Source organism: Chrysemys picta, chromosome 11, assembly GCF_011386835.1.
Source record: "Chrysemys picta bellii isolate R12L10 chromosome 11, ASM1138683v2, whole genome shotgun sequence".
NCBI lineage: Eukaryota > Metazoa > Chordata > Testudines > Emydidae > Chrysemys > Chrysemys picta.
Window position 1 is genome coordinate 63,018,851 of NC_088801.1, and position 288,358 is coordinate 63,307,208.

The window sequence follows — 288,358 nt, forward strand, 5'->3', positions numbered from 1 at the left end:
GGGATGCTGTTCTGTGAAAGCAGGTCAGGAAAGGGGTTTAGTCCTTGGGGTGGGTATTTTTGGTTTTGAATTAATAAATATTTAGAATCCAGAAGACACCCCATCCTGTAGAATCCTTACCAACTAGAAGGATTTTAACTTCCAGTGTTACCCTATGGGCTAGGACCCTGACATGCATGTCTAGCGTTGCCTCACGTAGCTCATAGGGCCCCACTGACATTTGCTCTTGTGACCTTCTGCCACAGAGAAGACATAGTGGAACACAGCAGGAATCTGACTGAAGCAGATCTAACGTGGTGCCTAAAACACGTCATTGCATAAAGATCAGCAAAACTTGGGGCAAGAGCATTCTGCTACCAGGACTGATTCCATTGCTCCTTCATTAGATCTGTGGATCGCTGTGCATGTCACGGGATATACTGAAACTGGGCTTTGGTAGACCACTGTGTAGCTCTGACTTGATCATTGTGCTATAATTGTTCAGACTATTGTTTTATCATAATTTTCTTTGATATTCCTGATGTTAAAAGCTATTTGCGAGACAAGATATTCACCTCCCTATTCTCCATCAGATTGCTACATGCTAACGGTGCCTAATCTTTACTGTGTTTAACCAAAGGTTACAACTCCCATCCCTTGATGAAAATTAGACAGTTTTGTAATATTTAAAAACATATGTTCATTGCATTGCATGGACTCTCGCACAATACACGGCACGTCTAGTATTTTGTTCATCTGGGAAGCTTGCTGGAGAACAAAAGATCTTGCTACCATTATTTCTTCCTTACCATTAAGGTCCCAGCGTAAAATGATAAAATCATGGCTTCTCTCTCAGTTCGGTTGGGATAGATGTATCTGCTGTGAAGCGGCAAATTCCTATCCAGGATAATCGGAGGGAATACAAGTAAAGAGGGTTAGCCTGAAAGATATTGGACCTGATTCATGCCTGAGTTACTCCAGTTTTACACTGGTGTAAGTCCATTGCAGGACTGGGGCCTCCCCCTGTTCATACTCACCTTTTCCCTTCTGCCAAAGGACTTTGGGCTTCTGAATCATTCAGCCACAGTAAAGCAACACTGATGGCCAAGTCGTAATGAGCCTGAAAGCAGAACAGAAAGGCAGGATGGTGCAGGAATGAGGGCACTAGCCTCGGACTCCTACTCTGCTACAAACTTCCTATGTGACCGTGGGCAAGTCACTTAGGGCCAGATTGTTAACGCTATTTAGGAACCTAGTGGGCTTTTCAAAACCACGAGGTGCCTAAAACTCATTGATTTCAATGGGTGTTGGGCACGTCGGTGCTTTAGTAATCCCACTAGGCACCTAAATGTCGTTTAAAACTCTGGCCTGTAGTCTCTGTGCCGCAGTTCCCCATCTGTACAATAGCACTGCCCTACCTCACCTGGGGTGCGGTGCGGATAAATACCTTAAAGGCTGAGAAGTGATCGCCTACTACCGTGATGGGGACCACATCCACCTAGATAGATAGAATCATAAATGCTATTCTGTAAAATGCGAAACATTGTGATCAGCTGCTGCAGGGGTCGCCTGAATAGGCCACCCAGCTTAGCCTGTTCTAGCACCTTATCATTTGCAGATCATGAATACAGCAAAAATTGCCTCCAGGCAGGCTGAGTCCTGTGCCCTATAGCTGAAGGCTACATTCTGCGACTTACATTTTGATGGTCTCTGAACAGAGACATAACACTAAACGTTGGCACTCATTCTGGGGCTTTCTGCCAGACATAAGGACAGCCATAAATCTCCATCGCAGAATGGGGCACCCCCAGAGCTGATCCTGGGGGAATACAATATGCTATGATAATTTAAAGGGACGCCATCCGCTTGAAAATCTAAAAAGTGTGCACCTGCCATCAGTACACCACCCAGGGATTATAACTGAAAGGAAGGGGGGAAAAAACTTCTCTCTTTGTTACCTTTGTGCATTTGACAGCACTCTGGGCTAGATCGTGGATTTGCCATGAGCCCCAAGTAAGGTGCAGACCTGGGACTAGAGGAGCGCCACTTGAGTCCTGATTCTCCCTTGTGCCAAGGGAAAGAAAGCTGCACCAGCCCTTTGCCAGGCACAGCTTACTTCTGCCTCGATACTGGTTCATCTTTATTGGCTGGCGCCTTTGGGGAGGGTGGAGTCAAGGCTTCATCTACTAGCCTCTCAAAAGCCCTTCCTTATCAACAACTTCATATCTTTTTCCCTAGCTGTACAATAGATGCTGAACTTTGTCACAGTTGACTGGTCACAGTATCCTGAGACCATCTCATAGAACGTTTATAGGGCTATAAGGTGAATAATATTGGGCTTTGCCCACCTCTGACTTCTAGATTTTTTTCCTTTACGGATAATGTTAGCAAGTGATCGCATAAAGATTAACTTGATCTATAAGAGAAAAGGTGCTCCAGGCCTGCAACTGACTTCATGTGAGTGGATCCCTGCAACCATGTAAAGTCATCATATCGCTAAAAACAAGTTTTTAGCGAAGTTTGTAAAATAATGGATATCTTCCACCTACAAGTGTAATAACAAGAAGAAATCCTGGCTCCAATGAAGTCAATGGGAATCTTGTATTTCATAAACATTACCTACCTAGTCCTCACATGTGGTAGGTTTCATAACTTATTTTTTTATCCCAGAAGGGATAATTATGAGCATCTAGTTTGATCTCCCGAGCAGCACAGGGCCATGGAATGTTACCCAGGAATTTCTGCATCAAGACCAAGTAGCAGATAAATACTACTTCCATGTTAGAGATGGGGAAACTGAGGTTAAATGGCTTGGCCTTGGCCAAAGAAGGCCTCATTAAGCCTGTTTATGCTACTAAACTGACTGCTCTAAGCATGATTAATACAGTTGGTTCCCAAGGAATTACATCACATAGTTTGCTTCTGTCCGTTTGAATTAATCCAAATGAGTTAATACCAAGTAAAATCAGTTAATTTTAGCTCTCATACGGCAAAAGAGCTGGAGTAACATTTTCAAAAACGAAGTGACTTAGGAACATAAGAGTCTAGGGTCATTGAAAGTCAGTGAGATTTATGAACCTGTCTCTTTTGAAAAGGGGATTTAGGTACTTTTGAAAATGTTATATGCAACTGATCTCTAGATAGTTTCCCTCTCTTCTAAATAAAACACATTTGTTTACGGATACTAATAGCAAGTTATTTAACTGCATCAAACCAGGCACCCTTCAGTTCTTTCATTCAGGAATTAAGAATGCAAGATTAGAATAAGAAGTCGTCTGGTTACCATATCATCGAGAAAGGTGGGCTGCTGTCTTCCTTTCGGGTCGAATTCATTTTCCCGAAGTCTGATGCCAACATAATCTCCCCTAAAAGCAAGAGAGCAGCTTTGAGTTACAGCCTGTGCTAGGCAAGCCACTGCATTAGAAGATGGAGTAAGGCAACTCTCAAAAGCCAGCATACAATCAGGGCTGTGTTTACTGTAGTTCAAAGCTTCACAATCTGCTGCAAGGTTCAGCAGGTATCCCAGTCGCCGATGGCAGCCTCCTTCTGACATAGAAAACCGTTTATTTTTGCAATCTCAGTTTCCATCTCTATACTCTGAGCTATGGACCTGGCTGTCTGCATCCCCCAAAGGCTTGGAAATAAAGGGAGAGGGCAATGGTAAGCAAAGTATTCAGCCTGAAGTCCTGCTTGGGACAGGCTTCCCTGGCTCTTTGCTGGTAGTGCTGTTGCAATAAAAGCAATGAGCATACAGTAGGGATGTCACTGCACAACCACCAGCCTGAAAGGGCTGCTTCGTTGGGGTTTGGGTTTCTGAAGCTGCTACCTATACTTAGACTTGTCCGTACTCACTCAAACAAGGAGCCTCAGTGAAGTCAGGTGTGAGCCTCCTATTGAATATAATGGAAGTTGAATTACATCCCTGGAGAAGCTGTACGTGGAGAGGAACCCAGGCTCTCTGGATCGAAGAGCATGACCTTCTACTATGTGAGATAAAGGATGTAGCCTGTTAGCTTAAAGGCAGTAACTCTAGTGCCCAGACCCTACCTGTTGTGTGGTCCAGGCACTAGACAGGAACCATAACTCACACTGCCAGCATGAGTTCTCTATGTGCATAGCTCAGGGCAGTGGTAGGCTCTGAATCATGGCAGTTTACCTATCTAGTGCATATCAAAGGAGGACAGTGGGAGCTGGCCAGCATGCCCAGGGAAGGCTTCCCAGACTTTCCACAAGGGAAAGCCGGAGGACACATGTAAGGTATGTCAGACAGAACCTTTACAACACAGTCATTGCTAGCTACAGTGCAGTATGGGAACTACCTGGCAGTTGGTACTTACAAGAGTTTTTCAATCTCTTTTTTTAGGCGTTTCCTTTCCATGGATAGGGGTGGAGGTGGGTTTCTAGTTGGTGGGGAGGCTGCCACAACCCAGACTGTGTACTAAGATCCAGCCTAAAGAGTGAAAGGAACAGAAAGACAGATCACTATGTGTCAGTATTACAAGGACTGAACCAAAGCCATCGAGGAATTAGCACAAGCTATTTCAATACCCCGGCAAAAACATGGGCGCCGCAGAAGTGGCAGAGTAGTAGTACACCAGTGGGGATGTAACAGGAAAGGAAAGCAGACAAGACGTTCTGGTAATACAAGTAAACAGCAGCAGTAACAGTTCAGGGTTTCCTTGTGCCAAGCCTTGAACGTGAGGATGAGGAGTTTGACCGTGATGTGAAATGTGGCAGGAAGCCAGTGCAGGGATTCGAGCAGGGAGGGGCGACATCTCTTTTAGGTAGGACGCCTATACGCTTACGTGTTTCTAGAGCACCCATCACAGCAGCATCTGCATGGTTAAGTAACTTAGATGTGTCTAGTATTGTCCATACAGGGCATCAGAACAAATCCAGCTCATCAACTCTTCTAGTTCCTAAAGCTTTTCCTGTTTCTCCATCCACCTAATGTGGGAGTATTAGTAGTCCCTAAGGGACAGGACTGGAAAGGGGGCCAACGAGATGATTTTGGTTGAATGGGTTGGAAAGAGGACAGGCTGGACAGGAGAAGGCTACAGCAGGCCAGGGTGGAGATAACAAGGGTATGAGCGAAAGTTATGGCAATGTTTTGTACATGGTTCACAAGTCAAATTACATGCATTATTTCCCCTCGACCATGGGTTTACAGAGTTCATGAAACCACAAACATTTAGGTTCAAACTCGCAGTGAGAATGCTGTTTATATGTCTGTCTAATGTGCCCATCACCACTGTATTTAGGTGCCCTCTTTAATAGGCATCAAAAACGACAGCACTTATGTACAGCATTAACGTGCCAAAATGCCAACACAATTGCTTGCCACAAACCTATTAAAAGTAGCACAACGATTCCTCGATGCTTTTTGCAGATACAGACTAACACGGCTGCTACTCTGAAAAAACAATTCCTGTAAATATTCTGGACCAGATCCTCATCTGCTGTAAATCGGTGTCGTTTCATTTACTTCAATGAAGCCAAGAGGATTGAGATGATTTTTTCCAGCTGAAGCGTGACCCCAATGTTTATTAATGCAGCATTTAAGAACACTGTGGCTTGGCCAGATTACATACACCAAATAAATAAATGCACCTTTTCATTTAATTAAGGAGGGAGTTTCCAAGCAGTTCAGAGCATGTCAGATTAAGGAATCCAAGGCCTCCCCTTAATCTTATTTTGAACGCTGCTCAAAAAATCACACCATATCTTTCTGTCATTTGAGAGTCCCTCAGAAAAAGAAAGTCCACTGATAACTGTAAAGATGCTAAGAAAAATAATTATCTAGTTAATAATCCTACCGACAGGATTGTATACCGTCTTTTTATGCACACGCACACGCACTGTATATGAGAAATAGTCGATTACCTGCGTCAGACTCTCTGGCTGGTCCAATGGTTATTAAAAGGATCGGGGCTTTGGAATCTCTCTATTTCCTGGAAGCTTTAGGATGGAATTCACTCTTGATGCTGTTGTTCCTCTGCTGCAGCTGAAGGAAACTAGGCTACTGCTTCGCACAAGGCTGAAGCTTTCTTCTGTTGCTTAGAAACAATGCTCTGAATAGGGAGAAATAAAAAAATAAGTGTGTGCCCTAAGGTGGGGCTCTGGGCCTGGCGTCTAAGTGATCCTTTTACATGTCCAGGCATTGGGTTTCACAGGGGAATGGCTGGCCTGAAACATTGACGACTGGCTGACAAGGGAGATCGAGTCCCTCACTCTGAGCTGTGATGAATCTAATTGTTGGTAAAAGTAGCTACCTGTAAGAAGCAGATGTGGGGGATGGGGAGTGATAACTTACAAGAGGGAAATCCTGGCCCCTGGGAAGAAATGGCAACTGTCCCACTGACTTCAATGGAGCGGATTTCCCCTCCAGAGATTAAGGCTAATGTGACTAACCGAATTACCCACAATTTTAACCCACTTTATACTTATACTCATGGGATTAGGAAAGATTGAAAAAAGCAAACACACCCCAAACAACCAAGAAAATCCCATCATTGCCACCCGCTAAAATCTGGCCATGATATAGCTCATAAAAGACCATGATCAACAGCAAATCATCAAACCAATTAGCTGAAGGAAAGAAAGCTCAATCAGTTTATATTACAGTAGGTTTGCAGTTTTTAATGTAAGACTAGAATTAGCAATACCTGTCCTTGTACTATAGCCTTTAATAGCAATTTCCCTCCCTGTGGACCATACCTTGCCATGAGAGAAAGGCTTGTTGTGCTCCAAGGACCCTGAGAACTATGCCAGTGTGAGTTTTAACTCCTGATAGGGCCACGCAAATTGGACAGGTCAAAGGGTAGGGAGCAGATAAAAAGAAGGCCGCTGGTCCTTCAGGCTGGGGTTGGAGCAATAGGCCAACAACCTATCCTTATAAAAGAGTTAAATTATAGAAACACAAGGTAGCCATTCGGGCCAAAAGCATGCTAGAGAGGGATGGAGGAGCCTTGTTTGTGCCCTAGATTGGATTATAATGTTGCCTCCGATAGAAAGCTGGTTGGGATGGCCCAAAGAAATCCAATGTAAAAGTCTCCATAATATCATCTGATGTACTGTTGTTAGCAGCTGTCTAGTAAACACCCCATATATTATGTACAGAATTGGTACTGTATTTTCTCTTCTTCATTTTCTTTCACCTCTCCACTATCATGCAATCTCTTGTTCCAAGTCTATAGCTTCATGACCATTGTTTTCCGAAAAAGGACCTTTTCCAAAACAGGTTCCCATCAGGTCCTCCATTAACCTGATACTATAGGCTGTGTCTATGCTAGTAACGGAGCTGGGTTCAGCATCAGGGGCATCAACCTGTTTGACCCCAGTTTAACTCCATTGACTTCAGTGGAGTTGCTTTAAGGAAATCAAGCTCCCAAAGTCACAGCCTGCCCACTGCATCTCCTTCATTTAAATATGGTTGGCTGCTTGTGGAAATGGGACCAGCTGTGATGCAAAAAGCAGACTATCGTTCAAAGTGAGGCTGAGCTGCATTGGGTGTGGGCCATAGTTTTGCCGGGTTTACATCAGCATTCGAAGATTCTCCTGTGATGGGTTTCTGTATGAACTACTACTGATTGCATTAGGGCGTTGTGTTTGTCTAACTCTGCAGTTACTGCACCTCCTTGGTACAAGCCCATTGCCAATGAAGTCCCGGGAATCTGATTACATTTGCAATTCTTTGAGCACAGAAGGTGCAATAGAAAAGTACATTCAATTCTGCTTTCAACATCTGAGCCCTGGTCTACACTGGGGAGGAGAGGGGTGGGAAAAATCGATCTAAGTTACACAACTTCAACTACGTGAATAACGTAGTTGAAGTCAATGTACTTAGATCGACTTACCATGGTGTCTTCTCCGCAGTGAGTCAACTGCTGCTGCTCCCCCGTCGACTCTGCCTGCGCCTCTCGTGGTGCTGGAGTACAGGAGTCTGGAGTACAGGAGTCGACGGGAGAGGGCTCGGGGGTCGATTTATCCTGTCTATACTAGACGCAATAAATCGATCCCCGCTGGATCGATCGCAGCCCGCCCCCGGCGGGTAGTGTAGACATACCCTTAGTGACCTATATTGCCAGTGATTCAGCAGGGCGAGCAATGAGGCAATTGGGCACCTGTGGCCCATCATTTGTACACCATGTAGCTACAAAATTGTTAGCAAATCACAGAATTTCAGCCCTCACATGGAGCTTTATCAATCCATCCCTGAATGGAGTTGCAGAGGAGTTAACTCATTAAGCTTATTCACAATCCAACAATTCATGAGCCATAGTGATCACAAGTTAATACATTCCTCAAAACCACTTTGCAAAAGTAACATCGTGTATTATTTAGGGCTCAGGCAGAGAGCTGTCATTCAAATTGCCACAGTAGTGTGAGGAAGATTCAGTTTATCTGTGTCACTACCACCTACATTTCCCATTCTGATTCTGTCTGCATTGCAGTTTTAAATTGCTATTCCTTAAGGAAACGTGCATAACTTTAATTGATTTTCTTTACTTCATTTTATGTTGAGCATTGGTTTCATATATTTGCTTGACAGTTGTACTTAAAACACCAATTGTTAGATGAGAGAACTTTGACTTGTTTAGAAAGTATTGATGTATTTGCCACCTGGGTCAAAATTTTATATGAACTATTTCTAAAAAATGTTCTCTTAACATGTGGTTACATGTCATCCTTTCACCAGAAAGAGAGGAAACACACCATACTTGGATAGGTGCTGGATCCTGCAGTTTGGTCTATAGAAGTACAAAACCTAAATTTGGGGTCAAATTTGAGCTGAAAGAATTCCTTTAAAACAAGCCTCCGATTTTAGGAGGTTTTGTTATACTTCTATTGTTCATTTTAATACTTTTTTTAAAAATGCATTGCTTTTCTACACTTCATACAAAAATGTTCTATAGTATTGCCAACCTCAAGCAGGGTGGATTAAAAATTGATGATTTTAAAGTTAATCATTAACATTAATAAATTAATATTTTATTTAAATCAGATTTTTGATGTTATGTAAATTATGATTTATTTTTAAAAATAAACCTGTTTAAAATGAAATCTGAATTTAATACAAAATATGTTAAGGCCTACACTTATTATAATCTCTTTAAACATTGAAATAAAAAATTAATATGATGAACCCATGAGCCTCTATCAAAGCTTTGAGTTAAAGCCTGCTTTTCTATACACAGAAATAATCAGGGGGAAAACATCTAACTTTTGAGGTCAAGCGTTCTAAATACGGAAAAATGGGTTGTGTACTGTATTAAGGGCTTGTTTTGCTTATTAAAAATAAATGTGTTATGCTTTTTTGTGTGTTTAATTAAATTCCAGTTAACGTTCTAATGCAGCTTGACACAAGTTGTGAGCCAAAAGTAAATTATCTAGTAAATAAGCAATATATCATTCACCATTTTTAACATACTAAAATTGTACCATTAATTAATAAGGATCTGAAAATATTAAGCTACACAACTGTATAAATGAACATATATAATTATTGTGTACCCTTTTAGGCAGTAGAAAGATGTACCAAACCTAATGCAAAGGCTCTATTAGTTGTAAATCAACATGTTTTAATGGTTATACAAACCACTGAGAATGCACCTTTCTTTAGAAAATAACTGAGGTACAAATGGAAAAGGTGATTAAAATCAATGATTTAAATCAAAGCTTTTCACTTGGTGACTTAAATCATGATTTAAATTGTCTTGATTTAAATCTATCCACCCTGACCTCAAGCATTTAGAAATCACGAACGAGGCCTTGAAAATCATGAGACTTTTAGAATGATATAAATTTGGGGCATATGCCTTCTGGTGTTTGCGCCTTTAGATTCATATTTTGTAGCTTTTCTTCACACTCATGAGGACTAGAAACCTACTTAAAAATAAACAAATAAAGCTGAGAGATCTCATATGATCAAATGACTCCAGGAGCTGGAGCTTTAAGAAAAAACAACCACCACCACACGATACTAAAGAAAATCTCATGAATTGACACCACTGGTTCTGACTCTTCCTGACATACAGTTACAGTCTTCATTACCAGATATAGGCCCCAATTCTTCAACTGGCTCTATGCAGGTAGAATGCCCCACATGTGGTCTATACTATTTTGTTTTTAAATTCTCATCTGATGCTTATTATTTGGTTCCACTTTTTTATCTTTTGAAAGAACATCTACACGTGCACTATTGTATGATAAAACTTGATACAAAATAAACAGAAACCGCTCTTTTTAACCCAAACCACTCGCTGTTACTTTTGCAACACAGACACTGCAGCATTGTACTCCTGCATGAGAGCAAATCGGATCAGAGACAAAAAAGTGAAGCTGTCAGGCCTATAAGCCAGGAGAAATCCGGCAGGGAAGCTGACCGTGCAGAGAGTGAAACAGAAAATGTCTTTTACAAAAGCCCTCCCGCGTTAATGATGTAAAGGTGGGAGCTGAAACAAAGGCAGCAGTTCTCTTTCGCGTGGGATTTTTAAGCTGATGGCATGTGTCAAAAGACTTTGTTTCCCTGGGCTGGAGCTGCAGCCCCGGGGATCCGGGGATCAGCAGCGTTGGGGGCACCAGCCCCAGCCCTGAAGGGGGCTGGCCGGGGCTTGTGCAGCTGTGGAACGATTGAAACAGCGCGGTCACGTGAGTCATTTCAAATCGCAACACGCCGGGCAGCGCCTATCCGCGCCGAGCCTGGGCCCGCCGGCGGCCGCTCATGCCGCACCGCAAAGGGACAGGCGCCTTTTAAGGGGGGGAGAATCTGTTTTACATTTACAGATAGAAACCCATCCCGCTGCATTTCCCAGGTTCCCTTGGGCAGGGCGTCCCGAGCCTCCCGTGGGTGAAAGCCCCGCGCAGGCCCCCCGGGGCTGGGCTGAAGATGTAGGCGCGGCGCTGCACGCGAGCGGGTAAGTGAGGGGTGTTACTTGGGGAGCCCCCTGAGTGCCCGGGGCTGCAGCCGGCGGAGATCTGGCGACACAGGCAAGGAAACCCCTTCGCAGCCCCCCCCCACTCCCTACTCGCTCGGGCTCGGAGAGCGACTGAAACCCCGAGAGCAGTGCTTCTCAAACTTTTGTACTAGTGACCCCTTCCACATAGCAAGCCTCTGAGTGTGCCCCCCCGCATAAACTAAAAATATTTTTTTATATATTTAACACCATTATAAATGCTGGATGCAAAGCGGGGTTTGGGGTGGAGCCTGACAGCTCGCGACCCCCCCCCCCTCGTAATAACCTCATGACCCCCGTTTGAAAACCCCTGCCTTGAACAATCTCCGCTCAGGCTAGTTCCCCGTTGTCCGGGGATCTGCAGGGTTGCAATGTAAAGATGTTTCAGAGTAGCAGCCGTGTTAGTCTGAAGCCGCAAAAAGAAGGAGGAGTACACCTCTACCCCGATATAACGCTGTCCTCGGGAGCCAAAAAATCTTACCCTGTTATAGGTGAAACCGCGTTATAGCAAACTTGTTTTGATCTGCTGGAGTGCGCAACCCCCTCTCCCCCTCCGGAGCACTGCTTTACCGCGTTATATCCGAATTTGTGTTATATCGTGTTGCGTTATATCGGGGTAGACGTGTACTTGTGGCACCTTGGAGACTAACACATTTATTTGAGCATAAGCTTTCATGGGCATCCGATGAAGTGGGTTTTAGCCCATGAAAACTTATGCTCAAATAAATGTGTTAGTCTCCAAGGTGCCACAAGTACTCCTGTTCTTTTAACGTAAAGAGAAACACAGTGTGAAGCAAAGCATTTGAAAGTCAGCAGCGCCTGCTGTACTGGATTGCTGGGGGGAGAAGAGGGTGTCTGTGAAACTCTCTGGTGTTGTCGTCCCCCGCATGCCCCCTTTGTGAATTGCAAACATCCAAAGCTGGGGGAGGGGTTAATGCTGTGATTGGGGAGGGATCTAGAGTCCTCCTGAGGGCAGCTCCCGGCAGGTTAAAGGTTGGAGAGATCTTGATAGGACTGGAAGGGACCTCGAGAGGTCAGCTAGGCCAGTCCGCTGCACTCGTGGCAGGACTGAATATTATCTAAGTCAGGGGAGGGCAAACTATGGCCCACAGGCCGGATGTGGCCCGTCAGGACGGGATTGCCAGCCCCATGGCGCAGTGGGGCTAAGGCAGGCTCCCTGCCTGCCCTGGTCCCGCACTGCTCCCAGCAGCAGATGGCACCACGTCCCTGCAGCCTCTGGGGGATGGGGGGGGGCCAGAGGGCTCCGCATGCTGCCCTCGTCTGCAGGCACTGCCCCATGCAGCTCCCATTGGCCGGGAACGAGGAACCGCAACCAATGGGAGCTTTGGGTTTGGTACCCGCAGGTGAGGGCAGCACGTGTCAGAGCCCTGTGTCCCAACCCCAGGAGCTACTGCCAGACATGCTGGCCACTTCTGTGAGCGGCATGGGGCCAGGGCAGGCAGGGAGCCTGCCTTAGCCCCCCTGCGTGCTGCTGCTACCCCGGAGCCGCTTGAGCTAAGCGGTGCTGGGCCGGAGCCTGCACCCCAACCCCTCCTGCACCCCACACCCTTACCCCTTGCCCTGAGCCCCCTCCTGCACCCAACCTCCTGCCCTGAGCCCCCTCCCACACTCTGCACCCCTCCTACACCCCAATCCCTTGCCCTGAGCCCCTCCCACACCCCGCAATCCCTTCCACACCCCAACCCCCTGTCCAGTTTTTTCAATCTTCCCTCATAGGTCATGTTTTCTACACCTTTAATCATTGCTCTTCTCTGGACTTTCTCCAATTTCTCCACATCTTTCTTGAAATGTGGCGCCCAGAACTGGACACAATATTCCAGTTGAGGCCTAATCAGCGCGGAGTAGAGCGGAAGAATTACTTCTTGTGTCTTGCTTACAACGCTCCTGCTAATACATCCCAGAATGATGTTCGCTCTTTTTGCAACAGCGTTACACTGTTGACTCATAGTGGACCACAAGCTAAATATGACCCCCAGATCCTTTTCCTAGGAAAGCATACTGCGGTAGTCATTTCCTGTTTTGTATAGATTCAGAGGTCTTGATTATCTAACTATCTAGATAATCATCTAGCACTTACATAGATCAAGATCTCTCAAAAATATGTATATTTGGGGGCTTCTAACTCCATTTTTGTGCCTCTGTCTTGGGCTCCCGTTATGCTCCAGAATTAACTGCGGCAGGGTTAGCACAATTCAAGGACCCAGTTTAAACACAGCCGCCAACTCTGGAAACCTCTCCCTGTGACCAGCCCGGTCCCACTGACATCACAGCTGGTTGTAGGATCAGACCTGTAGTTTGCGCCCCTGCAGACTGTAAAGTGGAACTCAGTCTTAACCGAGTTTCCTGATGCAGCTGATTCTGACAGCAGAGATGGGTGGCTAGGCACTGATCCTGTGAGTAGATGTAAACGTGGGGACCCTGGTACCAGAACAGAGCCCCACTGGGCTTGTGTGACCTGGGGAAATGAGTGGTCACTTTACCTTGAATGGTTCCTTACAATATGTGCTATCTACTTATGCTAAACAATCTGTCCACCTTGCATTTAGCGGTGACACTCGGAGTATGGGCTTGTCTACACTTACATTTTATAGCGCTCTAACTTGCTGGCTCGGGGGTGTGAAAAATCACCCCCCTGAGCTCAGCAAGTTGGAGCACTTTAAAGCGCTAGTGTGGACAGGCTCAGAGTGCTGGAAGCTGCCTCCCAGCGCCCGGAGCTCATCCCCTCGTGGAGGTGGATTACCAGGAGCGCTGGGAGAGCTCGCACATGACCACACTCACACTTCAAAGCGCTGCCACGGGAGCGTTCCCACGGCAGCACTTTGAAGTTTCTAGTGTAGACATAGCCTACACCGTTCCCAGACCTGAAGAAGAGCTCCATAGCTGGAAAGCTTGTCTCTTTCACTAACACAAATTGATCCAATAAAAGATATTCCCTCACCCACCTTGTCTCTCTGGCATGAAATCTGTTAATTAACATGTTTGAAAGCATCTCCCATTTTTCTAGCCCATTGGTTTAAATGGGTCTCTGAGAAGGTCCTGAGGGGGGGTTGCCTCTGGGATGGTTTGTTTGTTTATATATAGTTTAGTGTTCACCAGTTTCTTTCATACAGTTCTGCCCTGGTGTTGGGGCTGCTACTGGCTGGGAGGCTGGAACGGCTCTGCTAGAAACCTCTGCAAGTTCCACTGGGAAAACTGAGTCCATGCAGGTTAGTACACTTTGTGGTGGTTTTTTGGGGAGAGGGATCTCCTGATCTCACATGGTGAATGGACATCAGCATGATCCCTTTCAGTGCAATGGGAGGTACCAGGTGGCTCATTTACTGTGGGGCAGGTTGGGGGCCCTGGCCCACCATCACCCCAACAAACTAGGTTTTGTAAACATTCCAGATCATCAAGATGAATGGGTGGAGGGAAACCTGGCCTTTGCTGTTTGATGCTGGAGAAAGTGATTTGCAAGGCTGGGTTGATGGAGCCGGAGTGCATATTGAGGCTCTCTGCAATTGACTCCCCTGGAAACCTGTCTTTATAGGACAGGAAAACTCCATCAAGATCCACACATGAAGATTGGATTTTGTATTACACTTGCAGCGATTTTGGTGTCCATTCTCACTGTCTGGGAAAGGCAACATTAGTTATAGGACACGGGGATGTGTAGGCTGTAGGGAAAAAGAGCTGATCTGGTGTTTTGGGCTCAGAACTGTTCGCTTGGGAGGGGATAAAGATGGAGAAGCATTTCCCCTTTGTGGCGAGTTTCCCTACAACTGCAGCCTTTATTTTCTGAAAATATACAAGCAGTAACTCACTTCGCTCTCTTGCTCGCTCGCGCTGTCTCTCTCTCTCTCAGGGCTCTTCAACCATGGCGTCTCAGGAGGCGGTGGATACATCTTTTTTCTCCCTAAGTGGTGTTAGAGAACGGATGAGGGAGAAGAAAAATGGTGCTTTAAAGACTGCAAAGCTGAACGCTTCCCTTGTATCAAAAATCAAAACAAAAATAATAAGTGAGTGTCTGTTGTTGTATTATGAAAGCACTTCAGGGCTCATATCAAGATCAGGGTCCCACTGTGCTAGGTGCTGTACATGCAAGTAGTAAGAGAGAGAGTCCTTGCCCCAAGAACTTAGTTTAAATCTGGAAGAAAGTATTACCCCCATTTTATCGTTGGGGAAACTGAGGCACACAGCGGCTAAGTTACTTGCTCAAGATCACTGAGGAAGTCTGTGGTGGAGCTGGGAATTGAACTCAGATGCCCTAGCTCCTAGTCCAGTGGCTTAACCACAAGACCACAATTGAAGAAGGCTAGGTTGGATTAAAAAAAACTGCCAGGTTTAGAGGGCAAGTGAAGGCAGCTGTAAAAAATAAAATTAACAAATGGAATTAAGGGGAAGTTGATAGTAATCAGTATAAATCAGAAGTTAGGAATTGTAGAAAAATGATAAGGGACTCCAAGGGACACAAAGAGAACTCGATAGCCCTCAGAGTTAAGGACAATAAGGAGGAGGGGATTTTTTTTTTTTTTTTTTAATATATGAGGAACAAAAAGAATCTTAACAATGGTATTGGTCCATTACTAGATGGAAATGGTAGAATTATCAGTAATAATGCAGACCCATGCTGTGATTCATGCAGGCAGCGGGGCCTTGGCTGGTGTAGATTTTTTCTGGTAGCAGGAATAGGAGAGATTTAATGTAATATCTTACTTTTATTTTGCCTGTAGACAACTCTTCCATAGTTAAGGTCTCCTTAAAACGCAATAATAAAGCTCTGGCACTGGCCCTCAGCGCAGAGAAGGCAACTAGCCAGAGGCTCATCTTCGAGAAGATGTTACTGCAGAAAGAAGTGGAGCAATGTCACTTCCAGAATGCGACGCTTCGGCAGAGACTGTATTTTCTGGTACCGTGCTAACGCTTGAACTTTGTGGTTGTGGGGCAGTCCCAATCCGTGCCACCACCTCCGTAGAGCCTAGCCAGGAAGAAAAAGAATGTAACTTAATTTTTGCTATCAAAACATTTCAGAATTTACTAAGCTATTTTTTTTAAAATCTTTTTAAAAAAACAATCCAAACATAGTATTGAACCTGGGTCCCATTCTCCCTAGCAACTGTGCAGGGAGACAGTTACAACTCCGCCCTCTTGTGACGTAGACTAAGCCTACCTGTGTGTCTGAACTGAGATACAACCCTGAACAGAGCCGAGTGATGACCCGGTACAGGCACAGTGAGATGGGGTTAGGTCATGTCTATACTGCAAGTGCGAACTGTGTGTTGATGGTGTTGTAACTGCATCCTGGATATGGTGGTTTAATAGTTCAGGTGGGCCCTTCATTGTCTTCAGTAGTCCCCAGTCGAGATGCTATCTCAAAGGAAGATACTAGGTTCCTGGGGGCTTGTCTATACAGGGAAATTGCCAGGGGATAATAATTCTGGTATAGCTGTGCTGGTCAATTTCCCCATGTAGTCACGACATGCAAACTGTCCAGGCTTTCCAGGCGGCTAAGCTCTACTCAGGTGCTTGCACCATGCCATCACCTTGGTATCCGCGCCCCTTCCAGCAGTGCAGCATTTCCCAAATCTTCAGGGCAACCAAACCCATTCCCTCCCCCCACCTCTTCTATCCCACCATATATTGTCAAAGGCCTACCCATAATATGAGCATTTTAATTAAACGATGATACTCCTCCCTCTCTTTTTCTCATATGCTCTGAGCAGCGAAATAGCGAAGTATTGCTATTTAAACTATAACCTGTTGGCACCCTCTGAAATTAATGGGGCTGTTTACCCCTCTCAGAGCTGTTGTTCCGGGCAGCCCAGGCTCCCTGCAACCTCAGGCATGCTTTGCTGCGTCGGTTTGCAATTGGATCGCATTTTATAGCTTTTCATTGTAACCAATGTAGCCTGAGACTTATTACTGGTGTGTAATTGCTGGGAGCTTTAGTGTCTCATAGCATGCCCTTGTTTCCCCCGTTGGGCTGAGCGGCACTGCTCTCTGCTCCCAATATTAGCTTCTCTTCAGCTGTGTCTAGAGAAATTTTAAATTCCAGTCTTGTAAAACATGACTTTTCTGATACAGAATAAAACCCTCAAACAACTGGAAGCATTTCTGAATGGTAACCTGCTGACGGCCATTAAGATGAGCAGACCTTCCGAGGTACGCGGTGGGGCTCCGAGTACTCGTGTGTGTTTGGGAAGGAGTGAAATATCTGTGGCTCCTGTCCAAGGACTGCTCCTCGTGTCGTCGTTTGGAAACGTTACCTGCTTACTCTACACAGTACCTTGGTTTTAGCTATATGTTAATATCCGTGACCAAATTAAAGGGTCAGGTTGTAGGCAGTAGCTCCTGTTGGCCTTGAGGTAGATTTTTTTTTCCTTCGGGTGAATTAGCTCAGCTGAACTCGTTTAACTCTATTTGAAATTGCCAATTAACACCAATGTGGGCACAGCCCAATACCTCTAGCTCAATTTTAGCAGATGAGTTACAGCCCGAAGCTCTCTGAGGCCTGGTCTACACCTAAAAATTAGATTGACCTAGCTACATTACTCAGGGCTGTGAAACATGTCATGCCCTGTGTGATGTAGTTAGGTCAACCTAACCCACCATTGTAGACCCAACTAGGTTGATGGATTAACTCCTTTCGCTGATGTAGGTGTCTAGGCTACAACTGCAGCACCATAGTTATGCTGCTGTTGTGTAGACGTACCCTGAGCTAAGACCTTGTCTAAACGTACAAATTGGATCTCTACCGGCATAGTTAAAGTGGTCCAAGCTCCTCTAGCGTGGATGCAGTTATACCTGCATAGCCTATTCCCATGCAGAAAGGGGAGTAAGCTACACTAGTATAAGGTGCCTTTATACTGGTATAACTGTGTCCACACTAGCTTGTTGTAGTTTCACTCTGTCGGTAAAATATCACACACACACCCTAAACGACGTAGTTACACTGGTGTAAAATCTGTATGTAGACCAAGCCCATGTATATATCTAACACCTTTCCAGGTTTGGCACCCTGGGGGAAGGCTGGCCATACTCTACCCAGGCTTCAAGCTCTGCCAAGAATCCCAGAGGGGCTGGTTGTTTGCTAAAGAAATCTACCTCTTTACAGAAGGGACCATCTTTTGGTCTGTGTTTGTAGAGTGCCTAGCACAGTGGGGTCCTGGTTCATGACTGGGGCTCCAAGGTGCTATGGTAATACAAATAGTTATGGCAATATTTCCCAGGTAGAAATTTGAAATGCCATCATTAGGTTTCAGAGTCAACACCCCACTGAGTTGAACAGGAATGATTCACAGACCCCTGGGAGCTGCTACAGACTCAGTGAGATCATATTGCGTCTCTTCATACTGGGAAGATAAACTTCCCAGTTATAAGGGCTAGAAACTTTCTCACCTGAGAGAGGCTAGTGCAGCCTCCCAGCACCGTCTCATTCCTGGCTTGTTCTGTTTTACTTTTGGAGGGGGCAATTTTGTATGAGGGTCTTTAAAACTATTTTTATATATAATATATATATGAAATATAATAAAAATCCCAGTATTACCATTTTCAATGGCCAAATGCTCAAAAGGATCTATGTACTATATAAAGTGGCAGTGTGTAATTTCCAACGGGTTGGCATCCAAAAAAATCCCTTCCATAAAACCAAGATCAGAACTTGTGCTGTTCCTACACAGTACAGTGTGTTGGTTTATTACTGAAACCTTAACAGACCATGCCATTTTCCCACACTCTAGTACCGTTCAGGTTCTCTGCTGTTATCTGAGGGACAGAACAACACCATCGTTGAGGGCAGCTGGACTGATGATCTCATAGATGCACATCTTGGGGTCTCTCCACTTGTTAGGTAAGCCTGAAAATGTTCAAACGAGGCTAAGATCATGTGTGTAACTTTAAACATGTCAGTTCAATAGGCTGTCCATGTGCTTCACGTTATATACGTTTCAGTGCTTTGCTTGATTGGGACCTAGGTTTGTAAAGCACCATGTATCTCTGCAGTGTTATATTATTAATCATAATAATGCCTATTTCTTGTGTGGTGCTTTTCATCAGTAGGTCTTAAAGCACTCTTACAACGATCAGTATCATTATCCCCATTTTACAGATGGGGAAACTGAGGCACAGAGTGAGTAAGTGACTTGCCCAAGGTCACCCTGCAGGCCAGTGGCAGAGCTGAGAATAGAGTCCAGGTCACCTGAGTCCCAGTTTAGTGCTGTCTCCACTAACCCCCTCTGCCTCTCTATGCTTAAGAGTAAATGCTTAGCCATAACCCACACATGGCTACAATTTAGCTGTGTGTTTTGGGAAATGCCGTTGCAAATGTGATCTGTTCTTGAAACAGTTTATCTGAAAATCTGTTTCTTCCTTGTCATGTCCCAAGTTCAGGTCCTGGTATAGCCCCAGCACACTATCGTTCAAACCTGTGTCCTGGATGGCCCTGCTTCCATCTCCCTTCAGATTTTGTTTCCTCCCACAGAGGCTGTGCCCCAAGAGACACATGCTTTCCCACCTATGTGAAATGACTGCTCAGCAGGGATCAAATCTGGCCACGCTGGCACACGTTCCTCTTTGCTTCGGCACTGTAACCATTCAGGAAAGCGCTTCGGCACATCCTTACCGTGACGGACATGCTGAAGTGCTGTCCCAGGTCGGGGTGGATTTTGGTGCTGTCCTGAAGCAAGGCCTGGAGATGTGTGATCTGCTCTGTTACCGTTTTTCCTTTGATCACCTCTCTTTGCGCTGCAGAATGACAGCGATGCCGATGAGGGTCCCGGTGTGTGAAGTAGATGATGGGGAGAGACACCGAGGCGGTAGCTCCGCGGGCATGCAGACGTTCCCGCTAGGGCTCCAGACATCCGTTCCAGAGCAGCCGGGTAAAAGCACAACCACTACCTCATCTCGGCTCGTTGAGGAGCCGTTAGCAAGCCGGGAGAAAAACGGGCAGAGGTCGAGCGAAGGAGCTGAACTGAAACCTGCCTTTCTTGACTCTCATCTGATTTTTGGAGGTAAATTCCATCTTTGTCTGTTCTCCTAGGACAACTGTTGGTGTGCTTCAGTGCAGTACAGACAGAACAGATGTGCATTTAACTTGTCCGCTTGGACACTGTGGCTGTATTGGTGTCGTGGGAATACTAATGATATTGCTGGAACACGGCTGGGGCTGCCTAGGGCACCGTGGTGGTTGCTGTGCTACAAACCAGGAACACCCCTGAACATCATGGCTACGGTAGAGATTGAGCTCTCCTAGGACTTTCAGTAGCAATTGCTACAGTGTGGAAGTGCTTAGAGAGAGAAGTATGGGCCCATACTTTGGGATCCAACCATTTTGTGCCAAAGACTCCCACGACACGCAGATAAGCCATTCTGATTCTAGTTCACGTACATTCCAGCCAGTTTATGCCCTTACAAACCACGAGAACTTTGCCTGGTGCTGAAGAGTTAAATCTCTCTCGTCGGTGTTGTTCATGGTTTTGTCTTACTGATGTGTTATTTTTAAATGCTTCTGATTGGGTGACATGCGCTTTGTTACCATTCAAGGGTCTTGTTCTACCATAGGCTGGACCAACTGTGTACGGTGGTGACACACAAAGGGTACGGCTGCCCTGCAGTCGAGAGGCGCAGCTATACCGTGTGAGATGGACACGCGGTAGCTTTGCTCAAACTAGCAGTGATGCCGCAGCGGTGTGGGTAGTGACCTGGGCTAGTTCCCCGAGTACATACCCAGGGCCCGGGCAGGATTGTACTTGGGTGGGTAGTGTGTCAGGTCTGAGTGCAGTGTAGACATACTCTTAGTTAACATGTGTAGCAATATTTTCCAGCAACTGACCTTTCGCCTGATGGCTGAATTGCCTTGGATAATGAATCCTGGTTCCCTGTCCCCCTCCTCCCCCCCAGTATGTGTGTACAGCGCCTAGCACAGTGGGGTTCTGGTCCATGCGCTACTACAATATAAATAATAAAATTTTCTGATTTGGATTTTGAACCTCCCGAAATACCTGGCGTGTTGGGGTCTGGGATTGTGCTTTGGACCATTCTCCTGGTTTGAGGAGAGCTAAATAAGCATCTCTGCAGCACAGACAATTTGTTGATTCTCCACTAGAAAAGCACAACCTTGTCTCATGAAAGAGATGCCACCGTCTGTCCTGTGGGGTCCGTGGTAATGTGAGAGTCACAGATAAGAGTTGATGAGATTTTCTGGTGCTGCAGAAGGTGATTTGTTGTCTGCCACGTTGACTTTAGGATGATATGTAGATATATATATAATTTTTTTTTTTTTTCATTGTAGAATCCTCGTCATATACCCCACAAAGTTCTGAAAGTTTCCCAGTATCTACTCTGGCTAATAATCTTCCTCTGCCTCAATGTGAGAAGATTACAAGACCATGTAGTGATAGTGTGGTACACCTGCATGGACACATAACTGAAAGGAAGAAACGTGTCACTGTCTTTATGACGAGCACTCCATCTTCTGCCGTGGACGTACCCCTAGATATCAGCTCAAATCAAGCGTCGAACTGGAGCGTTGGTGGGGACAGCTGTGCCAGGAAAACAAGCATGCCGGTCAAATTGAACTCTCTCGATCTCTTGGATTTGCCTTTGGAGCCCGATAGCAATCCTAAACCAGAATCCCCAGATAAAGGGCTTCCCCGTGACCTGCTGCAGCCTGAAGAGACTCTGTGCGATGCTGAAGTGGATCATAACTTCAGCCGAGTTGCTGAGTTTATTACATTAGAAGCCAAAAGTCAAAGTAATGGCCAAGCCAAAGCTGCTGAAACTACAGTTGTCAAAAAGGTCAGCAAAGGCAAAAAGAAAAGAGATGCACTTAAAATTCAGCCTAAAAGTAGTTCGGACGTACTTCGTGAAGAAGAGAGCCCCCCGAGTTCTAAAGAGGTATCCAAGGCTAAAGGTTTGAGCGGGAGCAAATCGGAAGCACACAAGCCCGCGTGGCAGACTCCCGGGGATGCTTTGGAAGAGGTGCCGTTACAGACGAGCAGCAGCTGTGCTGCGGGACAGAGTGATAAAGCCAAAGATTGCAGAAGAACGCAGGTGTTGAATGTAGGGCAGTCGAAGAAGGTGGAAAAAAAGGTCTTGTTACCGCAAGAAAGAAATCGAGAGTCTTTTGCTGAGAGACTGAGTAGTATGGAGAGCCAGTTCCAAAGTCCACACTCTGCCTCGTTAAGTCATAAAGCTCCATTAAGCCGTGGTGGTCCTCAAAGTCCCCCGCGCTTGGAAAAACAGGGCTCCAGCATACCAGCTTTGCAGCAGGATTTGCTGGGTGCGAACGTGAAATGTACAAAACCAAAAGCAACCAGGAAGACCATTAGAATCAGCAAAGCAGATGACTGTAGTGAGGAGAATGTGCAAAGCAGTTCCAAAATGCCAGAGGCCAAAACCGGCAAAGCTGAATGCCAGGCTAAAAAAGGGCAGAAGAGCAAGAGAAAAACGAGCAAAGAGGGCAACTGTAACCCTCAAAGAAGTGAAGCAGAGACTTCTGGTCCATGTGCAGATGTGCAAAGTGTAGATAAAAGCAACGATAAGGATTCATCAAGTAATACTAAACCTAGCAGGAAAACGTACACTGTGTCTCCTTCCGACCTTACAGGGAGCTCAATTCCTGTCCTGCCAGGTTTAAAGAGGGGTGAAATCACCCGCTCTGAGCGTGTTCCTGAGAGCAAAACTAACAAGATCCAAAAGGCTCAGAGAACCTCAGCTGTTCAGAGCAATAAAAAACAGTGTTACAGCCCCATAGAGGTGCTGGACAGAGTCGCCAACAATACGAACGCCGTAAAGGAAGGGGCCGATTCCAGATCTAAGACTAAGAGAAAAACTTATGTTGTTGACCCTCCAGAGGCTCACCCTGAGAGCAGAGAGAGTTTTGCTTCTCAGACTAGAGGCGTAGCCGATTCTGCCTTCAGTCAGGCTGATCCAGTGGAACAGAATTTTCTGCCTGTTACCGTTTTCAAAACGGAGCCAGATTCCTACCTGGAGGCACTGATCAGTGAGCCAGGCGGGACGAATTCCACGGTGGGAAATCCAGGCCTTACTGATTTCTCCTCTGCAGCCCGTTCTGAAGCTTTGGCCTTCAACCCCTGCAGCAAAAGTCTCCCACGCTTGGAGCCCCCGACTACTGCAGACCACAGAATTGCAGGAAAAGCCTCCGCTCTGCCAAAGAGCTCTGCGATCGTTAAAGAAAATTACATCGAGCAAACGTCGGGAGGCAGTTGTGGGCAGAAGAAAGCAAAGGCCAGTTCAAAAGACCCTTGCCAAAGTACAGCGTCGCCAGGAAGTGGTAAGTGGCGGGGGTAGAGGGAGAGGAAAGGGATTGTTGTGAATGATTAGCATATTGACTGTATAAGGGAAAGGTGGAAGTGATTATATTGTAGAACAATAAATGCTCTGATCATTACTATTTAAAACACAGATTATGTATGAATCTTGGGCATTTTTGTTGCCCTCCACCATCTGAATGTTAACTGGAGAAAAAGAAAAGTTCTACTAAGTGGGGCCTGATTCAAAGCCTCTTGAATTCCTTGTGAGACTTTCCATTCAGCCGGTTGTGAATCCGGCCACTAGCCCTTACCACACCTCGATTTGGCTTCAGTGACTTGGGATTTCATTTATATTTTTGCCAGAATCTCTGGATGCTGTTTTGGTTGCGGGCAGGGAAAGGCTGAGGACCACTGCTGCAGGGGTTTGTTCCTCTTGCCTCTGCTGTTGTGCCTCTTCATCTAGACTGTCTGGCAAGATGTTGATCACTGTCCGATAACATCTGAGCCCACACCTCACCGTGCTTGCAAACTGCAGTAAACTGAGCCGCTCAAGGAATTCTTGGAAAACTTGTCTGTGCTTTCTGGGCACAAGAGGGAGGAATGTGGGATGGGTGCCGAGAACCAGCAGCTTTTGAGTCGTGCTAGCCTGTGTCCACACTGCAGAAGTGGTTGGGTTAGCAGCTGACGGGTTGCACTCGCTGGAGCGTTGGCCGGCCCACTCGAGTTAAAAGCACCAGTGCACTTGAGTTCAGGGTTTTTTGTGTGTGGAGGGGCCTCAAATTAAGGGCGTCGTTTGAGTTATAATTTGAGTTGGTTTTGCAGTGAAGACAAGACCCGAGAGAGAGACTAGAGATGGGATGTTTGAAGAGAACTCGGCATTGGCTAACTCCCCGCCTGTGGAAGTCAATCACAGTGGAGTTAAACCAGTGCTGTGCACTTTTAGAACTCCCCCTCAATTGGGCTGAGATGTGAGCCCCTTCAACCCAATGGGCCCTCAGAAAAACCCACATTTTATCCAGGCTGCGGCTTCATCCTTTGCAGAGCAATCTGTGCTCGTGGGAACTCCACTTGTTCTCCGTGCTTTGTTGGGAAAGCAGCAGGACACCAGCTTTGCTGGAGAGACGTTTAAACGTTTCTCCAACCTGGGGGAAAAAGCTCCAACAACTTACTGCACTTGCTTCCTGTTCTGACCCTAGTAGGGTTCTCCATGCTCTGGGTCGGTGGAACTATCAGGAGTTAATGGAAGCAAAGAACAAAGTCGTGGTAATATGGGGTCTTTGTAGATTCTTCCAGAGTTAACCCAAGGGTTTAGCATTTCTGTGCCTCTCACAGAGTCGGTCTGAAGCTCATGTGCCCCTGTGAACACACACAGGATGGATCCAGCTGCTTAGACTCACGGGTATGCTGTGTGGCCTTAAGGCAAACCCTGCACTGAGAGTGATTCAATGTTGCTACAGAGTTTTTATTTCCATGTCTCATGCATTAAAATAAGAGAGGCATAATTTTGTATAGAAATACACACAAACTCCAAGCCAGAGGCTGCCGACATACTTACTTGTTAAGGGATCCTGCATCTCCATTCATCTGGTTCATTCTGAAATGCTCCCGTTCCCCTCATCCAGACAACGTGAACTCCATGGGGGTAGATGGATCCTAGGGTTCAATTTTAGCTCCCCATCAGCTTTCTCCCAGTCTCTTGCATTAGAGGGCGTAAGGCATCTGAAGAAAGGCAAAATTTAATAGGCTCAGTAGCTTAATTATGGCTAATGGGGCCATATGCAGGTTTTCAATAGATGCTGCAGTTACATCCGGGTTCCATAGTTAGCTCTGGAATTCTCCCAGCTACGCAGCTTCCTTAGCTCTTACCCACCTGCTGTGTCTTTTAGATCGTCCCTGCCCCAAAGAACGTACTGTCAATAACTTTTTGTACGTACAATACAGCCCTGCTGCTGACTGGGGCTTGCTGGCCCTACCGCAATGAAAAATTACCATCATACACGATAAAAAAACTGGCTTTTGGACCAAAGGAGGTGGAGAAACCTCCCAAACAGTCTCCTGTGTTTGGGGGTGAAGGGAAAGGTGCCAGCTGCAACTTTCAGAGGACTCTGGCTGGACATTACTCATTCTCTTCTCCACTCGCAGGTGATGTCTCAGGGTGGATTTAAATGGGCTTTGTCAGGGAATTGGCAATATTTTGAATAAATCCTTTCAAACGTCCCTGTCTTTACAGAGAACAAAGCCCTGCAAGATCTGACCAATGCCAGCTTTCGGTCATCCATCAGTTCAGAAGAGTCTTTGGCACGTCCGACCAGACGGAGGCTGGACCCGGCTTGCTATGCAGAACCGAAACTCAATAGGTCAGTATTTCTAACCCCCCCAGCGCTCCTCCCCTGCACACCTGTGTTCTTGTTGAAATGGGCTTTTCCTGTGTGCCGGCTGCCCCTACTGCTTGTCCTGCCCTCCCCAGTCAGGTGGCTAGACCTAGTCCCTTCCCTACCTTCATCCAAATCCTCCTAAAACAGCCTTTTGCCTACAAGAAGTGACGGGGGTACCAACAGAACAAAAACACTTGGCTCCATAAAATATGTATGTGCCTTAGGCCCTGGTCTGCCTAGACAGACCCTTACACCTGTTGTTGTCTCTCTGAAGTCAGTGGGAACTTGCTGAGTTGAGAGTCTACCTGCGTGATCCCTTTGCAGGATCAGGCCCTTCCTGAGCAATTGTATGTTCTGTATCTGTTTGTGGCATCCACTTGTATCATGTTGAATTTAGGCCACAATCCTGCCTTGGGATCAGTTAGCACAGATACCTGCGTGGAGTTCTGTAGACTTACTGTCCAAGAGCTGATGTCTAGCACAACCCTTTGCTAGGTTTATTACTCACCATTATTGTTGAATTGCTGAAATTTAAATCGCAACCCTAAACAAACCCATCCCTGTAAGTAAGAAATCTCTAAACTGTAATAGTAAGTAGGTGGAGGGATAGTAGAAAATAAAATTCCGTTTCCTAGCTATACAAGGAATAGGAACAGAAAGCAACATTTGTACTTCACTGTATTCTGAGACATCCAAAGCAGTTTTGTATATGTATATTAAAGATATTACAACAAGTACCATTGATTCAGTCAAGTCCTCATGACGGGTGCATTGTTTTTCCAGTAAGCAGAATATCTGAGTAGTTACAAAACAGTGGATGATTTCTCTAAAGATGCTCTAAAACCTCAGTGCATCAATCTCTCCAGCATAGGGGCATTTTCTCATTGCGAGGGTCTCTCTGTTTTGCATATCACCAACTATCTTCAGGCCTTGTCTACACTTGAATTCTGTACTGCTTTAACCATACCGGTATAGCCATAGACTTACCGCAGGAAGTGCAGGGCTTGAAACCCGGTGACCGAGCCATGCCCTAGCACTGGGGAAGCAGACAACCCTGCAAATGAAGCACCGAGGCATCTAATATTATCTAAGGGTACATCTACACTACAGCGGGGAGTCGATTTAAGATACGCAAATTCAGCTACGTGAATAGCGTAGCTGAATTCGACGTATTGCAGCCGACTTACCCCATTGTGAGGACGGCGGCAAAATCGACTTCTGCCGCTTTTTGTCGGCGGCGCTTACTACCACCTCCGCTGGTGGAGTTAGAGCGCCGATTCGGGGATCGATTGTCGCGTCCCAACGGGACGCGATAAATCGATCCCCGAGAGGTCGATTTCTACCCGCCGATTCAGACGGGTAGTATAGACCAGACCTAAGAACTAAAACAAGTCAAACTAACCTAACTACTAAAATTACAGCAACTAATTACACTAAAGACTGGATTAAAAACTACTAAGAGAAGGATTACGTGAGCAATGAGAGGGTCCAGGAAACGTCCCAGGTGGTAATAAGGAACTGAAGGGGAGCAGGGTCGGCAGGGCCCTTTATACCAGTGCTATAAGCATGCGGCACCAGAGGGCTGGAGCCAACCCAATGGATACCACTAAGGGGGAAAATTCCGGCAACTGTGCTCAGGGTGTGCTCACATCTATGTTGGAATGGACATTTGCAAGCACTGGAAGAAGACCCTTCCCTAGTGTGAACACATTTTATATCCGTATAAAGAACCTTTATACTAGTATGTCTGATTTCCTTTTGAAGGAGGAATAAGGTTACACCAGTAAAAATCCAAGGTGATTTATACTGGTATAACTATTATGGTAAAAAAATAAAAAAAATCATGCCTCTAATGGAAATAGTTATATGGGTAAAACTTGCAAGTTTAGAACAGGCCTAAGTTTGATTAGCACTTTAATTATTTGTATTATGATAGTTGGTTAATAATATTTAACCCTTTTATTCTGCAGCAAATTGAGGCGAGGTGACCCCTTTACAAACACACAGTTCCTGCATTCCCCTGTCTATAAAACCAAAAGGAAGAAAATGACAAAAGAAAAGGAAAAATCCAAGAGGATCAAACAGGAAGAAAAATGTCTTCATGAATGATCCACTGCAACAGACATAAATTGTCTGTTTTCAAAATGATTAGCAAATATTTTTATTTTTCTGTAGCTAAAAATCGTCAAATATAACCCAGCATCATGCCCTGAATCCGTTTGTCTCGTACTTTTGCTGGGACAATTTGAACTCGCTAGAGAACTTAGAAGGGTGTTTGCATAATGTATTTATTTTATTTTTATAGTGGAACGCTAAATAAAGACCGACCATTTTACCTTCTAAAATTCACATTCATGGTCTCATTTTTATAGCCGGGGCCAGATGAGACAGTGCCTTATGGCCCTTTGCACCAGCTAGGCATACACCTGGGTCTTCCAATTCTCTGCTACCTGCACTGGAGCCGTTCCAGGGTGGGGATGGGGCAATGGAGAAAGGTGATGGACCAGGGGAGATGTGGACAGGTTGTTCGGATGCCCCTGCAATTACACATCCCAGTAGGGGCTGTAGTTCGTGATGGGAGTAAGTTCTATTTAGATGGTCAACGAGCATTGGGCCAAATTTGGTCCAACTCCACAGCTTGTCAGTCTTGCTTTCTGGGAAGGTTTCCTGTACGTTTAGAATCCAGTGTTTGTCATAAAATCACAGAACTGTAGGGCTGTAAGGGACCTCGAGAGGTCATCAAATCCAGCCCAGTGGAAGGAGCCACTTGGAAGGAGTTCTGCACTTGTGCAATAAGTAAAAGAACTATCCGGGTAAAGCACTGTAGCATCCCTTAAAGGCGATGAATTTCCATTGACTTCCATGGGAGTTGGATCAGGCCTTTCATGCATCCAATGTTGCTGTATGTCTGATATATATGGGGATTTTTTTTTAACCATCAAACCCTTCCTTGTTCTTGAGTCCTCCTTGGGTAAGTCAATGCTCTGCTGCTTTATTGACTCAAACACTAGCTGGGAAACTCTCCCTGTCTTTAAGGTCTGGGCTACACTGGGGAGGGATCGATCTAAGTTATGCAACTTCAGCTACGAGAATAGCGTAGCTGAAGTCGATGTATCTTAGATTGACTTAGAATCACTTACTTCGCGTCCTCGCGGCGCGGGATTGACAGCCACCGCTCCCCCGTCGACTCTGCTTCCGCCTCTCGCCGTGGTGGAGTTCCAGAGTTGACAGCAGAGCGATCGGGGATAGATTTATCACGTCTGCACTAGACATGATAAATTGATCCCTGATAGATCGATCACTACCCGCCGATCTGGCGGGTAGTGTAGATGTACCCTAAGAATGGGGTGTTAAGAGCAGAGGAGTTAGAGCTAATGTTAAACAACGTGGGTCTGAGTTAACTGCTTACAAAAAAAACACACCGAAAACCAAAGGCCACCAGCTGTTTTTAGCAAGTCAGCAGACTAAACTGGGTCCAATTCGCCTCTTCCGTACGTGGTTCCTTATCACACTGAAGTCAGTGGAGTTATTCCAATGCAAACATGGGGCCAGTTCCTGCCTCTCTGACCCCAATATGTGTAACTGCGACCAACAAACTGTACTTGTTAGTCTTACATTTACACTCCACTGCCTGCTCTATAATGGACAGTCACAAACAACACTCCAGAAGGGAAGAAATAGCTTAAATATAAAGAAAAATAAGTTCAAATGGACTCTGTTAATAGTGCTTCAATGTCATTGCAACACTCACTACAGTCCCTGTGCAGCTCGAGGGCTACGGGCTGAGTAGGATGTCAGCGTCTAGAAAAGCCAGTTTGCAGCTCTCCAGCAAAACTACCTCCCAGATTGAGGTCATGTGACTCCCTAAAATCTTTGAGCAGATCTGGGCAAAATACAGGACACGAACAAAACAAAAATTCTGTCCGAAGTAAATCAACTCCCTGGCTGTTAATAGTCAATCTGGTAAAATCACTGCATGTGACCTTGTGGTGGGGGATGAATTTAAATAGTATGGCTTTATATTTTAAAAATAGCAACTTTTCTTCTGTCTTTGGAAGGCACATGGTAAGAGGCACTAATCTCTAGTGTCATTCTCTTCCTTCTCATAGTATTCTGTGCTACTAAAACGTTTTTCCAAAGGTATCGCTCTGATTACTGCCCATTGCCTATCACTAGCTGTGGTTGTAGCATGCACACGTGGAAAGCAGTCACAGATTTTGGACAATACAGCCTTGAGGGAGTCTCATTCAGACCCACCACACAGTTTCACTTTGCCCAGTAGACAATATAAAGTGTGATGGCCCTTGAGTTTCCTGGTTTCTCAGGGCTTGTCTTCACTGCAGAGTTAACCTGAGCTCTGTCTCAGGTGTTGTCTACACACAAAAACCTCTGACTTGAGTGTGGTTGGTGGTGGTGCTTTCACCCTGGGCTAGCTGACCTGCCCTGGGTGACAGGCTAAAGCCAGAGTTTTGCCTACAGTTGGGTGCGTAACCCACACATATTGTAGTGAGACCCCAGGTTCAACCACTCCAATATGGCTAAACCTCCAGTGCCTTCCCATAATTCCCCGTGTGCCCAGAAGGACAGACAAGTTCTCCCATAATTCACTGGGCAGGGATCCTACAGCAGCTCAGTTTCCTGCAGCACTAAGAATCATGGGATGTCCCCCAGAAGTCCTAGCAACATGGAGGGGATTGCAGCACCGGTGAGCATGCAGTAACTCAGGTAGGGCTTTGCAACGTGGCTGCTAGCCCCAGGCTACCTCTGCAGCGAAGCCATGCCCTCAGTGGTAATGGCCCCTGGGCTAGTCGGCTGGGCTTTGGGGAACCGGTGCTGCTGGGTTTGACCTTCCTGTCTTCTGCAGGAGCCCCAGCAGGGGTTTCAGTACCTTGGGCTGGGTTTTCAGAAGAGCTGAGCACCACCAAATCTGATGGAGGACAGAGGAGAGCTGTGAGTGTTTGGCCTGCTCTGCTATGGCCTCACCTTATGTGGCAGTAGTAGGGGGCCCACTTTCTCCCATCTCCAGCATTCTGTGGAGAGCTGCAGGGGTCACTGCTTCTCCCCTGCATGAGTGGCTGCAGGGACTCCCAGTGCTTACCACTGTTGCCGAGGTATAGCTGGGGGAGTGGCTGGGCTTGCTACACAGAGCCCCCTTGCTTGGATGGTGGTGGTGAGGGGTCCTTGTAGCAGAGGATTTGATGTTAACACCCTGTTGTGATGCCTGGGGCAGTTCACCCCTTTCAGCTGTTGTCTCAGGCTGTCTGCAGACTCAGGCAGATATTACTGCATCAGTCACATTTGGGCCATGTTTTCAAGGTTTTTATCATAATCAAATGGGATAATTTTTTTAAATGAAAGCTAAGATTCTGTGCTCATCACATGACTCCAGGAGCTGGGGCCCTAGGCATGGGCATTGTAGTGTCTAGACATTAACACTACCTGGACTCTATAAAGTGTATTTGATTTCTTGTCCTCCTCTTATTGTGAGTTGCTTGTCACTGCACGGTGGAGCTGCTAGGAGCGTTCCTAGTATTGGTGTTTATCTAGGTAGGCTGTTGAACTTGATCTTTGTGTGACCCTCCCACTTGCGGCAGGGGGCTGCTAATGTATCACTCAGTCATGAACCAGGTGGCATGACGATTCCCATTTAAACATTTTCCAGTGTTTCTCTTGCAATGGTTTAGTGTGGATGTAGTGAACAGCCCTGCAATAACAGTTACACAAGTTGAAACGAACCCAGCTCTCTAACGCACTTTGGGAATAGGCTGTGCACTCCTAGAACAGGCCCTAGATACACTTAACTAGCAGCTTAGAGAGCCATGTTTCAAATGAGTGGCACTCCATAATGTCAATGCTGCTCTCTAGATTAACCTGGACTACGCTACTAGCTGGTCAAATTTAGGATTGAGCATCCCACTGCCTGTATTAAATTAATTCACTTTCTTAACCAGCTCTTTGAGCATAGGTTTGGCTGCAGGCTTTGAGCATCTGTTTGGCTGGCTTCTGAGCCTGTTAGGTTGGTCAGTAGGGTTTACACTGATGTAACTAAAGTCATAATCTGGTCCCTGTTGGTTTTATAGTTGCCATTATGTACCATCTTTGGGTACAAAGTCTTTTTACTATTGTTTACATCTAACTGCTGAAGACGTCAGAGAAACAGGGCATATCGCAGATATCGTTTCAGCCTACAAGGACAGATATTAGTGGGTGCTTTGGTCTCCTACTCCTACAAAAATGCAAGTTTTGTGTTCTAGAGAAAACTTGGGGTTTGCAGACCAGATTTGAATCTCCTTTTCCAAACCTACTGTACCCACCCTCTATAGGTCTACCACTCAAATCCTTTCAAGAGGCTTCTGCAATGCCCACAACTGAAGCAATTCATAATCCCACAGAATTAAGCCAGCAAGATGTGCACATGCCTAAAACGAATGACTGCATGGTCTCCTTGCTATAATTCTCCATCTTCCCCATCCCATCCGCTTCCTGTTGTTTGCTATTACTTCTCATAATGTCACATCTAATATTAGAGGGTAAAGTAGCACCTGTTTGTTTGTTCTGTAAGATGCCTACCGCTTTTCTGCACTGTAAAAAGGATGTCAGTCATCTAAACCTGGGAGCTTTATGCCTATGTGGCCAGATGGAAATCTGTACTTTTGGGGTCTCTACTCCAACCTCTCACCTTACCTCCCAACTTCCACAGCCATGGCCAGAGAATCAGAGGTTTTGGGTGATGGTAGGCAGGGGGAGGGGAATACAAGGTCATCTACTCCATTCCCCAGCCAGTGCAGGATTGTTCCATATTGCATCTCTTCAAGTATAGTGTCCAGTAGGGGGTTAAATGTGGGATGGGTGGGGTTTCCAGCACATTCCATGGCAAATTATTCCATAGACTAATAGATCTCACTGGCCGGCAATTTCTTAACTATATTCCCCTGCTCCACTAACCTCTCTGGGGCTTCCCACTGCAACTGGGAGATTATCAGCCAAGGCCACAGAGCCTTAAAGAGGTGGGTGGTAGCAAGCAGCAGTCAGGCTGCTGGGGGCTCTGTAGGAGTGAAGAAATTGTGTGTTTGTAGGTAACTAGGTCATAGGCAGAGAAGGAGCTGGGTAGGGCTTCAGCCATATTGCATTGTGCAGAGCCATGCAAAGCCTAGAGCCAGTCTTGTAAACTCTGGTATGCACTAGCTGGAGCTACATGATATTCACCCATTACTAGAAGTGACAGTTAATAGACGTCACTGCTGTAGTTTTCCTTGCAATAAGGAAATATGCAATTTTTACATCTACTGCCACACTACAGCTGACAACTTGTTGTAGGCAAAAACGTGAAATAACTTACTAGCAAACAGGAATTTGTAAATAAGAATTAAGTAACTTTACCTCTTAAGTATGATATCTTTACAACTAACTTTTGCTTAATGAAATCTGTCTCAGCATTAACTGGGTTGATAGGCTGTGGAGAGCTGCAGTTGAAGGGATTTATTTTGGATAGTTCCGTTTTTTTTCCCCCCACACACACACACACACACACAAGAAAAGAGACAAGAGGATGTTAGTTCTGGTTTTATTTTAGTCTGAACTAATATATCCTTCAAGGAAAAAAACCCCCAAACCATGGCTGGAATAGTGTTTCACAATAGACCATAATGCTGAACATTGAAGTGTCACAACGATATAAGAGACTGAATAAGAAGCATTCAGCTGCCTGAAGAAAGCAACTTGAGTAATTGCACCTTTCTGAAATACATGGGCCCTGGTAGGAGGTAAGAATTCCCATACAGTAAGAAGGGTGTATAATGAAATAGAGTCTCCCCTCCCCCCAGTCCCACCACATCCTGGGTTTAGTAGCCATTTACCCTAGGGAACTGAAACCAGCTTCCAGCATTCATGAAGTGTTCTCTCTTTGCTATAGCTGTGATTCAAGTAACCCCTCATCACCAGGCTACTGCGCTCTGGTTGCCATGATCAAGGAAGTTGGTTTAATGCATTCATAAGACAGACTATTGAAAAGCTGGAGTTTACTGTGCTGTTGGCACAGGCAGTGGATGATGCTGGAGAGGAGAGGACTGTTCCAGTTTCTACATGTCTGTTGTACAGTAGGTTACCACTGGTTTAACCGCTCATGTATCATCCTCTGGTTTTGAAGTGAGGCGGGGGGGGGGGGGGGGGGAAGAGGAGAGGCAGTAGTGAGGGATAAATCAAAGAGGAGGGAAGCCCTGGCCTGCTTTGAATGTTGTTAGGTGTCCTACCACATTCAGATGGCTGCCAAATAGACCCCACACCCCAGTAGTTAATGAGTTAAAACAGGTTTTTAAACAGGTTTCATTTTAAAAAAAGGTGACCGTGTCAATTCTCCCAGTACTGTGAAATGTTACACACCACAGTGTAAGCCAGTCATCAGACAGAGGCGGGCTTCTCTGCAGAGCGCTTCCTGACGTCTGCCCTTACAGTTTGGGCTGCGAGGTTAGTTTCATGTTCAAGTTTTCAGCAAGCTTCTCCATGAACTCAAAGGTGTTCAAGTAATCGGACCGCTTCACGCTGCAGAGGGAAAAACACACCAAACAACCATCTTAAGGCACTGACGCTGCCAAGTGTAAAGGGAAAAATGCTCTTCAGGCTTTGAGTTATAATGCTACTGAAGAACAGCATAAAACACTGATCAGTTTGTAGTGTGACGGTTACTTCTGTGCAAGGACCCTTGTGTGACAGAATGCTAGGCAACAACACCTATTGCGTTCTGGGGGTATAGGCCCCTCCCTCAGCCTAAGGGGAGGAGCTACTGAACCCAGGGCTCAAGCAAGTTGAGCTTGACCACAAATGAAAACCAGGGACAGGAGTGAGGTTATAGGGCCAAAATCTGGGATCCAGAAGGGGACACCGAGCAGAGAACTCCAGACAGCACCCACTGCTCCTTGAAGGTGTCTAGGGAGCCAGTGGACGCAGCCCAGAGGAACTCTGCTGGATGCGTGATCGAAGCGAGGAACGGAAACAGGCCCCACAATTGCAGAGCACCTTCCCATCCAGCATCCTCCTCCTGGTTTTCTAGATGGTCACCTTGGCCACTCCTAGGAGGAGGTCTCTTGACTTCGTGGGGCAGGGACAAGGCGTGCATAAATCAGGAGATGAGGGGAAAGGGCAACCAGAACCCAAGGAGAAGGTTCTGGAGGAGCAGGAAAAGGGGCTGCAACCTGGCGTGCTGCATGTAGATGTGCAACAGGTTCTCCCCAATGCCGCAAAAAGGGACAGGGAGGGAGGTGAACCGCGTCAGGTAAACGGCAGTGCTCATGACTCCATGAAGGAGCCGCCAGCTGATATCCCCAGTCTGCTGTGGGACCAAAGTGGAATACAGGCTAGCCCTCCGGGGTTCCTCACCCTCCACATGTGGTAAAAGGTCTTGCCACTTGGTGTCAGGGCGGGACACAAGGGTGAGGAAATGGAATGTGTGGAGCATGAGCGTGTACAGCTGTTCTCTAGACACGGTTCGGAAACTAACCAATTGCAAGTCGCACAGCCGGCTCAGGTTACAGAGGGGAGGGGACCAGGGGTTTGCAGGGCAGGGCCCTGATAATAAGGTCCAGAGGGCCAGGGGTGGGTGGGGAGCACCCTCCTGGACAGACTGTGGCAGCAGCTCCTTCAGGATTCATGTAAAACAAAACCTCGAAGTAACCATGCTTCAACAGTCTCTCAAACAGCTTCATGTCTCATTGGGAGACTGTAAAACCCACATCAGCACCTTTCAGCCAAAAGGGTCAGCTATACAGGCAGCCGCACTGAAACGAAGCCAGTGCAGGAGTGGAGCAGACATGCCGATAACAGTGTACTATGCTGGGGACCAACAGTAAGGGAAGGGGGAAATGTTTGGACAAAAAAGAGCTGGGCAAACCCCTCCTCCTATGAAACGTGCCAGGGATCTTCTAGATCCCCGGAGCAGACAAGATATCACTTAAGGTCTCATCTAGCAGACTTTCATATTGTATCTACCTTAGAAAGGACTGAGTTGCCCTTTTCCAGATTTGAACCTGCAGCTCCTGTTTACATACGCCCTACCTAGTGCTTAGACTATTAAAACAACCTCTGCCTACAATTAACAGCAGCACAGCTTTCCCTTCTACCTTTGTTGTTGCTACTGGTCTTAGGCTATATGGCGCTCCCCACTCACTGATTTATGACAAGAATGTGTGTATTAGTTGCTTTGCCAGTAAAACGACATGCCCCTCCCGCCTACAGGCAATTCTCACCCATCCTTGGAAGAGTTGGAAGACTGGCTCTGATTTGCATCAGGCATGTGGAGGCTTGGGCCAGATATTACAATTGATAGGGAAAGTGTAAATACAGTGGCCTGCCCAAGAGATTGTAGAGTCTGTCTTGAACTATACAATGCACAGTTCTCTTCAATCCCTTGTTAACAGGTTAATACAGGACCAACTCACATTGAGCGGAATGGCTTAGTTCTGTACTAGAATGTTAAGACAGTAGAAGGACATGATGAGGGATCTGATTGGCCCTTCTTTACTTGCCTCACTTTGTAACTGTGTTTGCAGCTCAAATGGTATGCAAGACCATCCCGGCACCCTTAACAAAAGATCTAGTGCCCCTCCATGGTGACGTGAAGGAGAGAATGGTCAGAATTCTGTAGATTAATTTTCTGTAGGCTTTAGGAGGTGGAGAAACCAAACCTTCATCCTAGTGCAGTTCACACTTGTATTTAATAAAAGCGAGTGTCACCGTAAAACAGTCGTCCCATGGTAACTGTCTCCCAGTCTGTTCTGGTCAACCTGGGCTCTTACACCATTTGGCCAGGCAGGATGGATTGAGCTACTTAGATTGTAAGCTCTTGGGAGCAGGGACTGTCTCTTCACTGTAGGCAAATCACTTCACCATTCTGACCTTCAGTTTCTCGGTCTGTAAAACAGGGCTAACGATGTTGGCCTCCTTTGTGCCGTGCTTTGAGATCTATGTAAGAGCCAGCTACTCTGATTATTCTGTGCTTGTGCAGCGCCTAGCATAAAGGGGTCCTGGTCCATGATGGGGGCTCCTAGCTGTTCCAGTAGTACAAATAATAATAAACAGTGGTTTTAAACCTACCCCCCACCAGCCTGCCATGCACTACTGGTCACTATAGCAATGCCATGGCCCAGTTTAAGAGCAGTGCAGACACCACATACTTACTTAGGTAAACCTTTAATGCAAGCAGCTAAGTCCTTTGTCATGAAGCCAGCCTCTATAGTCTCTACACAGACCTCTTCCAAGGCGGTGGCAAAGTTCTTGAGGTCGGCGTTGTTATCCAGTTTAGCTCTGTGAGCTAGTCCTCTAGTCCAGGCAAAAATGGAGGCTAAAGAGAAAGAGAGAGTAATTGTAGTGCTGAAACAGTAAGATGAGGCTGCACTGTCACAACAAACAAACAAGGAACCCTCCAAGTAAGAAATGGAACAACTGATGAAGGTTAATAAGAAGAGCTGAACTTTCAGTGAAAATCTGGAGCGCAAACGGGAGTGACTTCACATCCCCGTCTCTTCTTTGTTTTTTAAAGCAACCCATGTGCTATTCCTTATCTTTTTTTAAGCTCCAGTATCTCTTTTGCTCCTCTCTGTGGCACATGATGGAGATGAACAGAGGCCAATACGAAGAGCTACATGCAATGAAAACATCCAAAGTTATTAAATACCATACACGCTGGAATCTGATTACTTCCCAGTAACATGTTGCACGGAAAATGAGGGTAAGTGCAGATGATGTTTTATAGGGCTTGTTGATACACACACATAGTGCGCGGCCCACTGGGGAGTGAATCTATCCTGCACGAGCCTGCCACGCGCTAAGTGCCCATGTGGACCTGCTGCCCCACACTAAAAGTTCCTAGTGTGCTTTAATCTACACAGGAGTAGAATAAAGCACACGAGGGAACTCTTCAGTGCATAGCACCAGGGTCCACATGTGCAGGGTAGATTTACACCCCGGCTTGTGGTGAACGAAGCGTTCACATAGACAAACCTGTACTCTGCTCACTTGTGCTTATCAGCTGCGTGTCCCTATTTTATTTGAAAGTAAAACAACCCGGTGGAGCCATTACTACAGCATTAACGCAGGGATGTCAGAATATCTCATAGGTTAGATTGTGTACACAATTCATTGCTCCCATCCAGTCAGTTCCAAGCTGCTTGTACTGTACACGGCAGAAGTACCAAGGAAGATACACAAATTATCATGCAATTCGCATGTGTGGCATTCTGTGATGCAGGAATTTGCAGGAACAACAATGCGGGTGTTCTCAGTCTTAACTCCTTCTGATGTGTCGCAATCAGTCAGAGAAGCACGAGGCATCTTACCAATGGGATTAGTGGAAGTTTCTTGACCCTTCTGATGCATGCGATAGTGACGCGTAACTGTGCCATGAGCAGCTTCTGCTTCCACTGTCTTGCCATCTGGGCAGATCAGTACGCTGGTCATCATCCCCAGAGAACCATACCCTGCAGGTCATAAGCAAATGGGTCAAGTCTTCCTCTGAAAACCCCGACTCCGCTAAAGCTACCCCACTCTGCCAAGCCACAAGGGAAGCCAAACAAATTCCTGAATAACAGCCATACATTAAATACTAAAACACCCACTCATTCAGTTCTGACTTAGGAAGCTGCTCCCAAGTGTCTGAAGAATAGTAGTTATTCACCAAGGCCACTAGAAAACTGCAGACATTTTGCTCCATTTCAAGCAAATTCATATTCACCATAGCCAGCCACTTGTTTTCTGCTCATAGTCTGCAAGCACCTTTCCTCTCCCATTGACTCCCAAAGCTCTGAAATAAAAGTCACTCAAAACTGCAAGGCAGCATGGGAAGGGGATGGGAGCAGCAAGGCTGTTTAGGAATCGGATTTTGCATTTGATTTCACACTCGCTGGTCCCAACCAGAGTAGAAATTCAATTCTCCCAAGAGAGAGATTCATATTTCTCCTAGGGGAAGAAAAAGCAATGGGCCCAGAAAAGCTAGCTGCAGTGGGAGGAATGGAAGATTTCCTTATGGGGTGTGTGCAGAGATAGGAGGGGAGCACTGAGACGTGGCTGGGAGAGGTGTCGGGATCCAGGTCCAGGCAGGTTCCTACCTGCTCCCAGGCCCGTTCCAGTCCCTGAGTCCCGCTCCCTGGGCCAATCCTAGGCTCTGCTGCGACTGCTCCAGCTCCGGTGGATCCCGCTCTTGTCTTGCTCACACTGGGGTGGAGGGAGTTTCTAAGGGGGCAGAGCCCCCACAATATTTCCATTATGGGGGCACTTCTCCTGCCCCCCTACCCAGTTCCACTGCCCTGCTTCTTATCTGTTCATGTATTTTGTTGTCAATCCTCATTCCTAAGGTGACCATATGTCCTGTTTTGCCCGGGACAGTCCCTTTTTTAAGCCATGTCCCAGCTGTGATGACTTTTTTTTTTTTTTTTTGGCAAAAATGGGCATTTGTCCCATTTGCTCTTACCAATTGATCAGCAGCTGGCAAGAGCAAACGGGACAATTGCCCATTTTTGCCAAAAAAGTGGGGCGCGCACCCTAGTGGGGCGCAGAGGAACATGCGGGGGTGGGGGAGCGGCAAGGCCACCCATGTGGAGGGGGAGGGGAAACAGGGTTTGCACAAGCAGCGATGCCAGCTGTGCGGGGGCAGGCAGGATTTGGGCGAGCAGCGACTCCAGCCGCGTGGGGTGGGGGAGGGAACAGGGCTCAGGCGAAGAATTACATCAGTCCCACACGGGGAGCAGGCTGCATGTGGGAGAGGCAGGGCTCAGGCCAGCAACTTGGGTCAGCCCCATGTGTGGCATAGAGGGGGGGCAGGCACGGGCCAGCCCCACGTGCGGGGTTGGAGGCAGGGCTCAGGCAAGTGGCTTGGGGCAGCCCCATGTGGTGTCCTGTTTTCTCTTTCGGAAATATGGTGACCCTACTCATTCCCCACATTTATCTTGTCACATTCATCTCCATTCCTACGGAAATGTCCCATCAGATAAAGGGCTTTGGGAGTGGGAGGAGAAACTTGCTCCTGTACAGAGATTTAAATTTCTGTTCTACGCCACACCTGATCATCTGGGGTAGTCGGGGCCAGGTCCTCCACTGGTGTAAAGTGACATGCTCTAGGAACGTCAATACGCTACACTTGGGCACACCAGCTAAGGACCTGGCTCACTCTGTCTAACATAGTAAGACTTTGATTTTACATGCCATCTCCTTGGGAGGATCTCAAACCACTTCAGAAGCATGAACAAGTTCTGCCTTGCAACCTCGGTGTGGTAGGCGAGTATTGTTCTCCTCCCCAATTTAGAGAGAAGTAGGCTCAGAAAGACTGAAGGGCTTGCCTAATGTCAGATGAACCCAGTGGCATTGATAGAACTATAGTGTCTTGACTTCCTGTCCTCTGCCTTAGCCACATGCATGGCTGGATTAATGCACAGGCAAACCAGGCACATGCCTAGGACCCAAATTTGTGGGGGCAGGGGGTTAAAATCGTAGGCCAGTGTCCTCCTTCTCCAATGCCTTGCGCCACCAAGGGGGCACCAACCACCCTTCACCCAGGCACCACAACCCTAATCCTGGCCTGATATGGAGGGGAGACCCCAGGGGAGGAGGCGAATGCGAGCCCACCCCGCACTCACCCTGCAGCAGTGGTTCCTGTCCCACAGGTCTAGACCTGGCTCCCCACTCCAGACATTGCACGTTGAGACCTGGTGCCTGGGTTGCAGCACCAGTCACATCTGGCCCAGCCGCCTCCCTCCGCCCCTGTCATGACAGAGGGGCAACCGGGCCGAACCTGAGTGGTGCTGTAACCTCATGCACCAGGTCACAATGCCTGGAGCAGGGCCCAGCCCCACGGGACAGGAACCGCCACTGTGGGGTGAATGTGGGCGGGCTCTCTCCAATCCCCCATGCCCCTCCAGAGCCAAGGGTCACCAGATAGCAAATGTGAAAAATCGGGACGGGGCAGGGGGTAATAGGCTCCTATATAAGACAAAACCCCAAATATTGGGACTGTCCCTATAAAATTGGGACACCTGGTCACCCTACCAGAGCCTTCCCTCTGCACTGGGCCAGGAGAAATGTATGTTTACTTAGGATCCAGTGATGGGTTAATCCAGCCCTGACAACATGGCCATTCTTCCTTCCCCTACGTTCTTCAGCACTTAGGGTCCCAACCTGCAAGGTCCCAGTGCTTGGAACTCCCATACTTGAACAGGTGTTCCATGAACCTTACAACTTATGGGATCAGGCTCTTACACTGGGTTTGAGTGCTCCATCCCACAGAAAGAGCCACAGGGGAGAGCCTGAGAGAATGGAAAAAACAAACAAACAAAACCACAAAACCTGTTTTCCTGGTGCCATCCCCTCTGGCGGGAGGAGCTTGTGGGGATGTAAATCTGGGAGCTCATGTCACCTTCTCACCTTCCAGGTCTCTGAGATCTGGGTCACTGGAAGCTTCTTGGGGCAAGGAACAAGAATCCCTCTAAGTTTTGTGTGAGGCAAAATTTGCTCTTGGTGCTAAAGAAAGAACACTACTCACTTCATGTTCTTCCTGCGAGTGCCACACACATGCCAAAAGGCCACATCTTTGAGTAGGATTCTTACCAAGAGCTAGGAGTTTTATTCATATCAATATCTATCTAGCTCTTGGCATTTGGGTTACATTTTTATGTCATTACAATTTCTTTTTTTGCTCATGGGGCATTGAGCCAATTTGCTGAGGTGACCTTTCCATGCTCAGCTTTCGCCACTGTGCCCTGGGTTAAGTCATGCAGGCATTTTGGTGACCAAATCCCAGCTACTGGTGCAAGCACTTTGGGTTTAGAGCCATTAGTAGTTGTAGCACTGGAATAGCCATCAGACAAAGAAGTCTAAACAGAAGATGGATGCACTCTGCCAATTGAGAGTCACTTTTTAAAGCTAAGTTTGCATCTCATACTTAGTTTTCTTGAGTCTGTGAACTGCAAACAGTTTGGAGATAAAGCAGTGGCTCTAGGATAAGCATATGCACGGGTACATAGCATGAGATGCTCTGTGTGAGGCTGGTGGCCTTACTGTTACCCAGGCTTAGCCCAGCAACCTGCTGGAATAGGAACAGGACATACCTTGTGCCACAGAGTCAGACTGCACATCACCGTCATAGTTCTTACAGGCCCAGATAAAGCCACCTTCAGATTTCAGGGCTTGAGCCACCATGTCATCGATGAGTCTATGCTCATACCAGATCTTCTTGGCTTCAAACTGGGGCCTGTATTCTCTGAAAGACAAGAAAACCACCAGGTAGCTTCTGGCAATTACAATTCTGGTCAGTGCAACATGCAGGGGAAAGGCTGAAATCCTTAACTTGCATGAAGAAATGGGAGAGGAAAGGGCCTGTGGGCTCAGATGAAGATGTTTATGGGTCTTGAATAGCACCTGAAAGGACAGGATGTACATAATACATTTTGCTCCTGGTTTTATAGGTTTTTATGAAGCATGCATATAAAGATGGCATGTGACCAGTCAAAGGTGGGGGGAGGAGGGAAGACAACCAATGGCTGAGCTCCTCATATATGGGACAAAGAGCAAACATAGATTAGAGCAAACACTGTTAAAAGAATCTGTCTCATGCATTCAGCTTTGAGAATCAGTGGGACCAATGGTGTTCTCTCTTACACTGAGACAAATCAACAGCAACTCAGCTGTATTTAAAGGGATTAAACTGGTGAACGGGACAAGACTATGGCTCCATGCTTCTGTGAATTTACAGTGAATTTTGTGTGATCATATTTCTGGGGTCAATTGGAGTCTAATACTCAAGGACCTCGCTGGTTAAATATGAGAGCTGTAGGACAAGATACTTTCTTCAAAAAAGGCCAAGCAACAATTTACTGAAATCTAGACAGATTCCCTCTTTATAATGTAAGCCATTTTAAAAGTATACATATGTACATTTTAAAGACAGAAGACTTGCAATGCTCTACTAAAAAATAGAGAGGTTCAAGTTCTAAAGCAAGTAGCCAGGGATTTTCCATGACTCCATCCAAATCTCCAGAGCTTTCTTTTTATCATCAGTAGATGCCAGTGGAGATGGACAACGAAGCCTTGATTTAGGAGAGCCCTTAAGCACATGCTTGAGTGCCCCAACCTGGCTTCAATGAGAGCGGGGGGTGCTGAGCACTTCAGAGGTTTGGGCTCTGAATTGACGGTGGGGGTTCACAAAGAATAAGAGAACCATCTTTCTACTACAGCAAAAATGCTCTGGAAGAGAAAAACTGGAAGTAACAATCTGTACTAGTTACTTTTCATAGATCTCCTGAAAGATGTCTTTAAAGCGTCCATCATATCTCTTCAGAATGGTGTTCTTGGTGCTCATGTACAGGGGCCAGCCTTTAGATAATGCCATCTGGAAAGAACTGTGTGCAAAATCCCTGATGGAGTGGTCAAGGTTATACATTCCCATAGCTACACCACCACAGCCTATCAGCAAAGGGAGAAAAGAGAACAGTAAATAAGAATTAGCTACAACACTGGCTAAAAAACCCACCCCATTTCTAACAGCACGCTATAGAATTCCCAGCCAGCAGGCTGGAATCCTCGGCAGTCTGTCTTTCCTGATGCGGTTCTAGAGACTGTGAAGTGTAACAGGATGGAATTCAGTTACAAACAATAGGACTCTTCCTCCCACATGGAGAGATATACCTATCTCAGAGAACTGGAAGGGACCATGAAAGGTCATTGAGTTCCAACCCCCTGCCTTCACTAGCAGGACCAAGTACTGATTTTGTCCCAGAACCCTAATTGGCCCCCTCAAGGATTTAACTCACAACCCTGGGTTTAGCAGGCCAATGCTCAAACCACTGAGCTATCCCTCCCTCCACGTGTGCATCATTTGTCTAATTCTCTGAGTGCTGTGAGGCATGGATCTAGGCATGGTTCCTGGTGGATCTTTAAGCTTAAGTAACTTTTTACATGGCTGTAGGCCAGATATAGTTTCCTTCAGTGACACCTAACTACGGTCCAGATCACCACCACTCAGAGAGGGGGGAAAAACAAACAAACAAATGGAAAAGGGTTCTGGGGAAGAAATTGCTGTGGGAGATCCTACTTCTTTGAGGTGGTGGTTTAACCATTGGCAGCATGGACAAAGGCTGTGGGACCAGCTCCATACTACGTGGGTCCCGGGAATCCACAGTCATCTGTGGAGGCCCTGCATCTCTTCACTGGCTCGGACCTCACTGCAGCCTCTCCTGGCTCCCTGAGAGAACAGGTTCATTGTCACCAGGCTGCAAAGAATGCTCTCCTGTTCCTAGAACCTCCATAAGGGTAATAGAGAAGAGACAACACAGCCTTGGACAGTATTCTGACTAGGTTGTGCACGGCCTGTGTATGTCTGAGGGGAAGGCAGGAAAATTGTGCATGTCCTCCATTCCACAGTTTGTAATCCCTTCCTCAGTACAGACCCTGGGAGGAGGAAGGAGAGACCTGCTTGTGGACCAGCAGGGTGGGACAAGCTAGCATTCTAAGAGATACGTTAACATTCCCTAACTTCCTATTTAGTCTGAAGTACATACATTAAAACTGTGCATGGCATATAGAAGTGGAATCACCCTTTGAAGCAGAAATAACTATATCACAGAGAACTCTGGTGATTTTATTGAGAACAACAGTAGCTATGGATTTAAAAATAAGTACAGAGCCAGTCAGCCAAGGAAATACAATTCCCCCAAACTCTCCTGTCATCTCTACTGGTCTGAATAACAGAAGGGTAGGCTTCGCAGCAGTACGCACACCCACTTCCCCCTTCTTTGAGTTGTGAAATTTCCTAGAGGCTGTTGTATCTGCCATGAGTTTGATCAAAACTAGACACGCTGGAATGGTCTTCCTACTGTTGACAATTACTAAAATGAAAAGATTAAGGTTCCTGGGCCCGATTGTGTTTCTACTTAAATCAATGACAAAATCCCACTGACTTCAATAAGACAGTTCCCATTGGCTGATCTCTATGAGAGTCTTCTCGTTGACTTCAATAAGAATTGGTTGGGGCCATTAGTGAGAAACCTGAGATGGGCTCATTCTTATCCAAATGCCTTAGACCTTTACTATCATTTTCAAAGCAAAGTTACCACTGGCCTAAATGGGAGGTTTGCCTGGGTCTGCAGGATCTGGCCTAATTTGAAATCTCACTGGCCAAAGTATTTTTCAGTAAGTTTTCTTATGACAACACCCCTCATTTGGAAACCCAAAACATAATTTTGGAAGGAGTGCCTCGTAAGGTAACTTAACCACTGCCTATGTGTATTCCTGGTAATGATAGAAATAGTTGAGTCTTATTACAGAGGTATCTGGTGGTGGTTGGGGAAATAGCCAGACCTTTTCATGACTGAAGCAGGTTTGGTTGTTTGTCACAAAAGCAAAGTTGTTTTAAGATGACATTGAGTGTTGTTTTAAAAGCATTAAACCAAGTTTCATAAAAGCCGAACCCAAGTATGTTGGAATAGGATCCAAGAATACAAATCACCAGTCTCCATTAGTCTTAGCATGCAAATTGGCACCCAGCCTGCCATGCTTAGTGATGTACAGAGCAAAATGGGATTGACTACAAGGTCCTCCAAAGAACTTTTAGGGTTAGGGGTCTCATAGCTACCAAGTTTTATACAGTCTCAAGTGTAACATTTTCCTGAAAATAATTTAAAGAAGATAATTTGCACATTTGTACATAACCGTAAATTTCAGGTTCAACACAACTGCATGGCGTAGTGCTGGTGAAAGGCATTTGATTCACTGCCTTGGTGAACCAAGTGCTTTGTTTATCTAGAGTGCAGCAGCAGGGCCGGGAACCCACACGCTACCCTGCCAGCATGGCTCAGGCCTGATCTGGGGGGAGGGGATTTCCTCTGGTAGTAATAGAAGTAGTTCATTCTCCAAGCAGTTTTTGGCTTTTTGACAGAATTTGCCAATTAGTCCAAAGCATGGTGGGGAGTTTGCAATGTGAGAATTTCTCTCTCTGTTATCAGCGAAGAGCAGTGGCTGACATAGCTACCAACGGCGCAAGTGTCACAGAAGATGCATGAGAAGTGGTAAGTCTGGTGTGTGTGTGTGTTTTGTATTTTGTTTCTTTGCTTTATGATTTCCAACACAATTGAATTAACTTTCAGCGCTGGAAAGTTCTCCTCCCCTCCCACACAAATGAAATAGGCCTCTAAAAGTATAGATGCTGTACCATGCAGTGAATCTGACACACCCATCAATTTGAATCATGCTAAATACCAGTTACAATCACAGCTTTTGTGACACCATACATACCTTCAAAGTTATGGATTAGATAGGTCACTGGTTTACCGCCATCTTTCGGTGTATAAGTCATTTCTACTTTTCCAGGCCCAGGAACAACAAAATCTGTTGCTCTGTACTGTACAAAAGAGAGAAATTTAGTAGTTTCATCCAATACACAGGTAAACTGCAAGAGAAATAGTGTCATGTTTGGTCAAATAGCAATTTACATTCATAGGAAAAGTGTGGAAACAGATGCACTAAAAGGTGAAAAATGCAGAAATTTATATTTTCCAGATGTAGATGACATTTTAATATTGCAGATCTCTAAAAATAGTATTGTTTAATATTCAGTGGGGAAGGGATATTCTGGTAAATTCTATTTATTCCATTTCATAATTGGGTTAACACAACTATGCACCAAACTACACCATCTTGACAATGGCTGTGAATTATGCTACTAGTGTCTAACCTTTCACTTCTGAGACCTGAATTCCAAACAGGCCTAACTACAGTAACAATCATTCTCAGGCATTTGTGAATGGGTGAAAACTGCCCACGCAGGCAACACACACTCTAAAAAAACCACATAACTGTAAAACTTAGTTACAATAAACGTGTATCATCATCTTCCAAATTGTCCTGGGTAAATGTCATTAGGTTCTTTTTAGGCTACTCTCCATCACAGCCTTCGAGCCTGCTCACCATTTCCTTGCTGACATCAATAATGTTCTTCCCAAGCTCTACAGCTTGCTGTTTTTCCTTTATCTCTTCCCATCTATTATTCCTTTCACTTGCTCTGGCAAGTTTCCACTTCTTTTGCTTTATCAACACACTGTCTAGCCTACTGTAATTTCCACTGCCTACTTAATTATTCAGTGCTCTTGATTTATTTCTTAAAGACGCAAGACTAATTATTCTTTTTTGTGAGGTATGGGCTCGGCAATTTCTTTTTGCTCTTAGGAATTAGATATTCAGCTGTCGCCTACCATTTTAGGTTGAGCGTATGACTTACCTAGCTCTTCTATAACACTGCTCATCCATAGATTTCAAAGCACTTTACAAAGAAGGTCTGTATTGTTATTCCCATTTTACAAATGGGGAAACCGAGGCACGAAGCTGCTATGACTTGCTCAACATCACACAGCAGGTGAGTGGCAGGGCTGGGAACAGAGCCCAGGTCTGACTTCCAGTCCAGGACCTTCCCACGGGACCACACTGCCTTCCACACCATTTCGTTTCACTTGAACAGCTTCAAAACAAAACTCATCCCTCCCTCAACCATGTCTGCACCAAGAACGGAATCTGTGCAGACAATCACTTGAAGAAGGACAAATGCTTTTTCACTAAGCTTTCAAACTTGTATTTAAATCAGATGCTCAAGTGACATGATTTATTTGTAAGTCCAAATAAACAATGTCAGTGTTCATGAGACTCCTCTTCCCCAACAAAATGTTTTTCTTCCTCCTTCTAAAGGTCTCGTTAAAGTGGGCTTTCCTGGGGGGCTGGAGGGGTGTTCTGCTGCCAAAGAGTGGGTCTTCCAGTTAAATAGACTGACATGTTTCAGATCACTAGAGGACACTCTCAGCTTCATATTACACCAGCTCTCTCAGTATTAGCGATCATTAAAGAACAGGAATGTTCCTCGTTATGATGTGGCCTGAGGCTTCCAAGGCACCATTGTCCAGTCTCCCCAGGCACAAGCTATAAGGTACCAAGCAAGTGGGTTCTGTTGGTTTTAGGTTGTTTTTGAGTGAAATGAGTACCTGGCTCTACAAAAGCTGCCCATGGTGGAAACAGGGAGAATCGAGAAGTAATTTGGATGTTGGGCTACCTGGAAGTACTTCAGACAATTCGACAACACTGGGACAAGAGGAAGGAAAAAATTTAGGGGTAGAGTCTGTCTTATACATTCACCGCTGCAATGGGGTGAGAGGAAGGCCTTGGGAGCAGTTGCTGGAGGCATTCTGTCTCTAGACTGCTAAAGCAGTGAGCTTGCCTTTGAGGCAGTTGGAAACTTCTACACTCTTTAATAAGGAACAGTGCGCACTACCTCCAGCATAGGCCTCTGTCTATTAGTAGAACTGCGGTAGCTCCAGTCATCGACCATGGTAGGTGCTGTACAAACACAGAATGCTAATAAGCATGGAGCATGGGAGTGCATCTCCACCCCCTCGTGGATCTATGCAAAAGCAGCTAAAATATGGCCTTTAAGAGATATCACATGCACGTTGGGTACATGCTGTTTTGTACCAGTCCTGTTCCCTGGGATAAGACTGTTCACCTAAATAAAGTACAGATAAAAAGAAACAGAGAATGACCCTAAAGTAGTAACTCACTTGATCCCCATAAGCGTGACGGCCAATGATGATGGGTTTCACCCATCCAGATACCAGCCGGGGGATGTTTTTGCAGATAATAGCCTCCCTGAAGACTGTGCCACCCAGAATGTTTCGAATTGTCCCATTCGGAGACTTCCACATTTGCTTCAGCTTGAACTCCTCCACTCTCTTCTCATCCGGAGTGATAGTAGCACACTTGATGCCGACATTGTACTTCCTCATCGCTTCTGCTGCTTCTACTGTCACCTTGTCATCGGTCGCATCACGATTTTCCATGCCCAAGTCATAGCTACAAATAACCCCCCAAAATAATCAATAATCAAAGTCACCTGATGGATCAATCTAAGATGCTTATGGTCCTACATGATATAAATGGACAACACACACACAGTCCTAGAATTCTGTCATTACTGGTATCTACATCCAGCCAACCTGCACTCCAGCAGGAGTCAAAACAAGGCAAGGTCTTAACACCAGTATCTTCCCTCAAGGTTTCTGCAGGTGAGGATGCACGGATGACTTTAGTTTATGATCGAGGCTTTGTAGGAGCCCTGCCGCAAAGGTACACAGATGCATGCATACCCAGCTGCCTTGGCCATGTCTCATTCTCAGCTAGTACCCACCTGCTTTGTGAGTATCTAATCAACCTATCACCCCGGCAGCTCAAGTGAAGTTGTGGCTGTTTTGCATTATTACAACCTTCCCCGCTGGACTTTCCACTATGGGGTTCTCTGCCTGCGTGCAAATCAGCTTAAACCCTGAGTGAATTAGACCCTTCTACTGCAAGCTGCTTGGGGCTGGGACTGTGGCTTTCTTTGTGTAATACATAACACTCAGCACACCACCAGGACCCCACAAACAATAATACCAGCGATGATGGCGTCAGCACACTGCTATGCTTTAAAATTACATCTGAACATATTTCTTTACAACAGTGGAGGGGAAAACGTTTACTATACTTATTACTGTTTTTATGAACAACTGTGCTCTGCACATTTGTCCTCGAAGTATAATTAGTTACGTGTAAAACAGGGCATGAATGTATCCACTGTGCTTGGGAAGACAGTCTGTCTCCTTCCCCACTTTTTAAGAATGGACTCTCCTCCAGACACTGTGTGTGCAATGAGCTGCTAGGTTCCTGCAAGTTCCTCTTGGCACTAGCAAGCAGTAAATCTTGGGTGAGTAGGAGGTGGAGTCTCCAGAACAAAAGCAAACTGCTTTGGAAGTAGGGAAAAGGTCGGACTCAGTGGGTTTGACTAATGATTGACACCACTGAAGATTTCTCCATACAGCTGGGAAAATAAAAAACCATGAACATGGCTGTAATTCTGACCTACTACTTTCAGGATAGGAAGGGAAGGAATAGCTCTTTATTTTGCTAAAATAAGTCTTGTAGGCAGTGTCATCACATTCCAATAGGTGTGATTTTTCCCCCTTCCCGTTTTCTTAAAAACTTGCTCCTAATTGATTGTTCTGGAGATGAGCAAAGGTGGATGGATGCAGTGAGAAGCGTGAACAGTCACAGACTAATCCAAACAGGGCTTAGTCCTGTTCCATCCCCTGCAACAGCCCCTTTGTACCACTTCAGCACCTAAATGGGTAAAAAGGCCCTGTGGGGAATTCCCCCATGTTGGCATAAGGCCAATGGGAGCCCAATACCATCGTTCAGTAAAGCTGTAGGGATGTGCTGGGGGCAGGGGGTTAAGGAGAAATGGCTGAATTCCAGCTGGTTTAGGCTGCACAAAGCATACCTGCAGCCAGCTGTGCATGCTGCTCTATCACCAGACCTAGAGCAGCCCAGAATTAAGAAGGTCCAAAGGTGGTAACTGAACACCTGGACTCTGACTCCTGTGCTGTCCCTTCCAAGAGGCACAGCAGTTTAATCCACTTATTGCTGGGCGTACACCACTTACCCCTGTGAGTCCACAGAGACTGCCAGTGAAAGTGTTTGCAGGAATGAGGTCATAGCGAAGACATTTTGGCAAACAGGTTTTTCACCATAAAGTAGTGGCTTTAAGTAGATGACTGAGCCCTTCCTGGTGGTCTTCAGAACAAATCATTTTGCAAACCAAGCAGAGTTGCACTGAGTGCTGGAGGGGAGACGTCTGTGGGAGGCCAGTTCTCTGACAAGGTATAAACCCCCACATAGACAAAAATAGAAACCAATGCCCAACTGCAAATCAGCATATGGTTACCTGTGCAGGTCCAGATCCACATACGGAAATATCAGCTTTTCTTTAATCAGTTCCCAAATGACCCGAGTCATTTCATCTCCTTGCATCTCCACAACAGACCCGCCATGGATTTTTTTGGACATCTTGAACTAAATAAGATGTAAAAACAAACTAAACTCTCTCTATAGTAAGCAATGCACATTTTTGTAACATGAACAGAAAAAAAAAAGTCCCAATCCTACAAACCCTAATCCTTTAGCAGTGTTGCCAACTCTCGTTTTATTGTGAAATTTGGTGCTTTTCTTAAAGCCCCAGCTCCTGGATGCTTCTGATTAGGTGAGAATCTCAACTTTCATGTACGTTTCTATCCCTCATGGTTGTGGAGAGAAGGTTGAAAATGTGCCCTAAGCGCCTCCCAAAGGCTCAAAATCCAGAAGGGAAATAAAGAGAGTCCCACATTTATTAGTTAAAAAACCCTCATGATTTCTAAGCCAATCTCATGCTTTTTGAGGGACCAGACTCACGGTTTTTGAATGCTTAAGGTTGGTGATGCATATTCATTTTAGTAGAGATCAGCTCATCACTGCTCTTCCCCCCCCCCCCCCCCCGGAGTAAAATGTCACATTGGTACAGAAACGCCAAGGATATACAAATACAACTCTTTACTTGAATATCTTGCTTTTGGGGTTAAAGTAAGTACTGGAACACATCAGTTTTCTGAAAACAGAGTATTCCTAAAGTATTGGAGTCAAGGGTCATTAAAAATATTTCCCACCAAGACTCTACATGGCTCCTATTTGCATTTTGATCCTTGTCAACAAAAAGTACTATTCAAACACTTTATGCATTACTTTCAAATGGCTACAATCGCTTGGTTACTACTTCTGCTTACACAAGAGCTATGACTTGGCAATTTTTTCTCAAACGCAAACCAGCAACCTAGTTCTCATATGCAGTTCTCATTAGTTATTTTAACTTCTCAACTTAGATGCAGGAAACTCCTGTTTAAGGCCCCGATCCTGTAAACACTTATACCCATGCACAACTTTGTGTGCATGAGTAGTTTCACTGGATTCAATGGGAGGACTCATATGAGTAAAGTTATGCACAGGCATAAGTGTTTGCAGATTTGGGGACTTAGTGTGTAAATACTGATCTTTACTGACAGTAAAAATTCTTTGCATTGGTAATTCTTATTCAGCATTCATGTATCCAGTCCATTTTTAGACTTTAAGTGAAAGTAATGGAATAATTAATATAAATATTTCATAATTTATACAGGAGCTTTCATTTGCGGATCTCGGTGCCATTTACAAACATTGCTTAAGCTTCACAAGAAGCTTTGAGGTAGAAAAGGGGTAGCATGCCTGTTTTACAGATGGGGAAAGCGAGGCAGAGAGGGTGAGTGACTTGCCCAAAGTCATACAGAGTCCAGGGCAGAGCTAGGAACAGAACAGAGAACTCCTGATTCAGTCTTGTGCTCCAACCATGCTCTAGACGATGCTTCATTTTTTTTTTACTTCCTCTAAAAACCCACCTTCTGAAGTGGCAATAAATTTGCAGCCTTATGCTACTAATAATCCCATCTGGACACATCAATTTGAATAACAACCAATCTGAAACATTTTAAAAGGTAAAACATTTTTTTTATTATATCCAAAGATAGTGTCCTTGCCAATATTAGATATAGTTGCCTAGTGCTTATTACAAGCCACTATATATATGGCCATTCACAAAACTTTGGGTGAACTCATAGTAGGCTCAGCCCACACATATAAATACTCCAAGCCTAATTTTCAAACATGTTTTTTCAGTGATGAGGAGGAAGAAGGGCCTTGTGGGTAAGGCACAGGATTACTGGTTAAAAGATTCTGTGTTCTGTTTCTGGCTCTGGGTGACTTTAGCAATTCATTTAGGCCAACACTTTCAAGAAAGAGGCCACCGAGTTTGGGGTGTTTTAAAAGTTTGAGAGTCCAGAATAAGGCAACCAAAAGTGACCATTTTTGAATGTTTGGCTGCTCCCCACTCTGGCCTTTGTCATCAGCAGAAAAAAAATTAAAAGATGCATTTAAATATGTTAACTAACAATATTTTCCCTGGTATGGCTAGGGCCTTTGAGCCTCAGTTTCCCCACCTATAAAACAGAGATAATAAAACATTTAGACACACAGATGCCTAAACACTGATTTGAGCCTCTACACGTGGTATTTGGCTATCCTATTAAGGTGCTCACCTCTGATAGTCAGTTACTTCAGTGATCTATCCCTTTCAGGTTCCCCAGATTCCTGCCACAGAGCACGGACTTTAAAACAACATCCTCTCCCCTTTCATATTCTCAGCCCATGCACCTAGCCAAAGAGACCTGGATTGGACTTTCCCAACACTCTTTCATTAGGAGAGGCTCATTGCACAGTGTAGTCGCTATTTACATTATTGCAAGTTACACAGTTCAAATCACATCCACATTAGAGATGTGCAACCGTGCAGCTATGCCAGTGGCTGGAATCACAGTGCTGGCAAGGTCTGAGATCAGAATTTGGTTTTGGGCCTTGTGTGCCTGGGAAAGTTTGACCTGTTATACCAATATAACTATGCCAATATAACTATGCCATTATAACCCTCTGCACAGGCAAGCTTATTCTGGAAGAAGACTGGCTTTTTGTTGGTTTAGCTTAAACCCCTTCTAGAGTGAAATAACTAACCTCCCTTGCAAAAAAGCCACTCATACAAGAAATGTCCACAGGAGAGGTTATTCTGGTATAACTATACTGGCTGAAATTCACAGTTTAGGTTATACAAAGAAACAAAAGCATTTCCACTTAGACTAGGTCTGTACTAATGTAAAAGTGATCTAAGCTAAACAATAGAGTCTCATTGTGAAGCTTTGGTTGTCATGAAGCAGCAGTAATTTGATATTCATTTGCAATCTATGAACTGTCACTTCGTGTTTTCCAAAGATTTACACATCATACTCTTGACAGCAACTCAAAATGAAGTATTTTTAAAGGTGCATCTTTGGAAAAACCAAAAACACTGTAAACTTCCCACGGGGAGAATGAAATCATGCACTCAGACTGTTTCTGAGCAGCCTTGACACGCCCCTGCACCCTCGCCCACCCAGGAGAGAATGGCAGACCTCTGAAAAGCTGCAAAACACATTTAGATCCAGGCCGTTTGTAAAACCCAGCTGGCGCTATTGGAGGTATGCTATTCTGGAGGTAAAACGCCCGCTTTAAGGAAAAGCGGATCATGATTTTCAGCCTGGGTGTGTGTGTGTGTGGGGGGGGGGGCTGTTTTACAACTGCAGCGCTTGCTGGGGTGTAAAGTACAGAGGTCAGATAACAAAACCGTGTACTCAGGGGACAAAGGGGACCGTGCAAACAGATCAAAGGTAAAAGGTCTCTATGTTTCAGGTTGCGGGGGGGGGGGGGGCGGCTGCCTGTCCCCCCTCAGCGATCGGGCCCCGTTTCTAGAGAGAAGACTGACCCCTTCCTCTCCTCCTCGGTCCAGCCCCGGGACTTCACCCACCTCGTCCCTCTCAGAGCCCGGCCCCCACGGGGCTACCTCCCCCCGCGGCACCCCAGCCCCGGGCCGGTCACCAGGCACGGATCGGCCCGGCCAGCGGAGTCCCGGCGCCCCCCGGGCAGACGGGGCCGCTGTCACTGACAGCCCCTCCCGGCCCCCGCCCCGAGCCCGGGCAGCGCCGCTCCTGGGCTGGCCGGAGCGGGGAGAGGCGGCGCCCCGCTTACCTCGGGCTGTCACGGGCTTGGGTAGCGCTGTCTCCGCACCCGGCCTGCTCCTGCTCCTGCTCCCAGTGCCGCGGCGCCTCTGCTCGCAGCCGGCCGGGCTCCCCCTGCCGGCCCTCGGCTCGCCCTGGGCCCAAGGGCCCGCCTCCGCCGCGCCCGCCAATGGCCTCGCCCACGGGCAGCCAATGGGGGCGGCCCACGCGGGTGGGCCCCGGGCGGGGCGGCGAGGTGTGTCCGTCCTGGCCGGCCGTGGGGCTAGAGGAGGGGAGTCAGCCAGTCAGTGGGTGTTATGGGGGGATAGAGGAGGGGAGACAGCCAGTCAGTGGGTGTTAGGGGGGGATAGAGGAGGGGAGACAGCCAGTCAGTGGGTGTTATGGGGAGTGGGGGGATAGAGGAGGGGAGACAGTCAGCCAGTGGGTGTTATGGGGGGATAGAGGAGGGGAGACAGCCAGTCAGTGGGTGTTATGGGGGGAGGGGGACTAGAGGAGGGAAGACAGCCAGCCAGTCAGTGGGTGTTATGGGGAGTGGGGGGATAGAGGAGGGGAGACAGCCAGTCAGTGGGTGTTATGGGGAGTGGGGGATAGAGGAGGGGAGACAGCCAGCCAGTGGGTGTTATGGGGGGAAGGGGGAGGGACAGGGAAAATGGTGCCCTGGGTGAACTTGTATTTTGGTGGCCTTTACCCCTGTGGGCACAGAGCCCCCCCATTGTCCCTTTGGGCTCCCCACCCTCCTGCACCCCAACCCCTGCACTTCCCTCCTGTGCCCAGGCGGGGAAACTGGTCTGGATGCTGGGAGAGCTGGCATTGCTGCTCACTCCCCCAGGGAACGCTGCTTCTCTGGGGTTCTAGGGGGTCGGGGAGCGACATCAGGGCTCCCTGCATCCAGGTCACTTTCCCCACCTGGGCGGCATGAGGTTAAGGCAGAGAGCAGCAACTCCTGATGCTGGACTCAGGGCACAGCCCAGATGGGGAAAGCGACCTGGATGCACGGAGCACTTGATGTTGCTCCTCACTTCCACCCTTACTGCCCCGGAGGGGGGCGAGCAGTATCTGTGTTGCATCACCATTGCCCCCCCTTCCTCCGCTGGGAGGAAGCAGGGAGAAATCTGGGTGCTCCCCGCCCCCAATGCAGCACTCCCCTGCCAGCCGGGAGCAGTTTCTGACTCCACATGGGTAATGTGCACCTCTGCACTGCCGCACGGCACCCCCTTGACTATGGTGCCCCTGGGCAGTCGCCCTGGTGGCCCACCCCTAAGACCGCCCTGGGGAGGAGGAAGGAGAAGGGAAGGGAGGTAGAGGAGAGGTGGGAGCAGGAGGAAGGGGGAGGTAGCGGTGATAAGAAGGGAGGCCAAGGCAGGCAGATGCTCCCATATAGGTTATACATTAACTCAGGTGAGGCTGAGGCTCACCTGAGTATCCCGGTGGGATACCAGCCAAGTCCCTCAACACCCCTGCCCCCATCAGACCTTAGCCCTGTGGGCCTGTGTCAGGCTGTAGGGCAGGGGGAGTCAATTATTTTTTGATAAGGTCCAAATTTCTTGGCCGAGGTATAGTCAAGGTCCAGACTCCAGAGAAAAGAAAACAAATCATAATGATAAGTAAATAAAAAGATGTTGGGGTTCATTCAAAAGCATCTGTTGGTCTGGATTTGGCCCATGGTCTGCCTACTGACTATCCCTGCTGTAGGGGATATCAGACCCCAACATCAGCTTCTAGCTCTGCCTTTCACGGCTCTGCCCACAACCCAGCTTTCATTCCTTCTTATCCCCCCTCTCATTCACTTTTCTCTGCTGGGGCCTCCTGTCAACCTGCTCCCTTTGGGCCAGAATCATCTCTGTATAGAACTTGTCACAGGGGTTGAGAGGAGGTGAATTGTTTCCCCCATGACTTGGGGCTGCTGGGGGTTGGGCCAGTGCCTGGTGCAGGTTAGGATAGCCCTGAAGGCTGCCCTAACTCATGCCACCACCGTCTTGGGCTCTGCATTAGCTGGGGAATCACTGGGCTGTAGGAATGTGTTGGCTGTGCCAACTCCCACCCCGGTTTGCCCCAACACAGACCCTATGGCAATAGCTCTTTCAAGGAGAGAGGCAGAGTCAGTGTGAATCTGCCAGGGAGGTCTCTATGCCAGGGGCATTCCCCAGAAAGGCATTGGTGTAATGTGGCTACAGAACACTGTTGAATGGGCATTTTCCAGCCTTATTCTACTTGCATCTTTGGGCTGTCCTCTACAATTGAATCAGTCTTTCACTTGTGCATCGAACAGAGAATTAGTGTTGGTAAAATCCTTTGAGAATGTCAGACAAAAGATGCTATAGTGCAAGATATTAAGAAAATAATATTTGATAAAAAAATTATACTTTTCTCCTCAAAAAGTAAAGCCCTGCACCTGCACCCATGATCTATTGAGTTCAAAGAGACTTCTGGTGCTTAAAGTTAAGTGCAGTAGCGGTCTTCTTTGGTTGAAAGAACACACACACAATTGGTCAATTCAGTCCTCAGTTTAAGAGTATTCATGGATTCCTCGTTCATGCTGACTTCTCACATGAGTGTCTCTTTCTATCTCTGGTCAGCTAGGAGGCTCCATCTCATGCTGGAGAATGATGATCTGGCCTCACTCATTCACACTTTAATCATTTCTCAGTTGGATTACAGCAATGCAGCGTACCTGAGCACAAAGCCTCAGCACATAGGAAACTCCAACTGGTACAGAAAGTTTGCAGCAAGTCTCCTGAGCCATACAGGCTACTGTGAACACATAGGCCCTGTCCTCCACTCTCTATGCTGGCTTCCCATAGAATATTGAGAATCCAGTTCAAGGTTTTGGTGTTTATTTTCAAGGTACTCCGGGCCTGGGCCCAGGATATCTAAAAGAGTGCCTAAAGCTCCGGGACAAAGACTGTGATTGAGAACTTCACTTCTCTGGCACAGGGGAATGCTCTACAAAACCAGCAACACTTGTCTGTGCAGGAGACAGTGTTTTCTCTGCGGGGTGGCCTGAGGCTGTGGAATGAACTCCCTCAGGAACCTCACAAACCTCACCACTCCCCAGTGCAAGGTGCATTTCTTTGACCTTCTCTAACATAAATGTATACTAACCCCTCCCCCCCCCCAACCAAACAAAAACCACAACTACTACCACTAACAAGAATACCTTACCAAGACAACTAGCTGTACAAAATTCTCCTGGGACGTGGAGGAGAGAATAAATATGTGACAGATGTTAGTCACGTCATTTAAAGGAAAAGTGCTACAACTGGAAGGTGCTCAAATACTACAATGGTCATCACAGTATAAGAACCTCTATGGAATAGAAGAGAAAAAGTGTTTGCAGGAAAAGGATCTTAATTTGCAGGAATTTATTTATTTTATAAATGGAGATATCCTATCTCCTAGAACTAGAAGGGATCTTGAAAGGTCATTGAGTCCAGCCCCCTGCCTTCACTAGCAGGACCAAGTACTGATTTTGTCCCAGATCCCTAAGTAGCCCCCTCAAGGATTGAACTCACAACCCTGGGTTTAGGAGGCCAATAAACCACTGAGCTATCCCTCCCCCCTATTTAAACAAACACCATTGTCCCCCATACCCCCAAAAAGAGAAAAAAGAAAGCATTCCAGTGCTGTTCAGCTTATGGTGTTTACACATTCTGTTGGCTTTGTCAGTGGAGGTTATATGTCTGAAGAGAACTGATTCCTCTTGTTTAATTTAGGGGTTGTGCGTCTTGCACAGTGTATAGTCATTTACACCTGTCCAAAGTAGATGAGGGGGGAATTGAGATTTGGTTGCATTTTGGCGCCCACTATGTACAGGTGTCAATAACTGTGCAAGACAGCAGACTGTCAGGTCCTGCATATGCTAGGGGTGGGATTTTGAAACAATGTCCAGTGTTGGCTCAACTGTGCTCTCATTGGAAACCATTGGAGTGTCAATGTTGAATATAATGAGAGCGGAGTTATGCCGAGGCTAAGCACCTTTGAAAATCCCATCCTCTGACTATGCTGGAAATATTAATCAAACATTTCATTGACATTTTGACTAGAAAAAGATGAATTCTTTGCAATAATTTCATGGTTCTCCTTCCCCTCTCAGTTTTCAAACCAGGTGTAAAAGTGAATGGGGTTTTGGAGCATAGATGGAATCTAAATTGCAAGGATTTGAACCCCCCCCCCTGCACTTAATTCTCTCCCCCCACCCCCCGCCCCATGCTAGGTTACTGCACTTGGCTAAAAAGTTTGTAAATGCGTGTGGGTGTTTGCTTAATAAAATCTGCCTGGTGAAGTTCACAATACATTTAGAGAGCTATAGACATGGACCCATGCATGGACCCTTATGTTTTGAATCCTATATAAAAGCTGTGTCAATCATGTGTCAGTGCTGGTGTAAGAGGAAACACTGCAGGCTGGAGGGCTCAGCTCGATCCCTCGTAATCTTCCATGGCCCAAATGCAGGACGCCACAAAGACCCAACAGGAGGCACCCCCAACGTTTACTCGTGCAGGAAAATTAAAATGCAGTAGGGTTCATTGCTCTATGTGACCAGCCCTCTGCTCACCTCCGCTCCATTATGCTTCCACCTGGTGCCAACGATCTGCAGCAACCCAAGTGCGGGGGGACCTATGAATGTGCGTGCAAGGACAAGGCAGGTATACTGGGGCCAACACGAGCGAGGGACTTTTGTCAGCCTCCGGCTCTGACGCGGCAAGCTGGGCTGAACCCGGGTGGATTGCTCTGCGGCTCGATTGCTGCGGGCTCCGTGCTCGTTGTCCTCGGCTGTCGATTGGTTTGGGCTCGGGAGGCCGGTTGCTAGGAGGGGCGGCCCGGGAGACAGGAAGCGGATAGAGGGTTCATGGTGAAGACTCAAGAGGCGCCCCGGCCGGTATGAGAGGTGCTCCCCCCGCGGCGGCGGTCTGAGGCAGCAGGGAGAAGGTACGGGGTAGGCGGTGGGGGGGCCCAGGGAGTGCCAGCCCCGGGTCTGGGGGGTGGGCCCAGGGAGTGCCGGCCTCTGGTCGGGTCTGGGGGGTGGCAGGGAGGGCCGGCCCCGGGTCTTGGGGGGAGGGCCGGGTCTGGGCGGGGGCGCTGCCCCCCTCCCCCCGGGAGTGCCTGCTCCGGGTCTGGCTGGTGCTGTCGTGTCTTACGTCCTGTCCGCAATGAAAGCGCCTCCCTTGTGATCAAAGCCGTGATGGTGCCTTAGTGGCCCGTAATCCCCCCGGGAGCTAGGGGAAGTTGATGCTTTTAAAGCTACCCCCCCCCCACCACCACCACCACCACACACACACACACACACTCCTAGACTCCTGTGCAAGGACACGTCGTGCAGGGCACCTGCTGGCATTGTGAGGGAAGATGGGCTGAGAGGCGCGTTCTGTTACCTCTGGAGTCCGAGTATCTCCCCGGCTTCTCTTCCTTTTCCCCCAGCGATGCACATGAGTGTGTTTTGACTTTTTTTGTGCCCCTGTATTAAGCTTGAGGCTGAAGGGGACCCCTCTGCTTACAAGGAAACTCAGAGACCAAGAAGAGGTGTGTGTGTAGCTCCTAAGCTTGTCTCTTTCACCAATAAAAGTTAGAATTATAGACTATCAGGATTGGAAGGGACCTCGGGAGGTTATCTAGTCCAACCCCCTGCTCAAAGCAGGACCAATCCCCAACTAAATCATCCCAGCCAGGGCTTTGTCAAGCCTGACCTTAAAAACCTCTAAGGAAGGAGATTCCACCACCTTCCTAGGGAACCCATTCCAGTGCTTCACCACCCTCCTAATGAAATAGTTTTTCCTAATATCCAACCTAGACCTCCCCCACTGCAACTTGAGACCATTACTTCTTGTTCTGTCATCTGCCACCACTGAGAACCGTCTAGATCAGTGGTAGGCAACCTTTCAGAAGTGGTGTGCCGAGTCTTCATTTATTCACTTTAATTTAAGGTTTTGTGTGCCGGTAATACGTTTTAATGTTTTTTAGAAGGTCTCTCTCTATAAGTCTATATTATATACAATAGTTTAGTTATGTAAAGTAAACAAGGTTTTCAAAATGTTTAAGAAGCTTCATTTAAAATTAAATTAAAATGCTGATCTTACACCGCCAGCCTGCTCAGCTCGCTGCCAACCTGGGGTTCTGTTCACCTAGGCCGGCAGCGGGCTGAGCGGGGCCTGTGGCTGGGACGCCGGCTGGCAGCTGGGACCCCAGACCTGTGGGGGTTCAGGGGTCATGGCAGAAGGCTGGGTGTGTGTGTGTGGGGGGGGTTGGCGATCAGGGCAGAGGGATGGGGGCTGTTGGGGTGCAGGGCAGAAGGCTGGGTGTGTGGGGGGTCAGGGCAGAGGGCAGTGGGAGTATGGGGGGTTCAGGGGTCCATGCAGAGGGCTGGGGTGTGTGGGGGTGCAGGGCAGAAGGCTGGGTGTGGGGGGGAGTTCAGGGGTGCAGGGCAGAAGGCTGGGGGTGTGTGGGGGTCAGGGCAGAGGGCAGTGGGGGTGTGGGGAGGTTCAGGGGTCAGGGCAGAGGGCTGGAGTGTGTGGGTGGGATGGAGGTGCAGGGCAGAAGGCTGTGTGTGTGTGTGGGGGGGGAGTTCAGGGGTCAGGGCAGAAGGCTGGGGGGGGATTCAGGGGTCAGGGCAGAGGGCTGGGGTGCTCCTAGCCCCCTGCCCTGAGCGGTTCATGGCAGGGGGCTGGAAGGGAAATGCTCTGTTCCACTCCTTTCCCCAAGGCCCTGACCCTATCTCTTCTCTGCTTCCTCTACGGAGCAGGGAGCACGCTGCCACTCCTCCCCCTCCCCCTTGAAGGGCCATCAGCTGATCAGCGGCAGAGACAGGGAGGAGGAGGGGCAGGAAAGCACCACACTGGGGGAAGAAGTGGGGGAGGAGGGAAGCTTGGCTGCAGCAGGACCAAGCTTCTACCTCCTGCCCCCGCAGGGGAGAGCGGTGCGCAGGGGGGCTGAGTGGGGCTGGGGGCCGGGACCGCGGCAGGCAGCAGCGTGCCACTCAAAATCGGCTTGCGTGCCGTAGGTTGCCGACCCCTGGTCCAGATCCATCCTCTGTGGAACCCCCTTTCAGGTAGTTGAAAACAGCTATCAAATCCCCCCTCATTCTTCTCTTCTGCAAAATAAACAATCCCAGTTCCCTCAGCCTCTCCTCATAAGTTGGGCCAATAAAAAAATTACCTCACTCCCACCTTGTCTCTCAAAAAATATGCCTTTTATACAAACTGCATCTCACAATGCTCTCTAAAACCAAGTGATGTAAATACAGCAGTGACTCCTGGCAGCAAGAGCTGAATTATGTGCTATATAAAACAGAGGAAGGGGGAAATGTTTACCTTCCTCTGACAAGGTTGTGATGGCAACTGAGAGGCTTCCAGGATATTCAAAGGTGATATTCTATAACTAATCTTCAAGTGTTTGATGCAGTTTTAAGACTATTAAAATTAAGATTATGTCGCCTTTAAACCTGGAATACATGTAGTGGATTACAAGTAATACAGAATAGCAAGAAAGCAATTGGTTAAGTGCATGTATTGACCTGTTACACCATAATGTCTCTGAGCTGTTATAACCAATCATTTGGTATTCTGTTTGATCTGTATTCTATCTGTATTCAGGGGTCGGCAACCTTTCAGAAGTGGTGTGCCAAGTCTTCATTTATTCACTCCAATTTAAGGTTTCGCGTGCCAGTAATACATTGTAACATTTTTAGAAGGTCTCTTTCTATAAGTCTATAATATATAACTAAACTATTGTTGTATGTAAAGTAAATAAGGTTTTTAAAACGTTTAAGAAGCTTCATTTAAAATTAAATTAAAATGCAGAGCCACCCGGATCGGTGGCCAGGACCAGTGTGAGTGCCACTGAAAATCAGCTTGTGTGCCACAGGTTGCCAACCCTGTTCTAGACAGTCACAATATTTACATGTCCATGCATTTTTAAAATGCATGAAGACATAGGTAAGTCAGCTACTGTACTGCCTTAACACTGCATTTGTTATAGATAAGGCATATGGACAAAATTTGACCATAGCTAAAGTCACTTTAGATTATCTTCCTGGTTCCACAGGGGGGGAGGCATGATCTGTTTTTTCTTTCTAGTCTGTTGATTGGTATCATGTGCCTCTTGGCTGTTTAGTTTCTGCACCAAGTACAAGTGAGCAACTATTTCCATCTGTTTCTTGAGGGTGTGTGGGAAGCAGAGAAGAATGTCTGATGGAATCCTTGACCTAGGAGAAGTGGAGTATTGTCCAGGAAGGGTGAATACATTTGCTTACCAATCACTTCTGAAATGAAATCGAAGAGCTTTATTATCATCTAATTTAACAGTAAATATCCTTTTTCTTCCCCAGCCCATTCAATTAGGCACAGAATCCAGCCATTGTTCTTATGGAGTAAAATATTTCTCCTAACAGATTTTGTATTGCCTAGTTCTGAAGATAAATGACATGGGTCCACTTACCTTGCCTAATTAAACCATCCAGGTGATGAGACAGGACTGACTTTTTTTTTTTTAAGGCCTCTGATGGCTTTGTTCTGATAGTTTTGTTAGCATTATATGTAATGCTATGTGTTTTGTCTTGTATTGCAGTATAAAGAAGGAGAGAAAAGTGTGTATATTTGAGATGAGGGAAAGGTTACTCCACTATAGAGATAGCAGTTGTTGAGCTGGCTAACCCTCCAGATACACTTTTGATAGAAACCATCACATGAAGAGCTTAAATAAGTGATTGTTAATGGAGGAATCATTACCTGCCTGTTATCTAATTTGCTGTCGCATGCAGTACCAGAGAGAAAAGGGTTGAATTAGCCACTAAAAGTAATCCTCTTGAAAATGCTGTTTAAATTTGGAGAGACTGGCCCAGATCCCTCACAGGTATTTAGGCACCTAACTCCAGTTGACTTTAATGGAAGTTTAAAGGAGCCTAGATACTTTTGAGGATGTGGGCCTCTGTGCCTGTATTGTGGCAGAGTTCCATGAGGCTTCTGTGATGCAAAACTACTAGAACAGTAGAGCAGGTGTTACAGGCTAGGATTGAGGTACCTCAGACATACCTAAGGGCATTGGCAGTTTTCTTGTAAAACTAGGAAATTATTACCCACTCCCTTCAAAAGAGAAGAGAGAAAACAATCCTAGAACAGCAAAAGAAATCTAAGTGTGAAACCAAGCTTGGGGATCCCCCCACTTCCTGCAATAAGGGCTAATCTTACCACACAAACTAGCAAGAAAAAGCAAACCAAGAACTTGCTTGATTTCTTGCAGAGACCTTTGCATATGTATGTTCCTTATTTTCAGACAGAGCTGACAAATAAAAAAAGAAGTTCTGAAAGAATTGCATATGATCTCGTGAACTACAGCTTTGGCCACTGCTCTAACTAGTTACGCTCCGATGAACATCAGTCTTTACACTGCCTTTTTCCCTGCACAGCAAGATATCTTACTCATTGAACAGTAACTGGATTTTCCAGTTCTCCTTTTATTTAGCATTAGAAGTTCTATCTCCTTAGAGTTCTAAGCCGCCCATAAAACAATTTGTGATCCTAATTTCTATTTCCTTATTGGTGCCTGACCTGTGTAGTTCTTGAATTCAACTGTTACTTCTAGTTCTTCCTCCTAAGAATATGAAGTCAAAACACAGTCTCTCTGCAACGATTCATAACTTCCTCTTGACAGGTAAAAAAGCCATTCTCTGTGGACCAAGAACCAAGATGTGTAATCAGAACAGTGCAGAGCCCACTTTTGGTATCCAGTTTCACAGGTCTTCCAGCTGACTGGATGTTGCTTTTGCTTGATCACATTCAGGTTTGTAAAACGTGTGTATATAATACACTTAAATTCTTTTCCAGGACACATGAGATGGCCACAGATGACAGACAATCTCCAACACTGGACTCTGTCAGTGATCTGCCCCGCTCTCCTAGCAGTCCCTCTCATCTCACTCATTTCAAACCATTGACTCCTGATCAAGATGAGCCTCCTTTTAAATCTGCCTACAGCTCCTTTGTAAATCTCTTTCGTTTTGGCAAAGGTAAACACTCATTATGAAGCAATTAATTGTGCCTAAATGTCCTACTTCCATGTTAATGCATAACTAGTATTTCAAACTATGATACTTCATGAGATGAGGGCATGGTTTCAGACTGCCAGATAGCTAAATGAATGATAACTCTCCTATGAGAGTTTTACTTTCTTTAGTAGAATATATGAGCTAGATTCACTTTCTGGCAAGGTGGTAGAACCTTGGTCATAGGATTAAGTCTGCCAGGAGTGGAAAATGTAGAAGTGTGTGTTGCTTGCAATCTCTGATCTACCTAGATTGAGAGCTGGCAGCAGCCAGCGATGGGTGGGGACTAGCTGGTGGGAGAGATGCATTAATAAGCCTCTTTCAGTAAGGCTTCTGTGGATCCCTAGTAGGAATGTAAAGATCACCCCCTTATAAGAAATTCCCAGGGATGGAAGCAGCCTACCACTGCCTGCCCTCATTAGTGAGATGAGCATTTCTGGTGCAAATTCTATCCCTGGCCCTGCTTTTCTCTACTCCCCATCCCCAGTGAATCTGGCACCATGTCTATGGTCTCTAAATGGTGAAGTTTCAATAATGCACATAGGGGAACTGCTTCTTGAAGTGCATTTCTAAAGGCTAATGTGATCCTGCAATGCATAAACAGAGAATCTCAGGTAGGAGTAGGGAGGTTATTTTACCTCTCTATTTGGCACTGGTGTGGCCGCTGTTGGAATATTGTGTCAAGTTCTGGTATTTACCGTTCAAGAAGGATGTTGATAAATTGTAGAGCGTTCAGAGGAGAGCCGCAAGAATGAGTAAAGGATTAGAAAAACACACCTTAGAGTGATAGACTTAAGGATCTCAATCTATTTAGCTTACCAAAAAGAGTAAGGGGTGCCTTGATTATGGTCTATAAGTACTTAAGTGGGGAACAAATATGTAATAATAGACTCTTCAGTCTAGTAGAGAGTGGTCTAACTTGATCCAATGGTTAGATGTTGAAACTAGGTGGTTTTTTGGGGGTAAAAACAAGCTTGTACAAAACTTTGGGCCAAACTTGACATGCCAGTGTGAACTTTAACACTAAATTGAGCAGGTTAATTTGAGTTGTATAAGATAAGTATGGCCAGGATCACAAAATGGTTAAAGCGTAGAAATTCTGCTGAACTAAATAAATAAGACACAATGTGAGTGTGTTACTCAAACCAGCAAGATCAGCTTAGCTATACTCAAGCTTCTATTTGAAGAAGGTGACTTATTAATAAGAGGCTCTATTCATATTGTTAAATATGTTGCCACTGTACTAGAAAAACTGGCTTTCAAATCAATCCAAAAGATCTATCTTCCAAAAGGCAGGCTGGTAGCAAGAACTATTCATACGTGATTATTATGTAGAAGAATTACACTTGTTATAATTTGTCTTTGCAATTCTTTCTTCATGAAGAGAATACTTATGAAATGAGAGAGTGTAGAACCTGGTTTGGTTCCTGCCCTGAAGAGCTTCCTAGTTCTGTGTTTGTACAATGCCTAATACAATGGGAGCCTTGATTCCTGTCGAGTCCCCTAGGCACTACCATATTACAAATAATTCAAATGAACAATCTATAAAGCTTCTTTAGCTTTAAACTTGCTTGTGGTGCTAGGTTTCTATTTCCCTTTTGAAGTGTTGGTTTCTTGCTGTTCTTAAACTTAGATGATGGTAGACTTTCATCTCCTGCAGAGAGTGGCCAGGGTGAGCAGCAGGCACTGAGTGGGACTTGGTCCAGTCCTCAGCATACCTCAAGGGCCCAGTCTCTGAGGTCCCCTGTTCCATACAAAACGCAGCTTACTGGGGAGCTACAACGCAGAGCTTCTGCAACTTTAGGTAATGTGTGCCTAATTTTAATGTTGTTTGCTGTATTTTCCATGGGTGCTGCCTACTCGTGGGAGGGAGGTACTTCCACTTTTCAGGTGGGGAAACTAAGGTAAAGAGCGTTTCAGTCACTTTCCCAAGGCAAGAACAGGGCTTAAAACTTGGGAAATTCCTGGCTCTGCTTGCCAATTAGACTACATAACCTTCTGTTTAAACTGTAACTTCTCCTCCTCATGAGCATGTCTGCTCTTCTCTCAAGACACCGTAGTAACTTGGCCAGCACAGCTTTTTATAATCCCTCTTGACAAAATGTTATCTTGCTCAAGTAAGGCTAGCAGAAATTCCTAGGTCAAAAATGTTGAGTCATCTCTACATAGCCTGGATGGCATTTTTGGATAAAAGTTTAAGTGCCTAATTATTCTGCCGAAATCTAAGAATACAGAACTGACACCTCAAAATGAATTGTAGGGCTCAGTCCTAATAAGACAAAACACGGTCCCTCTGGCTTCAGACTACCCGTAACATTCACTTGTTGCATCTTTGAGGAGGCGATGCAATGGGCACTTGCAGAAAATGCTTTAAGTGCCTGATTTAGTGACGCTACTCATAGGCCATATTGAATCGCTTCTAGCCAGCGATCTCGAATGAGTTTAACGCTACTGGAATCTGCCATTGTGTAACTGCTGAGCCAGTACCTTGATGGCAGCCCTCCAAAGAACAGAGGTGCTGCAGCAAGTGGTGGTGGTGATTCATGATGTGGCATTGGCAATCCTTCTGATTCCTACTAAAGTAACGCCTCAGCATGGAGCTAGAGTATTGTACTGTCAGGAATGCTCTCACATGGGACATCGAACCAGGTCTTGACAGCTTGTGGCTATTAAGATTCCCTGGTATGCTCCAGAAGAGTAGAGGTGTCTAATTCTGGCAAAATTCCAATGTTGGTAGCCACCATTTTATCTAGCTTAGTCCCGCATGATGTTCCAGTTGGATATATTCATTGTCATTCTCTTTGCTTTGTTGCTTGTGCTATTTAACTGCTCTTACGTTTTGGGGTAGGTGGAGTAACTGCTGTTTTTGAGACAACTTTAGATACTGTCAGGCATCCAACCTATCCAATAGGCTAAACACGTGTGTGAGAGAGGAGGAGGAGGAAGCCTTGGGTTTTAGCTTCTGCTGGAAGTAAGCTGCTACAAAATAGATTCTTAGTCTCATTGAGGTTGACTTACTACTGCATTACTCCAGTTTAATTCCAGGTAACTCAATGCATTTCAATGGACTTACTCTGGAACAAGACTAGAGTAACAGAGATGTGAATCAGGCCCATTATATCTAAGTGCAAATCTGCACAAGCACTTTCTGCAGGGCAAGCTGGGATGTAACTTTGCCTTGCACTAGCCTGTGGCGCACTAGCTCTGTGTGTGTGTGTGTGTGTGTGTGTGTACACCGCTGATGTGCCCTAAAAGTTCCCTGAGGTGCACTTATGTAGCTCTTATCAGCAGGATCCACACAGTTAGTGTGCGGCATGCTGTAGCCTTACACTTACTGCATGACAAGCTAGTGTGTCTAAATAGACAGGCTGAACTTCACACTTCTTCCCAGTGACTTGCTGGTTACCGCTAGAAAGAAGTACATATTCAAATTCTGTTTATAATGCCATCGTGTATTCCAATAAATGGCCTGATATCTTGTTGAATATCTCAAGTCTGGTAAAATGTAACTACAGTGACAAAACATTAACTCTGCAATAAGGGTGTAAATGATCAGGATTTTCTCTTTTGAAAGGATATTGTCAAGTCTCTCCTGCTTTCCCATATTCTTCTTTTAAAAAACAAACAAACAAAAAAACCCTTCAAGTCTCTTCCCCCTCCTCAGGATCAATTTCCTCCTTTATCATGTGTTTCTGCCTTTCTTAAGGTGCTGACACTAACATGTTTAAGGGAGTCTTGTATTCAGGTTTACACGTGTCTCTGGAACTTATGGCAGGGTTCCTAAAACACTGGGTAGACTCCCCCTTCTTTTGTTTACAAATGTAAGTAAAGTTCTTGGGCAGATGTACAAAGATATTTAGGGGGATGAAAGATGCTGACAGGTGCCTGGTTGGATTTACAAAATCACGTAAATTGCCAAATTTTCGTTATGTCAATGGAAATTAGGTGCCTAACTTGCTTATATGCTCTTCAAATCCAACAAGACACATTTTGGTATCTTTAGCCCCCTAAATGCTTCTGTGGATTTGGCCCCTCACCTTTAGGTGTTATAATTTATCTTTACATTACAACAGGTATTAGTATGAAGTACACTATTTAATCCCTTCAGACAATTAAAGCCTGATGTAAATAAGCAGATAAACTGAGGTGCAAACTTCCGAAGCCCTTACTGAGCTGATGGAAGAGGTAGAAATAGAACCTGTGAGTCCCCATTTCAACCTTCTCTCTGTGCAATTGATAGTCACATAACTCTGGGGATAGTATTTGTTAGCTAACTACAGTTTTAAATCCAGAGAAGGAGCAGAAATTACTATCTTAAACGTTTTAGCAACAAAATGGTAAGCTGAAAGCAAAGTTCACGCTTGGAATCTGGACTGTTTTCTACTTCTAGTCATACAGTAATGTTAAGGTAAATTTGCCCCAAAATATTAATTACATTTTTACTTAACTGCTATTGCATAAATGGAATTGAGAAGAGACAGTCGGATACCATGCTTTCTGAAGATAGGTTTGCTGGGTGTAGCACAAAGGGATCAGCCGTGAGATTCTGGGTCTGATTCTTTTGTCCTGCCCTTCATGTAACCATTGCACAAATTTAAATGATTACACAAGGTGTGCGATGGGGGGAGGGGAAGGGGCATTAGTATCTCTCATATGGAAGCAATGGACTCAAACTGCTTCAGTTGGAGTTAGAATATACATCTGTGTGCCAAGTTCCATGGTCCAAATTGCACCAAGGCAGCATGACTCAGAGCTAATGTCCTGATTCTTCTATCCACTTTGAGTAGATCTTCATAAGTTGTCCAGTTGAAGTAGCAGCATTTAATATTAATAGCATTTCTAGCTTGTTACTCAAACATGCTCAGTAATGCTATTGTGTTTGATGGCTGTAACAGAGAAAGCAGGTAATGGGGAGTGGCAAGGGCATGAACTGGGAGTAAAGGAAAGTAGAGGGCTATGGGAGGAACTGACTGAAAATCATAGGAGAGAGACTAGAAAAGAGACTGCATCCAACTACATTCTGTTCATGTTGTGCACAATGCACTCAGTTCTGCAAAGCCAATAGCAGGAGAGATTCTTGCAGGGGAAGTGAGAATTGACTGATATTAAAATTGGGTCAATGTCTCTTAAATTACTTAACACTGTGTTTCCACTATTGGTGGTACACATACTTGAATGAGCCCTGTATGTGTCCGCATTTATCCTTTTGACCTGTTAGAGTAAAAGTTAGATTTAAAAACTAACTAGTACATAGTTAGCTATGTAAATAGAAATTTTCACTAACCTTCTTGTCCTATTTTGCAACACGCTTACCTAATTTAAACATTCTTATTTCCTGAAACCATTTGTTTAAGAAGAGCTTTGACTGGTACTTGCAGATCAAATGGTATGATAGGCTAGTTCATGTAGAAGTTTTGATACCTCTGATATCAGAGATAATTTAAGTAACGCTTATGTCACTAGAACACATGCTCATCTGGAAGTTGAAGCATTTACTTTCCAGGCTGTCCTGCTGAATACCGGGAATACTCTGCTGGAGACAGGGAAGAGATCTTAAGATTTAAAGTAGTAAAGATATTTATGCTCATTTGAAATCCTAAATTCACTTAAATCTTGTTAAAATATCAGACTCAAATACTATTGACATACTCCAAAATGACACTCAGTTTGGCCTTTAAATTCCAGGTGGTTAAAGGTATAATAAGATCTAAACACTTGGCATCTTTTTTTAAAAACATTTTGTTCTTGTTGCAGGTCTGTAGTGGCTTTGTGGACAAATCTCTAAATGTTTTCTTGCATCTGGGCTGATAAACACATTTTCTAGGAATGAGGCCATTCAATAGATTCCTAGTAGATATTTTTAGTTAACTATGGTGCTTTAAAGACAAAGTTTCTTCTGTCACACCCCCAAAAGTCAGAACCTAATTTTTACTGCACAGCAACAGTTAACTAACGTGCTCTTGCCAGTGCTTTCAGCGTTCCTGCTGACATCAGTGATATGTAAAGCAGTAAACAAAAAGCAGCCATGTCTATTTTCTCTGTACCAGAGGGAACAAAATAAAATGCTTGTCAGATGGCGAGCGAGGAAGCTGGTAAGAAACTTTAAGCTGTTTTGAAAAGCAAACAAACAATGTAGAGAAGTAACTCTCTTTCAAAACTTTTCTATGGAATATTAGGCAGGAAAAAATGCATTATGTAATACCAAGGTGAATCATGTTGTAAACGTTTTGAAGAGACTGACTCTTTATTACACCCTAAATGTCAATGATTTAATTTCATGTTTGTAACCAATTAGTAGTGAAACTAATTGCAACAAACAGAAAAATGTTGTGGAAAAGTGGCTTAAACTTAACTATAAACATGGCTATTATAAGCTGGTGAAGTGAAACCTGTGGATGCACTTCTTTGCATCCTTAATGAATCTGACGGTTTCAATGGAGACTCTCAGCTGTGTCCTGGGATTTGAATGAATAGTTATTGCTGTTTGAAATAGTCTTGAATTAAGTCTTTATGTACAGTACAGGACTGAATTCAAGTTTTCTGCTGCAATCTGGTGATTATTAGTGCTTTAGAAGATATTTTAGAATGAGACTTCCATTGTATAAGAATTTGCATTTCTTTTTAGAAAACACTGGATGAGCACTACCACTTGTTTTGAGCAGTGGTGCCTATTTAAGTTCTTAGATTCTATGGTATTATACTAGAGGGGACAGATAGGTGGTTACAGAAAAATTCAAGCTACTTTGAATGCAGATTACTACTGACTCTCTCTATCTGACATAAGGCAGCTCTTTTTAAAAAAAGTAATGATGCAAATTCTAACTTCCTAAACTACATACCCGGTGAACTCTTCTTTTTCCACCGGCATGTTGCATTATATGACGCACACATTTCTATAGTGCCTTTGATGGTGACGATAAGTTTCTCTCCCCTTCAGACACACGAAGGAAAGTGGAACCTTCTCTCAGTGGCCATGATCCTCGGACAGCTGTTCAGCTCAGAAGTCTCAGCACGGTCTTAAAACGTCTCAAAGAAATCATGGAAGGGAAAAGCCAGGTACTGCATCAAGGGTTTTAATTGAGTTTAGGTCAGTCAAAGCATATAGAAATTAAAATGTTAAAAGGTTCTGTGTTGCTGTGTTCCATGTATTGCCAATGGAAAAGAGCAAAACCTTATGAAGTTCTCTTGTTTTTTTTTACTAGCATTCAGTAGAACAGAGTATGAGTAAACTTGCTATATTTGAGTGGGGAATGGGGAGAAATTCAAACTGGTGAAGTCAACTTTTGATATAAATTGCTTGCCATTGTTTGTATTTCCTATTGAATTACTTACTAGATTAGAGTTTCCAGAACTTTCAGAGCAGGATGACCTCATTCCTCCCTTACTATAATATTTCATGATGTTGCTCCCCAAGATCTAACCATGAGCACATGAAATCTTGTAATTGTAGCAATAGCAGCTAATTCTGAAGTTCTGGAAATCTAACTTTAGTTTCAAACGAAGTACAGCACTTTAAATACAATCACATCAAACTGAGTGTAACAGGCTGGGAATATTTGCCTGAAACACTCCAGCATATTGGCAGGTGTGGATCCTGCTGGGAAAAAGTTAAATGGGTTCTGCTGACTTAGCCAACCCACTGGGATATGAAGGGAGGTGGAGCTACCTGGAGAAAATCTCTGTGAACAGAGCAGACCTAACATGAATAGCCAAGCCTGGGGACAAGGTATGAGCAGGCAGTTGTGTATCTTCATTAACAATAAAACTGGGAAGGGGTGAAACTAGGTGGTTTTTAGCATGTAAGTTGTGTTAGAGGAGATTGGATGCAACCCTTTTGCTGACAAAAGATGTTCCATGTGGTGATGATTAACTGGGGAAGTGCAGGCTGAAGTCCTTCGCTTCAACAGACAATTGTGATGTTTTTTTTTTTTTTTTTTCTCTCACCATCATGCAGTAGTTGCCTGATCAGCAAAGGTACTGGGATGGGAATTTTCAAGGTCTTTGCAGAGATAGGAGCTCAGCAGATTTTGGCTGGCTAGAGGTTCTGTGGCAGGGTCTTGTCACACAGACTTTGCAATGGCTCTGTCAGCGTCGTGAATGGAGAAGTTGGATCTACATTTTTATCCCACTATTATCAGGAAAGAATGCCTGCAGCTGGGTCTGAAGTTCCTGATGCTGACGTAGGAGTTCCTGATCAGCTCCTCAGTTCCTTTAAAGTCTGAAACAAAAATAAAAGGATCAGAGTAATTTCCTCTTGAGTAGACCAATTTTCAAACCTCCTGAGGAATGCTCTTACCCTGTTATGAATGCTCTGGCCAGGGTGGAATGTACATGGACAGAAAAGTTGAGCTCTCTTTTTAAATGACCCAAATATATCAATTTGGTAGACCTAAGCATGCCACCCAAGATAAATTACTGGAGACATCAGCAAGGAGAAGTTGATTATCATTTGGGGAGACCTGTGCTGTTCTTAATCAGAAGAGATGAACTATTGCATCGGCACAAGAGTCTCTGCTTCAGTGAAGAAAGGGGTTTGGGCTCCCCTTCACTAACATGTTGTTACAGAGTAGTACATAAAGTCAAGAGTCCACTGTTGATAACTCTGCAGAGTTCAATGCCAGCAGCTTTAGAAGGACCTGATACAGCTTTTCAGGCATTTCCCGAACTCTTGGAAGATGAGGTCATCACAGTCAAGCTCTTGCTGCTATGACCCAATGAAGCCGTGAGATGTTTTATGTGATCCTGGTAGATCCTTGTGTGCAGGCTGCAATTACATGTAATCACCATGGCAACATCTGAACAAACTGCAATAATATTCTGTCTGAATGTGGAGATCTTCAGCTGCTGTGTGAAATGACTCAAACAAGCATTCTCTTATTGTGGGTCCTGGTACAACTCTACTATAGAGCACATTGTCTTTGTCTGAAACACACATCAGACGCTAAAAGACCTTGCACTAGAGCATGCAGCACCAGAGACACTGATTCAGTCAAAGCTGCTTTTTGGGCACCCTCTGCTGTGTTGCAAATATATTGCAAAGCAGTCTCGTTTGACAAAGACACTTCAGTTTGGTAGTCGCTTCAGGTCCTGTACATTCTGAAACAACATCTTCTGTATATATGTTTACTTTATTATCTCACTAGCTGAGGGTCTGACATGTAGTAGGGATGAGCAGGGGAAGGAAAATAAATCAATTTTTCGTGTGCTAGTTGAAGTCTTACCTACAGATTGCAAGCTTTGATTGTTGAAACATTTTCTTAATGGACCAGCCAGATTGAGAATTTGATCAGGATAATTCAGTTTAGTTCTGTGGCTAAGAACTTGATCAATCATTTTATTTATGAGCTTGTGACTCTTTACAGTGCTGCATCAAATCTATGAACTATCCTAATTTTATAAATCTGTCCAGCTTCACTTTTTTTCACTCACTGCTTGTGTAGCAGCCAGGAGCAGAGAATACTGTCTCACTTCTCTAATATGACTTACTTTGTAGGATAGTGATTTAAAGCAGTACTGGATGCCAGACAGCCAGTGTAAAGAATGTTATGACTGTAGTGAGAAATTCACCACCTTCCGACGCAGACACCACTGTCGGCTGTGTGGGCAGATCTTCTGTAGCCGATGCTGCAACCAGGAAATCCCTGGAAAATTTATGGGTTACACAGGTATGCTCTTTTATTTGTTCCTGGTGCATTTATGTATTAAAAATAGATTGTTTTTCAGATATCTAATGCACTCAGAATACTGGTCGCTAAAGAATTAAGGGGCCCAAATAGTTTTGATTTCCAATGAGCCTAGGGCTTATAAATCACTGAGGTGCTTTGGAAAACTTTATTAGATAAGAAAAGGGTGAATCATCTTAAAAGGACGAAGAAACAAAGAAAGCTGGCCATTGTCTAACAGACATGTCAAACATGACAAAGTATGTTTACAAATAAAACTTGCTTTCTTAAAATGGCTGAATATGCGTTCAATCAATTCCACAAATTCATTTTACTTACAAAATTTTCAATATTAAACTCTAAGCTCTGAAGTCTAGAAACAATTGAGAGACCGCTTGTTCCCAACTGGTTTGTAATTCTTCACTTGCTACTACCCCTCCATAATTTTGGTAGCATGTAAGCTTCTTTGGGGTGGTAACCAGCTCTACATGAAACAGATCTACATGCTTAACTTTTGAACTTGGAGAATTTCCTTGTGTGGTTAGGATTTTTTTTTTCTTCAAATGAGCCCCAGAAACTCAAGTTAGTGCAGAAGTCCTGAAACAGGGAACCCCTGTTTTAACAGTTTTTTACGGGACTCTCCTAAGCAGGGCACTTCTCCTGTACACTTTTTGCTCACTTCTCCCGTACACTGGCTTACACGCCTCCTGCTTCCTTTTTCTACAGGGGATCTCCGAGCTTGCACTTACTGCCGCAAAATCGCTTTAAGCTATGCGCACTCCACAGACAGTAACTCCATTGGGGAAGACTTAAATGCTCTATCTGATTCTACCTGTTGTGTATCTGTACTGGAACCTGGGGAGCCACGTACTCCTGTTGGGAGTAGGAAAGCTAGCCGAAATATCTTTTTGGAGGAGGATCTTACTTGGCAAAGGTATGAAATGGTTTCATATTACTTTGGTTAGGGGTCACAATCTCAGCCACGCTGCCAGATTGTCATATGTTTTTAGGTGAAGAAGTTGGACCACTACAAGATATTACCTCACCTATGTAGGCTCAGGCTGTTAGTTTGCCTCTGATAATTTAGGCTTATCTTCTATAAAAGACCTGAACCCTGCGCTTGGTTCTAACTTTCTCCTTCAATGGAGAGAAGAGATGTGGCCAGTAATTCCTCTGGGAATTGCCCAATCTTAGTGAGGCTGTTAGCATTTGGAATAATAAACCCTTTACAACTAGACTGGAGCTGGAAGCTGGTAATGTGAATAGGAGCATTCACTGTAACCGTGTAGGCTTGCGGCTTCATAGAGATGGAAGGCATTTCTGTTTTTGTTCAGCCACTGGAGAGTCAGGCTTCAGTTCAATAAAGTGTTAGCTTGCTGACTGTCATAATTAGGAATGGTAGACTCAAAAAATGCTCTCTGGGCCAATACTGATGAAATTAGCAGACAGTAACCGTCTGCAGAAAGAGTCAAACGCCTGGTATGAGGCTGCAGGGACAACTTGAGGGGTTCTTTTATCTCTGTCAAAAGAGCCAAAGCTTTCTCTAGTGGTTTTAGATAGAAAATTACTAAGAGGAAAGAGAAACAGTCTTGTCTTGTACAGCACTTAAGCCACAACATGATGTTTACTCTCACTGATCTTGATTAGTGTGAGAAGAACCCAAATATGTTCCAGGACTGCAGGGTCAGGATAAAACTATATTAAAAGAGGACTCCAATCATGCTTGTTTTGTAACCAGAAGAGTACTAGAAGTGGCAATATGTAACTTCTCTAGGGGCAAGAGTTGGATTTTTTTCTATGTATGCTAGTGGTTAATGCTCTACTGGCAATAAAAGAGAGCTCAGAAAACGTCTGTCTTCAGAGAATACTGATTTCCACTTCAACTTCCTTTCAGTGCGTGCTAACAACTAGAATGAAAGTACTCTGTATAAGCTGTCTTTAGGTCTAAATAAAGATCTAGTGTTGAAGAGATTCTGCCAAGGTGAATGATTCTTCGTCTTGGATCTTTTCTTAAATGTTAAGACAGTCTATAAACTAATACTCGATGTAGGCAGTTTGCTAACCATCTCTAACCTTGTATCTGGGGACTCTATACTTAGCAAAGGAATTTAGTTATACAGTGTAGGCCTCAGCATTTTATTAAAAACAAACTAGTATTTTTAAAGTGTCTGATAGAAGTGCTGTCCAAGGAATCTGAACTGTAGAACAGTGAGTTCTGTGGCATTCTCACAAAGGCATCTGTTGCTTTTCAGGTGTATGAGAATGCTGCAAAATACTATAGATCATGAGACCTTCTGATCTGCCTTTATAGCTTTTCTCCACTCCCATGCTGTCTTTTAGGGAGTGCAACAATTCCCAAGTAGAATAGTGGTGTGTGGAAAGCATTTGCAACTTTATTCTTGACAGTCTTAATACAGCCTTGGAGGAAAAGTTCTTCTGTGTCTTGAAAGACTGGTATCTCTGGAGATGTCATAATTATCAGTGTTGTAGGGAAATTGGCTAAATGAGCATGGTGTAATGGTTTTTGGAAGAAGCTAGCTCGTTTTTGTTTCCCCCCTCCCACCAGATTAGGCTTAAAATTCATTAGTAAGGGAGTGCACGCTGAAAGTCTTAAGCAAACTTCTTAACAGTACTGCAATAGAAACTTGGCAAACTGAACTCAGCTTTGCAATTAAAGCAGAACTTAATTTATGTTTGTAAGCCATGAGGTACTTCATGGTCGGTGTAGGCTGCTTAAAGAGAATATTGAAAAGAAGCTGCAGCTCGGTCTTCCCAGGGTAACAAGAACTCAAGTCTGCTACTATTCTACTGAATTTGAGGAGAAATATGAGGACAAAGGTTATACTGATAAGAGAGGGTTACTGAGGCTTGTGCATGTGTTATGGCGGTAGCTATGTTCTTTATCAGTAGCTCTGTGGACGGGCTATAGATATTTAAGGTCATGAATTTCTTGGAGTGGGGGAATGTTGTGAAGGAGGAAGGGCAGGGAGTATCAGGCTTTAGCACAACCACGTGGGAAAGAGGTGAGTTAAGGAGAGGCAGGGTAATGGGGAAGGGGACGAGGATGAAGAGTGGGTGAGGAGTTATGCATTTTGAAAGACGCTGGCGGTGGAGTCTAAAACGAGAGCACCATACCAGTCTTTTGTACAGCTGTCCTTGGGCTGACGTTATGAAGGATCTTTCCCCTGTGCTCTGGCTGCTTTTTAATTTATCAAGTATGCAAATCATGTTCTCCCAAATAGTGTTGGTTTAACTGGGACTGTTTTTTAGTGCTGCTTTGTGATGGTGGTTGTCTTAACAGAGCTCTATTTTTTGCAGTCTGATTCACCCAGACTCTTCAACTACCACACTGTCAACACGCCTTGTGTCTGTACAGGAGGATCCAGGGAAGTCTCCTGCTCGAAACAGGTAAATTACCAAATTTGTGCGTCTGTTGAAGATCTCTCTTCCTAATCACAATACCATGCATCATGAATATGAAATAAATATGATTTGGTAAAATCTTCTCTTGATCAGTTCTGAACCTGTGTCCTGACATAATGAGAGAACCACTGTGCTATTAAAGGTGCAATCTGTTGGTAGAGATGTGAGGTTAAAATCCCGTTCACTTGTGGTCATTGAAGAACCCAAATGTCTTTGCTTTCAGTAATTGTACAATGCCAAATGTATTTAAGTATTCTAATGTACAGCTAAAAATGCTTCCTGCCCTGAGGAGCTTGCAGGCTACATGTGACTAAACAAGCAAGACTAATAGGGTTGGGGAGAAAAAGGACCAGGAATACAGTAAGATTGTACTGTTACTCTAGTTCAGTAGTGTGGCTGTTTTGATGGTACCACGAAAACTGGATTGGGTGTTCCATTGGAACAGAATGAAACGAAAGCATGGAAGCAGGTTAGTGAGAGGCAGGAAGAGAGGCTGGGGGAGGAGACTGTGCTTATGTCCTAAAGGCCAAGATTGGGAAAAGGTGAGAGGAAATTGAAAGCTTTTGAGAGCAGGAGAAATGGTGTAAGTAGAAAGGTGGAAAAATTGGCACTTATGTGGGGAGGTTGAGAGGGAACAGAAGGAAGAATTATGGTAACAAGAACAAGAGATGCTGTACTGACTTGATTGGTTCACTTTTAACTTCGCCTGTGTCACTAGGCTGCTAAAACCAAGGCTGTCGTTTCAGGCTGCTTGGAGTAGCATCTGGATGCATGCCCCCTTTATTCATTAGCACCTCTTGTAAGAGAAACCATGTTAGCCCAGTTGTCCTGGCTGAATTCCATTTGGGTCACTAACTTCTGCATTGAGTTCCCCTGGCAGATTCAATTGGAGAAATCTCTCCTGACCTCAACAGCTGTGTTCATTCTTTGTGTTTTTGGAACTCTGGAGGCAAATTCTGTTCAGTCTGCTTTTGAATGAACTGAGCATAGACTAGTCCCTGGATTTCAGTTGTTTGCTTGTTTGAAGTGTTGGAGGATGCAGCAAATCTGTAGGAATTTTTTTTCTTACATCTGCTGCTGGCTGAACTAGATAGCCTTGTTCCTTTTCTCACTTCACTCTTCCCACGCCTGATCTTGTATAAGAGTGGTTAAATTTCCAGGGGCCGAAGTAGATTTTAATAAATGTAAAAACTTAATAATCAGCTGCAGTTTTTTCTAAAGCTTTTGTCTAAATGAGCTTTCTGATGGGGAATCCCTTGCTAGAATTTAGTCATTTTTGATACAGTAAGTTTCTTTGGTGGTGCTACATAATAACTGGTTCCTACCCCAAAGAGCTTCCAGTTGTAACTGCCAAATCTAGGACACAAACACAAGGAGAGAACATGATGGCTAGGAAAAGATAATGTGAGGCTTAATATTGTTAAAGAAGTTTCAGAGTTGGTATTTTCCTCTAGAAAGATCACTGAGTGTCACCAATGTACTCAGTATTACAAAAATGCTCTTCAAGGCTATCTAAGGAGACATGGGCAGAACAAGTTAAGATAACGGAGGTGGGCAGGGGGAAATGGAGGGCCTGCCTGGTTTACAAGGAGATTATGTGGCTGCTTTAGTAGCTCATATCTTGGTAGTTCAGTTCTTCCTCTTTTGAGCTCCACTGAGACTTCAAAACAAAGGAACAGTGGAGGAAAATGGGGTTGAGGAGCTAGATATAGATGATAAAAAGGGGAGGAGGGTGAGAAACCTATAAGTGCGTTAGTGCCAACAATCTATGAATGATCGGCAAACAGAGCAGGAAGTCCAGAGTTAAAGCTCAATGCTGAATGACTCTAAAAACATGGAGAAGCTGCTAGGGCCATGAAGCTACTCTCCCTCTACTCCCAGTTCCCTGCTCGAGAAGGTGGGGCTTAGGGCGCTGTTTCAAGAAGGCTCGGACTAGCTGGCTGCTTATGTGGCGTAGGAGTGTCTTGAGCAATGCCTGGCTGACCCAATTTGCAGCTGCAGCAGTTCAGTCTAACAGTTCTTAGTAACTGTTTTGGAATGGCTCTCTGACCGGAGTATCTGTCCTGAAATACAGAGCGATGATGCAAAGCCACCCCTATCTCTGAATCCTGAGAATTTTGGCAAAGTCAGTGTCCTAGCCAATGAGACTCCCTTGGCATCTGTAGCTTTGGGTCATGCGACAGAGGCTGAATGCTTTCTTTTGGCAGACTATGAATTCTAATAGTGCTTAGCATTTAACGTGTTAAAAGCACTGTGTGGGCATCTCCAGCTAAACAAACAAACTTCGTCATCCCTTTAAGAAGGCTATTCTGTCACTGCTGCAGGAAGTAAAGGGATTAAAAATCCCAGATGACAAAATTTGCAGTAAATATCCGGGAGATAAAGTGCAGCAAAACCAATATTGGGATAGGTATTGCAGGGGACTCGTACTTACTGGATCTCATTAGAACTCCAGTGTATAGCAAACTAAGTGGAATAATTATGAATTAATTTTTAAAGAGTTGGGAAAGGCATGTTGGGGGAGGCTTTTGGGACTGATCTTGAATGGCTGGTTAACTGTTTTATGTGCACTAAAAGCCCTGTGAAGTTACAAGTCAGTACTGAACCTAAAATCTCTGAATAGATTTTACAGGCCACTTCTTATAATAGACACTTTGAGGACAATGGTACATTCAGTGGGTTTGATAGCAAAAATACCCCAACAAACTGCTCGCCCCCCCCAAAAGTATAGTTTTTTCTGATTATACCAACTTGATCTCAATGTGTAAGTAAAGAGTAAAGTATTTTTAAAGTGACTTAACAAAAAATGGTGTAACTGGGGAATACTGTAGTAAGGGCTATAGAACCACAATCAACTTGTTAGAGATACTACACAAAGATCTAGAAAAGCCATGTCTACACCCTTACCTTTCCACAGGTATCCTAGTGTAAGAGCTGACTGTCATGATACTCTTGCCATGGCTTTCAAAAATAAGGGCTAAATGTCAAGCACTTAAAGGCCTAGATTATTTTTCTATTTCAGCTGTACCAAGCAGCGTCCATTGAGTAGGTATGCAGCTGTATTCTGTCCAGAGCTAGGAAGGTTTCCTGGGCGGCAGTTGTATCCTAAATGCTTAGTCTTAGCAGAATAGTTATGAAGAGCCGGTGCTTCCTCCCTGTGGCCCTTGCTTATTTGCTTTTAGCGTTTTGCTATTTCTCACTCTTCTGATTGTAGTCCATTTTGTGCTGGAGGGAGGAGGGGACTGTTCATGGCCCCTCTCTTTGGCAGGTGGCTTTTTTTTAGAGCCACTTCACATCAAAAATACCCATATTCTGCTCTCTCTGTCATTCTTACCATATCCCATCCACCTCAATCAGGGATGAACCCAGACCCCAAAGCAGTGTACAGGCTTTGAGGTCTCCTTTGAGGATCTGAAGAGGCAATCTCACTTTTTTTGGTGTGTGTTCTGTAGATCCAAACTATTTTCTTCTAACAGTCAGAACTGATCAGAGTCTGATATAAAGTCCTTGTGTAGATATACTCCCTCTAACCCCTAGGCATTTATGACTTTGCTTAGAATATCTCTAAACTGTCCAGAGTTCATTAGTCACTCAGTCATTTCCCTAAAAAATTATTAAATCACCTTTCAGAATACATTGTTAAAAATGGCATCAGGTCCCCAAAATGCCTGACACATGTTAATCAAATACATGTTCTCTCTGCAATGCACTGTGGCATTTTTAGTAGAAATGACAGCAAGTTAGTAATCGATGTGCAAGGCAAAGTAGTGCCATGCTCTGTTTTGAGGGGTATTAAGGCTGCCTTTTGCACTTCCCTCCTAATTCTCTATTGCATTGAACAGGCAAATATAGCTCATTGCCTTAGGCTTGGTCTACACTACCCCCCCTAATTCGAACTAAGGTACGCAACTTCAGCTACGTGAATAACGTAGCTGAAGTTCGAAGTACCTTATTTCGAATTAGTTCAAACTTACCTTGGTCCACACTCGGCAGGCAGGCTCCCCCGTCGACTCCGCGGTACTCCTCTCGGCGAGCTGGAGTACCGCAGTCGACGGCGAGCACTTCCGGGTTCGACTTATCGCGTCCAGACTAGACGCGATAAGTCGAACCCAGAAGTTCGATTTCCAGCCGTCGAACTTGCCGGTAAGTGTAGCCAAGGCCTTAGCTGCTATTTGACTGTTAACTTGACTGCATTCCATTTCTACCTCCTTTGGCATATGGATGACCATTCTAACTAGCTATTTGATTAGTGTTATTTGCCAGTCAAGGTAAGTATAAAGTACTGAAAATAGGAGGGTCATACAAGAGACTATAAAGGATGTTCTTAGAGGACCCAAGTCTGCCACAGTTAGGATACCCACAAATGGTCCTATTAAAATCAGTTGAACTACTCTATGTAGTGAAGTAAATAGGGATACTGAGGCATAGAGGTGAAATGACTTACTCAAGGTCACCCAACAGGCCAGTGGCAGAGCTGGGAATAGAACCCAGATCTCTTGAGTCCCAGTCCAGTGTGCTCCACTAGGCCCTTCTGCATCTATCATGTATTCAGAAAGAACAGCCAGAAATCTCTCCATTCATCTTGCTACATGTACTTACAGATGCTTCAGCTAATACTTCAGAGAGCAGATGGTTCAGTGAGCTGTGGCAAATTGAGTAGTTATCTGTTGGGAGAGGATGAATAGGGCATATTTACTCCAGCAGACTGGGAAGAAAAAGGGTTTTTGTTTTGTTATTTGAAATACCTGGGAGGTACTGAAATACTACGCTTATAAGGAGGCCATGTATGTACTGATTGTCTGTCTTTGAAAGACTTTTATCCTGTATGTTTAATATCTGAATTATTGCAAAAGCTGATCTTCAAGAAAACTGTATCTACAAGGTAAAACTGCTTTGTGAATGTGACTTTAAGAAAACCAAAACAACAAAACCCAAAACACTAGTAACAAAAAAGATTAGGTATGTAGACTTTAAATGATAAAATTTAAGTGATGCTATAGGTGGTAGTCCGTAATTGAATTTTAGCACAAGAAATAGATCCCAAAAGGTAGAGAACTGCCACCTAAAATTGGTGTCCGGACAGAAAAATCTCTGGATATATCTGCACAGGATAAAAAACCTGCAGCTGACGCAGGCTCTGGCTGCAGGGCTGAAAAATTGGGCGAAGTGTCCCAGGGCTCAGGCCCCAGCTGAAGCCCAAATATCTACACAGCAGTTTTACGCCCTCCCCCCACCCCAAGCCTGAGTCAGCTGACGCAAGCCAGTTGTGGCCATGCCATGGGGCTTTTATCCCCATGTAGATATACCCTAAGGGTACGTCTACACTTACCTCCAGGTCCGGCGGCAGGCAATCGATGTTCTGGGATCGATTTATCGCGTCTGGTTTAGACGCGATAGATCGATCCCGGAAGTGCTCGCCGTCGACACCGGTACTCCAGCTCGGCGAGAGGAGTACGCGGCATAGGCGGGGGAGCCTCCCTGCCGCGTCTGGACCCGCGGTAAGTTCGGACTAAGGTACTTCGAATTCAGCTACCTTATTAACGTAGCTGAATTTGCGTACCTTAGTCCGAAGTGGGGGGTTAGTGTGGACCAGGCCTAAGTGACTTGAATCCTCATAAAATAAGCACAAAATTACAGTCTAAACCACCAGGGTTTGAGCTTCTTACACATTCTTATTCCTCCTGCTGGAGGAATGAAGCTTTAACTAGAAAACCTATTTTGTTTGATCTGTCCTTTCTAGACCAATTCAGGTAAATACAATCAGGCTTTGAATGTAATCAATGGTGACAAAGTTTTGATACTAATGTCCATTTAGCTAGCTGGTCATGTTCGTTTGGTTTTATATATACACCTAAATAAATAAAACAATTATGCCTTCTACAGCTAGATGGCATAGTTAAACTAGTTCTTGTAAAACTAGCTCTTGTAAAATAATTGACTAGCACTAGAAAACATTTCTGATATGTGAAGTTTTTAAAACTGCATAACTTTTTCTGTACTGAACTAAATTATCTGTTCTTGAAATGCTGTTAACTCATGTTACTAGGAACATATCATCTGCTGTAGTTGAAGGCTATTAGCAGTGACAACCATAGCTGTATGTCAGAGGTACGTTGTGACTTACTGCTTATATTGGCCAGGAAAATGCCATTAATTGTCCTTAAATGTCAATTGTTGAAATACCAACGTGGCTTCTCTTGATCCTGACTCGCTCATTACCTAAATTGAGCCTATTAATGTAGACTTTTCCCCTTTGTTTAAAACACTTCAACAGGCCAGTACTACTGATTGAAAGACTACTGCTTTTTCATTCTATTGCTCGTTTTTGTTGTTGTTGTTTTTTAAAATATAACTTCAGTGTCCACTTCCTTACAGTTTCACGTTCCATTAACTTTTGTAGTCTGCATTCCCTAGCTATCTAATAATTATAGAATAAGGCCAGAAGGGACTAAGAGATCATCAATTCTGACCTCTGTCTCACAGGTCACCAACAGCACCACACACCAAAACCAACAACTGAAATTAGACCAAGGTATTACAGCCTTCAGGAGACTAGACTATTGTGTGCCACAGGCAGAGAATAGGAGGGACTGCGATACACCAATACCAGAGGCCCTGAAATGGCAGGGAATTGATTTAAATAAGATAATCCTGGTAAATAACCTGCACCCCCTGCTGCAGAGGAGTCACTGCCAATCTGACTTGAGCAAAAATTCCTCCCCAGCCCCATATATGACAATTAGTTAGAGCCTGAGCCTGTGAGCAAGAACCAGCCAGCCAAGCACCTGAGAGGAAGCTTTGTACCACCTCAAAATACTGGCCCACTTTATCCAGTTTACTATCTCTTGCTGTGGTATCTGGTGACCAAGAAACCCCAGAATACACTGGAGAGGGGGAAGGGAGATAATTCCTTCCTGACCTCTGCAGGTGACCTGAAGCATGAGAGTTTGAGGATATCTAACATGAACCAGATGGGACCCCTCAGGGCTGTGAAGCCCTGCCCCACACTGTCAGAAGCAGCCTTACAAGTCCCACTTATAATGTGGTCCAGCTCTCTTAAAAACTAAGCTTGTTTGCCCCCACAACACCTATTGGGAGGATGTTTCAAGCCCTCGCTTCTCTAATGGTTGGAAACCTTCTGATTGCCAGCCTGAATTTGTTCACTGTCAATTCGATTAACATGTCACTATCCGTCCTATAATCCATAGCTTATTCCTGCAAAAAACTTAATGCACTAAAAGATGGCAATACCTAAAAGAGAGGACAACTGCACAAGTTGCACAGTTCTTGCTCCCCCCATAAAACAAACCAAAACCCTGCCAGGAACCTGTTTCAAATCACTTTTAAAACTAGCCTATGTTGGGTATTGTCCCCATAGAGAATTCTCATTTCAAAATGCATTACTGTGAGGTGGATAGGGAAGAGAAGATAAGATAAAATATACTCTGGGTTACTCTAAGAGGCTTCCCAAAGCTGTGGGATGTTGGAGAAGAGGATCTATTATATAGTGACAAAAAGCAAATGTATCACCATTTTGTAAAAAGAACGAGGGGTCCTTGTGGCACGTTAGAGACTAACAAATTTATTTGGGCATAAGCTTTCATGGGCCAAACCCCACTTCATCGGATGCATGCAGTGGAAAATACAGTAAGAAGATATATGTGTGTGTGTGTGTGTGTGTGTGTGTGTGTGTATATATATATATATATATATATATATATATATCACACACAACATGGAAAAGTGGGTGTTGCCATACCAACTATAATGAAACTAATAAATTAAGGTGGGCTATTATCACCAAGAGAGAAACTTTTGTAGTGATAATCAGGATGGCCCACTTCAAACAGTTGACAAGAAGGTGTGAGTAACAGTAGGGGAAAATTAGCATGGGGAAATAGTATTTACTTTGTGTAATGACCCATCCACTCCCAGTCTTCATTCAAGCCTAATTTAATGGTGTCCAGTTTGCAAATTAATTCCAGTTCTGCAGTTTCTCGTTGGAGTCTGTTGTTGAAGGTTTTTTGTTGTTGTTGAAGAATTGCGACTTTTAGATCTGTAATTGAGTGTCCAGGGAGCTTGAAGTGTTCTCCAACTGGTTTTTGAATGTTATAATTCTAGATATCTGATTTGTGTCCATTTATTCTTTTGTGTAGAGACTGTCCGGTTTGGCCAATGCTATTCACTTGACCCAGTGTTTGGAAACAGTTGGGTCCAAGGTTGATTTCTTCCCCTCCCTCCCCCCCGCAATATCGTTATGGAGAGGGAAAAAAAACACTTGGCTCAAATATTCCTTCTGATGCGAAGCTGTTCAATATGAACTATTTTGCCTGTTAACTTCTTTTATAATATAGAGATTCCCTGGAATCTCTTTCAGCATAACATCATCGTAATGTTCCCTGTATTGCAGCCATCTTAATTTGGGAGAGGTCGGGAATGACCCTTTAAGTGCTGGTTTGGAAAGCTAGTGTGTGCTAGCACACTGTTGAAAGATTCTTGAAGCATGTTGTAAGGTCACAGCCTGTTCTGATAAAGTTTTGTTTATGAAGGGTTTGCAGACTATAAGCATTGTTTCTTCCTCTCTCCAGATCGGCTAGCATTACTAACCTGTCACTGGATCGGTCTGGTTCACCCATGGTGCCTGCATATGAGACATCCGTCAGTCCCCAGGCTAATCGCACGTATTTGAAAGCCGAGACCAATGAGGATGAGCGCAAAATTCTTCTGGTACAAACTAGATTTTTGTCGTCTTCATTGTGATAGCGACATGTTGTGTGCCTGTCTTTCTATTGCTTTCTTTGCGGTACATCTTGTGGCTGTTTTTCTTTTATGATCTTTTAGGGTTTTTTCCCTTATGGGTTAGCAAGTTCTAATTGTAAATAGTTGTTTTAATGTAAAATAGTTCTCTAGTCATTTGAATAAATTCTAGAGACCACAGCTAATGTTAGAAGGTTTGAAATTTGACCTTCTCCCCATCTGCTTTGCTTGCAGAGTTAATGTAACTTTTCTCATAGGAAGTAGCACTAATGCATTTATTCCAGAAAAGTAATCAACACCAGTAGCACAGCACAGCACTCTGGAGCAATCCTGTTATAAAACTTTCTGTTATGTGTGCGTTGTGAGAAATACTACATAAAACTAAAAGAAACACCCAAGCCCCGGTTGACATACCTAACGTTAATAAAATAAAGTCAATTTAAATTGGAGGGAGGGGGGAGATGTTTCATTTAAAACTGTCCAAACTGCATAACTAATGCTGAATCTTTCTGGGCTTCTATTCCCATTCAAAACCCAACGAGGTCAAATCTTGTACTAGCCCTGTCTCCCTGTGGATTGCATATGTAACGGCAGAATTTGATAATTGGTGGTGGCTCACCTTTTTATTGTAGAGCTTCCACATTGAAGCAAGCTTTGTAATGAGACAATTTCTTCCTTTTTTGAGGAAGGAGAATGCTGTAGCAGATATGCTCTGCAGAGGGAATCTAGGAGTGTTGGGGAGAGTAGGGGGACAGTGTCTCTGTCCCCCAGACTGAATAAGATCCTAAACCAACAGCTTAAACATTACAAATACAGCTTGGGACAAAATAGTCAAAACTGGTCTGTCTTCACTTAACTTTAGATCTGATTTTTAGAATTGTTGCTTTTTATGCAATAATTTAGGATGTCATAATTGCTTATTGCAATACAGGAACTACCCTGAGTCCTTGTCAGGTCATGATACTCTTATGTGACGCATTGAGTTGACTATACTATGATAAAAAGTTAATGGCCTTTGCTTGAGAAGGGGGAGTTTGTGACAAGGTGCAGGAGCACTAGAATTCTGAATGAAATCCGTGCGCGCTTCCATAATCTGCAAGCTAAAATCCTAGAGTTTAAAGTGTTAAACTGTTCTGCCACTTGATTTCAGTCTAAAACACAAGGCTATATTAAGATGATTGAATTGCTACTGGATCAAATTTTATATACTCCCGCTGTGGCAGGAGTGAAGTGCTTTGTAGCTGACAACCCAAGAACACTGGAGAGGCTAGCATGGGGTGCATAGAACTGGAGTCAACCAATCAGTGGAGCCAGGTTCCTATAAGATGAAGCCAAGGGGGGGGGAGGGAGGGTAGAAATTGCTGGGGGTAGATATAGTAAACTTGCACACACAACTGGGTTAAAATCATAGACTTTTTTTGGGGGGGGGAGGGGGAGATCCTAAGGAAACCGAACTTTCCTGGCAAACTTGTCATCTCAGCAAAAGGGTGAGAGGAGAGGAATGCTGATCAGATGTGGTAAATCATTCAGTTACTTGAATTTTTAAAGGGGTGAGGAACTGGATTTGTTTATTGTGTATGAAGAAGCATGTGGTGGAGTCCTGGCTTTTTTTTTTTTTTTTTAATTGTTTTTGTGTATTACGCTATGTGTATATATGTATAATGGAAATATCAGGAGCGTTAAATCTAGTCTTGTTCTTGAAAATATCAGTATGTCTTGTGAGCATTTTTTAGCCCTTTGTTTGAAGGGTTTTTTGTTGTTGTTTTTTTTAAACACAAAACCCTAAACAGTCCTAAACAGAGATTAAAAATAAAAACACTTGAAGTCTAAATGAAAATCCCTTCCTCTCTCAATCAGTTTACTTGATAACTAATGTCATAATTCTACTGGTTCTATGTGTTTACATAGTCTTTTGGGGGGGAAAAACCCTACACTTCCTTAGGCTAACTTTTATGCATCCTGTAGTAGCAACTAAAGAAACCATCCCCATTCTCCCCTCTCTTCCTCTTTGGACTGGTTCAACATCTGCAGATCTTTTCCTGTGGTGTATGTCATTTCAAAGGACGGGAGCATCCATCCACAAGGATAAGCGCACTATCTGGCTGTTCTGGCTGCAGAGACGTAGCCAGGACCAATGTAAATATTAGCTAGGCCGCAGCCATGCTAGTGCCAGGAGGTTTTATGACCACATGATTCAAAGTTGTAGTGTAACTAGCCAGCACATCAGACCCTGTGATTGAGTTGTCTAGCACCAGAAATCTGTGGCGAGAACCTGAATTGTGGGGTGTGTGGAAATTCTGTTCATGGATGTTCTGGGCCCTTGACTATGTTAACTGTAAAGTGAGGTCCTAGAGGTGTCTTACCATGCAGAAAACTAGCTTTGATTTCCCAGCCGTGGCTGCTCTTATGGAGGTGGAAGTACTGGGAAAGGAGGGTTTGCATCAAAATGAATGGAGGCTTGAACATTAAGGATTCAGAAGGGGGTACAGAAGATTGGAGGTAGGGATGTGGTGGTGTGATTGGCCTCTCAATTGTCCAACAGGCAATAAGTGGAGATGGTGGAAGTTACTTGAACAAAATGGCAACATGGAAAGCATCATTCTCAAAGGGATCTCCTTAACTAGTTGACCAAAGAGAGCTCTGAAACAGTCTTGAGTGCAGCATTCAGGTCAACAGCACAGACTGTTCAGAAGAGCATTTATTGCTTTACCTGAAAAAAGAACCAGTGTTCCTTGGTCTTCTACATAGCCCCCAGTTCCAGGGGGCTGAAAGAGGGAGCTCAGCATGGTAGATCTAGTGCTATGAAAGCACTTGATGACTTAGTCAAACAATGCAAAAGCTCACTGTGTATGTATAAAATATTACTGCAAAAATTCTTCCCTCACTTCTTTCCGAATTGATCTTTGGTATTAGTCTGTTGCTGCTGCCTTATTCTGAGTTTATAGGATCACTTGCTGTAAAAGAAAGGACTTAAATAGCAGCTGTTATGCATTTGCTTCTAGATAAGCAGTGTATAACACCTTCGATTGTACTCTTGTTACTGGAAGGCTGTTGATCTAGGAGCCAATTTAAAGGCTTGAGCTAGTCTTTTTAAAGGTCTTTCTCACACAGGACTCTGTCCAGTTAAAGGATTTGTGGAAGAAAATTTGCCATCACAATAGTGGAATGGAGTTTCAGGACCATCGCTATTGGCTGCGGACACATCCCAACTGCATTGTGGGAAAGGAACTAGTCAACTGGCTCATCCGAAATGGACACATTACCACAAGGTATTCCTGATATTTAAAAATGCTTAAATTAAACCCATCTGCCATTGCCCTCAATTGTAGGTGTTGGTTGGTGTGTGTATCAGTGGATGGAGAGGAGAAAGAGGAAATGAGACTCTGATCTCCTCCTCCTTTCCTCTGAACAAGGTAAAGAATGTCTTTAGTTCATTTGCCAATTCTGACAGCACATAACCTAATGAAGGGGTAAGTAGAATCAGAAGCTAGGGCAGACAACTAGCCCAAGGGAATGGAATTTCCCAGTGGGAGGGGAAAGGTAGTTGGGGTGTGGGGATGGAGCAGAATAGGAGTAGCAGACTGAAATGGGCAGAGGGGACAATGAGAGAATGGTAATCACTAAAACTGGCACTAGACTATAGTTAAGAATGTCACTGGTTTTGGAACACTGCGCTTTGTTTCATAATTGCTGATCAATTCATTCTTAAAGGGTTCCTAATGTTGGTTGAATTAAGCCATGCCTTTTGGGTAGAGGCTCTAGTGATAGTCTCCCCTTTTAAATAATGTAACCTCCCTAAACAAAAGATCAGATTAGCTGTGCTGCGTGGATATTGCAGTTGTTTCTTAGCTGCATGAGCACAACCTTGCTGCTATAGCTGGCTGGCCTGGGGGTGGGGTTCAGGACCCCTCTAACTATATTTGTAGGCTTTGGATGGCCCCAGGATCTAGGGATAACTGGGTCTGCAATGTAACAGCTTACCATCCCGTATAGCACTGGATGTTTGCCTTGCAGTGCTGAGGGCTTGTAAAGGATTATCCCTGTCTTCCTGAGTTAAGAGGGGCAGGAATCGAGATGATTCAAGCCTGCACAGCACGGGCCTGAGTCTTCAGCGGTGCTGAGTACCTACAGCAAGGAGTTGGGGGTGTTCAGCACCTCCAGAAATCAACAGCCAAACATATGGGTGGGGAACACTTGCATTCCTGGCTCTAGTCATGTATTCAATCCACTGCCTCACCAAATTGTTCGAGAAAAGGTACTTAGAGACAAATAGTGAAAAATAAAGGAGAGCTAAAATACGTGGTGTCTAGTCAGGCTTTTTTTGGGTAAAAGTCTGTACTGTAAACCATACACACTTATAACCAGACTCTTAATACTCGCCTGTCTTTTATTCTGCCCTTAGAGCTCAAGCCATCGCAATAGGTCAAGCACTGGTAGATGGACGCTGGCTGGATTGTGTCAGTCACCATGATCAGATCTTTAGAGATGAATATGCTCTGTACAGACCACTACAGGTACAGAAAGCTCTTTTCTAGCTGCCATTGGAATGCCCACTCAGTTGTGGCTGGGGAACTGTTGTCAATCTCCTTCCACTGTATGCTCTGCTAGCTCCTAGGTTTCAAGAGAACTAGGCCTAGCCCAAGTCTTTCCTCATGTTCTCTGTACTCTTGGTCCTGTCCCTATGCCAGTGAGTCTGTCTTGTTTTGTGAGTGTGTGGAAATATTCTTAATCTCATTAAACCACTAATGTAAACTAATTGAGTTAAGGTCATAGAGGAAACTAGGTCAGGCAAGGAAGCTGTGATGCTTCCTCTGGGAGGAGAAAGGGTGGCCACACCTATGTTAAGTTAAAAAGGAGGAGGGGTTCTAAAATATCTGATTGCATCAACAAAAGTCTAAAGTCACCATGGTAAGCACATTCCAATGTGGCTTCTGAATAACATAGCCAGTATTCAGAACAGCTGTCACACTCTAGGAGTAGATGTCACTTGTGATAGTGTGTAGCTTTTCCGGAATTGGCCATTGTCTCTTTGAACAGTGACATCTTTGACAAGTTCTTCATAAAGACTTAAAAAAATACAGCATCATTCCAACTCTTAGACAATATTTGGGGAAATTAATTACTTAATTCCTGATCAAAAGAAGTTGATGGGTTTAGGAAGAGATTGAATTCCCTAATTCACTTATTTTTGCCAGTAAAGTATCTGGAGACTTTGCATATAGGGTTTCTCCACCCTGATATATAAATGGTCTCTCTTTATTCTGAGCCTAAGTTGCAGTGTGGAGAAATAAAGTCAGGGCCCCAGTAAAGGAGAAGTTTGTCAGTCACTGAGATGCTGTCTGGGCTCTGGCATGGTCTTGCTTGAGATATGCTGAGGGGTAAGATCTGCCAATACCATTAGTTTTTGTCTTGATTCATGCAATGACTTCTGACATTCAAGAAACAGAAAGTTTTAGTTATAGTTGGTCGTATATAGTCTGCAATTCATGATTAACTCGTGATTTACTGGTCATGCTCTTGTATGATCTCTGATACTTTGGTGTGTAAAGTCAGCAGGATGTTGCATCTGACTCGTATCTTGTCTGTTTCTGTAAAAATTGGGAGTAACTCCACTGAATTCAGTGGAGTTAAACTGGTGTCAGTGAATTTGTATTTGCAGCAATTGCATTAGTTTCAAAGGAAGGAATTCTATCTAGAACTGCAACTTTTTTGGTGACTGGAAATTGCCGTCTGGTGGAGGTAGATTGGAGTTGCTGTGGGCTCTCTGGGATTCCCTGCTGTCAAATCCCAAGGCCTTGTTTCACAATAGTGTCTCTTGATTTAGAGGGCTGAACCTGGCTTTTGACTGAATCTGTTAGCCCCACTTGATTTAGTCAGTCACAGAATTGCTCAAGGGGCTAAAAGTGCATGCCCTTCTCCCAGATCAGCATGGTCAGCTTATGGGGGGCAAAGGATAAACTTTGGCAAACCTCTATGCTCTAGTCGAGTGGTTCTCAAATGTTTGTACTGGTGACCCCTTTCACACAGCAAGCCTCTGAGTGTGACCCACCCCCTTATAAATTAAAAACACCCTTTGATATATCTAACACCATTATAAATGTTGGAGGCAAAGCGGGGTTTAGGGTGGAGGCTGATAGCTCGTGACCCCTCCTCCCCCCATATAATAACCGCATGACCTCCTGAGGGGTCCCGACCCCCAGTTTGAGAACCCCTGCTCTAGTCCTAGCACTCAAATCTGTGCAGGCTTTTAACATGTTGTCTGGGACAAATAGAAAACTTGCAAGTTTTCTTTCATTTCCCTTACTTGTGAGAGTGGGGTGAGGTGCCTGAGGGAAGAAGCAAAGACTGATGTGGGCAGAGTAAAGAGGTACTCGCTTCCTGTCCTAAGCAGTTGCTGCCCCCCCTCAAGTGGTGGGTGATTGAGTGATAAGTTTATCCCACTGTGTGCGTACATTTACTTCTGTGAAGTGCTTCAGGCTGCAAGACACAGTATAAATGTAAGCTGTTGCTGTTTTGATCAGTACATAGTAGTGCCTTTCTAAAGCAGCTTAACATCCCAGTAGGGCTGAAGAATAAATTTACTTTCTCTTTTCCGGATCTTCCAGAGCACAGAGTTCTCAGAAACCCCCTCTCCAGACAGTGATTCGGTGAACTCCGTAGAGGGGCACTCCGAGCCATCCTGGTTCAAAGACATCAAGTTTGATGACAGTGACACGGAACAGATTGCTGACGAAGGGGAGGATAACTTGGCCAGTGAGTTTCAACTGACTCTCTTCCAGCGTAACATGACAAATTAGCATGACTCTTTTTGTGTGTGTGTGTGAGATATGGAAGTGAAAGTCCTGCTTTGCTGGTAGTAGCTGTAAGCTTCCAAGGAAACTAAAACCTCGCTAGTCCTCCTGTTTCTTGTGGTGGATACAGTATTTTCTAATCAGTTTGCAAGATTTGATGTTTCTAAATTAGTATAAACTTTCTGGATTACGGTAGCACAGACAGGCTAGATCGGGGTGTCAAGACAGACACTGTCCTAATGTTCACTTGGGTTTTAAAATAAATCTATAGAACTTCTATCCAACACTTAATCTTATCTTGAAGTGTACATACTTAAGACTGAAAATACTGTATACCTTTAGTATTGCACACTGGGCTTTATGTATTAAAGACAATTTTTCTCCTCTCCAATACCTTCATGATACCCATTTGAACCCCTTTCCTCCCTGTATCTTCCCCCTTACCCAACATTAAAAGACTCTGCCAGCCCTAGCAAGCGCACATCAGTCAGCAGCTTCCAGTCCGCAATGGACAGTGACTCAGCCGCTTCCATCAACCTGAACGTGGAGCTGGACAACGTGAACTTCCATATCAAGAAGCACTCCAAGTACCCACATGTGCCCCCTCACCCTGCCGACCAAAAAGGTATGAGGTAGTCACCAGTTGGAGTTGCACATGATGGAAAGCGGTGCCCTGACACTGATGTTTAGACACTACCACCTGTAGTTGTCTTGTTGATGGGTGTATATATAAGAGATCTCTTTACTTCCTCCTGACACTATTACCTTTGTCAGGGTGCTCAGAATAAACCAACTATGCCACCTTCTCTGAAGAGTGCAACTTCTTGTGTGGCTTTTCTCTTTGCAGTCGGAGGATTCAATGCTTCCTCCTCTCTCCTTTCACAGCCTGGCAGTTCCAGACATATTGTCTTGTTCAGCTAACTGGGATAACATCCTAAGTGTGTGTTCCAAGAAGATGTGATTATTTTAAAAAAACAGTGACAGTCCGATCTTAGTGTAACAAAATCTATTTTAATTCTCCATTAATGATGGAGAAAACTTAATCCCTCCCCTCTTTTCATCAGTTTACCACTGTTGGACCAATTATCCTTTTATAAAATGCATTGATTAACAAATCTAATAGTCAAATTGCTGAGTAACTTTTTAAATCTCTTCTATAAATGAATGCTAAATTGGAATGTGAAAAGGCAAGTGAAATCTATTTGAAAATATCCCCTATTCTCCCATTCTATTGTAGTACACTGTGAACCAGACTATGGCTGACTGAAACAAAGACTGGCCCACTGTTTTTGTTTGAAAATAATTGTGGTGCTCCTTTAAATGCTGGGGTGACTCTATATTTCTGTTCTCCCTTCTCTTACCTGCAGATTCCTATCCTTAGTTTCTTCGAATGGACATTTAAAAGTCTTTGATTATGGAGTCTGGGCACAGTTCTTGTAAGGTTCACTAGCAGAGTAGCATCTTTAATTGGGATGTTCCTAATGAGTGCATCCCTCAGTTGTCGAAGTAAATACAACAGAAAAGTTTCTGTTGGGGTGATTTAGGACAGAAAAGCTTATTTTTTTCACTTGTTCACAGATAGCTTGCTCTGAAAAAATTTGAGTTGGACAGAGAATACTGGAAGCTTCAGCCTAAAATGAGTTTGAGGGGGCAACTGTTAGCAGCCAAAAAATGAAAAAGCCCCTTTGGCAGTGGGAAGGGTGAAAAATAGTGTGTGTTAACCTTAAATTCCAGTATCTACAGCAGGCACTGCCGGTATCTGCTAAAGCCTGTCCAGAAGGAAAGGAAAATAGGTGTATTTCAAAAGCTGAGTCCCTTATATTACATAATAGCCTAGTTTTGCCTGATGTTATGACCCCACCTTCTTCCCCTCAAAAGATTATCAACCACGTCCGTTGACTTCCCTGACCATTATGGGCACAGCTTACTACTTGGGTTCCTAATTTAAGGCATTTAAGCTTGAAAATGTTGTCCACTGTACCTTATTCAGTGTATAAAACTAGATATTTGAGAGCAAGCGCACACAACTGGAATCAAAGATAAGCCAGGTAATTCACAGTGTACAGTAGCTGAGGCAGTCAGGAATAAACCTAAAAGGAAAGTGTATTCCCGCTACAGAACTCTGAGATCTTGGAAATTGCTGATGCAGATGTTTCTAATCTCTTCTTTCCTTGCTTTCCACTTCTGCGCACACCTTCCCCCTCCCCCCCCCCAAGGATGTGGACTAGATTATCTTCAATTCTCTGGAAGCTTTATGTTCCTGTCACATTGATGAATATCATATTTGTCATTATCTACCCATTATAAACTGATAGGAAAATGTGATCCTAGGTGGTCTGTGGGATTTTTATTTGTATTTGTATTTTTTTGCATAGTCCTAAATTTTGTGGGTTAGACTCGTAGACTTTAAGGTCAGAAGGCCCTTCATATCATCTAGTTTGACCTATTGCATATTGTAGGTCACAGAACCTCACCCACTTACTCCTATAATAGGCCCATAACCTCTGGCTGAGTTACTGAAGACCTCAGAACATGGTTTAAAGGCTTTGTTACAGAGAATCCACATTTACACTAATTTAAACCTGCAAGGTACCCATGTCCCATGCTGCAGAGGAAGGCAAAAACAATGTCAGGGTCTCTGCCAATCTGAGAACACTTTACTATGGAAGTAGATTCTACTGTGTTGTAGCCTCAGCATGTTACTCTTCAACAGAGTTGTGAAGTTTGACCAAAGTAGATAAGCCAGGAGGAGGGAGGGAGCCCAAGAACAACATCCAGGATTACAGAATTATTAAAGACATCACTTGCCAAATCAGCTGTTTATCTGCTTTCCAAGGACAGGAATAAGTGGGTTGATAGAAATCTGCAATGGGTTGTGGGCAGAGTTAGCATTACCACTGGACTGAAATATGTAGAGGGAATCTAAACTGGGAGGAGCTGGGACACTTGCGGAATTAGAAAAGATGGGCCGGAACCAACAAAATGAGACTCACAGTGGAAGTTAATATACCTGGTGAGAGGCGGGGGAATAATCCAAAAGATCCTCCTATTAAGAGGGAGAAGCCTGGAATTCAGTAAATCTGAACGAAACTCACCATTGGAAGTCTATATGGCTGTGCAAGTTTGTATGGCTATGGTTGAGTCTCATTTATACCTGTGAGGCCCCTCCTAAGTGCAAGGAAGTGGGCTGCATTTGGCTTAAAGGATGGTAAGCCTGGTTACAGGCAGTACAAAAGAAATCTGTGTAGTTTGGGGCTGTTTTAGGCAAGTTTTACATGATGAAGAAGGGGAATTTAATGGCGCTCCTCTGTGTCTGGAACTCATGTAACCAAATCTGGAATTTTCCATTCATTTCTGGCGTAAGCAAATTTATATCCAGGTAATTTTATACCAATATAAAAGTGAGAGTAATTTCACTAAGATGGTGGAATTGTCATGAGGTTGATCAGAATCAGGCTCTCTGTGTACAGCATTGTTTAACTAGGGGTAGATAGCCTACAACATTTGAAGCCAGTAATTGTATGACTATCTACATACTTATAGTTCCTGTCCTGTTGTGTGAGAACCTCTAGGGGAGGCTGTGGGATAAAGTGGAAAGGGAAATACTTAAATGTTTTAGACAAGAAACCCTTCCTGACTGTCACATAAGACTGTGAAAGTTTCAAAAGGGACAGGAGAATGGAGTGTTGGCCCTATTATTCCAGGCTTCTAAAACTAGGCTGGTCAAGACATGAGAAACTGTACTATATTTTCAGGGGAATTAAATAAATGATCTCTAAAACAAGAATGATGACAAAAGGAAAGTGCTAAAATAGTAGTGGTCAAATGTGTGTACTGCCACCTCATATTTATAGTTCACTTGTAAGTAAATCTTGCTTGGTGGCTGTTCTGCCAAAATAATCTTCCTAAGGAATTAAGGAACTAATTTGGAAATTTTCTGAAGTATCCCCACACAGACAAATCTTTTAACAGCTAATAGATGCTGGATGCAGTCTACTGTGACATTGCCCTATGAAAATGATGGGAATTAGGCGCTGGCTTTGTTTTAGTTAGGATCTTCTGTTACCTTACATGGTAGTGAGTTTGTTCCTTACTGTGAGAAAACTTGCAAAACTGGTGATGACACACCCTCCTACACCAGGAAGTAATTTGATGGTTTCTTCACACAATCTATAAGTCACAATCATGGGGGAAGGGGAGGTAGAGTAGGGACAAAACATCAGTTCTAAGAAGTATGTAATCAATTCTGCAATATAAAGTTACTTATAACTGGTGGAAATTGCAGGGTGTATACTGCAGGGAACAACTGTAGAGCAATAGTCTATAATGTACTAGAAACCTTTTGGTATTCTAATGCTGCTTTTTGATTGTTGCAGTGCCCAGTATAGGGACTTGTCTTTGTGAGATCATTAGACTCAGTAATATCAGACACTTCCATGAAACTAAATTCCAATACGATGACCTTGGAGTCAAATTTCATTCATTTCTAGGGTGTGCAGCCCAAATGCTGCAGCAGGTTCTTAATTTATAAGCCAGAAAGTGAAACTGATGATAAACAAAAATGAACTTGATCATCATGTTCGCTTCTTGCATTTCATTCAGTGAAAACCCGCTCAATGGTTAAAAGTGAACTAGTGTTACAACAGGCAAACTTTTTTTATTGTTTAAAATGGGGATGTTTTGAAACTTCACCTTGTAGAATTTTTGTCAATTTTTGACAATTCTCTCTTCAAATTCTCTTCAATACAGAGCAGTTTTCACATTTGTGTAGTTGGACTTAAAGGGGATACAATTGCAGTGGAACAGGGGAAAGGGGGGCTGTCAGTCCGTAATAAAAAGGTGTCTTGTGGCTTTTTTCTGTTTTTAACCAAAGCTTTCGTAGAACTATTCACCAAGTCTAATGTCCCCAGGTGTCTTGGTTAAGGTATGATGAGCGAGGGCAAGCCCAGGCTTGCCTGTCTGGGGGCCTGTCACCACCAAGGGAAAATGGCATATATTCATTTTGCTAATGCAAGATGATTTTAAGACCTTTTAAATTGCTGTTAGTGGTCTATAGTGATTACAGTAGCAATGAAGAAAAGCTCTGTCCCCTCCTGATCTCACTTCATCCTTCCTAATGGTCATGGCTATTGTGATTGGTTTTAACTCTTTCCACCCCTTTTCAACCATGCGAATTATTGAAGTTGTTGAATAGTTTCAGGTATACCCTATTTCTACCCATGAAACCCTATTTAAAAGCTATATAGAATCTATGGAATAAATTGCATTGTCTTATAGCCTGCATCTGTGAACAACAGACTAATTTAGTCTATTTCAAACTTCCAAGGTGCTTTTAGACCTCAGCTCTGATCTATAAATAAACTTGGTAGAACTTGATTTTTATTTTTTTTATAACTTTTGACAGATGCTTATTTTTAATTTTTTTTCAGTTGTGGGACATTGAGGGGCATTCAGACAATTATTTAATGACCCCTTGAGATTCAGAAAGTTAAAGCTTTATAAACTATTAAAACACAGTGTCAAAATATACAATGTAAATATCCTTAAAGCAAATCATACTTACTTTTACTATTAGTTTGCTAGTCCATTTGTAACTAGCCTAATTCAAAAGTTTAGATCACTACATTTTGACTTTAAGTTCTCAGGTAAAGTAATAGAAATGCCACTTATCTGTAAGTTTTATTTATTATAATGGAAACATTTTCATTGGTTTGTGTGTGTCTGGTGAAATCGACATTTACCGATACTTACCAATAAAAATCTAATCTTTCAAGCTATGACTTACCACACATACTCCTTGCTCCCCATAACAAAACACATCATGGGTATAAGCAGGGATACAAAATAGTTACTGGTGCGGTACTGACTAATGCTAGGCTGTGACCTCAGGACAGAATAGCTTGCAGTAAAATATCTCATGAACTGCTGTTGCTGGAAACTCCACCTACTAGCTTCCATGCGGGAGAGCTGGAACTCTTGAGTCCCTCGTTCCCAGCCCTGTTCTTGAACATCAGGCCTCACAAAGGCACGTGGACTTATTTAAAAAAATAATGGTGGTTAACCTTCTAGAGACAGCCTCTCAAACAAAAACAATATACTTGGCTCTAACTTTATTGTCACCAGGAGGCCTCTGTATGGGTGCTAAAGCTATCTAGCTTGTTAGACAAGGATACAAAAATTAAAACAACTTCCTGAAACGGGGCTTAAACAAAATATACAATATTATGCGGGGGACGGGGGTAGCATGTGACAAAACATTTATTGCTGCATGTTGGGTTCATCTGTGGTAACAAACTTGTGGCTTTGCCACTTCTGAATAATGTGGTCATCCCAAACTCATGCCAGTAAAATCTTGATACATTTTGATTTACAACATATGTATTTCAGATATTCCTGATAAGTAACCCTCACTTAGGGCTAGATTGTCATAGCCCCTACAATGCATGGTGGAGTAAGATTCTCATATTGAGACTCCAGCTGTGGGCGGGGGGAGGGGGAAACTACTGCAAGGGAAAGGGTCCTGGTTCTGCCCTCTACCTGCTGTCCAGGGTGTATAGGGGGAGTAAGCTGCTCTGTGAAAAGAAGTTAAATAACTTCCTTCTCATTCCAGAGTAAGTGATGTTTGGGGAGGAGTGATGTCCAAGTCCCAAATTCGTGTCTCGTATGCTTCTGATGTAGGGTAGCTGTATGCTAGCCCTGAAATGGGGCAAGCTGCAAAGTAGTAAGCTAGCCTTTAGTATAACTAGTTGTGCACAGCTTATTAAAGACACTCTCCTTTCAACCCCTCCTCGGACAAAATGTTACAGTACTAGTAACAAAGGGGATAGTGCCATCTTGGACTCTTCATCCGTTATGTCTGAAGCTTCAGTTAGAGCACCTACAGGACAACCTGCCCAAACTGGGATTGGGATTGGGATTCCTCCCTACTGGGGGTGTGGTGGTTTGTGGGTTTTAAAATAAGGGACTGTGCTTGCATATGCCCGCTCCTCTTTCCTGCTCCTTCCCCTCTCTGCTGCCTAGTTTCACTATCGCTGGAAAGAGTCCTCTTGCCAGACATGAACTGAAAGCATGCGCTTGCATTCCCAGGACATGTGATTAACCCTTTGCAAAACCGAAAGAACTCCATGCGCAGAGCTGTCAAATGCATGAAATAAAATGAAGAGATTGTGTTTCTCTGTCTACAGTCCAGCACTGTGGTTTTCAAGCTGCTTTATTTATGTATTTATGTATTTTTTAATTTGTGGACCCCTACAAATTTCAAATGCAGGTGCGGACCCCTTTAGAAATCTTAGATATAGTCCGGGACCACAGGTTGAAAACCACTGGTCTAGAGTAATAATCATAAGGGGGTAGGGGGTATTTGCAACACTAGCAGATAGGAAACTACCAGGCAAAAATGTAGTTTATGTTGACTGTAAAAAGAACAGGAGTACTTGTGGCACCTTAGAGACTAACAAATTTATTAGAGCATAAGCTTTCGTTGACTGTGTCCCTCTTTAATGTTGTGTTGTCATTCGTGAGGGCGTAGTTCTGAGATTTCTGCTACTTTATCAGTTGTCTTATTTAGTTCTGTATTTTTCTCTGCCTTGCCAAACACTTCTTGTCTTGAAGTGTTAAGATTTTTTTGGGGGGGAGGGAAGCGTGGTGGTCATGTTGGGGGTGCTTATGTGGGACTTGGGGACACTGGATACTACTTTTTCCCTCTAAACGGCATTGCTGTGTTTTGGTTTTGTGAAAGCTGGATATAGTTACTAACTTGACATGTGATGGTTACAACTGGTTGATAGATATTTCCTGGAAAACTCTTTTTGGCAAACAAGTTGACGAGTAATTACAAAATATGGTATCTATTTTGTATTACATAACACACATGCATATCTTATACACCCGGATGACCAAACTTGCTGATCCTCAGAGCCCCATGTGACAATCTTCAGATGTTTAAGAGCTGGTGTGCACCTGCAGCCCCATGGACACTCCCACCTGCTTCCAGAGGTGACGTGTGAGGGGAGGCACATGGGGTCACATGCCTTCCTCTCCCGCCCTCGATTTTTGCCAGGGTTTGCTGGCCTCACTCAGTCATGTGCAGCCGGGCCCCCTCCCTGCACGGCAGCTGCTGGAGCCAGCAAGCTGGGAGCTGCAGCTGAGGGCAGAGGCAGCAGTAAACAGCGGGAGCAGCAGGGAGAGCTGCTGCTTTTGCTGCTGCCTTTCCACGACATGCTAAAGCAGCCGCTCCTCCCTGCAGCTCCCAGCTGTTTGCTGTTGCCATGCGGAGCTAACACCTGGGACCTGCAGGGAGGGGCCACTGAGGGTAAGAGGGGAGTGTGCCAGAGAGGTCATGACTGAAGCTGTTGGGGGGTGGGGGGGAACTGAACCTTTAAACTGTGCTCCCACACTCTCAGCAGGTACCAGTCATCTGTGGCAGAAGCCCCTAGCCCCACCACCCCGCCACAGGGCAGAAGCCCCAAGCTCCTTACCCCCCAGTTTGGGAGGCGGAGAATGGGGGTGGGGTTTCCGCAAGCCACACTTTAACTGTAAAAGAGCCGTCTGCAGCTCACGAGCCACAGGTTGGCCACCCCATTACACTTCACTCACACACACACACACACACACACTCACACACACACACACACACACACACCCACACACCCTTCATAATCTGCATGTACCTGTATGTGAACTGATAAATGCCTTTATACATACTGTGTGCTGTGCACACATTTTTGACTGCCCCCTTTTCGTCTCTCCATTTTGACCATAATCCATTTTAAGTATGGCATAAATTCCCCCACTCCCCCCAGCTCTTAAGGAGAGCATGTTGCATGTCTGTTTCTTTGATGGAGAAGAGTCCTGGAACCAGATGGCTCTCTCTCTCTCCTATGAGAGAGCTACTTGTTCATAAAGGGCCTGTTAGCTGCATCTGAGAACAAAGTTAAGGTTATGCGTGGACGTGGGAACACCTTCGGCTTTAATGTGCCTTAAAAAATTAAGAGATCTTCTTCCTCATTGTGTTTGGGTACCTCTACAGTGTCTCCCAGGTAAAGACTTAATACATTCCAGATGTAGATGTAAAGGGGAAACTAGCCACATGTAACTTGGAAAGGCAGATTTCCCCTCCCCCCCCCCCCCCCCCCCCCAACTTTTATTTTGTATACTCTCCATGTTAGGTTGGTTGCTGAACAATTTTAAGCAGTTTTGTGCCGGCATTTTGGAGCCTTGACGGAACAAGCATGAGAGGATATTCTTGTCTTGACCGCTCATCAGGTTGTTGCTACAGCAATGACTAAATGTTTAAATGAGTAATATTTTTCTCTTATGGTGTGGGTGTGTACATAATATAATTATACTGGCATGCGAACATAACCTGTCATTTTTCTGTGTCTCCTCCCATCTCCATCTGCTCTGTCCTTTTCAGAGTACTTGAATCCTGACAACGGAGGGCAACAGATGATCTCGATAAGTGACGCTTTCATCAAGGGTAAGATGAATGGAAAGGCTTTTTTCTAGTGAGTGGGTAATGTAATTATGAAAGCTTCTATTGATGTTAGAGCTGGGCTAAACATTGGCTTATTAAAGTAATTCTAAGGGCACTTAGTGAGAAACTCTTGTGTAACTTTCTCCCCTTATTTGGTTCACTTTCAGATTGAACTCAGGCTTGTCAAATTCTTTGTATTTAAACGCCCTTGAAAAGAAGCTTCCTTCATCACACATTGACTGGCTGTGTTTAGCATTTTGTTAGCACTTCCCCATCCCTAAATGTTTCTGCATGAGATTAGTGTTTTTTTTTTTTTCTGGGCTCCGTCAGGTGTTTAACTCTCCGACCTGCTTATTTCCTTGTGCACACACAAATGTACCTAACACCTCTGTGCCACCAATCTCTCAAAACTAATCTCTGAGGTCATTGTAGCACAACTTCTCTTGTCACTTCTGTTGAAAGGCAAGTCCTGTTGGGCACAGTTGGAAGTTTGAGACCCTTTTAGATGGGATGCTTTTGCCTGGGCTCTATGATTAGGAAGCAGGCTATATATTTCTGGATATTAAGGCATGCAATTTATTGACAAATATTCAGTGTCAGGTGCAAAGCATCTAAAAGAGGAAAATACCTTTTTATTTTTTCACAAGCATTGTTCTTAGTCATGTACTCATATAGTGGTGGTGGTTGTTGTTCCTATGCAGACTACTTAAAATATGGTAATCATGGCCTGTAACTGTATTGAGTTGTTGTCCAAAAGATGACATTCCCCTTACAGCCTAGACTGTGGAGATTTAAATTTCAATGCAGAACTCTGCATTAGTGGCTCAAATTAAATATGAATTTTACAGTCAGCTTAATGACAATAGTGAAGCTTCTAATATTGCTCTTTGATACAGTAGTGCCGGGGGCTGAGGGGCAATCAAATTTAATCACTAAAATGACAACAAAATTTACTTTGGGCAGGGGGAAAGCTGCACAAAGAAAATCATAGCGGCTTTGGAAGATTAGGGCAATTAGTGCAACACACAGGACTTGCCTGTGCTTTAACTACACTATTAACTATACCAGTATATTTAAAGCGGCACCCCTTCTCCCTCCCCCCCCCGTGGATGCAGTTATAGTTTATTTTGCTTCCCAAAACATACTATCAATATAACTACATCCACATTAAAGCTTATTCTGGTATAACTATACTGTTAAAAAGAATTGCACCCCCAGCTGAGTTACACCAGTGTTGTCCACTTGAGTTGCACTGTTTTTTTCCAGTGAGACCAGGCCTAAGTGGAATGACAAATTTTACTTATATTTTTATCAAATAAAAAAATTGAAGGACAAGTTAAGATTTTTAGCATTTCATTTGGGGGGAAACTCATAAAATATTAAAATTTAAAGGATAACTATTAGTTACAACCTGAAGAAATAAAAGGACAGATTTAAAAAACAAAACTGCTACTCCTAAGAATGATTACTCCTTTGGGATTGTGCTGTTCGAAGGGAAAAATAAGAATCCACACAAAGGCAAAAGCAAAATGGACTGACAAGGCAGCAAGCTCAAGCTGAATTGTCAGCTGTTCCCTTCATGTATTTTAAGGAGATCTTTAAAAACCATGGCTCTTAACAAGCTATTTTGGTACATATGATATTATTTTTGGTCTTATAAAAGTAACCAACCTAGTAGATTGTGCCTCATATGGCCAATATTTTTATTACATACAGTTCTATGAGTCTGGGCCTGACTGACCTCTTACTCCAGTTCAGTGGAGTCTTGGGCCTTGGCTACACTTACCCGCTAGTTCGGCGGCTGGCAATCGAACTTCTGGGTTCGACTTATCGCGTCTAGTCTGGACGCGATAAGTTGAACCCGGAAGTGCTCGCCGTCGACTGCGGTACTCCAGCTCGGCGAGAGGAGTACCGCGGAGTCGACGGGGGAGCCTGCCTGCCGAGTGTGGACCAAGGTAAGTTCGAACTAAGGTACTTTGAACTTCAGCTACGTTATTCACGTAGCTGAAGTTGCGTACCTTAGTTCGAATTAGGGGGGTAGTGTAGACCTGGCCTTGGTCTTATAAAACTGGAATAACCGTGGTGAATCTGGCCCTCTGATTAGACTACTAGCTAAACTGTGAGACTTGTAGTGTTAGTTCAGAGACTAAACAGAACTTCTGTTGACAAAGATTGGACTGCGCTAAGAGTACTCACTCAATTATGTTGGAAAAGCAAGATATAATAGTATGACCAACAATCCTATTCAGTAGGATTTTACCTCAAGTGATTGGCCCTAGCTTTAGTGTGTTAAATCTCCACTGTCTTAAGATCTTGTACTCTTATTGTGCAATTGTCTGCTCAATTTCTAAGAGTCTGGGTTAGCCAGGAGATGCATTTCCATTGGCCTTGATTGTGGATACATTTATATTAGAACATAAAACAAACATTAAAATAAGTTGAATGTGCTCTTATGTGCATGACCTTTTTGCTAACTCCACTACCTGAGTGGAATAACTAGATGCTGTTTTAGTGCTACTTTTGGATATAAGGCTTTCAAAACAAATAGCTTTTTGTCAATTAAACCATACAAGATTAGACTGTTCTAATTTTAAAAGGTCTTACATATAAGGTTATGTATCTGGGGATTCAGATTACTACCTATTTTAGGCAACATGAGGATATAGTTGGCCATACATAGTTAATTTGCTGCCTTGAGATTGAACTGCTCATGAGCAGGTTAGAGAGAAGAAAAGCAAATGATCGGGCATGAGGCTGTGTAGCCTGAAGTGTGTGTAATAGCATGCTTACTCTGCTATAGTTGATGACACTGCGAATACCTAAATTACTGTCCGTGACTAACACTATTGTTTCCAGCACAACTTTAACATTTCAAGAGCCTCTCACAGCAACAGGCCTGAACTAGTGTTGGTGAAGTCTCTCTTCTTTCAGCTTTTTAAAAAGAGAAAGTGTAAGCATTCAGCTTTGACTTTGTATAAACAAGCTTTTTTTGCTGTCCTTCTTTAGAGTCACTGTTCAATCGGAGGGTGGAGGAGAAATCCAAAGAGCTGTTTTTCACACCTTTAGGCTGGCACCACAGCAATCTGGATCTGCTGAGGGAAGAGAATGGGGAGAAACAAGCTATGGAGAGGCTTCTGTAAGTAGAGCATAAAAGGGAATTGATGTGGATGTCTAGGATAAATTTTCAAAAGCTTTGTCCCTTTCACGTTCGAAGGGACTTAGACTCCTTAAGCATTTTTGAAAATGTTACCTCGAATTCAAATCCTTTCTGTAATAAGATCAATATGCTAGAGAAGCAAGAAAGGAATTCATGATTGGTAAAAATTCTCCCCTTCCAAAAAAAGTTGTTCTGGGACTTTCTCTTTCGCAATTTCCCCAATGTCTTCTCACCTTCCCCTTCTTTGTTCTGTTGTCCCCTGTCTTGGCTCTCTTAAATCATCAATAGCCTGAGACAGAGTAAGCGTGTTGTTGTGTGAAATGCCACATACATGTGTGGAGCTATAGAAGTGTCCTTTAACAGCTTAGTGAGGGCTGGTCTACACTAATGCTGCAAGTCTATCTAAGGCCTTGGCTACACTGGCAATTCACAGCGCTGCACTTGCTGCGCTCAGGGGTGTGAACCCCCCCCCCCCCCCCCCCCGAGCGCAGAGAGTGCAGCGCTGTAAAGCGCCAGTGTAATCGCTCGCAGCGCTGCAAGCTATTCCCCTCGGAGAGGTGGAGTACTTGCAGCACTGCGAGAGAGCTCCTGCAGCGCTGGCAGCAGCAGCGCTGTGAATCCGCGAGTGTAGCCAAGGCCTAAGTTGCGCTACTTCAGTTACGTAACTGAAGTCAACGTAACTTACAGCAGCGTCTATATTGTGCTAAGTTGATCTATGTTGACAGGAGACGCTCTCCTGTCAACATAGCTTCCGCCTCTTGGGGAGGTGGAGTGCAGACATCGCCGGGAGAGCGCTCTCCCACCGACGTAGTGTATCTTCACCAGACCTGCTAAATCAACACCGCTGCATTGATCGCAGCAGTGCTGAATTAGCTGGTAGTGTAGACATGTTTTGAGATTTCATTTTCATACATGCAGCCTCCATGTCTGCTGTAGTCACTATTTTACGGTCTGGGGTAAAGGATGCCTTCTTCTGAGAGCTTGGCAATTGGCTGTAGCCATGGATTGGTGATCCCACAGTTTTGAAACAATTTTTTGCGCTCATGTGTCTGAATTAATGTCATTAAATGTTACAAACATGCCAATCATTTTCATGTCTGCTAATAATTTTGTGTCCATTGTAAAAGTCAAAGGAAAAAGTAGCACAGTTGCTGTTAAAATTACAGACGTTTAAACCATCCATATTTGAACTCTTATGTCCTTGAATATAAAGCAAAATTCTTCCCAATATGACATAAACATGGCACTGTTAATATATGCTGCATGCCATGATACTCTGGGACTACTCCACCAAAAATATTTGGCATGCCTTAAATAGCGTGACATAAGCACATATAAATAATCTTGAAATGGAGCTGCCTGTCTGAACTCTATTGATAGTATGCAATATTGCCACACAGCATCCAAGAGATGTTGCTTATTGACCACCTGTGTACAGTGTGCTCTGAAACAGAGTTGCAGCAAAGCGCATTTTGCTGCTAGAGCAATAAAATTAATAACTTGCTGTCAAACAAAAGCTGAACTTTTGTCTCTTCAAGGGAGACTTGATCTAGATACTTAGTGCACTTATTTGATTTATTTTTATTTAAGAAATTAGGTCCCAGTAGGGAAAAATCAAGATATTTTTTGTTTTTCTATGCTACCTGTTGCCTCTTTCTATAGAGCAGAAAAAATAAACAAGATGATGACCTGGAACACTCCTGACTGATGTGTCCTCAAATTACTTATTGCATTTTAAACACTATGAAGTAAAAAACCTCTAGGTCACACTGCTTCAGATGAAGCAATGTGTATTCCCCTCCTCTCCATTAATCACTCTGATTCCTCTGCAGCTCAGCTAATCATAACCACATGATGGCACTGCTTCAGCAGCTACTCAACAATGAATCATTGTCGTTATCCTGGAGGGATATCATTGTGCCTGTGGTCTGCCAGGTAGTTCAGACTGTCCGACCTGATGTCAAGAACAGAGACGATGATATGGATATCCGTCAGTTTGTCCACATAAAAAAAGTGAGTTCTGGTGACTAGGAGTGGGAGAATGATGACAGGAAATTTATGTGACAAAAAGATGTGGCTTTTGATGGGGCAGGTGTCTGGATTAAAAGCTACAAATTCATTAGCATGAGTAACAGATGTGTCCTATGTTGCAGAGAAGACAGTTGCTATTTTGGGGAAGGACATGTACATGACTCTTACCTCCTATGCTGCAAAGCACTTAGAGGCACTTGAGTCAATCTCTTCCTTTCAGACTGCAGAGGATGGTGTGGGATGAAGTCACAGTAACAACTCACTCTCTTCCTGCCTTTTTTTAAACCTTGCATGTCTAACTAGAGATGTTTGGTAGTTGGCAGCCTGCTGTGTAGTGTACTGGAGGCAAACTCTTCCCTGTAACTGCCTATTACGCAAGAGTTAACCCCTCCACACCAAGCCCAGCAATTGGCCTCCATGAGGTAGCTTAATCCTCTTGGGGTTATGCAAGATGCACCGATGACTACAGCAGTTGTAACAAATGTAGGGCCATGATCACAGATCAGAAAGGCCATCAGGAGGCTGGGTCCTGACGTGAAGCTGCTATGAATAACAGTACCAGGCGCAAGCCTGTTCCTCCTTATAGAAATTGCTCTCAATAGGCCATCCTCTGTTTCAGCAGCCAAGTAAGATTAGAGGAGAGTCTTGTACACTTTTTGCAGACAGCCCCATGAAATTTTTTCCCGACCATATTTGTTGCTACCTCCTCTCCTAGCATTCACATTGAGTTTTAGTAGATGATCAGCTCTTCAGAACCTAATGCTGTGCTAGAAATGATGACCTAGAAAGGGGTTTTTGTGGTTTGAGCATTGGCCTGCTAAACCCAGGGTTGTGAGTTCAATCCTTGAGGGGGCCACTTCGGGATCTGGGGCAAAATCAGTACTTGGTCCTGCTAGTGAAGGCAGGGGGCTGGACTCGATGACCTTTCAAGGTCCCTTCCAGTTCTAGGAGATAGGATATCTCCATTAATCAATTAATTAATTAATTTAAAAAATATGCCTCTAGGCAACCTACATTTGATTCAGAGAGCCTGCATGGCATCCATTGTTTTGCCTACATTTCACTGTGGTTATTGGGACTCTGACCACTTGGCAGACTTCTTCTAAATGCTCTAAGATATGTAGAGCTGCTGTTTTCAGGCTCTTTTTTTGTTCTCTCCACTGAGAGTATGCTATTAGTGAGGTCTTGCCATGGAATAGTGGGAGCTGTAGTACAGTAGAACCTCAGAGTTATGAACACTTCAGGAGTGGTGGTTGTTCATATCTCTGAACAAAATGTTTTGGTGATTTTAAAAGTTTACAGTTGAACATTAACTTAATAGCGCTTTGAAACTTGACTATGCAGAAAAAAAATGCTGCTTTCCCTTTATTTTTTTTTTCCCCATAGTTTAACACAGTACTGTACTGTACTGTATTTTGCATTTGTTTTTGGTATTTTTGGTCTCTGCTGCTGCCTGATTGCGTACTTCTGGGTCCAAATATGGTGTGTGGTTGACTGGTCAGTTCGTGACTCTCGCGTTCACTCCGAGCTTCTACTGTATCTGTAATAGCACAAAAAATAGAAATGAGCAAATTGAGGTTTTAGAAAAACCTATGCATGCTGTAAAAGACAATTTTTTTCATTAAGTAACTTACTTGGTATGCTGCTCAATGAATTTAAAGAGAGATTAAGTGAATGTTAAACCAGAAAGCCTTTAATTCTTATTATCTTGTTAGATCCCAGGTGGAAAGAAATTTGACTCTGTGGTGGTGAATGGCTTTGTTTGCACCAAGAATGTTGCACACAAAAAGGTAATGAAGGTGTCATAAATAAAATAGCCTGCATTCTTTTAGTATGGCATAGGGCATTGCATTTAAAAAGAGAAACTTCTCCTTCTTGGTGGTGCACACCTGAGAGTAAATGTACTGCACCATCATCTTTGATCTACAAAATCTTTCTCCTAAGGGGTTTGTGGAGTGGGCTTTACTCAAGGCTGTTGAACAGTTGATTATTTGTGGATTTTTTTTGAGTTTGCATGTATATTGCATTTCCATTCAAAGGGGTTCCTTTGTAGTCCAGGGAGTCTGAGTTTTGAGAGCACGGACTAAACTTTCCTCAAAACTGTAGAATAGAACATTTTCTAGAAACGTTTAATAAGATTTACTGGGGAAAGATCCTCTTATGGTTGCACTTTTTTTTTTTTTTTTTTATGGCATATAGTAAATGAGTCTGTAAAATAAAGCCAGTGATCAGGATGGAGAGAATCTGATTGACCTAGTACGCTCTGGTGGCTTAGGATGTCTTGGATCATTAAAATTCCATCTGTTGTGCAAGAAAGGGGTTTGTATCAGGAACTCGTTTGTTGACATTCTCTTTACAGAGCAGTAATTGTCCTGCAGGACAGATGAAACTGTATCTTGCTTTCTCTGATATGAGATTGGCACAGCATAAAGTTTATTTGATTGGAGCCACTACCCAATTGGCATGGGTCAGTGGTAAATCTTTGCAGAGATCCTCTGAATGATATGCTGCAGAACTTCATCTTTGCAACTCGGTCACCTTTGGGTAACTGTATGAGGGAGCTTCAAAAAACTTCCTCATGAAAAAAGTCTTGGGTCTGATCTCACCTTGATGTCTGTTTCCTTTTGTTTTTAAACTACCCTGCCTTTCTCTAGATGAACACCTACATAAAAAATCCCAAAATTCTTCTGCTGAAGTGTTCCATCGAGTACCTGTACCGAGAAGAAACAAAATTCACCTGCATAGACCCCATTGTTCTTCAGGTTAGAACATCTTCCTTCTGTTTTTAGTTTAAATTTTCTATATTGTCTCTTTATGATCTAATGACTTAGCCATATATGTAGAGCATCGCTTGTTTAACTTCAGTTCCAGCCCCCAGGGGGTTTGGGTGGAATGGAAGGAAGAGAATTTGTGATGAGGGATAACTCACAGCTGCTTTGGGCTTGGGACTTCAGGAAAAAGTTGTATACTGGCCTCAACAGAAACGTGCGAGTCCTGTTGACCCTGGGGGAGTTGCATGGATCGAGAGGAATTCATGGCCTTTTTCAATAACATGAGTATTTAAGAAGCAGGTTTGTATAGTGTGTGTCTAAGAATCAGGGATCTTGCTGTTCAAAATGGCAGAACTGCTGACTGAGACTCAGGAATGGATGAACATTGGGTCCAGTTGTGCTTCTGTATTGGTGTTAATCTGCTGGGAACTGATAATGCTTGGTCTAATAATGGAGAAAATTGCTTTAGAGCTGTGTGCTGTTCTCACCACTGATGAGAGGTTTCAGGGGGGGTTAATGCCTAAATTGGTAGGGCTGCTTTTTGTCCAGACACAAAGTATAAATATCTATCTGAAGGGAGCAGTCTTAATAAGAGTGTTTATGTACAATGACCCTTTGAAAGCCCTTCCATTGAGCGCTTCCTTGATTGACAGTCTGTTGGCTCAGTTGAGACCCTGAAAGGTTTGGTGCTTAACACAGGAGCATAGAAATGAAAACATTAGCAATATAATTCAACACTGTTTGATGAAATAGCTTTTTCAGCAAAAAAGGTATAGGAGACATCCTTTGTGTCAACAGAAAAGTAGAGCTTTTCCTTCTGAATATTGTTCACTGTCACTTTTTCAAAGCTGTCCTTGAAATAAGGTTAACTATATCTCTTTGTCTCCTTTAACTATGGGGGGGAAGGAGGGGAAACTGCTATGGGAGAACTGAAACAATGTTTCATGGAGGCTAGGTCAATGATTTCTGCTAGTAAACAACTTTCTAATCCTTGCTGCAATAATGGGAACAGTGGTGGTGAGAGGAGTTGGCAGAACATCTAGGTGGATCTGAGTAAACTCAAGCCAGACGGTAACTGGGACTAACATGGCCCAAAGCACTGCTTCTGGCAGGCGGAAGTTGCAACAAATAGCACAAACTGTCCTGCAGTGGAGGATTCTTCCAAAAATTGCATATTTCACAGTCAAAAGATCATTTAACTTCAATACTGAAGTTAAATCTTATGAAACATGCAACTTGCCACAAAGTTGTTCACATACTGTGTGTGGGGCAGTAACAATCTATCCATCTTGCTGAACCCCAAAGTCTGAAATTGTTGAAGATGCCAAAAAAATGCTGATGGGTGCTGGGAAGTGGTGGTTTTGAAACTTCACTCTGCTAATTAAAGATAAATCCATACATCTGGTGTGGCTTTAATCTTGATCTCGTATGCTTAGAATTATCTCAACCTTTTCTATTAATATCCAAATCCACACTGAAACTCAGCAAGATATGTATTTGAGGCAGTGTTGCTTGAGATTCTTTATACTTGTAAATATCCATCCAGTAACTTCCTGGCCAGCTGAACAGAGCATCCAGAACTATTTCTTAGTACTGGAATTTTGCATAACCTATAGTAACTCAAAGGCCTAATTGGAATGGGCTCCATACCCTAATGTTACTTTGAAATGCGAGACGCTGGAGATAGTCTTGTACTGCCTTTTGATCACAGATGGTAACTTTAAATGAAGTGCGTAAGCTGATAATTTGCAGATAAATCTTTATCACCTATCAAATCCTCTTATTTGTCTGTCAGCAGACGTCTTCCAAAAAATCTCAATGAAAGTATTGCGATATGAAATCTTTCTACACATGCATAATCCTGCTTATTTCTCAAGGTATATGGAAGCTGGAGGTTTAAATTTTCTTTAAACAAAATCCTCTTAAGTTGCTCTAACCAGTTAAAATTATCCTTAACTAAATCCACCTTCCATTTGACTCTGATTAGAGATTATATGCATTTGAAATTTCTGAATACTAACAGGCCACCTTTTTAATGTCATGTAGGCTCATCATAAATCGAGCAAATAAGTGCCATTTTGAAGGATGGGCCTATTTAGTAAATCCAGTTTAGAACCAAGTGCACTTGGTTACTGACCTACTATTATACTGTCAAAACCCTTGGTGTTTTGGGAGGATGCTAATTGCCCAGGTGGGCCTCGATATCTCAGCCATGTACCCACACTCTGAGTGCAAGGTTAGGCCCTCATCATTCAGAAATTCCTATGCTCATCAGGTTAAATAAACTTTACAACAAATAGACTGAGGAAGTGCAAGTTGTGGTGACCTTTCCTTGGGGGTAGTAGAGTTCCCCCCCAGGCTTTGGAGCAGGGGCTTGAAATTTTACAGGGTGTTGCCCCGGTGTCAGGGACTTGACTTTGCCAACTCTGTGAAAATCTGGCCAAGTTGTAAGTAGATCTGTGCAGGAGCTGGATTTTTCATCTTGGGGTAGAGTTTTGCAAAATCAAAATTTCTTTGGTTGAAGAATGGACCAGAAACTGCTTCAAAATTTCACATGACCCAAAACTCCAAATAAGTTGAAACTTTTTGTTCCAGTTTCAACTTTAAATATAAAATTTAAAAATTGAAATGGAAAATCAAAATGTTATGTTCCAAAAAGCTCAAAATTGAATGTTTCAGCCTTATCTAAATGCTTTCTTTCAACTTTTGTCTAAGGTTGTGTTTTCATCGAATGTTTTTGCTGTGGACAAATTGGCATTTTCCAACAGGTGTTTTGTTGGAAAATTCATAGCTAGAGCTGATTGGAAGCCTTTGGAAAAATTGCAGTTAGCACATGCTCTGAGACTTGTTAGACTTTAGCTGGTAAAATCCTTGAAGATTCTGTTTGAGCTAGGCAAACTTCAGCCAAAGTCTGAGCAGGACTTTCTCTTCAGCTGCAAGCTGCCTTGGACCATGCCAGGTCAGGGCACCACACACATCCCCTGCAGGGCAGCTGCGTAGGGCACCAAAATGGCTAAGGTCGGCCCGGGCTGTGAGTGCTTAGCACTTCTGCAAATAAGACCCCAGGGTCTCAACTTAAGTGCCCAGAAAATGAGGTGAACACAGCTAATGACCAGTTGTGAAAAATGTGGGCTAAATGACTTGATTAGCATCTGGCAGGAATTCTGTTTCATAAAGCCACAAGGATCGAATCTAGTTCTCCAGAGCAGTATTCAATTGTCTTACCCATGACTGTCCTTTTTCTTACTGCAATTCCCCTGCTTCATTTACTACCTACCTTCCAATTTCTGCAACAAATTGGGCCGGTATCCTACAGACAAAAGTATTCTTCATACTGTATACTAAATGAGGAAGGGGTTCTGAAGAAACAGTAGTGTGTGATCATGCGATTGAATCCTAATGCATATGCATAAGGGAGCCGAATAACATTGCCTATGCAGCCTTACTTTTTGCTCCCTTAATGTTGGTGTGTGTGTGTGTGAGTGTTAGGATTTGTCTACCTGGGAACACTCAGGAAAGTTAATCTGAGTTAATGAAAGGATAAATCTACTTGAAATTTGCACCTTTCATTAACTCTGATTGATTTTCCAGAGTGTCCTGGGCAAACGAATCCATAGAATAAAGCTACATAGAAGTATCCATTATGTTTTAGCATAGCAATGCAAAAAACTAAATTGAGTAACTTACTAAAATGTCAAAGTTCCATTGTTTTTAATCTACTGAATGCACCTCAACACAACATATAAAAGCATCTTAATAGGCAGTTCTTATTGATAAGGGGCTGTCTTCCTGCGTTAATGATATCAAACTAATTAAATTAAGCCTCTATTTTAAGGGACACAGTCAAATTCATACTTAACATTGAGAGGGAGAATGGGAAATGTGTATGTACTCTATGCATTTGACTACACTTTCTGGTTATTCAGTTTCTCCTGTGTGCTTTGGCCTTTCACAGTAACAGGAGAGAGAAACTAATTATATATAAAGAGAATTGTAAAATCACTTGCGTAGGCATGATGACTCAAGGGCAGGTTTAGTGCCTGAAATGACACATTTTGAAAGTGACTAGATGTGTGACTGCTTCACTTTTTAAAAGAAATTAGATCTGCAGTAGCTGTCATACTTTCTCTTGGTATCTAGGAAAGGGAGTTCTTGAAGAACTATGTGCAGCGGATAGTGGATGTCAGGCCTACCCTGGTTCTGGTTGAGAAGACTGTGTCCCGAATTGCCCAGGACATGCTGCTGGAACATGGCATCACTCTGGTCATCAATGTCAAGCCGGTGAGTGCTTAGTCCCAAACACAGTAACAGCATAGGATACTTGCAGAGTATCCTGTTGCTGTAATAAGTCATGTCTGGCCTGGTCATTTTAAACAGGCTAAAATGCAATGATAGCTGGAGCTTAGTTAAATTATTATTTTATATTTCTTTGGAATAATTTCTCAAATATGAATTCTTAAACAATGAAATTAGTGTTACCCCAGTGATACAAACCAAGAGACTTCAAAGTTAAGGCTGTTTTTTTTCCTTAATTCGCTCTAGGAAAACACTATAATAAGCTAATGCCTTAGGCTTATCTAAGGCTGGAGTAGCAGATACAGCTTGGAATATATATTTTTAACTTATGACAGTATTGTGCCCTATTCTATTGTTTTATGCATGTTTACAGCAAGTATTAGACCGAATAAGTCGGATGACTCAGGGAGACTTGGTGATGTCAATGGATCAATTGTTGACCAAACCACACTTGGGAACCTGTCATAAATTTTACATGCAAGTGTTCCAGTTACCTAATGGTGAGTAGAACCTGGATGTCCTAGTTCATTTGTCCAAAACAGAGTTGGCGAGTGGATTATTAATTTACTAATACTGCTATGTTAAGCAGCATGTCTTGGCTGCCAAGTAACTGAAATGAATGAAGAAAGGTTGACAGGGCTGTTAAGCATAGCTTTGCTATAATAGTCTTGATGTTTTATACCCCCAACAAAGAGTGCAAATAATTCTATATCTATCTAATGCAGAGGTGGGCAAACTATGGCCTGCGGGCCACATCCAACCCGCCGGACCGTCCTGCCCGGCCCCTGAGCTCCTGGCCCGGGAGGCTCACCCCCGGCCCCTCCCCCGCAGCCTCAGCTCGCTGTGCTGCCGGCTCAGTGCTCTGGGTGGCGGGGCTGCGAGGTCTTGCTGGGGAGCGTAGCTGAAGAGCCACGGCCTGACCCCATGCTCTGTGCTGTGCAGTGGCTGGCTCCAGCCGGGTGGCACGGCTTTCTGTCCTGGTGCTCTGGGCAGTGCGGCTGTAGCGCCGCCAGCCACCGGTGTTCCAGGCAGCGTGGTAAAAGGGCAGGAAGCAGAGGGGGTTGGATAGAGGGCAGGGGAGTTCAGGCGTGTGGATAGAGGTCGGGGCAGTCAGAGTGGGGAACGGGGGTTGAATGGGGTCCAGGGTCTGGGGGGGGGGGACGGACAGTCAGGAAGGAGAAGGGGGGTTGGATGGGGTGGCATGGGCACAGCCTCCCTTAACCGGCCCTCCATACAATTTTGGAAACCCGATGTGGCCCTCAGGCCAAAAAGTTTGCCCGCCCCTGATCTAATGTTTTGCCAAAAACATGAAGAAATGATCCATATTATGCTGATCTCCATATACAACACATGAAACGAGCATCTAACAAGGGGACCAAAAAACCTCATTTGGTCGGGAGCCTAGGGGAAGAAACTGCAGGTACAATATTGTTGACATTTTAATTACAGAAACAAAAGGCCAGTGCAGCAAGGAAGACAGCATAAATGAATCCCTTACGCTAGATCAATGTAAAGCTTAGCCCAATGGGTTACTTAACAATGGGCTGCCTCCTGGCTGTAATAACCTGCATTTCCCCCTAACTTCCCCCCCCCCCCCCCCCCACCCACACTCCTCAAATTCTTTTAGCTAGAAAGAAACCAAGTCAAGGCATTTGCTTTCAAAGTCTGTAGGCTTTAGAACATCCTGAGTTAAACAGTGGAATAGGTAGTGGAATCGCCATCATTGCAGATTTTTAAGAACAGGCTAGACCAATACATAGACCATCCCTGACAAGTGTATTCAATCTTGCCTCAGCATGGGTGGGATGGACTAGATGACTTTTGAGGTCTATTCTAGCCCTACACTTTTATGGCTTAGCTTAATCTTGGTATATTGGGACATATGTTGCTTATTTGTTTTGTTCTGTCCTGACTGGATTCAAAATGTATAGCAACTTGACTGGCAAAGTGAGGGACAGCGGAGGCTAACTTTCCATAAAGAAACCTAAAAATATACAACTTGAGCCACACCCTTGGTTTGGACTGGGCATGAGTTCCTGGCAGCGGTGTTGCAATAACTGGTTGTGTCTCTAGTTCCAACTCTTATGTCATAATTAGCGTTCATTTTTTTCATAGGAAAACAGTTCAGTTCTGCTGCTTGCTTGTGAAATGTGAGAGCTGCTTGACCCTCACAGTTTTCCTCTTAACTTTTCTAGATCAAACCAAAACCTTAATGTTTTTTGAAGGGTGCCCCCCACACTTGGGCTGCACCATCAAGTTGCGTGGAGCTGCAGACTATGAACTGACCCGAGTGAAGGAGATCCTTATCTTTATGGTCTGTGTGGCTTATCATTCCCAGCTGGAAATTTCTTTCCTTATGGACGAGTTTGCCATGCCCCCATCTCTGACTAAAAACAACTCCTTCCACACACTGATTGAAAGCCAAGGAGATGAAAATGGGTACCAAGACCTCTTTAATGGTGAGGAGTTTAGCACAATGGTCAGAGATGTTGAGCTCTCTACTGAAAAAGTGCCCATGGTCTCTGAGTCTGTCTCTTCCGATGAAGCCAGCACACTAGAACAAAGAACTTTGTTTGAAGAAGAGGATCAAGACGATGATGATGTCCTGCGAGAGGGTTCCTCTTTAAGGCACCAAGAGCATCTCAGAATGGAATATTCACTGCCAGTGTCGAGCAATATTACAACACCAGTACCAGAATCACGGCTACCCTTCCATAATATGGACCAACACCCAGGCACTCTATATAGTCAGCCTCTGGAGACTCTGCAGCAGCCAGGTGACCTGCAGGATTCCAAAAGCCAGATGAGAGTCTTTAGAGACCCTCTGCAGGATGACACTGGTTTGTATGTCATGGAGGAGGTGACGTCCTCCGAGGATCGCCTCAAGGCCTACTCCTCAGCATTTAAGCAGGAGCTGAAAGATGTTATTCTCTGTATCTCACCTGTGATCACGTTCCATGAACCTTTTCTTCTAACAGAGATGGGCATGAGGTGCCCTGCCCGGGACTACTTCCCAGAGCAGGTATATTTGTCTCCTTTCCTCAACAAAGAGTATAAGGAGCTGGAGAGCAGAAGGAAGAAACAGCTGTTAAGGGATCTCTCTGGACTGCAAGGGATAAATGGAAGTATCCAGGCAAAGGCCATCCAGGTTTTGCCCACCCATGAGTTAGTTAACACTAGAATTGCAGAGCATCTGGGTGATAGCCAAAGCTTGGCCAGAATGCTGGCAGATTACCGGGCCAGAGGAGGAAGGATACAACAGAAAAATGCAGATCCCTTTGCTCAGTGTAAAGATGCACCTGGTGTTCCTGGAGGAAAAGTTGGAGGCAGAAATGAAGAGGATGAGAGAGGATTGATTCGGGGTGAATCTGTGTGGTCTCATAAGGTAAGAATCTAGGTTTTTACCTCCTGTTTTTGTTTAGTGGTGAGAGAAAGAACATACTTCTGAATATCCTATTTAGGAACAGGCCAGGCATAACAAAAGTTCATATTGGACTGCAATGCTCTGTCAGCTTGGATGTCAGCTTGTTTAATCACCACATTGTGGTCCCTGATTGTGAGATGCTGACCTGAGGGATTGTGGATGGAGGGGGCTTGTAAGGCACTTGCTCCCTGAACCCCCAGGAAGAGCAAGAAACTTGGTACATCTCATTACCAGCTCAGTTTTACATGCTGGGAGTGAATGTGCTTGCATCCACAATCGGGGGGTGAAGTGTGGGATGGGGAAGAGAACCATCTGTTTAAAAGCTGTTTGTTTTTTCTCTCTTCATACTGAGTAACGCTAATGTTGATATTGTCTCCTAGTGAGTTTGGTAGCTAAAGGTCATGAATGGTATCCAGTTAGAATAAAGGACAGTGTTGGGAGGATGTAACTGCAAAGTATTTTTTAAAAAATCTCTTAATATTCTAAATATCTGATCCAGATTAGTTGGAAAAGTATCAAGAGAATCTTTTTAATGAAAATGTAATTCTAGCCTTTCCCTTAATTATACTGTCTTTGAAATATCACAATTTGTGTACAAAAACACTTGTGAAGAAGCAATTTTTTTCATAAACAGGTATCTGTTTTCACAGATGGATAAATCTTTCTTGTTTGCTATGAAAATTGCCAACTTCTGCCTGGGGGGGAATCTCTCAGCTCTTCTTGGGATGTGATGCTTTTTTGCACTAGAAGCTGTGGTTACTGGCAGAAGTGGCTGAACTTCATTTAGAGCAAACAAGTGAATACTTGCCAGTCCAGCTCCCCAGCACAAAAATATCTTCACTGGTTGACTTTTTGGTGGGGGTTTATATTTATATTGAAGTTTTAGCAGCAGAATAGTAATCCTGTTTGGGGCGTGGGAGAGGGGAAATCTACCTTCTCTATTTTGAATAATTGAGATGCTGTGTATTAGAAAAACTGTTCTTGCAAGGAGGTAAGCAGCAAATGTCAAGATTCAGGCTCAAGATTTCTTGTTCCAAAGGATTAAAATGCACACTTGTGGATTAAAGACCTCTCAAACTGTCACAAACTGTTTAAAAGTCCACTTGGGCTTCCTATTCCTGAAACTTTTGTACCTAATTGGTTGTGCTGTAATCCAAAAAAGTCCTCTAGGTAGAAACTTAATCTCCTGAGAAAAGTAAATCCGACAAATGGGACAAACTCAGAATCTCTCACTGAATAAAATTCCATTCTATGCAGCTTTTAAAGTGTAAACTATTTTGTATTGGTGGAAATATGTGGTTGTAACTGGCTAATGGGTTGTCTTGTCAGGTGGACTGTCTGAGTCCAGTAAACCATCAGAGGCTCTGTGTTCTTTTCAGCAGCTCCTCTGCCCAGTCCAGCAATGCTCCAAGTGCCTGCGTTAGCCCATGGTATGAAATGAATTTCTTCTTCTTCTCTATGGCTCTCTTAAAATACAAAGTTTAAGTATTAATATCTCCCTCTTTCTATGAAGGCAAGGGGTCAGTGCTAATTCCTCTGTACAGCTTCACTAAGGACTCCTAGGAAGGCAGCTTAGCCCTTTTTAGAGTTGCCTGTCACAACATTAAGCTGTGTATGACCAGATGGATTTGAGTAATGTCACTTACCTTTGTAATGCTTAATAAGGCAGGAATGAAGAGGGGAAAAAAAAGCCCAACCTGTAATTCAGTGCTCTAACTAATCACTGCTTTTGTATGTGGGCCTGATGAAATTCATCCTAGAGTACTTGAGGAACTAGCTGAAGCAGTCTTGAAAGTGTTAGCAGTTATCTTCGAGAGCTCATGGAGGATGGGTGGAGGTCCCAGAAGACTAGAAAAGAGCAAACATAGTACCTATCTTTAAAGGGAGAACAGACCCAGGGAATTATAGACAAGTCCGCCTAACTTTAATACCGGGAAAGATAGTGGAACAAATTAATAAACAATCAGTTTGTAAGCACTGAGGGAATAGCATTATAAGGAATAGCTAGCATGGATTTGTCAAAACCAAATCCTTACAAACCAACCTAAAGCCCTTCTTTGATAGGGTTACTGACTAATGGATGAGGGGGGAAGCAGAAGGCATGATTTATCTTTAGTAAGGCTTTTGTCACAGCCCTTCATGACATTCTCATAAGCAAACTGGGGAAATATGGTCCAGATGAAATTACTATAAAGTGGGTGCACAACTGGTTGAAAGACCGAACTCAAAGTAGTTGTCAGTTTACGGTTGGTTTACCGTCAAACTGGGAGTATGTTTTTAGTGGGGTCCCATGGGCGTCAGCCCTGTATCTGATAGTAGTTAATATTTTAATTAATGACTTGGACAATGGTGTGGGGAGTATGTTTATAAAACTTGCAGATGACACCAAGCTGGGAGGAGTTGCAGGCACTTTGGAGGACAGGATTAGAATTTAAAATGAATTTGACAAATAGGAGAATTAGTCTGAAATCCGCAAGTTAAAATTTAATAAACCCAAGTACAAAGTACTACACTTAGGAAGGAAATATCCAAAGCCCAACTACAAAATGGGAAGTAACTGGCTAGGTGGTAGTATTGCTGAAAAGTATCGGAGAGGTTATAGTGGATCACAAATTGAATATTAGTGAACATTGTGGTGCTGTTGCAAACAAGGGTAATATTCTGGTGTATATTAATAGGAGTGTCATACACTGGTGAGGCCTCCGTTGGAGTACTGTGTCCAGTTCAGGGTGCCGCACTTTGGGAAGGATGTAGACTAATTGGAAAGAGAACAAAGGAGAGCAACAAAAATGTGGAAAGGTTTAGAAAACCTGACCTATGAGGAAAGTTTAAAAAACCTGGGCATGTGTAGTCTTGAGAAAAGAATACCAAGGGAGGACCCGATAAGTCTTCAAATATGTTTAAAGGCTGTTTTTAGAAAGGGGACAGTGATCAGTTGTTCTCCATGTCCTCCTGAAGGTAGGACAAGAAGTAATGGGTTTAATCTGCAGCAAGGGAGATTTAGGTTAGAGATTAGGAAAAACTAACTATCAGGGTAGTTAAGCTCTGGAATAGACTTCCAAGGGAGGTCGTGGAATCCCCATCATTGGAGGTGATTAAGAACAGGTTTGACAAATACCTATCAGGGATGGTCTGGGTTTACTTTGTCCTGCCTCAGCAGAGGGAGCTGGACTTAATGACCTCTCGAGGTCCCTTCCAGCCCTACATTTCTGTGGTTCTGTACAGTAGATTTTAATGTAGTGACTGTGTGGGGAGTGAAATCTGTGGAGTCTCTGTTGGGCAGGTTGGGACTTGTAAATTCAGAAGATTTTTTTTTTTTCATTTCTAGTAGTAGGGCTCCAGAATGGGGTGTAGAAAATCCACTACAATCTAAATATTAATACAGTTTTACTCACCTAGCGAGGGCAGGAATTTCTTTGTAGCAAGTAGCATTTCATGTTTAAATGTCTGCAGCGCTAGCTGTGAGGCTGCAGGTTTCTGGCAGACTTTTAATACAAATCCTTAGCTGTTCACTCTGGGTAGGGCTTGTCCCCAAACAGCCAGTGCAGTTGGAGGGAGATAATGGAAGTAAGGGTGGCACGGTATGGTATTGCCATCCTTACTTCTGCACTGCTGCTGGCAGGGTGCCACCTTCAGAGCTGGGCACCCAGCCAACAGCCGCCGCTCTCCAGCCACTCAGTTCTGAAGGCAGTGCAGAAATAAGTGTGGCAATACTGTGACTTCCCTGTAACTCCCTTTTTGGTCAGGACCCCCAATTTGAGAAACGCTGGTCTCCCCTGTGAAATCCCTATAGTATAGGACAGGGCAACTTTTGGCATCCGGCCCAGGGCCGGCTCCAGGCACCAGCCCACCAAGCTTGTGCTTAGGGCAGCACCTGGAGGGGGGCGGTGCAGTGCGGTGCTCCGGCTCTGGCCGCCCCCCCCGGCGCGAGCAGGGACACGGCCGGGCTCGCCGCCCTCCCCCGGCGCTCTGGCCGCCGGGGAGAGCGGAGCCCCGGCCGGGCACTCCGTCCTCCTCCCAGGGCTCCAGCCGCCCTCCCCCCCCCGGCGCCCTCCCCTCGGCCACCGGGGAGAGCGGAGCCCCGGCCGGGGCTCGCCGTCCTCCTCCCCCCCCCCCCGGGGCTCCGGCCTTCCTCCTCCCCCGCGTCCTCCCCTGCCGCGCTGGGGCGGGGGGGGGGGGGGCGGCCGGAGGCTTTTTTGCCTGGGGCGGCAAAAAAGCCAGAGCCAGCCCTGATCCGGCCCGTCAGGGTAAAGCCGCTGGCAGGCCGGGCTGGTTTGTTTATCTGGAGCGTCCGCAGGCATGGAGCCCCGCAGCTCCCACTGTCCACGGTTTGCCATTCCTGGCCAACGGGAGCTGTGGGAAGCGGCATGGGCCGAGGGACATGCTAGCCAGTGGGAGCTGTGGGTCTCCGTGCCTGCGGACGCTCCAGATAAACAAACTGGCCTGCCAGCGGCTTTACCCTGATGGGCCGGATGCCAAAGGTTGCCGACCCCTGGTATAGGGTAAAAGCACATACAAGACCAGATTTCACCGGGAGGGGGAGACAAGATTTCATGGTCTGTGATATGTTTTTCATGGCCATGAATTTGGTAGGGCCCTACTCATGTTAAAGCAACAAATAAAGCAGCAAAATTGATTCTAGACAAAACTTCCAAATTTTGGTGCCTAAAATGAGTTATCCAAATCAGTATTTAGGCACCTAAAGTGGCTCTTCTTTTTTCCAAAGTTGCAGAGCACCTGAAGTGCCCATTAAAATCATTTAGAGGGGATGAGCTGGGATGCTGTGTTCGGCACCTTTGAAAATCATGCCCCATTAGGTGTTCAAATATTGATGAAAATTACTAACTTCAGATACCCAAGTTGGGAAGTTCTTCACCATAATCTTTAAAGGCACACCTGTGTGGCGTTTGCTGAGATAAACGTACTTACTCATGAGCGTTCCCATGTTGTAGTCATTCCTGTAATGTACACCTCTCAAACCAATACAAGATCCTGCTTCTTAAATTCTTTCTGTTCTTCCTCTGCATCAGGATTGTGACAATGGAGTTCTATGGGAAGAACGACCTCACTCTAGGAGTGTTTTTAGAGCGGTATTGTTTCAGGTAAGAACTTTTACACTAGAATACCACCTGTGCTTTTAAGAAAGTCTTCAGTAGCCTCATTAGACTGATATGCTTTTCTTACAGACATGCATGAAATACTGTATAGTTTATAGAGAATTGTTTTCATGATGCGCTTAAAAAGATATTCATATCCTGTGAAAATCTTTGGCAAAACGTTCTTTAGCGACAGCTCTGCTGAATAGATCTTCTATAATTCTTTTCCATTTGTTTTATTAGGATGCATGCAGAAAAACAGGAATTATATTTCTTAAAGTATGTTTCATTTACTCCTGCTGCCTTCTTACAAGTGAAAATGTGCTCATATTGTTACCTCCCTCCTATCCATTTGTTTAATCACCTGTTGCATATTACAGATGTCTGAGGCAGGGACTATCTCTTTACCGCATGTTTGTACAGAGCTTGCCACAATGGGGTCCAGATTGGGAGCTCTAGGTAGTACTTTACTGCAAATAACTCCGTCCGCTACAAAGCAGTTAATTGTGTTGGTCATAATCCTCTAATTTTACAACAGTTGCTATGGAACTTCAGGTGAGATCGGCAGCAGGAGCAAATTCCTAAGGAATAGTGATCCAGTTTCATATAATGCTTGGAAAAATCTACTGCCTAAATATTATCAGAATGTCTAAAAATATTTTTTTAAGATATCCGCATAAGAGAGTCTGATGCAAACTTTTAGAACATACTGACTTTTGGTAAACAGGCTGTGCTGGTGGTCAAACCAATACCTCAGCTATATTAAGTAGCTTAACACTTTAAGAACATAAGAATGGCCATACTGGGTCAGACCAAAGGTCCATCAAGCCCAGTATCCTGTCTTCTGACAGTGGCCAATGCCAGGTGCCCCAGAGGGAATGAACAGAACAGGTAATCATCAAGTGATCCATCCCGTCGCCCATTCCCAGCTTCTGGCAAACAGAGGCTGGGGACACCATCCCTGCCCATTCTGCCTAATAGCCATTGATGGACCTATCCTCCATGAATTTTTCTAGTTCTTTTTTGAACCCTGTTATAGTCTTGGCCTTCACAACACCCTCTGGCAAGGAGTTCCACAGGTTGACTGTGCGTTGTGTGGAAAAAATACTTGCTTTTGTTTGTTTTTAAACCTGCTGCCTATTTCATTTGGTGGCCCCTAGTTCTTGTGTTGTTGGGAGTAAATAACACTGACTTTCTCCACACCAGTCATGTTTTTATAGACCTCTATCATATCCCCCCTTTGTCATCTCTTTTCCAAGATGAAAATTCCCAGTCTTATTAATCTCTCCTCATACAGAAGCCATTCCATACCCCTAATTTTTGTTGCCCTTTTCTGAACCTTTTCCAAATCCAGTATATCTTTTTTGAGATGGGTCGACCATATCTGCACGCAGTATTCAAGATGTGGGTGTACCATGGATTTATATAGAGGCAATATTTTCTGTCTTATTAGCTATCCCTTTCTTAATGATTCCCAACATTGTTTGGTTTTTTGACTGCCGCTGCACATTGAATGGATGTTTTCAGAGAACTATCCACAATGACTCCAAGATCTTTCTTGAGTGGTAACAGCTAATTTAGACCCCATAGTTTTATATGTATAGTTGGGATTATGTTTTCCAATGTGCATTAGTTTGCATTTATCAACATTGAATTTCATCTGCCATTTTGTTGCTCAGTCACCCAGTTTTGAGAGATCCTTTTGTAACTCTTTACAGTCTGCCTGGGACTTAACTATCTTGAGTAGTTTTGTATCATCGGCAAATTTTGCCACCTCACTGTTTACCCCCTTTTCCAGATCATTTATGAATATGTTGAATAGGACTGGTCCCAGTACAGACTCTTGGGGGACACCCCTATTTACTTCTCTCCATTCTGAAAACTGATCATTTATTCCTACCCTTTGTAGCCAACTGAATGTCCCCACTTCTTTTCTTTAAGGCCTTCCTATCAATGCCCCAGCATGTTTTGTGAAACACCGATGGTGCACCACGTTCGTCGCTTTGTCCACGGGCAAGGCTGTGTGCAGATCATACTGAAGGAGCTAGACTCCCCAGTCCCTGGATACCAGCACACAATCCTTACCTACTCCTGGTGTAGATTGTGCAAACAGGTAAAGATTAAGAGAAATATTCTGATGCTATGGTAGCAGAATCCCAAGTGTGATAGGTCTTCACGCAGAGGGCAATGCCTTTCAGAAGGAGCTGTATTTTCTCAAGAGCTGCAGCTGAAGTAGTACTAGCAGCTTCTGATCTGTATAAGTGCTTCCAGATGTAACTAAGACTAACCCTACATAACCCACTGATGCTGTTGGGTGTAGTGCTCCCAGTATATGGTACTACAGGGGAAATATCTGCCCCTGCTTAAAAAAGGCTATCAGATCTTTTTTGAAAGGATAAATAGCTTTGGATAATGGTGCTGACACACTGAACCAAATTAATTTCAGGCACCAGCAGGTGAGTGCTCCATTGATTTAAATGGAATCGTTCCCACATGTGCCAGTAGAGGTTGTGGCCCCCTGGCCATAACAAAACTTGTTGAATGTTGAAGTGGGGAGAGACAAAACTCCACTCTCCTGATGTACTGGTCCATTAATTGACCTAAAACCATCTCCTCCACAATGTACTCTTGCTATTATCCACTGTACATAGTGTGTGTCTGTATCAAGTCCAACAGCACCTGCTGTACTCTATTTCAAAACTATCTACAAATTTTCTTTGTTCAGCACTAAAATACTAGATGAGAGAACTGCAATATTAGATGAATTTTATATCCTTTTTAAAAGCCAGAAATAATTAGTAAAATAACACATACAGGGCATGTGCTTTTTCTTGTAATTTCAGTAATCTTCATATACTTATTTAAGAAAACTAGCTAGATGTCCCCTGGAGTTAAAACAAACTAACTTCTACTTAATTTTAGAAATCTACTTGTAATCACCAGTCTCTTGAGTGAATTTTATTAAAGACCCCTTAAATTAACTTCATTTCCTGTACATTTAAACAAAGTACATAGCCATTTTGCCATCTAGAAACTATATAGAAAAATATTCAACTTACAGTAGCAATTCTAATGACTTCATGCTATCTGTATTGGTTTATACCATGATGATGATGATGGAGGATTTAAAGGAATTGGAGGAAATTAGTGTGATAGCTGAAGGCAGATGCAAATCATGGATGCAGAAAATATCCCATATAAAAAACTTACTTGCTTGTTAACACTCCTAATGCTCTGTTTCTAAATGTGAATATGTTCAACACCAGTAGAAATATTGACCATAAAAATAACACACCTAAAATTGCAAGCAGTATTACAAATATAGATGCTAAAGTATTGAGTACTCAATGGAATCTTCACAGCTCAGTACTCAGGCACTCGATTAAATGTATTAAGGCACGGCAGTGCAGTGAACTCGGTGTTGTTGACTAAGCATCGATACAAGTGATGCCACTAGACAAGGAAATCACTTTACAAATACAAGCAAACATGTTGTGATGGTGAGAAATGTCTGCTTTCTGGGGCAAGTATTCTTCTATTGGTTTAATAACCAAAATCTCTCCTGATCAGCACTTCTAGATATTGCTTACTGCATCAGCTGTATTAATTAACCATGCCAGCACACCACAGGATATCTTAATGCTGTGTTCACCTCTTCCTGCCATAAAGTGTGTGTGTGTGCGCGCGCACACACAGATTCCTAGACACACCTTTTGAATTGCTTGAATACCACATCACTGCTTGGACTAGGCTAGTTTTACTTAAAATTTACTCATTGCTTCTGCCTGAGTCATTGGTCTGTTTCTATTAAAATCTGTTTTCAAATTTCAGGTCACACCAGTTGTCCCACTTTCCAATGATTCTTGGTCCATGTCATTTGCAAAATACCTTGAATTGAGATTCTACGGGCACCAGTACACGCGAAGAGCCAATGCGGAGCCTTGCGGTCACTCCATAAACCATGACTATCACCAGTATTTCTCATATAATCAGATGGTGGCATCTTTCAGGTAAGGTTTTGCTTCCAGATTCCACCCCAACGCTGACTGCATGGCCACCTAAAGTGCTTGGGTCGAGCTGAATGAGCAACCCTAATAATCCTGTCCTCCTAATTAATTAATCTTGAGCATGTCAAAAAGGAAAAGGGATGGTATTCTATACTATAGTTTGTGCCTCTGTTCTAGAAGTACAGCATGTCTAGAAACTGGCACTATCTAATCACGCTGTTCTGTGCAATGCTGGAAGGGGGCGTTGCCAGCCCTTCTAGGAATAAGGGACTCAACATGATGGAACCAGCAGTCCATACGCAGGCTGCATCAGGGGGAAATGATCAATCCTGTGTTACCAAACTTCGCTCTGCTGGTTTATAGCATGGTTTGCGTACTCATTTTATGTAAGAGCTAAACAGCACGTTCTTGATAGTGTCCTGGAAGGCTGAGGTATTTCAGGCACTGCTGGGTACCTCCAGGCTCTCTCTGGTACTCTGTGCTCCAACTGAAGGAGAATCACCAACAGCAAAAGGGTGGGAGAGATGCAATGCAGCAGGGTGGTGTTTGTTTTCATTTTCACACAAGGTTGTTTTTTTTTATTGCTCTTAGCTATTCTCCAATCCGGCTGCTAGAGGTATGTGTCCCACACCCCAAAATCTACATCAAACGTCAAGCTCCGTTAAAGGTTACTATTCTGCAGGATCTGAAGGATTTCTCTCAAAAGTATGTCCTTGTTTTGTTTTTCTTCACCTATCTTGGCTGCCTCTTCTTATTTATGACTTAAACCTTAATTACTAGAGGACGTGAAGCCATCCTTTGCTGAAGAAACTAGAGAAAACATCTGTTAAATTCATTTGCAGTAGCTTAAAATATAAGAGCTTGTAGCAAAACAATTAATTGAAATGCTTAAGAGTAAGGAAATAAGGTTTCTATACCAACCTTAACTCTGACCCTCTCCACCTATTTTCTAAGGGTATGTCTACACAGCAGCTGAGAAGTGCGGTTCCCAGCTTGGGTAGGCATACGTGTGCTAGCTATGTTCGAGCTACCACAGTAAAAATAGCAGGGCGGCCCCAATGGCATGGGTCATGACTCAGGCTAGCTGCCAGAGTACAATCTGGTTCGACCCCTGTGTACATACTTGGGCAGCTAGTCCAAGCCACTGTCCTGCTGCTGCTCCCACACTGCTATTTTTACTGCGCTAGCTCAAGCAGAGCTCGTACATCTACCCAAACTGCAAATTGTACCTCCCAGCTGCTGCATAGGTCTACCCCGAAGACTCTTTCCTCCTCCCTGTATGCCTGGTGTAATTATACTTTTTAATGTGGCTGGACTAAAGAGTTTTGGTCCGATGTCTGTCTGTCCTTTTTTTTTTTTTTTTTTTTTAATTAAAAAAAAAAAGAAGTCCTGATTTCTATGTAGCTATCTCAAGTGGCCAAACGTGTTCTTACAGAACTTGCCTAAATAATTGGAAAGGATTACGTTGTCAGAAAGCTGATCCTGGAAGCATGCTGTTACAATGGAAATCCTCACCCTATAAGCGAGATTGTTGCCACTCTCTAATACTCAAAAAATGGGGAGGAGACGCTGTACTTGGAAGCTTAATTTGAAAAGACACAAGTGACCCAGGTTCTTCAGTGCATTGTTTTGAACTGTCTGGCCTTTTGATCTAAGTTAAGCAACTAACTTCAGCTACGTGAATAACGTAGCTGAAGTCGATGTACGTACGATCGACTTACCGTGGTTTCTTCACCGCGGTGAGTTGACTGCTGCCACTCCACTGTTGACTTTGCCTGTGCGTCTCTCGCAGCGCTGGAGTACAGGAGTCAAGGGGAGAGCGCTCGGGGATCGATTTATTGCGTCTAGACTAGACGCAATAAATCGATCCCCGCTGGATTGATTGCTGCCCACCGATCCGGCAGGTAGTGTAGACATACCCTGAATGACTCTGTGTGCACCTCAAAAGGGCGTGCCATAGGTTAGTAATCTGGGCAGAATAGCAAGCTTCTTCATGATCTTTTGGAGTCTACAGAATGCTCCTTTTAAGGGACTAGTCTTGCATCTTGTTCGTGAGAGTAGACTTACTCACTTAAGTTGTCCCACTGAAGTTTAATGGGACAAGCTGTTACAGGGCGGGGATAGGTTGCAAAACTCTAGCATCAAATTTGAGTTTGTTCTACTAAAGATCACTTTGGACCACATTTTGGCTCTGAGACTCTGAATGGTGTCTGAAATGTTTTATCCTCCTACCACAGGGTATCACAGGTGTATCTTGCTGTTGATGATCGTCTCACTTCTTTGAAAACTGATACTTTCAGTAAAACAAGGGAAGAGAAGATGGAGGACCTTTTTGCACAAAAAGAGGTAACATGCTGCTTCTGCACCAGTGAAATGCAGGGCGAAAATAGAACATTATTGTACCAGTGTAACACTGCTGGTGGCAGAGTACTGAAAAATCTAAATTTGTCTTTGGCAGATGGAAGAGGTAGAGTTCCGGAACTGGATTGAGAAGATCCAAGCAAGGATGCTTTCACCTTCACTGGACGCCTCTCAGCAGTTGCAGTCAGTCTTTGAGTCTCTGATAGCTAAAAAACAGAGCCTCTGTGAGATGTTGCAGGCCTGGAATAACAGGTAAGAGAAATGCTAGCAACCTAGGTAGGAGATCCTGCTGCACTTTCTCCCCATCAAGTTTGTTGCTACTACAGCATAGCAAGATACTGCAATATCTTGCTAATGACTAGTCATATTTACACGTGAGTGTTTGAAGGTGAAAATTTAATGAGTGGAGTTATATTTATACAGACCCACTTGTAAATGGCTAGACTTCAATGAGTGGCATTATAGATTATTCATTTCAAGCCCTGTTGTAGAAATTGCCCAGACTTATTGGAGAATCACAATTTGTATGAGAAACGGGGCACAACTGAAATAAAGGTAGAAATGAGGAGCTAGCCCATATAAGGCAATTGATCCTCTGCACAACACTTTGAAGTAATCTTACAGCTGAGCAAATTTGAAGGGAAATATTTTAAACACAGGCAACTTATCATTTCTCTGTTCCACTTGCAATTGTTTAAACTATCTCACGTGGCCCATGTGTGACTTTGAAAACTGTTCTGACTTCAACACAACGGCTCCTACTGTGAGGTGCGAGGAAAAGAATTATCTGTTAATGGCTAATTGCAACCTTCTTTTAGTCACACAGAACATTTATTAAGTACCAGATGTGACCAGAAAATATTATGAAGATACACATTTTACTAAACCTCAGCATGGACAATCTTTAGAGATTGTCCCCAGAATGTCTGAGGGCTGTTCTACACTACCGCTTAAGTCGATGTAACTTGCATTGCTTGGGGTGTGAAAAAGCCACCCCCTAAGCGATGCAAATTACATTAACTTAAGTGTTATTCCCACCAGCACTAAGTCAGCAGCAGATGCACTCCTGCAAACATAGCTTCCACCTCTCATGGAGACTGAGAAATTATGCCAACGGGAGAGTGCTCTCCCGTCGGCACGGCACATCTTCACCAGACGCACTACAACGCCGCAGCTGCATCGGTGCAGCTGTGCTGATGGAGCACAGTAGTATAGACTAGCCCGGACGCAATTCTTCTAATTGAATATACTATTATTTATTTGTATTACCATAGTGCCTAGGCATCTAGTCGTGGACCAAGGATAATTCTGCTTCTCTTTTAGATTACAGGATCTCTTCCAGCAGGAGAAGGGTAGAAAACGCCCCTCAGTACCACCGAGCCCTGGAAGACTGAGACAAGGTGAAGAAAACAAGGTAATCTCGTTCTGTTACCTTGTAACCGCCATTCTGGTTAGAACCAAACTTATCTAAAATAGCTTCTCCCATCTTTCAGAAAGTTTAAAATAACTTTCCTACTCAGACGATGTTGCACCATGAAACTACTGAACCTCTGAAGGGTTCTAAAACATTACATGTTATCTGGCGTTCTGTACAGTTATAGTGAAGACAATGTTAACTTTAAAAATACAAAAGCTTACATTTGTTCTTCAGTGCTTGTAAGCTATCAATATTATGTCAATGTAAAAATGAAGACTGATGTTGAGGCTGTTATTTCCAGTTTGGAAGACCTTTATGCACTGGCTTTTGTATCACAATATAATTGGTGATTTAGTTCAGAGGAGGTAGCTTAACGGTTTACCTTCCTGTTCAGTTTTATGGTTAGCTCTCATCTTACTTGAGAAGGAAAAAAAACATGAAATATAATGAAAGTAAAGCAAACATAAGAATGTAGGAAGTATTGGGTAAAATTCTGATGTAAAGGGACCCAGTGGAGATAGGGAAGGTGTTGAAAGGAATTATTGTATCCCAAAGGGTTGTACGTTGTATCTGGTGATAAACTCACTAGCATATAAAATAAACCCAGTGTCCATGTACAAGAAGGGAGTAAAGCTAAAAGGAGTTGCAGCATAATCCAGGTTTCAGATGGAAAAGAGGAAAGAATGCAGGATGAAGATAGTGTAATTATAAAGAGGTGGGAAATGGGAGTATTGTAGAGCTGAAATTTTAAGTGTGTGAAAATTACATGTTAAATACTAGAACTGTAAAACATTACAAGTGTAACTTTGACAGATATTTTGTTAAAATTGCAATCTCCTAACTTTATAGCATTCTACATGATGACATCTGTCCTTTCTGTGTCCAAAGCTAGCTAACCTTTGAATGAACTCCTTTTTTAGTTTAAAAATGCATTTGATTTTTTTTTTAAACTATACTGTAAAACTTAATACAGGTAATGAGCATATTTCCTTTGGTATAAATCTGAAAATGTCACTTATGGGAGATAGTAATTAATAAACTCTAAGAACTCGTGGCACAGGGCTCTAACTTGAGAGATAATGAAGAGAATGGTCGGCCATGATGGCAGTAACCTAAATCCTACTGTCTCTCTTAGAGTGCAGCTCTTACTTTTTACAGACATGAGCAGACTTACAGAATCGTATCTTAAGACTTGCACATCAAGCATATATGGTGGTGCTGCAGAAGCTGAAAATGCTGGGGGTGGAGTGGGGGCTCTGCTTTTGCAAGTGTGATGCTGCTTCATTTTGTATTTGCCCCATCATAGGGGATATAGCTGGAAAGAGAAGGGGACTACTGGCTGCTTCCTCAGTAATCTGTGTTCTGTCCATCTTTTCACAGATCAGTGCAATGGACGCCTCTCCCCGCAATGCATCTCCAGCCCTACAGAATGGAGAAAAAGGTCTGTTTAGATAATGTGTGCTAGTAAGGACATGATAGAATTGCTCACTTCATCCCCGTCTCATCTGAAATAATTAAAGCTGCTAATGCATCCATGTAGGTCTGTTCTCAAACTTTCCATTTTGAGACCATTACACTACTCTGTGATACAGATACATATCTTTTCCTGTATTCAATTACGACATAATGGATACCATTTCCATGTAAATATCCCTAACAAAGGAGGAGAGAATGGAAAGGCAGCATATATCTGGTACAGAATACGAATTCTTTTCACGTCCACATAGCGTTATTGTACAAGTTTTTCCTGGAAGAATTAATGACCTTTAAGGTTTTCATCTTGAAACTCTTAAAGGCTGCAAAATCCCAAAGGTGCAACATGTCACTGAGCTCTAGAGACTAGTTTGAAACAATGGGCTTGTCTAAATGAACACTTAGCACATGGCAGACTAGTGCGGGGTAGATTTACACCCCAGCCTGCCACAAACTAAGTGTCCATGTGGACCCTGGTGCTGCACTAAAAGTTCCCTAGTGTGCAATGACCTACTTCTGTTTCAAATTGTTTGGCACAAACCACTCCCCCAGCATGACGATTACCACAGGGCAGTTCCTTAAAACAATTAAGATATATTTTGGTCTTGTCTCGTATATCTGGTACCAGTCTGGGTTAACCCTGCCTTGCTGAAGTTCAAAGTTATAGCTCAGTTGTGCAGTTGGTTAGTGTGTACTGCAAGACTGAACAGTATTTATGCATGATGGAACTATTGTCTTAATTGAATTCTGCCATACAGGAAGGATTATAGCATAAATTGGATTGAAGTACTATAAAGCTTATTAGTGTAAAAATTGCCTTTGTAACTGTCCTCATTGCGTTTGCACATAATTGTTACACTCTAATTTTAAGAGATTTAAGCCACTAGCCTCAAGGTTAAAAAGAACCATCAAAATGTGAAATCAATGTAAACTTATGCGGTGATCATTAATTCTTGGAAACCATAGCTCTAAAAGAACTGTCTATTCTTTTCAATGCATTATTAATGCTAAACCCTAATGAAGCTATTTTAAATGTAATCTTAATTATTTTGCTGATTACTTTTATTTATCACTAACTATTAACAGTACATTAGGTTAGAATGTAGCATGGACTGCTGGAAAACAGCTAGTCCCTGTCAAAGCTTGGTTTTAATGTGCCTCTCCTAAATATTCTCATGACTGAGGGGAAGAAGCTGCATCTCATTCCCATTGCGAAAAACCGTAGTCCTCTCCTGTTTCAGATTTTTATACTAAATTGCCTATTACGTTTTCATTTCAAGACACGCTCGTTATGGGTCTCTTATGTTGCAAATAGGAATATAATACTTCCAATGCAGAAATGTTCTTGCAAAGTAGAGGAATTTTAAGGGTAAGGATTACTGAAAGTGAGATACTGTAACTATTTTCCCATAGTCTTTTGAGTGGTTGTTCAAGGCAAGTTGCATATTATCTTAGTAATATGGGAGATCCAATGCTTTCAGTTTCTTTCAAAAGTTACAGGAACTCCATCAAGAGGAGTAGGTTGAGAACTCTAGATTTTGATGTTATAAAATCTAATGAATTGAAATGTTTCTTAAAAATTCATGGGTGGGTGTTCCTCTACGGTATCTGCAACCCAAACATTGTGGGTGAGAACTGCAAAGTGACATGGGCTAACCTATTGTCAGAGATGAATGGAATGCAGTAAATGAATCTGCTGCATAAATGGTGAAAAGGAAACTGGATTTCTTATGTTCTCAATTGTAATATAAGGATTTATTAGTAGCAATATTATAGAAGTTTAGCTTGATCATCACTTTAAAGTTTCCAAAAGCTCTCACTAGAACCACTCTGAATAAAACTTTCAAAAGTTTTTGAAAGCGACTTGGATGCTTATCCCATTAGGAGACTAAGCAGCTGGAGTTTCTGAGGCCTGGTCTAAACTAGAAAATTCGGTTGGCATAACTACATTGCTCAAGGGTGTGAAAAATCCACACCCCCAAGTGGTATAATTAAGCCAACCTAAGTCACCCTGTAGACAGAACTAAATTGACAGCAGAAGTCTTCTGTCGACCTAGCTATTGTTTCTAGGGGAGGTGGATTAGCTACACCAACAGAAGAGTCCCTCTTGTCGGCCTAGGTAGCGTCTGCACTGATGTGCTGCAGCGGCGTCTAAGTGTAGACAAGCCCCAAGTCACTTTCAGAACTGGGACTTAAGTGCTTTTGGAAACTTTTTCCTGCTACCCCACCTAGCATTTGTGCTCTCATTATGCACTGCTCCTCCACTTTCCAAGTGAAGGATCTGTTATATCACATATCATATATGTGAGGGGGGAAAATGGTTACCCAAGAGAATGTCAGTTTTTAGTGAAGGGTCCGGGATGGAAGCAGAAATTAGTTTTGGTTGGTAATCTCACTGCTTTCCTGTGTCCTTGTTCTTTTTTGTATGTTCAACAGACGACCGTTTCTTGACAACCCTGTCAAGTCAGAGCTCCACAAGCTCCACCCACCTCCAGCTTCCTACCCCACCTGAAATTGTGTCAGAGCAGCTGACAGGGGGGCCTTCCTTTGCCAGTTCACTCTCTGAACCAGACACCACCAGTAGCTCAGAAGGTACAATTCAATGACTCTCTTATCTCCCTCTCCCTTTTGGTTGTGTGAGACGCCACGTAGTGGGTAGCATATGAGACTACTGGTTACTAGATTAAGTGATGGATGGTGCTGAGAACCAAACAGTTCACTCGGCCGACTGAGTGCCTAAAGCTCACCAAAGTGGACTAAATATTTTGAAGTGTGCTTGAGTATTGCAACAGGCTTCAATGTTGGGAACCAAAATAGTGTAAACTTATAGTAATGGTGTCCTGTATCATGTAACCTGTGATACAGGGCATCTCATCAACCTTCTTCAAATGTTTGAATGGTACCTAACTGTGTCTCAAAAATACATGTGCTCCTCTCAAGATATGCTTGTTGCTAAAGGTTCTGCTGCAGCTGCAGAAGAGCTATTGGCTTGTTACTGCATTCTAATGAAGAATGGCCATGAAACACTCTCCTCCGGAGGGAAGGCCATTGGTATCCTGCTTTCTCCCTAGGCTTTCTTCTCCATATCACTGACCCTTCCCTCTTTGAATGAAGAGTAGATTCATGTTCTTCAACACTTAGTTTTGTCCAGAAAGGAATCCTTGTAAGTGAAAGGCACTCTCCTTTCTCCTGGGGCTGAATATCCTGGAGAACTCTTATCCAACGTCAAGTTCTGATCTTAGACTTATTTCGGGCAGGCATATCTGTCACAAGGGCGCAGTGCTACAATGCCATCCAGCCGATGTAACTGAACCAATATTGCTGCATTGCGAGCTGACATCCACCAAACAGCTTCTCTGAGCGAATCTTGATCCAGGGAGATTTTAATAGGTTGGCTACAAAAAAGGGCAGTTACAGTGCAAATTTTCACAAGCTGTACTATAATGAGCTGCATGAGACTGTTCATATATTCAGCAGCATGGCTCCGGGGATAGGACCTCTGGGTTGGAAATTAGGCAATCTGGGTTCTATTCATGGCTCTTCCAGACTCACTGTAACTTGAGGCAAGTCACTGTTGGGCCAGATTTTTACATTTGGGCACTTAATGGCAGTCTATCTTTTAAGAATTTGGCCCTTAACCTCACAGCCTCAATTTTTAAAATGGCAATGATACTTACATTTACATGTGAATTTCTTTGACATCCTCCAGTGAAATGTATGATAGAACAAGGAATTTTTTATTTCCCAAGATTACTGCCCATGTGGAAATTCAAGTAAAGTTTGATTGTTCTGTTGTATGCGTCATGACCCACAATTAATAGTCATACCCTCATTCTAGATGTATTTGATGGACACTTGTTGGGATCTACAGACAGCCAGGTGAAGGAGAAATCTACTATGAAAGCTATTTTGGCAAATTTGTTGCCTGGAAACAGCTATAATCCCATTCCATTCCCCTTGTAAGTAATATATGGTGCTAGCAATGGGCATGAAAATTGTGTTGTGTGTCAAATACAAAACTGATGTCCTGGCTTTGCTACAGAAACTGAAATCTGTGCAACTGCTCTTGCTGAACAGAGAAACTAATAGTCATAACTTGGCTTTCCTTGCACATAAACATCACTGGATTAATAGTGTGTTCATAACATCCAGTAGTATATAACTTGCTTGAAGCGAACCCTGTTTTCTCTAACATGTTAATCTTTCTACTCTCCACCACCACCTGTAGTACATAATGGAATTTTAAATTACTCTAGCCTGTGGCTAATGTGCCGTCTACAAATATTTGTGATGAGGGAAGCCAATACCTTTTACAAGTCCATATGAGGCATCCAAGTCACAGAATCACTTGTCTGGGGTGTATTTGGTGAAATCTGAACTTCACCAAAAACTCCACCTGTTGCTCCTTCACTTGCCTGGAGCTGCTATCATAAAAGCATAATCTTTTCTGTTTTTTATACAGTGACCCAGATAAGCACTACCTAATGTATGAACATGAACGGGTACCCATTGCAGTCTGTGAAAAGGAACCAAGCTCCATCATAGCTTTTGCGCTCAGGTATTTAAATTGATTCACTCTTCATTGGGTTTATCCCAAATGTCAAAAAAATCTTCAGTGGCCTTTATGTTCAAGGAACATGTGAAAACCCCTTGCAGCTGCTACTTCTATAAATGTGAGACTTTCTTCTAGCCCCATCTGAGAGCTCCTTGCGAAATTGAAGTGACAGCCCTTGTACGTGGGGAAATTAGACTGTCTGCAGCTTTCTGAAAAATCCTTTTAGATAAAATAACCAGAGTTCAGAGCTAGTTGTTACAGAACAGAGTAAAATAGTTTCTCAAGGGTCTTGTGCTACAAGGTGGGTATCATATCTCTAGGGGGTTGTTCTCCTACTTGCTGCTGCCTCTGAATTAAAGCAAATGGGTTGGTATTGTCGGAATTGTAACATAAACTGTTAATCTTTCCCTTTCAGTTGCAAAGAATACAGAAATGGCTTAGATGAGTTATCCAAAGCATCTCTGAAGAGCAGTTCTGAAGAAGGGCTTCCACCAAACAGGTGACAGACTGGCTCATAGCAGGCTTGGCAATATTCTAGAGCAGGGGTGGGCAAACTGCGGGCTGCATCTGGCCCACCAGCCTTTTTAATCCAGCCCTCACGCTCCTGCTGGGGAGCAGGGTCTGGGGCTTGCTCCGCTCCAGTGCTCCAGCTGGGGAGCAGGGTCGGTGGCCACTCTACACAGCTCCTGGAAGCTGCGGCCTGTCCCCCCCCATGGCTCCTATGCATAGGACCAGCCTGGGGGCTCTGCTTTGCACAACCAATGGGAGCTGTAGGGGCGGTGCCTGTGGACAGGGCAGCGTGCCACAGAGCCGTTTGGCAGTGCCTCCATATAGGAGCTCTGGGGGGGGGGACATTTTGCTGCTTCCGGGAGCCGCTTGAGGTAAGCGCTGCCCGGAACCTGCACCCCTGAGCCACCCCCTGCATCCCAACCGCCAGTCCTGATCCCCCTCCTGCTCTCCGAACCCCTTGGTCCCAGCCCAGAGCACCCTCCTGCACCCCAAATCCCTCATCCCCAGCCCCACCACAGAGCCTACACCCCCAGCCGGAGCTCTCATTCCCCTCCTATACCCCAACCCCAATTTCGTGAGCATCCATGGCCCGCTATACAATTTCCATACCCAGATGTGGCCCTCGGGCCAAAAAGTTTGCCCACCCCTGCTCTAGAGAGAGCTGAGTGTGGTCATGGTTTGGGGGGAGGGGTAGCCAAAATCATAGCTGGGGGCCCCTCAATGTGCTCTTATGGAACTGCCAAGTACTTCAATTTTCTGACAGCACCCAGTGTCCAGATGGTGTCGTCCCCAGTTTCAATAACAGCTGTCTCATAACAGTAATTGAGGTCCCATCTGACTTTGGGCCCTTGTCCTGTACCCTCCTAACCAGCTTCTCCACAGCGTTGCGTATACACTAGGATGCAGTGATTGGGCTGCTCCCAATCCTGGAGCTGTGCTGTTTGGCACAATCTGTTATTGACGAAGCCCATAGTCCTGTTTACTCAGCTTGGTGATTTAGAGCAGCAGTTTTTGCACTCAGGCAAGTGGGCCTTCCCCGCTGAGATACGGCTGGGTGATCTCCTCCCTGGATAGTTGAGGGAGAGGAGTCATTTTGGAAGGAAGCCTGGAAGTCCACGAGGAGTTGAATGTCTCCCCACAATATGACTCTTTAAATCTGTATGGGGAAGAGGATGTAACTTTAACTTTCTTTCATTCATTTAAAATGGGGGATAATCTGGTGCTCGGGTGAACAATTAGTTTATTTGGTTCACATGGAAAACTTAGTATGGTTATAAATAATGCAGAGTGTCTTTCCCTTTCAGTATGTCGGACAACAAACCAAAGAGCAGCAGCCCAGTCCGATTGCCTGAGACTAATGTGGCACAGGCAAACCGCACGGCTGAAGCAGAACAGCGTAAGGTTGTTTTAGAGAAATAGTATCCACCTCACAGGCCAGCTTTGATTTAATTACTAAGATCAAATAAGCTTAAGTGTAGGTTTGGATGGAAACTAAGTTAAAGGGAAAATACAACTTGGAAACCAAATCCAATTTGTTCTAAGTTGGGCATCGTAAATTCAGTTTTTGAACTGCTGATACAGGCTTGAAAATCAGTCTGTTACCTGCTCTCTATTTTAAACCAAGTCTCTCACTGGTGTTTTTCTCCTGGTTCTCTTCTCTTCTAGTAACAGATGACCTCAGTTCTTTTTTTTTATGTAGCAGACTTAAGTATTCTTCTGTGGGCTTTTGTGCCCCATATAGAACTCCAGTTGTGTTCCTAGAATTGTCTTATGGTGGTGTGTGGTTTTTTTATTATTTTTTTTAGGGCTACTGGTTAAATATTTTGAAATTCGGGGAGGAGGGGAAGTTGTAAAATATCAAGAGTACTTCTCAGTAGAAAAGTTTCCAAGATGCCAATGATTCTTACAATCAGGAACGTTCCTGGTTTTGTTTTGTTTTTTTTTTAAGAGGTGTATCAAATTGTGAGCATGGGAACATCGCCTATGTGTTAGGCTTTCTTCAGCTTGTCTTTTCCTCCCCACCCCCTTTTTAAAGTATTGGCACTTTAGCACTCCAATGTAGCAATTAAGCAGTCAACTCAGTTTGATGCAATGACTTCTGAAGTATTAAGGTGTAGCATTCTGTAACACTAGGTCAACTAACCTGTTACTTTTAAATTGATTGGAGGATGGGAAATAGGTTACTGTTGAATGGGCTTTTCCCCTCCTGCTGGAAAAGTCACTTGAGACTATTTCTGTGATACAAGCTTCTGGGTTGTAGTGACTATAGAAACAATGGTGTCCACTCTTTCCTCTGCTCACTCACTTTAGCAAAAAAGGTTTCTGGAGTTCTGTCCTTCTTCCGTGGCACAGGAGGGAAGAGCCCTGATCTGTCTGCCCAGAAGAAAGAGACCTTACGTGGTGCAGATAGTGCCTACTACCAGGTTGGACAGATGGGCAAGGAGGGCCCGGAGAGCCAAGGAGCAGAGACTCAAGGTATGCTCTCTCATCAGTTACATCTTCCAACTAGGATTGTTTCATCTCCCAAGTTCTAGTCTATTTAAACAAACAAACAAAAAACCCCAAACCTACTCCAGCTGGAATTTTCAAAGAAATGTAAGTGTTAGGTGCCCAAATCTCATTGAAATTCAATGGGCTCCTCTTGAAAATCCCAGCTTCCCTCTTTACTAGACAAGGGACCTTTTTTAAGGCTCCAGGCCTATAGTATCAAGAACAATACATCTTTGGTTTCAGGGTCTACCAAATTCCTTCAAGTTGGGCGGGTGTAGCGTGAACCAGCGGGCTTCAGTCCATCTCTCCGCTTTACTTCTTGGTCTGCTGTCTCACTTCAGTTCATGGAGTAGTAGAAAACAGAAGGAAGGGGGTGGAGGAACTGCATTCACATAGGCTAAAAAGCTTAGTGCTGTCGTCATGCTTCTCTAGTGTGAGTGGTAGCGGCACTCGAAACTCTCACACAGAGTTGTTCTGTTGGGAAGCTTGGCCTGGAGGGACTAGAGTAAGACAATTGCTCTCCAGACTGTTTCTAAGAAATTAGTTATATGACTCTTTCACTTCACGGTTCTCTTCAGCAAGTTTAATGAACAATGTGTTTTTTCTTTAGTATCTACCCACAATTGTTTTGAGGACTCTTCCAGTGACCATCGGTTTTTATAGCACACTGAGTTTGAATCTTATTTCTAACTTTGTAATTTGAAGCCCAATTTGACCTTGAATAGTGGAAATGAGGCTAATTCAGTTAGTGAAATAAATGATTGGTGTGTGATTGTGACTCTCTAACTGTTCATGCAGTATCTAATCATCTTCTCGAGGGGGGGGGGGGCTTTAGAAGGACTGCTGCTAATAAAAATCAACATTTTGGCAAACCCCAAAGATCTTCCTTTAATGTGAATTCTATTCAGTACTAAGCATGCCTTGTTATAAAACTTGGCTTGTGGTGCTAAACAGACATGCCTGACTTAATGTTCCCCTTGCCTTTTTCAGATGAAGCAGATGGAGGAGATGCACAAAAGAAGCAGCTAGCAAATCCTCATGTGGAACTTCGTGAGTAGGAAATAATTTGGGGCTCTTAATTGAGAATCACATGGTGGCATACTGCCCTCTTCACAAAACACAGCACTACCTCCCTAATAAAACTTGGAGTTGATGAGTTGACAGTTCAACTTGGGCAGGAAAATGTCAGGTTGCAGTGCAATGGCATTCTTACTGACAAGTCCAAGTGTTAATTACAAAAACAGCCCTACAAAGTCTAAATTACCATCACATCTTGTTTTGAAGCGCTATCCTTTGGGCTGTAACATGGGCTAATTTTGTGGCAGTATTTAAAATAAAAACAAACCACCCTTTTCTTTTTTAATTACTGCTTAGCCAGCTTTCTACGCTCTTAAAGCATAGGGGTGGATAAGAGAGTAACTGTAACTTAAAAATAACTTTTGTAGTGAGGGCAAGGGATCTTAAAAGCTCTTGAAAAATATTACTGACAGGCCATCTCTCTTGGGAAAACAAGCCTTGCATTTTCTAATTAATGAAGGACCTTCTCCCTCCACGTCTCTCTGCAGAGTTTTCAGATGCTAATGCCAAATTCTATTGCCGGATTTATTATGCCGGGGAATTCCATAAGATGCGTGATGTGATACTCGGGAGCCGTGAGGAGGACTTCATCCGCTCCCTGTCTCACTCTCTGCCCTGGCAGGCCCGTGGAGGCAAGTCGGGAGCTGCGTTCTATGTGACGGAAGGTAAAACTGGCTTGCTTATTTCTTCTCCTTTCATAGTGAAAATCTTCTTAACCATTTCTTGTGGGAGGGGTGTTTTCTGTACCTTTAGTGCGGCACTTGCGGGGGGGGGAGGGTTGGAGAACTAAACTGAAAACCCCAAAGCACAACTGGAGGACTGGCTTTCATAAAGCACACGCTGAAAATGCCAACAGTACCCACTCTTCAGCAGTGCTGAAAATAGCTGGCCAAGGAGGTTAAGTATAAAACTCCTATTTTCTCACGGCTTCAAGGGATGCCAATTTTTAATATAATTGAATGAGTACAGTTTTCTTTCAATCTTTCTGGCTTTCACGGTTAAGGCAAACCAGACTTTTTTTTTTAATTCCTTCAAATGAGCCAACACCTAGAACTGTAAAGTCTATGGACACAACTTTCTGCTGCTAAGGTTTAAAGAGAAAATTACAGTTTATAAGGTACACAGTTGAAGTTAGATTCTTGAAGGGTTGGAGTGGGGGGTGTCTCTATGTATATTTACAGTAAATGTTGTTTTCCTACATCTAGAATTACATAGCCTTTCTCTAATGTTGAAACAGATGACAGATTCATTTTGAAGCAGATGCCCCGTCTGGAGGTCCAGTCCTTCCTTGACTTTGCCCCACACTACTTCACTTACATCACTAATGCTGTTCAGCAGAAGGTAGGAGCTTGTATAGCCTGGTGTTTGGAACTTGGCTTTTATTTAAATAGTTAATTGTTTTCAGGCCAGTCATATTAAAATGAGGGGACTAACAGCAGGGCCAGCTCCAGCGTTTTTGCCGCTCCAAGCGGCGGGAAAACAAACAAACAAAAAAAGCCGCGATCGGTCGCCATTCCACATCAGCTCTACCACCGCCGCTTCATTCTTCGGTGGCAATTTGGCGGCAGGTCCTTCCCTCTGAGAGGGACTGAGGGACCTGCTGCTGAGTTGCCGCCGAAGAGCCATACGTGCCGCCCCTTTTCTTTGGCCGCCCCAGGCACCTGCTTGCTGCGCTGGTGCCTGGAGCCGGCCCTGACTAACAGATATGAAGGGTATAATGGGGAGTTGGGTATATATTGGCAGCCTGATAGAAAGAAAGTATGTGTTTTTAAATTTAAAATGCAGACATTTCGCCAAGACTTAAAAATCAAATGTATTGGGATGAAAAATGAAAGTTCTTCTTCGAGTGCTTGCTCATATCCATTCCATTAGGTGTGTGCGCGCCGCGTGTACGATCGTCGGAAGATTTTATACCCTAGCAACACCGGCGGGTCGGCTGTGGAGCCCCCTAGAGTGGCGCCTTCATGGCGCTGAATATATACCCCAGCCGACCCGGCGCCCCCTCAGTTCCTTCTTACCGCCCCTGACGGTCGTTGGAACTGTGGAGCGCTGCTTAGCTGTTCTCCACTCTCCCTAGCTTAGTTAGTCATTCGCAGTTATAGTTATAGTTGTAGTTCTAGTGTTTATAGTTAAATAGTTAAATAGTTTAAAGTTGTTTTAGTTGTTATTGTAGTTTAGGGGATTAGGGGGGTCGTCTCCCCCCTTTCTCCCCCGACCGCGGGGCCGGGCTCATGCCCAACGCTCCCGGCTTCAAGCAGTGCGCCTCCTGCGCTAAGCCTATGCCCACGAGCGACCCGCACGACTCCTGTCTGAAGTGCCTGGGAGAGTCCCATCAAACAGATAAGTGCAAGATCTGTAAGGCCTTCAGACCAAGGACCAAGAAGGAGCGGGACTTTCGGCTCCGGCAACTCCTGATGGAGGCGGCACTTAGTCCGGACGCTCCATCTACAAGTCAGGCCCCGGCACCTAGCGCCTCGGTGCGCAGTGCCCCGGCGGCACCGGCTATGACGACCACGCGAGTGGCGTCGGACAAGCCTCCCCGGCACCGAACCTCGTCGGCACCGCAAGTACAGCAAGTGCCTCGGCGCCGGTCATTATCCCCGGGGCATAAAAAAGCCCATAAGACGGGGACCTCTGTGCCGAAGACGCCGGCTCCCCCAGTGCCGGGGGTAGAGCCGCGTCCACCGGTGGAGCACCGGAAACAGGTGCCTCCAGCACCGTCGACTCCGGCACCGAGGCCGTTGAGTCCGGTGCAGATAGCGTCTCCACCGAGACCGGCGGTGATACAGTGCCTCCCGTCGACTCCAGAGACCTTCGCGGCGGCGAGAGACTTAATAGCTCTCACGGAGCCGGCACCGCCCCAACCACCGGCACCGACAGCACCGTTGACTCGCCCGGTCCAGTCGAGGGGGAAACCTGCCTTGATGCGCCCTCCATCGCAAGGGCTGGAACCTCGGCACCGATCCAGGTCCCGAAGCAGGTCCCCACACCGCTCGCAGTCCCGGCACCGGATATCGTCTCGGCACCGGTCGTACTCGCGGCCAAGATCTTCTTCGCGGCACCGCTCTACGTCTCGGCACCGCTATGATCGTCGGCACCGATCAACGTCGAGACGTAGTTCTCGGCACCGCTACGGTCGACGCTCGACGTCGAGAGGCCGCTCCCGGCACCGGGCATACTCCAGGTCCTCGTCGAGGTCCAGATCCGACTCCCGGCACCGACGAGGTCATCGGCACCGACGAGGTCATCGGCACCGGTCGCGGTCCCGGCACCGATCGCCGGCACCGCGTAGAGATAGATCATCTCCGGACCGGCACCGTGCGGCACCGCAGCCCACAGGAATCGTCTCGACGCTCTCGGCACCGCCGTGGCCATCGAGATCGGTGTCCCGCTCCTCGGAGGACCTCTCGAGATCGGCATACCCCCCTCAGGGGCAAGCCGAGGAACAGGACTTAGGACATTGGCAGGACACAGAGGACCATTCTCATGGCCCATCTCACTGGTCGTTTTGGACCCCGTGGGCGTACCATCAGGCGCAAGGGGCTCCAATTGCTTCGACCTCTCGCTCCGGTCACTCCGTCAGAAGGGCCCCGGAGTCCACCATTTCTCGGCCTCCGCCAGGGGGCATGGAGGCTTCTGTGTCCGCACCACCTGACGCCCTGGACCCAGGCGCAGGTGATGTTCCAGCCCAGGAACAGGGAGAACAGGACCAGCCCTTGGATCCTGTTCCACCGGAGGCATCTTCCTCTTCTTCTCCGGATGAGGCAGTGGCGGGCACATCATGCACAGGCCCACCTCCAATAGATCTTCGGGCTCACCAGGATCTTCTGCGCAGGATGGCCCGTAACATGGACCTGCAGGCGGAGGAGATAGTGGAGGTGCACGACCCGATCGTGAATATCCTCGGAGCGGATGCCCCATCGAGGGTGGCGTTACCCCTGATCCGCACGATTCAGGCCAATGCTTCTACGATATGGCAGACTCCTGCCTCTATCCCGCCCACAGCGAGAGGGGTGGAAAGGAAATACTTTGTCCCGTCTAAAGACTACGGGTACTTGTATACCCACCCCCAGCCGTGTTCACTGGTGGTGGCATCAGTGAACGCAAGGGAGCGCCACGGTCAGCAGGCCGCAGCGCCCAAATCAAAGGAGGCTAAGCGCCTCGATTTATTCGGCCGTAAAGTTTACTCAGCCGGAGGGCTGCAACTTAGAGTGGCTAATCAACAGGCGCTCTTGAGCCGCTATAGCTTTAACTCCTGGAACTCTATGGGGAAGTTCAAGGAGTTGGTTCCCCAAGAGTCCAGGGAGGAGTTTGGAGCCCTGGTAGAGGAGGGTAAGAAGGTGGCTCGGACCTCCTTACAGGCCTCCTTAGACATAGCGGACTCTGCTGCGAGAACCCTGGCCTCAGGTATCGCTATGCGGAGGATCTCCTGGCTCCAGGTTTCGGGTCTGCCTCAGGAACTGCAGCAAACCCTGCAGGATCTACCCTTCGAAGGTCAAGGGTTGTTTTCTGAAAAGACGGACTCTCGCCTGCAGAGCCTCAAGGACTCCAGGACGATCATGCGTTCCTTGGGGATGCATGTTGTGGGCCCTCAGCGCAGGCCATTTAGACCGCAGCCTCAGCGCTTCTACCCCCCCCCCCCCCGCCTCGTCAGAGACAGGACTCGGCCCGGAGGCGAGGGCGAGGTGGTAGAAGAAGGTGGACCGGCCCTCAACCTGGTCAGAACCAGGGACCACCTAGACCACCTTCAGGCCCTAGGCAGAACTTTTGAAGGTGCGGTCGAGGACGGCGCCCCAGTCATCCCCCAGGATCCAGCCCCCTCCTTTCGGGATCGCCTCTCCCACTTCCACCGTGTTTGGTGCCTTATAACTTCGGACCGTTGGGTCCTTCGCACGGTGGAGAGGGGATACGCTATCCAGTTTTCTTCAATCCCCCCCTCCCACCCCCCTTCCCCGTCCCTCTTCAGGGACCCTTCTCACGAGCAACTTCTTATACAGGAAGTTTCTACGCTCCTCGCTATGGGGGCCATAGAGGAGGTTCCAGTGGAATTAAGGGGCAGGGGATTCTATTCCCGTTACTTCCTCATTCCCAAGTCCAAAGGAGGTCTGCGACCCATCTTGGACTTGCGCGGACTCAACAAATTCGTAGTAAAGTTGAAGTTCCGCATGGTCTCTCTGGGGGCCATTATCCCTTCCCTCGATCCTGGAGACTGGTTCGCCGCCCTCGACATGAAAGACGCATACCTTCACATTGCTATTTACCCGCCTCACAGACGCTTCCTGCGATTCGTGGTAAACAGGGTGCACTACCAATTTGCAGTCCTTCCCTTCGGCCTATCCTCGGCCCCACGGGTGTTCACGAAATGTATGGCTGTCGTGGCAGCGTACCTTCGTCGGCAAGGGATACAGGTGTTCCCGTACCTAGACGACTGGCTGGTACGCGGTCGCACCAAAGAACAAGTTCGAGATCACGTCCACATAATAGTGCACACATTCAACAAGTTGGGTATCCTACTCAACAAGGACAAATCCACTCTAGAACCTACCCAGAGAATAGAATTCATCGGCGCGGTTCTAGACTCCAGACGCGCACAAGCCATCCTGCCAGACAATCGCTTTTGCACCATCACGAGCCTCATTCAAGGACTCAAGGCCTTCCCAACTACCACGGTGAGGTCGTGCCTTACCCTGCTGGGTCACATGGCTTCCTGCACGTACGTAACCAGGCATGCCAGACTTCGGCTTCGCCCACTCCAGACGTGGGTGTCATCAATATACCGCCCACATCGGGACAGCCTGAACATGGTGGTCACAGTCCCGAACTCGGTCCTGACCTCCCTCACATGGTGGCTAGATCACAATGTGGTTTGCGAAGGGATGCCGTTTCACGCCCCACAACCCTCTCTGCACCTGGTCACAGACGCTTCATCTCTGGGTTGGGGCGCCCATCTCAACGAGCACCATACCCAGGGCCTGTGGACTGCACCCCAGCTAGCCCTGCACATCAATGTTCGGGAACTGATGGCGGTGCGCCTGGCGTGCCAGGCATTTCTCAATCTCCTACGTGGTCGCTGTGTGTTAGTTCTCATCGACAACACCACGGCCATGTTTTACATCAACAAGCAAGGAGGAGCACGTTCGTCAATTCTATGCCAAGAGGCCATTCGCCTGTGGGACTTCTGCATCGCCCACTCAATCCTTCTCACGGCATCGTTCCTCCCTGGAGTCCAGAACACTTTAGCGGACCGACTCAGCAGGTCCTTTCAAACACACGAGTGGTCTATCCGTCCGGACATCATACATTCCGTTTTCCAGAAGTGGGGGTTTCCCCAGATAGACCTGTTTGCATCTCGAGACAACAGGAAGTGCCACGTGTTCTGCTCCCTGCAAGGTCGAGCTCCGGGCTCCCTCTCGGATGCGTTTCTCCTTCCCTGGAAAGACCACCTGTTTTATGCCTTCCCTCCGTTTCCTCTGGTCCACAAGGTACTGCTCAAATTGCGCAGAGACCAGGCACAGGTGATTCTGATCGCCCCAGCGTGGCAGAGACAACATTGGTACACCACGCTGTTGGAACTCTCGGTTCAGACACCGATCCCGCTTCCATTATGCCCGGATCTCATCTCTCAGGACCACGGTCGCCTGCGTCACCCCGACCTGCAATCACTCCACCTCACGGCGTGGCTGCTCCATGGTTCACCCAGGCAGAGCAGCAGTGCTCGCACTCTGTCCAACAGATTCTGCTGAGCAGTAGGAAGCCCTCAACACGGACCACATACTTGGCCAAGTGGAAGCGGTTCTCCTGTTGGTGCGAACAACGAGCCACGTCCCCGTTACAGGCACCTATCCCTCTCATTTTGGAATATCTCCTCTCCCTAAAACAGCAAGGGTTGGCGATATCTTCAATTAGAGTTCACCTGGCCGCTATATCGGCCTTTCACCCAGGGGAACTCGCGTCTTCGGTATTCTCTAACCCGATGGTTGTTAGATTCCTCAAGGGCTTAGACCGGATGTACCCACAGCAACGTCAGCCCGTTCCGACGTGGGACCTCAACCTGGTTCTTTCCAAGCTCACAGGTCATCCATTCGAGCCACTGGCCACCTGTTCACTTCTGTACCTATCCTGGAAGACAGCCTTCCTCGTAGCCATCACCTCAGCAAGGCGCGTTTCTGAACTCAGGGCGCTTACATCCGAGCCCCCTTACACAGTTTTCCATAAGGATAAAGTGCAGCTTCGTCCACATCCTGCCTTTCTCCCTAAGGTGGTTTCTCCTTTTCATATCAACCAGGATATATTTCTCCCGGTCTTTCATCCTAAACCACATGCCACTCGCCAGGATCAACGTTTGCATTCTCTGGACGTACGCAGGGCCCTGGCCTTCTATATTGACCGCACAAGGCACTTTAGAAAGACGACGCAACTCTTCGTTGCAGTGGCCGACCGAATGAAAGGCTCACCGGTCTCATCACAACGCCTATCCTCCTGGATTACGTCTTGCATCCGGACTTGCTACGACCTGGCAGGTGTCTCAGCACCGCACCTCACCGCTCACTCCACGAGGGCCCAAGCTTCCTCGACGGCTTTCCTGGCGCAAGTTCCGATCCAGGACATTTGTAGAGCTGCGGTTTGGTCGTCAGTCCACACGTTTACAGAGCACTATGCACTAGTGCAGCAGTCCAGGGACGATGCTGCCTTCGGATCAGCGGTTTTGCACACAGCAATGTCTCACTCCGACCCCACCACCTAAGTTGGGCTTGGGAGTCACCTAATGGAATGGATATGAGCAAGCACTCGAAGAAGAAAAGACGGTTACTCACCGTTGTAACTGTTGTTCTTCGAGATGTGTTGCTCATATCCATTCCAAACCCGCCCCCCGTCCCCACTGTCGGAGTAGCCGGCAAGAAGGAACTGAGGGGGCGCCGGGTCGGCTGGGGTATATATTCAGCGCCATGAAGGCGCCACTCTAGGGGGCTCCACAGCCGACCCGCCGGTGTTGCTAGGGTAGAAAATCTTCCGACGATCGTGCACGCGGCGCGCGCACACCTAATGGAATGGATATGAGCAACACATCTCGAAGAACAACAGTTACAACGGTGAGTAACCGTCTTTTCTGGTGCACAGAAATGTAATGCTTACTACCATAACTATTGGAATGTTATCACTCTGTTCTCTTGATCAGAAACCAACAGCACTGGCCAAAATACTTGGAGTGTATCGGATTGGATACAAGAACTCTCAGAACAACACTGAGAAAAAGCTGGATCTGCTTGTCATGGAAAACCTTTTCTATGGCAGAAAAATGGCTCAGGTGAGGAATAACTATGTGATGCATCGTTCTCTTCCAAAGTGCTTCTTCTGACACAGAGAGCTGCAGCAGGGCTGCCACTGATACTAATGGGGCATCTTCACCCTAAAGATGTTGACTCAGGCCTTGTCTACACTTATCTGGGGTTTGACGCATGGCGATCGATGCATCGGTGGTCAGTTTAGTAGGTCTAGTGAAGACTCGCTAAATTGACCGCAGATCTCTCGCCCATCGACTCCCGTACTTCACCTAAACAAGAACCGCAAGGGGAGTCAACAGGAATGTGTCTCCAGTCAACCACGCGTAGTGTGGACCCCACGGTAAGTAGATCTCAGTACGTCCACTTCAGCTACGTTATTCACATAGCTGAAGTTGTGTAACTTGGATCGATCTCCCGCAGTAATATAGACAAGGCATAAAAGTGTCATCTTCAAATGGCTTCTATTGCTATAGTTAAGATTGCAACCTTTTTTCCATTAGATGTCCTAATGTGCTACTCTGAAACCTATATTTGTCCTTCCATCTCTGGGTATCCAGGGTGGCTTGCCCTGAACTGCAAGGTTTACACTGAAGACTCAGAATTTTTTTTTTAATGTTAGAAGAAAATTAGCCAAAATCACACACAACTTAAAATTTGACTTTGTCTTTTTAGATCAAAAAAGGCTTATTGCTGACCGTCTATCCTTACCAGGTGGTTAAATCTTGACCCTATGCCTAAACTACTATTTGAAGAAATGTGGTGGTGGTGGTTTAAGCATATTATAGTGTCTGCTGTATCTAATTCTAATGGTTTTAATGTATATGTGATCTGCTTGTCCTATGGTGGTTTGCTGCCTCAGAGACATTATATATTTGAGCTTAACTTCTTGCTAGACTGGTGGAGCACAGCTGTTTGGTAGCTGAAGGGACCAGGTTTCTAGGCCAGATCAACAGGTTTGTATGGCCTATCTTGTACTGTGTTTGCAGCAACCACAACTGGCTACAATTCTACAATTAATCCTCTGACCTTCCCAGCCACACCATGGCCTGTTGCATGTAAGATTCACCCTCTCCCGAATGTCTTCTCCTTACGTCTGACCTGTGGGGTTCCCAGTAAGCAGAATGCAAACATCAAAAAGTGGCAGCATCCGCTTTCTTTTATATTCAGCAGTTTTAGAAGAAAATATCATGTCAGGTCACCTTTAAAGTCCAAATCATAATACAATAAAATCTGTAAGCAGTGTACTGACATCTTCTTCAAGGTCCATTGATTAGTTACCACTCAATCCTATATATACAACTTGGGAGTAATTGATTTAAGGGTGAGATTTGACACTTCATGCTTTCCTAGTAAAACAATTTGTAGTCTTTGATACACTTGTCTCTAACAGAGTGGAAAGTGGGTAAAACAGACTTTCTTCCAATGAAACAAAGTGCTCTTGTCCTCCCCTGCCAGGTGTTTGACCTGAAGGGCTCCCTGCGGAACAGAAATGTGAAAACAGACACTGGGAAGGAAAGCTGCGATGTTGTCCTGCTAGATGAAAATCTCTTGAAGATGGTACGGGACAACCCTCTGTATATCCGCTCCCACTGCAAGGCTGTGCTGAGGGCTTCCATCCACAGCGATTCCCACTTTCTTTCCAGCCACCTCATCATTGACTATTCCCTGCTGGTTGGCCGTGATGATACTAGCAATGAGCTGGTGGTTGGGATCATTGGTATGTAATCTTTGCTCTTGCTCTTTCAAGTACTTAACTTTAACTTCATGGACTTTAGTATCAGAGGGGTAGCCGTGTTAGTCTGAATCTGTAAAAAGCAACAGGTTCCTGTGGCACCTTTTCCGCAGGGAGCCCTTGCGTCTGATGAAGTGGGCATTCACTCACGAAAGCTTATGCTCCAATACTTCTTTTAGTCTTAAAGGTGCCACAGGACCCTCTGTTGCTTTTTTCATGGACTTTGTGTTTCTTATCACCACCATACCATATCTGTGGTTATTTGTGACTTCTGCATCTTCCTTTGAATTAAGCTGTGTGTTGGGGGCAGTTCACGGTGAACCTTTCTGAAGCCTCCCTTGGAGTCAGAGCCATATCTGTGGCTAATATATTTGAAGAATTATGTGGGCGAATGACCCCATTCAAACATTCACTGGATCCACCCAACTCAACAAAGGCACATGTCATGAGCACTTGCCTTTCACCTTGCTGAAGTAAGATCACACTGACTGTGAAAGCTTAAGGATTTCTCTCACTCCTTTCTTTCCAGCCTGTCTGTTTGCTTGTAACCCTAGCTGTCCAAATGCTAACATGCATGCTGAGTACCTTTTGCAGTCATTTAAAGGAAAGTCAAGTTGGTGTCTAATTTGCATGCCTTGGAGTCAAAGTCCATGTTAAAATAGAGAGTGGATTATTTATGCCACCTTACATACTTCTCCTCACTGCCTTTCCTGTCCAAGCTGAATGGCAATTTAAGTCAACTTACTTACAGAGACGGGCCTAGAAAAAATGCATAGGTTTGATTTAATTTTTTTTTAAGACTAGAAGGGACCTTATGGTCAATGCAGGAAGTCAACCTAGATGTACAGGCTGTAGAATTTCACCTGTTCGTTCCTGTATCACACCTAATAACTTACGGTTGAACTAGAACACTCCTTAGACAGCCAATCTTGAATAAAAGGCTTGGCTGGTGAATCCACCACATTCCATATTTGAAACCCCTTAGGGGAAAATTGGTTTTCAAAATAAAGATGCCAACTCATCCCAAAGGATGTTTCCAAACTGAGGTCTCTTAAGATGGGAGCTAGGGAATCCTCTGTGCTTCCTATTCCTATTCCCCCCCAAGCTGCAGGGAACCCCAGGCCCTTTAAATCACCGTCGGAGCCCTGCCGCTGCTATCCCGGGGCTCGGGCGGTGCTTTAAAGGGGTCGGAGCTCTGGCCGCTGTGGGGAGCCCCGGGCCCTTTAAATCACCATCGGAGCCCTGCTGCCGCTACCCCAATATAACGCGGTTTCACCTATAACGCGGTAAGATTTTTTTTGGCTCCCGAGGCCCGCGTTATATCTGGGTAGAGGTGTATTTTGCATGTTCATTCCCACAGTCACTTAAGCAGTGTCAGCCAACTTTCTAAGTAGTGAATCTCTTCATATGATGAGGTAGCGCTGTACCAAGAGCATTGTAAGCAAACTTAGTGGAAAAATGGCCACTTCATCTGTTTCTCTTGTCTGCTAATGGCAGGATCTGTTGTTTTCCTATAATAACCACTACCTGCATTTGTTGGTTATTCGGGTAGCATTTTACATCAGATGATTAGGTGTTCCTGCATATATCCTGAAACAGATGGTGATAGTACAAAATTGTAGGCATTATGGAAGGCTTATTTGCCTCTGCTGGACGATGAATAAACCTATCAGAGAAGTAAACCTATGGACCAGGGAAGGGGTAGGGATGGTTTTATGGCCTGCAGCATGCAGGGGGTCAGACCAGATGATCATAATGGTCCCTTCTGACCTCAAAGTCTAGGAGTCTATGATCTCTGGCTACATGTCACGCTGTTTCTCCATCACTTCCGCTGGTACCTGTCATACTAAGGTGACTTTGAATACATTCAAATTCAAGAGCTACAGAACTAACTCTGGTCCTAATACAATCTAAAGCTTTGCATCATTTATTCTTTTGCTTATAAATGGACATTTGTACAGACTGCTCTTAACTTTTCAAGTGAAAATTGGTTTTAGTTCATCTATAATTTTTCTCTCCCTCTCCCTCTCCCTTTCCCCCTCTCTCTCTCTCTCTCTCTCTCAAATGTATTTATTTATTTTCTGGAAATCACTTCTGTTTTTAACCTGAATCCCTCAGGGAAACATGCCTTGAGTATTGCTGGATTGAGTTGAGAAGAGAAAAATAATTCAGTATTCCCTGAAGAACCGATGGGAATAGTTTTTTATTCCTCTTGCATTCTACTCTTTGTGCTTACAAAGATGCCACTTTTATCCAAAAACAGGCTGCGTCAGTGTTCCCACTTTTGTTTTGTTTTAAAAAGAGGCGAGGTCATTGCCATTTGAATAGCTACAGAAAGGGCTGATGCTAGGACCATCATTGTTTGCGTTTTTGTTCAGTAAATTCTCTTCTGCCCCACTGTTTGTGCATAGCTCACCACAAAGCGTGGGCTATTGAAGGGGTTTCAATAAATATTGGAAAATATTTGTGCAGTGAATGGAAAATCTGTAATCAGCAGGTCTCCGTGAAAGTAACAACATTCACTTAAAAATAACACTTTCTGTAAATAATAATAAGCCTTGAATATAAGGCTGGGCAACTGCAATGAGTAAGTGCTAGGATGAAGACTAATTGATATTGCTTACAGGGACTCTGTACAACATGTGGGAGAGCAATAAGAGAAGCAGGATCACCTAATGAAGATTTTTTTTTTTTAAACTATGTTTTTCTCATAAGCCTGAGAAGCTGTATTGACTTTAGTTCATGTTCCAAGGAGAGAGGTTTGGAAGCAACCCTGGGACTTTCCTGCCCAAGCCATGCTGTCCTCCTTTCCTTTTGTTCAGGGTAACCTCTGGCATTCCCAGCCCTTCTTTCTATAAAGGAAAGTTGGGAGGTGCTCTGAAAGCCGCACCAGATGCTTTTTGTGGGCAAAAGAGACTTTAATAAAGGGTAATAATACTAACTTAAAATGAATGAGTTGCTAGATCTTAAGCCATCTCTGGGCACCCTTGATCATAAACCACCTTATGAACTGTAGGACCAGTGTGGGGCGGCTCCTTGCACATGTAGGATTGGGGTCAGCTGGATGAAGGAAAGTTCATAACAAGATGCTTGGAGCTCTCACTAATTTGAGTGAAGGCAAAGCATATCTGAGCAATATCTTTATGTACATAGTGACTAGCTGGTGTGTTCTCATCGCTACTGAGCTATTTCCCCTGCCAGCGTGAGAGACCGCTGGCTAAGAATGTGAAATTGTTCTGTTGGCAGCAAATGCTTGCAACTTGAATTTCTTTGCCATATGCCAGGAATGTATTTCTAATTACCCAGAAATATCTCTTTGGAATATGAACTTCATGACGCGTCTTTCTGTATTTGTAATAGATTACATTCGCACCTTTACCTGGGACAAAAAGCTTGAAATGGTGGTGAAGTCAACAGGCATCCTGGGAGGACAAGGTGAGTCCAAGACACACCCAATATTATTTCTGATAACCCACTCTATTGGCACTGCTATTGACAGATTTCAGGCAATACTATTTTCTCTCCCCTTCACCCCCACCACTCTCTCTCTCGTACAAATTTATTGTTGCAACTCTTTCCTCTTGTCCCTCATTCCTAAGGCTGTGCACAGTGTAAGAGTGTTCTCACAATGTATCTACATGGATGGTACTGTTAATTGGCCTATTACTTTTTGTAGGGCAGGGTCACCTACGTATCTCACTGCTCTCCTGTCTTAGAGTAACGCTATCTCCGTATTGTTGGGTTATTTGCAGGAGTCACTAATCTTTTAAAAGCAGATTCAGAAATGCCCGTTTCTTGGTTTTGGGGAATGAAATCTTTTCTGTGAAAACTCCCCTGCACCCTGTGTGCTCAGAAGATCTGATTCCTCTCTTCCGCCTGCGACCCTTCCTCCCGGATATCACAGCCACACTGCCTTCCCAAACCATGCTGAAGTGGCTCACGCTACTCGCTGTGATGTCAAAGTTCCCCTCAGCACAAGTGCTTGACCATGTAACTTTCTAGTATCATTACACCTGTGCCGGTTGTGGGGAGCTCAAAGGGGAAATGCTTACAAATGAGCTGTCAGCAGCTCAAGAGGAAGAGTTGTCTTGTGGCTGAGGCACTTGACTGGGACACGGGAGTCTGTTCAGTTCTCAGCTCTGCCCTGCCTGGTGTTGGACAAGTCACTTCACTTCTGTCTCTGAGCCCATCTGTAAAATGGGGCTACTACTTCCTTTGTCTTGTTTGCTGAGAGATTCTTACACTGTGTGTGTGGGTGCAGCAGTCCGTGCTATAGAGCCCCAAGGCTCTAGGTACTACTGTAATACAAACCTGATTTTTTTTCCTGTGTGAACTCTGGTCCATCTCAAACTGTGGCATTATTGTCTCTTTTAAACACTAGGTAAAATGCCAACTGTGGTCTCTCCAGAACTGTACCGGACCAGGTTTTGTGAAGCAATGGACAAGTATTTCCTGATGGTGCCAGATCATTGGACAGGGCTGGGTCTGAATTGCTGAGCTAAAGCACACGTTGTGGTGGGCGGGGAAGCACAGTGAAAGAGAACATTTCCTGATAGAAGAGGACACAAACACCCTGGACTTTACGTTGCCGTTCAAGCTCCCTGCAGTAGGCAAAAGGATTGCAAACCTGCGTCTGCACAGGCCACATGCATCTGAAATGTAAAATCTGCATCTTGCCTGCACTTCAGTTCCTGACCTGAGAGATTACAGATATAGCTGGCAGATGCAAGCTATTGTAGGGATCAGAGTTGGAACATATTACTCAGAAGATTGAGAATGGGGTGATTTATTAGCTCAGCCACAGAAAAGAGGACAGCATCCAATACAGATTTTTGTACACTGTCCCACATATCAGAGCACTGAAACCTGGTGCTGGCCAGTTTATGATGGAACACTTTGGAGAGAAATAAGTGAGCTCTGCAAGTATTACACAACTTGTACAGTGGCTAATGTAAGTTTGAATCTGTAGAGCAGATGTGTGTGATTTGCATCAGTGTCTAGTGTGATAGTGCAAGAGACGTAGAAAGCTTTGAAATAAGCACCCTGGTCCTGGAAAATCTAAGTCAATTCATATCCACAATGTTCAGTACTGCTGCAGTGGTCTGAAGCAGACCTTGTAAGAATCAGAGTGAAGAACTTGTCCTGTTATGCACTTTACAAGTTCCGTTCTTACAGGCTTCTGTAAACAATATTTGTGTGTGTTGTAGCCAGGTATGACCATTACATTGTCCTTTTATTTGTACTGAACTTTTATGCAGCTAAGTTCATTGCAGTAAGTGCAATTTGCCCTGCCTGTCATAAATTAGTTTTCAGCAGCCTCACACAGAAATGGAGCAGTCGAACACTGAAAACAATAGGAACGTGAACCAGACATTCCCAAAGCCCCAGAAGCAAACTAATTAAACTACAGATCTCTCTTATCCCTTTCAAGAGAGACTTCTGTGCAAGAAGCACTGCCTTGTCTTGCATGATTCATCATGCTGCCTTAATGGTAGCTTCTTTTTTAATGATACTAACGTCCTTTGAAGATAAATTCCAGTCATTTCATTTCATTCCCACAAAACTTTAACTATCACATTCCTTCAAAGTAAAAAGTCTTGCCAGCACAATATTTTTCTTACGTTCTTAAGATAAGATTCCACATCCAGACCTCAGTGACATTTCATACATATAAACCAGATTTGAAAACTCTTCTAAACAACATTTGCTTCTGCAGCATTGAAATGAATGTTCAGTTGTCTTGGTGCTCTGTGTGGAAACGGAATTAGTAGGTGTTTTTGGTATGATGTGCAGGGATCTGTGGATCGCCACAACTTGAAAATAAGCACTTCTTTCATTTTTATTCATTTTACTTATTTTTTTTGGTAGACGTGCCAAGAGTTTACTTATTTTAGCTTCAATACAATAAAGGCCAGTAAAATGAGGGTATTGTATGTATGTTAGAGGCAAGTTCCATTGTCCTTGGGACTTACCTTGTAGGACATAGGCAACAGGCAAAATTAAACGTGACGTCTGAGACGGCACAAGTCTTCAGGGCCATTATCTGCTATGATGGGTTGTCACTAATACTAGCTTCAATGCAGTAACTGAGTCTTAACTATGCATTTCCCTCTACCCAACATTTCTCTTTCTAGGGTTATGGTAATTCATATACCCAAGCATGGGGGTTAGAGAGGGTGGATAGGGCAATTAAAAAATTTCAGCAGTGGTGACCTGATCCAGGTTGTTCATATAAAAATGCAGCTTGGTGTTGAGCTGCTGTTAAGTGACGCTGCTGTAGCATTCATGTCCTGTCAAGCAAAAAACTCCATTCGATTCTTACATTTGGTTGATCCTACTATAGAAAGAGGAAGGAGAGGAGTCTAACTTGGGTTTAAGCTGGAGAAGTCCCATTCGCTTTGTACAGCGTGATTGTTAGTGTTTCTGAATCCGTTAATCATCAACTAGTTTGCGGTTGCAGTGCACGCCAAGGATGGCTGAAGGTGACAATACTGCATGTCTCCCTACAGCAGAATCCCATAAATCCAGTGAGTCAAGCACTGATGCCTGAGGTGCAGCTGTTGCATGTTTATGCATTTTTTTTACCTCTAATGTTCTAACTTACATCAGAGTCATGCTGACCCGGATATATCTGGCTTTCAGTGGGGTTGTGCTTTTTGCCCAGTTTGACAATTAAGTTGGCTTTGTACAAGGTCAAGTGACTTACCCAGTATCATGGAATTACTGCTTTTAACTAAGAATGCAACTCAACCATGTATTCATTCCTATTGTATGTAGATTTTTCTAGCTCTAGGAGGAAGCATCACTACACATCTTCCCCAAAAGAAAGAGCCCATGTTACGGACTTATATGGCTGCCCGAGGTCTATATTACAAGTTTTCACCTTTTATTTCACTCTTCTCCAGCTTCCCCAGAAAAGCTAATTTATACACTCTTCTCTAACCCACGCTGACAGCTCAATTGACACACTGTCAAGTGGATTTTATCAGCTGTGTGTTAGGAGTAACAGACCAAATCTGAACATGGGTAACATTCAGGTTTCTGCTCTCTGCTATAGTCCTTCCACTCCATAACATCCTCATTTTGATACAAAGAATAGTTACTCTGTAGAGTGATGTATGGTTTTTTCCCTTTGCTGCTACTTAAGCTGATGGTTATTAGTAACTCTGCTAACCATGGTTCTGATGTAACATAGTCAGTACTCCCCATCATTGGGATCAACAGACAGACTTTCAGCACTGCATGAAAAGAGACCGATGTAGACCTGCCTTTTTTTTTTTTTTTTTTTTTTTTTATTATTAAGTGTGTCCTTTGGCCAGCTGATTTGCAGTACTACTACTTGAAACCTGAAAATGTCCCTTGAATTCAGGGCCAGATCCTCTGCGGCTACAAACTGGCATAGTTCTTCCGAGGTCAATGGAGTTATGCCAATTGACATCAGCTCAGGATCTCTCCTGTGATGGTGGTGGTTGCACTCAGGCAGTAAATTACTTGTCCTGGTCTGACTGAGGCTGATAACAAACAGTGTTGGCCTGGAAAATAAAGGGGCACCGATATTCACTGTGATCTGGAAGGTTTTGCAGATTTGAAGTACTTGATGATCTTATTCAACTGGGGCAAAGCTCAAGAGACAACACTTACTGAAAGGCGCCGCAGCACATATATATTGTGCAAAAGGAAGGACGTGTCAGCGACAGTAATGGAATTGGCAGCTCCTTACGGGTGTTCTCCATTAGGATAAGAACTATCCTAGCATTTCACCTGCTACAAAACTGAGTTCCTCCAAAAGAAAGCAACAAGCAGTATTTTTGCGCACAAAAGACAGCGTTTCACATCTGGAAACTCCTGTCAGGGCTAAAACGAGGCCGGTGAGATGCTGGTGTCTGACTGTAGCTGAGCTAGATCAGGATCCCTGAAGTATTAATGCAGGGGACTATAACTCGCAGTATTATGGCTCTGGTTAGTGCAATGTTTTCTCTTAATTTTGTAACACGGGTGTATGTACATAGAGTAAATAATCAACTACAATTGCAATCATGAAGCAGCACTTTATCAGATGCTGCATTAGCTGTTGTATAAATCTAGGAGTTTAGGCAAATGTGTTAATCTTGTCTAATTCAAGAAGTGACAACTCATTTTTGTGTTACAGTATCTGTATAGCACAACTTCTTTTAATTGCTTGGGACTTGAATTCTGCCACCCTTATTCACACGCAGTATCACCTTGCTATATAAGTAGCCCCATATGAGACCAGTGGAGCTACGTGCATAGTAAGATGCTCCTCAGTGTGTCTAAAAGCATGGCAGAATGAGACCCTTAGTTACCAGAGATGAGATGAGCCACATTCAGAAGCACTCAATGTACCATAATATGTATATATTTCTATTGTACCTTGGTTCCAGCTGTGTTTTATATGACTCTGACATGTTAAACTATTTAAAAGTAACTGCCTTGACTACTTGGAAAACTGAATTGTATGTAGATAGCAGTCCCAATAAAGTAATTAAAATATACTTGCTACTCTTTACATTCTTTACGTGTGTTTGACAAGAATCTCATCAAATTATAGCCAATAAACGTTGCGTGTCTACAGAGGCATTGGCATGATTTAGGCAGGATGGCTGAAAAACTTTTTTCCCCCCACCCCTCCCAGCCAATAATTGGGTTAGTCCCTAAACCCAGGGTATGTCTGCACTGCAGTTGGGAGGTGTAAATGCAACATAGGGGCCCGCCCAGGACCCCAGGTACCTACTTGAGTGGCTGCCATACGTGCTATCCAGGCTTCCCTGCTCTTGAACTAGATTTGATCCAAAGCTAGATCAAAGCTAGCTGGGGTCTGTCTACACCTGCTGTAATCACACCTCCCAGCTGCAGTGTTGACATACCTTAAGAGGTAAAAAGTTTTCATGGTCCCTCTTGGCGAAAGGAGAGGAAAATAATGAGAGCAGGCTGCTTGCTCAATGAGTTTATTTTGAGTGAGCACAGTAGTTTAACATCTAAATTAGAGCAAGGTTGTGTATGGCCCTTTCACATGTGAGCACTCACTTAAGCACTCCCATTGGAGTGAATGGGTTTGATAATCTGGCCCTTAATGTGCTACCATATTGGACACTAGATTTAAGAACGAACTAGACTCCCCCGATTTTGGACAGGTGATGCTGTCAGTAGGCAGAATCCACCTCAGGAGAGTGAGCGTTGTATGCTGTCATGACACGCTTGAGTTGGCAAAAGTCATCTCTTGGTATCATGGCTAGTATTATGCAAGACTGTATCAGTCTAAGTAGTTTGAATCCTCTCTGGAGACTGTCTTGCTCTTGCCAGGAGATGGACTTGGTGGATTTAGGGAGTCTCACCACCACAAGGAATCCCATGGTAGCTGTAGTATTGCAGGTGGGATGGGAAAAGGGTAAATGATGTAGGAAGGAACCTGTGAATAATAGTCCTTGCATACCAACTCAGTCTCTGTATCGAAAATAAAATAGTTCACCTTGGTAAAACGTGTGGGTGGGAATGAGTGAAACATGCTTAGATTTGGGTCACCAGAGCACTCTCACTAGAGCTATTGTCTTTATGTGCATTTTTACATAGCGTAGAAGAGGGTCCTTTAAACACCTTAGCCTGATGGTGTCAACAGATCTCTCCTACTTTGAAGTGAATGTACATATCTTGCCTGCCCGTATGGAAGTTTTGCTTTTAGTGCATGTGCTGTGCTGGGTGATGCATCCGTTTCCCATCCTGCTTTAAGATAGTTACTCCTATGGAGGGAGCTGCCATCTTTAAAGACTTGATGAGCAAAAGCATGGAATAATCCCTTACCTGGGTTTGAGGCCTTGGGGCTGCTCTGACTGATGTAGTTGGTATTTTCCAGAGCTCCTTGACATAGGACCTCAGGCCTGTTGCCCCAGGTGATTTCTGAGAGGAAACAACACATTTCCAACCTCCTGTTTAAGGACCGATTTCCCCCCATCGCATCTCCTAATTGATGACTCATCATGTCATGCAGCACTTTGTGACCGCCTCTCTTCCACCAGGAGGTCTGACATCTGGTCCATGTGCAGGATACAGACCATCCAGGTCCCAGCTCCTTAACACCCTCTTCATTTCAGATTGGGCTCTTGAGGGGAAACCCTCAATACAGCTACCTATTAGGAATGCCGTGTGTCTGAACAACCTTCATCTATTTAACCAGGTCAAGAGATTTACTTTTCAATAATCTAACCTTAGAGGACTGGCTATAGGGATCCCTTTAATCTCTTCCAAAGTCAGTAACTCTGACTAGAGACATACATCATTTGTTTGGGACCAAGGAGAAGGATGCAACTAAGAGCTTTGGCCCAACAGTTTAAAGATGCCTGAGATACTGGCATTGCAGTTGGAAAGAATCAGTGCTACTCTGGCCAGCAAGTGTCCAGTGGTTCTGGTTCATTTTTTCCTTTTTATGGACATATGTGAAGTATTTTTTCATTGAAGTTTTCTCTCGCACTTTGCTTTCATTTGTTTTGAAAAGTTGTTGCATCTGAAGGCGTCCGTTTCAGGGGAGAACATTCAACTTGCTTAGAAGTCTGTCTGACCTCCATAAGAGCGAAGGGCTAGAGTTAATTGACAGAATGGCTGGAGGTTTTAAGTGACTTGAACATTCAGCTGGCTAGTTTTGTTTCATTTTTTCATATTTTTCTATTAAAATTCTGTTTCAAAGTCCATCAAAAAGCTCTTATTTTTGTGCTTTACTGAGGGGTTCCTTCTTATTCCAAAAGCTTGTTACCTTTTTTTGTATGGACGTCTAATGTGTTTCTTTACCAGGCACCCTGGTGAGATTATACACTGTGGAGTGGTTACATTTACCTTTTTGGAGGGATCTATTCTCAGCTGGTTACTTAGGACATTTAGATACTTATTAGCCCTGCACATTATAACTGCAGAGAATAACTGGCTGCTGAAATAGAAAAGCTTAATAGTGGGCATTTAATGGTTCCCTTTTATCCAGAAATATATCAAAGTGCTTCACAGATTGTATGCAATCACTTCTACCTCAGCCTCTGGGAGTGGCGGCACAGCAGTCATGCCACTGTAGCGAAACTGGATAGTGACCTAGTTTGTAGTAGAAATACAGAATTGAACATCACGGGGGGAGCTTAGGTACATGAACACTTTGGTCGGGACCCTGGGGCAACATTCCCCGTTCTCCCATGTAAACTTTCATAACCTGGCCGCAGCACAGTGGGCTGGGCTAGATGACCTTGAGGGGGTCCTTTCCAGCCCTATGTTTCTATGATAACCACCAAAGAGCCAGAACCTCAGCCTGTTCTGGCATCACCAGGAATGCTGGAGCTTGATGCTCCCAAGTGAAAAGTGGAGCCACTAACCTCTCCGGTCAGAGCTGGGAGCTGAAGAAGCAAAGGGTGTGTGTGTGTGTGTGTGTGTGTGTGTGTGTACACAACACAACTGAACCTCCATCCCCAGTTGTGATCGGACAAAGAAAACTGTAGAGTCTAAGGATATGTCTACAGTGCAATGTAAGCCCAGAATTAGTAGAACTCGAGTTAGCGGTCTGTGGGTTTAACCTACGGCTTGAGCATCTACAATCATTAGCCCAGGTAGGAATTGTTGAACCTGGGGCTGTGGTGTCTACACTGCACCAAGTGACTGAGTCCAACCATGCATATCCCAGACTTTCTAGTGCCCGCCTCCCCAAATGTGGCCACTCTAGCCCTTTTGTTCATGGTGCAGTGTGGGGAAACTTGACTGTCCACCAGACTTGATGGTGCAAAGGACAAAGGAAGATAGCATGTGAGAAACTTTTGGCAGACTCCCAGAGCATGAGTTTAGTGGGACTGTGTCTACACTGGGACGGGGACTGGTGGGGTGGGGTGAGAAGCATCTAAGTTTGTAAGAGCATTGAAAGTGTTAAGATAAGCTTAGAATGTGTTTTGCTTTTATTTCATTGGCCCAAATCCAACTTGTTATGACTTGTAATCACTTAAAATCTATCTTTCATAGTTAATACATTTGTTTGTTTATTCTACCTGAAGCAGTGAGTTTGGTTTGAAGCATGTGATAGACACTCCCCTTGGGATAACAAGTCTGGTACATATCAATTTCTTTGTTAAATTGACACACTCCTATAAGCTTGCAGCGTCCAGCGGGCATAACTGGACACTGCAAGACGGAGGTTCCTAGGGTTGTGTCTGGGACTGGAGATATTGGCCAGTGTCATTCGGTTGCACAATCCAAAGAGCAGCTTACCTGCCAGAGGCTGTGCGGGAACAGCCCAGGAGTGGGGGTTCTCACAGCAGAGCAGGGTAAGGCTGGCTCCCAGAGTCAAGGATTGGAGTGACCTAGCAGATCACTGATCCAGATTGAACGTCACAGTGGCGCAGCGAGCAGGGTGTATGTACGGCTTGTTACTCCAAGTGAACTTCACACTTTAAGCACTGATATTTGTGATTTTAAGTGAGTCTTAAGTGCAGTGGCTAAGAACAGTCAGGAGGAGGTCACAGTTTTGTTATTTTCTGTTTGCTTATTTCGGGAAAGGGAAGTAGGAACAGAAAAGCAGGAAAATGAGTGAAAGCAGTGAAGCGATTGTGAAGTTGGAGCTTTTTAGGCTGCAAGTTGCAGAAAAGGAGAGGGAGCACCAGAGATTATTGCAACTGAAAGAACTGGAGAGGAAAGAAAACAAGAGAGCAAAAACACCAACTGGACTTGCTAGAGAAGCAGAACCAGAACCCCCCCGACCCCAATGACTCCCATCACTCCAAAAATCCACAAGTGGGAACACTTCTGTCCTGCATACAGTGAGGACAATGATATTGCTGAATATCTGACTACCTTTGAAAGGCCGTGTGTAATACATGAAATCCCTGATAAGAGAGTTCCTACCCTGATTGCAAAATTAACGGGTAAAGCTCGAAATGTATTCAATGGAATGCCTATTGAAGATGCTTTAGACTACTGTTTTACGAAGTTTTCAGATTACCCCTGAAACATATAGAGTTACATTTAGGAGTCTTAAGAGGGATATTGGTATGAGGAATGAGGAGTATGTAAACAAAAGGAAAGAGTTGTTGGGAAAATGGGTGAGGGGTAAAGAGGTGGCAAGTTTTGAGGGAGTGTTGGATCTTGCTCAAGAGCATTTCCTAAGCGTCTGTAAGGCTGATGTACAGCAGTGTCTATGGGACAAAGATGTAAAGTCTGTGGATGAGATGGCCTTTTTAGCTGATGCCTTTGAACAGAATCAGGTGTCTATTGAGGGCAGGCCACAGAAAGAGGGGTTTAAAACTGGTGGGAAGGGAGGATCCCATTTTGCCCCTGGGAAGAGAGAAAGGGATTGGGAACCTACACATTCTCTTATCCAAAAACATTCCTCTAACCCTCATCCCAAATCTCCCGTAAAAGTAGAAGAGCCCAAAAGGTGCTACCAGTGTAATTCCACTGATCACCTGAGGAATAAATGCCCTGTGCTAGGAGGAAGCAGGCAAACAGCAGCTCATGTTAGTTCTGCTGTCCTCAACACAGAAACACCCCCCAAGCAATTGAAACCGATCATATTGGTTCTGTGAGGTTAGCCTCTGCAGAACCAGGTAGGAAGCATGTCAGAGACTCTTCTTGGGATAACAAGCCTGGTACATTATCAATTTATTTGTTAAATTGATGAACTCATATAAGCTTGCAGTGTCCAGCAGGCATAACTGGACACTGCAAGACTGAGGTTCCTAAGGTTGTGTCTGGGACTGGAGTTATTGGCTAGTGTCATTCGGTTGCACAATCCAAGGAGCAGCTTACATGCCAGAGGCTGAACAAGCATGTTCGGGGAGGGGGGGGGGGGGGGATTCTTACAGCAGAGCAGGGTAAGGCTGCTCCCAGAGTCAAGGATTGGAGTGACCTAGCAGATCACTGGTCTACATAGCACCAGAGGGGCCAGGCCAGGCCCATTGACAATTTGCAAGGCCGTAAATAAGGGTGTGCCCACTTTTTGTTTGGTATTTAACATTCATGTTGACTGGGAGTCTCTGACTTTTCTATTGGGGAGCTGATACCTCACTTCTCCCTTCATATTTTTAATTTGAGAGAACGCAAATCTACCACAGTTTTTGTACTTCTATAGGTCAGAAAATTACAACCATATGGTAGATCAAAACAGGTGTTGGAAAAGTGACATTACTACTATTCTGGCTGTATGGAAGACTCTGATATTTTATTACTTTGTTCCAGAGGCAGAAGGTAGGTGTTGCAGACAACGAGAGCTAGTAGTTAAGCTTTCATGGAAACTACAGAGGTGTTTCATTTGCAGTCCACTTTGCATGCAAGTTGGTGAAGAACACAGGGCAGAAGTGACCTCAGCATGGAGAAGTCGTTATTCTTTGTGCTCATTCAGCAGCTCTGCAGAGGATTTCATTTCATGCAAGACAGGCGCGAACGGTATGTTTGTATGCAGTGTAGCTTGTGGCTCTAAATGAAACCATAGATCTGGGCATCTTTGCAGGCGTTCTGCATATATTCTTCTATTCAATTTCCCTGCTCCCTCCCGTTTCCTTCCATGATCTCTGATGTACTTTGTTCCAATTTAAAATACTATGTGAAAGAAGAAGAAATTAGTTTTTATTCCAGGAGATGGGGCTATATTCCTGTATTCATTAGCACACAGGGTAGGACATCAGTTCACTAAAGGAATAAACCTTTAAATTCTTAGTAGGAATTTCCTTAAATTCTGTTAATTTAGATTAGTAAGAAACCAGAAGGATTAAAGATTAGTGACTTCTGTTTAATCTAGTATATAATAATCCCCATCTCCTTCTTCTTTAGGCCAAGAATGACTAATATGGCTGAAATTTAGTTCCTAGTTTTGAGGGGGGTTTTGTTTTTTAAGTAAAACAGTAAAATTTCTCCTCTTAAACAGTTCCCTAATTTGCTTTTTTAACCTGGCCCTGATCCTGAAAAGTTTTATAACACACACTTGACTTTAAACAGCGAAGTAGTCCAAGGATTGGGACATCTATTTGTTTTGTTTGTTCTTGATGATGGAGTACAACATGCTGAACCAAGAAGGAAGCAGTACTGTACTTTGTGATTAGCACAGCTACCTTACTAGCACTTCTGCCAGGGCACTGGTGTAGCACGATCATAACGAAAAACACGACTGCTGCGTAATCAGAACCGCAGTTGCATACATTTGTATGCATGTGGCCAATTGACCAGTGGTTGTGCTGTAGAGTAGGCAGGATATTGAAGACTCCTGTTGATTTAACACAGGAGTCATCAAGGTTAGAAGCAAAAGATCAAGCAAACTGCCTTGTCAATAATCAAGACAACTGGTTATTTGGGACAATGCCCTAAAATTAAGAGGATTCTACTATATTAGTAAAAAAGTTGCCCCCAAACCATTCAGGCTGTAGCACACAATCTGTATGATAAAAATGTTTGCCAAAGTCACGTTGGTTAGGGTTACCATTCGTCCGGATTTACCCGGACATGTCCTCCTTTTGTGTGCTAAAAATAGCGTCCGGGGGGAATTTGTAAAGCACTCAAAATGTCCGGGATTTCCCCCTCCCCCGGCAGAGCAGAGCGAGCGGCTGGGAGGGCTGCAGGAAAGTCCCGGGCTGGACTCCGGAGCAGCTTCCTCCTCCCACCCCCCCCTCCCTGCATTCTGAGCCGGCCGGCAGCTCCTCCTCCTGCAGCCCGCTCCGGCAACCCTGTGCAGGGCCAGGGACCGGGTTTTGTGTTGTGCAGGGGAGCTCAGCCATGTGTCCGGCTGGCACAGAGCCCAACACCCTGTTCTGAGCAGCAGGGTAAGGGGGGGCAGGAGAAGGGACAGGGAGGTTCTGGAGGGGGCAGTCAAGAAACGGGGGGGGGGCTTTTGGAGGGGAGTGGAGAAAGTTTTGGGCAGTCAGGGTACAGGTAGGGGGTAGGGTCCTGGGGGGCAGTTGGGGGGGGGGGTCTTAGGAGGGGGCAGTTAGGGGACAAGGAACAGGGAGTCTTAGGTAGGGGGTGGGGTTCTGGAGGGCAGTTAGGAGCAGGGGTCCCAGGAGGGGGCAGTCAGGGGACAAGGAGTGGGGGGTAGGGGGCTGGGAGTTCTGGGGGGGAGCTGTCAGGGGGCAGGAGTGGGGAGAGGGATCGGAGCAGTCAGGGGACAGGGAGCAGAGGGGTTTAGATGGGTTGGGAGTTCTGGGGGGGCTGTCAGGGGGCAGGAGTGTGGAGAGGGATCAGAGCAGTCAGGGGACAGGGAGCAGAGGGGTTTAGATGGGTTGGGAGTTCTGGGGGGGGCTGTCAGGGGGTGGGGAGTGGTTGGATGGGGCGTGGGAGTCCCAGGGGTCTGTCTGGGGGTGGGGGTGTGGATAAGGGTTGGGGCAGTCAGGGGACAAGAGGCAAGGAGGCTTAGATAGGGAGTGGAGTCCCGGGGGGCAGTTAGGGGCAGGGGTCCCAGGAGGGGGCAGTCAGGGGACAAGGAACGGGGGGAGGGTTGGGGGTTCTGGGAGGGCGGGAAGTGGGAGGGGCAGGGGCGGGGCTAGGGTGGGGCTCCTCCCGTCCTCTTTTTTGCTTGTTGAAATATGGTAACCCTAACGTTGGTGCCCTTTGAGCTTGTAGCCTTTACACCAGGATCAAATCTACCAGATCTTTAGACCTGCTTTGCCATGAAATGCCTGGCAAAATAGCTGGGCCCTTGCCCACAGCTTGATGTATGCAATTCCAAAAGAAATGAGAAGCTAAAGATATTGCATATCAGAAGAAAAGCCCTTTGCGTTTGTGATAAATGGGGCGGGGGTGGGAGCACCCTTTTGTGGACACCCACCCAGCCAGTTAGCTATAGAGTCCCTCTTGGTAGCTGTTCTCTGCTTGCTTTACCTGTAAAGGGTTTAAAAGTCTGACTGCATGCGTAGGTAAAGGGAAGTGAGTGGGCACCTGACCAAAAGAGCCAATGGGAGGGATCAAGTATCAGAGGGGTAGCCGTGTTAGTCTGAATCTGTAAAAAGCAGCAGAGGGTCCTGTGGCACCTTTAAGACTAACAGAAGTATTGGGAGCATAAGCTTTCGTGGGTAAGAACCTCACTTCTTCAGATGCAAGAAGTGAGGTTCTTACCCACGAAAGCTTATGCTCCCAATACTTCTAAGAACCTCACTTCTTGCATCTGAAGAAGTGAGGTTCTTACCCATGAAAGCTTATGCTCCCAATACTTCTGTTAGTCTTAAAGGTGCCACGGGACCCTCTGCTGCTTTTTAATGGGAGGGATGGAAGTTTTTAAAATTGGGGGAAAAAAACTTCCCTTTGTCTATGTGTTGTGGTTCTCCAGGGAAGAGGGGAACAGGGCAGCAGTTGTACTGTGAGAAGCTGAAGGCCAGGTATGAAAATCAGAATCATACCTATAATTGCTTATTTGGAACCCATATATATTAGTAGATCAGAAAATGTGTAGGAAGACGTGATTAGGTTTATTTTGTTTATTTCTTATGGCCTTTGTGCTAACCCCAGATGCTTTTGTTGCTTGTAACCTTTAAGCAGAACCCTCAGAAAACTATTTTGGGTGCTTAATTTTTGGAATTGCTCTTTTAAAAATCTAGCAATAGTCTGAGTTTTCAGATGCATTTTCTTTTAGTTTTTAATACATTTTACTGTTTTTAAGAACAGGATTTGGGTTTTTGTGTCTTAAGTGGTTTGTGCACATGTTTTTTAGTTAGCTGGTGGCAACAGCTGATTTCTTTGTTTTCCTTTCTCAGCTCTTCCCCGGAGGGGGGTGAAAGGGCTTGAAGGTACCCCACAGGAAGGAATTCCCAAGTGCGCCTTCCTGGGTTCCAAGGGGTTTTACACTTGGGTGGTGGCAGCATCTACCCATCCAAGGTCAGAGAGTAGCTGTGACCTTGGGAGTTTAATACCAGCCTGGATTGCCCAGTATTAATTTTCAGAATCCTTGCAGGCCCCCACCTTCTTCACTTGAAGTGCCAGAGTGGGGAATCAGCCTTGACATGGTGGCAGAGCAGTGGGATAGTTTTGAACCAGAAGCACAGACCTCAGGGTTTTAAAAGGACACATTTTTTTCTTTTGGCTGCTTGAAAGCCAGGGAGGTTTTTTTCCCTTTCTTTTCTTTGCTGCCTGAGGGGGAACAGGCACGCAAAAGGTTCAGACTGCAGAGCCAGGGAGTCCAACAAGCAGTTTTTTATTTTTTTTGTAGCTTCATGGCGACGAAATACTTAGGCTAAGAGCAGGGCAGCCTGTGCATGCGCTTGAGGTCAGGCACTGAAACCTTTGAAAATCAGTCTTCCCAAAGTGGCACGCCCTAGAGAAGACAGACCCAGATCAAGCCCAGACATCCAGCTCCATCACGGAAATGCAGGGAGGGGATGCGGGACTGGGAACTTCCCAGGAGGGAAGGGTCAGCCCTCCCAAATCCGAGATCCAGGTGCCAAGATGGAGGGATGCCCTTAACCCAGACCGAGTTCTGACTGCGGAAGACAGGAATTTCATCCTACAGATGAGGCACTTGGAAGTGGAGGAGAAAAGAGAGGCGAAGCATTTGGAAGTGGAGGCGAAACGCTTGGAAATGAAGTGCTTGGAGGCGGAGTTAGAGCTGAAGCGCTTAGAGCTGGAAAGGGCTAAGTTCAGTCGAGCAAGTAACCCTAACGGTCCTTCTCCAGGTACCGCTCCCCATTCCAAGAAATTCCCCACATACAAGATAGGCGATGATACAGAGGCCTTCTTAGAAAATGTTGAAAGGGCCTGCCTTGGGTACAACCTCCCTACAGACCAGTATATGGTGGAGCTGAGGCCACAACTCAGTGGACCCTTACCAGAGGTGGCAGCTGAAATACCTAAAGAACACATGAATGAGTCCGACCTTTTAAACAAAAGGCCAGAATTAGAATGGGGCTAACACCTGAGCAGGCCTGTCGGCAGTTCAGAGCCCTAAGGTGGAAACCAGACGTGGCATTTTTCCGACATGCCTACCACATTGTAAAAAATTGGGATGCCTTGATATCAGGAGCAAATGTTAAATCTCTGGAAGATCTGTCTCTCCTAATACAAATGTAGCAGTTCTTAGAGTGTGAGTGTATACACACACAGTTAATTAGAAAGCACTTTTACTGTATTCCTCTACCTTTTTTCAGCAAAAAAATTAACTTCCAGAAAGCTTTGATTTAACGGCAAATAGAGCTAAATTAATCCTCCCTTTGTCATATCTCTGGAGTGGGTCAGTTGTCTCTGCTTTTGTCCTTCTCTGTTTGATTTTCAGCTTTTTATTCTCTCTTCCCACCCAACCAGCTCTATAAATGGGCAATACAAAGCTGTTTCTATTATACAAGGCCTTCTTATCTGCACCGAGAGCATAAGAAACAGATGTATACCCTATGGTACAATTCAGGAACTCTCCGCTAACTGTAGGGGCCGGTGGTGGTGGTGAAGTGCTTGGAAGTTAAGCCTCCATATGCTGGAAGCTTATTCAGAATCAGGAATGATTCAACCCTTTGTTGAGGGTTTCATTGCAATCCCCAGACTCAGCCCAGGGTTTGCCAAGTTTCAAGCAGCCCCTTTTTTCTGCAGGGGAAACTAACGTGCTAACGTGCTCCAGGGCCGGCTCCAGCCACCAGCCCAGCAAGCAGGTGCTTGGGGAGTCCAAGGGGAAGGGGTGGCACGTTGGGCTCTTTGGCGGCAATTCGGCGGCGGGTCCCTCTTGGAGGGAAGGACCTGCCGCCGAAGAAGAAAGCGGCACAGTGGAACTGCCGCCGATCGCGATCGCGGCTTTTTTTTTTTTTTTTTTTCCCCCGTCTCAAAAACCTTGGAGCCGGCCCTGACGTGCTCTGAGCCCAAACTCTGTGGTTTTCGCTGTATTTTATGATGAATACTGGGTTCAAATGAGCATGAAACCAAACAACTGAACTAAAGCCACTGCACATTGCACAGCTCTAACTTCAATCTTGCAATAACGGGAGAAAAGGTCATGGGACTCTGATGCAACAATTCTAAGGACTATGTTTCTCCTTCATAATATAATATAAATAATATATGGAGATATACCTATCTCATAGAGCTGGAAGAGACCTTGAAAGGTCATCAAGTCCAGTCCCCTACCTTCACTAGCAAGACCAATTTTTTTGCCCCAGATCCCTAAATGGCCCCCTCAAGGATTGAACTCACAACCCTGGGTTTAGCAGGCCAATGCTCAAACCATTGAGCTATCCCTCTCCCCTAGAATCATAGAATATCAGGGTTGGAAGGGACCTCAGGAGGTCATCTAGTCCAACCCCCTGCTCAAAGCAGGACCAATCCCCTGACAGATTTTTACCCCAGTTCCCTAGATGGCCCCCTCAAGGTTTGAACTCTCAACCCTGGGTTTAGCAGGCCAATGCTCAAACCACTAAGCTGTAGCTCATTGGACCAAAGCTGCATCCATAGAGGTAAGAGAAATAATATTCCCAAATACTTAAGAACAATTACCTGTGGAGTGAGCCAATGGGAAGTTGTCATTGACTGCCTCCTAAACTGTGATTTTTAAATTTTTGTTGGCCTCCTAACAGGAGGAAATAGATTGATCAATGGTTTGACAAGGATTTGATGGAGGAAGTGAGGTTTATTTGTTTTTTCTCCGTGCGGGAAGACTCGAATTCTTGCTGTAGCCACTTAGTCGTTGAAAATGTGGAAGAATAATGAACCATGATTACAGCCACTATGTTTGTCAACACTGAACATGGGACATTCAGCACAAGGCATTTAGATTTCTTTTAGCTAATGTGCAAGCAGTATTTTGATATAGTCACATGGGCCAGCTATTAGAGGGAGACATAACCACTGAGCCAAGGAATTACAATGGCAAATCTTAAAATCCGTATTACCGAGCTTTTTGTGTAAAGCAGATTTTCCAGTGTCGGTGCCAATATCCACCATTCACCTGAGACTAGTCAGATTGTGAATGTCTAGTCCAATATCTCCCAAACTTTTGAATGTGAAGTCCCTTTCAGCAAAATGAAACAGTGAACCACCTCACAATCCATTCATGTAGTGTCAAATGGCCTACCCCTCTTAATTGGTACAACCACCCACCTCTCCAGCTCAGCCTGTGTGCCCTCTTTCACCACTTTAGGAAAGGCTGATATACACCTTAATAAATATGAAACCTCCCTCTCCTTTCTTACAGGCTTTGGTGAGCAGTGGAATAGTTAACAATGCTGATATTTAAAGTATCATTCTTGGCTTCTGAGTTAGCAGCCATTGAACTGTGAAAGGGACAATTCACATTTCTCAGAGCTTATTGTTTCAGGCTCTCTGCAAACTCTGGCAAATGATTCTCCTCTGGTCATGTTTGAAGGTTTTCTTCACAACCATAACAGGTGAAGACTTTTTTTTTCTTTTTTAAATGAAAGCTGAGACTAGAGAACAATTGAGAAATCTGTATGTGCTTCCCAGATAGCCCTCTAGTCCATCTCTAGAAGGGCACACTGAACACTTTGGGAAACACAATTGTTATGAATGTATTGTAATAGCAAGGATCAGAATGAACCAACTGATATTCATGCCAAGGTTTCCCATAATGCCATTTGTGAACTTTGCTATTAGTTTAGCATCTCTTTATAGAAGATAAAGTCTGAAGACCCATTTGTTATGTTTTGGTCTGATACGTTTGTGTCTTCAGCTGTGTGGTTCCAGCAAAATCGGTATTCATCAGCACACGTCACCTGGCTCACAATTTAAGAGCCCTTGTGTCTTAAGAACCAAGGTTCTGTTGTCAGAGCAGTGCTTCACAGGGTCAAACAATGAATAAGAGAAGCGCATTTTCACTAAAAACCAAATGTGGACCCAGATGCATCACCAGTTTCTTCTGCAAAACCTTATTTATTCTCCTATTTGGAAAACTAAAATAGAAGTTGGAGACCAAAACAGGGGAGAAGAATTTTAATGCACAGCAGATGTTCTGCCATGCAATTCCACCTAACTGGCAATTTGTGCTGATATGGGAAGCTCAGGGAGCGGGGAGGCAGGGGAGACAATCGTACCAGGGCCACGAGCTGAGCGGCCCCTCCAAAACATCTGTTATGTCTGTGTAAATAAAGTCAAACAGGAAAGGCTCCCGAGAACATGATTCAGGACTGGGCTAGCAGGTGCGATTGACCGCTTGCATAAGGCCTGCCTGTAGCCACTGTGGTCAGTCCCTCACTTTTACAAGCTCTTTGGGCTGGAACCAGCCTGGGACTCGGAGTGTCCCTTCTTGTGTGCCAGTCTCTTTGCTGGCCCAGGTTACTCCCCTCTATCTGCCTGCTCCGGTGCATAGGCTGACACACCTGAGAAACAGTGGCAAGGCTCCATCCACTCAAGTTTTTTTACTACGGTGTCTAGGGGGCAACCAAGAATGGTTCCCCAGTGTGCTAGGGGCTGTACAAAGTTTTTACAATGCAAATAGCTCAGACCGAGACAGGGTGGGGGAAGGGTTGTAACACACAGGCCGAGTGAAGGATGTGATGGCGGGAAACAGCGTGTTCATTCTGTCATTTTCTGGGGGTGGATGGGGGGGAGGAGGAGGATTGTGATTTAAATCCTTTCCAAAAGTCTTTGTTTGGGGGAGTCAGGAGATACTCCAGGCATGAATCTGGTGCTGCTGAAGCTGTACTTGGTAGTGGCAGTGCTACCCTCACCCACCTGCATGGCCGGGAGTGCACGTGCCCACCTGGGGCTGCTCCCCACCTGCCTGGGCTCAGGCAATGCACGTAGGTGCAGGAGGGCCCACAATTAAGCTCACAATTTAAAAATATTGATAATTGTTGTATGCGCTATCTTCTAACTTCCAACTTGTCACTAAGGTTGGTCAGCCAGTACATATATATTAGGCCTAGTACTAATATAAATGTTGGGGAAATTATGCTAACAGAGTGTATTAAACTCTCCCCACAATTCTGTTCATCCATGACAAGTCACTTCCAACACCTGGCATTAGCTGAAGTCAGCTTTACCTTACGCAGAGGGGAAAACTGTCAGGATCAGGCCACGTGGGTGTTTTACCATAGCAACAGGCAGCGATTTACTCTCACAGGCCAGTACTGGAATATCCCAAAGGAAAAGGACAAGATATGTGATAGGTGATTGTGCTACCATAGTACAAACCTTAGGAGGTACCTTCGCAACCCGTGGTACCAGGAATGCAGGTATTCAGAAGAAAGAGATAAAGGGTACTCCATGGTAGCAGAGAAACAAAGTTGAAAGCTGATTGGTTAAATCTAGTTTCAGATGACACACACTGTACCTTTTTTACTTGTAAACAGGATAGGTATAAGAAGGATAGTTTTAGGAGTGTAACTTTAGGAACACACCTTCTACATAAGGTGAATGTTAACAACACTGCATGTGATGGCTTCCCAGAGACCGGTATCGTATTGAATCTTTTCCCCGCACTATATGATCATTGGCTTCTAACAATAAATCTAACTCCTATTGGTTCTTTGGTCTCTTGAATATATTTCATAACAAACCAAAGTATGGTCAAGCAGTTGATTATACTATTTGTCAACAAACTGCTGAGCCTAGCCAGGAGGCATCTAGCCAAATCAGAAGTCAAGCAGTGTGGGAGCACGACCTAACTGCTTGGAGGGGATAATGTTCAGAAAGAGGTGGGATGCTGGTGTTCATTAATCCCATGTATTCTCAGGTAGCAGGCCAGGCTGGGCCTTTAAGTGCAGTGAAATGCTTTTTTAAAATAACCAGTTCAATACAAAGTGCGTGATGAAGCACTCTAGGTGAAATGCCAATACTTTAGGAATTTCTGGGTGAAAAGCCACATTTTAGATATCTATATAAAGTGCTTTTAACGGCTAAACACCAGACACAGAATAACAAGAAAGGAAAAGAGGACTCTTTCTCGGGCAATTGCAGAACAGGGGGTATAAAGCAATGACAAATGAAACAGAGAAACAGGAGACATTAAAAACCTGTGTGTACAATTTGTAGACAGTCACAGTGGTCTGTCATTCAGGCTTGATATTTTAAATAATTTTGACCCTTGGAGTCACATATGTAACTTGTTTAAACTGGAAATGGAGGGAAAAATTAAAAAAGGAAAAGATAGAGAGCTAAACAGTCCGTGCGATGCATTGCTTCACTTGTTTAGCATTGAACAAAAAAACCAACAGATAACTTAACTTAAAACTAGAACAAGATCAACATAAAGAAATTAAAATGGCAAATGGACGATATAAGCAACTGTAATACCCCTCTTGCTTACAGTTTACAAGAAATTAAGGGAAGACTAGGAGATTATCAGATGAGACGCAGTCAGCAGAAGGGAGAAAAATTAGGCTAGCAAAAAATCTTAAAAACGTGGATGAAGTGGCCCAGAAACATTAACTACAGTAAGGAAGGGTGCTCCTGTAATCCATTTAGAATGCAGACATAAGCAACAAGCACTTGAGGAACAAAGTCATTATTTTGTGGAGACAGGTGGTAGTGCCCATTCTCCTCCCGGGGGGCAGGATAGGACCTAGAAGTCCTAGCTCCCAGCCTACCAGCTCTAAGCACAGACCCCCACTTTCCTCTGAGAGATAATACTGTAACCTTCTTTTCTCTAACATTTGTACATACAGGTCAAATTTTCCTTTTTGTCCTTTCACCATCCAACCCACCGTTTTCTCTTGTCTTCCTCACTTGGTTCAGTTTGCTAAACTCACTGCTGCTTGCCTGTACTTTGAAATGCCCTCTCAGAGTTAATGAACCCCCCTTGTCTCACATCTGCCCCCCACCCCCATTGCTTCCTTCTCACTTCTGCCCTCCCTTCATTTCAAAAATGAGAAGTTATAGTTATTACAGAGAGAGTCGCAGGAAGAGACGGAGCAACCGAAAAACCTGAAGAAATCATCAAAATGCTTCAGGTAAAAAACTTCAAATAGTCCCACTAAGATTAATGATTTTAACTGTTTAAGAATGCAACAGCTAAAGAAACTCCTAACTATCATGAAGATATGGTTGCCAAGCAACAAAAATGTGAGCTCTGCTTTGAATCCTATATATGAAAATGGGTTTTATTTATTTCTATATAGTAGTATTCTTAAAGTAAAAGTAATATAAGGCAATGTAAACCGCCTTAAGTTAATTAAACTAATACAACAAAGTGGGCAAATACCAATAGGAATTTTCATCAATTTGTATTAAAAGTTTTTTTTAAATAAAAGGTGGTAACCTGCCTAATTAAATGTTGAATTGTTTTCCTTAATAACTTTAAGCTCTTAATGCCTTGTCTTGTGTAGTTATAAATACAATTTTGACATCATTCATCTTTAATGGTAAATTTATCCTGTATGTTATATATGTTGTAAGTCACATGACTAGTTTTTGTTTTTATTTTGTTGCAACAAAAATCAATTTTGCACTCATAACAAATACTTTTTAAAACATCAGTGGCAACACACTATTTTAATGTTATGGTTGGGTCATACCCATCATAGCTCCAATTTTATTTTGCAAAATTCACAAAGGCCCCAGTTATAAATATATGTACATATATTTCTGCCTCAATAAATCAGTTGCAAATATAAGTTTTTTTATTTATTATTTTATTTCTTAGTTTATTCAATAATCATATTTTTGTTCTATGAAAAAAATGAGGGAAAAAGCTCAACATTAATGCAAAAGTAATAATAAAATCTATCTTTTTTTAGGTTTCTTTATAAACTTATTTGTGCCTTTATTAAATATTGACACATAATTAGAAGTAAGTTATAGCCAATATGTTTAGAAGTATAACAACATATATTATGTCTGGTTATGTTGCAAAATGTTAAAGCTAAACCAAACAAATTTGAACAGGTTTTACCTTTGTCTCCCAAGCACAAGAATTTGTCATAAAAGTTTATTACTCCCAAAGTATTTGCATAAAACCTGCATTTAAACTTCATCTTGCTTTAATTTTATGCAGTTTTCTTTTGTGCTATGTTTAAGTATTGGTTATTAAAGTTTACACTTTCAAATATTTAACTAAAGTTGAATTGCTGTCTCCAGCAAATTAACTCAAAAAACCTGGGGTAAAAATTCTGTTGCTATAACAGTGCTGTGGTGGGGGCGTGGGGGCAATGGAGGAGAGCAATACAATTTCTCACAGAAGATTCTGAGCATGTCTTAGCAGTCAAGTACTATATTTATTTTGGGAAACTGGTAATACACATGTTAAGGAAGTAAAAATGAATGTCTTTATGCAAAAACTGCAAAAGCATGCTCTCTCTCTCTGTCTCTCTCTCTCTGTCTGTGTGTGTCTCAATTTATATTGAAGAATTAGAAAAATCAGAACAAAAACCAAAAATGTATTTTAGCAAAGGGAAAAAAATTAATTCATTCTTGTGTCATATGCTATACTAAAGCATAGCATGTGTTATAAATGACTTGGTCCCTGTTCTATTGTAAATAAACCGGGTCCCTATTACATGGCAAATAAGCTAAGTTCATCTGTGTATAACTTCGAGTTACTAAAACAAGAGAAAAACGTTTTTGTTTAGATATCATGTTAACCAATTTAAGATGTTTAAAGGTGCATTCTACGGACTGGAGACACCAGAATATATCAGTGCAAAAGCAAGAAAGCAGTGAAGACATCAAAATAAATGAATTGGTCAACTACATTTCATCCTGCCATATATGGATAATAGTGTATGCAATCAACTATAGAGACTTTGTAAATATCACTAACCAGGACAGGTGTAATTGTTTAATATGTAATAGGTAATATGATCTTTGACAAGGTCCCTCACCAAAGGCTCTTAAGCAAAGTAAGGAGTCATGGGATAATAGGGATGGTCCTCTCATGGATGAGTAACTGGTTAAGTCAGGAAACAAAGGGTAGGAATAAACAGTTAGTTTCACAGTGGAGAAAAGTAAATAGGGTCCTCCAAGGATCTGTACTGGGACCAGTTCTGTTCAGCACATTCATAAATGATCTGGAAAAAGGGGTAAACAGTGAGGTAGAAAAGTTTGCAGATGATACAAAATTACTCAAGCTAGTTAAGACCAAAGCCAACTGAGAAGAGTTACAAAAGGATCTCACAAAACAATGTGACTGGGCAACAAACTGGCAGATAAAATTAAATGTTGATAAATGCAAAGTAATGCACATTGGAAAACGTAATCCTAATGAATAGTTCTCTGAAAACATCTGCTCAATGTGCGGCAGTAGTCAAAAAAAGCTAAAACAATGTTAAGAACTATTAGGAAAGGGACAGATAATAAGGCAGAATATATCATAATACCACTATATACATCCATTGTTCACCCACACCTTGAATACTGCATGCAGTTCTGGTCACCCCATCTCAAAAAAGATATATTAGAACTGGGAAAAGTATAGAGAGGGGCAACAACATGATTAGGGGCATGGAACAGCTTCTGTATGAGAAGAGATTAAAAAGATTGGGACTGTTCAGCGTAGAAAAGAGACAACTGGGCGGGATATGATAGGGTCTGTAAAATCACGAATGGTGTGGAGAAAGTGAATAAGGAAGCATTATTTACCCCTTCACATAACACACAACCAGGGGTTACCCAACAAAATTAATGGATAGCAGGTTTAAAATAAACATAAGGAAGTAGTTCTTCACACAAAGCATAGTCACCTGTGGAACTCGTTGCCAGGGGATGTTGTGAAGGCCAAAAGTATAACTGGTCTCAAAAAAGAATGAGAGAAGTTCATGCAGGATAGGTCCAAAACCTTGGCTGCCAGAAGCTGGGACTGGATGACGGGATGGATCACTTGATAAATTCATAGACTCATAGAAGATTAGGGTCGGAAGAGACCTCGGGAGGTCATCTAGTCCAACCCCCTGCTCAAAGCAGGACCAACCCCAACTAAATCATCCCAGCCAGGGCTTTGTCAAGCCAGGTCTTAAAAACTTCTAAGGATGGAAATTCCACCACCTTCCTAGGTAACCCATTCCAGTGCTTCACCACCCTCCTAGTGAAATAGTGTTTCCTAATATCCAACCTAGACCTCCCCCAACTGCAACTTGAGACCATTGCTCCTTGTTCTGTCATCTGCCACCACTGAGAACAGTCTAGATCCATCCTCTCTGGAACCCCCCCTTCAGGTAGTTGAAGGCTGCTATCAAATCCCCCCTCACTCTTCTCTTCTGCAGACCAAATAAGCCCAGTTCCCTCAGCTTCTCCTCATAAGTCATGTGCCCCAACCCCTAACCATTTTTGTTGCCTTCCGCTGGACTCTCTCCAATTTTTCCACATCCTTTCTATAGTAGGGGGCCCAAAATTAGACACACTACTCCATATATGGCCTCACCAGTGCTGAATAGAGGGGAATAATCACTTCTATCTAGCTGTTGTCAATGCTTCTACTAATGCAGCCCAATATGCTGTTAGCCTTCTTGGCAACAAGGGCACACCATTGACTCATATCCAGCTTCTCGTCCACTGTAATCCCCAGGTCCTTTTCTGCAGAACTGCTGCTTTGCAAGTCGGTCTTCAGCCTGTAACAGTGCATGGGACTCTTCTGTCCTAAGTGCAGGACTCTGCACTTGTCCTTGTTGAACCTCATCAGATTTCTTTTGGCCCAATCCTCCAATATATCTAAGTCATTCTGAACCCTATACCTACCCTCCAGCTTATCTACCTCTCCTCCCAGGTTAGTGTCATCCACAAACTTGCTGAGGGTGCAATCCATCCCATCATCCAGATTATTAATGAAGAAGTTGAACAAAACCAGCCCCAGGACTCCCCTCTGGGGCACTCCGCTTGATACCAGCTGCCAACTAGACATCAAGCTGTTGATCACTACCTATTGAGCCCGACGATCTAGCCAGCTTTCTATCCACCTTATAGTCCATTCATCCATCCATACTACTTTAACTTGCTGGCAAGAATACTGTGGGAGACGGTTTCAAAAGTTTTGCTAAAGTCAAGATCTATCACGTCCATCACCTTCCCCATATCAACAGCGCCAGTTATCTCATCATAGAAGGCAATTAGGTTGGGCAGGCATGACTTGCCCTTGGTGAATCTGTGTTGATTGTTCCTGATCACCTTCCTCTCCTCCAACTGCTTCAAAATGGATTCCTTGAGGACCTGCTCCATGATTTTTCTGGGGACTGAGGTGAGGCTGACCGGCCTATAGTTGCTCGGATTCTCCTTCTTCCCTTTTTTAAAAATTGGCACTATATTTGCCTTTTTCCAATTGTTTGGGACCTCCCCCGATCACCATGAGTTTTCAAAGAGAATGGCCAATGGCTCTGCAATCACATCAGCCAACTCCCTCAGCACCCTCAGATGCATTGCATCTGGTCCCATGGACTTGTGTATGTCCAACTTTTCTAAATAGTCCTTAAGCTGTTCTTTTACTACTGAGGGCTGCTCACCTCCTCCCCCATACTGTGCTGCCTAGTGCAGCAGTCTGGGAGCTGACCTTGTCTGTGAAGACCGAGGCAAAAAAAAGTATTGAGTAGTTAAGCTTTTTCCACATCATCTGTCACTAGGTTGCCTCCCCCCATTCAGTAAGGATCCTACACTTTACCTGACCACCTTCTTGTTACCCTTCACAGCCCTTGCTAGCTGCAACTCCAATTGTGCTTTGGTCTTCCTGATTACACCCCTGCATGCTCAAGCAATATTTTTATACTCCTCCCTAGTCATCTGTCCAAGTTTCCACTTCTTGTAAACTTCCTTTGTGTTTAAGCTCACCGAAGATTTCTCTGTTAAGCCAAGCTGGTCGCCTCCCATAGTTGCTATTCTTTCTGCACATCAGGATAGTTTGCTCCTGCGCCCTCAATAAGGTTTCTTTAAAATACAGCCAGCTTTCCCCCTCATATTAGCCTCCTTGGGGATCCTGCCCATCAGTTCCCTGAGGGAGTCAAAGTCTGTTTTTCTGAAGTCCAAGGTCCGTATTCTGCTGCTCTCCTTTCTTCCTTTTGTCAGAATCCTGAATTTGACCATCTCATGGTCACTGCTGCCCAGGTTGCAAGCCACTTCTACTTCCCCTACCAATTCTTCCCTGTTTGTGAGCAGCAGGTCAAGAGGAGCACGGCTCCTAGTTGGTCTCTCCAGCACTTGCACCAGGAAGTTATCCCCAACACTCTCCAAAAACTTCCTGGTATGTCTGTGCAGTGCTGTATTGCTCTCCCAGCAGATGTCAGGGTGATTGAAGTCCCCCATGAGAATCAGGGCCTGTGATCTGGAAACTTCTCTTAGTTGTCCGAAGAAAGTCTCATCTACCTCATCCTCCTGGCCTGGTAGTCTATAGCAGACGCCCACCACAACATCACCCCTCTGATACTTAACATCACCATTGTTGTTCTAGCCTCTAAACTTAACCCAAAGACTCTCAACAGGCTTTTCTTCAGATTCATACTGGAGCTCTGAGCAATCATACTGCTCTCTTACATACAGTGCAACTCCTCCACCTTTTCTCCCCTGCCTGTCCTTCCTGAACAGTTTTATACCCATCCATGACAGTGCTCCTGTCATGTGAGTTACTCCACCAAGTCTCTGTTATTCCAATCACATCATCGTTCCTTGACTGTGCCAGAACTTCCAATTCTTCCTGCTTGTTTGCCAGGCTTCTTGCGTTCGTGTACAGGCACCCAAGATAACTAGCCAATTGACCTACTTTCTCAGTATGAATCAGGAGGCCTCTTCTGTTGCACTCTCCTCCTTGTGTTTCCTCCTGGTATCCCACTTCCCCACTTACCTCCGGACTTAGGTTTGCCGGGGGATGGAGACCTAGTTTAAAGCCCTCCTCACTAGGTTAGCAAGGCTGCCTGCGAAGATGCTCTTCCCTCTCTTCGTTAGGTGGATCTCATCTCTTCCTTGCAATCCTTCTTCCTGGAACAACATCCCATGGTCAAAGAAATTGCCCTGTTCTGTTTATTCCCTGTGATGCATCTGGCACCAGCCACTGTCAGAAGACAGGATACTGGTCTAGATGGGACCATTGGTTTGACCTAGTATGGCCGTTCTTATGTTCTTAACATAATAAAAAATAACTACTGCTTAATGCCTATATTGTGCTAAATAAAACAAGGACTCCGCAGAGAGACTGCAGGTCAATCTTGAAATCACGATTTAACTGAGTTTATGGGATTCACATTTTTAGCTCCTGTCTCCTCTAATATAAAAGCAACCCTGACATTTAATAATATGCTGTTCAAAGCAGAGCAGGCTTGCAGTCTGGGGGCAATATTTTAAAATACTGATCGTATGGGAGAGAAAATGCAGACTATTTCCTTATTTTATTTTGTGTCGTGTGTTTTCTTTCTGACATTGATGCATGTCATAGATGCATAGATTTTAAGGCCAGAAAGCACCATTATGATCATCTAGTTCAACCTGCATAGCACGAGACAGAAAATTTCCTCCAATAGTTGTATCATACAGAGCCTTCATTTCAGTGTAATCCAGTCCCGTCCTTTTGGCTCAATAAGTAGCTGATCTTTATCCATATGACCAGTAGGGGACATATTACAGCATGTAGCTGAAATTCTGCTCAATACTAAGGCTAGATCTACACTACGGGGGGGGGGTCGACCTAAGATACGCAACTTCAGCTACGCGAATAGCGTAGCTGAAGTTGTGTATTTTAGGTCGACTTACCTGGCTGTGAGGACGGTGGCGAGTCGACCGCTGTCACTCCCCGCAGCCACTCCGCTTCCGCCTCTCGCCACGGTGGAGTTCTGGAGTCGACGGCAGAGCGATTGGGGATCGATTTTATCGCATCTACGCTAGACGCGATAAATCAATCCCCGATAGATCGATCGCTACTCGCCGATCTGGCGGGTAGTGAAGACGTGCCCCAAGTCACTGAAGGCATTGGCATTGTGCAGGAGTCACCGAAGGGAGAATTTGACAGGCATAGGTCTGAATAACCACTTTCAGTTGTGGCCAGCCTATCGTCACAAGTCTTTGTTCTATCCTCCTCCACAATGACGTCGTCCTGTGTTACTGAAACTCAGACTCTCTCCAGCCCGTTGACTGAATTATCCAACACAGAATGGAGGTTGGGATTTGTGTTCTTAATCCAAAGGATTTAATTACTGAGTTCTGATCCTGTTGGAGTCAGACATTGATTGAAATAGGTGGAAGGCACACTGTGTATAACTTGGGGGTTTGGCACGGCTGGTGAGTCAGCATTTGGGCTATTAACAATGGAATGGCATCAGTCAATATGTCATTTGCAAGGTAATTTCCACTAGAATATCAAAAGGCTCTCAGGTTTCATCTCTGACCCAGATACAGGCAAGCAAGAGTACAGCTATTTAATAAAGAGTACCATGAGAAGGCACATGGCAAGAGAACATTAAGGTCGTGAATCTGCACTATTGACCTGAGCAGGGCCCAGTCGCATAGAGATGGAGCAGGGGCTAGGACTTGGCAGACCTGGATTCCATCTTTGTTTGGCCACTTCCTTGCTGGGTGATCTTCTGTAAGTCACTTTCTCTCTCAATGCCTGTTTCCCCTCCCACGGTTGACATGTGGGGCCGAGTGGCATGCCTACCAATGTAACACCGATGTATATTGCAGGTATATACCATCCAAGTGGTTTTGTGTTTGTGTGTGTTCTGACTAAAATGGGAAGCTCAGGGAATGAATCAAAAGCCGCATGCATTAGCTACTGCAACTTTTTTTTTTTTGTAAATACTTATGTCCCACAAGACACCATTTATCGCTGGAAGCTTCTCTGGAATAATCTCTTGCAAGTTGTTTTTGATGAGTCAAACCAAGTGTTGTTTATCATTCGTTACCTAGAATAGATTCCATTAGACTGTTCCACTAAACAAATTACGTTTATATTCCTACCAGTGATTACGAAGGTCTAAATCAGAAGCTTTTAAGAGGTATGTTTGCTGTTCTAATCACTTACTGATCTCCTGTAGGGAAAAGGAAAATAGACCCTTGATTTGTGGCGGGGTTTGAACCCTCCTTACAAATAGAGACTACAGCTGATGACACAGACTATGTAGGGGATGAGGTGGTTCTCCATTAAACCAGAGAAGGTTGTTGCTTGTGACACATTCAGCATTGCCGATTGGGTGGTCAAGGTTTAACCACCATTTCAAGCCCTAGCTAGAGCCGGGTGGTAATAATTTTCCCGTCCTATGAACATTTTTGAAATTTCAAATATCTTCCCATAGAATTAGGATGAAAAGTTGATATCGCAAATTTTGGTGAACCAACCTTTTTTTTTAAATGGTCTGTTTGGGTCAACATTTCATTTATATTGATCATTTAAAACCCCTTTTTTTTTACTATAATTAGCATAAATTTGGAAACAATCCTTTTGAACCGGAAACACGGAATTTATGGTTTCAAAAATGTCAAAAGAAAATATTTTAGCTAATTTCGGAAACTTTTTCAACATTGTTTTGAGCCAAGAAACGTGTCAAACCCAACTCTTCCATGGGAAAAGTTTTGGTTTTGATGAAATGTCATTTTCTGACGAAAAAACATTTTGCTGAAAAATTCCTGAGTAGCTCTAACACTATCCGCAAAGGTAGGAGACGCAGTGTGATCCAGCAGCCAGGATGTTGGACTGGTTTCCCATTAAGCTGCTTGTTTACATCATGACTTAATGTGGCCAGGGGTGCAGAACAAATCACTTCAGAAGAAGTGTTCGCAGTATTACCTTTCTTGCTCAAACCCTCAGTTGTGTGATACTAGTAAATTCCGTTAGGATTTCTCTTCCTTCATAGGATAATAGTATAAATATGACGTTTTCAGCAGTATGTTTTAGATGCTTCTGTGTTTTTTAAGTTACTTAGTGACTGATTAAGGGCATTAAACAAGACTTTTCTCAGAAAAATACTATGGCATTTGCATTTTTGTTCTTTAGGTAAAATAAAGACAAGAGATTGGTTCCTGCTGCCAGAACAGAGTGAATGCTAAAGATGAGATAAAACCAAAGCTAAATGAAAGGCAGGCGGTTGTGGATTGACTCCCTGGAAAAAAAAAATGTTGTCACAATTATTTTATATTAAGGGAAATAATGGGTATGTTGTAGCAAGACACATTGCAATAATTCCGCCAAAGTTTAATGTCACTAGTACCCCAAAATGGACATGTGATTTCATTATTGCTAAATTGTTTTTCTAATGGATCTGAGGGGAGTTTTTAAATCCTGAAAATATTGAGCAAATTATAGTGTTGGAAATTTCACTGGCAAGGAAGGAGGGGACGTGACTGTTATTATTTATTGAGCATGAATGTATTGAATATGGATTTACACCTATGCATCAGAGATCAGAACTTGGCTCAAGGTCCTTGCACCATGGAGATGACATCCAGCATTTAAAGTGACCTCCGATCTTTTTCACTTTCAGTTTCTATGGCTGGGATCAAGTATAATCTCTTTAGATATCGGGTCCAGTGCTTGCGTCTCACAAGAGTGTTGCCATATTAGAAGACTCTCCAACCTGCTTTTGAAAACCATTAATAATGGAGATTCATTTATTGCCCCAAGAGTTCAATGAGACACGATGGATTTGGTTTGGAGGGGTTGTATGTGACTCTTTTGTTTCAGTTCACATAGGTTTTGTAACCTCATGATCCACATTTGAACTTGTTGATTCACTTAGGCTCCCGTAGGTTTGTATCCCTGATTTCACTCCATGATTCAAGTTGGAATAAATCCTAAATCTTACAAGCAAAGCAAACTAGATTGCTGAGTTTTGTCTGGTTTCCTGCAGAAAAAGTACCTAGGTTGGCTGGGAACCGTCTCCCATGAATTGGTCCAAGTTTCATTTTTGTAGCAAAACCTGAAACAAGGAAAGAGATGTGTCCTGGTTTGTTATTCGAGGATAATACAGCTCTGCTGCCCCCAGTGCAGTTCTTAATTGTCAGGTCACCTTTGCTGTTAAGACATTTTCCTAATGTCTAATCCTAATTTCTTCCATTTTAAATTATAGGCCACCAATCTACATTTTACTATTCTTGGTTAGTATGATTAACACTTTTCTCGCAGTTCTGTGGTCAGTTGGCAGAATACTGTCTAAATATCTAAATAATCTAGTATTATTCTGGATATCTTGCTTTAACAATAACTCCTCATTTGCACTGAACCAGTAGTAGTTGAATCCATTTAATCTCGAATCCAAGATACTTCAACATTTCTGTGTTCCCTGCAGCAAGGAAAAGTTTCTCCTTCCTCCAACCTTTGCCTTCACCAATTCATCTTCAAAAGACTAGGAGGAAGGAAGGAAAAATACACATATTTTGTAGTTTTAAGCGAAATAAAGAGGTTTTAGCAGCCATGAAGAGGCTTTAAAGAGATAAAGGGAAAAAAATGTAGTAAGGCCTTGAACATAATATGTTGAAAAGTTAGAAGGAATGTGGCGTCTAGCAAAACAAGTTTTGGGAAGATACTGTGCTTGGAATGTGGCTTAACTGGAAAAACTGGACCTGAAAGGTAACTCATGAACCATTGAAAATATGTGTGAGTTGCGTAAAGTCAATTATTCTCATGGGAAATTTTGAAAAATAATTGTTTTTTAGAAATTTCTTGCCATTTTTTTCAGCTTTTCATTGAAAAATCAAAAAGTAAAATCATTTTGGCTTGCAGCAAAACAAACAAGAAGTTTTCACAAATCAAATATGAAACATTTTTACTAAAGTCCAAATTGAAAACAAAAATATTTACCCCTAAGCATACATATATATTCTTGAACAATTTGTTTCTATTTATTTTTTTGCTAAGAAATCAGAACATCCTGACCAAAAAAAAAAAATCTATGGTTTGAAAAACTATTTTGCACATAAAATAAAATTCAGCCAGCTCTACTAATTTGCTCAAAGAAACATGATTACTGCATTCAAATGAAACCATTAGCAAGACTCCAGTTAGGCATAAAGTAGTTACCTGATCCAAAATTGATTAGGATGTTGGAATAAACACTCCTATTTTTTGCCATGGCCCATTTCATGCCCAATTTTGCTCCAATCCTCCGTATCTACAACACCTCCAAGGAGCTGGGAAGGCTCCAGAACCCCTTTGAAATAGTAGCAATGTTGACTAGTTGGGAAGATTGCCACCCACTGAAGTTCCACTAACATTTGCTGCAGGCAGCCACCTTTCTTTTCCTGGGATGATCTCCTATTGAAGCACTCATGGGCGCCCACTCCGTGGGTGCTCTGGGGCTGGACCACCCATGGGGGAAAAAATTGGTGGGTGCTCTGCACCCACCAGCAGCCAAGCTCCCCACCTCAGCTCACCTCCGCCTCCTCCCCTGAGCGTGCTGCATCCCTGCTTCTCCTCCCAGCGCTTGCTGCTGCCAAACAGCTGTTTCGCAGCATAACAAGCTGTGGGAGGAAGTGGGGAGGAGCGGGAACATGGCGCGCTCAGGGGTGGAGGTGGGGATTTGGAGAAGGGGTCCAATAGGGGCAGGGAGGGGGCAGAGTTGGGGCGGGGACTTTGGGGAAGGGGTTGGAATGGGGGCAGAGCAGGGGTGGAGTCGGGGCGGGCCCAGGGGCGGCGGTGGGGGGGGGGGTCGAGCACCCACTGGCGCCAGGAGAAGTTGGCGCCTATGGAAGAACTTATGTGGACCAACTTGGCCTTTGAGATCTTGTAGGATTGGAATGCGCATTTATAGTCCAGCTATAAATTCTATAGCCAGCAACCCAGAAACCAGCCTTTTCAGGCTGCAGTTCTACTTGTAAGTATTTTGTGCTCTCTCCACAGTTAAAATCTTTTGACTATTTTGCCTCTTTATTTTGCTTTCACTCCCATTCCCTTTATTTGTCGGGGGGGGGGGGGGGGGAACTGCAGGCATAGAAACTGTCCATCGTGGCCAGGGCAAATATTTCCCTTGTTTATTGCTGCCATAAAACTTACCTTTGGATCTGCCTCTGCAGGATTGGGGAAATAAGCCACACCCAGCCTACTGGATTGCATCTTCTCACCTAAATAGCTGCAGATAGAGGCCTTGATACAAACACTTCAGTGAGACTGGGGCGTAATATTGACAAAGCATGCTTTTCTAATGGACTGATCTATGGAGGGTTAAGTAGTTAGCATTCATATAGCTAGGCTTGGAAGAATTAGATTTTTATTGGTAAACACTGATTTCACTATACACACACAAACCGACGAAAAAATATTTGCATTGATAATCAACATTTACAGAGAGGCAGAGTAAGAAAAATGCTGCTGCTTGGGAACTTATTAGAGTTTGATTTAAGGAGATTTATTTTGTCAACATCACAAGTCAAAATACACAATTTGTGTTTTAGCGGTTAGAAAGTTTTAACTTGTTGAATCTCAGTGCTGCTTAAATAATAATTGTTTGAGCTCCCTGTGGACTGCCTACGAAAATTTCCCGCAACTGTGAAAATCTAAATTGAAAAAAATGCCTAAAACCCATCATTTTGTGTAACTGTGAAAACTGATGACTTTTTGAGGTCCCTTTCAGCCCCATGTTTCTGTGAACGATGACCATACGTGGTGTAATTGTTTGGCTGATCAGTCTATTGTGGCTATACTGTCCCATTTACCATTCATGGCTTATGAACTACACCGTCCCTAGATGTGCGTGTAATATGGGAGTTCATTAGGCAAACTTCATTTTTGGAGAGTTTGTATCATGCTTATTCTGGCTGTTTGGAGGCATTTAATATACTGTATTTTCTGGCGTATAAGACTACTTTTTAACCCAGGAAAATCTTCTCAAAAGTCGGGGGTCGTCTTATACGCCGGATGTCGTCTTATAGGGCGGGTGCTGAAACTTCCGAGCCGGACTGGAGAATCTGCGGTCACTGCATATGGTGGGGGGAGCTCAAAAACGGCCGCGGCCGCATCCCTGCCCGATGACGAGGTGAGGGGGCGCCTCACCGGGAAGGTGTAAGTGAAGGGCGGAGCAAGCTGCAGGCGTCCGGGACGCCCGGGGTATGGAAAAAAGAGATAGAGTGGCGCTGTGCCCAGAAAAACACGCCTCTTTCACCCGTCTGGCCCGCCCTTGTATCCTATTACCGTACCTCCTTCTCTGCCTCTGAGATCTCGCTCCTGAGGACTGCAGTGAAGCGGCGCAGTCGCGCATGTGCGAGATCTGAGAGGCAGAGAAGGAGGTAATAGGATACAAGGGCGGGCCAGACGGGTGAAAGAGGCGTGTTTGCGCTACCGCTCTGATAGTCTTGGAGACAGGGAGGGCTGGGCAGGCAGGGAGAGCTGACCAATCCAAGCAGGCTTTGTATACAACAACCAGCCAATTGCCGGTAAGGTACATCGCTTGCCGTGATTGGCTGGTTGTTGTATACTGGGTACCACATACAGTACAGCACCAGTATCTGTACCTGTTCATACAGTATAGCACCAGTACATATAGTACAGTATACAAATGTCCAACAGTCAAAACCCCATCATGGCTCCACCAGCAAGAAGAAAGAAATATGAAGCCAGTTTCAAACTTAAAGTTGTAAACTTTGCCATGGAACATAATAACTGCGCTGCTGCAAGACAATATGGAGTAACAGAAAAGATGGTTCGGGACTGGAAAGCAAATGAAAAAGCATTAAAGAGTATGCCAAGGGGTAAGTGTGCATTAAGAAGAGGCACTCCACATTGGCCAGAACTCGAAAAACATGTAGCAGACATGGTGAATGAGCATCGCCAAAACGGTTATGTAGTGACACGAAATAAAATACATTTGTTTGCACTTCAGTGGGCCAAATCTAACCCAGATCACAGCAACAGATTTAAGGCCACTGTATCCTGGTGTACTAGATTCATGGGAAGGCATAATATGGTACTGAGGCAAAAGATGAAAATTGCCCCAAAATTACCTGCAGATCTTGATAGCAAAGTAAATAGTTTCCATCGATACGTAATACAACAGCGCACTAAACATGGCTATGCGTTAAGTAGTATTGGAAATATGGATGAAACTCCAATGAATTTTGATATGATTGGAAATAAAACTGTCCATCAAAAAGGTGAAAAAACAATTTTAATTAAAACAACAGGACATGAGAAGTCCAGTTTTACAGTGGTACTAGGATGCACAGCTGATGGCGCCAAACTGAGACCAATGATTATTTTTAAAAGAAAAACAATGCCGAAATTCAAGTTCCCTGTTGGTTGTTTTGTACATGTGAATGAAAAAGGCTGGATGGATGAAGAAGGGGTAAAGCTATGGCTTGATAATGTATGGAGCAGGCGACCAGGTGGACTTATTCAAAAATGTAGTCTACTGGTGTGGGATATGTTCAGGGCTCATTTAACTCCCAGCACCAAGCAAATGCTTGCAAGACTAAACACAGATGCGGCAGTTATTCCTGCAGGATTGACATTGTTGGTACAGCCACTGGATGTGTGCCTAAACAAGCCATTTAAAGATTGCATTCAAGAACAGTGGAATGAATGGATGGTTAGCGGCGAAAAGTCATTCACAAAAGGAGGAAACATGCGTGCTCCACAGTTGGATGTTTTGTGCAAGTTTGTCATAAAAGCCTGGAATGATATTGATGCAGAAACAGTAATCAAGTCTTTCAAGAAGTGTGGCATATCAAATTCATTAGATGGTATGGAGGACGACTACTTGTGGCAAGATGAAGAGGAAGCCGAAGCTGAGACCACACCATCTGATACGGAATTCGATCCATACGATGACTGCCTTACAAATGTATCACAAGATGTCATTGATGTACTTATGATATCAGATGACGAACAGGAGGATTTTGAAGGCTTTTAAAGGGAAACTGTCACGCCAGCGAAACCTGTAAAAATACCGTAGCTTGCAGTTATGATGGGCGTTGCTAACTCGCCAGGGACTTGCCCGGCACTTGCTCTCTCTCTCTTGTTTGTTATCTTCCTCCTATCATCATCAGTTCCAGTTTGGTTGACAGCTTAGAAAACAAACAGCATGGCAGCTCCCATGGGTTTATTGTCTTATCCTTCCTTTCAGCTTTAGAGTGAATTAGGAAAAGTTTAATCCACTTGCACTGTTTTATGTTTACATGTTTGATGACAAAACAGCCTTATGTTTATAAGTGACAGTTTTCCTGCTAAGTACCTGCATGTCATAAGCATTTGAATTAAAATTACCATATTGAAATCAAATCTGATGTTTTTTAAATTTTTTTTTGATGTGCGTTGGAAGAGGGATAGTCTTATACGGCGAGTATATCCCAAACTCTATATTTTAACTGGAAAAGTTGGGGGTCGTCTTATACGCCCAGTCGTCTTATACGCCGGAAAATACGGTATTTTGCCTGGACACAGCTGAAGCAACAAATAATAGCACATGATTTTTGAGTCTCTGTGGAGTTGATCGAATATCACTGGTTTCTCATTCATAGTGGTTCTATTTCTTACCCAGTCCGTAAAGCTCTATTTTACCACTGTTACTCGTACTAGACCTGTCGGCAGGGGATCGAAGTGTTCGGTGGCTGAATCTAAACATCCAGAAAAAAAGTTTAGTTTCAAACCAAACTGAATTTTTTGGCCTTTTTGTGCCAAAATGAAGAACTGAAAAAATCCCCCTTCAGGTTTAATTTGACCTGAAACAAAGTGTTTTCATTTTGTTATATTTTTGGGTGGTTTTTACTGTTTTTAATTGAGCAGATCTAGCTCAATTTCTAAACAAATGAAAAATTTGCAACATTTCATTTAGAAAATATCACACTTCGTTTAGACTTCGCTTCCCCCCCCCCCCATTTTTTATTCGGTGGAAATGATTCACCAAATACAATCTAGATTTGCGAATAGTTTGTTGCCCTGAAACTGCAGTTCTTGACACATTTCCTATTTGACTGAACAATGTTGCCCAGCTGTAATTATGACCCTCTGTCTTCAGCCTGAGGAGAGGGACCTGAGCCATTTCTGCTCAGCCTCATCTACCCGCGCCAACTTTTGGAGACAAGACAGCAGCATTTTATGCTCAATGGCATCCTAGCCTCAGAGAGACCCAGAAGAATCATTATGGACAAATGTTCTTGTCCATAGGCAAGAGGAGGTCATCTGTCTACTGCTGTCTCTGTGCCATGGCCTGAACTCTGACTGAGAGCAATCTAGGATATTGGCAGGTGACTGGTGAAGAGATAATGGATTTTTGCTTCCCTTAGTCCTTTCTTAATAAAATACAGATAAAGCAACTCTCATTGTTCTTCTTAAATACCCCCTGAAAACTCTCCTTTGCTATAATTGCCTACAAAAAACTTGACAGTTAAACAGCAGTGACCAATGTGATCGTGCCGGCCAATGTTGTCTCATTGTTTCCTTGTGCTCTGCCTGTCTGTTGTATCCACCTGCTGTCTCTTCTCTAGTATTTAAATAGTACCTGCCCCCAGGAGCTAACAATCTTTTTGTTCTGTGTTGGTCAGGGCCGGCTCCAGGCACCAGCGCAGCAAGCAGGTGATTGGGGCAGCCAACGGAAAGGGGAGGCACATCCGGCTCTTCGGTGACAATTTGGCGGTGGGTCCCTCAGTCCCTCTCAAACTGAAGGACCTGCCGCTGAATTGCCGCCGAAGGATGAAGCGGAGGTGGTAGAACTCCCGCCAAAGTGCCACAGATTGCGGCTTTTTTTTTTTTTTTTTCCGCTTGGGGCATCAAAAGCACAGGAGCCGGCCCTGGTGTTGGTACAGCGCCTCCCACAATGAAGGCCTGATCTATGAATGGAGCTAGGTAAAATTTTGTGGAAGAAATTTTTTTTCCCACCTCTGAAAAATGCAGATTTGGTTTGACTGAACTATTTTGTGAACTCATGCTGAATTTGCCAAATTGTTTTGGTCAAAATAAATAAATCAGAAAAAGTTAGTTTAGTTTTGACCTTTGACATTTTTTTGGCTTTTACATTCAAATGTTACCTCAATTTTATATAATTTTTTTGAAAAGGTAAAAAAAAAAAAATATCCTCACAAATGAAACAACACATTTTGCTTTGAATGAAATGTTTTGTTCAACCCGAACGATATTTTAAAAATTATTTTGGTTCACTGAAAAAAATTGGGAAAAAAAAAGTCATGTTGAATTGATGCAAAGCAATTATTTAAAAATGTTTTGGGTTGGGCTACTGAACTGAACAATAGGTTATTCCCATAGCTCTAACCCGTAGGTGCTACTTAATTACAAAAATAAATACTCATTATTATTGTGGGACTGCGGGAAAATACCATAAAGATGGAAAAGCATTTCACTTATTAAATAGTGACCCAGGGAGTGCACAGAATACACGCTAATGATCAAAATCTCCATTCTAATCATGTCGCATTCTCCCACTTAATTTTTACCTCCTTTTAATCAGAGTTCTGAACCGAGCTCAAAGCTACATGCAAACCAATCTCCAGACTAGACCTAGCTTAGTAGCAGAATAATGAGGCTACACTAGACTGCTTTTCTTCCTCTTTCTTTATAGGTCAAAACATACTTTTCAGCTGCAGCAAGATCTTTCAAGCTTTCATCCATCAGTAATGGCCATTCGAAGCTCCTATTTACTTTGTTATTCTGACTTTTCATTATTGCAGGATAAAGTATATATCAGTCTGCTGAATGCTACTCCACTGATGGTTGTGCTGTGCTTTGATTAGGCACCCCAGTGTGTGTGTGTGTGGGGAGGGGGTGGGGGTGGGAACCATGCTGGTGGGGGGGTCATCAACACTCCCTGGGCATGGCAGAGGGATTCTCCTTCAGGGGCTCAGGCAAAGGGGACTTTTGCCAGGTGTGGGGCGGAAGCATAGCCAGGATGGGTCCAGGACTACCTGGATCCAGTGGCCCCAAACCCTACAGGGTAGGGTTTACACTGATTGCCCATGGGATGCAGCCAGGGCAATAGAGTTACCGTATGCGTTGTCTGTGATGAGCAGGGGAGGATTCCATCCTTTTAGATGCACGCAGACAATTTACAGGTCAGCTTTAATACCAGCTCTTAGCTGGCTCTCATTGACGTGAGTGGGAGTAGAACCAGACCTGAAAGGTGAGCAAGCGGACAACCATCATTAGCCTGCATGGTGTATAAGCACAGGCCGGGTGGAAGCTGGGAGTTGGTTAGGACCACCAGCATGACAAAGCAACTCCCCCATGAAATCCCCATAATTCATGCTAAGGAGAAAGGCCCTCCCTACAAGTCCTGTATCAATGGTGGGCACGGGCCCATGCTATGTTAAAAAAAAGTCCCTTGGCAATGTATTTTTTCCACATGCTGTGGGCACCTGGCTAGACATGGGGCAAAAAAAGCTGGACTAGAGGTAGTTGGGTAGGTACAATCTGTGCTGGTCAGGACACGGAGCGAGTCATGGACTGACACCTACTTGCAGGAGCGCCGCCAGCTTTTTTGCTGCCCTAGGTGGCGGAAGGTCCTGCCCCCGAAATACCGACGACGTGGTCGCCGTCCCCCAAATGTTAGTGCCCTAGGCAACCGCCTCGGTCGCCTAATGGGTTGCACCGGCCCTGCCTACTTGTGGTGCGAGGGACGGGGGTCAGCAGGCTCTGCTGTGTCCTTGTGTGGGTTAATTACTCTAGAAGGACTGAGCAATAGATGAACTCTAGAGGGAGTTTTGTCTTTCCCCGCAGAAACAAGAAGGCTGATAAGTTATAAAAGTTAAATATTTATGAGCGAGGGAGGAAACTTCAGATGGATGGACAGGAAAGTAAATAAAAATGATGCCAAGTATCTGACAGTAAATGAAGCAGATTGTAACCACCCTCGCTTACTTCTACATGACACTATGGATTCAGATTGGAAACCGTCATGTCCCCCCAGTCTGATATTAAATCCAATACCGATTTGACACAACCAGGTCAAATCCTTCACTTTCTACATTCGTAGATGTCAGGCCGTGTCCTATTGCAAAGCTGCATTTTGCGCTGTTAAATAACCTATGTGCAAAGTAATTTATTATTCAATTAACGTCTGCCTCTGCAATATGACCGAGGAGCTGGGTTTTCTTGGCAGTGGCATGTCATGGACCTTGATCCCTGGAAAGAATATTCCAGTGCTATTCAAAATCTATCAAGTGTTGACTGATCTATTGACTGTGTATTAATTATATTGGTCAATTAGAAATCCCAGTTAAGACTCTGTGGGCTGGCAGGGTCCTGCCTTGTGATCAGACCCAGAAATATTAGAAGAACAGGAGTACTTGTGGCACCTTAGAGACTAACAAATTTATTAGAGCATAAGCTTTCGTGGACTACAGCCCACTTCTTCGGATGCATATAGAATGGAACATATAATGAGGAGATATATATACACACATACAGAGAGCATAAACAGGTGGGAGTTGTCTTACCAACTCTGAGAGGCCAATTAATTAAGAGAAAAAAAAAAAACTTTTGAAGTGATAATCAAGCTAGCTGAGTACAGACAGTGTGATAAGAAGTGTGAGAGTACTTACAAGGGGAGATAGAGTCAATGTTTGTAATGGCTCAGCCATTCCCAGTCCTTATTCAAACCGGAGTTGATTGTGTCTAGTTTGCATATCAATTCTAGCTCTGCAGTCTCTCTTTGGAGTCTGTTTTTGAAGTTTTTCTGTTGTAATATAGCCACCCGCAGGTCTGTCACTGAATGACCAGACAGGTTAAAGTGTTCTCCCACTGGTTTTTGAGTATTTTGATTCCTGATGTCAGATTTGTGTCCATTAATTCTTTTGCGTAGAGACTGTCCGGTTTGGCCAATGTACATGGCAGAGGGGCATTGCTGGCACATGATGGGGGCACCATGTAGTGGTGAGTAAAGTAGAGTCGCACAGCTCCTTTTCCTTATTGGGTATTTCCTCATCCTACTAACATTGGGGTGCCCTTCTCCCATGGGTTACTAGGCCTTTTACCTCAACTTCATTAGCATACACACTCATTGGTTACCATGGCATTCTTGGGGTTGGACATTGCTGATGTTCCTAACTTAGAATATCTCAAGCTGGTATGAACCATCTCGTGGCTCCCTGTGAGCAGTTGAGCCATAGTCGTTTATTACAGCATTTTCTCCTGTGAACTCTTCTGCTCTAGGGTTACTCCTGGCTAGCTGCTTAGGCAAAGACTTTTTGGGCCTTATGCCTTGATTAGTTTAGCTAAGTTATTGTGTTACAGGCCTTGAGGCTTATAGGATCATTGAGTATTGCCTTCACTTATACCTATGCCTTACCTAGCAAATACCTATACCTATGGGCTACCTAAGCAGAAACCTGCAAATTACTTAGTAAATGGGTTCTCAGCCCAGGGGTCTTGTGAGCACATCCTTTCTTTATAGCTACATGGGATAGGTCCCCAAACTTTTTTTTGATAATGGCTTCACACTATGGGGGTCAGGGGAGAGGGGAAGAGAGCCGCTGGCTGTATTGTATATCAATGGGCATATCCCAACGTCTTTGGATTAATCATTATATTGCAATAGATTTTCTTAGGCAAGCAGAGGAGAGATCTATAGGTTCATGGGCTAGTCTTTCACCTCTAGAGATCTGGGTTCAAATCCTGCCTTAGGTCACAAATAAAAATGGGTTTGGCCTTATGTGAGTGCCTAATTTAGACCCTGCTCCTGTGAACATTTATGTATATGAGCAGACTGTCAAAGAGACTGGTCAGGAAATAGGGGTTTGGGAGTCCTCTAATATCCTGATTCAACAAGATACTTAAATCCATTGGAGCCCATGGCACTACGGTCTTCCTTAAAGTGAGTGGTGTGCTTACCTGTCTTGCTGAATGTAGTAGTGCAAACATCTAATATAGTAGATCACATAGAGTTCACTGCAGTCTGCTGTTCGATATTATGGTTGCTTAATATCCTTATGCAATGTATTAACAAGTATAATTAATGACAGTAATCTTATCTGAAGAATGTCTCATAATACATCATAATACAACCAAAATGTCTCATTCTTGGAAGATTTGTCAGAGAACGATGGAATTCTGGGCGACTGTGCCTATTTGCAAAACAAACAACTATATATATATATATATATATATATATATATATATATATTTTTGGACCAAGCAGAAGATCTGGACTCACACCCATGGACTATAGCCCTCCATGTATAGATTGCTACCTACAAAGCAAACTAACAAAAAATGAAAGATAAGTCTGGAGGCACATGCCTCTCTAGATCATTTTTGGTATTTGAAAATTAAAAATACATTCTAAGTTCCAGTCCATTAATCACAAGACAAAGTTTCCCTTCTAGCACGGGAAAAGGGGGATACACAGTCAACAATAGTAATGGGATGACATGGAGAGGGAAAATAGAGGTTACAAGGAAAAACTCCTTGACAGTCAGTTCTAGTAGACTGTTGAATTGTCTCTTCTGGAGAAAAAAAAATCCCAAAACCAACCACCCACCCGCCCTCCCCCAACTCCCTCTCAATAGAACAAAATTGATTCTACCTTTTTCTCCCTGTAAACCAATGGGAGCATAATAGAACACTGTGACTTGCTCACTTTTTCCAGTGCTCCTTCGAAAAAGTGCACAGCTTCCTCTATGGAGGAGGAGGGTTGACCCGTAGGAGACTGCCATGAGTCATTGGCGATCTAGTTGAAGGTATGCCTCTAGTATTCCAGCGCAACCCATATATGTTTTGGGATATGTGCCATTTGGTCTTAGCATTTGAATTACAGTATTGAGTGCATGGGTACGGTGCCTGTAAAAGATCCAACTCCAAATGTGTCAAATCTCTGTTCTCTTCATTATGCCGCTGCTCTGTTAGGTTGAATATATCCAAGCACTTGCATTTCCAACAGGTACATCAATGAAAATGCCATTCCAGAACTGACACACAGACATTATGAGCACAGCCGGGTTGTTGCATAAAGTGCCAACAGACAGAGTTCAGAAGATCAGTTTTTGTACAAGTCTGGAGACTGTAAACATCTCCTACTTTGCTCACTGACCACCGGTGTTCTAGATTATACTTCCTAATGATTCAAGCCTTCATGCCCGTGTTGCTACTCTTTGGGGGCATGTCTCTGAGGATACTATCTGTGCCTTGCACTGGTAACCCTTGGAAAGTAGAATACAGTAACTCCTCACTTAACGTTGTAGTTATGTTCCTGAAAAATGCGACTTTAAGCGAAATGATGTTAAGCGAATCCAGTTTCCCCATAAGAATTAATGTAAATGAGGGGGTTAGGTTCCACGGAAATACAGACAAGACACTATATATATATATATATATATATATATATATATATATATATATATATATATATATATATATATATATAATATAGTGTGTGTGTGTGTGTGTGTACACACACACTATAAGTTTTAAACAAACAATTTAATACTGGTACACAGCAATGATGATTGTGAAGCTTGGTTGAGGTGGTGCAGTCAGAGGGTGGAAGAGGGTGGGATATTTCCAGGGAATGCCTTACTGCTAAATGATGGACTTGCAATTGGCTGAGCCCTCAAGGGTTAACTCTCACACTCTACTGTACAAGGCAGCAGGAAAGGAGGGAGGGCAGACAGAGACACACAACACGTGTGTTTGTGAGAGAGAGATGCGCATTGCCCCTTTAAGTATGAAGAGTGGGGTCAGAAGTACACTGCCTTGTTAATTAGATCAGCAAGCTGAGACCGGACCACAACTGCTGCTGCCTAGAAGCTCCCTCTGTCATGTGTCCCCCCTGCTCTATGGAAGATGGGGTAAGTGGGGTGCAGGGGGAGGGGGACACCCTGACATTAGTTCCCCTCTTCCTCCCCTCCGCCCCCCAGGAAGCAGGAGTCTCGGGGAGCAGCTCCAAGGCAGAGGGCAGGAGCAGCACATGGCAGTGGGGGGAGGGACAGCTGCAATTGCTAGCCTGCTGGGCAGCTGCTGCACTGGGAACTTAGGGGAGCGGGGAGCTGATGCGGGGCTGCCGGTCCACCCTGGTTCCAAGCCCCCACCAGCTAGCTCCATTGGCCTGCTCTTCCTGCAAGCAGTGAACAAAGCAGGCAGCTACCAAATGACATTAGAAGGGAGCACTGCGCAACTTTAAACGAGCATGTTCCCTAATTGATAAGCAACGTAACAATGAAACAACGTTAACCGGGACGACTTTAAGTGAGGAATTACTGTATTGAGATTACTGGTTGTGTTGGTAAACTGGCATTACTAGATTTCCCCCTGTATTACTAAATTGCCCTGATCAATCCAAGGATTGACGGTGGAAGGTATAATGGTGGCATAAAGGCACCTTGTCTCTCTGTATCAAGTCTTGTCCTGAACCCAGCTTGGCTGGCATTGAAGATTGAGCTCTAAATATGAAGGGTTTGCAGGGCTGGACCCAGGGAATCAGACCCTTCCCTTTCATGAAACTGAGAGTAAGGAAAAAAGTGCCTAAAAAAATATTACAGTCACCAGTGCTTCAGTGTTTTGCCAGCACACAGGCTTCTAGGCACTATCACCCCCTTGCCACTGCTGATGTCGTCTCCACAGGAGAATTGGTCTTTCAAATTGCTGTCATCTTCCCAATGAGGACGACCACATTGTAGCTCACGACTCATGTTATTCTTTTTAATATAATTAGTCAGGAATAGAATTTAGCCTTAGGCCATTTGCTTCAGGAGCTGCTCTATAACAGTGGTTTTCAAACTGCGGGTCGCAACCCAGTACTGGGTTGCGGAATATAAGGCACTGGGTCCCGGCAGCTCTGGTCAGCACCGCTGACCATGCCGTTAAAAGTCCCGTTGCCGGTGCTGTCTGGCTAAGGCAGGCTAGTCCCTACCTGTCCTGGCTCCGCGCTGTGCTCCGGAAGCAGCCAGCAGCAGGTCCGGCTCCCAGGGGCGGCTCCAGCCCACCAAGCGCATGCCTGGGGCGGCAAGTCAGGCTGCCTTCAGCGGCATACCTGCGGGAAGTCTGCCAGTCCCGCGGTTTTGGCGGCAGGTACGCCAAAGGCGAGGGACCAGCAGACCTCCCACAGGCATGCTGCCGAAGGCTGCCTGACTGCCGTGCTTGGGGCGGCAAAATACATAGAACCGCCCCTGCCGGCTTCTACACCGGGGTGCCACGAGGCTCCATGCACTGCCCCCGCCCCGATCACTGGCTCCGCACTCCCATTGGCCCCTGGTGGGGAGGGAAGATATGGGGCCAATTTTTCTGCTGGTGTAAACTTTTGCAGATCCATTGACTTCAATGGGGCCATGCCAATTTCAAATGGTAGACAATATGGCCCATGGTCGCAAGACTCTTGGGCAAAGTAAAAGTTTGACAGAAGGGGAAGCTCTTGGGTTGTGACCAGAGGAGATTGAAAACTAAGGCTGTTCAAAAACACAGTGAAAATAAATAAGCATAATTGCTACCTAACACAAGAGACCCTATTTTTCTTGCTGTTTTAAAAATGATTTTACAGTATATTTATTTTCATCTTCTAGTTTCCACTCGGCATAATTCTTTCCCCAAAACTGAGCTTCTCTTCATTATAACTGAATATTTTCTAGACACCCGGCAGAACAATCACTCCCCCCCCCCCCCCCCCAGCACCCCATGCTGTGCAGAATATAATTTGGAATTAGAATTGTGATATGAGCAGATGTTTTCAAGATATAAAAGCTATGTTTCTGCAGATACATTTTTTCTTTAATTTCAAGCCACAATTAACTTGGCTTTTCTTCATTCTGATAAATCTGTACTCTTGGCATTATGCTACCTACTTGATTCACATGGAGATTATATTTTTATGATAGTATCACTTGGGTGTATAAAGCATTATTTTTGCTGCTAGCAAAAACAGTCATTTTCCTGACTTTCCCCTTCTCTGATTCTGTTTATTTTAGTAAACCTTATATTTTCTTTCCTTTTCATTAATGTAGAGCTATTTTAATATAAAATGTGTGGGACTCAAATGTAACATGGGGTTTTGTTTTATCATAGAATATCAGGGTTGGAAGGGACCTCAGGAGGTCATCTAGTCCAACCCCCTGCTCAAAGCAGGACCAATTCCCAACTAAATCATCCCAGCCAGGGCTTTGTCAAGCCGGGCTTTAAAAACCTCCAAGGAAGGAGATTCCACCACCTCCCTAGGTAACGCATTCCAGTGCTTCACCACCCTCCTAGTGAAATAGTGTTTCCTAATATCCAACCTAAATCTCCCACGCTGCAACTAGAGACCATTACTCCTTGTTCTGTCATCTGCCACCACTGAGAACAGCCGAGCTCCATCCTCTTTGGAACCCCCCTTCAGGTAGTTGAAAGCAGCTATCAAATCCCCCCTCACTCTTCTCTTCTGCAGACTAAATAAGCCCAGTTCCCTCAGCCTCTCCTCATAAATCATGTGCTCCAGACCCCTAATTGTTTTTGTTGCCCTCCGCTGGACTCTTTCCAATTATTCCACATCCTTCTTGTAGTGTGGGGCCCAAAACTCGACACAGTAGACTCATAGACTTTAAGGTCAGAAGGGACCATTATGATCATCTGGTCTGACCTCCCGCATGATGCAGGCCACAAAGCCGTCCCTACCCTTTCCCTTGACTCTGCTGTTGAAGTCCCCAAATCCTGTGGTTTAGAGACTTCAATTAGCAGAGAATCCTCCAGCTAGCGATCCCTGCCCCATGCTGCGGAGGAAGGCGAAAAACCTCCAGGGCCTCTGCCAATCTACCCTGGAGGAAAATTCCTTCCTGACCCCAAATATGGCAATCAGTAAAACCCCGAGCACGTAGGCAAGATTCTCCAGCCTGACCCTCATTAGCCATTATACTATTTACCAGCGATGGCACGCTGTTCCTTTGACTAAAATCATGTTATCCCATTAGACCATTCCCTCCATAAACTTATCTAGCTTAATCTTAAAACCAGACAGGTCCTTCGTCCCCACCGTTTCCCTCGGAAGGCTGTTCTAATATTTCACCCCCCTGACGGTCAGAAACCTTCGTCTAATTTCAAGCCTAAACTTCCCCACGGCCAGTTTATATCCATTCGTTCTCGTGTCCACATTAGTACTGAGCTGGAATAATTCCTCTCCCTCCCTAGTATTTATCCCTCTGATATATTTAAAGAGAGCAATCATATCCCCCCTCAGCCTTCGTTTGGTCAGGCTAAACAACCCGAGCTCCCCGAGTCTCCTTTCATACGACAGGTTTTCCATTCCTCTCATCATCCTAGTGGCCCTTCTCTGTACCCGTTCCAGTTTGAGTTCATCTTTTTTAAACATGGGAGACCAGAACTGCACACAGTACTCCAAATGAGGTCTCACCAGTGCCTTGTACAACGGAAGCAGCACCTCCTTATCCCTACTAGATATACCTCGCCTAATGCATCCCAAGACTGCATTGGCTTTTTTCACCGCCACGTCACATTGTCGACTCATAGTCATCCTGCGGTCTACAAGGACCCCGAGGTCTCTCTCCTCCTCCGTTACTTCTAACCGATGCGTCCCCAGCTTGTAACTAAAATTGTTGTTAGTCATCCCTAAATGGATCACCTTACACTTTTCACTATTAAATTTCATCCTATTTCTGTTACTCCAATTCACAAGGTCATTCAAGTCTCCCTGCAGAATATCCCGATCCTCCTCCGAGTTGGCAATACCTCCCAGCTTTGTGTCATCCGCAAACTTTATCAGCCCACTCCTACAATTGGTTCCGAGGTCAGTAATAAATAGATTAAATAAAATGGGTCCCAAAACCGAACCTTTAGGAACTCCACTGGTGACCTCCCTCCAACCTGACAGTTCACCCTTCAATACGACCCGCTGCAGTCTCCCCATTAACCAGTTCCTTATCCACCTCTGGATTTTCATATCGATCCCCATCTTTTCCAGTTTAACCAATAATTCCTCGTGCGGTACAGTATCAAACGCCTTACTGAAATCAAGGTATATTAGGTCCACTGCATTTCCCTTATCTAATAAGTCCGTTACTTTCTCAAAGAAGGAGATCAGATTGGTTTGGCATGATCTGCCTTTGGTAAAACCATGTTGTAATTTGTCGCAATTGCCATTGACCTCAAGGTCCTCAACTACTTTCTCCTTCAGAATTTTCTCCAGGACCTTGCACACTACAGATGTTAAACTGACAGGCCTGTAGTTACCCGGGTCACTTTTTTTCCCTTTCTTGAAAATAGGAACCACATTAGCTATTCTCCAGTCCAACGGAACAACCCCCGAGTTTACAGATTCATTAAAAATTATCGCTAAGGGGCCTGCTATTTCTCGCGCCAATTCCTTCAGTATTCTCGGATGAAGATCATCCGGTCCGCCCGACTTAGTCCCATTAAGGTGTTCAAGTTTGGTTTCTACCTCGGATACGGTAATCCCCCTCTGTCACGCTGCCAATATTCCTAATCCCTTCATTGGCCTCATTGAACACCGATGCAAAACATTCGTTTAGATATTGTGCCATGCCTAGATTATCCTTAATCTCCTCTCCAGCTATAGTCTTCAGCGGTCCCACTTCTTCTTTCTTTGCTTTCTTCCTATTTATATGACTGTAAAACCTCTTACTATTGCTTTTAATTCCCTTCGCAAGGTCCAACTCTACACGGCTTTTGGCCTTTCTCACTCCATCTCTACATGCTCTGACCTCACTAAGGTAAGTTTCCTTACTGATCCCTCCCCTCTTCCACTCTTTGTACGCTTTCTGTTTTTTCCTAATCGCCCCTTTGAGACGGTCGCTCATCCAGCTCTGTCTAAATCTCTTGCTCACTAACCTTTTTCCCTTTTTCGGGATACATGCCTCCGACAGCTCATGCAGCTTTTACTTAAAATAATTCCAGGCTTCTTCTGCCTTTAGATCCATTAATACGTTTGCCCAATCCACTTCCCTTACCAGTCCTCTTAATTTGTTAAAATTAGCCTTTTTAAAATTATAAACCCTAGTCTTTGATTTAATTCTGTTACTCCTTCCATTTAGTTTAAACCGAATTAGCTCATGATCACTGGAGCCCAGGTTATCCCCTACAACCACTTCCTTAACGAGGTCCTCACTACTCACCAAAACCAGATCCAAAATGGCCTCCCCCCTCGTCGGTTCAGCTACCACTTGATGAAGGAATTGATCAGCAAGCACATCTAGGAACATCTGAGCCCTATTATTGCTACTAGCATTTGTTCCCCAATCTATATCTGGGAAGTTAAAGTCCCCCATAATTACACAGTTCCTATTAGTATTTACTTCCCTAAATACATTAAATAGTTCTTTATCCATATCCTGGGTTGATCCCGGCGGTCTATAGCACACCCCAAGCACTATCCCTGGAGAGGCTCTAGTAGTTCTTTTACCCAGTGTGAGTATTGCCCAGACGGACTCCGTCTTATCTATTCCATCAACAATTATTTCTTTACAGCTTATCTCATTATTGACATACAATGCCACCCCCCCACCTTTACCTTTGTTCCGGTCGTTCCTAAACAGCGCATACCCTTCCATACCTGTATTCCAGTCGTGACTGCCGTTCCACCACGTTTCAGTTATTCCTACGATATCCGGTTTCAATTCTCGGACCAGGAGATCCAGATGAGGCCTCACCAATGTCGAATAAAGGGGAACGATCATGTTCCTCGATCTGCTGGCAATGCCCCTACTTATACAGCCCAAAATGCTGTTAGCCTTCTTGGCAACAAGAGCACACTGTTGACTCATATCCAGCTTCTCGTCCACTGTGACCCCTAGGTCCTCTTCTGCAGAACTGCTACCTAGCCATTCGGTCCCTAGTCTGTAGCAGTGCATAGGATTCTTCCGTCCTAAGTGCAGGACTCTGCACTTGTCCTTGTTGAACCTCATCAGGTTTTTTTTTTTTTTTTTTTTTTTGGCCCAATCCTCTAATTTGTCTAGGTCTCTCTGTATCCGATCCCTACCCTCCAGTGTATCTACCACGCTTCCCAGTTTACTGTCATCTGCAAACTTGCTGAGAGTGCAGGCCACACCATCCTCCAGATCATTAATAAAGATATTAAACAAAACCGGCCCCAGGACCGACCCTTGGGGCACTCCGCTTGAAACCGGCTGCCAAGTATACATGGAGCCATTGATCACTACCCGTTGAGCCCGACGATCTAGCCAGCTTTCTATCCACCTTACAGTCCATTCATCCAGCCCATACTTCTTTAACTTGGCGGCAAGAATACTGTGGGAGACCGTATCAAAAGCTTTGCTAAAGCCAAGGAATAACACATCCACTGCTTTCCCCTCATCCACAGAGCCAGTTATCTCATCATAGAAGGCAATTAGGTTAGTCAGGCATGACTTCCCCTTGGTGAATCCATGCTGACTGTTCCTGATCACTTTCCTCTCCTCTAAGTGTTTCATAATTGATTCCTTGAGGACATGCTCTATGATTTTTCCAGGGACTGAGGTGAGGCTGACTGGCCTGTAGTTCCCCGGATCCTCCTTCTTCCCTTTTATAAAGATGGGCACTACATTAGCCTTTTTCCAGTCATCCGGGACCTCCCCCGATCGCCATGGGTTTTCAAAGATGATGGCCAATGGCTCTGCAATCACATCCGCCAACTCCTTTAGCACCCTCGGATGCAGCGCATCCAGCCCCATGGATTTGTGCTCATCCCATTTTTCTAAATAGTCCCGAACCACTTCTTTCTCCACGGAGGGCTGGTCACCTCCTCCCCATACTGTGCTGCCCAGTCCAGCTGTCTGGGAGCTGACCTTGTTTGTGAAGACAGAGGCAAAAAAAGCATTGAGTACATTAGCTTTTTCCACATCCTCTGTCACTAGGTTGCCTCCCTCATTCAGTAAGGGGCCCACACTTTCCTTGACTTTCTTCTTGTTGCTAACATATCTGAAGAAACCCTTCTTGTTACTCTTAACATCTCTTGCTAGCTACAACTCCAAGTGTGATTTGGCCTTCCTGATTTCACTCTTGCATGCCTGAGCGATATTTTTATACTCCTCCCTGGTCATTTGTCCAATCTTCCACTTCTTGTAAGCTTCTTTTTTGCATTTAAGGTCAGCAAGGATTTCACTGTTAAGCCACGCTGGTCGCCTGCCATATTTACTATTCGTTCTACACATCGGGATGGTTTGTTTCTGCAACCGCAATAAGGATTCTTTAAAATACAGCCAGCTCTCCTGGACCCCTTTGCCCTTCATGTTATTCTCCCAGGGGATCCTGCCCATCTGTTCCCTGAGGTAGTCAAAGTCTGCTTTTCTGAAGTCCAGGGTCCGTATTCTGCTGCTCTCCTTTCTTCCTTGTGTCAGGATCCTGAACTCTACCATCTCATGGTCACTGCTTCCCAGTTCCCATCCACTTTTGCTTCATCTACTAATTCTTCCCTGTTTATGAGCAGCAGGTCAAGAAAAGCTCTGCCCCTAGTTGGTTCCTCCAGCACTTGCACCAGGAAATTGTCCCCTACACTTTCCAAAAACTTCCTGGATTGTCTGTGCACCACTGTATTGCTCTCCCAGCCGATATCAGGGTGATTAAAGTCTCCCATTAGAACCAGGGCCTGCGATCTAGCAACTTCTTTTAGGTGCCGGAAGAAAGCCTCGTCCACCTCATCCCCCTGGTCTGGTGGTCTATAGCAGACTCCGACCATGCTATCACCCTTGTTGCTCACACTTCTCAACTTAATCCAGAGTCTACATTAGGGTTACCATATTTTGAGTGTCCAAAAAGAGGACACTCCACGGGGCCCCGTCCCCGTCCCCAGCCCCGCCCCCGCCCCAACTCCACCCCTTCCCCAAAGTCCCCACCCCAGCTCCACCCCCTCCCCTGCTTCCCGCGAACATTTGATTCGCGGGAAGCCTGAAGCAGGCAGCAGGTAAGCTGTGGGGGGAGGAGGCGCGGCCCAGTCTGGCCCCCCCAACCGAGCGGCTCCCTCCGGCGGCCGGCCCTGGCCCCGGCCCCAGCGTCTCCAGCCTGGCTCGGCTCGGGCCCTGGGGTGCCGGCCCTGGGCCAGGCCCCGGCCGAGTACCCCCAGGCCAGCACCTCCGGCCCCCGGCCCAGCACTGCCGGCCCCGGGCCCCGGCCCAGCACCCCGGCCCCGCACCGCCGGGCCTCGGGCCAGCCCCCGGCCGAGCACCCCCGGCCCAGCACCGCCGGCCCTGGCCCGGCCCCCGGCCCAGCACCCAGCGGCGCCGGCCCCTCCCTATTTTCCCGGACATGTTCGGCTTTTTGGGATTTCCCCCCGGACGGGGATTTGAGGCCCAAAAAGCCGGACATGTCCGGGAAAATCCGGACATATGGTAACCCTAACCTACATTTCTCTAGGCACCTCCATTTTCCTACAGTATTCAACAGCAGTGGCCCAAAACACTCCAGGAATATTAACTGTAAATTCTGGGGCCAGATTTTCAAGAGTTCTGCTTCCAACAGCTCCTATTTAGGCATGTAAATAAGTGGCCAGAGTTTCAAAAATGCAACCCCCTTTGTTATCAGAGGAAGCTGCTGAAAATGGTTCTCAGTCAGAACGGTTGGGCGCTGAACGCTTTACAAAACCCACCCAGCCACTTTAGACTTCATTCCAGTGCCTAAAGAGGAGCTGATCTCTTTGGAAAATCTGGCCTCAGTTATGGGTATTGAGCATTTCCATCATATGGGAGAATATTAGTGCAATATATTAATATACATAGAATTGGGCAATTTTGTTTTACAAATAGTTTATTTACCAAAAATACACACTTTTGGGTCAACTGAAAATATTTGCAAACTGTGGCAAATAGATTTGGCCCCCTCCCCCACCAAAAAAAAGATTTCTTTTGTAAAAAGTCAAAACATTTCGTTTTAAATTAATGTGACACTTAGAAATTTAGCTAGATTTATTATTTAAAAAAAAAAAAAAGGCTTAACACGCTCCCCCCACATACTTCAAAATGAAACACTCCTCACGCCCCTAAGATTTCTGTGTTGGGTCATCATGAAACACATTTTTTTGTCTAGATTTTTGTTTGTTTGTTTAGCCGCTGAATGAAAAAACCATTATTTGCTCGGCTCTGATTATAAGGGCAACTAAGTACCATTCTGTCCCTGAATGTGTGTGAGCCGTTAAAATAAATAGGAATAGCACATGGATATCTAAGTCTAGAATTTGGTCCTATGGAGTCCCTAGTCCTTGTTTGTGCAAAACTTACCTGGACTAAAATATGGCTTTTGTCTTTGTGAAGACAAAGTGTTTGGCCAGATGTGTTTTAAGAAGAGGTTCAATTATCCTCCAAATAGCTAATATGTGAGAGAGAAAATTGTTTGTTCGTCTAATAATTTCAGCCCTTTATCTCCGGAGTGAGTAATATTATAGTCTAACCTTCCCTTGTCTTTCTTAAGGGGACCTTTGATTGGATTCATTTGCAATGATGGTTATTACCAGAAATGTTACTGATTCTTATCCTGAAGTCAACTAACAATAAACATCTTTGTTGCAGTTCACTAGTTCAGTTGAAAATAAATGTATTTTCTTTGCATTTCAGTCTCTCTCCCCAGGCTGTCTTGGAACTTTTTATGCCTATAGATCTGTTCGTGTAAAGCTACATTAGTGCCGTTTGTGAAGCGTCCTTTTATCACGTTGGTGAGCCCAGGAGCAAATCAGCCAGACATATGAATGCTATAGAGACAGATCCTGGGGTTAGCAGAACAATAAATCAATGAAATCTATTTACAGTATATGTTGTTAAAGATAATGTTTGAAAGCCATTCCCTCTGTGATCAATCAGCTCTCTGTCTCTTTTAAGAAAATAGAAATGCATAGATAATCATATGCTCTTGCTGTAAGAGGGAGAATATACATCCTTTAGAAAGAAAATCACAGCATATTGACGTTAAATTTAAGTGTAGCCCTTTCAAGATGACTGTCTGTCTTCCCCAATTTATTATGATGCCTGGAAAGAAAATGCCTTTAGAATTAGGTCAGATGTTAATGGAAAATATATTGTTTTTCTATATTTTTCCTAACTCTTGCATTTTGTTTTCATTTTCATCTTCAAAGCAAACCTTTTTTTGTTTCTTTTGTGTCATAATTTATTCTCAATAGGCTAGATTAAGAGGTTGTGCGTCTTTTTGTGTGTAAAAGATACATATTGGTAAATGGGTATGAATCTAAGCCCACCTAGAGTGAGTATTAGATTTGTGTACTGCACATATTGCAGGGGATGGGGTGAGAGAATTTGTATGAGTTGTGGCTTTGACTCTATAAAGACTAATGCACATGGGTAACTTTATGTCTTGTAAGTAGAGCTAGTTGGAACTTTTTTTGTCAAAATGTTGTTTCAATGAAAATGGCATTTTTCATTGAAACTGAATCATTTTTAAAATGTGCAGATGTTGAGGAACACTCCCATGGGGGGGAAGGTAGAAATGATTTTTTTTTTCCATTTTACAACAAAATTTTAGAATTCCCCTGTATTTTATTTTGGCTTTTCATTTTTATATTTTATTATTTCTGTTTCATTACATGTCAGTATTATGCACTATTCTCACTTCAATGGCGTAATGACAGAATATTTCAACTATTCAGTTGCGTCTGACCTGGGTGTTGTTTGTAAGTCATTTGCGATCAGCTGTAGGTGCAGAGGTAAAGCACTCAAACATGTGTTTAATCAGTTAAGTGTTGGCTATGGTCTAATATACAATACAAATAATAAACCGGTGCCAAAATCATTGATCCTGACGTTACGGGACTGCATTCTAACTACCAAAGCCAGGAAATTAAGGCTGAAACTCATTCTTGAGTCCCCTCACCCTGCTGTGTCTGAGAACACTATAATGAAAGACATTCACAAGGCAGAATTGTTGCCATTTTGCGGATACCCTGGAGTACTTCCTGTGGGGGCATTTCTCTTACTTTCTGAGTAATTGCAATTCCTTCTGTGCTATTCTATACACTCGGGGTTTGGTTCTCTCTGACTTCTTATTGGAGATAGTTTCCTGGCTTTTTGCATGACTTCATTCACACTAGCTTTTGACATTACTGTTTACAGGTATCTGCCTATACAAAAATATTACTGTTAGGGCCTGATTTTTGCAAAGGGAGCCATGGAGACAGGCACTTAGGCCCTCAGGGATCCCTTTGCAGCTTGGGGACGTTAGGTGAAAAAATGTGGTCTGTGGCTAATGTATGGGACTTGGAATGAGGTATCTCAGTTTAAGACCATAAGAATGGCAATGCTGGGTCAGACCAAAGGTCCATCTAGCCCAGTATCCTGTCTTCCGACAGTGGCCAATGCCAGGTGCCTCAGAAGGAATGAACAGAACAGGTAATCATCAAGTGATCTGTTGCCTGTCACCCATTCCTAGCTTCTGCCAAACAGAGGCGGGGGATGCCATCCCTGCCCATCCTGCTTGATAGTCATTGATGGATCTATCCTCCATGAACTTATCTAGTTTTTTTTTCTTTTTTTCTTTTTTTTTTTTTGAACCCTGTTAGTCTTTGCCTTCACAACATCCTCTGGCAAAGAGTTCCACAAGTTGACTGTACATTGGGTGAAGAAATACTTCCTTATGTTTGTTTTAAATCTGCTGCCTATTAATTTCATTTGGTGGCCCTTGGTTCTTGTGTTAGTTATGAGAAGGAGTAAATAACACTTCCTTATTTGCTTTCTACACACAAGTCATAATTTTATAGACCTCTATCATATCCCCCATTAGTCGTCTCCCTTCCAAGCTAAAAAGTCCTAGTCTTATTAATCTCTCCTCATACAGAAGCCATTCCATACCCATACTCATTTTTGTTGTCCTTTTCTGAGCCTTTTCCAATTCCAATATGTCTTTTTTGAGATGTGGTGATAACATCTGTACACAGTATTCAAGATGTGAGCGTACCATGGATTTATATAGAGGTAATATGCTATTTTCTGTCTTATTATCTATCCCTTTCTTAATGATTCCCAACATTCTGTTCGCTTTTTTTGACTGCCGCTGCACATTGAGTGGATGTTTTCAGAGAACTATCCACAATGATTCCAAGATCTCTTTCTTGAGTGGTAACAGCTAATTTAGACCCCATCATTTCATATGTATAGTTGGGATTATATTTTCCAATGTGCATTATTTTGTGTTCATCAACATTGAATTTCATCTGCCATTTTGTTGCCCAGTCACCCAGTTTTGAGAGATCCTTTTGTAACTCTTCGCAGTCTGCCTGGGACTTAATTATCTTGAGTAGTTTTGTATCATCTGCAGATTTTGCCACCTCACTGTTTACCCCTTTTTCAAGATCATTTATGAATATGTTAAATAGGACTGGTCCCAGTACAGACCCCTGGGGGACACCACTATTTACCTCTCTCCATTCTGAAAACTGACCATTTATTCCTACCCTTTGTTTCCTATCTTTTAACCAGTTACCAATCCATGAGAGGACCTTCCCTCTTACCCCATGACAGCTTACTTTGCTTAAGAGCCTTTGGTGAGGGACCTTGTCAAAGGCTTTCTGAATATCTAAGTACACTATATCTACTGGATCCCCCTTGTCCACATGCTTGTTGACCCCCTCACAGAATTCTAGTAGATTGGTGAGGCATGATTTCCCTTAACAAAACCCATATTGACTCTTCTCCAACAAATTATGTTCATCTATGTGTCTGACAATTTTGTTCTTTACTATAGTTTCAACCAGTTTGCCTGGTACTGAAGTCAGGCTTACCAGCCTGTAATTGCTGGGATCACTTCTGGAGCCCTTTTTAAAAATTGGTGTCACATTAGCTATCCTCTAGTCATTTGGTACAGAAGCTGATTTAAATGATATGTTACAGACGACAGTTAGTAGTCCTGCAATTTCACATTTGAGTTCCTTCAGAACTCTTGGGCGAATACCATCTGGTCCAGGTGACTTATTACTGTTTAGTTTATCAATTTGTTCCAAAACCTCCTTTAATGACACCTCAATTTGTGAAAATTCCTCAGATTTGTCACCTAAAAAGAATGGCTCAGGTTTGGGACTCTCCCTCACATCCTCAGCCATGAAGACTGATGCGAGGAATTCATTTAGTTTCTCTACAATGGCCTTCTCATCCTTGAGTGCTCTGTTAGCATCTCGGTCATCCAGTGACCACACTGGTTATTTAGCAGGCTTCCTGCTTCTGATGTACTTTTCTTTTGCTATTCCTTTTTGAGTCTTTGGCTAGTTGTTTTTCAAATTCTTTTTTGGCCTTCCTAATTATATTTTTACACTTCATTTGCCAGAGTTTATGCTCCTTTCTATTTTCCTCACTAGGATTTAACTTACACTTTTTAAAAGATGCCTTTTTGTCTCTCACTGCTTCTTTTACTTTGTTTAGCCACGGTTCTGTCTTGGCTCTGATTTTTGGATCACTGGATGAGCTTGATCATGTTATTTATGCCAAATCGTTTAAGCTGGGTTGCCTAAATGTATGAACCCAGGCTTACATTTCCAAAAGTATCCACTGATTTTGAGTGCCTCAGTGTTTGGGTGCTCAAATGTCTGTCTTACTCTGGAAACTCAAGTTAGTGGGCACTTAAAAAATTGAGGCTCAGGTCCATATTTTGTCAGTTCAGTAATCATAAATCCTAAAATCATAGAACTAGCAGGGACCTTGAGAGGTCATCTAGTCCAGCCCCCTGCCTCACAGCAGGTCTAAGTACTATCTAGACCATTCCTGACAGGTGTTTGTCTAACCTGCTCCTAACAATCTCCAATGATGGAGAGTCCACAACCTCCCTAGGCAATTTATTCCAGCGTTTAACCACCCTGACAGGAAGCCTTTCCTAATGTCCAATCCAAACCTCCCCTGCTGCAATCTAAGCCCACTGGTTCCTGTCCCATCCTCAAAGGCCAAGAAGAACAACTCCTCCCTCCCCTCTCCACAACAACCCCCCATATGCCTGAAAACTGCTACCATGTCCGTCCCCCAGTCCCCTCCCCTCCAGACCAAACAAACCCAACCCTTTCAATCCTCCCTCATAGGTCATGCCCTCCAGACCTTCAATCATCCTTGTTGCTCCCCTCTGGACTCTCTCCAATCCGTTCACATCATTCCCGAAATGCAGCACCCAGAATCGGACACACCACTGAGGCCCAATCAGAGCAGAGTAGAGCAGAAGAACCACCCCCTGCGTCCCGCCCACACCTCCCCCACCAACACATCCCAGAACGATGTTCGCTTCCCCCTGCGACAGCACCAAACCGCCAACTCACACCCAGCCTGTGGTCCAACATGATCCCCAGATCCCCCTCTGCAGCACTCCCCTCCAGGCAGTCATCTCCCACCCTACACGTGCGCAACTGGTTGTTCCCTCCCAAGTGGAGCACCCTGCACCTGCCCCCATCGAATTCCATCCCATCCACCACAGAGCATCTCTCCAGCCTGTCCAGATAACCCCGAATCTCAATCCCCTCCTCCAAAGCACCCTCAACCCCTCCCAACCCAGCACCGTCCGCAAACTCCCCAAGTGCACTCTCCAGGCCACCGTCCAACTCACCGACAAAAACACTGAACCAAACTAGACCCAGACCCTACAGGAGCCCACTCGACACGCCCCTCCAGCATGACCGAACCACCGATTACTTCCCGGGAACGGCCCTCCAACCAGTAGCTCCATCTAGGTTGCACCCCGTCAGCCCATTCATGAGAAGGTCATGAGAAAGTCCGAAAAGCCCCACCAAAAATCAAGACACACCACATCCACCGCTCCCTCCACCCCCATCCACAAGGCCTGTCCCACTGAAAAAAAGAGTCTAAGACTTCATAACAATTGTCAGTAGTGACTTGGGAGATTTCAGAAATGTTAGAGGCACACAGAATGCCTTACAATAAGGCAGTAGTTTTACAATAAGAAGAAGCCAAATGAAGATGCTGCTCCACATTTCACTACACCTACAAAACAAAAACCCTCCAATGGTTAAGAAAAAAAATGTTGCATCTTAAGGCCAAGTCATGCAGATGGGCTCTGTTTAAGTGTCACACCCCCAGTGGCCCTCTCCCTCAGGGAGGGGAGGAGAGAGGATCAGCTTTGTATGTTGCTATCGTGGTTGTAAGCATTACAAGGCATTTTGGGGGGCGGGAAGGGAAGGTCAAATGTGTGAATGTGGAATAGAAGATTCTTTTACAGGTAGCGAGAGGGGAAAGGAGAAAAAGAGCAGAGAACGGGTTAACTTGATATTTCAACTAGCTCCATGTGAAGATAAGATGCTGTCCCCAGTCCAAGGTCATGGGCGCGACGAGAAATTTGCAGCTGCCCAGCTGTGAGAAGAAGAGAACTAAGTTGAGCAGAGATAGCAATGAGAACAGTGAGAGCAAATGAGATGGCGAAGGCCAACAGGAGGGAAAACAAAGTCTCCGGAGCCAATGTGTTTTGGGAAGCCGGGGAGGCCACAGCGAGCCGGGTTGGACTGGTACAAAGAGCATCAGGAGTAAAGGGCCCTGGATGACAACACCCCCAAAGGAACCCAGGACTTAAAACCCTCCCGAGAGCCAAAGCAAGGCGGAGATCACAACGGACCCCAGACGACCTGGGCCCAGAACTCCTGTCCACCCTTCCCACTCTTCTTCTTATGTTACACCCAGGCTTGGCCAGCCTCAGGTCATGTGGGTGAGAGTATGAAAGTGGGTTAGGGCTGGGATACTAACGCTTTGAGTGACATGGGAGCAGTCCCAACACTCAGTTTGGCAAAGTGCTCAGCACTATGCCCTCGATCCAGCAAAGCAGTTGCTTACCAGTAAGCATGTAATAACTCCCGTTGGCGTCAATGGCACTACAGTACAACCCCTATTTTATGAATTAATTGGGAGTTGAGGAGTTCATAAAATCAAATGCTCATAACGCTGAACGATAGATATGGTGCATTGCATCCCTGCCGCCTTGTCCTTCAAACCACCGCAAAGCGATTTCCAAAGCACTGAAGCCATTGGACCCGGAAGGGATGTCGACTTCTTCATTCACCTTACTCTCATTATGTGATTTCTCGCTCCTCCTCCCGTGGAGGTTTGTCTGACTGGCGATTTGCAAGGTGGGAGTTCATAAAACCAAGGTCCTGCTTTACTCATTTGCTCAGAGGTGAGTACTTGAGTTAGTGTTTTGCTGGATTGGGATGAGGAAGCTCCACATTTTACAGGAAGAACAGGAGTACTTGTGGCACCTTAGAGACTAACAAATTTATTTGAGCATAAGCTTTCGTGGGTTACAGCCCACTTCTTTGGATGTTTGCGGGGGGGGGGGAGCAGGTTTTGGGCACCACCAAAATTTCTACAAACCTGCCACCCCTGGAAGAGGCAGAGCAGGGGTGGAGTGGTGGTGCAGCCCAGTGCAGTGCGGGGGGGCTTTACTAAGTGTATATATATTATTAAAACCGCTTGGAGGAGGAGGTGGAGAAGAGATGGGGCAGGGGCGGGGCCTCATGGAAGGGGTGGAGAGGGGGCGGGGCAAGGGGCAGTGAGGGGGGAGGTGTCAGTGATGCAGCCCTCAGGCCAATGCACTAGTCCTCATGTGGCCCTCGCGGTCATTTGAGTTTGAGACCCCTGTTTTACACCCACTTCTCACTCGCTTGTCACAGGCAAAAATGATGGCACGAGGTGTAAAGCAGTTGAGAAAATGGCTCTGTTTCTGTGGATGTGAGAAATCTTGGTACCATTTGGAACTGAAGTTATGAAGAAAACACTACTAGATAGACTTTTTTTTTTTTTTTTTTTTTAAAGCTGGTAGATTTCCTCTGAGTGAAAATTCCTGACTTTAATCACTATGACGGAAGCTTTTGTTAGATTTTAGTCATTATTTTTCACTGAAAGTCTTGAAAATAACCATAGCAAAGTTAAAACACTCCATCAGCCCACTTGTCGAGGTCACAGGAGCTTGTTACAGAGGCATATAGGTCACAATAAAATACAGCATCCCTAAGGGAAGAGAAAAATAGATCCATTACAGGCCAAGAGCGAGCAACACCCACAGGCATGCATCTCTATATTGAAAGCACACAAGTAACCCCACCAAAGGAACTGGAGGTCAATGCATTGTCACTCTCATACGCTGATACAGGAAGAAAGAATTTTTATCAGATGCCTGACACCTGCAACCTGTGCCCAGTCTAGTACCTTGCTGCTATGGTAACAATAGCTACTCCAGGAAGCAAGACATGATCAGTTCCTGAATACATCCCAGCCAGCCCTAATCTCTGACTACTTTCAAGTTTTAAGATGAAAAGTTCCTTGACAACATCCCTTTCAAAACAACCAGGGACAAACACTGCTGAAGAAGCCGTATAAACCCAAACTGCCAACAGCTACAAATGCAACGCCAGCAGCATCAACATCATGTTTAAAAATACAACTCCGTGTATAAAGTTTTCTCCTTTACGTTTGCAAGTATCTCAATGAGTGTAAAGCTCAGTAAGGACTTTATATCCCTCACTAAACCTAGGAGTGATGATAACAGAAACATATTCGTCCCGCTCTAGTTGGGATATAATGCATTTTTCTGTTCCTTGGCGATTCTGACAAATCGGGGGGATTATTTTATGTTGAACTGAAAATGAATGTTTTAAAAACATTTTTCAGTGAATCAAATTGCTGAAATGTTTTGTGTGAGCTGAAATGAAATACAGCTGTGTGTGTGTGTGTGTGTGTGTGTGTGTGTGTGTGTGTGTGTGTAAAATTAAAATAAAAGGCATCTTTCAATCCTTTCCCTCCATCCCCCGCCCCCTTTTCTTTGGACTAGCCCTAGTATAAAGCCTTCTGAGTGACAATGACTGGAACTCTCAAAGCTAAAGGATTTGGGAGGCTACTTCTTTCCCCATTTCATCATGTGGAACACCCTGCCATGTGAGTGACAGAGCCTGCTGGTACTTTCAATGCTCCGTTCCTTTCCCATTGCTGGGAACTGCTCAGCTCCTCCAGAGGCTCCTGTGACTAGTTTCAGTTGTTGGATGATTTTCTTCCTTACTTCTGGGTTTACTTCTGAGTTAAAAATATACATGCATCAGTGTTTTGCTACTTTCTTCTGCCAGTTTAATGAGAGAAAAATTGTGAGATATTAGAAGAAGAGGCTCCTGTCATTAATGAGCTGGAGGATGGTGTGGACTGCACTCTCAGCAAGTTTGCAGATGACACTAAACTAGGAGGCGTGGTAGATACACTAGAGGGTAGGGATCGGATACAGAGGGACCTAGACAAATTAGAGGATTGGGCCAAAAAAAACCTGATGAGGTTCAACAAGGACAAGTGCAGAGTCCTGCACTTAGGACGGAAGAATCCCATGCACTGCTACAGACTAGGGACCGAATGGCTAGGTAGCAGTTCTGCAGAAAAGGACCTAGGGGTCACAGTGGACGAGAAGCTGGATATGAGTCAACAGTGTGCTCTTGTTGCCAAGAAGGCTAACGGCATTTTGGGCTGTATAAGTAGGGGCATTGCCAGCAGATCGAGGAACGTGATCGTTCCCCTTTATTCGACATTGGTGAGGCCTCATCTGGAGTACTGTGTCCAGTTTTGGGCCCCACACTACAAGAAGGATGTGGAAAAATTAGGAGTCCAGCGGAGGGCAACAAAAATGATTAGGGGTCTGGAGCACATGACTTATGAGGAGAGGCTGAGGGAACTGGGATTGTTTAGTCTCCAGAAGAGAAGAATGAGGGGGGATTTGATAGCAGCCTTCAACTACCTGAAGGGGGGTTCCAAAGAGGATGGAGCTCGGCTGTTCTCAGTGGTGGCAGATGACAGAACAAGGAGCAATGGTCTCAAGTTGCAGTGGGGGAGGTCCTGGTTGGATATCAGGAAAAACTATTTCACTAGGAGGGTGGTGAAACACTGGAATGCGTTACCTAGGGAGGTGGTAGAGTCTCCTTCCTTGGAGGTTTTTAAGGCCCGGCTTGACAAAGCCCTGGCTGGGATGATTTAGCTGGGAATTGGTCCTGCTTTGAGCAGGGGGTTGGACTAGATGACCTCTTGAGGTCCCTTCCAACTCTGATATTCTATGATTCTATGATTGATCTTTCTGGCCAGTGGGATGTTGCTTTGCTGTTTGTTGGCTTTTCTTATTTCCCTCTGTGAGGCAGCAGCGAATGGGTTGAATCAACAACGGGCAAGAAATTCATATTTAAGGCAAAAACCCAGCCTTAACTTGTTCTGTTTTGCAGAAACGCTAGTATTCTCATATTCTGCCAGGTGACCTTACCTGCAATCCATAGGGGTGAATTAAACAAAGGACATTTTGGATTTTAACTCTGAATTCCCCAGTTTCTATCATTTCAAAGCTGTTTGTATGTATATGAATTTCTAACATTATGAGGGAGGCAGATGTTTTCTGTTTACCAGGAGTTTTTAACCTTCACTTTGTAAATATCTTATAAAATGGCAAAGGAGACAGCATCAAATGTCATTTTTCATGGTGGCTTGATGGAAATTGGGTTGATACAGAAAGAATAAGAGCTCCAAAATTGTTACTGTTGATGTCATATGCTCATTTGAACATTCATCTTGGGTCAGACCAACGGTCCATCTAGCCCAGTATCCTGTCTCTGATAGTGGCCAGTGCCAGGTGCTTCAGAGGGAATGAACAGAGCAGGGTAAATTCGAGTAGTCCATCCCTCGTTTGTTGTCCAATCTCAGCTTCCGTCAGAGGGTCATCCCTGACCATCTTGGATCTATCCTCCATGAATCTCTGTCATGTGTTCCATATATTATGGAGGCTGTTCTTACTTAAAATGTGGTATTTGGAAACATGATATAAGCTGTAAGTCATTTATCTTTTTGTACTTCAATTTTTTATTGTTTTTTTTTTTCATAAACAATCACACGAAAATGCTAGAGTGCAAGCGGGGTGACATTGGGCTATGGATTGTTTTTTGATATCTGTGGAGATGGAAACAAAAGTTCACTCTAAGGATTGGAATGTGTTCTCAACCGCATCCGCATTGTAACTAGAACTGAGTGGGAAATGGATTTTCCATCCTAAACAAATTTGCGGTTAAAAAAGGGATGAAAATCCAAAATTACTAAAAGAATTTTTGGAACAAAATACTGAAAGTTTCAGGGCAATCAAATATTTCATTTAGATTTAATCTTTTTCATTTTTTTAAAATATAAAATGAAGTACCTTTTCAAACAAAACAAAAAAAATCAAAGCTTTCTCTTTCCAAAACGTCAGAATGGGACACTTCAACATTTTCTAATCAATTGTTTAAAAAAAAAAAATTGTCATTTTGCCAAAAATGAATTTTTTCACAAAATCCTATCAATTTCATTTTCCAGTGGAAAACTGTTTAGATAAAAACAATTTTTTTTACCAGCTCCCATTGTAAGTCATGTGTAAGTGGTAAGATTGCAGAAGATGTTTCCCTCAATTTCTGGTTTCCACACTTTTAAGGTTTTGGGTTGGTGGGGTCTGTCTTGATACAATCTTATGTACCACCAAACAAAGGTTAGGGGTTTGTTGTTGTTTGTTTTCTATGTATTTAATTAAAATGAAAAGGATGAGATTCTTAGATGGCAAGCATTTTTGGACAGAAGACGTTATGCCCTAATCCTGCAAAGACTTGGGCACATTCTTAATTTTCAGCACTGAATCCTTCCATTGATTTCAATGGGACTACTCATATTTTATACATTTAAGTGTGTGTGTAATTTTTTTTTTCAGGATTCAGGCCTTAATTTATACCTATAAAGAGTTATTTTTACAGTGCAAATTTTCTTGAATAAAATGATAGAGTATTTGCCCTCTATAAAGTGAAGAAATATGCCTGTTTGCTGATAGTCAATTAGTCATATTATAAATGCAATGCTGTATTCCCAGTTGATTACCACAGGAGTTAATTACCAGTTTAAGAATTTCCTTCAATCCAAATTTAGGCTGTTCACTAACAAATCACTCATTATCAGCTAGAAATGACTGCTGCTATATTCAAGCAATGGCATCTTCAAAGCAGGAATTTCAGGAAAACAGTTTGTGCAGCTGTGATGTGAGATTTTAGGAGAGGGAACAATGCCAGTTTGATCCACCCCCCTCCCTATCTGAGCTGCTAAATTGACTAGATGAGGCGTTCTCATCTCCTTTCTCTTAATTCATCCCCATGGTCTTTCTCTCACCTCAGTTCTGGGGCAGGGAAACACAAAGACAGGCACACTTACAGTAGCATTTTCAACCAGACCTATTGTTTTCAGACAACAGAGAGAAAAGAAGGAGCCCATTTTTCTAGAGGGAATGGGAACAGTTAGCAGAGATGCTCATTACGCGTTAAATGGACAGAGACGATTGGCACAGATGCCTTTCCAAAGGCTTGGCAATCAAGCCTCATTATTCAGACTTGTTAATAAAGGTTGGTGGGTAGCAATAGTTAGAGAATTGGGGTTGTAAAACAGTCATTCTAAACCTGGAGACTGAGAAAAGAGAGGGCTATTTAATGCTGAAATGGAAGAGGAGGAAGTCTCAATAACCAAGTTTGCTCTCTTCAAGTATTTGCCATTTGCAAGTTGCGGCTGCCTTTTCCGGCCATGCAGTCTGCATAATTGACAGCCAGAGAGTGCAATGAAGTTGAGAGAAGACAAACCAGACGCCATTAGCGCAGCTTTTAGGGGAAACATTTTCTCTTTCTTTGAGTGAAGCGTACAGTTGGCTTTGTTAGCCCATGAGCGAAGACGTAAACAGCGTGTGCAGACCCCACTTTCAGCATGAATAAATAAGGGCCGGATCATCCCATCTGCTTTCAAGAGGGGAGATGCCGTTTGGATGGGTCTGGTTGGGCCGTGTAGGAATGGAGAGTGCCTCTATATCTAGAGTCCACCCCCCTAACTCCATGGAAGCCACTCTAGTTTTGGGTACCAATGTCTCTTGTGGGTGTGTGTCAAAGTCAGGCTGATGCTCACCCCAAGATCTGCCCCCTTTTCACGCAACAGAGAACGAAGAACAAACCCTATTCCCCAAAACAGAGAGGCATGCAATGAGAATCAACTAATGGAGATTGCAGCCCCCTAGGTGAGAAGGAAACCTGCCTTAAATATCCAGTTAAGCACCTAATTACCAGGGGTGCTGGAACAATTTGTATACCAAGATGCAAAGTTTGGCTGTCCTCTTGAGGACCCAGGAGATGAAAATTGGGGTCAGAGTGTTAATGTGTGACATCGTTTGTGTCGCTGTGGGTTGGTGTCCTCAGCAGCTGTCCTCCACCACCTTCTCGGCGTTTCTTTCAGGTGCCATGTATCATGGTCCACATTAATTAGCATTTAAGATCTTCTGTTGAAAAGTGCCATGTAAGTGCAAAGTGGTGGTTGTGCAAAGTGACTTGCACGTTAAAATTTCAAGCTTTGCTTTCTGGGCTGAGTGGTGCTCTCGAATGAAGTATGGTGCTAAAGTGTTTGCTTTGGTCACCTAATATAAGGTTTAGCATTCACAGTTCTCAATGGCTGGAAAAATCACTCCGTCTGTACGTAAAAGCCTATATGGGACACTTGAGAGAACATCTTCTGTGACAGAGAGAGAGCAACACTTTCCCAAATCCATCATATTATATTTGATATTCACAGAATCTATCAAAAAAACAAAATCGTTTGAATAAATAAGGAATCGGCTCAGCAAGGAGACTGTCTTGTATTTTAAAGTAACAGCGCTCAGACAAGTGATAGGAAAAATGCCAGTGCAGTATCACTTTAACAGCTTCCAGGCGTAAGTGCTGGAACTAGGGGGGCGGGGGGGGGCTGCAGCGTCCCCTGGCTTGAAGTGGTTTCCATTATATCCAGGGTTTACAGTTTGGTTCAATGGCTCTCAGCTCTCCCCCCACTATACAAATTATTCCAGCACCCCTGGTTCCAGGACACTGCAGCCTGAAATGACACAGCCTTGTAATCTCCACTATCTCTAATGATGAGATTTGTGAGGTAATTGACTCAAAAGAATATCTCCCCCCCCCACCCCCCACGCTGATTAGAACTCTGGCTATTTCAGCCAATTGAGGAAGGCAGCTGTAGCACTTGCATTGTCGTTCCCTAATACAATGAAGTCGGTGTAAATTACCATCATTTAAATGCGAGTGAGTTTGATCTGGACATTTTGTACTGTGACTTTCTCATAAAGGACAAAGGAACAGAGCTAGCGGAGCCATTATACAGCATGTCGTCCTCCAGCTGTAAGAGGCAGAATAAATCCGAGTTATAGACGGGGAGTAAGGCCAGAGAGTGGGAATGTCCCTTTGATACGGCCATGAAAGTGGTACTGCCACGATGCATTTCATGCAGAAGAATCTCAAAACACACTACAGACGATGGGCCAGATTGTGACTGGTGAGCAGAAGGGCGCATAGTGTTCGAGAAACTTCCACTGTTGTGCTCCCTCCCCAGAGGCTAGCCACAGCCTTGCTTCCCTGACCTCAAGGACAGCTTGTGGCTAGCACAGAGAGTGGAATTAACCTCTTCAAAGATGGTAGGGTTGGGCCCTGGGAGGGCGGGGGCCACGCAGCCCAAAGTGTGTGTTGCTCACACTCCTCCTGTGCTACTGGAAGCATTGTGACTGATGCAGCTCCTGCATCTATCTGTCCATGATAGTCCCCTCTGGGGTGAAATGTATCCACGATGGGTTTGTGAAAGTGAAATGAATTATATTAAAGAAATAGAATGAATTAAAGAATGCTGTATGTACCTTTAAGTAGAAATGAGAAATGCTGCAAGCCAGGGGGGCAGGAAAGCAGACATTAACTGCTTAACTTGCCACTTAAGGGCAATTGGTGAAGCATTAGTCTTAGATCGATAAGAGTTAACAAGGAAGCAGGATATGCATATTATGCTCCATGCATATTTTACAATTTTGCTCTCTCTGTCCCTTTGTTTAGTTTGCACCCTTTTATCTGTATAAATAAGACTGTTTGAATCTTGCATGGAGGCTCACATTATCTGAATGTATTAGCAGAGCGCTGTGCTAATAAAACAGAGTGGTCTAACAAACTATGAGTCCTGAGTCTAACTTTGACAATTTGGAGGTTCCACCGAGATGGCAACCGTCTTCACTGGGGCTGTGTGATTCCTGACCGTTTTTGTAGGACGACCGTGGTAGCCGGCACCTGGGCATTTGGCCCGAGCGGTCCTCCTCCTGAACGGAAGGGTGCACGACCACAGTGAGGTCTACGCCATCGAACCTGTTGGTTCCCACTCTGTTCTGGTAGGGATCCCGGGATCTGACATCAGGAATCTGGTCAGGTAATTATTTCTGTGTTTTGTCCGGACTGAGGACTGTTCTGTCTCTGTGTCTATCCGTCCTCCTGTGGAGTGTTTGAGTCTGGGTGCCATCTCCGTCCGGGGATCGGCCAACCAAGGGGTTCCTGTCCCCGCGGTCTGAGTGAGTGAAATCTGCACAATCGCAGCCGCACCGCACCTTGGGTAAAACCCTTGGTGTGAAAGCAAGCGCGATTGAGTCAGTAGCCTGTGGGCTCCTTTTGTGTGTTGCACCAGGCATCGCTCTGACGAACCCGAATTTCCTTCTTGTGTGATTGGTGTGTGTAAAGTCCTCCTGTATTGGTAACCAGACGTCTAAGTCGGGACAGTTCCCTAAAGGAACGCCGGCTCAGTTTTAGGAAGGGTCCGGACTCCTGTAAATTTCTGGAAAAATGGTCTAGGCTAACTCAGGGAGATCCCAAAACTCAGTGGCCACTGTTAAAACCTTGGAACAAGGACCGAGTGGACATCTTAAAACAACAAACTCGGTCAGCCTAAAACTAAATTGGCTAAAGGAGAGGTTAATTGTTTCATGCAGTGGTGGGAAGAGGCAAATCGTAGGTGGACAAAATCAAAACTCACCTCTCTCAAATATTCAAATAATAAATTAAAAGCTTTATTAAAAGCCTCCTCTCCCACCACCAGACTGAGCGCTCCCCTTCACCCTGTTCTCTGACAAAAAAAACCAACAACAACAACCCCGGATCGATCCCAACTCCCTTCATACTCCCCTCTCATTGTAAAAAGGATAAAATGCCCCTTGTTCTGTTCCCCTTCGTTGTCTGCCTCAGAAACTGATTCTTTAGTGTTCCATTACCAATTCAGCAAGGAGGGTGGGCTCCTCAACTAGCCCCCACCCTTCCTGGGCCCTTTCCTTAAGCATTTCTTTCAAAATTGTGAAATGACCACAATATCACTCACAAAAATGGTTCATTGGAAAAAGCAGGATTGGGCCCAGACAAGCAGGCAAGCAACAGATAAAGAAACTAAAAACAAAAAACAAAAAAAACCCAGGTTGGAAGCCCTAAGGGCATAGTGTCAGGAGTAAGTGCAAGTATGAACCCCTGGAACAATACTTAAAATGGTGAAATCTGAGTTGATAAAGGTATCATTTTGGGAAATAAACAAGTGATTTAAGGAAAGAGAGTGAAAAGTTAACTCTACAGAGACTGGAGAGAATTAAACAGTTAAACTTTGTGAAAATGTTAAAAAGGATCTTGTTAAAAGAATTCTTGGTTTCTTTGCAGCCATTCTAAAGGAAAAATGGGCCCTTTTCCAGAGGAATGTCTGTAAATAATCCAGGTAAAGAGACTATCTAATTAAAATCATTTGACTATGGACAATTGAGTCAAATTTGCTAAAAGAACATGGGGGGGGGGGTTCTATTGGAACTTAACTGCCCCAAATGTATAAAGGTAATGTAATCTATGTACAACTATGTAAAAACAAAGCAGTGTAAGAGGGATGTTAAGGGAGAGAAAATGTGTATGTATCTGTCTGTCTGTGGGAATATGTGAGGTTTGTAAAACTCCTGTTTTGTAAGTTTAAGATAAATTGGTTTTGTTTTGTTTATAATGCCACTAAAAATCCATTTGACTCTTTAATTCAAAGTTGCAAAACTGACAGACCTTTTTGCCAGATACAGGTAATCAGTGTTGGTTGACTTTGAGATTTGGTATTTAACCCTTAAGGGGTAACTTGATTCTTTACAAAATTTAAATGTTTTCAAATAAAGACCAAGTCATGACTGCAGCAGGACAGTCAAAATCAGAAAAATAGGGAGAGATTCTGGATTCTGTTTGTTTGTTTGTTTTTGTAACAAAATAGCAAATGAAAGCTGTAGGAAAAGAATAAAATCAGTGGCCCTCTGAAGCAACAGCAGGGGTGAGGTGCACAAAACAAAAAGAAGAAATGTTAGAAACACTGAGCCTTAAAATGGCTCTGTGTAATCAGACTGTCACTTTAATAAGGGTAAATAAAACTCTGTAAGAACAAAAGAAACAGTTACACTTATGTAAAAATTAATATGGCTAATGTTTTAAAAGTTAAAGTATAGAAGGAATGTGCAGACGTGTGCAGTGTATATTATAGAGGGGGTAAAAGAAATGCAAACGAAACATGCTACTTAATTAAAATCCTATTAGGGCTCCAAAGGAGCCACAATAGGCTGTGTGTTCTTTTTCAGATCTATGTGTGTTTTGGAAGCAAGAGTTAAAAGTAATCAAAACTCTGGTAAAAGTTAATTGTGTTCCTTTTAAGACAGAGTCTCTGAGCTCTGCTAATGGTTTTGAATCCAAAAGCCAAGCCTGTGTGGATGCAAATTATCTAACTGATAAAGGAAGTGAGAGAACTGCCAGCACAAAGAAGTTGCAGATAAAGAACATACCTGGTCAGCAAACAAATTGTCTAAATAAAAGGCACGGTATAACAAGATACCTTTAATTAAAATAAATTTAATGTTACTAAGTACCCCTGTAACAATGTATAGTGTGTATGATTTTTGAAGAAAAAAAATCCTTTATGGTAATGATGCTTTTCAGCTGTTACCTGTGAACAAACTTAAAGCTTAATACAGCAGGAAAGACATTGTAACCTTGGTCTGCTGTAAAGGGAAAACTGAGGTACACCACCTCATGGATTTAATGACTGAACAGTGGGATAATTTCCCCATAACTCTTAAAAGATAGAAGCCATTAAAACCTGGCCTGCCTATAGAACAAAAACACAGGAAAATATGGAGGTAATTCCTCTTGTTTTGCCTGCAATCAGCAAGGGTATTTGTAAAAGAAAGGAATATTTTAAGCAATAATGAATGCCACCCCAAAGGGGTAGAAAAATGTTATTTTTGTCTTTCAGGTAAAGCTAATATCAGCTACAGGACAACCTAATAAGAAACAAATAAAAGTGGGTATGCTTATCCATGCCTGTTGCTCCAAAGCCCTGTAGTAAAGACATCTCACTAGGATCCTGTGTGTGGGATAAAATGAATAATGAGACCAAAGTACTGTATAATGGGCTATGTGTATGTGTTAATTCTTGGGGGGGAAAGTGTTTTAAAAGAATGGAAGTGTTAGCAACCTTCCAATAGACAAATGTGAATGTAATGTAAGTACTGTGTTTACAAAAGATAAAAAGGTAACATAGTTCCGAAAACAAACAAAAGGGCAATGTGGGAAACCAAACCATTCATATTATACATGCAAATGGCAACATGTTAAGAATTGCCACTGCAGAAAGACATAACAGCTTACCATTGGTATAATGTATTTTCTGAATGGTCTCCCACAACTACTGGCGTACTAATGTTACTAACCCTTATTGTTTTTGATTTTAAATTGTGTGTGTTTAATTGTAACATTTAAAATGTGCTGTTGGATAAAACAAATGTATGCAAAGCTAGAGCCACAGGCCCAAATCACCTCCCAGTATTTTCTATTACGTGGACTAAATAAGAAGTGACACTGGCGATTAATAATCTTAGTGTCAAAAGGGGGATATGTAGGAGCAGGATCTTATAATGTCCCATAGGAATTAATGTATGATTTGATTTCATCCCTGTCAGCCACCCTTTTTGAATAGCAGAAAGGAATGACAGACCAGAACAATCCTTATGACTGATTATGGTCACCCTTTTGTTTTAGAATAAGTTATAATGTCTACTATGGTTTCCTATATGTATTACAAAGTAGGCCTCTAGTTAAATATACATTTCTTTGTTTTAAGGTTTAGTAAGTAAGAAACAGGATTCTCTATTGTGTCTATGTTAAGTAGATTAGAGGAACATTGAAGGCCTGGGTCTCAATGTAAATTGTCTTGGTTATTGATTGTAAAACTTAGCAAGGTTTAATTTGCAATGCCTTTTTTTGCTCCATATAAAATACTACTGTTTGTATTCTCAATCTGTGTGAATAAGGAATGTATGCATCAGGAAAAGATAAGGTGTGAAGGCCATTGTTATAGCCAGAGTCAAGGAAGAAGAAGTAAAGAGACTTAAAGGACATCAAAAAATCATCAGGTACTGCTTACTATCCAGATGGCTGTTAAACTGTCTGGCATCACAGCGTGCATGGCATCACAGCGTGCATACATGCTTCGCAGTGTAAGAAGGCACCCCCCAGCAAACCAATTACCTCAGGACCACGCAGAGTCAATTTTGACTCCAGAAAAAGACGTAGAGGAACAGCCTGCAATACCTTACCATCTACGCTCTTGTAAGGGTTGCCAGAAGCAGACGAGGACCTAAAGCAAGGCCCAAAAAGAAGCAGTAGTGAGCCTAGCGCCTGCTGCCTGGTGGATGTAAAACCGTGACTGCGGTTCCCTCAGTTGAGGTTGTCAGAACCGGAAGGGCCTTGCCTGCAACATGTGCCTCTGGTGGCGCCTGTTCCTCAGCTGCTGGTGTCTTAAGGTCTGGGGAGTCCACAATGACAATTCTTTTATCCAGCAGCAAGTGTGGATAGCTCAGACTCTTAATATTTCTAATTGCTGGGTCTGCAGCCACATCCCAGCCCACTCTCAAGCTGGTGTTCCTGTCCTGGCAATCCCACTCAATTCCCCAGACTTCACTGGAGGACCTCGTCCGTTTAACAGAACATGGAACAGTAATGACACTTGGGAAGCAGTGGGAATAAATGTATCTAAATGGAGAAGTGTGGTGGAGGGAAAAGGTCATTGGTGTTGGGTGTGTAATGGGACAGGGCTGGATCTGGGAAAAAGTCATTGCCTTCAGCATATTGTGGCCAATGGTGTATGGGATTATTCAAACAAAACTAAAGAGTGGTGGGCCGGGTATGGGGATATGAATTTTTTCTCAACCTGGGATCAAACAGAAAAATCAAGCTCATGTTCCCCCTACAGTAACCTTAGTGAAAACAATACAATCTTTCAATGCCATGCAAATAACACCACTCCTCGTAAGGAGAATTACCCTGTGCCCTTCGGAGGATATTACTCCTCCTTTGTAGGCACCTATGTGACAAATGGGTGCAACCGACCCTTCCCAGCCTTAATAGGCCATCATTGGGTTTGTGGGACCAAAGCTTATACTGTGTTACCAGCTAACTGGTCAGGTATCTGTTATCCCGCCCGACTCTTCCCACAATTCTGAGTGCTAGGGTCCTTCCCACGAGAACGCCTCCGTAATTTCAGGCGAAGAAGAAGGGACTTATCAGATGCCCAATGGTATGTAAATAACATAAGCCCCTTGACCTGGGAAGAGGCCATTGGCAGTTCCCTTATCCCACTTGGGGGAGTAATACACCATGCAAAAAGGCTCCTAAGGTTACAAGCAGTAGTTGAAATAATGGCAAATGAAACCGGAGAGAGTTTAAAGACCCTGGCCAAAGAAACAGGGGTGATCCGACAGATGGCCCTCCAAAACCGTCAGGCATTGGACATAGTGCTGGCGGCCAAAGGAGGGACCTGTGCTCTCATTGGAAAGAATGTTGTGTGTTCATACCTGACGACACCAATGAGGTAATAGATCGTGCTAGTCACTTAGAACAAATTGCATATCTTCCCCATGAAGAGCCAAGTTCTTTATGGAAGTGGCTAAGTAACCTATTCAGTTTCTCTGGCACAGGAAACTGGTTGTTTCAGGGAGCCCTGACTATCCTGTTTGGAATCCTAATGATTTTTGTATGTTTTCAGTTAATCTCCTGTTGTATCCAGAATTGTGTAAGGTATGCCACCCAGGTGACTACCCCGAAACAGAGTGCTAATATGATGATGTTAAATATCATTGATGAACGAAGAGATAAAGAACTATTAATATGTGGAACCCAGTAATTGTTGGTCTTTGCGTAAGCTTGACCAAAAGGAGGGATTGTGAAAGTGAAATGAATTATATTAAAGAAATAGAATGAATTAAAGAATGCTGTATGTACCTTTAAGTAGAAATGAGAAATGCTGCAAGCCAGGGGGGCAGGAAAGCAGACATTAACTGCTTAACTTGCCACTTAAGGGCAATTGGTGAAGCATTAGTCTTAGATCGATAAGAGTTAACAAGGAAGCAGGATATGCATATTATGCTCCATGCATATTTTACAATTTTGCTCTCTCTGTCCCTTTGTTTAGTTTGCACCCTTTTATCTGTATAAATAAGACTGTTTGAATCTTGCATGGAGGCTCACATTATCTGAATGTATTAGCAGAGCGCTGTGCTAATAAAACAGAGTGGTCTGACAAACTATGAGTCCTGAGTCTAACTTTGACAGGTTAACAAACAGGGTAGTGACCCAGCATAATGGCTTCAAGGCAGGAAATTCATCTCTCCACCTGACATTACAAGATGAATTTAGGATGTGCAGAATGTACTTAGCTGCAATGTCTTAGCCAGATTCCACTTTGGGTAACTCCCGCATCCTTAGCCAATTGGTCTCATCGTTTGGAGTAGAATCACTCCAGGGAAGTGATTTCAGAAAAAATTGGGGGTGGGGAAGGGTGAAAAGTTCGGTGAGCATATAGAACGTTCTATGTGATTATTTTCTATCCTGCAAAGTCAGGGGGAGAAGGGGATGGAGGGAGGAAGTGGAGCATACTGACCAATGGAAAGTCTGGGGGTTGGGCAAAGCAAGGTCGGGGGAGGCAACTGTCCCCCCTTGCTCCAAAGTAGATGACACCCTTGAATCATGAAGCTATTCTGAAGCAGCCCTATTGAAACAACTCTTCATGGTTTAGTCTTTCTTCACTCTCTCTGATGACAAATGGTCTCTTAAACTTTGCTGGTCAGGCCCTATGGTGAATACTAGTTTTTCCAGAGAGCTGCAGAATCATTTAAACCCTCCCATGTCATTTTTACTATTCCCTGGCATCTAATGATTTGCCTTAATTAGTTATCTGACTGGAGGCAGTTCCATGTGTGATGGATCAGAAAAATCACTATAATGAAGATCTCCCTTTTAATCTAAAAGGAGCATGATCTGATATTAGAAACTACAGTCTTCATAAAGCCCCCCATCTGTAAAGCAATTTCAGACTCAGTTGAGGACTATTTCTGCAAACTCAGAATTTAGTCTGCAAATGATTTCTCATAATTTAGTGATCTACCATAATCTAACACATTGTCCCCATCTTCACTAAAGTCTGTGTATAATTGGAAATGCCAAGTACAGTATTTTAAAATTCCCCAAAGCCAGATTGATCAGCCATACACATTTGATTGATATTGAAAATCCCATAATATGTCTTCAGTCAACTCCAGAAGCTGATGAGTGGCCATGAGAATGAGGAAGATGGATGAGAACTGTCCAGTTCTGGTTCATAGCAGCCAGATTGCTGAAGAGAGAAGATATATGGGTCTAGCTGTGCTTGTACTCCTTGGCCCCAGTGTTCTGGGCTGGCCAAGCTGTGCTCAATGCCAGACCTGAAGGGGAAGAGGGGGCAAATGTAGGTGTACATCAATCTTGCTCTCCCTGATTGATTCTGATGACAGCTGGGGACTAACACAACTTATGGTAACTGTCAAAACCAGAGAAAAACAGCCGTGTTAGCCATGGGTTTCTATCGCACCCAAAGGACAGGTTATGAATAGAGTCACCACACTTAGAAGTTAAAGAAGCCATGTAGAAGGTGGCCATAAACAAATGTCGTCATCTTCTAGTCTTAGTTCAATCTATGTGGGTCCAGCTCCTCGAGTCCTTCTCCATCGCAGTCTGTTTTGAAGGAATTCCTTGGAAACGCCACAGCTAATCCAATCCTTTTATATCCATCCCTCTAATTTTGGGTCTTCCAATTCTTCTCTTAACCTCAACTTCTAAATTTAACACAGTTTCCTATACGTTGTTCCCATCTTCTTTTCATGTGCCCATCTAAGCCTGGATTCTCTCCGTTTGTCTATAATCAATACCACTTTCACACTTCCCATAACTTGTTTGTTCCAAACATGGTCCATCTCCATGACTCCATGTATCTTAACATTGTCATTTCCACTGTATTCCAGATCCTGCTCTTGCCTCTTCCTCAGGGCCCAGCATTCAGAGCCGTACAAAAGTACAGGCCTAATGATTGTCTTGTAGATCTTTGCCTACCAAATGGAAAAGTTTCTCCTATTTCAGATCACTCCCCTCGCTTCTCTCTGTGTAGTCCAGGCCTTTCCTCTTCTGTTTATAAGTTTATTGTTGAGTTCACCATTATCCTGTGCTGTAGAACCCAGGTACTTGAACTTCTGTACCTTTGGTAGTGGCTGCCTTCCAACTTAGTCTAGTTGTCTTCCTGCAAGGTATTCGTAATCTACAGACCGTATGCTCTGTTTAATTTCTGCTGATTTTTCGTGCCATTTTTCTCTCTCTCTCTCTCTAAATCTTCTTCCACTTCCTCTTTGCTCTTCCCCACAAGCTGTAAAAAGCATGCATCAGCATGTCACTCTCTGGACACTTTCTTTAGGTGCATGGTTCACCAAAGGGGCTTAGGGCTGAGCCCTGATATACTCCGTCTCTTACTAGAGACTGTTCAGTTTCCCCACATGGCCTTCTAACTGTGGTAACAGCACCCTCCTACACATCCTGGATTAGTCTGAGATCATCTTCAGGTATCTGTTTCAGTCTCAGACACCACCAGGTCATAATCAAATGCATTCTAGTGAAACACAAAGGAGTCCTATTAAAATCCATGCACATCAGTCACTATGACATGAAGCACACAGCACCTGAATTAATCTGACTGCCACCTTGTGGATGCCCGTCAAGGTAACTTCGCATGCAGGCTATAGAAATAAATCTAAAAGCAAGTTATCTTGGAGACCAGAGCTCATGCCATCGCCAACCTTAGAAAGATGGTTTGCTGGAACATTTTAATGAAACACTTAAAATTGTGTTAAGACAGCCTATTGCTAATGAGGTATAAGAATGGGACAAATAGTATCTTTTTATTTAGCCTAAGGATCAACTGGTTTCCCATCTTTGGGTTGCCATTAAGTCACCAAAATGCCGTTTCTCAGAAGCCAGGACATTCATAAGGAAGCATAGAACATAATTCCACAGTTTTCCTGTAGATGGTTAACTTGTGTAATGCAAATATATTTAACAGGAGAATTAAAAATACAGATTTTATTTGTTATGCTTCAAAATAACTTTAAAAAACCGAAGGCAAGTTTTAACGTAAATAAAAAGAGGGGGAGGAAAAGCAGTATTCTATAATAGTAACACCCCAAGAGATGAGGGCCCTATTGTGCTAGGTACTGGGCAGACAGACAGCAAATCAGAATCCCTGCTGTGGAAAACTTACAATCTCAATCAACAAGACGGACAAATGATGGGAGGACAAACCGAGGCACAGAGCCCCAGGTCAGTAATAAAATGTATTCTTAACTCCAACTGGTATTCAGCTAAGGCCCTGAAGTGTGAGGCTTGATCCCTCTGATAGTGTTGTCCTAGCTAGTGTCACTGAAAACGCCACTCTTATGCATATAACTGTCTAGTCCCTGCTTGAATTTTCCTAAGCTGTTTACCTCGCTCCTGCAACTGCGAGATACCAGTTAATGACATGCTGGGTAAAAATGATGATCCGTTTTATCTCCTGCAAATGTGTTCACTGCATGTGATCCCTTTGGCTTGTCTTATTGGGAGAGGTAAATAGCATTGCTGGAGAGCTTGTTTTAAACCATTTGTTATTATCGGCTCTCTTGTTTTTTCTCTTCAGCAAACCAAATAGTTCCGGTCTTCTAGTGAGAAATTTCCCATAGCGCTAATCATTTTGAGTGAGTGATCCAGTGAAGCTTTTCTATTATGATTATCTTCCTTGCGATGACGTGAGTAAAACTGAACATAATGTTCAAGGTGAGGATGTATCAGTGACTGATATAGTGGCATAGTATATAGTTTCCCACATTCCCACATAGTTTCCCACATTCCTATTAAATCCTAAGAACCTTTTCTTCTTCTTTGATCACTGCTGGACAGGCACTGATGTCTTCATAAAGTTGACCAAAGATGTTTTTCTTGAGAGCTGCCAACTAATTTAGAATCCAGTTGACTGCATTAGTAGTTTACAGACGCTCCCCGACTTACACAAGTGTTCCATTCTGGAACGCCTCGCGTAACTTGAATTTTGGGTAAGTCAGAAACGTATCTCCGCCCATTAGGCCAACCTCTCACCCCCCCAAAAAACACCCCCCCCCCAAAAAAAAACCCAACCCCCCCCTCCTGTTTCTGGCTTACGGAACTTTTTCCGTAAGCTTGGATTTGCGTACGTCGGGTTTACGTAACTTGGGGAGCGTCTGTATAATGTTCCTTCCAATGTATAGAACCTTATGCTTGAATTTCATCTGTTGTAGTGTTAGTCAGTAACCCTGTGCCTTTTGCAATCCTTCATACCTCCCCTAGTCTTCATAGAATCATAGAATACCAGGGTTTGAAGGAACCTCAGGAGGTCATGTAGTCCAACCCCCTGCTCAAAGCAGGACCAATTCCCAGCCAGATTTTTGCCTCAGATCCCCTAAATGCCCCCCCCCTCCCAAGGATTGAATTCACAACCCTGGGTTTAGCAGGCCAATGCTCAAACCACTGAGCTATCCCCCTAGTTTTGACTAACTCAATCATTACACAAAATAAAACTATTTCCCCATGTTTATTCCCCCCCACCACTGTTCCTCACACCTTCTTGTTAACTGCTGCAAATGGATCATTTTGATTACTGCTACAAAAAGTTTTTTTCTCTCCTGCTGGTAATAGCTCACCTTAACTGATCACTCTTGTTAGAGTGTGTATGGTAACACCCGTTGTTTCATGTTCTGTGTATGTGTGTGTGTGTGTGTATGTATGTATGTGTAATATATAATGTCTTCCTACTGTATTTTCCACTGCATGCATCCAATGAAGTGGGCTGTAGCCCATGAAAGCTTATGCTCAAATAAATTTGTTAGTCTCTAAGGTGCCACAAGTACTCCTGTTCTTTTTGCCAATCCCTACAGGATTCCACACCACTTCCCTGGGGAAACTATAGTCCACTGGCTCACTTCCTTTAGCACTGATGGGATAAAATCACACCATTAGAACGCATTCTGCAAGCAGCACTGTCATTTTCACGATATGTGGGAGGCAAATTGTATTGGTGGAACCCATTTTTTTTGGGTGCAAAAAAACCTCACTGAATTCCATCAATAAACACTATTATTTATATCCTGAGACTGTAATAACAAGCTTAGTTTTTGGAGATTAGTGGGCTAAAACATAGAACCCAATCCCGCAAGGTGCAGAGAGCTTTTGTGGTCATTAGGAGCAAGAAGGAGCTCAGCAGTGCATGTGGCAGGAGGTGCTCGGCTCTTAGAGAGCTTCTTGGAAATGAGATCTTATGCCAGTGTAAGGCCATTGACTTCAAAGTGTTTCTTCTGCTTTATGCTGGAGAGCGTGAGATGGGGAAAAAAATCTGGCCTTTTGCCTTGAGTCTTACCCAAAATGGCAAGAGTGAAACAGTGACTCGCCATCTGAAATCTCTGAGAACACATGATCAATGTCTTACAGACCATGGTCCACAATATACGAATACAAAATAAGAATAAAACAAGTCAAAGCTTTTTCATGGTTTGGGGATTCTGAGCATGTTATAACAAGCCCAAAGTGTCTACAGTCAAATGGTCTAGCACAGTGGTTCTCAGTCTTTTCCATACCAGGATCCCACCGCTAACCCCGTCTCCCCCTCTGAGCTTACCAGAACTCTCCTCCCTCATTTGTAATATGGGATCGGACCCCCTGACACCTGCTTGCAACTTCCCTGGGGGCCATGACCCACAGCTTGAAAATCCCTGGTCTATTACAATGTACAATGTTCAAACTATCACAATTATACTTAAATCTAAGAAGGACACTTAGGATCTTCAGGTGGCTGTGCTTGTGTACAGACAACCCCTCAGAGACTATCCCATCCTCAATTGTGAATGGATAGGTGTCTGAAAACCAAATTGCCAATTGCAACTAGTTCATTCAATTGACACAACAGTGATTCTGTGAAGGAACTGATGGCTTGTGCAGAGGTGTAGAAGAGCTATTAGAATAAAGACAGCAAAGTAATTCATTCCCTCTGCTTGAAAGCTGGTGACTAGTTCAGAGTATGGCACAGAGTGATTGTCAGGAGATGACTACTATATTTTATACAGAGTAATTACCTAATGGAACATGAGTTCAGAAAGAATGAGAAAGACATCTTGAAGGTTCCATTAGACAGTGGGAAGCATGCAGCTGAAATAACCTCTATCGTGGAATACACTGAGTTAGATACTGCATCACAAGGAAAAGAGACATTCTTATGCATAAGCACTGTTTTCCCCAGGAATTGAAATTAAGGGGGGAACGTGTTTGAATTTACAGGGGGGTGAGAACCGATAAAGGGTGAGACTGTGAAGGTGGGCTGTATGGCACCAAAGTAAAAACTAAATATTTCATGACCGCTTTATTAGATTGAACTCATGTATTAAAATCATCACAAATTAAAGTTGACTACTCCAGCCTACTATGAAGCACGACATATACATCTTTCTTATTGTAATTTTGCACAACTCTGTTAATGAACTTCTCGAATGCAGTGTGTTCATCTTTGGTGGGCTCTCGTGTGTCCGACACTTCCAGTCTTTCATGTGTTCATGATCAGGCAGAAGGCATCGACTTTCAGAACACAAAATTCTATTCAGTGAGGAAAAAGAACACAGCTGTAGTTTTTATGACTGGGAGTAGCAAGAGATGAATTCCTACTTCTTTCATCCCAGGAAACATAAAAGATTACAAGACAAATGCAATGCTCTGTGATATAACTCAAGCAGTTCTTTGGTTGTTGTAAACACCTAGCACAACCAAGTAACCAGAAGACCTTTTAAAAACTGATGGTGCTAAGATGTGTGGGCAAATTACTGCCTTTATTAATCTTGCTATTTATTTTCTTGTGTCTCTTTGTAAGATACAGAATACGCAAACCTCAATGGAAATGTCACTCCAGAAACAACTAAGACTTTGTTATAATTATTTGATTTTTCAAATGGGAGATTATTTATAATGCTTGTCGTTGTTCATAAAGCGACACAACGCAGACTGAGTATGAGGATTCTACTCCGGATTCTATTCCTACTCCATTGCCAGTAGATATTGTTATGGGTTGGGTATAACCTCCACACCGCCCCCTTTCATTTAAGATAATGGTAAGCAGCAGTCAAGCTCCTTTATGGAACCAGAAAGCTGAAACAATGGTGGCCTCCACCCCAAACACAGGCACATCACTGCCCAAAACAAAGGTACATGTGGGCGGAGGCTTTTGCTATTTACTGTTTGACCTTGTGAGTGTTTGTAGAAGAGAGGCAGAAAGATGAGAGAAGACAGAAATTAAGCACTAGACCTAGCCTGAACAAGTACTGGGAGACTGGCGCTTAGAAAAGCCTGGAGACAGAGATTTTTTGGGCTGAGTGCTGGCGGAAAGAGGCTTGGAGCTGTGAGCAAAGAAACTGTTTCTTGCTGCTTGGTTGCTTCTGTTTCCATGGAAACAGGACTTGGTATATTTTTAGTAAATAAATGGGATTGCATCAGAGAAAAAACAGGTCCCACCATCTATTTCTCCTTCTAATGGAAACAACTGGCAACACACGGAATTTGGCTAACGACTCAGGTCAAAACGGGGTAACGATATCACTGAAGCCAAGAGCTTAGCTTGTTTCAGAAAGGCTTGGATAGGAAAAGAATATCCGGAGCTATCGGGATTGAAAACACAACTCAAGAGCTTTGGAAGGGATATAAACTCTAAAGTTCAGGGCACAATCAGCCCCTCACTAACGCGGGGCGAGGAAGGAACTTTCCCCGACAGCAGGTTACGATAACTACCTAGTGCAGGGTTTCTCATACCTCTCTCAAGAGGAGCAGGTGCTAACCGCTGTTGGAGATTAGCTGCACTGCATCAGATCAGCAACACTTCTAATCCCATATCCTATGTTCTACTATGCTATGAAGTTGCTACAAGAGCTTGCTGGTGTGGGTCAGTGTTGCTTTATTTGCTGCAAAACTCAAATGCCGCATAATAAAAGGCAGAGCTGTGTAGCTGCCTTCTGGTAGCAGAACTGAGTCCTTGCTGGATTATTTATTTAACTACAGATTTGTTTACTGTTCTTTTCTTTCCCTCTCCCTCTGCAGGGATCTTGCAGAACCAGATGCTCCAACTTTTATGCCCTGCTTTTTCCCTGGTTTCAATAGTTTAGAGCCTAGAGGAACAAGAAGGAAGGGAAAAGCGTTGTCCTTGTATTTTTTATTTTTCCTTGCAATGTTTCTTGGCTTTTTTTTTACACTGCAAAGGAAGGTTAACAGGGTATTTTTTGATCACTGGTGCTGCACATTTTGACATGTCCATAACTCATGGTTGTGCTGTCGTGCTGCTTGCCCTGTCCTGTCTGTCTGATTTGCCATTTTCCTACACTTTGAAACAGAAGTCCCTAATTGTATATCTTCTTCAGTATCAGCTGTGGCATTTTGACACAGAGGACTGGTGATTTATGTCTTTTGGGCACTTTGCAGCACTTTTTCTCAAATGGATTTGCAGAGAAACTAACAAATGATTTCTTGCAATTGCAATAGACCAATCTCGCCTGATGAGAGACAAAACATTCTCTTGCATCTATGTAAGCATAAAGCTGTCGCACTTGTACCTGCCAGCAGGGCTGGTGCAAGGATATTTTGCGCCCTACGCGAAACTTCCACCTTACGCGCGCGCACACACACACACACACACACACACCCCCACCCACCCACCCACCCACCCACCCACCCCTGGTAACATCAGTTCATTGAGGGGCAAATCCCAATGAGTCTTTATAGACCCCAGGGGCCAGCCGTGCCCAGGGGCTGCTCCCCAGACCAGGTTCCCCCCTCCCCGCCCCCTGAACTCTCCTGGAGGGTGCACAGTCCCCCTGTGAGCTCTCCCCTCCCCACCCCACCCCGGCAGCCCTCACCCCGAGTCCACTCAGTGGCTTTGCCAGGCTTGGGCTGCTGCAGCAGCTAGGCAGGGAGGAGCTGCTTTCTGGGGGCTCCTGCAGCAGATGCATGTGGGCAGAGGCCCCCGTGCACCCCCTCGGCTTCCCCTTCACCGCGCTAGGGCTCTGCAGCTCCTGGGAGTGTGAGCCGCCGCTGCCCCTCCCCCTCCCGGAGCAGTCTCAGGGCCCCATGCCCCGGCAGCGGGTCACATGCCCGAGAGCTGCAGAGCCCAAGCGTGGCAAGGGGAGAGCTGGGGGGCGCATGGGGCCTCTGCCCGCATGCATCTGCTGCAGTCTACAGGGGCCCCCTGGGGGGGCACCAGGCCACAGCCTGGGCGGAGGGGTGGGGGCTGCAGCTGCTCCCCGCTAGCGCCGCCGCCGCCTTTGCAGGGCTCCTGCCCCCCTGCGCTGCGCCGGCTCCTCCATGGCTGGGGCTCGCTGCCCACGCAAGCCCTGTGCAGTATTATGAAACTGGTGCCCCTATGCCCGACGGCAGCCTGAGCTTGCAGCCCGGCGGGGCGGAGGGACAAGGCAGAAAGAATAACAAGACGCCCGGCCCGCCTCACGGTGGTGGAGAGTCACAGTTCCCCCGCAGAGACCCCTGTAACCCTCTCCCTCACGCAGAATGGACATGCAGAAGGTACCTAATTAAAAGCACTAAACTTGGGAATAAACAATGTCAGTCACAGGTTTTTTGATATGCCCTGAAGTTTGTCAGACATTTATTTGCAAAAACTTTGTAGTAAGGGCGAGTCAGCTGTCTTGCTGAATACAACATTAAATATTATGGGATACATGATGCAGCTCTTCTCTGTTTTACATTTTCTTAATCAGTATTTCTAAGCTGATTTTATATTTTAAATGTACACTTAAGCCTTCATAAAGTAATCATTCCAGATAACTACATATTTAACTCACTGAAACAGACATTATTTTAAATTAATCAGGCACAGAGGTTTAGTGTGTTCATAACAATGTTCATTGCTTTTAGCAAAAGGGAACATTCATTTACTGTGTGTGATCTCCATAACAATACACATGTTTATGAAATTTCACCAACTTTAAAAAATATAGGCGTACTTGTGGCACCTTAGAGATTAACAAATTTTTTCGCAGTTTCTTTGAGAATGTGTGACACAGTCTCTCAGCATAGTCTGTGTGATATGTAGATTGTAATGGATTTTTTACCTTTAGTCCTTTTGGTATGATGTCCATATTTAAAAAATATGTTTCCAAAGATTTTAGGCATAACAAAGGATTTTATCTCTTACTAAGACTGATTTTGCTTAAAACTAGTTCATCAGATAGTCAGAAGTAAAGAAAGGGAAACTCTGTCCAGCTATCTGGAAGCAAAGGGGTGTTGCGTCCTTCAATGGACGGGGGGAGGAGGGGGGTGAAGGGAGAAATGGATGGACAGAAAAGACAGGAAGACTTTGGAAGTAAGTTTTTTTACTATAGTAATTAAAATGTGTATTTTAGATAAGGATGGTCTTTTGAAGAATTTATTTAAAAAAACATATGTTTGAAGATCCAAGCATTTAAGGCTAAAGATGATTGTGCATCTAAAAATCTGTGCAAGGATTTTTTAGAGATGTGATTTTATAATCGTCACCAACTCACTAATGAAATATTTTTAAAGCAAATTTTAAACTAAGGTCCTGTAGACTGACATGTTCTGAGTAAATATGACAGTCATGCACAACTGTTTTTGTCAGTTCATTCAGAAACTGACAGTAGATACCTGCGGGTTGGCAAATGCCTGTTAAATGACTTCATTACCCCTTGAATGGCTCTTTAACAGTTTCAGTGTTGTGCTAATAGGTCTGGCAGGCTGGAGACTGTTTCTCTTTTAACTACTAGATCCCCTTCCCAGGAAGGCTCAGAGCCTGCAGGAAGGGTCAGAACAGAGATAGGAAAACCAGGAAGGTGGACACTAAGACCCAGTGGTGCCCCAAATTTTCAGGTGCCCTACCCAGCTGCCTATGCCTGGGGACGGCCCCGGGTGCCCCCAACCACTTGCCGCCCGAGGCCACTGCCTAGTTGGCCTAGTGGTTGCACCGGCCCTGCCTGCCAGTATTCTACCCTCCGTCTCAGCAGAGCAGACGGTTATTTATCCATAAATCAGTTAAAATGAAGGGCAGGCATTTGTTGGGGGTTGCCCTGTGGATTTTCAGACAGGTCCTAGCCCTGGAGCCCAATTGCAGGTGCTGGTCTTTAACGATGTATTTCCTCAGACAACAGGAATGAGATGGTGTGAAAAACTCAGCTCAGTGCCCTGTACCCAGATCCTCAAAGGCCCTAGAAAATGATAGAGATTTTGGTCCAGACCCTCAAAGGCATTTAGGCTCCAACTTCCATGGAAGTTAGGCATCAAAAGACCTTTGGGGGTCTGGGCCATTGTAAAAAGGGGCTCTGATCCTGCAAACCCTTCCTACTGCAGGTAGCGTGTCCGTCTGGGAGCAGTTCCACTGTCTTCAGGCCTTGGTAGTAAGGGTTTTCAGGACTGGGTTGTATGTTCTAGATCAGGGGTGGGAAAACTACGGCCTGCGGGCCACATCTGGCCAATTAGACCTTTTGATCTGGCCCTCAGTTCCCTCCGGGGAGTGGGGTTGGGGGCTTGTCCCGCTCCGGTGCTCCAGCCAGGGAGTGGGGCAGGGGGCTTGCCCCGCTCCGTGCGGCTCCCAGGAAGCAGCTGGTATGATCCCCCTCCGGCGCCTATGTAGTATGTGGAGGCGTGGTCAGGCGGCTCTGTGCGTTGCCCTGTGTGCAGGCACCACTCCCACAGTTCCCATTGGCCGCGGTTCCCAGCCAATGGGAGCTGCAGAGGTGGCGCCTGTGGATGGGGCAGTGTGCAGAGCCGCGTGGCCGTGCCTTGGAGCTGGAGGGGGGACATGCTTCCAGGAGCTGCTTGCAGTAAGCGCCGCCTGGAGCCTGTACCCCTGAGCACCCCCTGCACCCCAATCCCCTGCCCCATCCCTGATCCCCCCTCCAAACCCATTGGTCCCAGCCCGGAGCCCCCTCCTCCACCCTAAACCCCTCATCCTGAGCCCACACCCCCAGCCAGAGCCATCACCCCCTCCCGCACCCCTACCCCCAATTTCGTGAGCATTCATGGCCCACCATACAATTTCCATACCCCGATGTGGCCAAAAAGTTTGCCCACCCCTGTTCTAGACACACTCCATCTGAGGTATGAAAGGTGTCTGTATTTATTACAGGGTGGGTCTGGCTCAGCTAATTGTATTGCTGAAATGAAAAGGGACAATCTCCGCTACCTCCAGATCCTCTCTTTTTGTTCAGAGTGGGGCTGTACTCCTGCTCTTCAAAATCTCACACTTGGTGCTTATTGAAAGTGGCAGACTGACCATTATAGGAACTGAAATATTGTATACATTGGACAGGTAAAACACGAGCCGTGTCAGGGCAAGAACCCTCAGCACTACCCCATCCATGTATCTCCACCCCGCTGCTTTGAAGAAGCCACTTCTAGGACTGAAAGGATTCTATCCCCATTACTGATACACCCCCTTTCCCACTCTCCACCCACGCCAGACATCAGTTTTGTTTCTAACAGGAGCTCTTCTGAAGACGGTGGCTATCTTTAGAATTTGCAAAAGGCTTTTTTGTGGAGCTGGAGTTTCTGCAAGCTAGGAAGAACGACAGAGATGTTCAGGAGACACCAGCAGTCACAACAGACTTTGGGAGCACTTACTTCCGCTCGACAGACCTCATTGTATTCCTGTGCCGAACAGTGAAAACAGAGTGGAGACGCACACGAGTTATGAAGGTAGCTGGAGCAGCTGTGAAAACATCACGTGTGCAGCTCTGGAACTAAAGAACTCTGTGGACTACTCCTCAAAAGTCACCTTTCAAACACGTCCTCGCTGGTTGATATTTCTGGTAAGGTTAGAGTGACATATTCCCATGGTTAGGGCTAGCGGTCTCGAGGGAGGAGGCCTCTTGCTTTAGGTTGTTTCAGCCGACTGTACTTAGTGAAGAAGATTCAAGTGTTTGTTGAGCCAGTACCTGAACTATCACATCAGGAAGGTGTGGCTTGGGGGGCCAGAGCCGATCTGATGCAGGATCGAGATAATGGGTGTGTACACTGCAAATGAAGGTGTCATTGTAGCTAGGGTAGGCACTCTATGCTAGCTTTAATTTAGCTAGTGCAGGGAACAATAGCAGTGAAGACATGGCAACACAGGCGTCCATGCGGGCTAGCAACCCACGTACAAGCCTGTAAGTACTCAGGTTGCCAGTCCATGCCACCACATCTTCACTGTTGCTATTACTTATACTAGCTAGGTTAAATCTAGCATGGGTATGCCTACATGTGCTACCACTACACCTTAATTTGAGATGGAGATGTGCCCGATTGCCGCTCTATTCTGCCATTGTTCCTTCTGTCTCCTTTCTTGTTCTTCTTCGTCTCTGTCTTGTGCTCTTGCTCTGTCTCAGGTCATTTCCCCCAAAGTTGCTCGTTTTTCAATAGAGTGTTTTAAAACAATGTAGCGTAGTAATATAGTCAGTAAAAGGAAGCTGCTGTTTAACTTGGCTCTTAACGTAATTACCGTTAGGCAAATGTCTCTGGTGATTCTGATAGCCACTTAGTTGCATAATTCCTTCCAAAGCCACAATCCTCAATTATCCCTGCAATCATATTTTTTTTCCTCTGTGTAATTATTTGTTTGCATACTAGTCTAGCGGAAGCAGTGTTGACAATGAAATGTATTGCCTGTCTGCACTCAGAACTACTAAGTAAACATTCCAGTAACTGTAAAGGCTAGAATTCGAACTCCATTATTTAAACAAAGTGAACAAGGCAGATGATCTGGGTTGGATGAACCTCTTCTCAGGTGTGAAGACCTTCCCCCGCACCCCTTTCTAGCCCATTTTTAAGGATTTGGATAAAGCTGAGGCTAGGTGAATTACTTAGGAATACAAAAATAATTGTTCACTCTTCATAGATTTTTAAGGCCAGAAGGGACCATTATGATCATCTAGTCTGACCTACTGTATAAATAACACAGGCCAGAGAACCTCAGCCAGGAATTCCTGGATCAACTCCGCAAAAAGAAGAACAGGAGTACTTGTGGCACCTTAGAGACTAACAAATTTATTAGAGCATAAGCTTTCGTGGACTACAGCCCACTTCTTCAGATGCATGTCCGTGGGCTGTAGTCCACGAAAGCTTATGCTCTAATAAATTTGTTAGTCTCTAAGGTGCCACAAGTACTCCTGTTCTTCTTTTTGCGGATACAGACTAACACGGCTGCTACTCTGAAACCTGGATCAACTCCATAACTTCTGTCTCCACTATAGCAGATCTTTTAGAAAGAGACCCAACCTTGATTTAAAGACTTCAAGCAATGGAGATTCCACCAGCCCCTACGGTAGTATGCAGCATGGAACCTGTTTGTTCATATTTGCCATACGGACCTTTTTAATATATTTAGATTGCACAATGGTTATCCTGTGTACACTGTTAGCTATGCAAAAGAAGTGGAATGGGAAACAGGAGCAAGTAGCCCTAAGGAGCATATTCTCCTACCTTTCATAGGTTCGTATTGTTCATGATGGTTTAGAGGTTCTATGTTTGCTACCTGGGATTGAGTAGACACCTCACATTGGCTCTAAAAGGGTTAACGGGCGCTTTAGAGCCCACTTACGGCACCTGGCTGGAGAGAGGGCCAGGCCCGCTTGAAGATGAAGCCTGGCTGGGTGCAGAGGATAAAGGCAGGAAGCCCAGGTGAGAAGGAGGCTGCAGGTAGAAGCACTCTGCAGTCCCTCTGTGGTTGCTAGAGAGTGTAGGGAGGGCCAAGAGAGAGGCAGAAGTACAGAAAGCCCAGGGGAGGGGTAGGCCTGAAGAAAGGCCAAGGTAGGAAGAAGTCAGGAAGGCAGCAAGGTGTCTATGGGAGCAGACCATAGCTACTTACCCCGGGGTCCTGGCACTGGGGTGCAGAGGAAAGGGAGAGCCTGGGTTCCCCCACCAGGGACCGGGAAGGGTGGTGTGAAAACGCCCTGACACAAAGGGGAGAAGGACTATAGAGTTCAGAGCCAGGCCTCCAGGGAGGAAGCCCCGGGAGGCGTCACTCCGCACAAGAGCAGGAGGGTAACCCTGCAGCGCCTGGGAAGGGGTGCAGTGACTGGAGGAGTGAGCCTGAGTAGGGGTGAAGAGTTATGTTTGTTTGATTTAGGTTTCTTTGACTCCTTCTTTATCCCAGAAGGGGAGGGACTAAACTGACCCGGCTGGAGGGCTGAGTCATGAGAAGAGGTAGATCACCACAGAGGCCAAGCAGCTGTCAGCAGAAGATGCTAGAGAAAAGAGCTGCCATGTCCAGCCACAAGGGGGCATGCCATTGCTGAGTCACCTCTTCCACCTACACATCCCCTAATGAACAATGGCATAGATCCATTTTGGCAATACAAATAATGCTCCTTTCTAAAGTAGTCAGACCTCTCAAGTGCACCTCATGTTGAGGATCACCACTTATTTTAGTCCCCAGCTAACCTGTGTTCAATACAAAGCCATATTCCCCACGCTTTTATTGTTGAAAACAATTGACATTATATCCGAAATAAGGCAGAGATTAGAGAATTAAAGGGATGAATCTCACCGTGTATTAAATTTCCCGCAGGAACAATTTTTCACATCCCTCGTTTTAGGTCTTTGCCCCAGATCTGGGCCTTGGTAAGCTAGGAGGAATGAGTGTATTGCTCAGTTACAGTGGCTATCAGAATGGAATTGCATATTACAGTCCGTCCACCCATGACTTCAGAGTTCATGCTATTACAACGCAAGGGAACTGGCTAAAATGTTGCCTATAAAATAACAATGAGAGTCATCTTGTCAAGAAGACAAATCTGCCTTGGGACACCATCAGCCATTTTTTTGTTCTGTCCTGCTTTTGAACAAGGCTAAGTTTTAGTGCAAATAAAGAAGCACTCACAAGAAGCAGAAACCCTGGACACAGTGAGATTCAGCAAAAAATACAAGGAAAAATCTTCCCAAGTGATTTGAAGAGTCTGTATGCTGGAAGTTACTGGACTGTTAGTTGCAGTGGAGCTTCCAAACTTTGTGGTTCCAGATGCTTCACCCTTAGACATGAGCACTGCGAAGGACTGAAAATGAGGCAAAAGCGGAGGACACGCTTGAATGGCTGTTACATCTTCATGAGTAAAGCTGTCAACATTCCATTCCACTTCACCCCCAGTGTTTGTCTACAGAGGCAGAACAAATCACATGATAACATTCAATGCCACGGGGAGGAAAACATAGAACAAAGGAAGTCCTTCTTCCATCTGGATCTTGTCTTGTCAGATCTTTTGAAGCAATGTGGTCTATTTCAACTAAGTATGGGGGAGGTTTGCCTTGTATGGGCCTGATCTAAAGCCCCTTTGAAATCAATGGAAACACACTTATTAAGTGGGCTTCGGTTCAGGCCCTATGCTGACAAGGCAAATGTGATTGTTTATGGTACCAACACCATACTAGTGTCTTGCTGCTTCAAAGCAATTTTGTCTGATTTTCTTTCTGCTGCTGACCCTTGTTCTCCAGTTTCTCTGTACACTGGACAGTTGAGTCCAAATTCTCATACACAGCTGTCTACAAAAAAGTGCTTCAGAAACTATAATGCTGTATAACGGCCACCATCTAAAAGTCAACATTTACCAAAGTTACTGCATTAAGTTCCTCTCCTGAATATCTAAACTTCTCCCTTGATAGTCACAGATGGATTTCTCCAGGAGGCCAATTTCACTTTACAGTCACAAGTCTGAACTTGTATTGTTTTATTTAAACTAAAACTACAGAATTCTGTAGTTTTTAATTTAAATGAAACAATACAGCTTCGGAAAGGTACAGGCTCAGATTTCAGCTCTCTGACAACCTGCTCAGGAGGAGTAACTCTTTCAAGGCTGTGAAAAATGAAATAGACAAGCCCTTTTTCTTTTTATTGAAAAGGAATTTCGTTTTAAGAACCACCAATACTAAGAGGTTGAGTGAGGGAAGGGGGTGGGGGAGTCAGATTAAAAGCACGACAATTCTTCCCCTGCTGCGGGTGTTCGCGCACTTAGGACTCGACTGTCACAGCAAGAGCTGCTTTAAAATTGTTGACAACTTTCTTTGGGATGAAAATGGCTTTTCAACTAACTGGAAACTTAATCCTGAAAACTTTCTTTGGCAACTTCATGTTTTTTGGTTTTGACAACTGAAAAGATTTCAAGAGTGGTTTTTTGCTACAAACCTGAACAATTCCATTAAAAATTCTGATGAAACGTTGCCTTTCACACTTTTCATGGAAAACAATCTATATTTACCATAGCTCTCACTCAGCCATGCGAGGAAATAAGAAGGAACAAAATCTCCCCTTACACTTCTTATTGGACCTGCCCCCTGTGCTGGGGACAGTAGGAACTACTTGAGCAAGTGCATGGGGCAAGGGATGAGGGGGGCAGAGACTAGGAGGGGTCCTGGCTCCAGTTTAGGATGCACAGCAGGAGTAAACTGTTCCACAAAAAGGGTTGAATTAACTTAGGTCCAGATCCTCAAAGCTATTTAGGTGCCTAACCCCCGTTGAAATACTTTTGAGGACCTCTAGCTTACTGCCTACCCAGAGCAAAGGGGAAGCGGCTGAGGAATTGTGACTCTCTAAGCCACATTTGTTTCTCTGGTCTGTGCCTGGAGCGGTGGAGCTGCACACGACCCCTTAACCAGGTTAGATTGTAAAGTTACCATCCACCCTTTAGTTAACCAGGCACATAACATGAACTGACTGAGGTCTGGCCACTGTGAGCCAAGCATTTATCACCTCCAGATTGCGTTACTGTAACTCACTGTATCTGAAGCTCAATGTTGTTAAACAGTGCACAGGCACAATCCAGCTGGTACACAATGTGTCTGCTCTCCACTTCTCGGGCAGTGAGCATAGCACGCCTGAGCTCCCATGCCTCCAGGGCTCCCCATCTGCTTCAGGAGACAGTTTAAGGCCTCCGTCCTAAATATCTTCAGAGCAATTTGTGGATGAAGCCTCAGCTACATTAAAAACTGAAATTTGAGCTATGAACACTGCAGATACAGTTATGCTCCAGTGGGACAACTGGATCAGAAAGTATGTGAGAGCTAGAAGCAAAGCATTCTGGGTGAAAGGGATCTGGCCAGTGAATGAACTTCCAGGGGAGATTAGGTAAATCCAAGATCTGACCTTCTTTAGGAAATGATGCACCAAAACAAGGAGAACACTGACCACGCTGCCACCCCCTCTGCCACTACCCCTGGCCAAATAATAACCAAAGCAGCCAACCAGTCGAATAACCGCGTCCTAAGCAGAGTTGTTATACCTTCAAAAGGAGCCAGAGACTCCATTAAGTTCACAAGGGACTGTGCTATTACCAATTGGTTTTACATGGAAGATGGCCAGATACTACGGTGATGGGTGGCAGTATAAAGCTCTAAGATAAACAGCGTACAAGACAATACTTTTATTAACTATTATATTTTAATTTGCTGAAAAATGTATTCATTTGCTTCACTTTAACGGAACACTTTTAAGTTGCTCATCTAAAACCTGGAGAGTTGTGCACCTGAAAACTAACTGTTGGGACAGTCAAGAAGACTAAGACACCCAGCATTGTGCTTCGTTTTCTTTTTTTAGTGAGTCACCACCTCTGTCAGACAAAGCACATATAGCATGTGTATCTTCATTCTCAGAAATCCCATTATGCTCAGACACACTGAGGGGTTTTTAGGGAACATGTACTCATTTTAAAATGAAAGTACTCAGTTATTCTGCAGCCTGTGGAAACTGTGCATAGTACAATAACTCCAGTGTTTCTGCAGCTGCTTATGAAATTAGGTGTGTGATGGATTCCCCCCAGGTGCCACCTGGAACTGGGGTACCACTGAGCCCTCTGACCCACCAGCCTGGGCTCCCTCTCACACAGTACTGCTGTGACAAGCTGCAAAGCCCTCGAGCCTGCACTTTCACTAGCATTCACATAGGTAGGGACAGACCCAGCTGCAGTTACAAGTCGGCTCTCTGACCAGCCATTCAGGCACACACCCTCACTGGAGTATAAACTGAAAATTATACTGTCTTGCACTACACAGGGAATGGTACAGCGTACGCTCATAAAATTCACCCTCTCTCTCTCACTGTGGAGAGGAATATGCAACAGCCTTTTGCCCCTGGGTTATGATTTTCACACACTTCACTCCAACTCACTGGTTTAGATAAAGCAAAAACAAGTTTATTAACTAGAAAAGATAGATTTTAAGTGATTATAACTGATGGCAAACAGATCAAAGCAGCTTACCTAGCAAATATACAAAAACTAAGCTTTAATACACTAAAGAGATTGGCTATGAATAGCAGATTCTCACATAAAAGATGATACAAGCAGGCTGCAGATTCTTAAGGGGAAGCTGCCCTTGCTTTATAGCTTGGAATCCCCAGGTGTTTCATTCACAGGCTAAAAATCCCTTTAGCCTGGGTCCAGCATGTCCCCCAGTTCAGTCTTTGTTCCTTAGTTGTTTCCAGGAGTCTTCTTGTGAGGGGAGCAAAGAACCCCAGATGATGTCACTCCCTGCCTTGTATAGCTTGTGCATGTGTTGGGAACCCTTTGTTCCCAAAGCTTGGTTCCCAGACCAGTCTGTGGAAAAACACTGACATCCCAAGATGGAGTCTAGAGACACGTGGTCTCCTCACATGTCCTTGTAGAGTCCTAGCAGCCATCACTCACAGGCTCTTTGGAGCGTTCACAGGGAGGCTCACCAGGTGGGAGATAAGCTTCTCCTAAGGCCTAATGTTCTTTCCTAATGACCCATTCCCCCGAATAGGCCCTTCCCCACCCACTCTCTAGACTGAAAACACCTTGGCCAGTGGGTGTTACCCAGGTGTAACTACATTTGAAATACAGATACATAGTCAATATTCATAACTCCCGATACAAAAATGATACATGCATACAAATAGGATAAGCATATTCAGCAAATCATAATGACCTCTCACATGACTTACTATGCATAAAAGATATTATGATACGATGATATAATTATGATATCACTGTGAAGAAGATGGGGTGCAGTGTCACAAGATGTACAATAGATTTGCATCTAATGTTTCCGGAGCCATGACGTGGCGGTTGATGGAATGTATGATAATGAAAAGCAGACGTGGTTCCCTCGAGGGAGAGAATCTCAGACAGACATGCTTGGTAGCCTAAAAATAAATGACTGTGTCTTGTCTCTGTTTTTGAAAGGATGGTCCCACAGCTGTCTATGAACCTTCATTCCATCACCCTGGACTCTCCACCATTTCTTATTTATATATGTGTACAATATTTTTTCCCCTTGAGTTGCTAGAGGGTGAGACCCAACATTCTGAGGGCTATGACTTCTTCTCAGTGTCTGTGTTTCTCTGACATAGCTTGATTTCCCTAAAGATTTGGAACCCAGGTCTATGGGGAGCGATCTACCTCTCGCAACGAGTGGGGGAGTCTTAAGAAAAATGGAGTCCTTGACCATCACATGTGTGGGAAAGTCAATGGAAACTATATCCTGTAGTGCCTTAGGGCTTCATCCTGTGCTAACGGAAGTCGATTGCAAATATTCCATTGATTTTAACGAGGCAGGTGGAGGGCTTTGATGCACATTTGGAGCTTTCTGCTCAAGGAAGTTAGTGAGTCCAGTAAGTTTGGCAGTGTCTGGGTAGTCCCTGATGTATTCCTTTGTTCAATTATAGATGGCTCTCTTATAAAGAACGGTAAACTTTCTATAGAATTTTTTTTAAACTAACCTATAGAATTTTATGGCAGTGACATAGTTCTCTACTAACCTCTCTAGACTGGTGTATAAATAGTCACCTATTCATTTCCACTGGGTTCAGAGTACTTTCGATAGGTTTCATTCAGATGACATTCTATCCGGCTATGGAAAAGGATAAATTCGCCTGTGCTCAGAAATACATGGTGCAATTTAGAATATGTAGCAGGCTTTGCTTACTACAGAGGAACGGCAGCTCAGGACTGAACTGTTTATTGCCTGGGTTGTGGAGAGGTTGCTTGTATTGTGCCTCAGCGTACTGCACATGTAAATCACCATTGCTCCATTGAAGCCAACACCAACTGACGCCAGCTGAGCCTCTGAGTCACAGAACTTAATACCATATTTTACTAGGACATAATGCAACCTGTCTCTTCATTTATCCGTAGCTGCTGAAATTGCTGGGGGAGAGGGGGATGTTGCTTTATAGAGCAGAAAGTGTATCGTTAATTTTCATTCAGGACCTGCGTCATGCCCGTGCTCGGCTTACTTTTTAAACATATATTCGCTATAGCCATTTTCATAAACATTGTGGCTGTTCAAAAAGCCTATCCACATTTAGAACCATTTTGAATGTTTTCTTGGATGAGTCTGAAGGAAAGAAAGCAAAATGAGTCATCTAAGTGACTCCCTTTAGCTGAACTCTCTCATTTATATGTATGTTGGGAGGTTAAAAATACGACATGGAGGGGACACAGGACTAAATTAAATAAATAAACTAATGGAGATATCCTAGAACTGGAAGGGACCCTGAAAGGTCATTGAGTCCAGCCCCCTGCCTTCACTAGCAGGACCAAGTACTGATTTTGCCCCAGATTCCTAAGTGGCCCCCTCAAGGATTGAACTCACAACCCTGGGTTTAGGAGGCCAATGCTCAAACCACTGAGCTATCCCTCCCCCCAAGGTCTAGACTTGCCTCTAATGGCATAAAGCCCAGTACAGAACACCAGTGATGGAAAGCCTTGTGGGGATGAGAGGTTTTAGCAGCAGAAAGTGGCTTGAAATCAGTCGTCAGGGCTAGCTTGGAAGAGTGTGCAATGCTGCACCCCGGAGGGTCATCTGAAGTGGGGATTGAACCTGGGACCTAAGGATCTTAAAGCAGGAGCCTCTCTTGGCTGAGCTAAAAGAGTAATTGCTGTTAAACACGGCTGTAGCAGGCTTATCAACTGCCTCAGCCACCACAAGAGGGAGACAGAGCACCGCAGGGACAGGATTATAAGCGAGTGCATAAAGAGGACAGCCGGGTGATGTGCTGGCTCAGTGTATCCCCGTGACAATCCTCGCCAATCCTTGAGCCTGGGCCTCAAACTAAAGCCACTTCTAGCTGAGCTGAAGGAGCAGAGAAGGGAATGGAGAAACACAAGGGGGTCTGATTCTATGCTGCGTCGCTCAGAAGTATCATCAGCGTAAGAGCAGTACAGAAAGCTGAAGGTGGATGCTTCGTCTCCTTGCAGAATCACTAATGAATGAAAATGATAAGACTGCCTATAAAATGAGATATTGTTATCACGCTGATAACTAAAATGCTTCTGATGCTTTGGGATGCATTTTCAGAAGATCAGCCTCCTTTATGCGGGCACAAGTTGCATCTACAACATTTACACCCACATTTATTTTTTTCATCATAGTTAAATGGCTGGCACAAGTCTGAGCAATGGCAGGTGCTAATTGGGTAGCTAGATCTGCCTCTACTATTTGTGTGGTAGTGCAAAATTGTAAGTACAAATTTTATGGGTGCAAACTGCACCTGCGCAGAGGGAAGTTGGATCGCACCCCACCTGGAAATATGATTGTGTATGTAAGTCCAGTCAAGTCATTTCCCCACAAGCCACTATCTCAAGCAATTATTCTCTTTGTTCCATTTGGGGGGTACAAAACTATATGTAGCATCTATGTGAATTCCATATAGGGAGCATGTTTTAGGTGTGGGGCTGAAATGAAAGCATCCTGTTCCATATATTAAAATTCACATGTATATAAAATATAGATTTAAAAACTAATGACAGTGTCACAGTCTGAGCAGGTCTCCTCCTCCCCTGCTCTGTGTATAATCTGAACTCACCCTTTCCCTAGTGTTCAGCTTTATTGCCATTGGAAACCACTGTAACCCATCTCTCAAGCCAGCCTTCTCCCAGATTTGGCATTTCCTCCTCTTAATCTAGGATGGATTTAACGAACTGTTCCTGTCACAAAGACTCAGCAGGAATCAGTAGGCATCTCTCCCTGCAGTGGCCAACAACTGCTGTTTGTCAACAGGAGAGACCTGCTGCCTTGCTGTACCCAGACACACATGTCTTCTCCACAAGGGTGACCATGAATTATTCATGTAGGATCTGCCCTCATCAATGGACAGCCCAACAGCAGCAACAACCCCTTAGGAGTCAAGCAAACCTCTCACTTTGACGTTGTGGCTTGTCAAATCTACTTTTCTTCGCTCGCTTAAACAGAATCTGGCAGAGGAGCCAGATACAAAGCTTTTCTGGTTAACAAATGCTTGCAAAAACTCTCTTGTGCCTCGTATTATATACTCCTCCACCATAAACTTTATCCTTTCAGTCAATAGTTTAACTGTTTCACGCGCTGTAAGAGACCGAACACGTTCCAGGCTCATCTTTTTCCTGGCTGCAGCAAAGTGGTGCTTTTCCAAGGCTTGAAAACTGTGACTGGCAGTTGATTTTGGTAATGAATGTCTCTCCTAGAATAAACCCATATCTATGCTTTTCTAGTGTCAGAAAGGGAGCTCTGTACGTTGACAATTATTCAGTCGGTGTTGCTATAGCAATTGGAGTTGTGAAGGAGGAGACTGGCAGTGGCAGAACGACTTAAAAAGATAAGGCCAGTGAAGGAATTTTGTTTTCATCTTTATTTATTTTTTGATACTTTCTCTTTTTCATAATAATCTTAGTCTGAAGTCCCCCCCTGCCCATTCTTTACACATAGTGATTAAAGGGTCACATTATTCTAGTTCATACCACAGAAACTGTGCTTGTATTGTGGGAAATGTGCAGGGCCGGCTCCAGGCACCAACTCAGCAAGCAGGTGCTTGGGGCGGCCAAGGGAAAGGGGCGGCACGTTGGGCTCTTTGGCGGCGGGTCCCTCGGTCCCTCTCGGGGGGAAGGACCTGCCGCCAAAGTGCCGCCGAAGAAGAAAGTGGCGCGGTGGAGCTGCCACTGATCGCGATCGTGGGTTGTTTTTTTTTTCCCACTGCTTGGGGTGGCAAAAACCCTGGAGCCGGTCCTGGAAATGTGGATGATAGACACAAATACAGCAACGGGAGATAAGGCAGAAAATAACCAAGAGGAGTCCATTATAAGGTTCAAAAGAAGGAATTTTTAATCCCATGAGGTCCCATGAAAAATAGAGTTAATTTACAGAGTTTCAATTAGCAACAGAGGGTCCTGTGGCACCTTTGAGACTAACAGAAGTACTGGGAGCATAAGCTTTCATGGGTAAGAACCTCACTTCTTCAGATGACTTGCATCTGAAGAAGTGAGGTTCTTAGTACTGGGAGCATAAGCTTTCATGGGTAAGAACCTCACTTCTTCAGATGACTTGCATCTGAAGAAGTGAGGTTCTTACCCACGAAAGCTTATGCTCCCAGTACTTCTGTTAGTCTCAAAGGTGCCACAGGACCCTCTGTTGCTTTTTACAGATTCAGACTAACACGGCTACCCCTCTGATACCAGAGTTTCAATTGCAACCATCATACAAAATAGTCACCCTTTTTATAAAACCTTGGTATTGCCAACTCTAGTGAGAGTTGGTGTTTTTCTTTACCTGATTCCAGCAACTGAGCATTATCATTTGAGAACCTCACTTTTTGTATTAAATGAAAGCTAAGTTTCTAGCCCTCATTGTTGCAGAGAAAGCTTAAAAATGTGACCCATAAAGACTCCAACACCAGAAGGCAAATAAAAAGAACATCAAATTCGGGCGGGTTGAAAATTTTCTGTTAAAACTGTTTTTGATGGAAAATTGGGCTTTTGATTAGATGAAAAATTTTGCATAAACTGTTTTCTGTGGAATTTTTCAGTTTGTTGTAAAAAAGAATGCTCAAAAAAAAAAAGATTTCAGTAGAAGACTGAAATATTTCGACTGAAAAAGTGACTGTGGTGCATCATCGGAGTTGAACTTTGTTTGTCTCACGTCCCATTTCTCCTCTAGGGGACATGCTGTCCAGCAGGATTTCATCTCCTGTGACACACCGTGACCATGGGATGCTCATGAGCACTGCCTCCCCTCACCAAAAGATTAAAAACCATAGTGCATCATGGGAGATGTAGGCTAACTAGGGAGCCTCACCTATAGAGGAGAATGGGAGCATGAAGCACCCAAACTACAACTCCCATGAGCCACTGCAGCAGCATTTCCAAACTGAAATATTTTGGTTTTCACCCATTTTTTTTTCTCTCTGAAAAGCTGATTTTTTCCACAGGGAGATCTAAGTAGCTCTAAATCCTTCCCTGAGCTGAGCTTCTAATCTAGATTGATCCAAATCAACAGCTCAACCAGCTCAGAACTTACACTGAAGTTAGAACAAGCTTCTATGCTAGAGTGAGCTCCTGTGACTGGACACCAGTTTTCTATTGGCTACAACAAATAGAAGTGTGTGGCCAATCAGCCCACTTCAACTTTCAGTACAGACTTTTCTCTCTATGCTCTCACTTTTTTTTTAAAACATGTAAAATATTTTTCTTTGCTGTTAACACACTTTGCCACCTTACTACTTTAAACTAGGTCGTAAGCCAACAGGTTACAAAAAGCCCAGGGTAGGTATATAAAAAAAGGTGACCATAACAGAGGGCTAGATGTTGGGGGTATGGAATGGAAAGTTACAATAGGATCATAGGAGTAGCTAAAGGGAAGAGTGGGTGAATCTGCTTAACCTCTTAGATGTCTATACACAAATGCAAGGAGTATCATGAATAAACAGGAAGAACTGGAAGTATTAGTACATAAGCTAAATGATGACTTAATTGGCATCACTGAGACTTGGTGGGATAAATCTCCCAATTGGAATATTGATATAGAGGGGACAGCGTGTTCAGGAAGGACAGGCAGGAAAAAAATGGAGGAGGTGTTTGCAGTAAATATCAAGAATATACACACTTCTTCTGAGGTCCAGATGGAGATGAGAGACAGACCAGTTGAAAGTTTCTGGGTAGAGATAAAACAGGAAAAGACAGGGATGACATCATGGTAAGGGTCTACTAGATCATCAGAAATATCCAAAACACAAGACTTGCTAGTACTGAGGGATTTTAACTACCCAAAAATCTGTTGGAAAAGTAACACAGAAAAACAAAAAATGGCCAGTAAGTTCTTAGACTGCATTGGGCACAACTTTTTGTTCCAGAAAGTGGAGGTAGCAACAAGGGGGACAGCCATATTGGACTTGATTCTGACTAGTAAGGAGGAAATGGTTTCAGATCTGAAGATTGAAGGCAATTTGGATGATAGTGATCATAAAAGGAAAGATAGAAATGAAAGGAGCAGAATAAGGACAATACATTGAAAAAAAAACAGACTTTAACAAACTCAGAGAACTGGTAGCTAAGGTCCCATGGGAAGAAAATCTAAGGGGAAAAGGAATTCAGGAGAGCTGGCAGTTTCTCAAAGAAACAATATCAAAGGCACAACAGTGAGCTATCCTAATGCAAAGGAAGGCTAGGAAGAGTAATAAGATGCCCTTTAATAAACTGAAAATCAAAAAGTACTCCTACAAAATGGGGGATCACGGATGAGTTGCTAAGGAGAAGTATAAAAGACTAACCCAAGCATGGACAAAATGAGTTACACCAAGCAAGGGAAATGAAAGGCAATAAGAAGAGGTTTTATAACTACACCTCTACCCCGATATAACACTGTCCTCGGGAGCCAAAAAATCTTACCGCATTATAGGTGAAACCGCGTTATATCGAACTTGCTTTGATCCGACGGAGTGCACAGCCCGCCCCCCCCCGGAGCACTGCTTTACCGCATTTTATCCGAATTAGTGTTATATTGGGTCGCGTTATATCGGGGTAGAGGTGTATATTAGGAGCAAGAGGAAGACAAACAAAAGTGTAGGCCCACTACTTAGCTTGGAAAGAGAGCTAATAATAAATGACACCAAGAAGTCTGGGGTGTTTAATACCCATTTTGCTTCATTCTTCACTGAAAAGGTTAATAGTGACCAGATACTCAACACAATAAATATTGATAACAAGGGGGAAAGGAAGACAAGATAGAATAGAGAAAGACCAGGCTAAAGAATATTTAGATAAGATAGATGTACTACAGTCAGCAGGGTCTGATGTAATTCATCCTAGGCTACTTAAGGAACTAGTCTGAAACAACCTCAGAACTGTTAGCAATTATCTTTGAGAACTCATTGTGGATGAATGAGGTCCCAGAAGACTGGGGAACGGCAAACACAGTACCTATCTTTTAAAAGGAGATAAAATAGGACACGGGGACTTATAGACCAGTCAGCCTAACTTCAATACCTGGAAAGATACTGAAACAAATTATTAAACAATCAGTCTGCAAGCACCTAGAGGAAACAGGGTGATAAGCAATAGCCAACATGGATTTATCAAGAACAAATCATGCCGAACCAACCTAATTTCCTTCTTTGAAAGGGTTACACACCTAGTGGATGGGGTAACGTTATAGACCTGATATAGCTTGATTTTAGGAAGGCTTTCGACACAGTCCCACATGACATTCTCATAAGCAAATGAGGGAAATGTCGTCTAGATGAAATTACTATCAGGAGGATGCAAAATTGGTTGAAAAACCATACTCTGGCAATGATGGTTTAAGAATACTTGCTCCTGCCTCAGTGCAGGCAGCTAGACTGGAAGGCCCTGAGATCCCTTCCACTCCTATATTTGTATGATTCTATGTCTGTCCAGGTGGAATAAGAGACCACCAAACAACCGGAATTAAAGTGATATAAGCAGCTAATATTTAGCAGCCCTCCTCCCTTCGAAAGAGGGCCATAGTGCTGTCCTCCTTGCAATACTGCATTCCTAACACCAGAGGGCACTGGGTAAAGTTATAAATAGCAGCTGCTGCAAACTCTCCTCAGGTGACCCAAAATGCAGTCTAACAGTCATCAGCAAACACTATGGCTTCTCATGTCTTCAGGGAAAGCTCCACTGAAGCACTGCCCCAATGTAAGAGTGTGGAAATCTGTATTTTTTAAGGTGAAGGTAATTAAATTAAGAAAAGAGAAGCCATCTCTGAGTACACATACCATGGCTGGGTTCTTCTTGAGACTTTACATAGAGCTCAAACAAGAGGTTTTAGTACAAATAACATATTTTGTCTCATTCTTTCTTTTTGCTCCCTCCTCAGTCTGTTGTCTCTTCTGTGGTACTTCAGTTGTAAGCTCTTTGATACAGGGTTTTTATTCCGTGTTTGCACACCACCTAGCACAATGAGGTCCTGGTTTATGACTAGTGCTCCTAGAAGCTACAGTAATACAAATAATAATACATTTGTTCAATTAGTTCTTTCACAGATTTGTTCCTGGGGTTTCCAAATTACCTGTAACATATTACTCAGTTATAACAGTCACCCTGTTGGAAGACAGTGGGCCTGGAGTAATGAGCCCAATGTCTGTAGTCTTCTCTTTCCTCCTATAGCCTACAAAATGGGATTTTCCCACACTTTAAATATCATTTTAAAAATCATCTTCCATATAGTTTTGGATTCAGGAGACTCAATATAGTTTCTGTGATTTCAGGGGAAGTTACACTTGTACATCCTTGGGCAGGATGTGGCTGTAGGTTGTTCGAATTGTTGTTGTATCTTGGAAGGAATAAGAGCATTTCCCAATATTTTCTAAAATAGCTAAAGAAATGGACCGATCTGATTTAAAAAAACAAGAATTATTCTGAGCACTGACTGTGATGCCGCGTATTGTAATTCACAGCTCAGAACGCTGGTGGCTGAGATTAAAAAAAAAAAAAAAGGATTTACCAACGGGATTTACCTCGGAGTGTGGAGGATTCTTCACCACTTGAAGTCTTTACATTAGGACTGGATGCCTCTTTAAAAGATATGCTGTAGCTTAAAAAGAAGTTATGGGCTTGATGCAGAAATTATTGGGGGAGGTTCTATGGTCTGTGTTATGCAAAAGGCCAGACTAGATGATCATAACAGGCCCTGCTGGCTTTAAAGTCTATGAATACATCCTTCAGTTTCAGGTAATTAATTTGAGAACCAAGGACCTGTGCCCCATATTTTCAGATGCCAGGAGAATGGGGTTTCCCAGATACTTGCTGGTATCACTGTTTAGAAGGAGCTTTGAGAGTAAATGATATATAGCCATAGTTACAAAGCAAGAGGCCAAATGAGTTTGCACATGGTGTAATCCAGTTATAGTTTGTGACAGTGTTTGATGCAGATATGTCTGCATCTGCTCCGCAATTTGTATTTCCTGGTGTGTTCCTTCTTCTGCATCTTGCAGTTACCATCAGTAAAGCTGCTAGAAAACATACATTTTATTATTTTTATGATCATTTATTATTAGGGTCCCAACTCCGGGATCATGCTAGGAGCTGTACAAACACAGAACAAAAAACAGTCTCTGCCCCAAATTGCTTCCAATCTAAGTATAAGATCAGACAAGAGATGGATATAGAAAGACTAACTGGGGAGTACATGGAAACAATCAGACAATATTGGTCAGCATGATAGCCAGTGGTGTCAGCAGCCTAACAATTGTCTAGACTTTTGTAGCCATCATGGGAAAGGAGAATTTTGAGGGTGGAATTGGAGAACAATCAAATGGGTTTTGCAGATGGTTCTGGGGAGACTCTTCCAAGTGTGAGGGGCAGCATGGGAGAAAGCACAAAGGAGCTTGTTTGAAAATTTAACAAGCTGTCATTGGTGACTGGCCTTGTGGGTTGATTGGAGGTGGGAGTTGACCTCTCAATACTGAAAGAGAGAGAACACGTAGGGTGGGAACAGACAGTGAAGGGCCTTGAAAATGAAGGCAAGTAGCTTATGTTTGATATGGTAGAGAAAAGGGAGCCCAAGGAGGGAAGCAAAGAGAGGGGTGACATAGTTTTCCTTCCCTTCAGTCACCCTCTTAGCAGCAGCATTCTGAATAGAAACAAATGGGGCAAGATGGCTTTGGTCAAAGCCAAAGAGGAGGATGTCGCAGTAATTGAGCTGTGAGATGATTACTCTGTGCGAGTCTGGACAAGAGTTTTAGCTGGGTGGATGGAAAGGAAAAGCCGTATTTTAGAGAGATTTTTTCAGATTTGTGTCTGCAATACTTAGACATAGCCAGAAGGTGAGGATGTAGAGAGAAGTCTGAATCAAAGATAACCCCCAGGCCGTGTGCCTGAATAATCAGAAGGATGGTGGTGGTGTCCACAGTGATAGAGAAAGAACGTGGTTGGGAGGACTTTACAAGGAAGACTAAGAGCTCTGTGTTAGCCACGTTGAGCATGGGTTGATGGCTAGATATCCACGAGGCAGGCGGAGGTTCTAGTATGGGCAGAAGACAATTCTTGGAACAGAGGCAGATGTGTGAGTCTATAACTCAAGCGTATTTTCTTAGTAATGAGCCTCTGTCAGAGGAGTATTATCTTAAAAACAACAATAACGACACAGGTGTGTTTTAAGACAGATTTTAATTCACCCAGAACTTAATTTACCCTGCCCCTTTTCTAAGATATATAGCAAGAAATGGAAAGAAAATATAAACTCCTTTTCCACCTGCTAGGTTGTTCTCAACCATTGAGCATTTTATAAAACCAATATTCGGACAGAATCAGAAAATAAGCCTATGAAAGGATTTGGAATTGCCTTGCACAATTAAATGTCACCTATTAAAAAAAAAAAAAAAAGCCTGAGATAGCTAATTAGCTGCGTAAATCTCTTGTTCTTGACAATGAACTAGCAAATAAGCTCGTTACCTTATAATGATGTGCAAATCAGTTCCCAAATACTGTCCAAAGGATCTCTCAAAAGAGCTAATTTCATTTTGTATTTATGTCCTGTCTCATTAAATTTTCCTTTGACAGGATGGAAAAACAAAAGTCATTAGGTACAACCTGGACAGAAAAAACAACTTGTTATATCACGGGGATGTTCAGACAGTACAACAAAAGAACTTTGCAAGTTATTCTTTTTTAATGTTTGACCAAACTCTACTTATTAATGAAAGGGCATATTGTTCTCAATCTATCTCCTTCATCTCATGATACGAGACATGTTTTGATCAACCTGTGTATACCCGTTTTGCTCAGGGTAGATTGGTTTGCCATAGTATGCACCATACCATTTTATTTTGAGAGGAAAGAGCAGATCTCAACCTTCCTGTCCAGTTAGAAAGGCAATAGCGATTCTCCTCACCAGAGTATAATTGTATATTTTAGTAAAACCAACACAAACAATTACGTAGGTTGTCATCTAAAGTTATAGTGAGAACCACTGTGTCCATTTACTCACAGATCAATTACTACCCACAAGACCATGGGTATCAGAGAGATAATGCAGACAGTTATTGTCCTCATTTTATATGTAGACTCAGGCCTTGTCTACACTATGTAGGGAGATCGATTTAAGTTGCGCAACTTCAGCTATGTGAATAACGTAGCTGAAGTCGACGTACTGAGATCTACTTACTGCGGGATCCACACTACGCGATGTCGACTGGAAAAGCTCTCCCGTCGACTCCCCTCACGCTTCTTGTTCAGGTGGAGTACAGGAGTCGATGGGAGAGCGATCAGCGGTTGATTTAGCAGGTGTTCGGTAGACCCGCTAAATCGATCACCGATGCGTTGATCGCCGCGCATTGAACTCCCCATAAGTGTAGACAAGCCCTCCTAGTTTGGGCAGTTGTAAACCACTCCAAATGTCAAAAACACCCTTTCAACTTCATCTTCCCCTCAGACTCTATTATGCAACTGGATATGTCTATACACTCAAACTGAACTTATAAATAGACGTTCCATATGCAGGCCAAATTTGTAGATGTGGGTTCTGACTTTGCACTCAAATTACAAGCCTATAAACTTGCAAAATTTAGCATGTACTCATTTTCCTCAGGTAAATAAAACCCACAGGTCCCAACAAGTTAAGAAAAGCAATGCACCAACTAACAAATGGGTCAGGAAAAGCACAAAGCTAAGGCCAAATCCAACACATTGTTCCAACCAACGGTTCAACCAGCTATGGTCATTTTGCACCAAGGAATGCTTGACAGAATCCAAGCATGGTTGAAACAAACTAAAATTCTAACTTTGCCAACGTAGTCACAAATATTTTTTCTCTCTAAATACTATTTGCCCAGCACTAAAGAAAGCCAACGGCAATTCCAGCACTCTGACATAGAGTGGGAGGGAGAACCTCTTGAAGAGCTTCCATTTATTCAGCGGGGGATCTGCTTGGATGAGTTTTTGACAAATGAGAGCACAGATCCTCTGGAGAACTTCATTAGTTAGGGTAGTGCTCAGAATAAGGAGCAGGACTTTATTTCTCCCCATGAGAACTCAGCTGAGTCCCTAAAGCAAGACACAAATGGTGTAAAGGCTGAGAACATTTTATCAGAAGAACAAAGGACATCAACACAAACATTAATGAAGAAAGAAAAGCCAATTAGGCGTTCCAAACACAGATCAGATGCATACAGGGCTTGCCTCTGTTAAAATCTCTTTAACCGGTGCGGCGCTATTTAACAAGTAGAATGTTGTACTGCTTTTCGCCTCTTTGTAGCTGAATTAGAAGAAGATAAAGGACAAGATATCTGAGGTGTTCAGAGATGCCAGAGTCCTCCACTCCTAACCCTCTTGTCTGAGCAATTCCTTTTAAAAACTCTCATCCATAGGACCTGCATTTTTAAAAAAAAAAAGTGGATTGTAGTGTTAAGCTTCAGATACAAACTTCTCCCGCTTTCAGGACTGTTTGGATCTGGTATTTATGTTTGGGCCCATAGCTGGTATTTATCAAAGTGAAAAATGGTGAAAGTTGGGTGCCTGAAGCTTGGCATTCAAATGTATATCTAGGCACCTAATTAAGGGCATGATCCTGTTTTGATTCAAGGCAATGAGAAAACGTCCATTCATTTGAATTTTCACCCCTTTTTTCTATTTCAGAAATGGACAATAGCTCAGGGGACTAATTTGTCTCTAAAAAGAATGTCGTATGCAAATGAAAGTGAAGGGATATTGATCTTCTTCTCATTATGTACTAACTATGTATGTGTTAACTCCACCAGAGAGGTCCTTTGGGGCCATCTGCCTGTCCCAAGTCAGGATAAAGGAGGAGGGTTGGGCGTGGGGCTAGCAACTCCACCCCGTAAAAAATCAACCTGCTATAGAAACGCCAACAATAGAGATAACAGAGACTTTTAGCCTGGAAAAAGAAGGGTCTTCGACTCGAAGACGCATGACGCTGGGTGGTGAAAGTCGTGAGGAAGCCACTAAGCTGATTACCCTTCTTGCAACCAGGAGGATTACCATTGGTACATGGAACGTGAGGACCATGTACGAGTCAAGAAAGATGGCACAGGTCGCAGCAGAGATGAGGAGCAACAACTTGACCCTACTAGGCATTAGCGAGACAAGATGGACGCAAGCTGGACAAAGACGACTGTTGACAGGAGAGCTGTTGTTGTATTCCGGACATGAAGAGAGTGACGCACCCCACACACAGGGAGTAGGCTTCATGTTGTCCAAGCAGGCACAGAGGGCACTGATTGGTTGGGAGGCACATGGTTCCAGGATCATCACAGCATCCTTCAGAACTAAAATGAAGAGGATTAAGATGAATGTTGTACAGTGCTATGCTCCAACCAATGACAGTGAAGAGGGAGACAAAGACTATTTTTACAATAGACTTCAGAAAATATTAGAGATTCTCCCAGACAAAGACATTACCATCCTTATGGGAGATTTTAATGCCAAAATTGGACCTGACAACACAGGATATGAACAAGTCATGGGGACCCACGCTCTGGGAGAGATGAGTGAGAATGGAGAGAGATTTGTGGATCTGTGTGCACTTAACAACTTGGTCATAGGAGGTAGCATCTTTCCTCACAAGCGGATCCACAAGAGTACCTGGGTATCGCCAGCAGGCACGATAGAAAATCAGATCGATCATGTCTGTATTAGCAAGAAGTTCAGAAGATCTTTGCAGGACGTTAGAGTTAGAAGAGGAGCAGACGTAGCGTCCGACCATCACTTACTGGTGGCCAGATTGAAGCTGAAGCTGAAGAAGAACTGGATAGACGCGTCAGATAGAAGAATGAAGTTCAACGTTAGCCTTTTGAAGGATCATAAGATCAAGGAAGATTTTGGACTGACACTGAAGAATAAGTTTTCAGTACTACAGGATTGGTCTGAGGAAGAGGAAGACAGTGTATCCAACAGATGGCAGAAAGTGAGAGACACACTTAGGTCAGCATGCCAGGAAGTGCTTGGAATTAAGAAATATCAGCAGAAAGAGTGGATCACAGCAGAGACCTTGATTAAGATAGAAGATAGAAAGAAGAAGAAGGCAGTAGTTAATAACAGCAGGACTAGAGCAGCAAAGGCTAAAGCGCAAAAAGAGTATGCTGAAGCCCATAGAGCAGTGAAGAGGAATATTAGGAAGGATAAGAGAGATTATGTGGATGGACTGGCAGCAGAAGCGGAGCAGGCAGCATACAACGGTAATATGAAACAGCTGTATGACATCACCAAGCGACTGTCTGGAAAGTTCAGCAAACCAGAGCGTCCCGTCAAAGACAAGCAGGGAAAGTCTATAACAGAAATAGAACAACAGATGAATAGATGGGCGGAGCACTTTGAGGAACTCCTGAATAGACCAGCACCATTAAATCCACCAGACATTGACCCAGCCAACGAAGACCTTCCAATCAATTGTGATAGACCAACCAGAGGTGAGATCAGAAAAGCCATCACTATGATGAAGAATAGGAAGGCGGCTGGACCTGACGATATTCCAGCAGAGGCCCTGAAAGTAGATCTGGATGTTTCAGTGGAAATGCTGTACCCCCTCTTTGAGAAGATATGGGAAGAAGAAGTGATTCCAGCAGACTGGAAAGAGGGATATCTTATTAAAATCCCCAAGAAAGGAGACCTCAGCAATTGTGCCAACTACAGAGGAATCACACTTCTGTCGGTGCCAGGGAAGGTCTTCAACCGAGTTCTCTTAGAGAGAATGAAGGATGCCGTCGACCCACAGCTACGAGATGAGCAAGCAGGTTTCCGGCAAAATAGATCATGCACGGACCAGATAGCAACGCTTCGCATCATAGTCGAGCAGTCTATGGAGTGGAACTCCTCATTGTACATCAACTTTGTTGACTATGAAAAAGCATTCGATAGCGTGGATCGAGAGACTCTCTGGAAGCTCCTTCGGCACTATGGCATCCCAGCAAAGGTGGTCAACCTGATTAAGAACTTATATGATGGCATACACTGTAGAGTGATCCATGGAGGGCAGCTTACAAACAGCTTCCAGGTGCGAACCGGAGTCAGACAAGGATGCTTGTTGTCACCATTTCTCTTTCTCCTTGTCATTGATTGGATTATGAAGACATCCACTTATGAGCGTAGGAACGGAATCCAGTGGACGTTGTGGACCCAGCTTGATGACCTGGATTTTGCCGATGACCTTGCACTCCTTTCGCATCGCAAACAGCAGATGCAAGAGAAGACCAACGTAGTGGCAGCCATATCATCACAGGTTGGCCTCAACATCCACAAGGACAAGACCAAGATCCTCAAGATTAACTCCATCAGTAATGACCCAGTCACACTGAATGGAATCCCTCTGGAAGAAGTGCAGTCCTTCACCTACCTAGGCAGTATCATCGACCAACAGGGTGGCACGGACGCAGACATCAAAGCAAGGATTGGTAAGGCAAGAGCAGCTTTCTTACAGCTCAAGAACATCTGGAGCTCTAGAGAGCTGTCTTTGGCAACAAAGATTAGACTGTTCAATTCCAACGTGAAATCAGTCTTATTGTATGGAGCTGAAACCTGGAGGATAATTAAAACAACCACCAGGAGGATCCAGACCTTCATAAATAGTTGCCTTAGAAGGATTCTCCAGATCCGCTGGCCAGACACCATCAGCAACATCTACCTCTTGGAGAGGACCCATCAACTTCCAGCAGAGGAAGAAATTAGAAGGAGAAGGTGGGGTTGGATAGGACACACACTACGCAAGCAGCCAACCAACATCACTAGACAGGCATTGCGGTGGAACCCCCAAGGCAAGCGGAAAAGAGGCCGTCCAAGAAACACCTGGCGACGCGACCTTCAGGCTGATAGCAAAAAAATGGGCTATACCTGGAACCAGCTAGAGCAAATGGCCCAGGATAAAGGACTCTGGAGATCTGTGGTTGGCGGCCCATACCCCGACTGGGGTGATGGGCATGAGTGAGTGAGTGAGTGATGTATGTGTTACCAAGAACATCCATGATGAACTAGTTACTGTACAGATACATAAAGGAAAGCAGAATCCCTGCCTGGAAGAGCTTACAATCGAACAGAGAAACAAAACACAGACAAAGGAGATGAGAAAAGGGTCTGGCAATCAGGCAAAGAAATCACGGCGGTGTCTGCCTATAGCTTGATAATCCCATGTGCTGGCAATACAGTTATATATAGCAATATGAAAAGGATGGTCATAAAGCACTGGGACTTGGGAGATCGAGCATCAATTCCTGTCTGTGCCACAGACTTCTGGGGTCACCTTAGGTAAATCACTTAATCTCTGTGCCTTAATTCCCCATCTGTAAAATGGGGATAATAGCACGTTTGTTCTCTTTCTATGGGTTTGTACAGTGCCTAGCACAATGGGACCTGTCTTGGTTGGGGCCTCTAGGTGCTACTGGAATGGAAATAAATAACTTTTTATAATATAATAAGAACTATAAAACTATTGTAATTTCCCCTCTGCCTTACCATTATTAGTTAGTGATTTCTTGGAGGTATAGTGGCAGAAGTAGGTCATTAGGGGGCATTTGAATGTGGAGATAGGAGTGTTTGGGTGCAGCTCTGATGCTTTTCACCTGGACTAATCGGGAAACTTGTATGATCAAAGATATCAATTGGCTGCTGAGTTCAACCACGGCATTACTGTTGTCTTGTTAAGAAAATACAGTCGTTTCTGTCTGACACTTGTACAAAAGGCAATTATTGCTGTACAGCACATGTAAGCCTTGAGTAATATCACCCTCTCCTATTACATTGTTTAAGATAGTTCAGTATAATATGTTGCTCTTGCCACTCAGTTGTTCGAGTGCAGAGTGCTCTTAAAAGTGCCCGTCTCTTTCCCACCACTTACTCTTCATTTATGTACCAGCATCAGTGGTGCTGGAACAATTTGTATAGTGGGGGTGCTGAAGGTGTATTTGGGTTGTTGTTACTACTTTAAGCCAGGGGGCACAACAGCACCCCCCAGCACCGCTAGTTCCAGCACCTGTGACCATCATTTGGAATAATATAGTTCTTCTAATGCCGTTTTATGATCATTGCAATACCTTCCCATCACCTGTATTTAATCCTGAAACAAGAAACATGACCATTACTTTCGATTAACCTGCCCAGAGCTCTAAAGTTTTAAAGACCTGACTGGATCTGGGACATTTTGATGTTTTTCACAATATCATTATCTCAAGAGCAATTTTCTAATCAGGTTTGGCAGGGGTAGGAGAGAGTGCATGGCTCTCCCCCAGATCCTCAACCACCACTGCTACTGGGTGCAGCTGGGCTATCTTAGAGCAGCCTTCAGGTATCTCTGTTCTGAGGGCTGTTTCAGCCTTCAGCTGGCCCAGGATTGGGGGAGTGGAAAAGTAGCTTAGAAACTCCTTCTCCTCCATCCCTTCCAGCCAGGGCCGGCTCCAGGCACCAGGCACCCAAGCACATGCTTGGGGCGGCACCTGGTAAGGGGCGGCGGGGGGAGCGCGGTGTGGCGCGGCATTCCGCGGGGGGGGGGCGCTCCGGCGGGGGGTGGGCTCCGGTGGCGCGGCGCTGGGTGGGGGGGCGGCGCGGGCATGGGCGCGGCGCTGGGGGGGGTTTCCGGCGGCGCTCAGCGGGCGGGCTCCGGCAGTGCGGCGGCGCGGGGCGCGGCGCTGGGGGGGGTGTTCCGGCGGCGGGGGCGGGCTCCGGCGGTGCGGCGCGGCACTCGGCGGGGGGGCGGCGAGGGACTCGGCGCTCCGGGGGAGGGGGGGGTTCCGGCGGCGCTCGGCAGGGTGGGAGCGGGCTCCAGCTGCGCGGCACTCAGCGGGGGAGCGGCACGTGGCGCTGGGGGGGGGTCACTGGGCGGGGCGCGGTGCTGGGGGGGGGTGGCGCGGGCAAGGCACTCGGCGGGGGGGATGGGGGGGGCTCGGCGGTTTTTTTTGCTGCTTGGGGCAGCAAAAAAGTTAGAGCCGGCCCTGCTTCCAGCTGCATAAACTGTAAGCTCAGCGCAGCTGAGGGTTGATATGTCGATGTTATTAGGTGACTACAGCCTACTCTGGACATGTGTTTCCTGCTGGAAAGGAAAGATTTGACTTGTGGCCATAGGGATGGTCCAAAGGGAACGTTTGGCCTAATAGAAATTCTTTGTGGTGACTCTGTGAGCAACCCCTATAATATAAGTTTCAGAGTAGCAGCCGTGTTAGTCTGTATCCGCAAAAAGAAGAACAGGAGTACTTGTGGCACCTTAGAGACTAACAAATTTATTAGAGCATAAGCTTTCGTGGACTACAGCCCACTTCTTCGGATGCATATAGAATGGAACATATATTGAGGAGATATATATACACACATACAGACAGCATAAACAGGTAAGACAACTCCCACCTGTTTATGCTCTCTGTATGTGTGTATATATATCTCCTCAATATATGTTCCATTCTGTATGCATCCGAAGAAGTGGGCTGTAGTCCACGAAAGCTTATGCTCTAATAAATTTGTTAGTCTCTAAGGTGCCACAAGTACTCCTGTTCTTCTTTTTATAATATAAGTGGGGCTTGGGAATCTCCAGAACAGTATTAGCTGGCAGGAGAAGATCAACTGAGTAGATCCGGATCTAAGCTAGAAAGTTCACCTCTGGCTCTGTTTCCAAACTCCCCTGTAGCGTGGACATGTTCAGATCTGGAGTCTTCTTTTGGTTTGTTATAGAAATGGAGTCACCTATGAAATTCTGGTGAAGAGCCAAAGTTTTAGGGTGTGTTTGGTTTTGGTTCAGGCCCTTTCCTATAGAAGAGGAAAGGAAAACAAGCCAGGTTGTCCTTAGCCAGGTTCTTGTTGTCCATCCCTTACAACGTTGTGATCATTTTGTTTCTCTTTTCTGAATTCCCTCCAGTTTGTCAGTATCTTTCTGGTGATGAAGTTATGAGAACCAGATGTAGTATTTGAGGTGTGGCTACCTGAAAGCTACAGAGAGAGAGGAAAACTATTTCCCCCTTTAATATGTGAGGGACTTTTTGTGTGTGCGCATGTAGCTCAGGTATGTACTGGCTTTTTTGTTGCCATATTGCATTTCAAACTTCCATTTTCTGTCCATTACTAGGTTTAGGTTGTGGGCTACTTCAAAATAATAAGATCAATGAAGTTGCTTGTTTGAAATTAGTAAAATTTGCTTGAGTAACAAATGATGTATCAGGTATATTTGGGAAACACAATTCTGCAGTGTGTCTTCGATTTGCCTTGATTCCTGTATGCCTGTGATTTAAAGGGTCACCGAGACAATGGCAAACTGTTCCTGGAGAATTAGCAAGTTCCAAAACTAGTAAAGTAGTTAAGAGATAAATTATCTGACCAGATCCACAGCTGAATCTCTACCTAACAAACCTGATATATGCAAACTGCAGAAACGCTTTGGGGTGAAATGCCAGAGGGAGAGGAGAAATATATTTCCAGTTTGGAATCAATACGTGATTGTCACTGGTTTAAATTGTTAGTGTCAGACAAGCAAATGACTCCCTTGGTTTCTTAATTCACTTGGAATTATTCATTGATTAACATTTTCCATGCCCCAGTTAAATCCCAAGGTGGAATTTTGTTTTGCCTTCTTCTAGCATCACCCCTGGCATAAACATGCTTCTGGATTTTCTGCATAACACTAAATGTTGTATAGCGTAGTACAGTGTAATTCTGTAATTACGTGATTTTAAGTTGGATAATTGTAAGATCAGTCAAGGGAATCAAATCACGTTAGTGGAGAATGAACAACACTGAATGGTGGTTCAAACTAGCGGGGCTGAACTAGAAGCAGAATTTGGATAAAAATAGTTATACTTTTGCTTCACTCCAAAATGTCCCACTGCAAAGCCAAAATCCTTGGACAAAGGAGTTGTACCAGAAGGGACTGCAGAGAGAATAACAATAGACTGAAAGGCCAAGTGGGCTATGAATCATCCTGATATGCTGGAGGGAAGAGAAAAGAACGTCCCTGAGCCTTTTCCCCATTTGAAACCCATGAATAATTCCAAGTTAACCTGAAAATTTCAGAGAAAGTGCTAACTGTGTAAGGAGAAGCCTGCCCATAAATAGCTTTAATAAATGGTCAGCGAACGAATACCGCTCAAGCAGATAATGCGAGACAATCCAATATAACAAAGTCCCTTTGATAAAGAGGTATTGATCCACTGAAACAAAGGCAGAAAAAACACGCAGTAGTACAGTACCACAGCTGAAATAGCAACTACATTGAACATCTCAAAGAATCATCTCGTACAAAGGTCAAAGCAATTTCAGTACAAAGTGTTGTCTGAAATCCTGAATGGCTGGCTTTTCATCTGTGATCACATTTGAGCCTCAGCAGCTTATGAAGAGCCTGAGAAAATGGACAATTAACCGCAGAGAATTAGATTAATTGAACAAGAAGGGGATTTTAGTGCTCAGACAAGGTGAAGGAACATCAGTCCTGGGGACTGGAGTCTTCTATCTATCTGCAGAACAGGTACAGCAGAAGCTTCTCCCAAACCAACCCCTTTTTTTTTCTGAGTGATGAGGACTCCTTTATGAGTGAGAGGACAATTCTCTCTTCATGACCATTTAATCCTTGGAGTCAAAGGCTAGGTGAAAGAGATCCTAATTGAATGAATCCTTTGAAGGCCACTGTTTTGACCAGCGGAGTGCCCCCTGGGAGTAGGACACTGGTGACAGCATGGCATATGGACTCAATTCCCAGAGCAGGGCTTCCACCATGGGTAGTTTAGGGTATGTCTACACTGCAATTAGACACCTGCGGCCGGCTTGTGACAGCTGACTTGGGCTCATGGGACATGGGTTGAGGGGCCGTTTCATTACAGCGTAGACTTCGGGATTGGAGTTAGGGTGATCAGACATCCCGATAAAATCCGCTGGCAGCACTGTGGTTTTTTTTTTTGCTCAGCCGGCGGGCACCCCTCCCCCCATGTGTCCCGATATTTTCTTCCCCTCATCTGGTCACCCTAGTTAGAGTGGAGCATGGGCACTAGGACCCTGTATGGCGGGAGGGTCCCAGAGCTCGGCTTGCAGCCTGAGCCCAGAAGGCTACACTGCAATGAAACAGCCCCACAGCCTGAGCGCTGGGAGCCCAAGTCAGCGGGCATGGACCAGCTGCAGGTTTTTATGTGCAATGTAGACATATCCTCTGTGGCTCAAGCCTCAATACCTGAGCTCAAATCCCAATGAGGTTAGCTCCCACAGCCACTAGAAGGTTCCTGTATGTTCCTGTGGCTGTGGATGAGATCACAGAAGCAAGTTGCTATTTGGCTTATCACTCTTGATCCCCTAAAGCTTTACACAGGATTAGAGGTTTGTGTATGTGTGTGGTCAAAATAGCCCTCCGTACATACTTAGTTATACATAGGGCCCTTTGTTTTCAGTTTTTACTTTATTTAATTTTCCCCAGGAATTTATCAGTGTTTATTACCACAACAACGAAAACGGGAAAATCACTGCAAAAAACTATTAATAATTTTCCTGGGTAAATATCGGGGTTTACTTTGGTGGATGGCAAGACAGGGAAAAAGTATTCAGTAGATTAATGCTTTGAATTCCGTTCATCAACGTGGTTTGCTACAGAACTAAAACAGAACTCAAAACACGCCACCTCTGAGTTTAAGAAAACAATACATCTCTAATCCCCAAATAAAACTTTTCATTTGAATAAACAGTTTACTGTTGTAGACTTAGAACTATTAGCCTAACAATATTTACATTTAATAATTGGGCCACACCATTTGAAGTGCATAACACTCAATTTCATCCTTTTCTCCTGTTTTTTTTTTTTTTTAACTTTTGAATACTTCCTTGTGTTCTGAAACAGATTTTCGTTTTCTTCCCATTTTAGTGTGTCAAATGTTAAAATCTTATCTGCTAGCAGCTTGAAATGTGTACGTGGTGAGTGTGAGATTCATCAGGGGTTTCAGATGCGCACGCACTTCAGAGCTTGCGTGTGTGCCTGTTTATTAGGTGTATCTTCTAGACCAGGAGTTCTCACAACAAATTTTTTAGTGGCCTCACAGTGCGGCCACCAACTCTTGCTGGTGGCTGCTCTGACAGTTTTTCCTAAAATACCTAATTAACTTTAGGAAAAACAAATAAATATGCACATCTACAGGTCCAAATCATTGTAATTTATTTATGTAAGGTTTTGCAGACTTAACAATAAAAATAATTTACAGTTGTTTCTATTCTTTACTGGACCTAAACAGAATAGAAACACAAATAATGTGCTTTGCATTTTTAGTTGATTTTTTTTCAGACTTGCTAGCTAGTAACCCTGCTACTGTGAAAATTGATAGTTGTATATTTGTTAATATCACTTTTCACAGCAGACTTACTCAGCCCCAGCTAGGGTGGCCAGATGTCCGGATTTTATAGGGACAGTCCCGATTTTTGGGTCTTTTTCTTATATAGGTTCCTATTACCCCCCCACCCCCTGTCCTGATTTTTCACATTTGCTGTCTGGTCACCCTAGCCCCAGCAAGCCCTGGATGGGGAGGTGGATAGGGAGGTGGGGGGCTGGAGGAGGCAGCAGGGGTCAAGGCAATGGTGGGGGCGTGAGGCTGAGGTGGCATGACCAGATGTCCAGATTTTTGGGTCTTTTTCTTATATAGGCTCCTATTATCCCCCACCCCCGTCCCGATTTTTCACACTGACGCCCATCACCCCAGGGCTGAAGCCCACGCCCCACCGCCCCAGGGAAAGTGGAGAACTCATACTGGTTGCCTGCTCCTACAGTGTTTGGGACTCTAAAAGGGGTGTAGGGACCAGGCCCTGGGGGAGGGGCCACTGCTTCCTCCCACCCCCATCATCACCCAGGAGACTGTGGCTGCAAGAAAAGCCCCTGGTGGCCGCAAGAAAAGTCCCTGGTGGCCGCATGCAGCCACAGTGGCTGCAGTGGAGAAACGCTGTAGACTAATACATAACCTGACTTCAACAGGCAGCTTTGCATATACACACAGACTAATGTATTATTGTAATACATGTATCTCATGCAATGTCTTGTATTTTCCTAATAAAACATGTTATTTTTTATATATCTCAATGATACAAAAGTAGGGTGAAAATCGGGGAAAAAAAGAATAATACTTTTTGTAAAACCTGGGACTTTTTCGGTAAAAATCGGTTGAAACTGAAAACGAAGGGGCTTAGTTATACAGTATGCCAGCTGCTTACTTCCCAAAGTCTCAGACCCGGATGCATTTAATGATTCTGTATGGATCTAGTTTAAGCATTTGGGGACCATTTTGAATGCTACGTGCTATGCAAGTGTAAATATAGCTGATCGAAAATTAGCCAGGACTGTCTGTCTCACGGGCAGGAGGGCTACAGACTCAGCGATGCTTACACCATAAAGATACTGGGTAGCCAGAAGATTCACAGCCAAATGATTCTGTCAGGTTAGGGCTCTTCAGTATGCACGGCTTTAGTCCGTGCTGGTGGTAAAAGGAGTGTAAAAGCACAGGGTGTTAAAAAGATTGACGGGCTGTGAGCCAGGCAGATTTTGGGAAACCGTGTCAACTCTGTCGCTTCTGAAAGTTTGACATTCCACACAATTATTTAGATGGGTTCATTTCCCTTGGAGCTGGGCCGGTTAGCACTCTGCTGGCAGCACAATTTACTGCCTTTCATGCAGAGAGCCGAGTTCAGAATCCAGGTTTATTCCTCACTCATTAGGGCTGGCGGTAGCTACGAGCGCTGTAGGCACAGCTCGCTCAGAGGGAATTCTTAATGTCACTCTCCCCTCTGGCTGATACATGGAAGGGCAAGGCTGGACTCCAAAGGGAGCAATATTTAGTTCCTTGCAGCAATAGGGGAAAGGGCTGCAGAGTAAAGTAAGTGTGTGTGTGTGTGTGTGTGGGAACAGTTTGTGATGATCAAGGCCCAGACTCCTGAATGGGAGAACAAGGGGGTCAGAACCCCCCCAGATAAGCAGTTGAATCAACTAGGTTGTAACGTAGACGATGTTATTGTGTATAAAAATGTGTCAAGTAAGGTCTTTTATGACAGCTTGTAACATCCTGAACTTGATGGTCATTAGGAGATCTGTGTACAGGTTATGAATGTGTATATATGTATGTGTGAGAAGATTGTAACTATAGGGCATCGCCTCACAGGGGTGTGGTGAGACGACCAGGCAGGGACGGCACATCCCAGGCCAGGAGTTTACACAAAACCGGCTCCAGGAAGAGCCAATTAAAGGACTATTAAAGGTAATGGGACAACACTGAAACAACTTGAAACTGAAAAAGAAAGCCCCAGTCTGAACCCCCTCCCCCCCCCCCCCCACACACACTCTGTGTAACCATGAATTACCATAGTCTGGGGAAAAGGGAAAAAAATTAACCCCCTGCAAACCCTGTTCAAAGAGAAGGGATTTGAAGTGCAGGCTATCCAGAAACTGAGGGCCAGCATCTAAGTGGGGCATTGTCCGTGCAGGGAAACTGCTCAGAGGCAACAGGTAACTCGTATTTAGAAAAGTGAGAAAGGCCTGAGATTGGCCTTTAGGTTTATTTTCTGTGTCACTTGTCTGGGTCTGCTTTCCCTCACTGTCTGATCTTTGAAACTAGGATTTTTATATTAAATACACTTTATGCTTCTATTTACCTCAAGCAGGTCTCTGCACAGTGTGGCGTGTGCGTGCCGAGGTGAATTGATATAACTGGGGGTGGGTTTTCTGCCTTTGGGGATGGCGAACCAGAGGGGAAAAATCAGAGTGTCAGGTAGTTAAGAACGCTGGCGGATGAATCTGGAGGAACTCAGGATCAGAAGGGATTCATAGAATCATAGAATATCAGAGTTGGAAGGGACCTCAAGAGGTCATCTAGTCCAACCCCCTGCTCAAAGCAGGACCAATTCCCAGCTAAATCATCCCAGCCAGGGCTTTGTCAAGCCGGGCCTTAAAAACCTCCAAGGAAGGAGACTCCACCACCTCCCTAGGTAACGCATTCCAGTGTTTCACCACCCTCCTAGTGAAATAGTTTTTCCTGATATCCAACCTGGACCTCCCCCACTGCAACTTGAGACCATTGCTCCTTGTTCTGTCATCTGCCACCACTGAGAACAGCTGAGCTCCATCCTCTTTGGAACCCCCCTTCAGGTAATTGAAGGCTGCTATAAAATCCCCCCTCATTCTTCTCTTCTGGAGACTAAACAATCCCAGTTCCCTCAGCCTCTCCTCATAAGTCATGTGCTCCAGACCCCTAATCATTTTTGTTGCCCTCCGCTGGACTCTTTCCAATTTTTCCACATCCTTCTTGTAGTGTGGGGCCCAAAACTGGACACAGTATTCCAGATGAGGCCTCACCAATGTCGAATAAAGGGGAACGATCACGTTCCTCGATCTGCTGGCAATGCCCCTACTTATACAGCCCAAAATGCCGTTAGCCTTCTTGGCAACAAGAGCACACTGTTGACTCATATCCAGCTTCTCATCCACTCATCCTAGGTCCTTTTCTGCAGAACTGCTACCTAGCCATTCGGTCCCTAGTCTGTAGCAGTGCATGGGATTCTTCCGTCCTAAGTGCAGGACTCTGCACTTGTCCTTGTTGAATCTCATCAGGTTTTTTTCGGCCCAATCCTCTAATTTTCTAGGTCCCTCTGTATCCGATCCCTACCCTCTAGTGTATCTACCACGCCTCCTGAGGTCACCCTCAAAGAAGTGACTAGGCTGGTGGAAGCCAGGGTGGGACCTTATGCTTGTGGGTTGGTTACTGGTGTCAGCACACTGAACCATAGCAGAGTCACCTTGACATCCCAGTTACATGGCAGGCGGAGACAGGGTCTGGGTGGACTCAACAGTTCCATCTGGTCCCAAATTCCCCCAGATCCATCTTTCCAAGTTCTTAACTACTAGACACTCAGAATTTTCCCCTCTGGTGAGCGAGGCCAGGTTTGTTGGAAATAGGGTGACCAGACAGCAAGTGTGAAAAATCGGGGCAGGGAGTGGGGGGTAATAGGCACCAATATAAGAAAACCCCCCAAGTATTAGGACTGTCCCTATAAAGTTGGGACATCTGGTCACCCTAGTTGGAAAACACTTTTCTCAGGCTTTTTCACACAGCCATGACTTCTCTCTTTTCTATTGGGAATTAACCCTTCACTTAAATTAATGTTCTCCAAACAGGTCACCACCCTCTTACTCCACGACATCAAGTCTAGGAAAGGCGATACTCTGCGGTCCTCAGCTGCATAGCATATCATGCTTACCATAGCTTCTCTGTTATGGTAAGCTTTCAGTCTGTTAATATGCACAGTCTGGGGTAAGCCCTGGCCATAGGCTATCTGTACCGGGTAAGTGACTTCGCTTAGTGTCTCTATAACAGGTTGGATCACAGAAACCCCCTTGGGAGTTGCCACCTGACGTACCAAGACTACTCTTGCTTCTGTTTTCCCTGCCAGCTCAGGACTCCAGCACCCTGTCTTGCTGAGTCAGACACTCCCATCTGGCTCCAACACAGACCCAGGGTCTGAATCACTTGCCCCAAAGCTGCAAGTTTACCTGAAAACAGCTCCCAGAAGTGTGCTTGTCTTTAGCACTCAGATGCCCAACTCCCAATGGGGTCTAAACCCAGATAAATCCGTTTTACCCTGCATAAAGCTTATGCAGGGCAAACTCATAAATTGTTCGCCCTCTATAACACTGATAAAAAGAAGAACAGCAGTATTGTGGCACCTTAGAGACTAACAAATTTATTAGAGCATAAGCTTTCGTGGACTACGGCCCACTTCTTCGGATGCATATAGAATGGAACATATATTGAGGAGATATATATACACACATACAGAGAGCATAAACAGGTGGGAGTTGTCTTACCAACTCTGAGAGGCCAATTAATTAAGAGAAAAAAAACTTTTGAAGTGATAATCAAGCTAGCCCAGTACAGACAGTTTGATAATAAGTGTGAGAGTACTTACAAGGGGAGATAGAGTCAATGTTTGTAATGGCTCAGCCATTCCCAGTCCTTATTCAAACCGGAGTTGATCTAAGTCTCTAAGGTGCCACAATACTCCTGTTCTTCTTTTTGCAGATACAGACTAACACGGCTGTTACTCTGAAACCTATAACACTGATAGATACTCTGAAAACTGATAGAGAGATATGCACAGTTGTTTGCTCCCTCAGGTATTAATACATACTCTGAGTAAATTACTAAATAAAAAGTGATTTTATTAAATACAGACAGTAGGATTTAAGTGGTTCAAAGTAGTAACAGACAGAACAAAGTAAGTCACCAAGCAAAATAAAATAAAATGCGCAAATCTATGTCTAATCAAACTAAATACAGATAATCTCACCCTCAGAGATGCTTCAGTAAGTTTTTCTCAGACTGGACACCTTCCAGGCCAGGGCACAATTCTTTCCCCTGGTACAGCTCTTGTTGCAGCTCAGGTGATAGCTAGGGGATTCTTCATGATGGCTCCTCCCACCCTTGTTCTCTTCCACCCCTTTATATATCTTTTGCATAAGGCGGGAACCCTTTGTCCCTCTGGGTTTCCACCCCCCCTCACTGGAAAAGCACCAGGTTAAAGGTGAATTCCAGTTCAGGTGACATGATCACATGTCACTGCAAGACTTCATTACTCACTTGCCAGCACACACATATACAGGAAGACTCACAGGTAAATACAGCCATCTGCAGACAATGGGAGTCATCAAGATTCCAAACCATCCTTAATGGCCCACACTTTACATAATTACAATAGGCCCTCAGAGTTATGTTTTATATTTCTAGTTTTAGATACAAGAGTGGTACATTTCTACAAATAGGATGATCACACTCAGTAGATTATGAGCTTTGTAATGATACCTTACAAGAGACCTTTTGCATGAAGCATATCCCAGTTACATTATATTCACTTATATTTTTATAAAACCATATAGACTGCACAACGTCACAGTCTCTATCACCTCAGAGGAACCCTCCTGTGAGTTCTGCATTTTATGCTCTTTTTACAGGGGCTAATATCAAAACCAATCATCTATATCATAGGCTCTTTCATATGTCTTTTTGTCATTCCATGTTTTTTGTACTCCTTGTCTCTTGTCGAGATTCTGCTGTACCAGCTCCATAATGAATTGTGACTCTGCCCTGAATTTAGATACAAATTCCCCTTCTGAATCAATGGCACCTTCCCATGAATCTCTGACCAGGTCTAGGGGGCCTCTCGCCTTCCTTCCATGCAAGAGGTCGAATGGGGAAAATCCTGTTGATTCTGGGGGTACCTCTCTGTGAGCAAACAATAGGTAAGGCAGTAGCCCGTCCCAGTCGCTGATCTTCCTGTCTTTCATGCATTGTCAGCATGGATTTAAGTGTCCCATTAAATTTTTTAACTAACCCGTTTGTTTCTGGCTGATATGGGGCAGACTTTAGTTGTTTTACTCCACACCTCAGAGAATAATTGGGACATGAAATTTGCCCTATGATCTGAGAATATTTCTTTTGGGAAACCCACCCTGCTAATATGGTGAGGAGTGTAGTCTGCCTCTCTATGAGCTAGGACCACTGCCTTTGGGTATCTGGTAGCAATGTCAACTACTGCCATTATATATATTTCCCCCCCATTTTTAGACGGCTTAGGGAGAGGACCCATGATGTCCATGGCAGCCTTATGGAATGAGTCTCCAGTTACAGACAATGGTTACAATGGGGCTTTGCAGAGCCCTGTAGTCTTTCTGCTTTTGGCACAAGTCACAGGACTTACAATATTCCGTTCTGTCCATGTTTATACCAGACCAGTAAAAATTCTTATGAAGCTTTTCCAATGTCTTCTCTCATCTGAGATGTCCAGCAAATGGACAGGCATGGGCATAGGTGTGAACTTTCCCCGGCGCCGGTGGGTGCTCGCGCCCCACCGCCCCTGGCCCCGCCCCAACTCTACCCTTTCCCCGCCCCTGCCCCGCTCCCATTCCAACCCCTTCCCCAAAGTCCCTGCCCCAACTCCGCCCCTCCCTGCCCTTATTGGACCCCTTCCCCAAATCTCCACCCTGGCCCCGCCTTTTTCCTGAGCGTGCCGCGTTCCCCCTCCTCCCCCCTCCCTCCCAGTGCTTGCCACACGAAACAGCTGTTTCGCAGTGCAAGCGCTGGGAGCTAGGGGGAAAAAAGTGGGCACGAGGCATGCTCAGGGGAGGAGGAGGGGCCGGGGCGGGGATTTGGGGAAGGAGTCCAATAGGGGCAGGGAGGGGACAGAGTTGGGGCGGGGACTTTGGGGAAGGGGTTCAGAGAGAAGAGCTGATACCCATTCCCTGCTCCCCCGGGAATGTGTTCCTGTCCTGTAGTGTGGGCAAAGTGTCTTTCCCTGGCCCCTCTCTCTTCCTCCCCTGGGCCAGGGAAAGGGGTTTCTATGGTGCATGCTTTCCCACCCCGTCGGGTTAATAACTTTAGGGGCACAGGTATGATACCATTTCCAGCCGAAATGCTTGTCCCGAATTCCCACTTTCCGATCGCCCTCCCACTCCAATTCTAATTGGCTAAGGGGGAAAAAGTTCCCAAAGCAAGGAGTTGTACATTTTCCCCCTGGGAGCAGGTGAGGCTCTCTGACCAGCTCGCTTTTAACCAGGGAAGCCTGCCCAGCAGTACCTCTCCATGCCTGGCATACCCTGCCATTACTCTTGGCATCAAATGGACATCTTGCCCATCTCCATAGGTTCAGACCTCACTAGCACGCTGTCGGGGACCTCTGTGTTGAGTTCACACTGTAGTTGTGTTAACCTGGGCAGGATGAGATTTCCATTGGGGCAATATCTCCTCGTGCTCAGGAGACCCACACTCAAAGCATTTTCTTGGGCCCTCATCCTGGGCTGGGCGGTTGGAACTGGGGTTACTTAGAGGGTATCTGTTTTGCAGGCTGGCTACGGGTGTCTGAGTGCTCAGACTCATGCAGCCTGTGTGGCCGCCACCATTGCTCTAAAAACTGCGGCCCCAACCTTGTTCCATTGTACACCGTCAGTTCCGCAGAGAGACCAAGGCCCTGCTCTGAGTCTTCTGAAGCCAAAGCAAGAAAATGCAGTTGCAGCTCCTGAGGAACAGAATGATTGGAACGACTACGAGTTGCTCCCTGCTAATGCAAGCATGGAGGGGAGTCACAAAAACCAATTCACAGTAACCCCAGGAGATGGGTCCTGGGGCTGTTTCTCTGCTAATAAAATGCTTGCCCTGTGTATAAGCTGGTGCATTCCAAAGGCAAAGTATTTGCTCTGAAGGAGAATCTTTGAGCTGGAGCTAAATGTCATCCCCAGAGGGATGGTTCAACCTCCAGAGAGCTGGGAATGTAGATAAGGGAATGAATTCCACCAGAGGTAGAATATGCCTCCCCCTCCCCACCTCCTTGCTGGAATTTGAATAAAGATGAATTTCATTATAATGAAAAAGGAATCTCCTCTTCTGCTTTTTCATCTCAGACTTTTGATAAATTCACTTGTTGCCGCAGATTAAATCAGTCGGACAGGATCCAACCTGCCTCCTTCCTCCTACTCGTTTAGATGAAAGTCACTCCGGGGTGCTCCGGGAATTGAGTGGATCAGGAGATGCCATCTGAACGGAGAGGAGGAAAGACAAGTATGTAAAACACACAAGTTCCAAGCATATCTATGTGGAACGTTTAGCTGTTGTGATCCTTTCGAGGGGGAAAGGGGCAGCTCTGTTTGGCAGAGTAATTTGCTTTAGCTCCTTGTGTGAGTAGGAGGAGGGACTTGTGATTGAAACGCCAGGCTGGGATACAGGAGCTCTGGGTTCCATTTCTGGCTCTGAGAAACCTCAGGCAAGTCACTTCTTTCTGTGCTTCAGTCCCTCCCCCCGCACCCTCCCCGCTGTAAAAGGGGCTAATACTACTCCCTGTGTATCTGCTTCGGCTGTACGTTCCCTGGGGCAGGGTCTCTCTCTCACAAAATGTTTGTACATGCCGAGTTCCGGGGGGCTCGGTTGTGGGATCTGTAAGTGCCTATGGGTGTTAATATTACTACGGGGTAAGTCCGTTAGATGTCTGCGATGTGTATCAAAAACACACTACAGATGCATTGCCTGCTGCCATTGAGCTTTGCTGCCCGCTCTTGGGCATCTTCTCTGACCTCAAAGACCCCCAGTTCCTCTCACGCAAGCTTCTGGCTGTCTCCCATGCTACTTTCCTCCCTCTCTCTCCCCACAGCTTCCCAAGCCCTGCCTTACCTCTCCCTCTTGCTTCCCTCCACTGCACCATTTATTTCCTTTCAGTCCGTCTGGTAAGGGTGAAAAAAAAAACATCTGGGACTGCTAACAATAGATCAGGGTTATTAAAAAGGATTATTTTTTAAAAAGATGATTTTTTAATCCCTGTCCCCTGCACGTTCCCTGGGGTTGTAGCCACATTCTGGGCCTAAATATTTCGGGTGAGGCATTATAGCCCAGTAGCTAGTTTCGTGACTTGGGATGTAGGAGACCTGGTGTCTAGTCCCAGCTCCAACGCTGGCCTGCTGGGTGACTGGGGGGCAAGTCACTTCCCCTCTGTTTCCCTCCAGCTCTTTCTCTGTCTTGTCTGCATAGATTGCGAGCTTCTGGGGGCCAGCACTGTTTAGTGCTGTGTGTTTGTACAGCGCCTAGCACACTGGGGCATACCACTAGGATACAAAGGCTATTTTTAGAAGTGTTTTAAGATTTGCCCCGGGGCACTGTGGTGTCTTGGTTTGTGGAGCAGTTCTCCCTAACCTTACCCCTATGGGACTCAGAGTCAGTTCCTATAGCAGATCTTCTCCCTTTGCGACTGCTGCTGGATATGGAGTGCTTTTAGGGCAGCTCACTCCTGCTACCACTGACAATGGTTACACACTCTCCTTGTCCCCAATATTGGTCAGTCCAAGGAAACTTGTACATTCTGTGAGCACTGCCTGGAATTCATGCCTGATCAGCCCTTCCGGCTTTTGTATGGTATATTATTTAATACAGCTAAAAACGTTGAGCCAATCGGAGCAGTAAATGACCATGCCACACCTTTAAGTGCTTTGCATAAGGACTGTTGAACGGATCATCCTGAAGTTACCATTGGGCAGGGGCTGTTTGTTGTTCAAAACCACTTTATAATGTGCTTATAAGTTTCCTGACGCATTTATGTGGGATGTAGGCATTTTCTGTATTTATCTGCATCAGTGATGTCAATCATCAGCCACCTCATAATGCAGCGTGTAGGTGCCCTTCCTTAGTAAGCAGTGGGGAACGAACTTGGGGCTGAAGCAAACTGGTCTAAATGAAACAAATGAGCCTTTTAAGTAACAGGATGTTGCCACTTTTAACAATCATGTGGCTCCTTGATTTCTCATGCAGCTTGTAAAGAGTGACGATTTTTACCAACAGCATTTTGCTAAAACAAAGCTAAAGCACAATGTGCAATTTGTATTTACCAGCTCCTTCCGCTGGCCTCTCTTGAAGACAGAACTGCAGAAATCTACACGCTTGAAGGTCTTTTTGCCCTATTTGGATAAAACCAGGTTTTGACTGTAAATATGGTATAAGACAGAGTAGAAGAGCTACTTGGAAGGTCTGTTAAATACTCCTTGTTAGCAACTACGGTATGTTAGCGGAAGCATCACTGATGCCATCATGCAAATTATCGTGCTCCTTGGTACGGACCTTCCACTCCTATGATCAAGTGCTATAGGCAGGGCTGCTGTGAAAACCCTGCCTATAGTAGATATCGGCTTCCCCTTGAGATCCTTTTCCAGTCCGCTGCGTGCACCCCTTTGGAGTGGAAGGTCCAGGACTCCACTTCTCTTTGGGGTCCTGGTTACATTTCCCTGGCTGCAAACGGTGATATCTACCAGCCCGATGTGCCTGACACCTGCAAGCGTTTCCCTCCAGGCGCCTGCGCACAGTGACCGTTTGCAGTGACCCAGCAGCAGCTTCTCCAAATCGAAGTCTGATTTATTTTGCCAAAAGGTTCACAGGACTCAGGGAAATGGATTTAAAATCAGAGTCCTACATGCATCTTGTCTTACTCATGCTTGGCGTTCCCCTGGGCTGCTAGCTAGACATGACTTCGCCCTGGTGCCTTTCTGTTTATCTCTGGGCACTAAATTACTGCAGGTCCTTGGTTTTCTGCCAGCCTGCTCTCTCTGTGTCAACCCACAACTGTCCCCTTCTCTGTCAGGCAGATCTTAACAGTCCTGTGTCTTTTGAGGTCCAGATTCTCAGCCTTGGGACACAGCCCTGTTGCCAGGGCAGGATCCCAGAAGTCTCCTTTCCGTGGCTATAAACTTGGCTATTGTGTATGAAGGGATGCTCCTTATCTAGGTCTTTGTTGTACCTTTCTTGCCTGGTTTCTCTAACAGCCCCTTTTGTTCTGACTCTGCGTTCTGGCAGGGTAATAATATCAGGCCGATATCAACACAAACATTCCCCTGTTCTTCACTGTCACCTAGAGCACATTCTCTGATATTTTTTGCCTTGCTTTTTCTTGGGAGCAGTTCCACGTCCAGGTGTTTCCATCAGGCCCACAGAGAGGCCTGCAGCCCGAAGAACGCTGTAAGCAGAGCAGGAGGAAAGCGCAATGGCTGTGGTGTAATGTCACAAATACACACTGTTGTCCCTAATGCCATTCTCCAGCGTTCAGTGTCATTGTGTTTGCAGCTATTCCGCTAAATCAAAGCACAAAGCCTGGAGGATCACAGAATAGTATGGGCCAAATTCAGCCTTGGTGTAAGTCAGCAGAACTCCACTGAAGTCAGTAGCGCTGTGTGTGAGAGGCCGTGTGGCGTAGGGCAGAGGGCACTGCACGGCGAGTCAGGAGATATGGGCTCTATGCCTAACTCTATAACTACACTGCTGTGGAACATAGGGCAAGTGCCATCTCTCAGTGCCTGCCTCGGTTTCCCTCTCCTACCCTTTGTCTTGTCTAGTTAGAGTGAGAGTTCTTTGGGGCCAGAGGCTGTCTTTTATTAAGTCTGCACCGTGCCTGGCCCAATGGGGGCCTAGTCTCATCTGGAACCTCTTGGTGTTTCTGTAGTAATAATGTGCGGACACATTCAGCTGTACTTGCATAGCATCTTGCATTTCCACTACCTGCGTGCAACACAGGAACTTGGGCTTCGCTATCAGGCTCATTAGGTTTGCAGCAAAACAGAAAAATAACTAAATACAAAGGAAATGATCAAGGTTAACCTGCTCCTCTTTTCATTACAGGCAACGCTGATAAATTCAGGATGCAACCAGTACTCTTGAAATCCTAAGAGTTGGCTCTGATTTGGCTGGTTTCCGTTCTAATTAAAATTCTCTTCCCTAACCCTCTTTGGTTCCCTGTAATTTATTAAATGTCACAAGAATTCTGGAGCTGATAGTCTCTCTCTGGACTGTCAATGGGGTGGACTTTGTCTGCCTCTGTATTAAAATTGCCTTCTCCCAGGATAATTAGGTTGAAGTGTGATGACTAGTGGTGGAGTGAGTGGAAAGGCAGCAGGTTCCACCACCTTAACAGCTTTACTTCACACACGCACTGCAGTCTGTCCGCTTTCCACAGCGTTACACGCTGTTCTTCACCATTCCTATTACTGTTCCAAACATCAAGCCTTGATTATAGCCCAGGTCTACATAGGAAGTGCTATAAAAATCAACAGTGCCAGCTTGATATCAATATATCTCTTTATAGGCAGCCAATATGAAGAGCACAGCAGTGAACATAACATTGATCTTAGTTGCTCAGCACAGTAAGCAAATGATCGGCTGTATTCTGAACAAGTTGTCACGGAGGTTATTCTCATGTCACTGTGGTTCCCTGATGAAAGTTCGGCTAAGAGGGAATGACAAGAACTCAGCCATGTGATTTTTAACCTAGGATTTTAGTGAGGGATAAGCAAACCCGGTGGAAGTAATTTTGTGAAACTACAAATCAAGAAGCCGTTGTCTTCCCCTGGCCTTTACAATTTAAGCCCATCTTGGTCCAAAGGGCAATTTAAACTGAAATAATGTTTTCCAGGAGAGAGAAGCCTGAGCTTCATATCTGCATGCCCCAAATCACAGTCATTCTGCCCAATGAATCATCTCGTTAAATGACTGCAAGTTTTGTTTTGTGTTGGCCAATGGCCATTTCATTCAGCTGTTTGGCCAAAAGACTAATGAGGACATTTCGGGGGAGGGAGAGGTCTTCCATCTTTACAGCCCCTTTGCACCCAGCAACAGAGTAAAGGTTATATACTGGACCTCAGGATCAAGTGTGGACTATTTAAAAACTCCCTGAGATTTTTGTTAAACAGGGGTGGGGGTGGGGGAAGCTAAATGAAGTAACTAGGTTCCAGATCCTCATTGAATGGGAGTTAGGGGCCTAAATATTTCTGATAGCTTTGGGCTACATGTTTCCCATATTCCATTCTTCCCATGTTTTCATTTTTTATCCTTATACCCCCCTCTATGAAACCCAGATTCATTATGCCCTTGTGTAAGCCCCAAACTGTAGTGGGTAATAAGGTTAACTTGCAATTGTCACAACAGGAGTTATGCATGAAAGGAATGTTTCTCTGTGGGGGAAATTTCATTCTTATGGAACTGACTAAAAACTCCTCCCCCCCCCAACCCCATGCAAACACATTTTCCCCTTCTTCTTGGTCCTCTTTGTTTTCAAACACGTTTTATATGATCAAAATGTCTTCTGAGAGGGGCCCTGTTATCTCATTAAAACTGTACAAGCTGCCAAAACAAAGGGAAATTGTGGATAATGCGATGTTCACGCTGCATCCACCTGCAGCAATACATTCAGAAGAGAGATTTGAATTCCACAACAGGTGAATCGTTACATTCACCAGGTGCATGCGTGAGATGCCAATCAGCTTGGCAGCATACAAGTGAGCTTTACCGCCACCTACTGGTCATATATAAAAATGAGAAAACCCAGCTAAAAAAAACCCGCTCAAGTGGAAGAGTATCCGACGTGGGATAGCCCTGTACATGTGATCTTGCACAAATGGAAGAAAGAGAGGAGGCACTGTTTTGAGTGTGGGCACTGTATATGTATGCATGTGAGAGGATTGGGGAGCTGTTATCTCCCCTCCGTGGCTCAATAAGAGGACCAGAGAATAGGATGACCACCTATACCAAAATGGGTGGGACTGTCCCAAAATGCAGAGTTCAAGTCCTGGTTCCATGCTCAGGGGTGGCACCAGCCTCTTTCCAGTCAGGGAGGGGGAGGTTGAGGTGGGCTTTAGCCTCCGCCCCGCTAATCATGAGGTCCCACCCCCTGGCCAGGTCAGAAGCCGGAGCCAGGGACACGGGCTCGGGGCTACTCTTGGCAGGGCAGGTGGAGGGTCCGGGGCTCCCCACAGCGCTCCAGGCTCCCTGGGTGGCTCCTACCATGTCCTGGCTCCAGCTTCCGGCCTGGCCAGAGGGCTGGGACTTAGGGGGAGAAGGGGCGGGGTCTTGGGGAAGAAGAGGGGCTGGGGGCGGGGTCACAGAGGGCGGTGAGACTCCCACATATTTCCCGCTTTTGACTTTTGAAAAGGTGGTCACCCTAACAGAGAAGGGCATATCTACAGCAACCCCCCTGCATAGGGTTAAAATGAATCCAGCTGGTAGGGATGAATGAATCCCACTTCAGGGACGAAGGCACATGTGTCCTGGTGCTCCTGCACTCTCATTGAGAGTCCCAGTGAGTGCTTGGCCTGTGGCAGGAGGCATATGGCACCCTGCAGGATTTTGGCCCTGGGTGGGGTAATAAAGGTGAGGTTGCATGTTTGGCCCAGGGACTAGGGACCCAGTCCTCAGGTTGTGTAAATCAATGTCGCTCTGTAGATTACAATAGACTCTGTGCTGACTTACACCAGCTGAGGATCTGGCCCAGGACGTTTGTGAACTTTGAAACTGGTCCAGGACGCTCCGACCCTATGAATGGCTCTCAGTATTTAGATGTCCGTTTACAATGTTCAGTGAGGCTTCAACTAAGCTATACTCACGTTCAGTGGTGGCTGAATAGTCATTAATCGTGTATCTATTGGAATGAAAGCGAAATGGGTTCTAATGGTCCATGTTATCGCTGCCGTGGTAATTTTATGGCCTCAGTGTTAGGGAAAGAACAGTGGGTCCAATCCTCCAGGGAGCTGAGCACCTGCCAGGGCGGCGGGAGCAGGGGGGCTCAGCACCTGACAGGACCAGGCCTTCTAACCAGAATCAGACCGTATCCAAAGGGCAAGTTCATAGGGGAAATCTGGCCATGTCGAATCGAACAGGTGAGTGATGCTGCAGAACAGTGCTCTTGTTTTAGTCAACCAGGCGCCCTTGGAGCACTGCTTGATACTGCCTCCTGAGTGGAACACACAGAGCCTGTGTTCAGTGAGCTTTAAATGACCAGCCGAGATCCTTTGAAATGGATCCAATTATGACTTTTCTGGGTAGTTCCAGGACCTGGGATCTGTGTGAAACGATTTACGTTTCAGTATCTAAGTCTGTCTGTCTTACAGATGCGATGCTGAGCCTCTGTAGATCATCCTACTTGTCTGAGTTGATCCTGAGATCTTTGTCTTCAGTGGAGTAAATGAACATGTCACTTACGGGGATGGGAGAAAAACCAGTGGCTAGAGCAGGGGACTGGGAGTCAGGATTGCTCCCTGTCTGGCTGGGTTCCTAGCATATCAGCGAACTGCTCCTTGTTTCAGTTTGTTTATTTGTTCCGGGTGTAATAATGTTACTTAGCTACTGTACCTCATGGAGTGTTGTGGGTGAGGATTAATTTACAAGAGGAAGGGGGCAGAGCAGGGGTTGAATGCTTCATATTCCTGTTTGAGAATTGGCTGGAGGTTCTGCTAGCTTTTGATGCTACAACCTGGGCTCTGGATCCAGGCTTATCCTGATTGGTGACAGCCAGTGGAGAAAAGAAGACCCCATTGCCCTGTTTCTGCTCAAGAAACCATAGCTTAACATTGACAATCTGGCCAACTATTGCCCTGTACCTTATCTTCGATGTTTGGTTCTGATTATCCTTGGGAGATCACTCTGAGTATCTAGATGCTTCAGTTCTTCCTGACATCCTGTCAATCTAAGTTCCAATCTGGCTCTGGCCTGGAGACCACGCTACCTGCATTGGTGGTAGATCTCCTCTTGGGGGATACAGTTCAAGAGGGACAGATCGCCTGTCCCTGTTCTTGCTGCTGAGGCAATGCAAGGTAGCAGGAGCCCTGCCTAGAGGATGTATCCTCAGGTGGCGTAAAAAGCGAGTGTGAAATATGAGGATTACACATTGTGAGCGTTTGGGGCTTGGGGCTGTCACTTTATTCTGTATTTGTACAGCACCTAGCACAATGAGGTCCTGATCCATGACTGGGGCTCTTAGTGGCTACAATAAAACAAATAATAAACATCATAATTATTTTCTTAACAGTATCCCTATCAGATCTGATACTGAGACTGTTTCCATAGCTGTCTTTTGACAGCTAGATGCTGAATTCAGACTCATCTCATTGTGAAAGCGCACTTTTGATGGTGAATAGGGTATGAATGAAAGGGACTTATAAATGGGTCATTAGTCAAACAATTGTAGCTTCTTGAGACATTGTGCTGCGAAGAGTCATCTGCACCCCCACATTGTTGCTAACAGGCAGAACAGAATATAGAGCTTATGTGACAATTAGCCCTGATGCACAGCTGTTCTATAAATAGCTTTCAGTGGTAAGTGCTAATAGCTGTCAAGGATGGTACAGGAGAAAGTGAGCTTTGTGTTCTTGGTTATGTTTTGCATTTTGTGTAAGAGAATCGGGAGGATACAAACCTCAGACTTCAGTACAGTACAGCAGTTGTTGTAGACCTTTTCTCCAGGGAGTCTCACGCTATGGAGTGAGACAAGTAATGGGAACTTTTACAGGCACAAAATTTAAAGACTGGGCATGAAAAATTGATGACAATCTACTTCAAGAAGAGACGCTTGGATTTTTTTCATTGCTTAAGTGCGCCATTAGAAATAGAATGCTACTGTCTTTTTAACTCTCAGCTCTGAAGTCTGAGGCTGGGCCCTACGAGACAGGCTGGGTTCATTCCATCTTGCCCAAAACCAGAGTGGGTGACGACTCAGTTAAAAAAGGTACCTTTGCAAACAGAGTAACCCGGATGGCTGCGTTCTCCTCCACTCCTCCTGATCACCAGGAGGGGCTGGTTCTCCAGACCTGATACAAACCAGAGTTGGCTTAAAACTGAGGACTACGTTAAGGATCTCTATGCTAGATCTCTTTGGGCTGCATGGTCCATGCAAGCCTCCACAGATGATGGAGAGTTAGAGAGGGACTCATGGTATTGCCGTGCCTGGGCTGGACAAAAATCTGCCTTGTGTGTGTCCTCATGTGGTCCCCTTTGGGGAAGGAAGAAAGCTCACGAGATCAAATCTTTAACATGAATAATATTTTGTAGGGTTTGGGTTTTGTTGCTCAGTATTTTTGAGGAAAATATTTTACAGGAATAACAGCAAGTTTGGTTTTAAACCGAGGAA

At 44.4% G+C, this 288,358-nt stretch overlaps 4 protein-coding genes and 1 long non-coding RNA gene across 12 annotated transcripts in view; 3 read left to right on the forward strand and 2 right to left on the reverse strand.

Annotated features, from left to right (window-relative positions):
* C11H2orf80 (chromosome 11 C2orf80 homolog) overlaps positions 1 to 6,213 on the reverse strand; it is a 20,452-nt gene extending 14,239 nt beyond the window's left edge. Inside the window, exons 1-6 of one of the 2 annotated variants that reach the window (XM_042859626.2) lie at positions 5,863 to 6,213; positions 4,317 to 4,429; positions 3,263 to 3,344; positions 1,017 to 1,099; positions 789 to 876; positions 1 to 11 (exon numbers count right to left, since the gene is read on the reverse strand). The exon at positions 1 to 11 is cut by the window's left edge and continues 67 nt beyond it. In XM_042859626.2, coding sequence (XP_042715560.2) covers positions 1 to 11; positions 789 to 876; positions 1,017 to 1,099; positions 3,263 to 3,344; positions 4,317 to 4,357 — 305 coding nt within the window. In that variant the 5' untranslated portion in view covers positions 4,358 to 4,429; positions 5,863 to 6,213. The remainder of the gene's footprint in view (positions 12 to 788; positions 877 to 1,016; positions 1,100 to 3,262; positions 3,345 to 4,316; positions 4,430 to 5,862) is intronic. The other variant, XM_042859627.2, reaches the window with a different exon arrangement.
* Positions 6,214 to 10,302: 4,089 nt separating this feature from the next.
* Positions 10,303 to 27,926, forward strand: LOC101945970 (shugoshin 2). The gene is made up of 10 exons (XM_008172530.4): positions 10,303 to 10,895; positions 14,066 to 14,161; positions 14,800 to 14,953; positions 15,668 to 15,843; positions 17,019 to 17,096; positions 18,674 to 18,783; positions 19,683 to 19,942; positions 21,223 to 23,226; positions 25,437 to 25,563; positions 27,552 to 27,926. Exons 2-10 carry the CDS (start codon positions 14,156 to 14,158, stop codon positions 27,688 to 27,690), a joined length of 3,054 nt encoding a protein of 1,017 aa, XP_008170752.2. The 5' UTR covers positions 10,303 to 10,895; positions 14,066 to 14,155; the 3' UTR covers positions 27,691 to 27,926.
* Positions 27,927 to 33,128: 5,202 nt separating this feature from the next.
* Positions 33,129 to 54,220, reverse strand: IDH1 (isocitrate dehydrogenase (NADP(+)) 1). Of its 3 annotated transcripts, none has more exons than XM_065562123.1 (9): positions 54,079 to 54,220; positions 50,351 to 50,478; positions 48,153 to 48,444; positions 45,847 to 45,952; positions 42,843 to 43,020; positions 41,667 to 41,818; positions 37,908 to 38,048; positions 36,751 to 36,913; positions 33,129 to 34,119 (listed from the first exon to the last, which is right to left on the reverse strand). In XM_065562123.1, the coding sequence occupies exons 2-9, from the start codon at positions 50,470 to 50,472 to the stop codon at positions 34,026 to 34,028; spliced, it is 1,248 nt and encodes a 415-aa protein (XP_065418195.1). In that variant the 5' UTR covers positions 50,473 to 50,478; positions 54,079 to 54,220; the 3' UTR covers positions 33,129 to 34,025. The 3 variants fall into 3 exon arrangements, with proteins under 3 accessions (XP_065418195.1, XP_065418196.1, XP_065418197.1); XM_065562124.1 differs by having other exon boundaries at positions 50,351 to 50,500; positions 54,079 to 54,205; XM_065562125.1 differs by lacking the exon at positions 54,079 to 54,220 and adding an exon at positions 52,563 to 52,609.
* Positions 54,221 to 58,839: 4,619 nt separating this feature from the next.
* Positions 58,840 to 159,401, forward strand: PIKFYVE (phosphoinositide kinase, FYVE-type zinc finger containing). Of its 5 annotated transcripts, none has more exons than XM_005306082.5 (42): positions 58,846 to 58,997; positions 63,884 to 64,065; positions 65,735 to 65,905; positions 71,039 to 71,157; positions 73,595 to 73,766; positions 74,490 to 74,697; positions 77,082 to 77,171; positions 85,775 to 85,913; positions 89,055 to 89,212; positions 90,346 to 90,457; positions 92,549 to 92,696; positions 93,192 to 93,359; positions 102,150 to 102,212; positions 105,216 to 105,345; positions 107,199 to 107,379; positions 109,113 to 109,187; positions 110,052 to 110,159; positions 114,309 to 114,449; positions 114,838 to 114,964; positions 116,660 to 117,849; positions 119,218 to 119,318; positions 122,919 to 122,990; positions 124,926 to 125,097; positions 126,816 to 126,994; positions 127,583 to 127,696; positions 129,229 to 129,337; positions 129,450 to 129,604; positions 130,676 to 130,766; positions 132,150 to 132,210; positions 134,679 to 134,834; positions 136,081 to 136,201; positions 136,705 to 136,800; positions 137,213 to 137,296; positions 138,612 to 138,703; positions 139,618 to 139,782; positions 140,788 to 140,847; positions 141,363 to 141,539; positions 142,112 to 142,215; positions 149,051 to 149,179; positions 150,612 to 150,873; positions 154,249 to 154,323; positions 155,270 to 159,401. In XM_005306082.5, exons 2-42 carry the CDS (start codon positions 63,894 to 63,896, stop codon positions 155,383 to 155,385), a joined length of 6,363 nt encoding a protein of 2,120 aa, XP_005306139.2. In that variant the 5' UTR covers positions 58,846 to 58,997; positions 63,884 to 63,893; the 3' UTR covers positions 155,386 to 159,401. The 5 variants fall into 5 exon arrangements, with proteins under 5 accessions (XP_023964973.2, XP_005306139.2, XP_065418198.1 ...); XM_065562126.1 differs by having other exon boundaries at positions 139,660 to 139,782; XM_005306083.5 differs by having other exon boundaries at positions 58,858 to 58,997; positions 65,762 to 65,905.
* Positions 159,402 to 222,098: 62,697 nt separating this feature from the next.
* LOC135974394 (uncharacterized) lies at positions 222,099 to 228,597 on the forward strand. Its single transcript, XR_010591651.1, has 2 exons — positions 222,099 to 226,539; positions 226,586 to 228,597. It is a non-coding gene; the product is annotated as an uncharacterized LOC135974394 (long non-coding RNA).
* Positions 228,598 to 288,358: the final 59,761 nt, after the last annotated feature.

What these genes read in the sequence shown, in the direction of transcription:
- LOC101945970 (XM_008172530.4), top strand. An exon ending in AATCAAAACAAAAATAATAA is followed by an intron (nt 14,954 to 15,667) that starts GTGAGTGTCTGT and finishes TTTTGCCTGTAG; the next exon opens with ACAACTCTTCCATAGTTAAG. An exon ending in TACAGCGTCGCCAGGAAGTG is followed by an intron (nt 23,227 to 25,436) that starts GTAAGTGGCGGG and finishes CTGTCTTTACAG; the next exon opens with AGAACAAAGCCCTGCAAGAT.
- IDH1 (XM_065562123.1), bottom strand. Translation starts at nt 50,472, where the DNA reads ATGTCCAAAAAAATCCATGGCGGGTCTGTTGTGGAGATGCAAGGAGAT. An exon ending in GTCACGCTTATGGGGATCAA is followed by an intron (nt 45,953 to 48,152) that starts GTGAGTTACTAC and finishes TCTTTTGTACAG; the next exon opens with TACAGAGCAACAGATTTTGT. An exon ending in TTTCAGGAGATCTATGAAAA is followed by an intron (nt 41,819 to 42,842) that starts GTAACTAGTACA and finishes CTTGTCTTTCAG; the next exon opens with AGAATACAGGCCCCAGTTTG.
- PIKFYVE (XM_005306082.5), top strand. Translation starts at nt 63,894, where the DNA reads ATGGCCACAGATGACAGACAATCTCCAACACTGGACTCTGTCAGTGAT. An exon ending in AGTGTTCCAGTTACCTAATG is followed by an intron (nt 114,965 to 116,659) that starts GTGAGTAGAACC and finishes TAACTTTTCTAG; the next exon opens with ATCAAACCAAAACCTTAATG. An exon ending in CTAATGCTGTTCAGCAGAAG is followed by an intron (nt 142,216 to 149,050) that starts GTAGGAGCTTGT and finishes TCTCTTGATCAG; the next exon opens with AAACCAACAGCACTGGCCAA.